The sequence below is a fragment of the Alosa alosa genome, chromosome 16 (genome assembly GCF_017589495.1).
Source record: "Alosa alosa isolate M-15738 ecotype Scorff River chromosome 16, AALO_Geno_1.1, whole genome shotgun sequence".
Lineage (NCBI taxonomy): Eukaryota > Metazoa > Chordata > Actinopteri > Clupeiformes > Clupeidae > Alosa > Alosa alosa.
The window spans coordinates 456,250-665,999 of NC_063204.1; the positions used below are offsets into that span (position 1 = coordinate 456,250).

General features: G+C 43.1%; 5 protein-coding genes across 6 annotated transcripts in view; 2 read left to right on the forward strand and 3 right to left on the reverse strand.

Annotated features, from left to right (window-relative positions):
- The window catches only part of LOC125309806, a 12,617-nt gene extending 7,016 nt beyond the window's left edge, over positions 1 to 5,601 (reverse strand). The window contains exons 1-3 of the mRNA XM_048266931.1: positions 5,226 to 5,601; positions 4,980 to 5,162; positions 783 to 875 (exon numbers count right to left, since the gene is read on the reverse strand). Of these exons, the coding sequence (XP_048122888.1) occupies positions 783 to 875; positions 4,980 to 5,162; positions 5,226 to 5,601 (652 nt within the window). The remainder of the gene's footprint in view (positions 1 to 782; positions 876 to 4,979; positions 5,163 to 5,225) is intronic.
- An 804-nt stretch (positions 5,602 to 6,405) lies between these two features.
- Positions 6,406 to 9,399, reverse strand: LOC125309067 (clusterin-like protein 1). The gene is made up of 4 exons (XM_048265728.1): positions 9,274 to 9,399; positions 8,608 to 8,739; positions 8,171 to 8,319; positions 6,406 to 6,452 (listed from the first exon to the last, which is right to left on the reverse strand). The coding sequence occupies exons 2-4, from the start codon at positions 8,726 to 8,728 to the stop codon at positions 6,417 to 6,419; spliced, it is 306 nt and encodes a 101-aa protein (XP_048121685.1). The 5' UTR covers positions 8,729 to 8,739; positions 9,274 to 9,399; the 3' UTR covers positions 6,406 to 6,416.
- A 49,784-nt stretch (positions 9,400 to 59,183) lies between these two features.
- hacd1 (3-hydroxyacyl-CoA dehydratase 1) lies at positions 59,184 to 96,033 on the reverse strand. Of its 2 annotated transcripts, XR_007196185.1 has the most exons (8): positions 95,818 to 96,033; positions 92,130 to 92,247; positions 91,973 to 91,991; positions 90,239 to 90,327; positions 78,862 to 78,983; positions 69,262 to 69,438; positions 59,854 to 60,009; positions 59,184 to 59,817 (listed from the first exon to the last, which is right to left on the reverse strand). XR_007196185.1 is itself a non-coding variant. In XM_048266850.1 (7 exons), exons 1-7 carry the CDS (start codon positions 95,934 to 95,936, stop codon positions 59,925 to 59,927), a joined length of 729 nt encoding a protein of 242 aa, XP_048122807.1. In that variant the 5' UTR covers positions 95,937 to 96,033; the 3' UTR covers positions 59,184 to 59,924. The 2 variants fall into 2 exon arrangements, 1 of the variants encoding a protein (XP_048122807.1); XM_048266850.1 differs by having other exon boundaries at positions 59,184 to 60,009.
- On the forward strand, positions 94,624 to 135,529 carry LOC125309756 (transmembrane protein 236-like). Its single transcript, XM_048266849.1, has 6 exons — positions 94,624 to 94,849; positions 114,507 to 114,777; positions 119,676 to 119,677; positions 126,495 to 126,567; positions 133,682 to 133,805; positions 134,599 to 135,529. The coding sequence occupies exons 2-6, from the start codon at positions 114,508 to 114,510 to the stop codon at positions 135,276 to 135,278; spliced, it is 1,149 nt and encodes a 382-aa protein (XP_048122806.1). The 5' UTR covers positions 94,624 to 94,849; position 114,507; the 3' UTR covers positions 135,279 to 135,529.
- A 6,343-nt stretch (positions 135,530 to 141,872) lies between these two features.
- On the forward strand, positions 141,873 to 199,203 carry mrc1a (mannose receptor, C type 1a). The gene is made up of 25 exons (XM_048266361.1): positions 141,873 to 142,065; positions 144,047 to 144,451; positions 146,656 to 146,829; positions 158,434 to 158,589; positions 159,153 to 159,266; positions 159,902 to 160,045; positions 162,571 to 162,753; positions 163,911 to 164,068; positions 165,926 to 166,039; positions 166,839 to 166,954; positions 167,260 to 167,408; positions 173,423 to 173,622; positions 177,962 to 178,077; positions 181,304 to 181,382; positions 181,631 to 181,775; positions 182,080 to 182,118; positions 182,509 to 182,675; positions 183,397 to 183,461; positions 183,764 to 183,861; positions 184,165 to 184,304; positions 187,375 to 187,483; positions 188,115 to 188,281; positions 189,111 to 189,216; positions 197,685 to 197,917; positions 199,177 to 199,203. The coding sequence occupies exons 1-25, from the start codon at positions 141,996 to 141,998 to the stop codon at positions 199,177 to 199,179; spliced, it is 3,450 nt and encodes a 1,149-aa protein (XP_048122318.1). The 5' UTR covers positions 141,873 to 141,995; the 3' UTR covers positions 199,180 to 199,203.
- The last annotated feature ends 10,547 nt before the right edge of the window (positions 199,204 to 209,750 follow it).

Here is a 209,750-nt window from a genome sequence, read left to right on the forward strand (position 1 = left end):
TTCTAAATTGTTCCTTTGCATTAAATTGTTACATTTTCCCCGCACAACCGGACTCTGGTGAATTCGTTTATGTTATGCTCTCCCTACTTTGACATGGACTCGTAACACCATACATATTTATGTATATGTTACTCTACAGCGAGAAACAAGAGGACAATCTCACATCATAAGAAAATCAAACCTACAACGCTGGGATAACAAGTCACCTACTTTAGCCACTACACCATTTATCACTGCGCTGATTTTAAGAGTATGTGAAGATTATAATACTAGCTTATCAAAAAGCAAGGCAATACTCAAATTAACATAAATAGCAAGAATGAGCCAAGTAGGGGAGTCAGTCTCTTAATCAAAATAAAACTACAGGACACAGGATCAGCCACTTTAGGCACTCAGGACACCAAGGAACGATACAAGTGCGACTGCCCAGGGGCAGTAGTTCAAACGACCAAACTTTGCGTCCTTGTTTGCGATGGAGAGTTCGAACTTCCTTTTCTAGAAACACCAAATCCAAGAATGACGGAGCAAACTACCAAGGTTGCAACGGAAGTTAGCCAACAACGCTTTCTAGAAACGAGCCCCAGCAGAGAAATGTTCTGCAATTCTAATTATGACCATAAGACACTACGATATGCATTCTACTCTCACACACACACACCTGTGCGGAGGGCGACACACACACACACACACACACACACACACACACACACACACACACACACACACATGTACACACACACATGCACACACACACACACACGTACACACATACACACACACACCTGTGCGGAGGGCATGTCTGCAGCTGATGCATCGTTCCTGCAGTCTCCAGCAGTTGGCCGGCTGTCTGCGCAGCTGTCGGCATAGCGACCCCCCTAAACACAAGACTCCACATTAGTCGTTGTCTGTCTGGCTGTCTGTGTGTGTGTCTGTTTGGCTGTGTGTGTGTGTGTGTGTTTATGTGTATGTGTGTGTGTGTCTGTTTGGCTGTGTGTGTGTGTGTGTTTGTGTATGACTATTTACCGTTAATATATCGCACCTCCCCCCCCCCACAAAAGGACTCCACATTACTCTGCCTCTGTGTGTGTGTGTGTATTTATATGTGTGTGTGTGTGTATTTATATAGAGGTGTGTCTGTGTGTGTGAGTGTCTGTGTGTGTGTGTATTTATATGGGTGCGTGTGTGTGTATTTTTATGGAGGTGTGTGTGTGTGTATGTGTGTGTATTTATATGGAGGTGTGTCTGTATGTGTGTTTGTGTCTGTACAGTGGGTCCCCGTTAAGTTTGGACGGGTTCCTTCATGAATCACGCACCCATTTTCTCAGCAGAAATGGCACAAACTGCAGTTGACACAAACAACCACAAGGTGTCACTTTGGAGTTCTGCCACTACTATTTTTGATGCAACTTGACTTAACTGCTTCCATGACGCAGTGAGCCATTACCAAACAAATATGATAATACAATAGCGTGAGTTTATATATATTATACCCTATTTTGTCCGCGGTTACTTATAGATTTGATAGTGTAACGATAAGTGCATGAGACTTTCAGCGGGGGCCGCGAACTTAAATTGATCACGGTAGTTTAAGCTTACACTTGACAAAACATTCTAATATGAAAATGTAGATGCAATTGTTGTAAAATGGTGCAGCTCCTTTAAGAAAGCCCGTGCAGGGATGGGGATGGAAAGAAGGGAGAGGGATGTGTGTTAGAACTTAGATGCGTGTGGAAAAAGCAGAAGTGCTGTTGAGACTGGAGCGAGTCATATTCAAAATAATGCAAAAATAAATCCGCGAGATAAAACCAATTATCCTCATTCATTGCAACCCATGGCATGCCTGCTTGCCGACGTTCAAACGAAAAGATAGCCTATCAAAGCACCTTTTGCGTTTGGAATGTAGCACTAATTTTTTTAAACAGCTGGACAAATGATTTAGCTAATTGATTATAGCCTGCACACCAGCAATTGATGAACATTTACCTGTACAAGACAGTAGCCCAGCCTAACAAGCATGTTGCATGTTGTAGGCCTACTGTAGAAATTTCACTTAAATTGCAACCTAACATGCCTGCTTTGCCGACGTTCAAGCGACAACGAAAAAAGATATCAAAGCAACAAGAGGACTCATATTGCTCCTCATAAGGGCAGCCGTGGCCCACTGGTCAGCACTCTGGACTTGTAACCGGAGGGTTGCCGGTTTCGAGCCCCGACCAGTGGGCCGCGGCTGAAGTGCCTTTGAGCAAGGCACCTAACCCCTCACTGCTCCCCGGAAAGCCGCCCGTTGTAGCAGGCAGCTCACTGCGCGGGGGATTAGTGTGTGCTTCACCTCACTGTGTGTTCACTGTGTGTTTCACTAATTCACCGATTGGGTTAAATGCAGAGACCAAATTTCCCTCACGGGATCAAAAAAGTATATATACTTATATACTTATACTTAGGCTACTAAAATGCACCGACAGTAGCCTTGGCTATGTGTAAAGTAAGCTATCGCATGATTTCATGCACGTAAGTTCATGCATCTGTCAAGTTCGACAGGGCATTGCACTATCTATCAAGTTCGCGCGGGGCCTCGCACCCCCTTCCTACGGCCCTGCAGCTCCTCCTAAGACAGCGAGGAAAAAGTTAAAATACTTGAAAAAATATTTGTGAAATTGTGCAAACGACAGCCCTTTCAAGGCATTTCAAGGAAGGTGTCGTAGCATGCAAGCTCCCAAATTGACCCAGTAGCCTACAGAAGGCATCAATAAATTGTTGGGACTAGGGAGAGTCATGCGTTTTTTCTCAATCACTTTGGAAGGTCATAGAAAAAAATTCTTGCTGGCGAGGGAGGGTCACGTCTCTTATTTGACTAACGCTCCCAAAACTCCTCCGGTAGCCTTAAATAAATAATGAACAGTCCCCTAATTGATTTATAGCCTGTAGGCCTACACCAGCAATTGTTGAAAATTTACCTGTACAGGACAGTAGGCCAGCCTAACAAGCAGATGTTGCAAAAGATATCAAAAGATGCAATTAATCAGAAATAAATAATGTAATCTGCATCGCTTTATTTAACAAACTGCAAGCAACAAGATGGTTGAGTTCGCTGTGAGGCTAAACCCAAGAGCAGAGCCTATCTGTTAAGACACTCAATATGCTATAACGAGCTGTGTGTGCCTGGAAAAGACAATAGAAGATGCTTTCTGAATAGCACAGCCAAGACTCTCTGGTCATCCCATACCCTCCCCACTTCCCAGCCTACCATTATGACTTGTTGCCGTTTTGGGACATTAAGCTTTTTCACGTTAAGCCCCTCCCCACCCCTTCTTTCACAAGCAGTGGGTTTGTCAGACACCAAACAGGGACGAGGGACCACAAAGGCGTCACGTTAGAATGTTTATTTAGGGTTGGGGGTTACAGGGGTTTCAGGGTTCGGGGGAGTTCCAAGAGTCTGGCGTGTGTGTGTTCCCCCCCAATAGCCCGAGCAGCAATGGCAGGAGCTGGATGATCAGGAAGTCCTGGGAAACACACACACAGCAGCAATTGAAACGAAGCAGCAGTACAGTCAAGGGCTAGGCTGTATTCGAGAAGAGAGGCGGAAGGCAGGTCAAGATTACGGGCTGGAGATCAAAGAGGTAGTAATGGTCTGGGTTCACAGGCAAAGAGTCAGAGTGGATTTTTTTCCAAGACAGGCAGGTAACTGGTGCGGGTTTTGCAGGCGATCCTGACAAATGTGGACTGAAAAGCAAGGCTTTAAATACAGGGGGCATGATAGTGGTGAATGCAGTGCAGCTGGTAGGTAAACGAGGGTGAGGCAGAGCAGAGCAGGAACAGGTGGAGGTCATCAGGCTTTAATCAGGCGTGTTACCAGGCAGAGAGAGAGCTCATGACAGGGTTACCATAACTTGTATCCCAATACAGGTAGGTCCTTGTATATTTTGTGTAAAATAATTGTAAAATAAAATAATTCTGAGAATCTGAATATATGCACCTTAGATTTTTTTTTACCTACCTGTATTGAGATACAAGTTGGTGATCCCCTGGTTGTTTCTGGAGGAAATTTCAAAATGACAATGGGAGAAGCAGAAGGGCTCACATTGATGACATCACAAGGCTGTGATTGGTTAAAGAGTTGTTGGTCCAGGACCGTCATTAGAATGCTTGGTCCAGGAACAACTCTTACTTGAACAAATCCGCGGTGTATTGGTATTTATATGGGTGTGTGTGTGTGTGACGACTCTGAGCGCTGCCGCTGCTCCTGGCGCCTGTAGGCTTGGCCTTGGTCCTGTAAGTGGCTTTGGCTTGTTAAGGGCGCGATTCTGATTTGGCTGCCTTTAAAAGGCCGGACTTTGACAATATGAAGGGCCAGTTAATGGCTGGTGACTCCAGACGATGCGCCTGGATTTGTCTTGTTTTAGATTATGAATTTTCTTGAATTTGATTTCTTTTCATGCATTCCTTCTACATTACACTAACATTGCATGCGACGCTGGCAATTAACTTGCTACTGATCTTACTGGACTAACCCATACATTGTGGCGGTTGTATAGTTTTTCCTTCTCTTGAAGTAAATTCTTTAATTATTATTTAGACAATTTAGGTATCCTGTGTCCTCCTTGGTTTTGTTTACGTTCTGAATGCCAGTGTGTGTGTGTGTGTGTGTGTGTGTCTGTATGTCTGTGTGTGTGTGTGTGTGTGTGTGTGTCTGTATGTGTGTGTGTGTGTGTGTATGTGTGTGTGTGTGTGTGTGTGTGTGTGTGTGTGTGTGTGTATGTGTGTGTGTGTGTATGTGTGTGTGTGTGTATGTATGTGTCTGTATGTATGTGTGTGTATGTGTGTGTGTGTGTGTGTGTCTGTATGTGTGTGTGTGTGTGTGTGTGTCTGTATGTGTGTGTGTCTGTCTGTGTGTGTGTGTGTGTGTATGTGTGTGTATGTGTATGTGTGTGTGTGTATGTGTGTGTGTGTGTGTGTGTGTGTGTGTGTGTGTGGGTTGTAACCTGTCTTCTTCTCGTTTCCGTTGTTGCTGGTCATCCCCTGGAACAGTCCCGTCAGGGCGGAGCCTACTTCCTGTACTGCTGATTCTACTTCCTGCAGGGCCGAGTTGACTTCCTGCACCACCGACTCCACTTCCTGTAGGCCCGGAGCGGCGTCGAGCTCCAGCAGAAGGCAGGTGTGTGACCCTCGCCCAGCGTCGGAGGAGGGTCTGTGGTACTTAGCTCACCCGGAAGGGTGGAAGGCTGGACCCAGCGCCGAGCGCATCCCGGCAACCGTCTCCTGGCAGCGGGCGTAGAGAGTCCCCGCCTCCTCTCGAGCCTCGTTCAGAGATTCGCTCAGCTGCTGAAGCTCCGCCTCTGCCTCCATGGCCCCTCCCCCCTCGGCCAAGCTGCTGGTCAGCTCAGGGGCGTCGGGGTCAGCAGGGTCCGCACCTGGGGGTTCTGCTGTCTGAGGCTCAGGGTTCTGGACATCCTCAGGGTTCTGGACATCCTCAGGGTTCTGGACATCATCAGGGTTCTGATTCTCTTCAGGGTCCTGATAGTGCAGCTCTTCCTCTGTATCCAGATGAGATGCTATCCTGCGGAAGAACTCCCCCACCTGACACAACACACATATGCCACTCATCATCATCCAGTGTTCATATCCCACTCATCATCATCATCATCATCATCATCATCAGTGTTCAGACATTCCACTCATCACCATCATCATCATCATCACCATCATCATCACCATCATCACCATCATCATCACCATCATCACCATCATCATCATTAACACCATCATCATCATCATCATCATCACCATCATCTCCATCATCATCATCATCATCATCACTATCATCACCACCACCATCATCATCATCGTCATCATCACCATCATCATCACCATCATCAGTGCTCTGAGCCGCTCGGCTTTCAGCTCGTTTTCTTGTCTGTTTATCTGCAGGTGTGTCGGGTGGCTCGGACCCTACCTCCAGGAGAGGACATGCACCACAGACATGGACCACAGACAGATTGGACATGCACCACAGACATGGACCACAGACATGCACCACATCACTCACCACAGACAGTATGAAAGAATATATTTATTATTCATTTATCTGAGGTGGCGGAACTGCGTTCCTCCCCCCCCCCCCACTTAAACCCCTGGTCGTGTCTGAACATATGTCCGTGTGTTCTGTATTTGTTTGTCAAACCAGCTGTGTACGTTCAATCCCTTCTATAACCGTCGCAGGAGAATCTGGCCCTTGGCCTTCTCTCTTCCGTAACATATACACATACATACACACACACACACACACCTGCAGTGTGAAGGCGTTGTCGTCACGGCGACAGGTGGAGGTGTAGAAGGAGCGGCAGCTCTCCTCCAGACATGGTGACCTCAAAAGCCACTGGGGTATAAGGTGTCATGGCGGAATCGCTATCTCTGCAGCTTCATAGCCCAGCCTCCTGAGCCAGCTGTTCCGCACCCTTACACACACACACATTACACACACATTATACATTACACACACACATTATACACACACACACACACATTACACACACACATTATACACACATTATACACACATTATACACACACACATTATACACACATTACACACACACTCATTACACACACACATTATATTATACACACACATACTCATTACACACACACATTATACACACACACACATTACACTCATTACACACACATTACACACACACATTACACACACATAATAATTACACACATACACACACATTATACACACATTAATAATAATAATATTATAATAATAATAATACACATTATTATACACATTACACTCATTACACACACACACACATTACACACACATTACACACATTACACACACACACATTACACACACACACATTTACACTCATTACACACATTACACACACATTATACACACAATTAACACTCATTACACACACACATTATACACACATTACACACACATTATACACACATTACACACACATTACACACACATAATAACACACATTACACACACACATATACACACACACATTATACACACACACACATTATACACACACACACACACCTCACACACACACATTACACACACTCATTACACACACATTAAACACACACATTACACACACACACACACACTCATTACACACACATTATACACACACACACACACACACATTACACACACATTACACACACACATTATACACACACACATTACACACACATTATACACACACATTATACACACATTACACACACCCATTATACACATTATACATTACACACACACACTCATTACACACACACACATTACACACACAGACACTATACACACACACTCATTACACACATTACACACATCACATTATACACACATTACACACACACACACACACTCATTACACACACACATTACACACACACACACACACATTTACACACACACACACACATTATACACACACATTATACACACACATTATACAATAATAATACACACATTACACACAATAATATTACACACACACACACACCTATTACTACCACATTATAATAATACACACACACTCATTACACACACACACAACACACACATTACACACACACACACACATTACACACACTCATTACACACACACATTGCACACAAACACACACATACATTACACACACACACATTATACAAACATTACACACACACACATATTATACACACATTACAATATCACACACACATACATTCTACACGGACACACACACATTACACACACATACATTACACACACACACACACATTACACACATTCATTACACACACACACATTACATACCATCATTACACACACACACATACTACACACATTATACACACACAGACACACATTATAAACACACACTCATTACACACACATACATTATACACACACAGAGAGACACACACACACTACACACATTCTTAAATTTCCCCTTGGGGATCAATAAAGTATCTATCTATCTATCTATCTATCTTTCACATGCACACACACATTCTACACGGACACACACACACACACATTACACATGCACACACACATTCTACACGGACACACACACACACATTACACGTACACATTCGCGGACACATTCTACACGGACACACATTACATCATGCGCGCACACATGTGTGCCTCACCCTCTTCTTGTTGTAGCAGTGTGTGAGAGTTTCCATGAGCTGCAGGTGTGTGTGTTGTTGTGTCTCCAGCGTCTCTCCCAACTGTTTGACCCCCAGCAGAGCTCTCTTAATCTCCCCAATAACACACTCTCGTCCTGCTGCTGAGAGGCCTACACACACACACACACAGTGCATACACATGCATTAGGAATTAAACACACTGTCTGTACTGGTGTGTGTGTGTGTACTGGTGTGTGTGTACTGACGTGTGTGTGTGTGTGTACTGGTGTGTGTCTGTACAATACGGTGTGTGTGTGCACTGGTGTCAATGTGCACTGACGATAATGTGTGTGTGTCTGTACTTATTGTGTCTGCACTGGTGCGTATGCACACTGCGTGCACTGATGTGTGTACTGAATGTGTGTATTGTGCACTGGTATTATTGTGTCTGTACTGACGTGTCAGTAAGTGGGGGTGCTGCAGTTCTGGCGTGAGCTGGTCAGCACTGGCCACAGAGAGCAGAGAGAGCAGCAACACACTCCTCATCGTCTTCATCACAGTCATCCTCATCGTCCTCATCTACCGCAACTCTGGAGAAACAGGGAAGATGTGTGTGTGTGTGTTTGATAATTCATACATTCTGTCCACTCTGTTATGAAGAAATCCATTTATAAATCAGCTCTTAGTTCAAAGCCCAAGTTGGCTAGAGTCCGACTCAGCTCACACTTACACATACACACCTTCACAACACACCCTCACACATACACACCTTCACACACACACACATACACACACACCCTCACACCCACCGTCACACATACACACACCCTCACACATATCCACACCCTCACACACACACATACACACCCTCACATACACACACACTCTCACATACACACACCCTCACACATATACACACCCTTACACACACACATACTGTACACACTCACCCTCACACATACACACACCCTCACACACACATACCCTCTCACACACACGCACACCACAACCTGCACCGACAACAGACAGCAGCGATAATTACCTGAGGGAATAGATATCAGCATACCATTCATATATAGAGTTACTTTTCACAGTCTCCACACACACACTTACACACAGCTTACCTTCGAGATCAGGTGTCGTGTGGGAGATTCAACAGCATGGAGTCCATTTGTGTGAATGTGTGTTTGTGTGTGGACGAGTTTGTGTGTGTGAGGAAGAATGTACGTGTGTGTATGAATGAACCTGTCAGTTTCCATGGCCCCGATTCTATTTCTGCTGAGCAGTCTAATGTGTATCCTATTAAAGAATTAGAGGATCCTGTCACACACACACACACACCTGCCTTCAGCTTTGCCAAAGAGGACATACACACTAATGCTATTTCAAGGTGTGTGTGTGTCTGTGTGTGTGTATGTATGTTTGTGTGTGTGTGTATGTTTGTGTGTGTATCTATGTTTGTGTGTGTGTGTGTGTGTGTATGTTTGTGTGTGTGTGTGTGTGTGTGTGTATATGTTTGTGTGTGTGTGTGTGTGTGTGTACACATACACACTAATGGCGTCTCAGGATAGTCCCTCCCCTGCTCATCATGCTAAAGGCAGAACTGATTTGTGTTTTCAGTTAAGAAGACAGAGTGGAAAAGCGTTTTTGCCGTTTGGCTTTGTTGAGCAAGGAGAGTTTAGTGCATGCCCAGATAGCAAAAATACACTGGGACGGAACTGGGCCACACTACCACAACGTCCGGCGTCCAAACGCACATCGGTCCAAAATTGGTCTGGATCCGTTTGACTGATCTGGTGCCAATAAGGGCTAAGACTGGCCCAGTTCCATATAATAGTCTGTGTTACTGACGTGTTCCAGATCTGCTTATCATATGCAATACGGGTCCGCTTATTGTGTGTGGTAGGGACCCGTTTATCAGATATCAGCCGGCTTTATTTGACATGTGAAATGTGATTGGTAATTAATTATCCTGGAAAATCTGTTTGCTACACATTTGCTAACAGGTTCGTTATAGGTTCACCCAGGCTAAAGTTTGTAACGTTATCCCAACAGCTCAACTAATAAACATAAGCTAGGCTACAAACACAATAGGGGTGAAAAAAAACTTTACACATAAGTGTCTTATTATTTTTTTATTCAACAACCTGGCTGTAGAAGTGCCATCCCAGAAAAAGTTGAAGTAGGTGTTAATTCCACTGTTCCCATCGATATTCAGGCTGTCTCATGCCTCAGTCATCTCCATGGTCAATCTTAAACAACAGCCATTTATTCCTTTTTGAAAATAGGCTAAGTTAGCCTAGAAATCTAAACGCACCCTAGCGGCGGCAAATTCATTTGCTCAGCCTGTACGTCTAGTATCAAACCGTAGGGATTTCTATTGGCTGACGCCGTGGACATCATCCAATCACAGCGCTCTATTTTGTTAGAGAGTCTTAAGGCGGGCTTAACAAGATAACGACAGTCCTGCAACGGTGAACAACAAGGAAGGTGGCTATGGCGAACGAAGAGCGGATGTTTGAATCGGCGCTTGTCGTCAACTTTGGAGGAGTTTTTTTTTTTTTTTAAAGTTGAGCAACACAATGCACTTAAAGGACCAGTATGTAGTAAATAATGGAAAATAAACTGTAAACATTCCAAAATGATCACCATATGTTGTCAGAGAGTAAGGAAACATGATGAATTAAAGTAATGGCTTATTTGACAACATTACTATAACCCACAAAACCCATGAAAAAAAATGAGTTACGGGGCGGAATCTCTTGGAATTTTCGTTTATGTTTTGAATGAATAATTCTAGAATAGCGTATTAATAATGGGCTAGCGTGTCCTCCTATTTGTGTTGCCAAATTAAAAGCCAACTGTCAACTTGCTATCAGTTGTAGTCATGAACGGCTACGAGAGGCAGGCAAATTTCCAAAATTAAAACAAGAAACAAATTAAGTGGACATCGGAGGAGGTTCCTGAGATGGCGACGTCTTCATCAAACGAAGAATGTCAAGTCTGACGCAGAGCTGGCCATATTTCTCCACAACAGGTAGCCTAGGCTAAACTTCATCTGTATTGCTAACTTCAGCTAAATATGTTACGTTGGTTAGAGAGGTATTTTTTGTTTTCACTGTTTCCGTAATGTGTAGCTGGGTCATGGTTGGAGAAACGTTAAGCTGCAGGTCAACTAACGTTAGCTAATATTACATCTGGCAACCCAGAAGAGGCTCGCATCTGGTAGTCTTGAGAACGTTCACCAGTGTTTTGATTTTGGCCTACAGAACGTTCCGTAACAATCCTACAAATCGCTCCTTTAAGTCATTCCTTTCGAAGAAGGATGTATTTGCCGTTTTGCCGACCCGATACGGATATGGTCGTAGCGCTGGCCTATTGCATGCCTAGGCAGTTTGAAAGACAATTCTCTGCCTGCCCCTTGGATTAAGCGAGGTGAATGGTTCGATTCAAGACTATACATTTCAATGATATAGGATGGCCCACCAGGCTAAGGCTAAGTCACAATTACACTCGTTTTTTTATCATCAGTGATCCTGTTAGCGTTATCAATGTTTTCCCAAAATAGTTTTTGTGATGGCTGTTTTGCTCAAGCTAATCTAGTATATTGCTGGAAAATAACAGCATATAACCTTACAGTAAAGTTATCAATCGCTCGGCTGTTTGTTGTTGTCTCTGAATAAACCAACAGAGATAAAAAGCAGATTTTGCTTTTTAGTTGGCCAAGGCCCTTGTCCAACCGCAGTCTGGCAAATCATGTCAAAAGATTGATAGTGAGCAAAACCAAAGATCCTTGATTAGCGTTATTGCTTGACTTCTGCATGCGGCAAGAATATGGGGTTGTCTCATAGCACTGTTTGATCTGACACAAACAACAATTGACTACTTTTACCACTGCTAGGTAATAATAAAAATAATGAAACGAACATATGATCAATATTGAGCCAACTATATCTTCTTTTCCAGCCTTACTGTAGAAATGAAGTGGCCATGGGAACATAGTGCACCCCCATGGTTTCTAAATTTGTGCCATAGGGAGGGAAAGTAATCTCATCGCCACCTAATGGTTGCGTTCCTAGAGTTTAGCGGAGTGGATGGGATTTTTTGTTTTTGGAAAAAATATATCTCGGGTGCACATTGGGATCTTAATTGAATGCCTTCCATGTGCTAGGCACTGGGGTCACCTCTATACATGAGAACAACAATCCGGGTACTTTCCGTTTTTTTGACACGTCCGGGCATTTTTAGGTGAAACTACCTGGAAATATTTGAATGGGTGTCTATGAGAATTTCAGTGCATTACATTTTTGAACTTTACCCAAGTGTTATATATAGCTATTTATACCGATCTAATGCTATGGCCAGCCAGCAGACTAGTTATACAAACTCTCTTCCAAGTCCTGACCGGTGTCGCTATTTGGAAAAACTTAAATTAATCGGCAATGTCGGATGTCCCTTCACCCTGGAATCTGGTCTCTGGGCGAACAACCCAAACGAGTGGCCAGAGGTGGACTACGGGGACATATGGAATTACCTCATTGAGTCTCCAGGTAAGATATATCAGATATTTCACACTTTGTTTGGTTTGCCCCTTTGGTAGTATACATATCCACATCATCATACTGTCTGGCTAACATTAGCAAACGCTAGCTAACAGTAAACTAACATGCAGGAGTAGGAGGATCGCATCAGTACCCAAACTTGCTCAATATTTACCTTTTTTTCATGTAGGGATTTACACACCAGGGCAGATGAAAAATTATAAAAGCCTGTAAGCCCACAAGTTTTTTACCAGTGGCTGGGAGGACGTGGTGCTCCATTATAAGCCATCACCGGACATCACAATATTCAAGACCAGGGTCAAGCCCTCCTGGAGGATCACAGACAAGCCACATAACACCTGGGTGGCAGCTAACAGTGATGGGGGGCTGTTAAAGTAGCCCACTGTGACTGCATGGCAGGGTAATCTGATCACAAAGCATTATATTCTTTAGAGAAGATATTTCACATTTTCACTAGCGCCATTCTGCTAAATATCATCTGTCTCTTTTGACTTAACCTCTATCTTCTCATGTTTTTGTTTCTAGTGTCTAGAATCTAAGTGTCTTAATCTAAGCCCATACCTACATCACTTCTTCAGGTGTAAAGCGCGATACAATATGTCATTGTTTTCTCCTATTTAATGAAAGAGTAAATAGCCGTTATTGTTTCCTATCTGATTTTAGACTTGGAGAAAGCTGTTCGCATGTTGCGGCACTTCTTTTTAAGTTGGAGGCCTCTGTCCGCCTGGGATGCACCAGTCCGGCCCCGACCAGCATTGCTTGTACCTGGAACACAGCAGCACTAAGAAGGTTGATGCAGCCATGGTAAAAGACATTAAGTTCTATTCTGACAATGCCAAAAGGAAGAGGAACGTCAGAGAAAAAAGGAGGCCAGTTTCGAAAACGAAAGAACACCATGAACAGGAATTCCTTAGCATGTTATTTGCCACTGGAGAGATGCTAGTAGGTCTCAGTACATTTGATGGCTTTGCAGATGACTACAGACCAAAGCCATGGTTTGAGAATCTTTCAGGGTTTACTGATGAACAAGTGCAAAAAATAGAGGAGCAGACCAAGGGCCAGGCCGAATGTGCATCCTGGCATCAGCAGAGTTGGGAGGGTGACTGGGACATCTGCACACCGGGTCTTAAAAAACGCCCCCCCCGAGGAGCCGTCCAAAGCACTGCTCAGAGACATTGGACACAAAAGGTCTGTGCGTAACCTGATCAGTCCAGGCATTGTTTTGGGTAGGGAACATGAAAAAGACGCAATCGAGACATATAAGTTTACCCTTGGCCTGACGACCACAGTCCCAGCAGAAACAGCCATCATCATATCAAACGACGTGTATAAAGCTCACAAGAGCCTCAAGATTGAAAAGGCTGGATTCCGAGTTTGCAAAGACAAACCTTACATCGGGGTCAGCTGTGATGCATACACATCCTGCGATTGCTGTGGAAAATGAGTGGTTGAGGCCAAGTGTCCCCTGAAGTGGGTAGATATTCCACACGATCAGTGGCCCGCTGACAACACAAGGCTCCTGAAAACTCTCTGGTCACTGAAGAAGAACCACAGCTATTACACCCAGGTAATATAATAACACCTCCCTTCTAATTTCATTTAGTGTTGGTTGGCCATTTTAGTGATTGTGGATGTTGTATCTTTTTTATATTTTACAGGTGCAGCTGCAGATGTACGCTTGTAAAACTGCCTACGCAGACTTCATCACCTGGAGGCCGAAGCAGACGGTCATCTTCCGGGTCCAGAGATGAAGAGTTCCTCAGTAAGGCAGTGGATACTATCAGTCGCTAGCCTAGAAATCTAGACGCACCCTAGCGGCGGCAAATTAATTTGCTCAGCCTGTACGCCTAGTATCAAACCATAGGGATTTCTATTGGCTGACGCCGTGGGACGCCATCCAATCACAGCTCTATTTTGTTAGAGAGTCTTAAGGCGGGCTTAATAGAATAACGACAGTCCTGCGACGGTGAACAACAAGGAAGGTGGCTATGGCGAACGAAGAGCGGTTGTTTGAATCGGCGTTGGCGTCAACTTTGGAGAAGTTGGACTTGTGCTTTTCTTTGAAAGTTGAGCAACACAATGCACTTAAGTCATTCCTTTTCAAGAAGGATGTATTTGCCATTTTGCCGCCCGGTTACGGATATGGTCGAAGCGCTGGCCTATTGCATGCCTAGGCAGTTTGAAAGACAATTCTCTGCCCGCCCCTTGGATTAAGCGAGGTGAATGGTTCGATTCCAGACTATACATTTCAATGATATAGGATGGGCCCGCCAGGCTAATCAGTCGCTTCTGGGCCAAGCACATCTACCCTCAGCTGGTGGGAACCTCAGTCCCAGACACAGAGCTTGAGCAGGTACAACACACTTTTGTTCAGACTGCAACAGTGCACTGTGATATATGAATACATAATGAAACAATGCAATTAATCATAATGATTTTATTTCACATTTCAGGAGATGGACACTTCTGATAGCGAACAAGACCTTGAGGTAAGTACAGCTAATAACCTGAAACACATAACATATAGTACATCATGCAAGTAACATTTATACATACTATTGATGTAACTATTTCATTTGTTATTAAAGTGCCAGACAGCTAAATGGAGATGTGAAATTATATGCCAAGCAGTCAGGTATTCACGATGTTGCGTCGCCAAACAATTAACGCATAATTTCAGCAAACTCGTGAATTCTGGGCTTAACCCTCGCACTTTTGTCCAAACACTGCAACTTTTTTTCGCAAATTTGACCAATCATCATGGTTTCCCCGTGAAATTTCACCTACCACAACAGTCCAGAATATTGAGTCAGATGCCACACTCACTTCTGCAGACACCAGAGACTGCCCTATAACTTGTTTGTTCACTCCTCTGCAGTTTTGATGACAATACATAGAAGGCTAACGTTAATGATCTGCTTTACTTGCATCTCTCAGCCTGGTGTTACTAACCTACCTAGACTATGAAAGTAAGTTAATTAAGACCTACTTGGTTTACCGACAATTGAGTAGGCTACAGTATGCAACCCATTTGGCAAACGTTTACACCTGTCCTTTTAGCTCGTCTCATGTTTGCTAGCTTGTGGGCTAAGTTTGTGTAGTGCTACCAAAATCATAGAAATTAATAACATTTCAAGACATTTACCTCTTCTGTGATCCAAGAATGATTTCATTCACAGTTATTTATTTTAACTAATGACATAGACAACATCCCGAATTCCATCCACATATCGTAATGCACTATGCAAAAAGTTCCCCTCGTAGCCGATCACAGTGAGATGCCTTCCAATCCACTTAGAAATGTAATTACGCTACTCTCACGTCCTTAAAGTGGCAGGCAGTCAATTAGACTTACACACCACCATGTAGCCTAATAACATTAAAGAAAAGTGTATGTAATCTAATAGTTTAATCAATATGAAATTACTAGACTAGTTGGCTATTAGTAATTATGCAAGTCATAGAATATGAATTATTAAAAATATATGAACTTAATATGAATTACAACATATATGAATGTATTGAAACATGACATGATGCCATCTCTTTAGGGGGCTGTCTTTTTTGACCAGTTCTATGAAAGGTTACTGCTTTGTGAATTACCCCAGTCAAAGTATTTACACAAATAAAGTAGACCTACTTTGATTTTCTGTAACCCTTACTATTTACCTTTACTTATCCTTTTTAATAAGCATCAAGATGATCAGTGTGATTTTGGTCTTAGCCTACTAACCTTAATTGACCTCAATTAAAAAAATAATAATAAAAAAATCGCAACTATTTTTGCAATTTTCACTTCCTCCCGCAATTTCTTCGCAACAAACAGCTAAAAGCACCGCAACTTCCATCGCAATTTTTTAGAAAAGTTGTCGCGAAATCAGGCATTTTAGATCGCAACAATCTCAAAAAATCCTCGCAAAAATCCTGGAGGGACTGGCCAAGGTTCTTGCCTCACGACTTGAAGGTTTTTTGACAAAGTTAATACATAATGATCAGACTGGATTCATCAAGGGCAGATTAGCATCTGATAATGTACACCGGCTTCTCCACATCATCCATGCCGCTAATGAGATCGATTTACCATGTTCAGTCCTGTCACTTGACGCCGAGAAGGCGTTCGACAGGCTAGAAAAAGATTTTTTATGGGTTACTCTCGACAAATTTGGATTAGGTTCAGACTTTATCAAAATGATTAAGGTCCTATACGCAAACCCCTCTGCCATGGTTTATATTAATAATACCTTCTCTTCACAGTTTCCCCGCCAGGGTTGCCCCCTTTCTCCTTTACTTTTCACTCTCTCTCTTGAACCACTGGCTCAAAAAATCAGGCAACACCCGTCTGTTGTTCCCATCTCTATCAATAATTCTGAACACTGTATATCTCTATTTGCTGATGATATTCTTCTTTATGTTGGTGATACAGGCACTTCTCTTCCACACATATTATCTATGTTTGATACATTTAGTTCACTATCTGGATATAAAATTAATTGGAGTAAATCATCACTAATGCATTTAAATGAATTCAATTCGATCAGTGACGCCTTTGCCTTCTAATATCCCTGTAGTGGGTCAGTTTAGGTGCCTTGGGATAGATATTTCACCTTCTATTTTTCACATAGCATCTCATAATTTTCAAAACATACATAACCAAATTGTAAAGGATATAGAACGTTGGTCAAAGCTTCCAAACTCCCTCCAAGCCAGAGTATCAATCTGCCCCATGTCAATTTTTACTCTTTAATGATCCCCCTTCCACCCCCAAAAGGTTACTGGGATAAGTTACAGTCTCTGATAGCTAAATTCAAATGGAATGGGAAGAGGCCCCGACTGAAACTTAAAACTCTTCAGAGAGATAAGATGCAGGGCGAATTGGGTCTACTGAACTCAGGCGCGCGGGAACCTATTTTTGACCAGGGGTGCTGAATAACAAAAAAAATGGACGTCCGACGATTTCTCCCCTCCTGGACATGTTACGGATTTTGACTGCTAAATACGTCATTTTAGTGCGGTGTGCGGGTGATAGAGAGAAGTTTTAGAAAAGTCCTGGGCAGCCACAAATTCCAATGTTCCGCGACAGCAATCCGAAGGCACCTCGCCCACCCTAACCCCACAGAAGCGCACTTGACATCATTAGCCTATTTCAGTATAGCTAAGGAAAACAGGGCCCAAATTATCTTTTTGTCTTTAAGGGGGTCTCTATCTCATAAAAAGTTGGCACACCCCGCAAGATAGCCTAACAAGGTGATACAATTACAGTAAATAGCCTAGGCGCGAGTGGCTTTTATGCAGTAGCCTATATGCATCGATAGGCCTAGACACACGCACACAATAGACAGAGATTTTTCATAGAAATTGATTCCTTTTAATTCATTTCACCATATTATTGATTGTAATATTCCATATTTAATTTTAATTTCACAATACAAAGATAGACTAAATTTTACTCTGAGTGCCATTCTCAATTTCACAACGTAGGCTAACTCATTTGAAGCAGACCACCATCTCAGATAGGCTATCCTCAGTGTCAAACACAATAATGCATGTAGTATAACTTATACACAGGGAAAATGCACTAACTGGCAGAAAATAATAAAGCCATTGCAGCCAAACTATGTTCTAGTATATAGGCTACTGTGCACATACTAACAACACCTGCGCGTTCAGTCGTCTCGTGTGTTGAACCGTGGGAATAAATAGACGAACAATTTTGGAATTTGCACTGAGATGTTGTCGGGTAGCCATTGAATAGGCTATTCTGCCATCAGAGATTGCTAACAGGTGTTTCAAAATATCTGGGAACTTTCCGGAGCTCTGAATGACAGAGGATAGCTACAGATCAGTTCACAGAATCATTGAAGTAAGCTGCATTATGGGCCATAATTTATGGCTTTGTTAATCAACATAGAAGAGGTAAGGCATAAGTTCAACAGCAAACAGGACTTTTCCGCAGACGTATCAACCCATGTAGGCTAGCCCAATGAACGCCTATGTAAATGCACAAAACATTCTAATCAAAGCAGGGTAACTTCTTCAGACTTCAGACGAGTGCTGTCAAATCGATCGTATGCGGTTTGCTCATATAGTCTAGTGGTGTGGTGGTGAAGTGTCATCATGCATGCGTTCAAGAGCGTAGGGTAGGTCTACGTCTCGTAGTAGCCTATATTTTAATTTCACGTCTGTAATGGTAAGAGATCGAACAGGGATGGATAATGAGCGGTTGTTTAAGATTAAATTACAATGCCAGACACCTTCAGCTATCAGAGACCCCTTCAGATTTTTGGCTTTGTTGCTTTCATGGGAGCCAGCCCAGAGGAAACTTTTGCTTCTCATTTGTATCCCTTCTGTTGCTAAAGAGGCAAAATGGTGATTCTCTTTTAAGGATCATTTAAGTATTACTTTTGTCACAATTATTTCTCCTAATTTTGCCTTAGGAGAAATAAAACAAGCAAAAGATGAGACACATAACAATAAGACAAGTAGGAGTCACATAAGAGATATTAGTTTGAGAAGCAGGAGAAATACAGGAGATCTCTTTATATGTTTGAGTGTAGTCTCACTTACAACTTGTTTCTCCTTAGGAGAAATAATAGAGCAGATGGAGTCACATAAGAGATATTAGTTTGAGAAGCAGGAGAAATACGGGAGATCTCTTATGTTTGAGTGTAGTCTCATTTACAACTTGTTTCTCCTTAGGAGAAATAATAGAGCAAATGAGGAGACATTGCAATGAGAAACTGTTGAGAAGTAGGAGTTACAATTGAGATATCAGTTTGAGGGTCAAACAATAGGGCACTCCATAGCATTTCAAACTTTTATTTTATAAAACAAAGCAAAACAATTGTACTTTAAAAATGGACTTTAAGCAATGGGAGCTTGCACAGATGCACTTTAAAATGGACTTCAAGCAATGGAAGCATGTTAATGCCTTGATATGTTCTTTGTATAATGTGTATTCTTATTTATTTATTTTTTGTGTGTGAGTGTGTATGTGAGTATTATTTTTAAAAGCTGCACAAGCAAATTGCATTGTACGGACCAACTGCACAATGACAATTTAAGACTATCTATAAATCATACAACATGGAGAAATGAACTAATAAACAATAACATAAACAAACTGAACTTGTGCCAAAGCGTGCCATACTGTGTACAATGGTGGATGAAAGTGGGCTGGTCAATTCATCTTTTATCCTGGTGGTGGAACCAACCAAAGGGAGGAGGGAGAGAAGAGCAGAAAATAGAACATTGTTAGTTTGTGAGCCACTCAAAAATACAAAGTAAGACATTTGTTTGACCGTCTGCTTTCATAACTGTGGGAATTTTGATACAGCACAAAGATCAGACACACCTTATTAATCACTTAAACACAGAATGGGGGATGTGATAGCTACCACTCACATTTGCTATATGTTGCCCAATTGAAAAACAGATTTTATTGTCAAGCTTAAACAAGTTTGTTGAATTCCCTCACCTCATCTAGTGAGTAAACTGTATTGTCAGGCTAGGATTAACCCCTATCCAGCTTACCGCTAGGCAAAACCTTGTTTTGGTTGGACTAAGCCTATTCAGTGTAAAAAAAAATGGGCATCTGAAAATAGTTTAGTTCAGAGTCCTGATGTCAAAAAGTAATTTGGGCATTTTTTTTTTTGTCATCTGGGAGCTGGCTCCATAGTCAGAAGCATAACAACTAAATGCAGCGTTGCCTTGTTTAGTTCTGATAGTGGGTTTCAACAGGAACATTTCTCCTGTGATCAGTGAGGTTTAAGTGATGAGTATTGCTGGAACATGTCACACAGTCTCATTGAAGGGCAAATCTGGTGTAAACTGATTCAAAGCCTTGTTGTTCGAGCTCACCAGGCACTGTCCAAAGGACAAAGAACAATAAAATGTGTCATAACCTAGACAAGTTATGGACAAGAAAGTAAAGCTGACTCAATATGGCAAAAAAGCCTTCGGTATCTTCTTTCCATTACAGGGTTTCCCCAGGTTTGACCACCCCAAATAAGACTAGACCTTTTTAAGACCACTTACATGAAAATTAAGACCTACATCACACCCATTATGCGGTTGTAAAACACCAGATCAAATCCATAATGACAATTAAAACAACACTTCCACATGATGTGCTGTCCTCTCCTTTTGACTGATTATGTTGATTCATTGCTGCCGGTGCGAAAACCCAAAGTATTGTTTGCGCATATTCCAAGAAATTAGACTGGTGTAGTTGTCACGATACCAAAATTATTGTTTCGATACCGATACCACATCAAGAATAGCGATTTCGATACTTCTTCGATAATTCTTAAAAAATGTATTTGATTTGGGGGCCCAGACCACCTTGACATCATCAGTAATATTGAATATAGTGTTATCATTCACACCAGTGGGCATCTTAGATTCTGCTTGACTCTTTCCACACACACAGAAAATTATGGCTTATTTCATATGTTTCTATTTCATATACCTTCAAATTCATATAAAGTGTACAGTTAATGTATAGTATTTTTTAATCTGCATAATTACTATTAATCTGCTTAATTGCTAAACATATTTAGTCATTTGAATACTTAATATTTATTTTTAAACTATTACACCTAGGCAAATTTTAATGTGGTGTGTAGGCCTAGGTGTAATTGAGTGCTTGTCACTTTAAGAAATACGTGAGTAATTACTGTAGCCTTCAGTCTCACGGTTTTAGGCTAGTGAATAATAGTTGCACATAATGTATAAGGATATGTGGATGCAATTAATTGTTGTCTGTCATTAGATAAAATAAATGTAAATAAAAAACTATCAAGTTCGTAGAAGGGATCATGTTCAATAATGATTTTAGCACTAATGACGAATGACATACATGACCTGAGCTAGCAGAATTAGTTAGCAAGGAGCTCTCTCCAGATGTAAAAGTTTGCGCTGCCTATTTCTAAATGACATTAAACCCAACAGTAGACCTACGTACATCTCATAGCCTAGGTAGGTTAGCAACACAAAGTTGAGAGGTGCAAGTGAGCAAATCAACTTGATATTAGCCTATTATTATGTGTTACCACAGAATCACTTAAGCTAAACTAGCAGCCATGTCTCGCTGTTTATGGCACGACAATAGCATATGTGTGTGAGGAGAAAAGACGCATAGCCACAGGCTTGGGGAGGAGGCACTAGAAGCATGCCTTGTGCACACGAACAAGAACACGGTCATTCTTAAAGGAGAATTCCGGTGTGATATTGACCTAAAGTGTGTTGAAACAAGATACCGAGTGTACATGTATGTCTCATAGCCCATCTCGGCTTGTCCCCTGCACTCCAAAATCTGGCGCTAGTTAGCCGATGCTACCAACAGCTTTTTCAATGGTGGTGCTTCGGCATCGGGCTAGCCATGCAAATAAATGGTATTTTAATGATTCACAGGTATGATAAGGGATCAGATTCCAAAAATAATTCAGTGGAAATGCATGGATTCCAGTTTCTTCCAGTAGCAGCAACTGCATGGGTGCCAACTCTCACGCATTGGCCGTGAGACACACGCATTTGATTAGTTTCACACACTCACACGCCACACCCGATTTCTCACGCTGAAGTGTCAACCCGGTCGGTCAGATGCCTGAAAATGAGTTTAGCCTATCTATAGATCTACCTGTTGAGCCACGGTTATGCTTTCAGAGGCGGTGAGAGGGTTCAAGAGCACACCCTGTCTGTGGAATTTTCTAAATTTTCTCTCATTTTGCGATGCTACTTCAGAAGCCGTCCCCAGGCGCATTTCCCCACATTTCCCGGCTTCAGGTATGCTTTGAGTATTATTGAGTATTTTTCACGCTGAAGTGTCAACCTGGTAGGTCAAATACCTGGCAGATGAGGTTCAACTAAACTAAACCTATACATATGGTATCACACATCAGGTGAACGAGCGGAATCTAAGCTTTCCAATGATATTAGCGCCAAGTTGCTGTGATAAATGGTTCGCGAGAAAAAATAACATTGAACCGACGTGCAATTTAGGCTAATCATATTTGGATTTTGCACACAGTGCACACCCATTACTCTCGGTTTAATATTTCACTAACCCTTCACACAACACGTGGCAAACCCAATATCACAATAAACAGCAAACCGTACCGAATACGAGGATATGAAGCATGCCTCTGTGCAATAAGTGGTTCCTGAGTAATCCGGTTTTGAAATTGCAACACATTTCTACATAGCCTCATTGGGGCTTAAATTATAATGTATTCTAATGTAAACTATTTGTCAGTAGGCCTACATATATTTTTGTAAATTGCTCAGCCATAGATTATCCCACCATCATGGTTCTTATATTGTCAGGTTCCAGCCAATCCCATTACAGATAAATGAATATATTTATATTGGCATGCTTCCTAGTGACATTAATGCAAAAATATGAAGAAAATCAAATAACGAGACACAAATTTTGATATAAAGCCTGACATAAGCCATATGCAAACATTCTCATCATGCAGATATGGGTACAACCTGAAAAAGGAATAGCATGTAGGCTATAGGCTATGGCCATTACAATGACCAATATATTATCTTAAATAAACCAGCTGAATAACACAGGTGACCACTTCTGCATAATTTCATTGAGTGCTGAAATGTACACACATTTTTTAACATTTCTGAACTGTGAAATGTAGCATATGTTTTTGTGGTTGTGAACTTATTGCAATATCACCATAACTATTCCACCTGTGTGTGCATGGTTATAATTCTGAAGTGCAAAATAGCTTAGGCTACAGCACAAATATTTCCATAAAAATAAGCAAGTTTGACCTCTGATTTTATTTTGAAAGTGCACCTGATTGATGCATTTAAAAGTTAAAATATACAAACATTTCTTAAATTCTTACAAAACAACCCACTTTTAAAATTGTTAGTTTGGACCTCATCTGTTTAGTGCTTCATTGTCATTTTTTTTGGATTCTCCCATTTTAAATCGGCTCATAAACTTTTTTTTTTACGCGATTCTCCCATTCCTCTTCTGTCACACACACAGTGACAAGCGCAAAATCCCCGCAGTGTTGAAGAGATCAGTCATCCCCTCACTTTTGATAAGGTAAAAAGCCTTTTAGGTACACCAAATAATAACCTATAGGTTTACGCTTAGGCTATGTAAAACTCCCATTAACAGCATCACGTCACTAACCACAGCTAAGACTGCACAATCTCTAACTCTGTTGGATATCTGAAGCCAGTTTGTCTACTTAGATACTGTAAATCCTCAAATTATGGCCGGGTCTAACCCTTTACCGGCCAAAGTCGCAAAATTGCGACAAACAACATCACTGATTAAAACAGACGATAGACGCGAAAAGTACAGTGTAAAATCTCATTTGTACTCTTGACCACTAGTTGGCAGACACCCAGAGCTTCGATTCAAACTCAACCTTTTTTTTTTTTCAAAGTTTTTCCGGGAAGTATGTGAAAAACGCGAAAACACACCTAAGAAGGCGTACATTTCCTCCATAACGCCGAAGCTAGCACGGGTCTAGTTTTGCACAAATTGAAGCAAAAATACACCAAATGTTGAAAAAATCACGCGTGTGATGAAGTTCCGGTCTTTTTTATTCATCTATTCTTATTCTAAAGGATAAAATCTGCATTTTGGAGGATATGATCGACGTCTATTGGCAGTGATAGTCACGGGCCGCCTGTGAGTGGAGGTGCGCCTATGCATCTTTCTCGACAGTGTTCACTAAGCATACAATGCTTATTTCGACCCTCTGCCCAACATAGCTGTAGGTGCCAGTGGGTAATAGTGATGATAGTGTCCCATGAATGGATGTGGTATTACACGCGACACACACGAGAAACACATATAGAAGACGTGCATTTCCTCCATAACAGGGAAGCAATGCAGGCCATAGTTTTGCACAAATTGAAGCAGAAATACACCAAATGTTGAAAAAAAAGCACATGATGAAGTCTTGGGTCTGTTATTTTACCTAGTCTGATTCTGAAGGAGAATATCTGCCTTTTGGAGAATATGAGATTATCGCCTAGTCACGCTAAGCGCCTGGAATGGAGGGTGGCCATTTATGCCTTTCGACAGTGTTCACTAAGCATACCACGCTTTATGCAAGGCCCTCTCAGCCCAACGTAGCTGAAGGTGCCAGTGGTAAAGGTGATGATGGTGTCCGTAATGGATTTAGTAAAGACAGCAGGGGGTAGTAAAAATAGGGCTCTGAAGAACTACAAAGTCACCCGCTGATAGGTAGGAACTGATTTGACCAGGCTACTTTTATTGTATAGTAGAATAAGGTTTGTGGTAATAGTAATAGTTTACTATTGTTGGTTTACATGTGACTGCTTTCCTGTTCAGGTGTTATGTGGGTGAAATGACAAAAAAGTAAGCAAAACTGCTCAAATATATGTTCAACATCCAGTATTTACTGAAATGTGCATAATTCGAGGTGGTTGTCATTCAGTGACGTCATAATATGCAAATTAGATGTGTAAATTTACCCCCTTCATAAACTTTTGTTCATACTCAATGATTTTCACATTTCCAGTAGGACTTTATCTCTGACCACTTTCAAGCCATGGCCTTTGAAATTTTGATGTAAAAATCAAATGATGTTTTTTTTAACCTGGCCTAAAGGGTTAAGACAAAGTACAGGCCTTTAGGGGCAGGATTGTATTCGAGACAGCCCTTTATTTCTTATGCGAGTTTTATTTTGAGACATGCGTTTTTGGAGCGGTGCATACTGGTAGGCCTTCAAAAGCATGACATTTTCGGGTTTAGTTTGATATTTAATTTACTTTTGGACTGTTTGATTATATTGTTAAATGTTCGACTGATGGGCACTGGAAATCTGGGAGGTATTTGATGATCACTATTACGCTCCATGTAGTTGAAAGAGTGTCGGGATTTCAAACAAACCATCCGCTTTCATCGTTCATTGAACGCTCGCGGTGCTGTAATGGAAACCTTATTGGCGAGCCAAGTAGCCTATTGAGTTATTTGTAAATTATGCATGATTTTACTTTTTATTAATTTCGTAGGCTGGCTTTATTTTGTTATATAGAAGTATCTAAATAACCTGTTCAAATGTACCAGAATTCAGGAAATTGCATCTAGTCCAAAAATTTTTTTCTGGGGGAGGACCCCCATACCCTCCCTCTGAAATGTCCTACCCACTTTCACAATGCCTCCGACGCCCATGGTCCTAGTAGTAGGCTAGATCCTTTTGATACCAATGTTCATTTAATGGATGGATTACTGCACGGGCATTCTGGGCCCAGACCCAGGGGCCCAAGGTGTCAGGGTGCCCTGAAGCCCAAGCCTTTGCATGGAATCATTGCCTCAATATCAACACATCAGGATGTAGGCTATGAATCTGATTGCATCCCCAAAATGCTAGCCTAACGAGCCAGACCCACATTAAAATGTAGGGTCTGGGCCCTCACCGTTCGCAGTGCTCAGTCCGAGGGGTGGGATAATCGGTTGTCTTTCAAATTCCCTCTGCACGCAAAAGGACAGGCAGTGCTATGAGTCCCATGCGTTTTCCCACCAACGGACCTAGTTGGCTAGTTCAAACTTTTGCCATCTCAAAACAAGCGTAACTCGTGTCACACTGTTGGCCAACAGCAATATCCATCTTCTTTGTTTTCAAGTAGCAGGGAATTTAAGCCAAACCGTTGCAACTCTGCCATCAATCATTATGTTATGCCCCCCTAACGACTCTATAGACGATTTGATTGGCCTGATAGAAGTTTAATTTTTCGAGCTCACAAGCCAACGGAGCGTTGCTAGACTAGCCCTGGAAGCAAATGTAATTTGCTGCCGCTAGGGTGTGTCTAGATTTCTAAGCTACCAAAATGCACCAGAATACAGGAAATCACATCACATCAAACAAATGAAGAAAATTCTGGGGGAGGACCCCCAAAACCCCCTTCCACATGTGCGACAATTAGTGGGGAGCCCTTATCACATGTGGGCCCAGGGGCCCTAAAGTTCATAATCTGTCCATGCCTGGTCCCTACACCTGAGAACCACTGATGTCACGTTTTTTTTACTGTACGGTATAATGCTGAATGAGCCAAACAAAAATTTCCGCAGCAAAATTTTGGTTGGCCCCACCAAATCTCAAGTTTTTTGAAAAGTTGGCAGCCCTGCAACTGGAATCCATGCATTTCCACAGAATTATTTTTGGAATCTGATCCCTTATCATACCTGTTCATTCTTACTCGTAGCTCGACTTATCGTGACTAAATTCAAGATGGCTGCAAACGCTTAAACTTTGTGAAGATACTGTCTGTATAAATCGTCTTGTAAGTAAACTACCAGTGCTTTTTCAAAGTTCTAAATGTCTCGCTTTTAAATGTCAGGGCCCTCGGAAGTCTACCAATGAAGTGTGGAGATACATTGAGCCTCGTAAATGGTGTAAAACAGTGATTTATTTGCATGGCTAGCCCGATGCGAAGCACCACCATTGAAAAAGCTATTGGTAGCATCGGCTAACTAGCCAGATTTTGGAGTGCAGGGGACAAGCCGAGATGGGCTATGAAACATACGTTCACACTCGGTATCATGTTTCAACACACTTTAGGTCAATATCACACGGAATTCTCCTTTAAAAGTATTGATACTAATAAAATTAGGTATTGTGACAACTGCTAATAGCTATTGGCGACACTTTTGTAGTATCGGTGCACCGCGGCAACACTAAATTAGACGATCTCTGACGTTACGCAACCCCCTGTTGAATTTTCACATTGTTGTTGTTTTTTCCCCCATTTCTCCTTGCTTGCAGGCTAGTATAATTAAAATGTAAGACATTCGTTTAAAACATTAAGACTTCGGCAACGGAATTTAAGACTTTTTCAGACCTTAATTAAGGAACATGACATTTAAGACCGTTTAAAGACTTTTTTAAGACCCCGCGGCTCCCCTGCATTAGGTCGGAATACTAAAAGTACTTCTATAATGGCTCTGGGCTATACTTCCCTGTCCATAACTCAGAATTGGCTGTGCCATATTTTATTTTTCCTATGAACAGCACAAAGTGATTTCCAACAAGAGCTATGGATCAATTCATACCGGATTTGTCCTTTTAAGTGATTTGTAAACAAGTAGGAGTGCTTTTAGGGTCAATCCGTAAATCAAAGACAATGACTCAATATTACATCTAAATTAGCCCAAAACATTTAGCTCTGATCACTCAAGAGACACTGACAATTGTCAAGAACAAAAAAAAATACAGAAAATACAGTATACACCATACAACAAATATTGTTGGTGAGTTAATCATTTTGGCCATGTCATTTTTTTTTTTTACTTTTGATGTATGTTCAGCCCATCTGTAAAATATCTTAAAATTTCGCCTCTATCATTTCTATGACAATGTGATTTTGTAACTTTCAGAAGCTACACAGTTTGATCGTTAACTGTATAAAAGTTGAATACTTTTAGTGCAATAGAGGCCTACCCTTTATAAAAAGCCCACCAATAATGCTCACCACAATTGGAAATAATTTAAAATAAGAGATTACCCCAGCTCCATGGATGTTTTGGAACCTCCAGTCCTCAGAACAAAAGCCTCTTTGACCTTTGTGGATTCCACAGCTGTCCATCCCAGAGCGTCCACAGTGCATAACGTAGGCTGCAAATAAAAAGCAAAATCAATCTATCAGTGTGGTAATAATAGCTCTGAAACTGACAATTCCAGTCATTGATTTTGATTAGCTGAAACGTGTTCCTTTCTGTTGTAATTCCCAAGTTAACCTTACACAAGGTTACACATCCTTGTGTACACATCCCTACACAAAGAATGGTAAAAAATGAAGTTGTTACAAGCTGTGGCCAATGTTCCACTTACCATTGTGTGACAGTCTACATGAACTATTTATTGGTGTAGGGGTGTATTTATAAAACCATCAACTGTGCATAAGGTAAGACAACCAGGCTGAAATGACTAAAAGAGGAATACAATAATCTGTTGGAAATTTATCTTAATGCCTCAATTAAAAAATGAGGAAAAATCCAACCTTTAAACACACCAATATTCTTTGTGAATGAACCAGGTATCGTAAATTAATAAATGTTATTCCTTAAAATACAGGAGGCATAAGTAAGGAACCCCCTATGTTAAAATCCCATAGAGGCAGGCAGATTTTTATTTTTAAAGGCCAGTTATTGAATGGACTCAGGATACTATGCATCCTTATAAAGTTCCCTTGGCCTTTGTAATTAAAAGATAGATACAGTAGATAGCCCCACATCACATACCCTTCACCATACCTAGATATATCATGGTTTTATTTCAGTTAGGCTAACAGCTGGTTTGATTTACATGCTACAGATTCTATTAATTGCAAAAGAAATGTTGACTGGTAAGTTATTCATGACCGCAGATGCTGACTTGCCTATCTCTCGATCCCTCGACCGCTACTTTCCTAGTTTACCTGGGTTACAAGAATGCCCTTTCACTCCTGTTACAATATGTAATTTATAGCAGGTTAAACAAAAGTGAGAACATATTGTGGGGAAAAATATACATATAATAATGAAAAAAATAAGAGCAGCAAAATTTGGTTGAAATTGTGCATAGACAGTCAATAAAATACTAGTGCAAAGTCAGGCCAATAAAAGGCTTGGGTAGTTCTGTTTGACCTAAGTAAGAAAGAAAGTGGCATAGTGGTGCAAGTTATGTAAGAGCAGCAGAAGTGTTGTGTTTTCAGGACAACAACAACAAGTTGTAAAAAAGTGCAAGTGTGCAAGTGGAGTAGTGCAGGGGCCATTGTGGGTCCAATGTCCAGGATGTTATGTAGCTGAGGGTGGAGGAGGGAGAGAGTTCAGCATCCTTACAGCTTGGTGTATGAAGCTGTTGGTGAGTCTGGTAGTGAGGGAGCGCAGGCTTCTGTACCTCTTCCCAGAGGGCAGTAGATCAAACAGATTGTGAGCGGGGTGACTTGCATCACTCACAATTTTTGGTCGCCTTGGCGGGTGAGGTGGGTGGTGTAAATGTCCTTCAGAGAGGGAGTGAAGCACCAATAATCCTTCCAGCTGTGTTCACTATTTGGCTGCAGGGCTTTCCTGTTGTATTCAGTGCAGCTTCCGCCCCACACAGCGATACAGCTGGAGAGGATGCTCTCAATGGTGCCTCGGTAGAATGTGGTCATGATGGCTGGTGGAGCACTTGCTCGCCTGAGTTTCCGCAGGAAGTACAGGCGCGCTGAGCTCTCTTCGCCAGTGATGCAGTGTTGGTGGTCCAGGAGAGGTCTTCACTGATGTGCACCCCCAGGAATTTGGTGCTGCTCGCTCTCTCCACCACCACAGCACCGCCGATGGTCAGTGGCAGGTGTTGGGTGTGACCCTCCGGAAGTCAACAACAATCTCTTTGGTCTTGCTGACGTTCAGCAGGGAGGTTGTTGTCCCTGCACCACGTGGTCAGATGGTCGACCTCCAACCTGTATTGAGTCTCACCATTAAGCCCTTGGTGATGAGACCCACCAGAGTTGTGTCGTCAGCAAATTTCACTATGTGATTGTTGCTGTAGGTTGCAGTGCAGTCATCGCCAGCAGGGTGAAGAGCAGCGGACTGAGCACGCAGCCTTGGGGCCCCTGTGCTCAGTGTGATGCTGCTTGAGGTATTGTTGCCAAACACGCACTACTTGAGGCCTCTGACAGAGGAAGTCCAGTAGCCAGTTGCAGAGGTAGGTACTGAGTCCCAGTTTGTCAAGTTTGCAGATGAGTTGTTGTGGTATTATGGTGTTGAATGCAGAACTGAAGTCTATAAACAGCAATCTCACATATGAGTCTCTTTTTCCAGGTGGGTGAGGGCTGGGTGGAGGGCAGAGCAGATTGCATCCTCTGTAGACCGCTTGGCTCGGTATGCAAACTGGAAGGGTCCAGGGTGGGGGGAGAATGGATTTGATGTGTGACATGACAAGCCGCTCAAAGCACTTCATGATGATGGGTGTCAGTGCCACGGGGCGGTAGTCATTGAAGCAGGATGGAGCAGTTTTCTTCGGCACAGGTATGATGGTGGCAGCTTTGAAACATGATGGGACGATGGCTTGCTTCAGGGAAGTGTTAAAGATGTCTGTGAAGACATCCTTAAGCTCCCCCGCGCAGTCCTTCAGCCGCATCGACCTGGGATGTTGTCTGGACCTGTTGCCTTCTGGTGTTGATAGCAGCAAGTGTCCTCTTCACGCTGTCGGCAGAGAGGCACAGGGGCTGCTCATGTAGGGGGGATGGGTCTTCTGTGGGCAGGTGCTGTTTTGTGCTTCAAAGCGAGCAAAGAAGCGGTTCAGGTTGTTGAGCAGAGGGATGTTGCTCTCACAGCTCTGTGGCAGGCTTGTAGTCCGTGAGGGCCTGAATGCCCTGCCATAGGCTTCGTGCGTTCCTGCTGTCTTTGAAGTGGGTGGTTATCTTGTGAGTGTATTCCTTTTTTGCTTCCTTGATGCCACGGGACAGGTTGGCTCTCGCTGTTCTCATGCCGGCTTCATCCCCAGCTCTGTAGGCTTTGTCTCTGGCCCTCAGCAGCCTGAGGACATCCCCTGTCAGCCATGGCTTCCAGTTAGCCCGAGTGATGATGTCTTTTGTGTGGGTCACATCATCGATGCACTTGGTGATGTAAGAGGTTACAGTGTCTGTATACTCCTCTATGTCTGTCCGGTTGTTGTAAGTGGCCATTTTGTACCATTTTGGTACGCTGTTTGTTCAGCAATTTGATCTGATGGTCTAGCGTAGTCTTCCATTTTTTTAAGAAGCTGCCGGCCTCTTTTCAGTGGCATTGAGCTGGAACCAGTTTAAACCAGTGGCAATAACGTTAGCTTCGTCATCTTGACTGACATCCAAAAGACATTTTAAAATTCCGTGCATTTTGGCTACAGCATGGCTTAACACCATTCAAAACATACAGACTAAAGTTGTATAAGGCAAAGTAAGCTAGCAACGTTAAATTGTCTAACGTTAGCTTTATATACAAGCGGCACAGCCAGTGATGTAACTTACAAGTAGCTAACATTAACTAACTAGCTAACTTTATGTGCTGCTTCGTCAGGTTGTTCAATGATATATTGAGTCTAAAAATATGCAAGAACGTTAGCAAATTACCAAAATGTTAGTGTACCTTCTCTGAGATTTTGTGGTGGCAAGTTCTGCACAATCCTTCATACCCACACACCGTTTCACTTGGTTTCACTGGGCGCCAAATCTAGACTGCATTTTCTGGAGTGTTCTGCGCGCGAGTTTATCACGTCCGACCATCATAGACCTCTGGAGTCTAACTTGATTTCTCTAACTTGCTAACAAGTCGCAAGTTAGCTCTGGGGTAGCAAAAATCTAATTGTGCCGCCTTCACGTACCATTGAATCTGTTTCGACCTCACTCTGACCGTCACTACGGTCTAAAAAAGGAATGATCACCTTCGTTCTGCCTATCACCGAGACCATATGTCAACAAAGTCATGCCCATGACCTCCGGAAGCAGAACGACTCGAGCTTGTAAATAGCGGAGATTGCTCCCGGTTCAGTCTCTCACCTTGATCGCCTCATCTGAGACCTGTGATACGTGAGTATTACTTTCACTGCTTTCTTGCTTTGACTGTGTTTGTTAGTCTGCATGTGGCAGTAACCTGTGTTTTTTTCAGGAAACTTCGTTTAACTTTGTTTAACTTGTTGACGCCTTTCCTGAGTTCACCCCATACCGCACGGCGGAGGGGCTAGTGTGAGCCTGCTGCCTGCATTCGCGCACTGCTGCGGGCTGCCGTTTCAGTGTTATTTTCCTTTTGTGTGTGCCAGGTTTCCGGGTTGTTGTTTGTTAACTACTGTGTACCTTATCTGGCTGTTGGCGGGCTAGTTGGACTTGGTGTGAGCCTGCTGGGTGCGTTTATGACCGGGCGTGACCCACCGTTATTATTTCTGTTTACTGCTCTGGCGGCGGAACCTGTGTGGGCCTGATCCCTAATGTTACTGTGTGCTTCTTGTTAGCTTTTTGTTGTTGTGTGCTAGGCTACTTGCAAAAGGTAGGTGCAGTCTTGCACAAGGTGCGGGCTGCTGTGTGTCTTTCTCCAGTTGTCCACTGGTGTGCGTCGGCGTCGCGTTCACAAGACTGGTGGTCCGCCTTCTTTGTGTATCTGTTGTGTAATGCGGCGCTGCTGTCCCCAGCTAGCTGGGCCAGTGTGAGCCTGCTAAAAGCGTGTCCATACGCTGCTTCCAGGCCACCCGTGTACTGTATTACACCACTGCTGTATCTCTTTACGGGCTGCTGCTTGCAGACCCAGTCGTTAATACGGCCAAGGTAAGTGCCTTATTGTATTGTATTGTATTGTATTGCATTTGTTTTTTCTGTGGTAGGCAATGTGGCTGCACACTACTGCAGAGTCTGTAGGGCCAGGATGGCGGCCCCAATGACGGGCATAGAGAGTGTCCCGCTTGCCTTGGGGCCCCACCTCCTGGAGGATGTCGACAGCCCCTGCAGCGCAGCCTGTGACCTTCCTAGGGAGGAACGGCTCCGCCTGGCTGACCAGGCATGTGGCCACGCAGCATGGATGGGACAGGGCGGGGGCCACCCTCACCCGACCCGACCATCCCACTCTCATAGTCATGGCCGTGGCACGCACGCATGCCGCAAACGGCAACATGAGTCCCCTTCCAGGCATGATCAGGTGGAGGTCCCTGGACCTGCTCCAGCTGCTGTGACGGAGGGTAATGGTGCCTGGGCATGTGTTCCATCCAGAATCCCAAGGGGTGCTGGACAGAGTGGAACAGGCTGGCGCTTCTAGAGAAACTGGTCAGCGTGGTGGTGCCCAGGCTGGCTCCGGGTTCACAGGGCAGCATCAGGTAAGTATGGACGGTGGCAGCCCGCCCAAACACCACAGGTGGGGTATCAACTATGTTGCCCCACGGGACTGGCGCTGTGCACCAGACCAGAGCTCAGCCCCAACTCCCGGGCCCAGAGGACAGCAAAGACCTCACGGGCGCAGGCAGAGGTGCAGGCCGGTGGCGGTCCTGCCTAGGGATCGGGGCTGCCTCACGATTGCCCTTCCCAGCTGTCCAGGACCTCCTGGGAAGGGATTGTGCCAGACTCTTGGGTTGTGGCTACGGTGATTCACGGTTACCGCCACAGTAGCGGGACGGCAGCCCCTACGTTTTCAGGGTCAAGATGACGCCTGTGAAAGACCCTTTAAATTCCGGGTGCTTGTCAAGGAGGTCGACGGGTTGCTTCTGAAAGGGGCCATCTCAGAAGTACCGCTGCACGCACGGCACACTGGGTTTTATTCCAAATATTTTATTATTGCCCAAAAAGAAGACGGAGGTTACTGGCGGGTCCTCGGCCTCAGGCCCTTGAACCAGTACCTCAAGGTGCTGCCATTCAAAATGGTCCACGCTGGAATAGTGACTGTTCCATCCAGGGAAGGGGAGTGGTTTACATCTCTGGATCTAAAAGACGCGTACTTCCACGTCCCCATCTGCCCAGCACACAGGTCCTTCCCTCCCTTTCTCCGCAAGGCAGGGGGTGTTCCAGTTCCAGGTCCACCCCATTTGGCCTTCACTGGCCCCCAGAATTTTACTCAGCGTGGTGGCAGCTGCTTAGGCTCCCCCTGTAGGTCCAGGGCCTAAAGATCCTACCGGTGACCTGGACGACTGGCTAATTTGTGCCCCCATCTCAGGTGCAGGTGGTGCACGACACCAACACGGTTCTGACCCATATCCAGGCCCTGGGTTTCACGCAAGGTCAACTGGAAAAGAGCAACTTGCAGCCCCGCCAGCAGGCGGATTTCCTTGGTGTCCTCGACGGGTCAGCATGACCGCCCACAAAGTCCAGAGGCTGTTGGCTTTAATGGTCATGAAGAAGGGGTAATTGCCATTGGGCCTGCTGAAGGCACGCTTCCCTGCAGTGTTGGTTCAATGCCATTCAGCTCCACCCGCCGGGACGACAGGCATGTGAAGTTATGGGGTGTCTCATGGCGGTCCTGGCGGTGCCTCCAGGTGGCGGAGGAGTTGCTGTCATGGGTATGGCCGCTGCCTGGCTTCAGTGAGGGCAGTACACGTTCCAAGTGTGGAGAACAGGGGGACGATATTCTCCAGGACCGGGCCACCCGGGAATGGAGATTGAACCCAGAGGTGGTCAGCCAGGTCTGGGCTCAGTATGGGACTGCACAAGTGGACCTGTTTTATGGCCGGCAGAAATCCACTCACTGCCCAGAGTGGTACTCTCTCGTGGGACAGGGAGGCAGTTTGGGCCTGGATGCTCTGTCACAAGACTGGCCGACAGGCTTGTTGTACGCTTTTCCTCCATCCCCTTGTACCTCAGGTCCCCTCTCAGCCAACACACAGTTCTGCTGGTTTGCTCCACGGTGGCGAGGCCTTGGTTTCAGACCTTCTCCGGCTCCTGCGGGGTCAGCCATGGCAGTTACCCTGCTGGGCGGATCTTCTGGCAGGCGGGCAATCTGGCATCGAATCCAGGTGCCCGCGCCTGTGGGTTTGGCCCTGCAGAGTCAGTCATTGAACAGCCAGCTGAGTCTGTGCAGGAGACTGAACAACGCCAGGGCTCCTTTCTACCAGAGCTTGCTATGCACTCAGGTGGAGGGATCTTTTCGGATTGTGCCAGCTGGGTCTTGAGCCAGCGGTTTGCCCCTGTGCCACAAGTTTTATGCCTTTCTTTCTTTGCAGTCCGTATTTGGATCAAGGCAAGTCGGTCAGTACTGTGAAGGTTTATGCCCCTCGCCATTTCAGCTTTCACCAGGGTGCGGATAACAGGCCCTGGGTAGGCATCCACTGATTGGTCAGTTTTTTAAAGGGGCCCGCCGGGTTAAGGGCCCCATTCCGGACTTTTGCGGCACCAAACTGGGATTTGCCCACCGTTTTAATGTTCTACTGAAGGCCCGTATGAGCCCATTTTAGATGCAGATCTGCGATCTTTGTCTCTGAAAACTAGCTTTCTCCTGGCTCTTTGTTCGGCCAGGCGCATCGGGGGGAGCTGTCGCCTCTCTCCGTCAGCGAAGACTGCCTGAGGTGGCAGGCAGGGGGCACTGGCGTGTCACTTTGGCCTAATCCAGCCTTCCTGCCTAAGGTTCTAAGTCAGCAGTCTATCAACCAGGTTCTGGAGCTGACCCAATTCCAGCCGTCTGCTGCCTCACAGGCAGAGCGCGACAAGTTGCTCACTCTGTGCCCAGTCAGGGCTTTGAGAGCTTATGTGGCCCGTACGCAGTCGTTGAGGAGGGAACACACTCAACTTTTGTCTGTTATGGGGTGGCCCGAAGCAGGGACTACCGCTTTCCAAACAGCGGCTGTCGATTGGCTGGTTGAGGTTATTTCCCATGCCTACCAGGCTCTGGGAATGCCGTCCCTCCGGTACAAGGGCTCACTCCACCAGGAGTATGGCTACGTCTTTGGGCTGCCCTTAAGGGGGTACCAGCAAGTTTATATCTATGCAGTGGCTTCATGGGCGACGCCTTGCACTTTTACCAGGTTTTATAGGGGACGTCACTCGCGCCCAGCTCGGTTGGCGCCGCTGCCCTCATGTCCGTGACCGGCTGTTTAGGTTTTAATGGTTAGCTTAGAGCTCCTCGCGACTTTTTGGTATGTGTCATCCCTTTTTAGACCGTAGTGGACGGTCAGAGTGAGGTCGAAACAGATCGTAAGTTACGCATGTAACTATGGATCTGTGAGACCGAGGATGACCGTCTACTATCCTGTCGCTTCGGACCATCCTGAGGGCTCAAGGTAGGAGACTGAACCGGGAGCAATCTCCGCTATTTACAAGCTCGAGTCGTTTCTGCTTCCGGAGGTCATGGGCATGACTTTGTTGACATATGGTCTCGGTGATAGACAGAACGAAGGTGATCATTCCTTTTAGACCGTGGACGGTCATCCCTCAGTCTCACAGATCCATAGTTACATGCGTAACTTACGTTATAATATCTACTCGGAAGGTTGAAGACAAAAGTGCGTTCAGGAAAACGTCTGCCACTCCGATTTCGTCGTCTCCCTGGCCTGGCGAGAATTTAACAGGTGATCTCCTTATATGGGCATAGATGGTAGCTTTTTGTAAGTTTAACTTCAGAGGTCTGTCAGAGCATTGTCATGTGTGGTGGTCACATCACATGGTTAGGCCTACTGTTTGCAAATGTGAACTTGAAAATATGTGCAATTAAAACAAATAAGCCAATGAAAATCATTTGAGAATTGTTGTACAGCTACAACAGCTAGAGCAGGGATGTCAAACTCAGGCCATGGCCCGGCGGGCTGCTTATTTGTGGCCCGCGAGGTCATTATTCAATCTGTATTAGAAGTGGCCCGCCAGAAGTTTATACAACGATCCATATCTGAGCTGGCCCGAAGTATTCTCTTCAGCGATCCGCGTTAGAGCTGGCTCCAGCACGCTATTCTATTCAGCGATGAGCGCAGCCCAGGGCAACGCAGAGCCCATCAAGTTGCTACATACTGTACATCGATAACACTTCAAATCCCAAAATGCGTTGCATCGTTAATGTCGCCTTTTCTGTTCATAAACAAAACACGATCCATGCAACCAGACAAACTATCAACTAAAAATGGTGAAGTAAAAGATTGATAATCGGAGCTTTCAAGATAGGTGGGAAAATGATTATACGTTCATATTATTCAAGGACAAACCCGTTTGCTTGGTATGTGGATTCACCATAGCTGTCACTAAAGAGTACAACATAAAACGGCACTACTAAAACTAAACATGAAGACAAATACAAAGATCTGGATGCGAAGCTTAAGCTACAGAAGGTGGGAGAATTGAAAGCAAGTCTGCTTTCAAGGCAGACTACCTGCCAAGTTACAAGTGATGATGCTGCAAAAGCGAAGTTTTACTGTTGCACAGGATAGGCCTATCAGCAAGAAACAGCACGCGCCATTCTCAGAGGGAGAGTTTGTTAACTGTTAATAGTTACAATTACAATTTTGATAATTGTTAAATGTTATTTACAATTTTTATAGTTCACCTGCAAAAAAATAGGCCAATATATTTTTCTATTCAGATATTCAATATATTTTTCTATTAGGCTATATTCAGAAATGCCTGCATTCTATTTTTTTTTTCTTGTGTGTATATAGTTTTAATTCAATAAAAACATCGGTTATTCAATAAATGTTGAGCTTGGCCCGCGACATACTCCCAGTTCTTAATTTTGGCCCCTGTGAATTTGAGTTTGACACCCCTGAGCTAGAGCTTTTACAGATCAGACTAATTTATAAAACAAATAGGTCTGGATGAGCATTAAATGAGTTCACTTAGAGAGCTCTCTGATGGATAAGCCTGAGTAAAATATGAGATATATAAATTGAGCAAGTCTGAGTATTGTATAAGCCTTTGCTGAGATCTCTTTTGTAAAATCAAAAAGGACTAAACTGAGATAACTAGAATGAGAACGGTTCAAGCTTGTGAAGAGATCTCTTTACAGAACTGATGGAGCCTAATCTGAGATTTACCAAAAAGATCTGAAATGAGAATTGCATGAGTTTACAGAGAGAGCTCTCTGGTGGATCAGCCTGAGTAAAATATGAGATGTATAAATTAGACAACACTGAGCATTATTTAAAATATTGATGAGATCTCATTTGTAGATTAAAGGGAGTCTACACTGAGATAACTTAACTCTTGCTCCAGAGACAAACCTGAGAAGCGGGAGACAAAAGCAATAATCTCATTTTTATATCACTGTGTTCTCATTATTGTCTAGGAGAAACAATTGAGTAAGAGAGGAGCTCTCATTTTAACATTTTCTTTCCTCTGGGAGTCCTCACTCTCTGGGAGCTCGGCTCCCTCTGGCTCCCAAGTAATTCGAGCACTGAAGGAAAATTACTTTTCTGATCGTCAAAACCACACCAGAGATGTTTGGCTTTAAATATAGGCTAATAATCAGGCTGCAATGATCTCGCAAATCATTTCTGAATAGCCTAAAGTGTGTCGTCTCCACAGCAAGTGTCCTAATAATTTCTATCTTAGCGACTAGGATAGTGAAATGATTTCACAAGCTATACATTTATTTATTTTGCAAAACTGTAAAACACAATTAAAGTTTCTTTCAGCTTATCCATGCTTTTTTGAACGTGTAAATCGCATAGAATATGTAGACCTATATCAACCGTAAATCGCTATCACATAGGCCTAGGCCTAGCTGAAACCACGCTACGGTTCTTACAGTAACTGACTCACGTTCACATTGATCTCTATAACTGTTCATTTTTAGTAGCCTATATTCGAACCTATCCATAACCCTTTTTTGTTATTTGACCCATCATTTCACATACAAAAATATAAATAATGTCAGACAGCGAATTAGTAATTATTTAAACATGTATATATTTTTAAAAAATCTATCTCCTGCCAGCAGGGGGTGCTGCAGCACCCCCCTTCCCGCACCCTTGACCAAACTTCAAAATGTATTTCTGGGGCCATATTCACAAAGCCTTTTATCTTACCAAGTCGCACTAAAAGATTTTAGCTAGGAGTTTTCTCTTAAAAGTTATTCACAAAGCCTTTCAGACCTACTCTTAGTAAGGAAAAATGACAACTCCTAAACTAAGAGTGAGTCTTCGTTGCTGACGTCCTATGGATGACGTCATTACTCATGCACGAGCTCGACTGAAGTGACCACCTTGATTGGCTGATGATTGTAACGTGGGAATTCCAAACACCTCTCTTCCGATGATGAGTGAAAGGTCTGAGAATGCGTGCGCTACACAAGGACGGAAGATGATGAATAACTGAATAAAAAGGCCTAGCCTAAATGAATAAAGAGTAAGGTGAAACAAATAGCCTAGTAGTTGCAGCCTAATGAAACATATGGATTGATGCAGTAGCCTATCTTTGCAACATTATTAAATTAATCTGTCACCATATGCCTAAGTCTACGTTTGCAAAGAGGAGAACATTTTAATTTGATTCCCAATGAGACGTATTTACATGTTGAGAATGAGTAGTTTGGTTGTTGGTGGCGTTATTGCATCCCTTCATCCCGAAATGCCACAAAAAACGGTTTGTGAATAGGTTTAGGAAGTTAGGAGTCCTCTCGACTTCTTTTAAGCTGTCTCAGACTTAGGTACTACTTTTAGGTCTAAAATGCTTTGTGAATTACTTTTAGTGAGAAAATTTAGGAGTCCTAAAGTTAGGATGACACGCCCATTATTTTTAGGAGTTGCTCCTAAATTCGCCAGTTAGGAGCTACTTTTAGCCTTAAAATTATTTGTGAATACGGCCCCTGGTCTTTTGTTCTTCAACCTTTGTATGTATGGTTTAATTCTAGTGTGTCTGTTTCTTGGAAATCAATCGAGGAAAATATCTCCCAACCATACAGGCTTCAAGACCTGATATACTCTAACATACCACCTAAAGCAGCTAGAACACACTTAGGCCCTATAATTTCCTATCTGCTCAGGACTTGCAATACTGTAATGAATCATACTAAGGTGGACTTAAAGTGGCATATGCATTCCAAGTCAAGTCAAGTCAAGTCAAATTCGGCTTTTATTGTCAATTTCTTTACATGCACTGGTCATACAAAGAATTGAAATTTCGTTTCTTACTTTCCCATGCAGACATAGACATGCTTTAAATACAGACATAGACATACTATAGACATAGCCATAGACAATAAACATTAAATTAAAGTGCAAGACTGAAATATAGAACATGTATGTATCAAAATAGAAATATGGGACATATATATAAAAAAAAATAGAGGTAGTTGTGTTGTATATTTATATAGTCTTAACAGTTACATGAAGTTTAAACTTGTGCTTGTGTGACCTGTATATTTACATTGATATGCAGTATGCAGTAATTTCAAGTATATCAGGCTTGATGTGAAGCAGCAACACGTTAGGGCTGCCAGTCACAGTGCAGTTCCACAGGGCGGTGTTGGGAGGGAGGGGGTTAGGGTAGACAGGATCCTAGTTTCCTAGGTTCCTGGCTGGCTGGTGGGGGCTGTCAGTGATGGGAGAGTGGGTAGAGTGTTCAGCATCCTGATTGCTTGGTGGATGAAGCTACTTGCCAGTCTGGTGGTGCTGGGGCGGAGGCTCCTGTACCGCTTTCCAGAGGGCAGGAGGCTGAACAGTTTGTGTGCAGGGTGGGTTGTATCCTTGACAATCATTAGTGCTTTGCGGGTGAGGCGTGGTGGTGTAAATGTCCTGCAGGAGGGGAGTGGTGCTCCAATGATCCTCTTAGCTGTGTTAACAGTGCGCTGGAGGGTCTTCCTGTTCTGATCTGTGCAGCTTCCGCCCCACACTGTGATGCTGCTGGAGGCGATGCTCTCGATGGTCCCTCTGTAGAATGTAGTCATGACAGGAGGCGTGGCACTTGCCTTCTTCAATTTGCGCCAAGAAGTAGAGGCTGCTGGGCTTTCTTCGCCAGTGATGCTGTGTTGGCCCGGTCCAGGAGAGGTCGCCGCTGATGTGCACCCCAGAAATTTTGTGCTTCTCACTCTCTCCACAGCATCTCCGTCGATGGACAGTGGTGGCAGTTGTTTGTGGCCTCTCTGAAAGTTGACAACAATCTCCTTGGTCTTGCTGACATTTATCAGGAGGTTGTTGTCTTTGCACCATTTAGCCATTTTAAATATTCCCCGATGTCTTTGCACCATTTAGCCATATTAAATATTCCCCGATATTTAATAATTTTTCCCTCCTTGTTGGGAAAAAGCCCCTTTCTCTTTCAATATGGAGGAATAAGGGAGTTCACACTTTTAACAATCTGTTTAATGATGATGGTTTGCGTGCCTTTAGTGATATACAAGCTCAATATGACCTGCCGGGGTCATCATTTTTCTTTTATTTACAACTGAGATCTGCCATGAAGGCATATGGCGTTCCTTGGGGTGTTCCCTTGCTAACTCATCCACTAAATAAGTTATTTGCCCCACAAAATCATACACGTGGGTTGGTTTCTAAACTTTACAAATTTATTTCTGATCCGCGTGCATCATTGCCAGTGGAAAGTGTATGGGAAAGGGACCTCATCCCTGTGGTAGAGGAAGATATTTGCTGGGACACAGTATGGGAAAATCTACATGACACCTCCAAGAACCCCGACCACCAACTCATACACTTTAAATTCATCCATAGGTTTTATTTGACCCCCAGGAGACGACATGCAATGAAAAAATCTCCTAATTGTGACTTTTGTGCTCTGAATGCTGTTGGATCATTTATGCATATGTACAGGGCCGTTTCAAGGAATTTGGGGGCCCCAAGCAAAATGGACATGGAGCCCCCCCCCCCACCGCACGCAAAGCCTACAGGAACCACCGCATAGCCATACAGTTTAAGTTCACCCACAGTTTATATAAATACAAAATTTTGACAGTGCAATACTGCAGTTGCATATATATATATTGTATTGGTTTTGAACATTTGAACATTTGCAAAAACACCACCGTACCATAAAATCCAATATAAATGTAAAAAAGTGCACAATAACTAAATCCAACATACTTAAAAACACACACACACACACTCACATTAAAGGGGAACTTGGCAACTATTTCAACGTAATAAACCCGTTTAGAAATCATTTGGATGGTTAAATTACCTGTTCCGGTGAAAATGGTGACTTTACCTGCTGCGCCTAGCGTCCCCAGGCGAAAAAACCAACCTTGCAACATTGAGACTACCATCCCGGAATAAGAAACTCTTTTTAAATCGTGCTTCTTACCTTGTAACATGCACATAGTTCTGCCAAACTTATGCTAACCGTTCGCTAGCTTGTAAACAAATCCATGTGCTTTATCGTTACCTTTTCCCACATTTTGAAATAGCATAATACACAATTTCTCCAGCAGAGGGGGAAATCCTGCCAAGTTTCCCTTTAACATTTTTCAGTTCTCACAAAGTGAGAAAATAAAACACTGCCATCTTATGCAGAAAAAGGATGCATTGTTCAAACTATAAAGAGTGCAGGTTGTATAGCAATTTAAAAATCCAACATAAATACAAGTACACACACACACACACACACACACACACATAAGATTAACCTTTCAGGCCATCTTCATCAGTGGAAGTATCCTTAGGAAGAGCCTGAGGGCTGAGAAATTTAAGCAAAGCACCTTGAGGGAGAAAGAAAAGATATGTTAGCATTTCCATATTTTGATATTTAGAAGGGATGCAGCTGCTTTCACAACTACCAATGCTTACTGTAAAGACATCCCAAGCTAATGTTATACATTGACCTAGGTCTACTTGTAGCTTAACATAGCATTTAAGCATTCTGCTGTTTGAGAATTAGACAGACGCACCTGATGCTTTAAAGACAGTAAACAGCTGGCGTGCATTAATACTACTAGACATGAATGTTCCAGTCTGCTTTGACGCACGGAATTTATCGTGTGGTTTTCCTATCCCCATTTGGTAAATAGATTATCATGGTCGAATAGTTAGTATAGCAGAGAAGCTATGCCACTTTTATCAAAACCTATTACAAAGCTATAGCAATGTTATGTCATTAAATACGATAACCAGTGATTCTGGAACAGATCTGCATCTTCCTTATCCCGTTAATAAACATATTACAGTATGTAACCATATTCCATCCATTCGAAAAAAAAAGTTGCTAACTGTTCTAGTTTGTTACAAGCAGCATGGGCCGTCAGGCAGGTAGTTAACATAAACATTTTTGCTAGGCTAGCCTTCCTGCTGCGACATTACAGCATTTGTACAAGACAAGTAGATTATTATTACTATTTCATCCGTGTAAGTAGATATAATACTATTTCATCCGTGTAAGTAGATATAATACTATTTTATCCATGTAAGTAGATTAATACTATTTCATCCGTGTAAGTAGATATAATACTATTTCATCCGTGTAAGTAGATATAATACTATTTCATCCGTGTAATTTATCACTTACCACTATCTTTTCCTCTTCCTTTCTCTTCTGGCTTCCGGACGCATAACTCCGCTTCATTATGACTGCCGAGGTTTTATATTTTCGCAGCAGCAGCAGAGACCACAAACCTGGCTGGCTGCTGTCAGCGACTACTGAGAGGGGCCCCCTTGAGGGGGATCCTGGTATTGCCGGTAAAAGTGTCGTTGCACTTTACTGCATTGACTATCAAAGGGGCGCTCACAGTTTGTCGTTGCATTTTATTTTTAACCAGTAGTTGTCTTGGGGCCCCTGGCCAGCTCGGGGCCCCAAGCAATTGCTTGGTTTGCTTGCCTTCTAGCGACGGGCCTGCATATGTATTGGGAATGCCCCAGTGTGTCTGCATTTTGGAGACTAATTTCTTCCACCTTGAGCGATATGCTCGAGATCAACATCCCATGTTCACCACCTTTACTCCTGCTCAATGATGACTCCACCTTGGACTTACATCAGCTAAGAAAATGCTGGCATTGAGATGGCAGCCACCTCATGTTTTGTTGGTATTATATTCTGAGATCCGGGGTGGGGGTCGCCATGGGGGTGGGTGGGGTGGGGAGGAATTGTGTGTGTATTGTTAACTGGTTTTTCTGTCTTTAACTCAGATTTTCTTTAATACCTTGTATTGTACATATCTATTTGGAAAATAAAAAAACATTTGATCAAAAAAAAGTGCCAGACAGCCACAGACAGCACAGTTGCAAAGCAGGAACTAAGAGTAGAACATACATGGATTTAAAATACTCAGGGTTTGTAGGGGTGCTTGAAATCGTTGAAAATGCTTGAATTTTAATGTTGCGTTTTCAAGGTTTGAAAAGTGCTTGCATTTCGGATAAAGTGCTTGAAAATGCTTAAAATTGTAAGTGTATTTCTTTTGACACAAATAGCTAATAGTTATCTTATTTAAAATTAAAACTTCTCCGCCATGGTCCTCGGTTGCGCACCGATCTTCGTAGGCTATGTGACTGATGTGCCAGTCTGTTTTCATGCGTGACAACGCCCCTGGAGACAGTCGGAGATGACCATCAACATGAAGTGAGGTTGCCGTTTCAATGAGCGTTGGTAAGAAAACAGCTATTTCGGACTGCTGAACAGAAATCATGTACAGTGGGCAGTGCTTCGACTTGGCCAGCTTCACTCGCGGTCCGCGCGTGGGATCACGCGGTATCACGCGACTTTAATTTGTATTTTCCCAGTGTGACGCTGCAACAACCCAAACAACCGGTAGATGGCTCAAGTGAGCAGGGTGTCTCATAAAAAGAAATGGAGCCTGGAAGACCCTACACAGACTTCACTACAAACTTTAGCAGACTGGTTTAGAAATAATTTAATAGCCAGAAATATGCCTGCCCTGCCCTAATAAAGAAATATTTGGTTAACTGTGAGTGAATCCCATTTGCAGCCTTAGAAACGCAGGACAAATTAAACATTCTGGTTTTCTCCGAGTGCAACGATGATAGACAGACATCATTTGGACAAAATATAGAGCATATTAACCTCCGTTGCTCAGCCAAATGCCTTCCTGTTACGCCCTGTTATCACGGAGTTACAGGCGATAAACGCATTTTGATGGTCACAAGTTTACTTCATTAGCGGTTTATTTTTTGATTATTAAAGAGTGTTTTTCATTTAAAGGTTTGACTTTGTGCTTATTCAGTAGAGCATTTAGTGCTCTTCCCAATCCCAGACGTTCACATTGCATGTTTGTTTGTATGGATGCAACCGCTTGAGATACGCTTTGTCATAGGGCGCCGATACCGTGGATGCTCCGCCTCGGCACCCACTGAAAACATCGAAAGCACCACGCAGGTGCCAGCTTACAGTCCCGCTAAATTTACATTCATTTAAAATCAAACATCGCAGTTTATGTTAAATTCAGCATCTCTCATAATGTGATTGGATATGTTGCTGTCAATTCCCTACTTCATATACTAACCACCAATGAGAGCGTCTCTCGTATGAAAATTCCTGACACTTCCCACCTGAAGAATTAACGCAAGGCTTTGTCGGGTCTTCAGCCCCAAATGTTTAAAATGTATATAGCCCTGAATATCATTTTAAAAGTAGTCTGACAAAGCTTATTGTTTTGTGACACAGCTAAACACTGGTACCTCATAGAACGTCTATAACATAGCCTAGGTGGTCGCAACTCACAAAAGTAAGCAGATAGAAAGAACTCACGCAAATCTAGCCTACAACACGCAGACAGCTTTATGCGCAGGGGAGAGAGCGCGCGTGCACTGTGCTTTATGATTGTTGCCTTCTGATGGTATCTTTCTAATTCACTGAACTGCATTAGGTGACACAAATGGTATTGCCTTTATCTTATAACTCCTTGTCTGAGCGACTACCAGGCCTATGGTTTTAAAAGGCAGATGTTCCCTGACAAAGACATTCAAAAATTAAGAATGTTTATTGACTTGAAAAAATACACTAATTTTGCAAACTCCCTTCATTCAACCCTTGAAGACATCAGGGTCTGGCGCGCGCTATGTAGATCGCTGTTTCATTTAATTTCTCAGAATTTAGGTCTACTAGGCCTACAATAACCTCATCATCAAATACATCTTTTATTTTTAGTTGATCAACCACAAAGAGTAGCATAGCATAGGCCTACTGTGCACAGTGCACTGACGACTGTAGCAGCCCAAGGTAACCAGTTGTTGTAGATGAGAGGCAACCCTTGTTTCAGATAGCCTGGACAACATGTTACCTGGGTGTTGCCTACATAATTAATTAATGGTAGCCTACAATAGTTAATTGATTTGGCGTAACATATTAGTTGGCTCAAAGAGTAGGGAATCAGGATGGAGAGAGTCACGTGTGTGTTGCTTTTTATGGATCGAATCCAGTTTAATGCTAGTTTTCATAACATATATTTTTTACATGTCTTTTGTCCGAGTGGCTGTAATGTAGCCAGCCATGGTGTATGAAAAGTTTAACTTCAAACCGCCTAAAACAACTTGTTTGTGAATGTCTGACAACTGCTGCAGCATGCACGCGCTAGCGAAACCAGTAGGTGGAGAAACCAGAAGGCACACAACACCGAACGATTTTAAGGCTATTTCGCATAGGCTACTCAATGGTGCTATTTCACACGCATTATAGCGACCCCCACTCACCGGGCTTAGTGGAAGGTGTTAATAGGCGACATGTGGCGCACAGTGGTAACGCTCAATATCCCCTCTAAAATAAACACATGTATTCAATATATTGGAATATCTAGGCTATATTATTTTGCGCATTATGTCAGTGATACGCATCATGTCATCTGTTTTAACTTTTTGTATGGTTATTGCTTGACAGGGGGATCCCAAGCAGCTTTCAGCCATAAGGCATTTCCTAATTCACCTGACACTGATATTCAAAATGTTGAAACTATTTCGCATAGCCTATAAGCAGTTTAATTAAATGTAATGTTAGTTGTAAACAAACGGGCTGAGGCTTGGCCTCACAGATGCTTCGTGCCTTAAATGGCAATACAAATCTTCACGATAGGCCTATTAACTGACCGCCCGATTCACGTTGGCTGGGGGCAGGGGGGCCATCAGACATTTGTTCCCAAGGGTCTATGAATTGTTAATCCGCCCTGCCCCCCACTTAACGCAACTTTCCACCCTGAGGCAGCTGAAAAGAAGTCTAGAGGACTCCTAACTCACTAAGACCTACTTACTGTAGGCTGCGCAAACCACAAGCCTGCATTCGAGGCAGGCCTTTTATATAAATTTTATATACATTTTATATAAATCCTGCGCTAACAGTAATCCTCCTACCCCCGCTACCACAGCTGTGGATAGTGTGGCATGCTCACGCTTTATGTCTCCTTCTTGCAAACTAGGCCTATAGCCCAACCATTTACGCCTTCAAAAATAACAACTTGCCAGATATGCCTTCATAAATTTGGGCTTCATTCAGCATTTTGTTCTTCCACTGGAAATGACTCTTCTACATTTGCTGCCTGCTGCATCCTTTCTGTTTGTATTGTTTAGAAAATGTTTGACGTCTTGAGTTAATGCATTAAACATTGTTTGCTGGTAACCAGCCACAAATAGCCTACAGATTCTTTTATGTGTTCTCTCCAAAATGTGCCCGTTCTATAGGCTATCCAAGTGCATAATTCTCATGCATAAAGCAGATGTATTTGTGTATTGTACAGAAAAATAAAAATAACCTGTCAAGCAGTCTAATTGACTACATTGCAGTCAATAAGTAGTGCAAATTATGAAACCAAACGCGTGGTCATAGTTGTCTAAGCCTCTGCTGTGAGGCCAAACCCATGAACAAAGACGCATTGATATCTGCAATAGTATTTTTTTTTTGGCTTAAACAAGCTCACAGCCGAACAAGTCATACTGAAGGGAGAGGCAACTGGCATGTGATCTCCCCACGGGCCAATGGATGTACAAGTTTTCCTGTGCCTCACGATATTTAATCCAGTGTTTTGTCAAGTTGCAAAATGCTATTCGTTTTAACACATTTTTATGATAGTATGAAGTACTTTTTGTATAGGGTACTATCTTAATTGCTTTATACTCAATACTTGACCAATGGCTATTGCATCTGTCTATTGAAAGTGAGAATGTGGCATGTGATATACTGTGTAGGCTTCATAAAATAAAATAAACAGATTGCTAATGGCCTACAAGCTGATCTGGGGTGTTTTCCAGACAACTACGGAGGTTAGCTTTTACTAACAGGATGCATCGTTCAACTAACTAACATGTAAGTTCCGACTGTTTCCCAAAACTGTCGTACTTACATAGTACTGTAAGTTTGGACCATGATAGTTTCCAAACTTCAGTAGTCTGGACTAAGGTGGTTAATGACGTTTAGTAGCACGTGAACGGGCACCTGCACATACTTCTGTGGCGCATTGCGTTAAGGCCGGCAGATGACAGCCGCCGTTGCACAGCAGTTACCAGTCCCCTGTCCAAGCCGTCAATCTGGTTAAGACGTTGACAACAGTATCGACATCGTTGTTTACCTAAGTTTATCTTTTGTGTATCATATTATCAAAATCAGAATCAGCCTTCTTTGTCATGAGCTCTCTCTCTGCCTGGTAACACGCTGATTGAAGCCTAACTAGCTCCACCTGTCCCTGCTCTGCTCTGCTCTAATTACTCTGCCAGCTGCGCTGCATTGCCCACTAACCTCTCCCAGTATTTAAAGCCCTGTCTTTCAGCTCTCCTTTGTCAGATCGTCCTGCAAACCCAGACCAGTTACCTGCCTGTCTTGGAAACGACTCTGACTGCTTTTGCCTGTGAACCCAGACCCGCTGCGACTACTTCTTTGATCTCCAGCCCGGTAATCTTGGCCTGCCTTCCGTCTCTCTTCTCTGAATACAGCCTAGCCCTTGACTGTGCTTGCTTTTCTGTTCAATTGCTGTTATTGTGTGTTTCCCCAGGACTTCCCGGATCATCCAGCTCCTGCCATTGCTGCTTTCGGCTATTGGGGAACACACACACGCAAACTCTTGGAACTCCCGAACCCCTGAAACCCTGTAACCCCCAACCCTTAAATAAACTTTCTAGCATTGGCTTTTGTGGTCCTCGTCTGTTTGGTGTCCTGACATTCTTGGCTTGGTTTCGTGAACTAACAAGGACCCCCCCCCCCCCCTCCATGAAAATCAAAAGGCTACATATTCTCAGCTGACTCAAGTCAAAAAAAGTGCGCACCAATTATTATTATTATCTGCAAGTGTGTGACTTTTACTTCACGTGCACTGGCTGCAAATTGACTTTTAATTTATGTATTTTCTGCCTTGGGCATTTTAAAATATGGATGCATGGTGGTTAGAAGTGTAAATATCAATTAGAAACCTGAATATATTCATAATTATTAATTTGCAAACAAATAACTGGCGCCATTGGACGCCTTTGACATGAAGATCCCTGGAACTATGCTTCTAGCATTCTACCACAGGTCGAGAGGTGTAGTTGTAACTACACAACTTTACGATAGTGGTTGCTGAACGCTCGTTACTACTATGGTTTTGGGAAACACTAACGTGGTGGAACGATGCATTGATATGTAAGTTCCAAATATGAATGTAATTCAAGGCATAAAGCAGATGTATTTGTTTATTGTACAGAAAAATAAAAATGACATGTCAAGCAGTCAATTGACTACATTGCAGTCAAGAAGTAGGCCAAATTAATTCTGAAACCAAAACGTGGGTCATAGTTGTCTAAGCCTCTATTGGCGTAGGCCTGTAAAAAAACGTCGCCAGATAGTATTAAATCGGCAACAACATTGTTTTCTGCAGAAGCCTACCCAAGGCTACAGATTAATTCTGAACAGTTATTTCTCTAGTGGCTCAATTATCACACCACTGTTTTGATTTTGCGTTGCCAGTTAACCCCAACACTGACAATAATGTAGACAGCAAATTTCGATTTTGATTTTCGATTTACCACCGTGTAGTCAAGCCTTAAGCCATACCCAAGTAGCCTAAATCGAGGTAATGTTTAATTATGCATGATTTATTTTGTTATTGAATTCTTAGGCTGGGATTACTCTCGGCAACAATTATGTTTAATCCTGCTTTTCAGAAGGGACCGCAGGCAGGCAGAGCGTGTACAGTGGTAGAGGACGCACAGTGGCTGAAAGGGGTACTAAAGCTTCACGCAGCTTCACGCCCGCGTCTTCTTAATGAAGTGGTCATTTGAAAGCGATGTCCACTGTAGGTGCATTGCTAGCTAGGTCGCCATTAAAGCTAACATATTATTGAATAGGCTACTTAGCTCCAATCATTGGAAGACAAGGAGAACGTTAGGTTGAAGAGGGATACGAAACTTTATGGCATGTGAATGCAAAAACCGCACCAGTCATGTCTATGGCCGTATCTACCATAGAGGTCACCTTTCTTTCTTCAAATTTCGTTTTATTCATTAACTAAAAATAGCCTACAAGACAATTATCCTTGCATCAACGTCGCTAAACACGAAGTTGTAGATATACCTCTGACATGTCAAACGAAAGTAGAGTTGACTGCTATGTCCTAACTAACGACGCAACACAGTGTCTCACGCAGCTCAAATAAACTTCAATACCCACAAATCCATTGTCCAAAATAAATAATCGTCAGACCTGAACAAAGGCTGACTTCAAGGCCTACTCAAAATGTTATGCTGAAATTCAGTGGAGTTGCAGCTAGCTAACCTGCACTGATAGTAGCCTAGATAGTAGATAATAGTAGATATTTATATGGATATTATCTAAGCATGATATTGATTATTGGTCAGATATTTACACAGGAGACAGGAGAAGGGAAATCGGGCGGAAAGGAGGAGAAAGAGGTAGGAGAAGAGAGGGAAATAATAGGCAAAGGGCCCTCATAAGTGAGTGAGAGTCAAGATGTGACACACTCACTGTGTCAGAAGGTACAAGCTCCGCAGCCTATGACCCTGCAATTTATAAATGCAACATTCACTACTCTGATGAGGAGAAGCAGAGCATTCCTAATTAAAGATGGAGCAGAGATCAGTATAAATATCCTCAAAACCAATTGGAGAAAATGCTCTTGAAATATACAGGTGCATCTAAAAAAGTAGAATATTGTGGAAAAGTGTGTTGGTTTAAGTTATAAACCAAACATGTTATAAACTGAAGAAATGTTTCTACGTCATACGGCAAAATGATCATGATAGCCTTTACATTACAGCCCTCTATGGTTAAGTCTTTCATAGGCATATATAGGCTACTTTGCTCTTTTATAAATGTACCATATGCCTAATAGGCTGTATTTCTAAGTGTGATTTATGCTATAATGTATAAATTATATTTATGTAAATGTATCTATTAGTTTCCGCAAAATTCACCATAAGTCATCATTTAAGGGGTCATTTTTAAAAAAAAATCTTCCTTGGGGGCATGCCCCCGGACCCCCATAGTATTTTGCGGGGGGCAACATTTCTATCAACACCCTTGACCTCGGTATTTGAATCCTGGCTTGGTCATGTCAAACTTCAGCTCAGTTTTGTGGTTTAATGCTTATAGGCCCTACAAGTGAAAAAGGACATTAAAACACCATGCATATGTGCATATCGTGCCGTTTGGCAAGAAGTTAAATTTATCCAATTATATGACAACTCAGTTATCTTCACGTCACCCAACGTCACATCTCCGCATCACTAGCCTACTGGTTGGTAGCTCATGATAACAAATGTAGGCCTGTCTGCATGCCGTCGTAGGCAAGAAAGAGACATAATCAGTCTTGACTGTCATGAAAGAGCAGCCTTAACATTAGTTTGAGTTCACATATTCAGCAAAGAATAGTTATTTTTTGAGTGATTCTTTTTCTTTTCTTATTTTATTTATTTTTTTAATTTTTTTTTTTTTTGTATATTGACTCAGCCAGTTAGATAGCAAGCAAAGTCTACTTCCAGACAGGTGACACATTTTTAAGTTTTCCTTTAATTTCCTTTAATAACTTTTCCTGTTTTAATTTCTTTTCCTATTAAGAAACACAATTTTGTCTGTTAAAACCATCTTTAAATGATAAAAAAGTGAAAATCATTTTGAGTTACTATATTCGTATCATGTCATTTGCCACCGCTGTAAAGTGCTGGAAAAGCTTGAAAATTGACATTGAAAGTGCTTGAAAAGTGCTTGAATTGATCTTGGAATAGGTGTACGAACCCTGAATACTGCATTTCAGTTACGGGAATGTTTTAGCTTTCATGTGTTCAAATAACATTTCCTACAGGTATGAAGTATAGTATATGATAAGAGAATTCATCAAAAATGTTTTTTTTTTTTTAAAACATTGTTTACAGGAGACTAGAATGGAGTGAGTCAGTGCAGGTGCAGAGTGGAGAGCATCACAGTAAGGTAGATTTTACTGTATGTTGTAGCTATAGGCAGTTGAGTGGCCATGGCCAGAACACAGTTCAAGTTCCAGTGACTCAGAAAAAAAGAGTGGGATTGATGATTTTAGGGATTGACCGATATGGATTTTTTTAGTGCCGATACCGTTACCGATTTTTTTCCATCAGCCTTAGCCGATGACCGATACAGGCTGCCGATTTTCTTGAGCCGATATTTGGAGCCGATACTGCTTTTATTTTGCTCCCTCAATTTACATCATACAAATGACACATAATTACACAAATGATGATAACAAATGTTATAAGTCTCAAAAAGGAACATTTATTGAACTTATGGATGGGTGCACTGGATATGGTTAACTGTGCAAAATGCTTTCATCAACATCTTACAACACAGCCTTGATGATGCATTGCTTGCTGACATATTATAAGACATAATTCAAGTCATAACAAAATGTCCTTTGTCAACACATTTAAATAATTTAAGAAAACAATAAGCCTGAAAAGTAGCTATTGAAATAAAGTGCTTGATTTGTCATTTTTGACTGCATGGTTTCAATTTTTCTATGTCTATATTTTTTCTAAAAAAAGCTGCCAGATTTGTCAACCACAGAACATAAATCAGCAGAGGAAAATAACGTGGTGTCAGATGTTTCTGTTCTAAACGGCATCAACGTCAAAAGGTATAAAAACGTATCTCTCAAAGTTTTAAAATGCGTGTGTCCCACTGAGTGAGACAGACCAGACGCACACACAAACTTCTGATTGGTAGCTGACGAACCACCATTGAACTGGATTGATAATGATAACGTTAGCAAACGGCTCTAAACAAGTAAGGCATACACGGTATGTCTGGTACATGATAAACGTTAACACGAATTAATATTCAACTACACGTCTCTCATTATTAAAGCTCTGATATCACTGCGATGGCAACTCCGCCCGCTCCGGGGAGAGGGGAGGGAGGGAGACGCACACACCACACGCAGGTCCAAAACTCCAGCCAGGTGGTCGCTGAAGAAAACTCCCACAAATATCTCGGAACAACGTCGGCATTACTTAATCATATGATTGACCAGTGTTCGTAACAGCTACCGCTAACGCATGCATACGGGTAGCCTACAACTTAGCTATTTGCAGCTCCCTAAATACAATGGCAAGCATGTTTTATAGAACAGACATTCAGGGAGGGAGACACACACACACCACACCCACGTCCAACACTCAGCCAGGTGGTCGCTGAATAAAACTCCCACAAATACCACGGAACAACGTTGGCATTAGGCTACTTAATCATATGACCAGTGTTTGTAACAGCTACCGCATGAATATGGATAGCCTACAACTATAGCTATTTGCGGCTCCCTAAATACAATGGCAAGCAGTTTTATAAACGATCATTAAGCATTAAAAAAAGGTAGCCTACCTATCTATCATTCGTGTTTTCCATTTGGACCCACAAACTTGCTTCCACCTTCAAAGTGTATGGCAATATTTCAGCTCAAGTCAAACAGTTAAAAGATGCTTTGAAAGTTTATTGTTGTCTTGAAGAGCAGGCTTTCAGCACTCTGCTCGTGGGGGAGGGGCAGTCTGCACGTGAATTGCAGCGTCTCCAGCAACACAGAGCTGCCTGTGGACACCTGTATGTAAATAATGCGGGGGAAAACTATCGGCGAATGCAGCGGCTTATCGGCCGATGCCGATACACGTAAAAAATGCAAATATCGGCCTGATATATCGGCCGGCCGATATATCAGTCGATCCCTAGTCTGTAGAGCCACATGAACGTCAGCAAATAAATAAAAATTTGTTGCCTAATTGCGTATCATTTTGTCCAGCCTATTTTTTTAAGAATTCAGTTCATGAAACACAGGCATTGAAACGCACACTGCAATGGGCAGGAGAAGTTTATAACGTGTCCATATTTTACACAAAATTTGCGCACAGGGAGAGTCAAAACTCTCAGTCTTATAGGCTATTAACGTTAATGTTGCTGACATGTAAACATGGGTTTGATGTTTTTTTGATACTTTACTTCCTAATTCACAACTTGGGTGTTTCTCATGTGGCGCAACAGGTTAATGCCTATACATTGCTTTTTCACGCAGTCGACATGGGTTCAATCCTCCCCATCACACTTTTTTTTTATTATTATTATTTATTTATTTTTAGACCAGCAACGCTTCCTCAATTTAGGCTACAGATACTAGGTGGCCACAGAGAGCCTGACCAGCAGGTGAAATGTTTGAAAACTTAACCATGCTACTTTGAAGACCTACTGGCTTGGGCAACTGCTGTAGCAAGACAACACCATCAGCCGTGTTAACTTGCTACAATCATCAGCTGACTTCTTCTAATTGTATAGATAGAGTAAGTCAAGTAAATTTCACTATGACTTATGAATTTCACTATGACAGCTGGTTCGTGGCGCAAGAGTTTAATGGTGAGAACAGCTGGTCTGTAAGACGCGTTTAATGGTGAGAACAGCCATGAGAACAGCGTGTCTGTAAGATGCATTTAGATAGATAGATAGATAGATAGATAGATACTTTATTGATCCCCAGGGGAAATTCAAGGTCACAGTAGCATACAGACAACACACACATTCACTAACAGCAGAAAGTAATTAAAAGTATATAATATAAAAAACACAACTAAGCAATAAGGATAGTAGAAGATAAATATATACTAAATACTAAATATAGAAATTATACTAAATAACACAATTCTAACAGTATCCACATAGTGGGTGATTAATCAAATAAGATGCGCTTGCAATGACTGAGGCAGGGACCTGGCCCTTTGATTCTCTGTGCATAAGGTAAGGTAAGGTGCTCTGTGTGAATGAGTGTCATGGTGATGGTGCAAATGAGTAAGTCAAACAGTGCAACAGTGCAAGAATAAAGTCTATATATCTATATATATATAACTATATTAAGGAAGGTATAAGTGTGGCCACAGTTTGGCTGTGGCATGGAGGGAGGGGTTGTGCATATGTGCTAATATAGCACGCAAACAGTGAGGCAGAAGACAGTGGTAAAAAGTGGCTAGTGGACAGACAGTTCAATAATTAAAATGTAGGGTCTGGGCACTCACCGTTTGCAGTGCTCAGTCCGAGGGGCGGGATAATCAGTTGTCTTTCAAATTCCCTCTGCACGCAATAGGACAGCGGCAGTGCTATGAGTCCCATGCGTTTTCCCACCAGCGGAACTAGTTGGCTAGTTCAAACGTTTGCCAACTTAATAAAAGCTTAACTCGTGTCACACTGTTCGCCAGCAGCAACATCCATCTTATTTGTTTTCAAGTAGCAGGGAATTCAAGCCAAACCGTTGCAACTCTGCCATCAATCATTATGTTATGCCCACCTAACGACTCTATACACGATTTTATTGGCCTGATTAAGTTTCGATTTCTGGAGCTCACAAGCCAACAGAGAGTTGCTAGACTAGCCGCTAGGGGCGCTTCTAGATTTCTAGGCTAACAGTTCAAGACATGGAGGTGGTGAAGAGGGCAGACTATGCAGAGAAGTCTATTTCTCCTCTTCCCTTAAGTGAAGCATTGAACAGTTCAATGGCACTGGGGACGAATGACTTCCTCAGTCTGTCTGTTGAATGGTGAGAACAGCCTGTAAGACATGTTTAATGGTGAGAACAGCCTGTCTGTAAGACACGTTTAATGGTGAGAACCACTGGCGCCTTAATGCAGGGGCTTACCTGGGCTTAACTTGAAAAGAACTGGTGCCTTGTTTTGAAAAATCAAATTAAATTTAGCAAAGCACTGTGTAACATTGTGGAGAAAACTAGTGTAAAGTTTCATACTGGGGTCTGTCAACCTCCTCTGAATGTCACAGGACTTGTGATTCTCACTATGTGATTCAAAATAAGAACTAAAGGCTGGCCACTGGTTGAGCAGATGGTCCAAACCTTTCCCCGAAGAAAGCCAACGTGTTGGACAGTGCTTTTGTATTCTCTGCTGGGCTACATCGCAAAAGTCCTGAAACTGCTTAAGGTCTTCTCTTCTTTTTGAACTTTTCTCAAAAGTAGTAGATGTCAATTAGCAATTCCTCAGGCGACATTGAGAGCTCTTTAGCAGCAGTTTTGGCACATGTTAACCAAGTGACTCGGACAGCCAACACTGTATATATATGGTGCATGTGCTTTTACTCTTGATAAGACAGAGTTGTTTTTACCAATCATGACATTGCAGTTGTCACTACTGGATCCTACGCAATTAGACCATTCAAGGCCTTTGTCATGCATGGATTTTTTTTTTAATATACTTTTTTGATCCCGTGAGGGAAATTTGGTCTCTGCATTTAACCCAATCTGTGAATTAGTGAAACACAGCACACAGTGAACACACAGTGAGGTGAAGCACACACTAATCCCGGCGCAGTGAGCTGCCTGCAACCACAGTGGCGCTCGGGGAGCAGTGAGGGGTTAGGTGCCTTGCTCAAGGGCACTTCAGCCGTGCCCACTGGTCGGGGTTCGAACCGGCAACCCTCCGGTTACAAGTCCAGAGTGCTAACCAGCCACGGCTGCCCCTGGATGCCGGCTGGATGATGCAATGCAGTTGAATATGTTGCCAGCTTTGGCATCATTGCACACTGGCATGTCTACAAATTCAACTGTCACCTTATCCTGTGTTTCACAGTAGTACCTGACTAAAATGGCACACTCCTTCTCACACATGATGTCATTGCTTTCATCAACCATAATACTGTATGGCCTTTTTTCTGTCTGAATTAACTTGTATAAATCCTCTGAACATTCAGGTTCCAGTGCCAGGTTCATCATAGCTGCTGTCTTAGTGGAAGAGCAGGCGTAATGTTTTGCAATCTCAGAGTCTGGAAACATTTTCCTAAATAACTTGCCTGTGTGCCTACACACATGAAATGGCAGGTTATGTTCCACAATAAAAGATGTGAAATACACCTCAGCTGTAGTCACCTTCTCAGTGAGACTTTGCCTATCTGAATGGAAGAACTGATATATTGGAGCAGCCTTCCCTGCGCTTAGCCTCCCTAACATGTTGGGGTCCCTAAAAGCATAATATAATTTCAATAGGCTTAGCCCTATATGCAATTCTTTGTTAATTTTGTTAAAATATGTAGATTACTTTTACTATTTATAGCTTTTATTTATATTCCATTGCAATTTTGAACAGGTCTAAGGAGTTTGTTGCATATGAAATTAATCTTGAAAGTTGAACTCACCTCAACATGTCTTACAGTCATTTAACCCGCCATGGGTAATGCTGAAGTCACTGTTACAAACTGTACAGCGTGCAAGACTGTCATTATGTTTAACTTGTATAAGACAGGGGTAAACTTTTGTGTAGTCTGGCGTAAAATGTGTCTTATACTTTCGTTTTTGGGGCACTCTCCCTCTGCCATGGCACTCCTGTTCCTGATACACTGACTGAACGGATTAATTAATTCGGTTCGGGAGAAGAGATAAAAGCCCGCCCACACTGACAATTGATTGGTTGACTTACCAAAACAGGCCAATCAGGATGCTTCATGAGGCACACACGCACACTACCACACGCTCTCTCTCCATCTCCCTCTCTGTCTCGCGCGCGCTACAGATGCACGCGTGATTTGAGCACAGCCTGTCTCTTGTGCACGCTCTTGCTCGCTCGCTCTAGATTCTGGGAGATTTTAAGTAATTTGCGGGCATCAGGGAGCCGCTATCAATATGCGGGAGACTCCCGGAACTTCCGGGAGACTTGGGATGTCTGACAGTGTGTCTGTGAGATGTGTTTGAGATGTCTGTGAGCTCCACACACTTCACCTCCAGTATCACTGCACACTTCATCTCTCTGGATGTGTTGCTCAGTTCTGGAAGCAGATTGGATGACCCTGCAGTTCTGGAAGCGGATTGGATGACCCTGCTTCTCAACATCTTGAACCTACGCTGTATTTTTAATCCATCTCTGATTGATGACCCTCTGCAGAAAGAGTTGGAGTGTTTGGGCTATGATCAATGTGTCCAGGCAACACACATACATGCACAAACTGACACACACACATACATGCACAAACTGACACACACACATACATGCACAAACTGACACATACACGTGTCTTCTTGTATCTTCACATTTTTATTCCCATCGTTCGACTTCCTGTTTCTCTCAGCTCCGCCTCCATTCTGCTCAGCGGTACACAAAACTTGCAATGACCTCACAGTAGCACCGTAAAGAGGGAACACACACACACACACACTCACTCATTCTCTCAAGATACACACATTCATGTTACACTGACAAATAAATAGTGGACGGAGAGAGGCAGACAACTGGGAGTGCTGTGGGTCAGAGGTCGGGGGTCACAGAGAGCCCTTGACCAATCCCAGCCCTGATCTGCCTGACTGCAGCCACTCCCCCGCGCCTCAGCCAATAAATAAAAACGTTTGACAGTGGAGATGTAAACATGGAGCCCGTTGTTGAACACAACACAACCCTCTCACATCACACCCAAGCACATCTGTTCACATCACCTCACGCAGTGTGTGTGTGTGTGTGTGTGTGGCAAAGCACAGACAGGTTTCTAATGTGTATTCGCCTTATTCACCTAGGCGGTCAGAACGAGGCTACACCTCAGCCTCAGATTATACCTCAGGTAATGCACTCCGTTTGCAAACTGCCAAGAAAAAAGCTCACCAAAAAAGAAGAAGGGTTCACTGGCCTGTTCTTCTTCTTCAGTGAGTTCTTTTGGCAGTTTGCAAACGGAGTGCATTACCTCCACCATCTGCTGGACTGAGGTGTAATAGCACCATCTGCTGGACTGAGGTGTAATAGCACCATTTGCTGGACTGAGGTGTAATAGCACCATCTGCTGGACTGAGGCGTAGTGGCAAGTGTACCCTGTAGCCTCGTTCTAGCCGCCGGGTGAATAAGGCGAATTCCACGACAGCCAGCACACACTTATCTTATATGCTCCGTCACACACGCACACACACACCACACACACGGCTGGGGACCAGTAGCCATCTGCTTCATCTGGGCAGGACCTTTACAGACGTCAGACGCCTGCTGCCTCATCTGGGCCACGCCTGGGAGTGTGTTAAGGAAGCGCTCAGGTCTACTGCACGGACAGACTGCTGCTGGTCAGATGAGTGAGTGCCCGCTGCTGCCGGTCGATGGCTGGTTGAGCTCCTGTTGCATTCTGGGAGCCACATCGTCCAGCTCTGGGCCTCCTCCAGGCTCCGCCCCCTCTCTAACAGCTCACCCAATCAGAAGGCCATGACTGGAGGAGGGGTGTAATTGAGGCGGATCCTGATTGGGTAGAAGGGGTGTCAGTTTGTTTGTGACTGGAGGAGTTGTGAGGAGATGGAGCGTGGTTGGGGTTGGGTTTGCTTGGTTTGGGGTGGTTGGGTTGTGGAGGTTGGGTTGTGGTCTGTTTGGTTTGGGTGGAGTGTGGTTGGGTTGTGGTCTGTTTGGTTTGGGTTGGGGTGGTTGGGTTGTGCTCTTGTGGGTTGTTGGGTGAAGCGTGGTTGGGTTGTGGAGGTTGTGGGGCATCTAGTCGTCCTTCTCCACGATCACCTCTCCATGAAGAACTCGTCTCCTCTGGCGCAGCATGTGGAGGAACAGCTGTGGAAACACTAGAGCCAGCAGAGCAGAGGTCAGCAGAGCACAGGACAGCAGAGCACAGGACAGGACAGCAGAGCAGAGGTCAGCAGAGCAGAGCACAGGACAGCAGAGCAGAGGTCAGCAGAGCACAGGACAGGACAGCAGAGCACAGGACAGCAGAGCACAGGACAGGACAGCAGAGCAGAGGTCAGCAGAGCACAGGACAGTACAGGACAGTAGAGGACAGGACAGCAGAGCACAGGACAGCAGAGCAGAGGACAGGACAGCAGAGGTCAGCAGAGTACAGGACAGCAGAGCACAGGACAGGACAGCAGAGCAGACAGCAGAGCAGAGGACAGGACAGGTCAGCAGAGCATTTTGTAATAAGTATAAGTATATTTATTCTATTGCTTGATTCAGTTTCCCATTGTGAAGGTTCTTTAGAACGTGCATTTAAAAAAACCGGTTATTTGCACGGCTATGAAGTAGTTCCATTTTTTGACTTTCTTAGGCCTACATATTTTGTATCAATTCGCCCGAGTTCTTTAGAACGTTCAGTGAAAATTACCGTTAATTTGAAACATTGTATCAAGGAAAAACAGCAAAGAAACACCACTGGGCTGATTATGTCTGATTACGGCCTACCAGAAATTACTTTCAATGAACGCCTGCTGCCGCGCATCAGAACAGCGAGAGCCAACCTGTCCCGTGGCATCAAGGAAGCAAAAAAGGAATACACTCACAAGATAACCACCCACAAGACAGCAGGAACACACAAAGCCTATGGCAGGGCATTCAGGCCATCACGGACTACAAGCCCGCGCCACAGAGCTGTGAGAGCAACATCCCTCTGCTCAACAACCTGAACCGCTTCTTTGCTCGCTTTGAAGCACAAAACAGCACCTGCCCACAGAAGACCCATCCCCCTCCACACGAGCAGCCCCTGTGACTCTCTGCCGACAGCGTGAAGAGGACACTTGCTGCTATCAACACCCGTAAGGCAACAGGTCCAGACAACATCCCAGGTCGCGGCGCTGAAGGACTGTGCTGGGGAGCTTAAGGATGTCTTCACAGACATCTTTAACACTTCCCTGAAGCAAGCCATCGCCCCATCATGTTTCAAAGCTGCCACCATCATACCTGTGCCGAAGAAAACTGCTCCATCCTGCTTCAATGACTACCGCCCTGTGGCACTGACACCCATCATCATGAAGTGCTTTGAGCGGCTTGTCATGTCACACATCAAATCCATTCTCCCCCCCACCCTGGAACCCTTCCAGTTTGCATACCGAGCCAAACGGTCCACAGAGGATGCAATCTGCTCTACCCTCCACCCAGCCCTCACCCTCCTGGAAAAGAGACTCATATGTGAGATTGCTGTTTATAGACTTCAGTTCTGCATTTAACACCATAATACCACAACAACTCATCTGCAAACTTGACAAACTGGGACTCAGTACCTACCTCTGCAACTGGCTACAGGACTTCCTCTGTCAGAGGCCTCAAGTAGTACGTGTTGGCAACAATATCTCAAGCAGCATCACACTGAGCACAGGGGCCCCCCAAGGCTGCGTGCTCAGTCCGCTGCTCTTCACCCTGCTGACGCATGACTGCACTGCAACCTACAGCAACAACCACATAGTGAAATTTGCTGACGACACAACTATGGTGGGTCTCATCACCAAGGTCGACGAGACTCAATACAGGTTGGAGGTCGACCTTCTGACCACGTGGTGCAGGGACAACAACATCCTGCTGAACGTCAGCAAGACCAAGGAGATTGTTGTTGACTTCCGGAGAGGTCACACCCAACACCTGCCACTGACCATCGACGGTGCAGTGGTGGAGAGAGTGAGCAGCACCAAATTCCTGGGGGTGCACATCAGTGAAGACCTCTCCTGGACCACCAACACCGCATCACTGGCTAAGAGAGCTCAGCGCCGCCTGTACTTCCCAATGAAACTCAGGCGAGCAAGTGCTCCACCAGCCATCATGACCACATTCTACCGAGGCACCATTGAGAGCATCCTCTCCAGCTGTATCGCTGTGTGGGGCGGAAGCTGCACTGAATACAACAGGAAAGCTCTGCAGCGCATAGTGAATTATGGAAGGATTATTGGTGCTTCACTCCCCTCTCTGAAGGACATTTACACCTCCCACCTCACCCGCAAGGCGACCACAATTGTGAGTGATGCAAGTCACCCCGCTCACTTTCAATTTGTTTGATCTACTGCCCTCTGGGAAGAGGTACAGAAGCCTGCGCTCCCGCACCACCAGACTCACCAACAGCTTCATACACCAGGCTGTTAGGATGCTGAACTCTCTCCCCCTCTCCCCCCTCCACCCTCAGCTACATAACATCCTGGACTTTGGACCCACAATGGCTGCCTTGCACTACTCCACTTGTACACATGCACACTTTGCAACTTGTTGTTGTCCTGTTGTCCTGAAAACACTTCTGAACACACTTCTGCTGCTTTTACATAACTTGCACCACTATGCCACAAGCATACTTAGGTCAAACAGAACTACCTCAGCCATCTATTGGCCTGACTTTTGAACTATTATATTGACTGTCTACTGTATGCACAATTTCAACCCAAATTTTGCTGCTCTTATTTCTTCATTGTATGTGCCCTCTTATTTACTTTTTGTATTGTTTACTTGAATGTTATGTTTGTCTGTGGACCTAATTGGTAAAATATGTCTTGTCTCCACCGTGGGATAGTGGGAAACGTAATTTCAATCTCTTTGTATTTCTTGACATGTGAAGAAATTGACAATAAAGCTGACTTTGACTTTGACTTTGGACTTGAGAAGCGCTTCACCAACCACTCTTTGCGCGCTACCGCCGTTCAGCTGCTGTCCGAGGCTGGACTGGAGAGCCGGCAGATCAAACTTCATCAATGGGAACGTGTGGTTCAATTTACAAAAATAAAAATGCCTTATTTTGATTCCATCGATGTTTTGACTGTTTTATATGTAGCCCGCTGGTTAGTGTTCCAGCGTAGCAACCATTCATGCGGGATTATAGTAACAGTTTAAAATAAATACTTATTTAACAGCTTTAACTATCCAAATGAGATAACAAAAAAATGTAAAATGAACTTGGCAGGATTTCCCCCTCTGCTGGACAAATTTTGCATTATGCTATTTCAAACTGTGGAAAAAGGTAATGATAAAGCACATGTATTTGTTTACAAGCTAGCAAAACGGTTAGCATAAGTTCGGCAGACAATGTGGATGTTACAAGGTAAGAAACACGATTTAAAACGAGTTTCTTGTTTCTCACTTCCCTTTCCAGGACGGTAGTCTCAATGTTGCAAGGTTGGTTTTCCGCCTGGAGACGCTAGGGGCAGCGGGAAAAGTCACCATTTTCACCGGAACAGGTCATTTAACCATCCAAATGCTTTCTAAACGGGTTTATTACGTTGAAATAGTTGCCAAGTTCCCCTTTAATCTTTAACATGTTAACAGTAGAATAAGCGGGATAATGGCCACATTACAACCTCGAACGTGCGTTTATTTTCGGATAATCTAATGGAGTGAAGTCCATTATTCCGCTTATTCTACTGCTTGATTCAGTTTCCCATTGTGAAGGTTCTTTACAGCTTCTGTAGCGTGCGTGCGCATTCTCTCCCATCGAGATCCGTAATACCGTAACGTGCATGCGCATTCTCTCCCATCGAGATCTGTAACATACCGTAGCGTGCATGCGCATTCCCTCCCCTGCTGAATCCTATTGAGATCCGTAACACCGTAGGCCTACAGGCGCCGCCTGATCTTATCAACGAATCATTAGGCCTTTTGAAGCCAACATTATGAGTCCGTTAAATGTGTTTAACATTTAAATGTGTTGATAGAGAAAAGTGATTTCGCTTGTTATTTCGATTCAGATTTTAGATTATTGGAGGTGATCCACAAAAGCCATATGGTCGGAACAATGGGATGTCGGAGCAGAGGGTTTATTTTTTTCGAAACAAAGGGGCGTTGAACTACTGGGCTGTCGGACCTAAGGAAATTTTTCAGGTTAATGAGAGGTTGGAACAATGGAGCGTCAGAGAAATGACACGACACCGGTGCCCTGACGTGTGGCCTTTGCCACCCGCCAAATATGCCTAACTGAAGACCAAGTGGCCTTGCCCATAAAAATTCCAGGCTTGGTCCACACTGACCAGCAATTAGAATTTCTTTGTGTTGATGAATGTGATGACTAAAATTTGATGGATTCTGATTGGCTGTTAGCTTTTTATCGTTCTCAAAATCACTCTGAAAGTGAGCCTCAACAATATCGTTCTTCATGTCCTTATAGTTATAGTTGATGTGTGGACATTGTCATTCATATTAGCCGTTATCATTCTAGTTTAGCCTGACGAGCCAGACCCACATTAAAATGTAGGGTCTGGGCACTCACCGTTCGCAGTGCTCAGTCCAAGGGGCAGGATAATCAGTCGTCTTTCAAATTCCCTCTGCACGCAATAGGACAGCGGCAGCGCTATGAGTCCCATGCGTTTTCCAACCAGCAGAGCTAGTTGGCTAGTTCAAACGTTGTAGCGAACTGCTCTGCAGAACGCTAATTTTGAGGCCCAATTTCATGAATGAACCGTGACGTCACCTTAATTGGGGGCGTATCTGTAGTATTTAGCAGCCGTAGTCGGAAGTGTCAATGGAGAGTGGGAATGGCGAGACCTGAACAGAGTTGTGGAATGTACGCGAGCCTGGAGAAATAAGTAGCCTATTGTGCTTAACGTAAATAAGCGGTTTCAAGTCGAGTTAGTATTTACTTGTCCTTAGAATCCGTGAATCGTCTGCCTCGTCTTCATTCGTGGATTCGTGGGATTATGTTTGTTTTGGATACCTGCATCATCTAAACGACCCCCGGATCAAAGTTAGCCTAATTCCATCACGGGAGAAATCGAAAAGGAACCTATCGTCTCGGGCATATTACATATCCCTGTGGACCTGGACAGGATCACCTTTTCTAACGCAGCGCAATTGCATACATCAACGAGGAAACGCACAATCAAACCAACTCGCTCGCCAGGTACTTTCTCTCACTCTCTTACCCTCTTGCTCGACCAACGCACGTCAATCTCCAATCGCCAACTACGCATTCAACAAACACATACACGGACATATTTTGTTTGTTTGTTTTGTCTGATTTGTATATGTTCATGGTATGTAGATTACGGTTACGCTGAGTTCCAAATAGGGTTATCATGTGACAGATGTGTAAACTATTTAAAAGGGGCTGTAGCCGCTGACATGTCTTGTGCATATTGTTTTGATGGACATTTTTGTGTTGAAAACTTCTAAAAACAAAGACCGTGGGAAAGCAAACTGTACTCGTGACTCTGAATCTTTATTTTTATGATTTATTGCTGGCGGTGTTGACCCCAGTTAAGTGGCAGGATTTTAGGCCTGTCTGGCGCCTGAATTGCAGTACCTGGGGCTCGCCACTGTTACAACGTTTGCCAACTTAATAAAAGCTTAACTCGTGTCACACTGTTCGCCAGCAGCAACATCCATCTTATTTGTTTTCAAGTAGCAGGGAATTCAAGCCAAACCGTTGCAACTCTGCCATCAATCATTATGTTAAGCCCACCTAACGACTCTATACACGATTTCATTGGCCTGATTAAGTTTCGATTTCTGGAGTTCAGAAGCCAACGGAGAGTTGCTAGACTAGCCCTGGCAGCAAATGTCTAGCCCTGGCGCTGCACGTCTGGATTTCTAGGCTAATTCTAGTTATCGTTCTTGGTGTAAATGGCCCTTATAACCCAGCAGAGCAGAGGTCAGGCAGAGCTAAACACTTAGAACAACCATCTTCAACTCCACACACACCTACAGACACACACACACATACATACACATATACAGTATATACACAGATGCACACACACACAAACACCATCTACAATCCCACACACTAAACACAACCATCTACAACTCACACACACACACACCATCTACAACTCCACGCACTAAACCCACTTACATTTTATTCCATTTTGCACAAACTTTTATTCAAAGTGACAAGCACTTGTGTGTAACGTGTTACAATAACGTAACATTTTTCGGGTAAAAAGTAGTGTAACACGCTACTACTGAAAATTTGGTAACGTAACGTAGTTCCTTTTTCATATCGGCACAATGTTACTTTTCCCAGGGACAGATCTGACAGCGACGCTGCTTTCTCAGCTGTGCGCTTGCGCAATAGGCACAAGCTCCACATGGCAGCCTACGTGACAGAGGCTGGTAGCATGAAGAGCAATCATAGCAAGCGAGACGCAGCCAACGCTAACTTCTGAGGGATGGAGGTATCCACATTACTTCAAACTTGTTGAAACTAAGGGGAGGAATGTGAGTTAAGTTGTAGCCTACACTGTGCCCTGGTGAGAAACTTTTGTCCACTGCCGTTAACTCAACTGTCAGCCTATTGATATGATTTGCACTAGCATTGCACCAACTTTCGGAGGAGCGCCTGTTTGATGAAAGAGTATAAGGCTATAAAATAAGCCCTCATGTATTTTGTGTTCACCTATATGCCCTTAAGATGTATCGAGGCTGTTATTTGATATTGTTTCATAGGGCTTTAGTGGTGGTGTTGAAGCCTTCAATAACCCAATGTTTTCTTGTCAAGTGCTCTGTCTGTGGCATTTTTTATAATAAAGAGCACAAAAGAAATACCTGTTATGTCCTCCATAGTAGAACTTTATGTAGGCCTACACATTTAGGAACAGATATTGGGTTCTGCCGAAAGTTGAGCAACATAAAAGTAACATAAAAGTAACGAGTAACAAGCAAACACTACTTTTTAAAAGTAACTTCCCTAGTGTTAATTTTGTCACCTATTTTTAATTTAGTCTTAGTCTTAGTCTTGTGACGAAAATGCATTAGTCTTAGTCTTTGTCATATTTAGTCATTCAAATATAATTTTTGTTAGTCAAGTTTTAGTCAACTAAAAGTCTCGTCATTTTAGTCTAGTTTTAGTCAAAAGAAAACTAAAGCTATCTTAGTCTTAGTCAGTTTTAGTCAAAACATTTTAGTCTTTTTTTAAAACAAATTATTTCTGATTACCATTTCAGTCAAATAGTGTTTCACACATCTCAATTTTATAACAATATTGTGTGTCCACAGGGCTACTTGTCTGTTATAATTACTCATTCTGATTTTTTTTCAGTCAATGTTTACATGCATACAGTTATAGCTCGGCTGGGATTTAACCATAGACAGTAAAAGATTTGACTGGACTACTGTCATGATCTTAAGTAGACCAGTGTTCACATAGTGTGGTCCGGGACCACTGGTGGTCCATAAAGTTATCCCAAGTGGTCCACGAGCAGGCGTGGTAAAATACAATATAGATGGGTTGTTTGCAATATTGAACCAACTTGTATGTAAATTCAAACAGTTCTACAACACTGTCTATGTCAGATATGCCAGTTTAAATCATATGAATCCTCTGACACAATTAAGCAAAGTGCAAAGACAATAAGCAAGGTGGTTCAGTGAGTATTGTGTAGGCTAATATACTGCTAGGTGGTCTGTTTTTTAGCTAGGTGGTCCGTTCGTTTCTTTTTATTGATTAGTTAAGTGATCCTTCATCTGAAAAAGTTTGAGAAACACTGTCTTAGACCCAAGTATGAATGTTTTACTCATACACGCTAGATGGCTTATATCTTACAAACTCCAACACAAACTCCATCTTAGCTAACTTGCTAGCAAACTTTGCATCATCAGTGTAACTAGTTAAATAGTTGACATTACTTGCTGAAAAAAATTTCGTATGGACATTCTGGGGATGTTAATTTGAATATGTATGAGAGAAGCTTCAACTTCTGGGTATGTAGCATTGTGGCATAAAGCTTAGGTAGTTAGCTTGCTAACTCTGGCAGAAATCTCCAGTGTTCTTGTTCCATGTAGTTTTGTGCTGCAGCCACAGGGTTGCAACAGCAACAGCAAGACCAGCCTACAGGAAAGTTGCTGCGCATGAACCAACTAATTCGGAATATTTTGAAACGTAACAGCTAATCTGTCTTCTCATTTTGTAGATGAAAATGAGAGAGATTTTATCTTAGTTTTATTTCATGCAAAACGTCTTTTTTTCGTCAACAATAATGCATCTTAAGATAGTCTTAGTCAGTGTTTCAGGACATTAGTGCAGTCTCGTCATCGTCTCGTCTTAGTCATGAAAAAAAAGGTCGTTGACTAACATTTTTCCTCTCGTCTCGTCTGACGAAATTAACACTACCCAACACTGGTGACAAACCACTAAAGATTGGCATTTGAAGCTAAAGCTCCATCTTCTATCTTCTAGTTTTTGAAGCATGACTACATGTTCAAAAAGTGAAACATAATTCGAGCTCCAAATGACTACAGCGCAAATAGGGAAATAGCTGAAGATGAATTTACATATTTTCCATGTCAGGCAAGGACCTACAATTCGCCATAAAACTGGAAACTTAACAATTAATACCATGGCAGCTGTACAGTAATATTAGTAAATAAAAATGGTGGATTCGCCCACATGCACACACACACACACACTCACACACACACACACACACACACATGCAGAAAGCTTGGCAGCTTACGTGGTATGTAGGAGAGCATGACGAGGATGAGGGAAGATGTAGTAGTCCACACACACAGAGACACACACACTCACACACGCACTTACACAGACACACAGACACATACACAAACACACACACACAAACACAAACACACACACACACAAACACACACACACACACTCACACAGACACACACACACAAGACACACACACTCACACACGCACTTACACAGACACACACACACACATACACAAACACACACACACAAACACTCACACACTCACACAAACACTCACACACACACTCACACAGACACACACACACAAGACACACACACTCACACACGCACTTACGTGGTATGTAGGAGAGCATGACGAGGATGAGGAAGATGTAGTAGTCCACACACACAGACACACACACACAGAGACACACACACTCACACACACACACTTACACAGACACACACACACAGAGACACACACACTCACACACGCACTTACGTGGTATGTAGGAGAGCATGACGAGGATGAGGGAGATGTAGTAGTCCACACACACAGACACACACACACAGAGACACACACACTCACACACACACTTACACAGACACACACACACAGAGACACACACACTCACACACGCACTTACGTGGTATGTAGGAGAGCATGACGAGGATGAGGGAGATGTAGTAGGGGACGCATCTTACGCAGGTATGTAGGAGAGCATGACGAGGATGAGGGAGATGTAGTAGTCGAAGGAGACGTTGTACTTGTTGGGGAGACGCATGGAGAACATTCCAGACTTGCGCACAAACGGCAGAGCGGTGTAGATGGTCATCAGTTCACCAACCACACCCAGGGGATACAGCACGATGAACAAGTTATACCTGCAGGTACACACACACACACACACACACACACACACCCAGGGAGTACAGCAGGATGAACAGGTTATACCTGCAGGTACACACACACCCAGGGGGTACAGCACGATGAACAGGTTATACCTGCACACACACACCCCCAGGGGGTACAGCACGATGAACAGGTTATACCTACAAACACACACACACACCCAGTGGGTACAGCACGATGAACAGGTTATACCTACACACACAACCCCAGGGGGTACAGCACAATGAACAGGTTATACCTACAAACACACACCCAGCGGATACAGCACGATGAACAGGTTATACCTGCACACACACACACACACACACACCCAGGGGGTACAGCACGATGAACAGGTTATACCTACAAACACACACCCAGCGGATACAGCACGATGAACAGGTTATACCTACACACACACACACACACACCCAGGGGATACAGCACGATGAACAGGTTATACCTACACACACACACACACACACACACCCAGGGGTACAGCACGATGAACAGGTTATACCTACACACACACACACACCCAGGGGGTACAGCACGATGAACAGGTTTATACCTGCACACACAACACAAGGGGGGGTACAGCACGATGAACAGGTTATACCTGCACACACACACACACACACACACACCCAGGGGGTACAGCACGATGAACAGGTTATACCTGCACACACACACACACACCCAGGGGGTACAGCACGATGAACAGGTTATACCTGCACGCAACACACACACACACACCCAGGGGGGTAAGCCACGAAATGAACAGGTTATACCTACACACACACACACACCCAGGGGGTACAGCACGATGAACAGGTTATACCTGCACACACACACACACACCCAGGGGGTACAGCACGATGAACAGGTTATACCTGCACACACACACACACACACACACACACCCAGGGGGTACAGCACGATGAACAGGTTATACCTGCACACACACGACGAAGCGAACAGGCTATAAATTCCTGCACCCAGGGGGTACAGCCACGATGAACAGGTTATACCTGCACACACACACACACACCCAGGGGGTACAGCACGATGAACAGGTTATACCTGCACACACACACCCAGGGGTACAGCACGATGAACAGGTTATACCTGCACACACACACACCCAGGGGGTACAGCACGATGAACAGGTTATACCTGCAGGTACACACACAAACACACACCCAGGGGATACAGCACGATGAACAAGTTATACCTGCAGGTACACACACACACACCCAGGGGATACAGCACAATGAACAAGTTATACCTGCAGGTACACACACACACAAACACACACACCCAGGGGATACAGCACGATGAACAAGTTATACCTGCAGGTACACACACACACACACACACCCAGGGGATACAGCACGATGAACAAGTTATACCTGCAGGTACACACAGGGGATACAGCACAATGAACAAGTTATACCTGCAGGTACACACACCCAGGGGATACAGCACAATGAACAAGTTATACCTGCAGGTACACACACACACACACACACACACACCAGGGGATACAGCACGATGAACAAGTTATACCTGCAGGTACACACACACACCCAGGGGATACAGCACGATGAACAGGTTATACCTGCAGGTACACACACACACCCAGGGGATACAGCACAATGAACAAGTTATACCTGCAGGTACACACACATACAAACACACACAACCCAGGGGATACAGCACGATGAACAGGTTATACCTGCAGGTACACACACCCAGGGGATACAGCACAATGAACAAGTTATACCTGCAGGTACACACACACACCCAGGGGATACAGCACAATGAACAAGTTATACCTGCAGGTACACACACCCAGGGGATACAGCACAATGAACAAGTTATACCTGCACACACACCCAGGGGATACAGCACAATGAACAAGTTATACCTGCAGGTACACACACACACACCCAGGGGATACAGCACGATGAACAAGTTATACCTGCAGGTACACACACACACACCCAGGGGATACAGCACGATGAACAAGTTATACCTGCAGGTACACACACATACAAAACACACACCCAGGGATACAGCACGATGAACAAGTTATACCCTGCAGGTACACACACACACACATACAGCACAATGACAAGTTATAATCTGCGGTACACACACCCAGGGGATACAGCACAATGAACAAGTTATACCTGCAGGTACACACACCCAGGGGATACAGCACAATGAACAAGTTATACCTGCAGGTACACACACCCAGGGGATACAGCACAATGAACAAGTTATACCTGCAGGTACACACACCCACACCCAGGGGATACAGCACGATGAACAAGTTATCCCTGCAGGTACACACACACACATACAAACACACACAATAAGAATATCACCAATCACACCCAGGGGATACAGCACAATGAACAAGTTATACCTGCAGGTACACACACACACATACAAACACACACCCAGGGGATACAGCACAATGAACAAGTTATACCTGCAGGTACACACACACACATACAAACACACACAATAAGAATATCATCAATCACCCAAGGGAGACAGGACGATGAACAGGTTACACCTGCAGATACACAATAGGGTTCATCTCCAGATACACAATAGGGCATGAACATATGGGCAATAGGGCATGCGGATATGTGACCTCAGACAGTTTTTTTCCCTTTTGCGTGAAACAAAACGCTGTGTATAGAAATGGTAAGAGAGATAACGAAGGCAGCCCAGTGTTGGAGGAGTGATGGAGGAGGGTCATGGAGATAACGGAGAGATAACGGAGAGATAACGAAGGCAGCGGAGTTGAGATAACCGCGCAGGTGTTGAGGGTCATGCAGATAACAGAGAGATAACGGAGAGATAACGAAGGCAGCACGGAGTTGTGGAGTGCTGCGGGTCATCGGGAGAGATAAACGGAGAGATAACGAAGAGATAATAAGGGCAGCGGAGAGATAAACGGAGAGATAACGGGGAGACAACAGAGGGATGAGAGATAACGAAGGCAGAGAAATGGGCGGGTCATGCAGACAACAAGAGAGATAAACGGAGGTGCAGGCAGCGAGTTGGAGGAGGCCATGGCCTGATAAGTCTGGTGTGGGAACATTTGGGATGATGACAGCGGAAAGAAAATGGAAGCTAGAACTGTGACTATGTGCAAGCATTGTGCAACACATATTCATTATGCTAGTGCAAGCCTGGAGCAGCTAATTGGGAGCTTCATATTTATTATGCTAGTGCAAGCCTGGAGCAGATAGGTCCTGTTATCACGGAGTTACAGGCGATAAACGATTTTTGATGGTCACAAGTTTACTTTACATTAGGGACTGTTCGTTATTTTTATTAAGGGGCTACCGGAGGAGTTTTGGGAGCATTAGTCCAAAAAAGACGGACCTTCCCCTCACCAGCAATACATTTTTCTATGACCTCCAAAGTGATTATGAAAAAAATCACTGTCAACTTTTTCCGGTTTATCGCCTACTGTATTTTAACGCTTTCACATATTTGGCCATAAGCCGCTTATCATAGGCTATCACTTAAAAACCAAACTACAAAGGCTAACACTTTAACGGGGGGAATTAATTGGGCATGAATCATGCTGAACGCTATTTCGCTACCTTAGAATAATAAGGTTCTATCCGGCGTTTTGAGTAGGTACAACGGGACGATTGAGCGAGGGACGAATGAAACATTCCGGTTTTCTCCGAGTGCAACGATGATAGACAGTTATCATTTGGACAAAACATGGAGCATATTAACCTCCGTTGCTCAGCCAAATGCCTTCCTGTTACGCCCTGGTATCGGAGTTACGAAATAAAATCCATTTTTGATGGTCACAAGTTTACTTATTAGCGGTTTATTTTTTGGATTATTAAAGAGTGTTTTTCATTTAAAGGTTTGACTTCGTGCTTATTCAGTAGAGCATTTAGTGCTCTCCCCAATCCCAGACGCTCACATTGCATGTTTGTTTGTAATGGATGCAACCTGCAGAGATAGGCTATGCGCTTGACAATGAGTTGTTAACAGAACCAAGACATATAGCCCAGCAGCAATCTAGGGACTGATCGTTATTTATTGAAGGGCCACCGGAGGAATTTTGAGTGCTTCAGTTGGAAGTTGCATGACCCTCTCTTGCCTGCTAGAAATTGTTCAATGACCCTCCGACAGAATTGTTAAAAAAGACATGACCCTCCTGCCAATTGTCTTCCGCCCGTGCCACAGCCCACACACTTTGTGATAACGTTCTTAAATCAATCTTTCCCGTGAGCTTGCATGCTATCAGTCCTTCCTTTTCAAATGTGTTATGCCTGTTTGCACAATTTCACAAATAATCATATGTGATTAATAGTATGACAAATAATCCCTGTGCACGGGACCAAACAATGCATGCCAACTTTTTCCGCGGTTTATCACGTATTTTAACTTTCCCCGCTTGTCTTGCTGTTTTAATGTTTTCCGTAGAATATCCCATATTTTAATACTCTCATAACAGCCCTGCCATCGGGTCCTGTCTCTGTTGTTACCCCTTGCCCTTCCTAAAACCTTCAAATCATCGTTTTCCTTGCATGTTAACTTAGAGGATAAGAACCTATTTTAAGTTTAATGCGCTGATTGTCGTGAGAGCACCATTGAGGCTACATCCAGCTGCAAGAGAAAGAAATTTCCCTGTTTGTATGTTCACTGCAAGTTGGCCTACCATAACTTACCAACTCTGCAACTGACTGGCTATTTATATTTTTCTGTGAAATAAGCAAATGTATTTGTTCAACTTTATGAAGCAGAATTATGCATAGGGTACTTGGAACATAATACATTTGACAAAGGACAGATGAATGTTGCTAGTGACAAAATATTAACTTTCAGTGTTTTAACGATGTCTTTGTCATGGGAAGTTTTTTCCCCCATGCATTTATTCTAGGTTACTGTCAGTGAGAGAAGCGGGTTCTGTGTTTCGCTCATGTCAGTGACTGACGCGAGAGAAGGGTCTGTGTTGTGTTGTGTTGCGTTATGCTATTTTATTTTTAATTGGGCATACCGTGCGCGCGTCAGTCCACAGCTCTTCAGTTCTGACAAAGCCAAAATTACTCCTTTTGAAACAATGAGTGCAGGAAGCGCTTTGTATGGTTATATTGTTTGACGGGGTGTCCCAAGCAGCTTTCAGCCATAAGGCTACTTTGAGAACATTTCAATTCACCTGACACTAATATTCAAAATGTTGAAAACTATTTTGGCATAGCCTATAAAGCAGTTTAATTAAATGGAATGTTAGTTGTAAACAAACGAGCTACTTGGTGAGGCTTGGCCTCACAGATGCGCCCTGCCTTAGATGGCAGGAAAAATCTTCACAATAGGCCTATTAACTAACCACCCGATTCACGTTGGCTGGGGAAGGGGCCATCAGACAATTGTGCCCAGTTAATCCGGCCCTTCCCCAAAAAATCACACCTTCCCACCTCTGACAGCTTAAAGAAGTCAAGAGGACTCCTTACTCACAGACCTATTCACAAACCTCGCGGTTTTGAAATCCCTATGCAGCTACAGGAGCTTCCAGTGGCGAGGAAGCAATTTTGCATTGTAGGCATAACTAACATGCAACGCCGCCAACAACAACCAAAACTAGGCTAATCATTGTCAACATGTAAATTAAATGTAACATTATTGTGAATCAAATTAAAATGTTCTCTTTTGCAAACGTAGGCATAGTAACAGAATAATTTAATAATGTTACAAAGATACTACATCAATCCGTATGTTTCATTGGGCTACTATGCTATTTGTTTTGCCTTTGATTAATTTAGGCTAGGCCTTTTTATTCAGGGGCCATATTCACAAAGAATTTTAAGGCTAAAAGTAGCTCTAACTGGCGAATTTAGGAGCAACTCCTAAAATAATGGGCGGTCACCCTAACTTTAGGACTCCTAATTTTTCACAAAAAAAGTAATTCACTAAGCATTTTTAGACCTAAAAGTAACACCTAAGTCTGGGACAGCTTAAGTCGAGAGGACTCCTAACTCACTAAGACCTATTCATAAACAGCTTTTTGTGGCATTTTACGCTATGATGTTTTGAAATAATAGCCTATGCGCAACAGGAGCTTCCAATCGTGAGGAACAACAATTTTGCATTCATAAAAGGATGCAATAATGCCACCAAGAACAACCAAAACTACTCATTGTTAACATGTAAATGAAATGTAACGTTTAATTGTGAATCAAATTAAAATGTTCTCCTCTTTGCAAACGTAGCCTAGGGATATGGTGACAGATTAATTTAATAATGTTGCAAAGGTAGGCTACTGCATCAATCCATAGGCCTATGTTTCATTAGGGCTACTAAGCTATTTGTTTTGCCTTACTCTTTATTCATTTAGGCTAGGCCTTTTTATTCAGTTATTAATCATCTTCCGTCCTTCGCGACTACTTGTGTAGCGCACGCGCATTCTCCGACCTGTCACCTGTCAGTCATCATCGGAAGAGAGGTGTTTGGAATTCCAGCAGCAATCTAGGGACTGTCTATTTATTGAAGGGCCAATCAAGGTGGTCACTTCAGTCTAGAAATTGTTCAATGCATGAGTAATGACCCTCCCCTGACGTCATCCATAGCCACCACGAAGCGTTCTTAAACAACTTTCTAGTTTATGCTATCAGAGTTGTCGTTTGAAAGGCAAATAATCATTGTGAATAACAAATAATTTACGGGGACCTAAACAAAAACTCCAATCTAAAATCTGTCTTTTTTAATGATTTCCAGAGAATAGCCTACTAACAGCCCCTAGTAGTACAAGAGCCAATCAAAAGCCTTTGTGAATAGCCTCCACGGCTAGTTTATTCATCATCTTAAGAGAAAACTCCAACCTAAAATCCTAATATATAGCTCACGGCCTCAGTTATTCATCATCTTCCGGCCCCGATTCTGAGACTTGTCACTCATCATCGTAAGGGAGGTGTTTGGAATCATGCCCGCGTTACAATCATCAGCCAATCAAGGTGGTCACGCTTGCCCATTTACCCAAATTAATGGTCGAATATTACTGATGATCATTGTTATTTAAGAACATGCAGTGTGCGTAAGGTACCAAAAACATATTGCTCGTAAAAAAGCAGAATAACGCACATTCTGGCGGGTCTGTTATTTACTGTAGGCTGCACAAACCACATGCCTTTATTTTTGGCAAGCCTGCATTCATTCATTCATTCAACCTTTATTTCTTCTTGGAGGGTCATTGAGGGAAACCCTCATTTTCAATGAAGCCGAAATTACAGAAGCGAAGCAAAGCGCCCACAAACAAGACAACATTCGAGGCCTTCTGTTGAAGAATTTTATATAAAGCCTGCGCTGACAGTAATCCTCCTGCCCCTGAGCAGCTGTGGATAGTGTGGAATGTTCAAGTAATAACACAATCCAATGTGTGTCTCAATTGTCTCCCGCTGACCACCTCACACATTTCTCTAGATTTTGCAACGAACTTACATGACACAATGCCATAAAATATGCCAGTTTTAGGACACAGAATAATGTTTGTAATGATACCAGGTAGGCCAGGTATTGTCGAAGGTGCATGGTGAAGTGAAATTTTACTTTGGAAAACAAACATTTGCTGATATCATCATCACGATCATCAGAATATTGCAACAGATTCTGTGTTCTGGACTGTAGGTAACTTGTTAAGCCAGTGGTTATCAAACTTTATTTCATTCCCCACTGATCAAGGGGCATGACTGATGATAGTGGTGATAACGTGTTATCCCGAGGCTTTTGCAAGTCAGCATCTTCGACGGTAGTCTATTAAAAATATAAGTTTTCGGGATGTCCCAAACGGAGAGCCATACTTTATTGTTTTTAACGATCTCTATGCTACTCACAAAAATGTAGGCATGGGGACATGATGAAGTAGGTTATCCAACTGTCGTGGTGTTAAATTATTGTGATTACGAGCCAGTGGTTTTCAAACATTATGCGTGACTCGGACATCTAACTAAATGCAACAGGCTCATATCGCCCCCTCGATTGCAAAATGAGGACCAGTGTTTTGTCAAATTGCAAATAGCTATTCGTTTTAACTATTTTTTATGATAGTAGCCTATACAAAAAGCACTTCATACTATCTTAATCTTGGAATATGGGGAGGGAAGTGGCGGCCTGCAGTCAGCCAAATATGAATGTAATTCTGCGGCATAAAGCAGATGTAATTGTTTATTGTACAGAAAATAAAATGACATGTCAAGCAGTCAATTGACTACATTGCAGTCAAGAAGTAGGGCAAATTAATTTACTTAAACCAAAACGTGGGTCATAGTTGTCTAAGCCTCTATTGCGTAGCCTGTTAAAAACGCCGTGATAAATCGGCAACAACATTGTTTTCTGCAGAAGCCTACCCAAGGCTACAGATTAATTCTGAACAGTTATTTCTCTACTGGCTCAATTATCACACCACTGTTTTGATTTTATGAAGTTCGCGTTAACCCCAACACTGACAATAATGTAGACAGCAAATTTCGATTTCGATTTTCGTGTAGTCAAGCCTTAAGCCATACCCAAGTAGCCTAAATCGAGGTAATGTTTAAAATTATGCATGATTTATTTTGTTATTGAATTCAGAGGGCTGGGATTACTCGGCAACAATTATGTAAGGGACGGCAGGCAGAGCGATGTACAGTGGCAGAGCCGACACACAGTGGCTGAAAGTGGTACTAAAGCTTCACGCAGCTTCACGCCGCGTAATGCGCGAATGAAGTGGTCATTTGAAAGCGATGCCCACTGTACACCCACACACACAAACCCCCCACCCCCCCACACACACACACACACACACACACACAGCCCAGAGTCTATGTTTGCGATGATTAAGGGGAGTGGGCTACATGAGCGGCCCCTCCTCCAGTGGCACGGCTCTGATGAACTCCCCTGTGTGCAGGGGAGACGTGTAATAAGCGGGATAATGTATAGAACGCCAGTCATTATTGGGAAAATAAGTCCCGACAGGGTGAACCGGACCCCGACGCGCAGCAGAGGAGTCTTGTTCTGCCCTGAAGGGACTTATTTTCCCAATAATGACACACACACACACACACACACACAGGGGATACAGCACAATGAACAGGTTATACCTGCAGGTATATACACACACACAATAAGAATAAGAGAGACAGAGTGAGAGCTAAAGTGTGTGTGTGTGTGTGGGGAGACTGCACCTGGCCCATTTCATTAAGTAGGGGAGGTGGTGCAGCAGGTGGGTGTGTGTGTGTGTGCGTATGTGTGTGTGGGAGACTGCACCTGGCCCATTTGATGAAGTAGGGGAGGTGGTGCATCAGATGTGTGTGTGTGTGGGAGACTGCACCTGGCCCATTTGATGAAGTAGGGGAGGTGGTGCATCAGATGTGTGTGTGTGTGGGAGACTGCACCTGGCCCATTTGATGAAGTAGGGGAGGTGGTGCAGCAGGTTGAAGGTGTAGTAGGAGTATCGAGTGATCTCTGTTAGAGTCCACGCCACCAGGAACAGTAGCACACTCTCTGTATTCTGGACCTGCAACACACACACACACACACACACACACACACAGCATCAACACTGAGTAGGAACAGAACTCAGTAGAACCATGCTCTCAGCATTCTGGAGCTGCAGGGACCAACACACACACATTCAGCAAAGGTACTCACGTTCTGTCTAGACAACACACACACACATACACACACACACACACACACACACACACACACACACACACACACACACACGCACTCACGCACACACACAGAGCACACACACACACACACACACACACAGAGCACACACACACACGCCTGTTGATTTATTTTATTTCCTGCCTGCCATGGATAGATGGATAGGGTGGGGGTTGGGCAACTACATCCCCTCTGACATAGTCTCCAATAACACCCACCTAACAGTCACAGCCCCCTATAACACCCACCTAACAGTCCCCAATAACACCCACCTAACAGTCCCCAAAAACACCCACTCCCTAACAGTCCCCAATAACAGTCCTAACAGTCACAGCCCCCTATAACACCCACCTAACAGTCCCCAATAACACCCACCTAACAGTCACAGTCCCCAATAACACCCACCTAACAGTCACAGCCCCCAATAACACCCACCTAACAGTCCCCAATAACACCCACCTACTGTAACAGTCCCCAATAACACCCACCTAACAGTCCCCAATAACACCCACCTAACAGTCACAGTCCCCAATAACACCCACCTAACAGTCACAGCCCCCTATAACACCTAACAGTCCCCAATAAGTAAGGGATAACCGAGGTGTCCTGTTAACTGTTCCGTATAACTGGACACACCTCGAAGGCCGTTATCCCGCTTATCACCCGGTTGCCACTGTAAAGCAAAGGAAACACGCGGTTCCGTTTAAAAAGAAGCTCACTAGTTCAGCTTGTTGTACAACTTTCGTTGGCCCTATAACAGCGATAGCATGGACAGTTAGTTTGTTAACAGTTGATTCCATTGTTGCGAAGCCTGCAACCGTCGTCCTACTATGGTTGTTATAGTTACCATTCATAAGCATTGATATGGAACGGTGTCCTGTTATTCCGAATTAATAGCCACCCCACAAGCCAATCAGAAAAGAGTATTTCTTCTCTCCGGGTGATAACACCCACCTAACAGTCACAGTCCCCAATAACACTCACCTAACAGTCCCCAATAACACCCACCTAACAGTCACCCCAATAACACCCACCTAACAGTCACAGTCCCCAATAACACCCACCTAACAGTCCCCAATAACACCCACCTAACAGTCCCCAATAACACCCACCTAACAGTCACAGTCCCCAATAACACCCACCTAACAGTCCCCTATAGATGCCTGTTTGAGACGTTTAGCTAGTTAGATGGGCTGTTCTAACACTGCCGGAGCTCCATTTGGCCTGGACGAACCGTCAGAGCATCAGGTTGCACTATTTCCCCTCAGAAGCCATGGATGAACAGTGAGGTCAGACTCCTGCTGAAGGCACGAGACATCGCATTCAGATCAGGTGATGCTCAAGCCTATAGCTCAGGGGTCACCAAATGGCGGACCGCGGTCCGAGTCCGGACCCTGACGTGATCCTATCCGGACCCGGACCATAAAGCCTAATTTAGATTTTCACGTAAGATTTCAAAGCTGCGCTAAATGTTTCGTTGGTTAGGATAACAGCATTTACTGCAGGAGCTTCAGGAACCATCATTTCGCTTGCTGCTACTCAGCCAGTGAAATCTGTGAATTCTGATAAATTTGAGCCAGTGAGTAAAGTAGCCAATGGGGAAGAGACTGATAGCCTGAAACGAGCGAGGAGAGGAGAGGAGACAAGAAACAATCAGATGGATTTCTAAGTTAACGATAAGTAAGTTATTTTCAAATCATCAATTGCTCAAAGAGGAGAAAGCTAGACAGTGAGAACAGAGCTTTATATAACTATACGGGGGCAATACCATGCAAAACTGTCACGTCCGTAACACCAACTACATGTAAATATGGATGTGACAGTTTTGCGCGGAATTGCCCTGGACCTCTTCTACATATTCTGAGACAGGCGATTTTTAAAAGCACCAATTTGAAGCACCTCTACTAGACAAAGCATATATTTTGAGCAAGCATAGGGTAGGCTAGGCCCATTCAACAGTGAACTGAGACCACAGAATATTTTACGATTTAAGAAGGCAATATGATTGATCCACCACAATCTAGTTAAGCCTACATGTATTCACTGCCCAACAACGGGATGTTCCTGGGTTTCCAGGATTTTGGGTCAACATAAAAACTTGCTGATTAATGGGTTCAAGGAACCAGCTGTGGAATATCCATCCTTGTCTCAGCTCAAATTTTATTTTAAGTTCATGTTAAGATCTTAAAAATAGCCAAGGCTACTCAGTTTTTCTCTTATCTTGCCTTATTTCTTCTCATTTCGAATGTTGCCTTTTAGGCTACTTATTTTATTTCACATTAAACATTAGGCCTAGGCCTACAACTAGGCTCCATCCATCCATCCTAATATATCCTATCCAAAGGCATTGAACACAGGTCTCTGACTTCCTTTCACAGAACAACCTTCTGGATCCAAATCAGTCTGGGTTCAAAAGCGGCCACTCTACCTAAACGCTCTGCTGTCTGTAACAGAAGCCTTAAAGAAGCCAGGGCGACCGCCGGGTCATCAGTACTCATTCTGCTTGACTTATCGGCTGCCTTTGACACGGTTAATCACCGCGATCCTTCTCTCTATACTCGCTGACATGGGAATCTCCGGTTCTGCTCTCTCCTGGTTTGAATCCCACCTCACAGGACGCCTCGTTTAACGTATCATGGCTTGGTCAGCTATCTGCACCTCACCATCTCACCACAGGGGTCCCCAGGGCTCAGTGCTGGGCCCCTCCTCTTTGCTATCTACACCACCTCCTTGGGACAGATTATCCGCTCAAGATGGCTTCTCATACCACTGCTATGCAGGCGACAAACAGCTCTATCTGTCCTTTCCACCTGATGGCCCCCTGGTTTCAGCACGGATCTCGGATTGCCTTTCAGACATAGCTACGGATGGATGAAGGCACACCACCTCCAGCTGAACCTCTCAAAGACTGAACTGCTGGTCATCCCAGCTAAACCTACCATACATCACAACATCAACATCAAATTTGTCTGTTTCACCTACCAGGACTGCAAAATATCTAGGAGTTGTTCTCGACAACCAATTAAACTTCTCAGATCATGTTGCCTCAGTCGCCCGGTCATGCCGTTTAGCACTCTACAACATAATGGAAAATCAGGACTTACTTGACTCAAGATGCTACCCAACTTCTGGTTCAGGCAATAGTCATCTCACGACTCGACTACTGCAATGCCCTCCTGACAGGTCTCCCAGCCTGCACAGTGAAACCACTTCAGATGATCCAGAACGCGGTGGCGCGCCTGGTCTACAACCAACCCAAAAGGGCACATGTTACCCGCTGCTCATCCAGCTACACTGGCTACCTATGGCGGCCTGCATCAAATTCAAGGCTCTAACGCTTGCCTACAAAGTAGTCTCCGGTTCTGCTCCCACCTACTTGAATGCCCTCATACAGACATACGCTACCTCCAGACCGCTGCGGCTCCTCAGGCTAACGACGTCTAGCTCTACCACCGGTATGCTCAAGCCAATCCAAACTTTTCTCATCTGTTGTTCCTCGTTGGTGGAACACACTGCCAGCTCCTACAAGGGCAGAGACATCCTTCTCCATTTTCAGAAAACTCCTGAAGACCCAGCTCTTTAGAGAACATCTCCTCTCATAGCAACACTTACAACAAGTCTTACTGATCCTAGCACTCATCAGCCGTCTCAAACTGACAAGTAACTGTTAAAAACAGCACTCACTGATGCACTTATTCTTACTGTACTCTAATGTTTTTAAATTGTCCTGTAATGTAATATATAACACGCACGTTAAACATTATGATGCTCCGGACCTTTGCTTGAGGAAATTTTCCGTAACTGGACCTCGCTGAAGATTAATTGAATACCCCTGCTATAGCTCATCCAGGGCTAATCTGAAAAGGTGATGAGCTGAACCACTTCTACGGCTGCTTTGATAGGGACAACAAGGATGTGGCCATTAAGGCTGTGGTCTCTGCAGATCACCAGCCCCTCACACTCTCCACCACCGATGTGTGTGCGGCACTGAGCAGGACTAATGCACGTAAGGCTGCTGATCCTGATGGTATCCCTGGACGTGTTACTCAGGGCCTGTGCAGTGCAGCTGACTGAGATTTGGACTGACATATTTAATCTGTCACTAACCCAGGCAGCTGTCCCCGCGTGCTTTAAAACCACCTCCATCGTGCAGGTGCCAAAACGCTCCACTGCAACAAGCCTTAATGACTTACGTCCAGTTACCATCAGAACAGGAGCACAGAGGATCTCAACAGCACTTCACTCTGCCCTGTCCCACCTTGACAAAAGCAATACCTATGTGAGAATGCTGTTCATTGACTTCATCTCCGAATTCAACACCATCATCCCCTCCAAACTGCTCATCAAACTCAGTGAACTGGGCATCAACACCTCCCTCTGTAACTGGATTCTGGACTTCCTAACTAACAGACCTCAGTCTATTAGGTTAGATAACCACACCTCCTCAAACCTCACCCTGAACACCGGCGTACCACAGGGCTGTGTGCTGAGCCCTCTCCTTTACCCCGGCGTACCACATGGCTGTGTGCTGAGCCCTCTCCTTTACACCGGCGTACCACAGGGCTGTGTGCTGAGCCCTCTCCTTTACCCCGGCGTACCACAGGGCTGTGTGCTGAGCCCTCTCCCCCACCCGGACAATTGCACTACCCTATCCCACCCATAGTGTTCTATTTATTTACAAATGTACATACTGTAATTACACTTATACATAGCCATATTCTACTGCTCTTAATCCTGCATATACACTTATTCTTAATACTATTATATTGTTACTGTTTCTGCACTACAATGGCACTGTTACCACACTGCACATAGCTGTATACTAGGGATGTGACGAGATCTCGTGAGCCACGATATCTTGCGAGATGTCACGATACAAACATATCACAATATTTGTCATCAAGGAAAAAACGGACGAGATCTCGTGCCACGAGATGGCGATATACAGTACGGCTCTGGTCCGCCATATTTCTCGTCGGTAAAGATCTGTCTCGTGCGTTCAAGTTAAAGATCTGTCTCGTGCGTTCAAGATAAAGTTCTGTCTCGTGCGTTCTCGTGGATAACTATCCAGCTGTAGCCAGCATGACTGACAAGTCTGACTAAATTAGCATAGAAGATGCCCCAGCCACTTTTACTTTTTTGTGTAGCTTTTGTGTAGTTTGGCAGCCATGGCCTACTGGTTAGGGCTTCGGGCTTGTAACCGAAGGGTTGCCGGTTCGATCTCCGACCAGTAGGAAAAATATGGGTGGGGGAAGTGGTTGAGCACTGCTCTCATGCCCACATCCATGGCTGAAGTGCCCTTGAGCAAGGCACCTCACTGCTCCCCGAGCGCCGCTGTAGCAGGCAGCTCACTGCTCCGGGTTAGTGTGTGCTTCACCTCACTGTGTGTTCACTGTGTGCTGTGTGTGTTTCACTAATTCACAGATTGGGATAAATGCAGAGACCAAATTTCCCTCACGGGATCAAAAGAGTATATATACAGTACTTTTACTTTTTTTATACTTTTTTAATACTGAAGACTCAGGGCAGCAGGTTGGACTACACACACAAACACGCATCCATACACACATACACACACAAAGACACACACAGACACATTTGGGTGATTCTCACGAAACCGTCAACTGAAAGATTTCTGACATAGAATTTTTCAAAAGATATGTATGAATAAATTTCCTTTTGAGACATCTGAATTAAAGTGTAAAGGTGTTGTAAATATTACTTTTCTCACAATATTAGGCTTTTTAATATATATTTATTTATATTTTCAAGACTAAGTCCATCAGAACTTCTCATTACCGCAATAGATCATTACATGAAATATAACATAGAAATATAATTCTTTATGCATTTTTTTAAATGGATCATTAACATTAATACCAAGGTCAACATAAAACATTTTTAAAAGTTATTGTTAAATATAACATATTTTTAGAATTTCTCTCATTTGTCTCATTACCGCAATATGATGAGTGATTTGCAACTTGTATTTTACAATATCTAAGTAAAAACTCACAACTTTAAACAGAAAAATGTGGCAGAGGTGAAGGAAGAATACTTGGAATAATCTAATTTTGAAAATGGAAATGAATGCTGTTTTCTAACAGTTGATTTTTTTAAAAATAAACATTCATTTCGGTAATGAGACAGATATTTCAGAGATGAGACTGATATTTCGGAAATGAGAATAAGAACAAAAACCCTGCTGAATCTTGTCCAAATGTATAGCTTATTCCTTTAATAGTCAGATTTTTTTTTTACATTTTAAACAGTGCTTAAAGCCACTTACTTTTTACAAATTTAAAGTACATTGGTATCCCATTTTCCATCAATTCATAACCAAAATGTGCCCATTAACGTAAACAAACATTAGGTCACACTAATTTCATAGAACAAACAAACAAACCAACATCAAAACAGTGTGACACGGTACCACTGAGCTTGGGAAATAGGAAAGGCCTATCCCATAACTGTGTAACAGACTATGGCAAGTAAACTGACAGTTTCTTCATATTTTAGAAGGACTTTTCTTGCTGTGTTTATTCCAAATTTCTGGCAAGACACAGAAATGCCTAGCAGAAGATGTGATTGGTAGCGGCTTGGGGATGATGGCCTTGATATCATCTTGGAAGTACCACACTTTATCACCTGGAAACTTCACAGTTGGAATGTAAAACTTGTTCTCTCCAATAGCAGTCATTGTGTCAACTTCATATTGGCCATTTGAAATCTGGAGAAAGCATAAAAGAGTGCATTTTAATAAATTACATTGTGCTGGACTAATATAACAATACCTTCCTTTGCTGGGTTCAGATTTTACACACCTGAGTGACAGTGCCTGGGAATAAATCCCCATCATACTGCACCAAGACCCATGTCCCCACTTCAATGGTGTCTTCACTTATTTCATTTTGTGCAACTTCAATGGTGTCTCCAACAACTTTCTTTTCTGGCACGTTTTCCTTTCCCCTGAAGCTAAATTCCCTTAGACCGTAACATTCACAAGCTCCATCACAAAAACAGGAAAGCTCCCTGGTCTTCACCTCCCCTGGACTGGATGACATCAGCTGAAGACAGAAGATATTGTCCGTTTACTTAAAGGTGCTCTAAGCGATGCCGGGATGCGCCCCTTCTGTTGACTTTCAAACAAAATAGAGAGCTAGCTTCGCAATTGAAACTCTCTAAAATGCCTCTCTTCTGTGATTTGCTGGAACAGTTTGTTATGTTTTTATGGGCTAGGTTTGCATAGGTTGTTTTTGTTGCCGTTTTTGGAGTCTGGGCTGGCCAGCTAGCAGTTGGTTAGGTGATGTGGAGTAAGTGACATAAAATGTTTCAGGCTAAAAAATGTGTGGCATCGCTTAGAGCACCTTTAAAATACTGTTTCAACTTTATAATATTTCATTTTCTTTCTTTCCTTCACTTTACCTGATGGATTTTCATGGTTCCAGGTAATGCCTTCAGGGTTGGTGGAACCAACTCGCTGCTTCTGTTTATGTCATCCTCTGTTATTTTGAGGATATGCACGAGGACTGGGCATCCAGCTGTTGGTGTAATGTATCTACATCTGGAATATTGGTGCCATAGGCAACAATGCGGTCGACAAGGTTTTTCAGGGCTCCTCCCACTCCGTGGGAGCACCTTTCCCATGTGACCTCACTGAAATTCCAAGTCACATGTTGGAATCCCATCATGAATGGGATTGTCGACGCAAAGATAGAAGTTTGTTTTATTTCGATATTGGGATGTTGGGCCATCTGACAAGAAGTGGGCGACTGTCACCTCAGGACACTCCCTCCTCATCTTTTTTAGGATTGGCTCTAAGTGAGCCCATGTTGCAGTAGCATCATGTCTGAGACAAGATGATATGGTGCAAAAGCATTCTACTCTTCCACGACTCAAATACCTCACACCCGTGTGCATGGAGATTTGTTGGTGGCCCCAGAATAGTGTGTATCCTTCACTTCTCTACTGTATTTACAACTGTAGTTCTCACTGTAGTCAATATGAATGACTGTTTCATTATTTGACAGGTTCTTCTTTAGTGTGTTCATTTTTTCAAATTGGTGTCCTATATTGTAGATATGGATTTTAAAGCTGGGTAGGTCTTGACAGACGAGCTCAACCAACTTCTCATTGCTACCACACCTTTTGTCAAGGACTGTGGTCCTCATCTCAACCTCGGATACAGAGCCATCTTTGTTTTTCTTTTTAATTGGAGTGGTCCTAGTCATCCATTCCTCCCAATTCACTATATTCTGCTTTGTGGAGGGATCAAGATTTGTATCAAATGTTTTGTCCTTGCAGGTCATGCACTGCCCATACATACACAGTTTGTTGCTTTGATCACAGACAGTACTAGCAACTACATCTGTAGGAGATGATGTGGTAATGATGCCAAGCTGGTGAAGCCTCTTGATTTTAAAGCTGAAATTTTCATGCACTTTGCAGGCACAGGTTTCTCTTTGGGAAGCCTTTGGTGTTGTGATCCAAAAGGGACTTGGTTTACAAAACTGTGAGAATGAGATCTTCTGGTTTGGATTTTCAAGAAGAAATTTTGATGGAGATGGGCCATTGTGTTTGTAAGGGCCCTTTTCCTATATATCTGTCCCTTTTTGCGAATCTCACCCGATTTTCCATTGATCAAAGTGGTGTTATCATCACAGTGAAGAAACCTCTTGACCATGGTTTCAGTTTGCTTTCTTGCATTGTTTTGTAAGGGGCACTCTTTTTGAACTTTCTGCTTTACCACGGTCACTGTTTGCTGCTCCCTCCTTTTGTTTCCGTTCTTCATTCTTTGCATTTTCCTACGTAAATTGCTGAAATCCCGATCCTTTTTCTTCAGCTTAATCTCTGTCTCTTTCAATTTTGCACGCAATGTAGCTATTGTGCTTCGTCTCACTGATTTGGGGGTAGATGCCAAACGAGGAGGTGGGAGGTCCAGGCTTATTGATGGTCTAGGAGTTAAGTCAATTATAGGCCTGGACGGGTCTTGTTCTTCTAAAGAAGGTGGAGTTTCAGATACAGGCCTGGAGGATCCTGGTTCTTCAAAAGAAGGGGGTTAGATTGAGTACTGCTTTCAAACTTCTTTACTGTGTAGTACTTGTAAAGAGTTCTCCTTCCATTTCCTCTTCTGTCTTGAATGCTCTATTGCATTCATCATTATGCAGATTTAAACTGTCCATTTTGTTTCCGTCTTTGATACCTAATGATTGAAACAACAAAACATAATTATTTGATATTATTCTGTAAACACATGTGCCAACTTATTGATATGTAAGGGATAATGGACAACATGCCGTTCGACTATCCATAGTTAAAGGAACCATATGTAAGACATGTATTTCAATTAATCATAAAATGACCCTGATATGCCACTAGACAATGTTCATTTCAAATATCACTGACAACTGTAGTCCGGCCAGTATATTGTCATTAAAAAGTGAAGTAGCAGCCCTCAACTAATGTTTATGTTGTGTTTTGTCATGTCATGTTGTGTTTTGGCCTGATCGCCACCCTCCACCTATCTACTAATCACAAAGTCAGTAGTGTTTCGGCATCGGGTTGGCAACCTCGGAGGTATGGGGGAGGGGATACACCGCTCTACAGTAATTTGAAAGTGATTGCAGTACCAGTTTTGGCCACAATCTTACATATGGTTCCTTTAAGGCCTTAGGTTTTGGCATTTTGAGACACTTTCAGTAAATTGCACACTGATTTTCTAAAACTACTCGTTGACTCACGAACACCACCTAAACCATTTAATCCTTATCCATCACCTCTCTCTTTCCTTCCTTCTGTATTCCTCTAAAAGTTCTGGGTTGGTGTATATCTTTTCCCTGTGCTTCCTCAAACTTTCCTTTGCTGCAGCTTTCTTTTGTGCACTTTTGCCAACCTGGTCATATGAATTCAATCATGGAAAGAAAAAACACAGATAAGGAACATCATAGTAATCAATCTTTAAATTGTAAACATGCACTTTCCATGACTCAGTAATGTGACATTTTAAGTCTATGGCAGTAATCTACGTGATGTAGGCCACTTATTACTATGATATGACACTAGCAACTTTCATGAGATTCAAAGGGGAAAAAAGGGTAACAGGGTCTCTGATACAATGTATCTACTTCATTAAGTACAGTGTAACAACCTAAAAAACTTTTATGATATTGATCTTATTAATATCCCTCAAAACATTGAGGTTGTCTCTTATTAAAAGTAATTAATGTCATGAGCGACATTGAAAAATGCAAATTCCTTTAATATTTTCATTGCCCGAAATTGAAATTATCATCACGAAATTGGCTTTAACTATTGCGGTAATGATAAAGTGCAAGGTAATGAGATGACGAACACAAAATGCTAATTTTAGATTTAGCTAGCATGACCTAGCTAAAAATGACCTCCATGACATTGTGTGTTTTATTACCTTATTACTAATCAAATTTGAATTAAGAAAATAGTTTTTTATCACAAAACTATTACTAATTTCGGTAATGAGAATCATTAGTGTTGTATTTAGACCGTTTTGAGACAAATCATGGAATTTCAACACAAAGACAAAAGAAGACATGCTTACCTTGGCCATCTTTGATCTTCTGTTATTACTGATGCATGATGGGAAATTCCATTTCATGTTGAAATTCCTATAGGGTTTTATTGCAGTGCTCAAAAGTATTGCGGTAATGAAAACTATGACTGACGACAAAACATTTTTTTAAAATATTATAACCATTATAATGTTAATATTATTGAAACACACATTTTGATGAAGCAATGGACTTAAAACGATATATGTATAACTTTATTTTATTTTTAAAGTAAAAGATAAAGATTTTTCTTAATGATCAAACACTTGGGATTTGAGCCGGGACACATTGCGGTAATGATAATTTACTCATAAAATGCATAAAAAATACAAAATAACAATAAAATATGGAGAAATTACCTTGTGTGCAAGATAAAGCACATGTGCATTATATTGTTAAATAGTGTAATCAGTGGGTTTTATGGCATATTTGACCATCAAATCCTTAGTACCATAAGATTTTGGGGTTTCGCGAGAATCACCCATTTACACACACCACCACCACCACACACCTGTTTGATGCTGCTGGTGACAAACCAGACCATGAATATCCTGGAGCACACCTGGACCCCTGTGACGATCACTGACGTCCGCACCATTCCTGCAAAACATGAGGCCACAAATGTATGTCTATTTATTGGAAATTCATACATTTGTGTGTGTGTGTGTGTGTGTGTGTGTGAGCATCTGTGTGTGTGTATGTATGTGTGTGTTTGTGTGTATATATGTGTGTGTGTGTGTATGTGTATTAGGGGTGGAACGGTGCATGTATTCATATTGAACTGAAACGGTACATGCTTCACGGTTCGGTGCATGAATTTACACAGAGACATTAAATATTATATAAGCGCAAATGAAATACATTAAATATTATATAAGCGCAAATGAAATACATTAAATATTATATAAGCGCAAATGAAATACATTAAATATTATATAAGCGCAAATGAAATACATTAAATATTATATAAGCGCAAATGAAATACATTAAATATTATATAAGCGCAAATTACATTAAATATTATATAAGCGCAAATGAAATCAAACAAAGCGGTGCTAACCAGTTAGTAGATTATTACTGTATACGCACTGAAAAATATTGAGGCAAACTGTAGACCCCTTCAAATACAACCAAACACAGATGTTGAAGGCCTAAGTGGATTTTTAAAAATTATTATTGTATGTAATTTGCACTCATAATAAATAAGAGATGCTCTACTGTAGGTCTATATTCAGTTTTATAGCTGAATGTCTTATTTTGTTTACAAGTTACAGATTGAGTCTGTAGATGATGCGGGGTACTTGTTTACTGTTTACTTCAGGCTGTCGCAGCTAGCTCAGGGGAACAGGAGAGATTGTAGCACTAGGTAGACCCTAACCTGACTCCGCCAGATGGATTGCTTCCTATTTGCTCCGCATATCCATCTGGGAACTTTCCGTTGGAGAACGTTTGGGAAAGGGCGAAAATACTGGTTAGCTGATTGGATAAACCATCTGTCTATCACCACCTATGTTGGTGATAGACGGGCCAAATCAACCAATCAGATCAACGAAGCGTTCTTCTAAAGCCACATCCTTTAACATCAAGTTAGGTAAGTAGCCAATGACACATTCTCAATCATATATTTGCCTTCTGCATTTTTGTTTTGCTTTTCCCTCCATTGTACCAAACTCGTACCGAACCGTGATGTCTGAGCCGAGGTATGAACCGAACCGTGACTTCTGTGTACCGTACTACCCCTAGTGTGTGTGTATGTGTGTGTGTGTGTATCCATTGTAACTGCCATTGTTAATGCAGGAGAGAAACTATGCTTTGGACATTAGTACAGAACATGTGTGTGTGAGTGTGTGTATGTGTGTGTCTGTGTTAGTGTGTGTGTGTCTGTGTGTGTGTGTGTGTGTGTGTGTGTGTGTGTGTGTGTGTGTCTGTGTGAGTCTGCGTGTGTGTGCGTGTGTATGTGTGTGTGTGTGTGTGCTTTGTGTGTGTGTGTGTGTGTGTGTGTGTGTGTGTATGTGTGTGTGTGTGTCTGTGTGAGTGTGTGTATGCTTGTGTGTGAGTGTATGTGTGTGTGAGCATGTGTGTAGGTGTGTGTGCGTGTGTTTGCCTGACTCCTTGTGTCTGACTCTGTGTGTACAGTATGCATATGTGTGTGTGTGTATGTGTGTGTGTGTGTGCAGTATGCATATGTGTGTATGTTGATGTCTTAGTATCACTGTTTGTTTTGAGTGTGTATCTGTGTTCTTACCAATTGCACAATGGCCAACCTGAAAGACATAAGACGACAAAATTACACAAATAACAAACAAACAAACAACAAATAAATAAGGAAACAAACATTCTCTCTCTTACATGAGACTAGGCTGTTTTTTGTGTGTGTGTGTGTGTGTGTGTGACTGTCTCACCTCCAGTAAAGCAAATGTCTGAAAGAACTTGAGTGTCCTGGCAATGCTCCTGTACAGGCCCTTATGAGTGCCCTTCTGCAGGTAGAACCGAGCCATCGCCACCGCCAACACCAACCACCTGAAACACACACACACGCACACACACAGCAGTGAGGGCAAAATTAGAGATAGTGTGTCAGGGTTTCCGTTGTCCGGTAATTACCGGACATTGGCCGGAAAAAAAATTAAATGTCAGACAAAATTAAATCTCTCCGGTCAAATTGTCCAATTGAAATTGGCTAATAATCCCGTCCCCTAACGCAATCTGAATTTGAGAATAAGCCTTAATATGTAAGCCTATAGTATACGTCCTCTGGCTATGTTTTTAAATGAACAGGCTCTACCGTTTGAAAAGTAAGCTATTAAACAACATGCATAGCCTATGCTGCATTTCAAATAGGAAGCGCACGCTTAAAACGTCCATGTTAAACAACGAACAAATGAGTGAGGCGGTTCAAACATGGCCAGGCCCAGGCAGAATAACCTTAAAAGTTTTTTCAGAGGCCAGACGCGATGGATGATGATAAATTGGTAACGTCTGAAGCCTCAGATGTCCGGTCAACTCCACCACCACCAGATAAAAAGCAGAAGTGGGCAGCCGTGGCCCACTGGTTAGCACTCTGGACTTGTAACCGGAGGGTTGCCGGTTCGAGCCCCGACCAGCGGGCCGCTCAAGTGCCCTTGAGCAAGGCACCTAACCCCTCACTGCTCCCCGAGTGCCGCCGTTGTAGCAGGCAGCTCACTGCGCCGGGATTAGTGTGTGCTTCACCTCACTGTGTGTTCACTGTGTGCTGTTTGTGTTTCACTAATTCACCGATTGGGTTAAATGCAGAGACCAAATTTCCCTCATGGGATCCAAAAAGTATATATACTTAATACTTATACTATAAGTGTCGGGCGTAGGCCTATCTGTCGGAATCAGGGACATTGGAAGTGGAGTTGCAGGGGGTGTGGTCGCTCCAAGACACTGTCATTCTCCGTGTACACTGGACATGCAATTGTTCTTTACCCAAAGCATACAGTAGGCCTATGCGTTCTCTGTCTATGATCTGCAGGGTTAGGGCCTCCTCGACGAGGTGATTACTGGTCCGCGGATAATTTCTGGCACAATTAAACGGTATAATTGAACCGCGGCCGAAAGAATAGGAAACATTTCTTAATTTATTGTTATCAAATAAAGAGGCATAGCATTAGGGGTTAGTGGTGTTCTCAAATAAAGAGGCATAGCATTAGGGGGTAGTGGTGTTCTCAAATAAAGAGGCATAGCATTAGGGGGTAGTGGTGTTCTCAAATAAAGAGGCATAGCATTAGGGGGTAGTGGTGTTATCAAATAAAGAGGCATAGCATTAGGGGGTAGTGGTGTTCTCAAATAAAGAGGCATAGCATTAGGGGGTAGTGGTGTTATCAAATGAAGAGGCATAGCATTAGGGGGTAGTGGTATGAGCGCTCATTCTTGTGTGTGCGCATCTGTAGTCACCACTGGAGATAACGTGGGTAGCAGCAACAAACAACGTAGCCTTTTTAAAACAATGAACGAAGCAGACTCTTGCTGTCCATGAAAATATACTGGCTAGATCTTGTTAGGCATGTTTAAGTTAGGCTAATGAACATGTTGCATTCTATACAGCCTGATTATGTCATTCTTTAAGCTACATAGCCTGTCTCCAGTTTTCCTCAATTTGACTAATTAAGAAGGGATAATAGGATATTTGACCGGCATATCATCAAAATGTCCGGAAAACTAAACCTCCGGCACCATTTTTTTCTAGCGGAAACTAGTCTAGTGTGTGTTTGTGTGTGTGTGTTTGTGTGTGTGATGCATCAGAAGATATAGTGTGTGTGTGTGGGGGGTTGTAGATGTTTGAGTCCCATTTGCCTGCCATGTCCCATTTTGCTGCCAAAACCATAGCACATGACTCATACACCCATCACTATAGCAACTATATGCGCTCACCAAGCAAGACTAGTGTCACTCCAAAATACACTGAACAACTTAAAGCATTAAAAAATGCTCACATTATAACTAGCACATCATGCATAGTTCACATGTATTAGCCTACCATGCATAGTAACAACACAAGATATTAGCCTACCAACATAAGTCTACTGTGCCTCTGGATCTGAATCACACATACTAACAAACAGCGCAGGTCTCATGACACCAAAAACCAAACAACTTGATCTGTTGGTGTGTGTCCCAGGGCTGGGGATGTTTAGTGGCAAATGTACCTCTGTTTGAAACCGATCTATCAATTGCTGTAGTTTTGTCACTGGTGAACACTGATTGGAAGATTCATGTACGAAGTGATTTTGAACTTTGGACTTTGGAACTCTCTCAACCCGATTGCAGGTTGACACAAAAGGACAAAAAACGTAGTTAGTTATTTAAATTATTTAAAAAAAAAACATTTAGGGCTTCATATGAGTGTCGGTAACACATGCGCGGTAGCAGGCATTTAGGCTACAGGTTTAGTTCTCCCCAAAGTTGGCGCATGGATGAGCACGTGGGTATTTGTTTTGTTCAAGAGACAATAACAAAGCGGCCATTTAAAGCCACTCCGAAACAGAACAGTTCAGATCACCCAGCCTGATGTGGACAGCACTTCATGTCACCCTGATGTTAACTGCGCTGCAGGTCAACTCGATGATTCCAACACTTCCTCCGCCGACAACAGTAGCAGGTGCGTAATGCCCGCAATCTCAACTAATCTCACGGAGAGTCGCACTCTGCCACCAGGTACACCGCGACACGTCACACACACAGGGCAGATTTACTAATAACCCATTCTCCGGTAACGTGACACCCGGCGCGAGTTAAAGATGACACTCACTAATCCCCAGTCGAAGCCGTTTATTGATGAAGTAGTGGGGGTCGGTAGCGGAGCCCAGTCTGAGACGGTAGCCCAATAGCCCAGAATGTTGAGTAAGGACAAGCTGAAATCACGGACAACAGAACAACGCTGACCTAACAGATAAAATGCGGAGAATGGGATAGAGGAAATGTCGGAGCTCCCATGCCGCAGACCCAAACACAGTTAAAACTGATCCTGATCAGTCAGGCACATTCTTGAGTCTGCCATAAGCGATTCCCCGGGTACGAACAGAATTGGTTTTATAGGAGCAAATCATTATAGAAACAAAGCAGCGACGTGGCCCTACTTCACTAGTGTGTTGTTGATGTAAGAACTATTTGAAGACAAACTGTTGGTGCGAAGGCAGTTGGTAAAATCTGCCAGTTGAGCATAATTCCCCCTCAGCAGCGCGGCTCCAGTAACAGCGCGCCGGCTATACTTATCCCGCAACTGTTTGAGCGGCGGGTGTGACGCGCCACCGGGTGTTCAACCGTATTTGGAAAGCCTGAAAGTTCCAATGGTTGTATTGAATTTTTTTATTTCCGTACAATGGCAAGTTATTCTTTACTAAATACTCGCTCCAGACACGCTACGCGATCGATTCGATTCGATCAAAAGTATGTGAGTGAAGTTGCCGTGTGCCTGCCTGCGCGAGACTTTACAGCAGGAGCATTCAGAAACTCGAACCTATAAACAGCAACACGCGTCGGCATGCGCTCAGTCCGGAGGAGCGGAGAGGAGTTTCAGGGAGTGTCCGTGAAGTCGTGGGCCAGTGCCGATCTAGTTCAATCACCTACCCGGCCGTCATGGCGATGTTGTAAAATGTCAGCCATGCTGTCGCGATGGCGCTTTTCGTTCTCTTCTTGTTGTTGTTTTCCTTCTCCTCAACCGAACCGTCCTCCTCGCCTGACGCCATGCTACCGGGGGCAGAGTGGGAAAGTCAGACACGGCTGCGCGAGCGCAGTTGACAGCTGGGGCAGGGGTCACGAACCCCCCTCTCGCGCGAGTAATGGTCCTGAAACGAGTGCGTGGCTGTGAAGTGCAGTAACCGTGTACTAAAACAGGGGAAACGCGCGCTCACAATAACTGTGCGTAGAAACGGTCAGAATACCCAGCACGAGGAGCTCGCATTCTGGCGGCAGCAGCGGCACGGCAAACATCAAGAGATTTTCTCAGGCTCAATACAACCACACCTTATTAATATCTGCCTAAAAATAGTCTGCATTTCTGGTGGCATGAGAGAATGAAGTTAAGAATAAGTGGAGGGTGTGTGCATCCCTCTGGAACAGAGGATAGATAGAGATAGATACATACTTTATTGATCCCCAAGGGGAAATTCAAGGATCCTGATCTGCTGGAGGCTTGATCATTGCCTGTCCCTGCACATGTCAAAGGAGACCCTGCTGAAAAAAAAAAACATAGCTAGAAACCAGCTTATGCTGGTAGCTGATTTTAGCTGGTCTTTGCTGGTTTTCTTCCAGCAGTTAGGCCACCAGGTGGACATCCTGCGTGACCATTTGAAGAAAGCTGGTCATGCTGGTGTGACCAGCCTGTCGTGTGGGATACAGCTGGTGTAAGATGGTCATGCTGGTGACCAGCCTGTCGTGTTGGATACAGCTGGTGTAAGATGGTCATGCTGGTTTGCTAGAATGACCAACATAAGCTGGCACGGCCAGATAAACCAGCAATGTAGACCAGCAACACCAGCTAAAATGACTAGCTTGAGGTGGCTAGCTCATCAACCATCATAGGGTGGTCAAAAAAGCTGGTCAACCAGCAAACCACCTTAAGCTGGTCAGGCTGTTTTTTTCAGCAGGGAAAGCAGTGGGTCAGTTTAAGAGTAGGCCTCTGGGCTGGGCTTCAGTGGGTCAGTTTAAGAGTAGGCGCTGGGCTGGGCTTCAGTGGCCATTTGAAATTAAGAGCAGTAGAAAAGCAGCCACTGAAGCAAAAACATGTAGTCAGCCATGAAAGACTGAGACATTTACTACCAACTTCTCCCAGCATCTTTACAGCAGGACACCATGTTACACTTCTAGCAGCATCAGCATCTTAACAGCAGGACACCATGTTACACTTCTAGCAGCATCTTAACAGCAGGGCACCATGTTACACTTCAGCATCTTTACAGTGGGAAGGGACCGCAGGGCACCATGTTACATTTCTCCATTTTTCTCATAGCTACTGTAGCCTACTGTTTTGGTGAAGATGCTCTTCTGCCATTCTGTGCATTGGCTGCGATGTTGATGAGGCCACTGACATGACCCAATATGCAGGGAACAGTCTCTTTTTGCATCATGCACAAAAGTATCTTTTCCTTCTTACGTGATGCATTTTCTTACTTTTCTTCTGTCTTGGTAACACATTCTAGAAAGGCTATACGTTTTGCCTATCTTTTTATATCTGATAAAATACAACAATTTCATGAAAATTCTGCATAAAAAATTGACTGAAAAATCACTGACTCTGAGGCTCTTTATTGCCCAATTGTCTTTTAAAACAGCATATTATGTAATAATGCATAATAACCACATGTTGTATAATGATGCATAATAACCGCATATTACATATAATGCATAATAACCACATATTATATATAATGCATAATAACCGCATGCTATATAATAATGCATAATAACTGCATGTTATAAGTAAGGGATAACGGCCGCTGAGGTGTCCTGTTAACTGTTCCGTATAACTGGACACACCTCGAAAGCCGTTATCCCGCTTATCACCCGGTTGCCACTGTAAAGCAAAGGAAACACGCGGTTCCGTTTAAAAAGAAGCTCACTAGTTCAGCTTGTTGTACAACTTTCGTTGGCTCTATAACAGCGTTAGCATGGACAGTTAGCTTGTTTACAGTTGATTCCATTGTTGCGAAGCCTGCATCCAGGCTCAACCGTCGTCCTACTATCGTTGTTATAGTTACCATTCATAAGCATTGATATGGAACGGCGCTTAACTTTTTTTTACTAGATCTACTTCATAGGTGTCCCGTTATTCAGAATTAAAAGCCACCCCGCCAGCCAATCAGAAAAGAGTATTTCTTCTCTCCGGGTGATAATAATGCATAATAACCACATATATAATGCGTAACAACCCCATGTTATATAATAATGCATAATAACCGCATGTTATGTAATAATGCATAATAACCACATGTCATGTAATAATGCATAATAACCACATGTTATATAATAATGTATAATAACTGCATGTTATGTATTAATGCATAATAACCGCATGTTATGTAATAATTCATAATAACTAGTGCTGTCAAATGATTAACATTTTTAATAGCGATTAATCGCTGAAAGTTAATCATGATTAATCACATATTTTATCATACGATTAAAATTCTATTATTTTGCATTTCTGAACTTTCCAGGAGTCCATATTAACAATGTAAAGCAATTATTGTGTATCTTGATTGGGATTTAAATGAAAGCAAAGCAAGTTACTTCATTAACTGAACTTTAAGACTTTCAAAAAAAAATTCAAAAAGATATAAACTGAAATAAATGCTACCGCAGAAGTGCATGCACAAAATGTAGGTCTGCACACATTATAAAGGGAATAACAAACAGAAAATACTATATTCATACTATATTCATTATCTTTGAGTTCAGTTGAAAATAAGGAACTTTTCGACATGAGTGCACTGCCATTTTATAGACCTACAGTCTATGGTGCACTGTCACTTGCCACACACATCAGCACCGAAGTTTTCAACAGGCAAACACGGCGGCAAAGTGCGAAGCTGGTCTGCGGAGTTGTATCGAAAAGAACGGAATCTAATGTAAATTAATGTCGAAAGCAGAGTGCATCGCACTCATGTCGGCATTGGTGTCCACAGCAAGTGACGGTGAAAAAATCTTTGGCGGCACACGATTAATGCATCAGCCTAGGCTACTACTCTTTGGCCTGCTCATAAGCCCAAACAAGTGTGTGCAGCATGCCTTTACGTAGCCTACTAACGGCGGCGGCGCATCATCATAAAGATACATTTAATATGCATCACGCCCCATTTTGGCAGAAAACAAGTTAACATATCATTGATTCCAATGGGAAAGACAGCTAGTAATCACACATTTGCTTTACATCTAGTTATTAACTCACAGGACATTCAATAATTTTACTAACACGGCAGTTATGAAGAATTATATGTATGTAACTTACTCATGTCGAAACTATGTATATTACTAACCTAATTCATTTGCAGTACCCCAATGTTGAGAACAAATTTAGCATGTAGAATATCCCATGCAAAACGGTTAGCTTGCTAGCTAGCTAACTGTGGAACTTCTGTATACTGTAACATAGCCAATTATCTCACCTAGTTGTAGGATAGGCTACGTTGATATTATTAGTTCTAGTCAGCCACGGGCAGTTTGACTGCCTACATTCGTGACACTCCTGTAAGTAAACTGGAAAGAGCAAAAATAGGAACATAATGGTCACATTAATCCCATAAACACACAGATAACTCTCACACCAACCTTATTTTGTGCCTTTTATTCACGTTTGTTTCAAGATTTAGTAAGTATAAGCCCTTTTCGCTCCCCACTTCGATGCAGCATAGGTTTCCATTATATCAGTCATCTTTCCTCTAAAAGGGGGTGTGTATGTTCAGCACATACAATGTTCCATTCCATTCGTCAGTGCGTATTGTTTAGTTTCCGGTCTAGCTAGATCCAGTGTGGTGTTGTAGTTGTTCTAACGTTACTAGATGTTGCAAGAGCATGTGAAAAAACTACAGTTTGTTACACCAAAAATAATGTTAATCTCGCGATAAAAAAATGACACTGTTAAAATAGGTTTACGTTAACGCCGTTAATAACACATTTAACTGACAGCACTAATAATAACCGCATGTTATGTAATTGCAATTAATCGGTGGAAAGACTACATGAATACAGCAAATACATTCAACTCACAAAAGTTTTTCCGTAATGATTAGCACAGCCATCTAAGTGTCATTTAACATGTTGATTCCAAATGCCAGCAGACGGGACATGCATCATGCATTCCAAATGTAAATGAAAGAAAATGCAATTAATTAAACTTATTGCCACATGCAGATTCCTTTAGTGTATTCCCAGGGAGATTCCTTTAGTGTATACCAAAGGAGATTTTTTAATGAAAGCATTAGATATACAAACAATGATAGCACGCCTGTTTTTACGGTCAATGTGACTGCACAGTAATGAACAAAAAGCAATCACAGTCAGATTGCACATTTAATTAGTGGCCTTCATAAAACTGTATGGTCATTAATGAACTATAAATTTAAAGCCTAGAAAGTTAGCTTGCCACATAAATAAATAAAAGATGCTCATGGTTTAACATATCAATAAATAAAGATGCTCATGGTTTAACATTATCAATACAAAAGGGGTAACATTGAGTTCTTGTGAATAATGCACTCCCCTAATATAAGGATTTAGGTCAACTGTATTAACTTACACAATACTGTAAACAATTAACTTTTAATTGAGAAAAAAACATATGTCTGTAAAAAGACAGGAAGAGTTGCACCAGGTGTGGTGGTGTAGTGCTGTAGTGGTGGTGTGTAGGTGCTGTAGTAGTGTAGTGGTGGTGTTGTGCTGTAGTGGTGGTGTAGTGATGTAGTGGTGGTGTTGTGCTGTAGTGGTGGTGTTGTGCTGTAGTGGTGCTGTAGTGGTGGTGTAGTGTTGGTGTAGTGGTGGTGTAGTGCTGTGGTGGTGGTGTAGTGGTTGTGGTGGTGTAGTGCTGGTGTAGTGCTGGTGTGGTAGTGGTGGTGTAGTACTGTAGGGGTGGTGTAGTGCTGCTGTAGGGGTGGTGTAGTAGTGGTGTAGTGATGGTGTAGTGGTGTAGTGCTGTAGTGGTGGTGTAGTGGTGTAGTGCTGTAGTGGTGGTGTAGTACTGTAGGGGTGGTGTAGTGCTGTAGGGGTGGTGTAGTGGTGGTGTAGTGCTGTAGTGGTGGTGTAGTGGTGCTGTAGGGGTGGTGTAGTAGTGGTGTAGGATGGTGGTGTAGTGGTGGTGTAGTGCTGTAGTGGTGGTGTAGTACTGTAGGGGTGGTGTAGTGGTGCTGTAGGGGTGGTGCTGTAGGGGTGGTGTAGTAGTGGTGTAGTGATGGTGGTGTAGTGGTGTAGTGTGGTGTAGTGGTGGTGTAGTGCTGTAGTGGTGGTGTAGTACTGTAGGGGTGGTGTAGTGGTGCTGTAGGGGTGGTGCTGTAGGGTGATGGTGTAGTAGTGGTGTAGTGCTGTAGTGGTGGTGTAGTAGTGGTGTAGTGGTGTAGTGGTGGTGTAGTGGTGTGGTGGTGTAGTGGTGGTGTGGTGGTGTAGTGGTGCTGTAGTGATGGTGGTGTAGTGCTGTAGTGGTGTAGTGAGTGGTGTAGTGTAGTGGTGCTGTAGTGCTGTAGTGATGGTGTAGTGGTGCTGTAGTGGTGGTGTAGTGCTGTTGTGATGGTGTAGTGATGGTGTAGTGGTGGTGTAGTGCTGTAGTGGTGCTGTAGTTGTATTGACCAGCAGCAGTAGAGCAGCAAAGTGAACATCGTGGCTTTGGTCACGGTGGCTTTGGTCAGCTGAACACATTTATACTGAAGTTGGAAGCAGCACCCACTTTATTACACCCTCATTTATGGTTGGGGGGTTGGGGGCTGGTTTTGGTATATATATGGTGGAGACATTGTTCAGTGAATTAAACCAGTACATTATGGGACCAGCACATTATTGAGTGAATGGGACCAGTACAACAAACAAGTTGCTTTGCGTTTTGATGTTCAAGCTATAAGTGTAAGACAGACCAGTGCGATTGTGTGTGTATATGTGTGTGTGTGTTAGTTTCTATGTGTGTGTGTGTGCATGTATGTGTATATGTGAGTTTCCATGTGTGTGTGTGTGTGTGTGTGTGTGTGTGTGTGTGTGTGTGTGTGTGTGTATATATGTGAGTTTCTATGTATGTGTGTGTGTGTATGTTTCAATGTATGTGTGTGTATGAGTTTCTATGTATGTGTGTGTGTGTGTGTGTGTGTGTGTGTGTGTGTGTGATAGAGAGAGAGAGATACGGAGAGAAAGGTAGAGAGAGAGTGAGAGATGTACACTGGGGAAGTCCCCCAATGACTAACCCCCCCCCAAGTCTGAGAAAGAGCCCCCCCCCCAACCCAACCTCCCTGGGGGGGCTGCTAAAATTATCCCTCTTTCATAACAGCCTGAGGAAACGACAGCATACTGAAGAGAGCACCAAATATAGAGCCCGCCTCCTACCCTGCTCCTCTTACACACACACACACACACACACACACACATCTACACACACACACACATCTACACACACACACACACACACATGCACACACACACACACACATGCACACACATGCACACACACACATCTACACACACACACACACATACGCACACACATACACACATCTACACACACACACATGCACACACACACACACACATACACACATCTACACATACACACACACACATACACATCTACACACACACACACATACACACACATGAACACATAAGCACACACACACATACACACACATACACAAACACACGCACACTAGGGCTTTGACTCCGAACTTTGTTATTCAAATATAATTCGATTATTTTAAAAATTAAAGATATTCGAACGAATTTTAGGGATCTCTTAATATTCGAACCTGTAGCCTATGGAGATCATTTCTATAAATGTATTTGGTTGTAAACATTGTTTCAATTCAGATTCTGAGGTTTTTTTCACGCCTGGTGAAGTGAAATCGTGAGCTCATTAGCAAGGCTATTATTGGTCATCTGGGCTCCTGTAGGTGACGTTAGCATCCTGGCTGGTTCGCGCTAGATACTTTTATTTTAAACTTAACCTTCCTCTGATTTTAATCACCTCAGTTATCAATCAAAGCAAACAGGGAAAATAAATATATAAGTATATATACTTTTGGTCTCTGCATTTAACCCAATTAGTGAAATACAAACAGCACACAGTGAGGTGAAGCACACGCTAATCCCGGCGCAGTGAGCTGCCTGCTACAGCGGCGGCACTCGGGGAGCAGTGAGCAGGGATGCGCCTGTTGGTGTAGTGGTGGTGTAGTGCTGTGGTGGTGGTGTAGTGGTTGTGGTGTAGTGCTGTAGTGGTGGTGTGGTGGTGTAGTACACACACATGCACACACACACACACACACACACACACTTACCTACACCAATGCACCAAAAACACTGCCTTGCTCACTAGAATAGATATTTTGGCTTGTGTGTGTGTGTTTACAGTAGGGCAGTGAGACAGAGAGGGAGAGAGAGAAAGAGAGAGAACGAGAGAGGGATAGAGAGAGAGAGATATCTGAGAGAGAGAGAGAGAAAAAGAGAAAGGGAGAGAGAGAGATCTAAGAGGGAGAGAGAGCTGTAGTGGTGTGGTAGTGATGGTGTAGGGGTGATGGTGTAGTGCTGTAGTGGTGGTGTAGTAGTGCTGTAGTGTTGTAGGGGTGGTGGTGTGGTGCTGGTGTAGTAGTGGTGTGGTGGTGTAGTGCTGTAGTGGTGGTGTAGTAGTGGTGCAGTAGTGGTGGTGGTGTGGTGCTGGTGTAGTAGTGCTGTAGTGTTGTAGGGGTGGTGTAGTGGTGGTGTGGTGGTGTAGTGTTGTAGTGGTGGTGTAGTAGTGCTGTAGTGTTGTAGTGGTGGTGTAGTGGTGGTGTGGTGCTGGTGTAGTGGTGGTGTAGTGCTGTAGTGGTGGTGTAGTAGTGGTGCAGTAGTGGTGGTGTAGGTGCTGTAGTGGTGGTGTAGTGTTGTAGTGGTGGTGTAGTGGTGGTGTAGTGCTGTAGTGGTGGTGCTGTAGTAGTGCTGTAGTGTTGTAGTGGTGGTGTAGGGGTGGTGTAGTGCTGTAGTGGTGGTGTAGTTGTGGTGTAGTAGTGGTGTAGTGGGGTGGTGTAGTTGTGGTGTAGTGGTGGTGGTGTAGTGGTGGTGTAGTGTTGGTGTAGTGGTGCTGTAGTGGTGCTGTAGTAGTGGTGTAGGGGTGGTGTAGTTGTGGTGTAGTGGTGCTGTAGTGCTGTAGTGGTGTAGTTGTGGTGTAGTGGTGGTGTAGTAGTGCTCTAGTGGTGGTGTAGTGCTGTAGTGGTGGTGTAGTGGTGCTGTAGTGGTGCTGTAGTGGTGGTGTAGTGCTGTAGGGGTGGTGTGGTGTAGTTGTGGTGTAGGGGTGGTGTAGTGGTGTAGTGGTGGTGTAGTGTTGTAGTGGTGGTGTAGTGGTGTAGTGGTGCTGTAGTGTTGTAGTTGTGGTGTAGTGTGTAGGTGCTGTTGTGGTGGTGTAGGGTGGTGTAGTGGTGGTGGTGTAGTGCTGTAGTGGTGCTGTAGTGGTGGTGGTGTAGTGGTGTAGGTGCTGTAGGGGTGGTGTAGTGGTGGTGCTGTAGTGGTGTAGTTGTGGTGTAGTGTAGTGGTGGTGTAGTAGTGGTGTAGTGATGGTGTAGTGCTGTAGGGGTGGTGTAGTGCTGTAGGGGTGGTGTAGTGGTGGTGTGTAGTAGGGGTGGTGTAGTGGTGGTGGTGTAGTGCTTTAGTGGTGGTGTAGGGGTGGTGTAGTGGTGCTGTAGTGGTGGTGTAGTGCTGTAGTGGTGCTGTAGGGGTGGTGTAGGTGCTGTAGGGGTGGTGTAGTGGTGGTGTAGTAATGGTGTAGTGGTGGTGGTGTAGTGGTGCTGTAGGGGTGGTGTAGGGTGGTGGTGTAGTGGTGGTGGTGTAGTGGTGCTGTGGGGTGGTGGTGGTGTAGTGGTGGTGTAGTGCTGTTGTAGTGGTGGTGGTGGTGGTGTAGGGTTGGTGGTGGTGGTGGTGTAGTGGTGTAGTGGTGTGGTGGTGTAGTGGTGGTGGTGTAGGGGTGGTGTAGTGGTGGTGGTGTAGTGGTGGTGTAGGGGTGGCGGAGTGGTTGTTCCTGGAACACAACTCTTTAACACAGGGGTCCCCAACCTTTTATGTACCATGGACCGAGTTTCCTATTTTTTTTTTTCCGCGGACCGGACCCGGGGGAGGAGGGGATATGGGGGGTGGGGGGTTCCATGTTCCATATGTGTTGTGCATGCATTACTTGAAAAGAACTAGCTCCAGTTATGTATGAACAGTGAAGATAACGATCTCTTAAACATGTGAAAAACATGGGAACTTGAAGAAGTGAAAAAATTGAACAATATGAACTATGAATATTGAACAACTTGAAGCTACATCTATAAGTGTGAACATGCTTAACAAAATATGGGAACAAAACATGGGAACTAAGCGTGCATTCTGAATATAATCAGTGGGAGCCCTGTGCTTGTTTCCCTGCAACAAGAAGGTTCCATCTGGGGGTGATGGAAGACAGTGACACCCTCAGTGTGTTTGAAATGTCAGTCAATTGCCAATTTGGTCTTAGTTTTCAGCGGCTTTTACGGCTATCTCGGGATATTCTGCTTTGGTTTTGATCCAAAACCGCCAGAGAAGGTTTCCTTATACACACTCTTAAGACCACCGTCATTTTGCAATTTCGATCAACTGCTCTTCCTCCTGCACTGACAAGTTAGGACTATTAGGGATGTTGACAAATGGGTTGCGGACCCACTCATTTGGTTTGCCGTGGATCTTTGGAGGATGAGAAGCGGCTCAAACTCATTTGAAAGCGCAACAAGGTGATTAGCACCACCAGCTTGAGAAAAAGGGCCCTGTCTCTCCCAAAACCCCACTACTGTTTGGAACATATCAAATACACCCGGTCCACTCGTCGTCCCTACAAATCAAGCTTGGCTTTAAATGCAGCGACTTTATCTGCCAGTTTAAAGACAGTCGTCATTCTCCCCTGGAGTGACAGGTTGAGGTCATTAAGCAACCCGCTTAATGTCACACAGGTAAGCGAGTTTTGACACCCAGTCCTCATCACTAAAATGTGCAGCTAACGGTGACTTCGGTCGTGGCCTAACGGTCGTGGCCTACTGGTTAGGGCTCCGGACCTGTAACCCTTGAGCAAGGCACCTAACCCCTCACTGCTCCCTGAGCGCCGCTGTAGCAGGCAGCTCACTGCTTCGGGTTAGTGTGTGCTTCACCTCACTGTGTGTTCACTATGTGCTGTGTGTGTTTCACTAATTCACGGATTGGGATAAATGCAGAGACCATTTTTTTCCTCACGGGATCAAAAGAGTATATATACTATCCTAATATACTGTATGTGTATGTGACTGTGTGTGTCTCTGTCTGTATGTGTCTGACTGTGTGTGTGTGTGTGTGTGTCTGTCTGTATGTGTCTGTGACTGTGTCTGTGTGTGTCTGTATGTGTCTGTGTGTCTGTGTGTGTATGTGTGTGTGTATATGTGACTGTGTGACAGTGTTGTGTGTTGTGAGTGTGAAGTTAGGTGTGTGTTTGGGAGTGTGTTAGTGTATGGGAGAGTTTTGTGTTAGTGTGTGTTGGAGAGTGTGTCTGTATACGTGAGTGTGTGTGTGTGTGTGAGAAAGAGAGAGAGTGTGTGAGAGTTTTGTATTAGTATGTGTATTTATAAGTGTGATTGTGTGGTGTGTGTGTAAGATTGTGTGTGTGTGCGTGTATATGTGAGTGTGTTTGTGTGTGTGAGAGAGAGTGTCTGTGTAAATGCAAGTGTGTGAGAGTTTTGCATTAGTGCGTGTACTGTATGTATAAGTGTGATTGTGGTGTGTGTGTGTGTGTAACAGTGTGTGTATCTATAAGTGTGATTGTGTGGTGTGTGTGTGTAAGAGAGTGTGTGTGTGTATATGTGAGTGTGTTTGTGTGTGTGTGTGTGAGAGAGAGAGAATGGGTCTGTGTGTATGTGAGTGTGTGAGAGTTTTGTATTAGTGGGTGTATGTATAAGTGTGATTGTGGTGTGTGTGTGTGTAACAGAGTGTGTGTATCTATAAGTTTAATTATGGTGTGTGTGTATGTGAGTGTGTGTGTGTGTGTGTGTATGTTTGTGTGTGTGTGTGTGTGTGTGTGTGTGTGTGTGTAAGAGAGAGTACTGTATGTGTGTATGCGAGTGTGTGAGAGTTTTGTATTAGTGTGTGTATGTATACGTGCGTGTGTGTGTGCGTGTGTCAGTGCTACACAATGCTGAGTGCAGGGTAAGCATTCTGTTGCCCCACACACACAGGCAGTAGAATATGCTAGCACGGGGCAAACAAAGGGCTCCAATGCCCCTGCTGCTCCTCTCCTCTCTCTCTCCTTCCTCTCTCCTCACCAACTCCTCCCTCCATCTCTCCTCTTCTCCCTCCCTTCTTCTCCTCTGTCCCTCCCTCCTCTCCTTTCCTCTCCTCCCTCCATCTCTCCTCTCCTCCCTCCCTTCTTCTCCTCTGTCCCTCTCTCCTCTCCTCCTCTCCTCTCTTCCCTTGCTCCCTCTCCTCCCCTCTTTCCTCTTGTCTCTCACTCCCAGAATGGGATTTGACATTCCCTCTCTCTCTCTTCTCTCTCTCAATTCAATTCAATTTCAATTCAATAAGCTTTATTGGCATGAACGTAAATTTTACAGTGTTGCCAAAGCATTCAATACAATAATAATAACAATAACAATAACAAAATAATACAGATAATAATAATAATAATAAAAAATAATACAAATAAAACTATGGATTATTATGTTACTCATCATGTAACATGGGATGTTCTCTCAGGATGTGGCAGGATTGGATGTACTCAGCAGCTAGGTGGACACAACTGTCTACTTCCCCCAGGAGGAATGATAGTTTTTGTTCATTGTTTGTTTTAAGAAATTCGGGACAGTTATCTCCTATTTTAGTAAAGTATTCTTTTCTTATAACCTTGGATCTTTTGCATTCAGTAAGAAAATGCTGTTCATTTTCTACTACAAATCCCGCAGTGAGCACACATCCTTTTTTCAGGGGCCAGCCAGGTTTGCCTGTGTTAAATATATGTGTTGCCCCTGTGTTGCCCCTTTTCTATAGCAAGGCTATGGTCGCTGAACCTGTACCTTGTCACATTATTATGTCAATAGCTTTCTATACTTATAGTATAAATATATGGTGCCAATTTGTAATCAGATTTTATTATTTTTAATATATTGTGTTTTATCCCTCCAATTGTTAATGTAATTTTATTTCGAGGTTTTTTCTAATTGTTTTAATTTTGAAGCAATGGTTGAGTCAATTTTGTTTAGGCCATGTTTTTCAATTAGGTAATTTAGGGGGTTCTTCTCTGGGTTTCCCTCCCTCAGCTGGGCAGCAGTGTGGTGGTATCTGCTTGGTTCACTGTGTTGTAGGTGATGCCAGAATTTTGCCACTCTTTTGTGGATATTGAGAAGGAGAGGGAATCTTCCTAATTCAGCTCTACAACCCATATTCGAGCAAATTCTGTTCACTCCTAATATATTTTTACAGAACTCTAAATGAAAAATTTCGGGCTGGCTTTTGTCCCATGTCTCCAAATTGTCTTTGTATTTGGTGCCCCAAATCTCACTCCCGTATAATAGGATTGGTTTAATTACAGAATCAAAAAATTACCATATTTTTAACGGGGGATTGTATTTAATTAATGATTTCCTTAAAATGTAATATGTTTTTCTTGCCTTTTCTGTTAAATCTATGATTGCTTTGTCAAATTGTCCGGTATATGAGATTATTAATCCTAGATAACAATAATGTTTCACTTGTTCTATTGATTGTTTGCCAATTGTGAAATGGTAATCGTTAGATGCTGATTGTTTTTTTTTGGAAGATCATAATTTTTGATTTTTCATGATTGATTGGTAGGGCCCAAGTTGTGCTATATTTGTTTATTATATCAAGGCTTTCTTGCAGTCCCTCTGCTGTTGGCGATAGTACGAGCAGGTCATCTGCAAAGAGTAGACATTTTATCTCTCTACCCAGGAGGTTAAGCCCTGGGGAAGAAGTTTTTTCTATGTTGGTGGCCAAATCAGTTATATAAAGGTTAAATAAAGTCGGACTAATGGCTTCTACATACCTGGCAGCACCCGACCGGGTTTGGCGATGTAGCACCGCGACAATGTGGCGTCAAAATCAAAATGGTTTTAACGTGGAATCTCTCTAGTAGCGCCAGGGTTTTGGATGCGGTAGCAATGTGGCGTCCGTGGCAGGGCCCGTATCAGGGGTTTTGGCCGTGTAGCACCACGGTAAGCGCTGACAATGTGGCGATCAAAAGTCGTAGATCTCTCTAAGCGCCAGGCTTTTGGCGATGTAGCACCGCGGTGGCGATGCCTGGCCGTGTAGCACGGTGGCGACAATGTGGCGTCAAAATGCGTAGATCTCTCTGGCGCCAGGGTTTTGGCCTAGCACGCGGTTTTCAGATTTTTCAGATAGTAGCGACATGGAAACAGGAAGTTGGACTAGTCAAATGGCATCTCTTTTTTCAGATGGAAGCGCGACAAGGCGGAAACAGGAAGTTGGACTGGTTAGAGACCGTAGCGAGTTGCAGTGTTTTGTTACAGTCATTGAATTTTTAATAGTTTGCTGGATAAGTTAACAAAGTTACCAGCGAGAGTTGCAACACATGGAATTAAGAGGAAAGAATAGAAGCGATTTATTTTCAAACAAAGGATATCTATTAAAGGCCTGAACAAAATCTCTTTCCACTTCAGGAAATTACACAAACTCAGCCAGCTGCTAGCTAGCTAGCCAGCTAACTAAACTGTTTAAATGATTAAAATTTCCCTCGGGATGACTAAAGTACCTATCTATATATCCATCTATCTATCTATCTAGCTAGCTACCTACCTGTGCACACCTTGGAAACTACATGATAATGATGATGGTAGTTGTGAATAGTAGCAACCAAAGTCTGAAGTACCATCACAGAGGCTAGCTACTGGTGTTTCTTACTGCAGCTTCTTCTGCTGTGTAAAGTAGTTAATGTTAGTCTTTTCACAACAGCGACACCTCTGTTCAGGAGAATATTGCAACTAGTGTTGCGACCACCCACGCTACAGTATAAATGGTTATGGCTTCTGTGACGATCACATTGTCGCGCAACTGGTCGGGTGCGTCGAGTATGTGGGACGTTTAAGGCAGCAACCTTGTCTGACTCCTTTGGTCTGGTTAAAAAATCTGTTACTTTATTATTTATTTTTACACACCATTTGTTATTGTTATACATGTCTTTTATGATATTATAAGTTTCCCCCCCAATTCCGCTATTAATTAATTTTAACATTAGTCCCTCGTGCCAAATTGAATCAAACGCTTTGCTGAAATCTATGAAGCAGCCAAATAATTTACCATGTTTATTTTTTTTTTTTACATGTTCATCAATTATTGTTTGAAGTATATATACAGTGTTTGGAATAACGCAGTTTAAAAGAACGGCGTTAGGTAACAACGTTATTTTTTCACTAACGGGGTAATCTAACTAATTACTTTTCCCGTCGTTACAGCACCGTTACCGTTACTGGACATTAAATGCGGTGCGTTACTATGCATTGTTTGAATAAACTGTGTAATCCGAATGCACCCTGGCTCACAGCTAGTGAGGAGGTGGGTTAATAACGACGTTAGCGATTATGATTGGCTAAGGCAGAGTCATGTTTCATGATAGCCAATCAGAGCCAGTGTTTCTACACACTTGCCAGCACACGTGCCACACACACACACGCAACCGCTAAAATAGAGATTCGACAAAACAGCAGAGGTCAGGAGCAATCTGAAAAGTTGGACTTTTCAAGGTGGAGATATAAGCACTACTTCACATTCATCAAGGCAAGAACGTGCATGTAATGTGTACATTATGTCCAGGAGCGAAGACTTTGTCGACATCTGTTGTAAGCAACTCTAATTTAATGAAGCATCTCACACACGCATCTAAAGCTAGTGGCCAAAAGCACTGATACCTCCACCAGATGATAGCTCGCCATCCACTAGCAAAGAAGGAGTCGGAGTAAAGTCCTCCAAGCAGCAAAAGCTAGATCTTTCTGCCTCACAACAAAAACCTATGACACAGGCTGAAGTCAACCATAGGTCTGTCGATGTGCAATATCTTGAATTTCCCCTTGGGGATCAATAAAGTATCTATCTAAATATTAAAAGTTATGTAGCCTACAAACACCTGTCTGTTCTATAACCGGCTGCTCAAAACTGCTCAAAAAATCCAAAATCTTTGACATATAGCAACTTTTTTTTTTTGTAACAGTATCGCAAATAGTTAATTTCCCTGGTAACGAGTTACTCTTATCATAGAGTAATTCAGTTACTAACTCAGTTACTTTTTGGAACAAGTAGGAAGTAACTATAACTAATTACTTTTTTAAAGTAACATTCCCAACACTGTATATATATGATCCTTCATTCTATTGTTTTCTGAAAAGCCAATCTGGGATGAATTTAGGATATTATTATTTTTAATGAAGTTTGTTAATCTATTGTTTAGAATTCCACAAAAACGTTTTCCAAGATTGCTGCCTTGTTATATACCTCTGTAATTATTTGGATTAAATGTGTCGCCTCTTTTATGAATTGGAGTAATGTGGCTCACTTTCCAATGATCTGGAAAGTGGCCCGATGATAGAATCATATTGAATAATTTCAAGATTGCCTCTCTTAATTTAGTTGTGCTGTGTTTCAACATTTCATTGTAGATTCCATCAGTGCCACATGATTTTTTGTTTTTGAGAGATTTTAACTTTGATTTTAATTCGTGCATGGTTATTGTAGAGTCTAATTGATTTAATTTAGTTAAAATTATTTTTTTTTGTTCATGATTTAGGTTATTTTTTTCATACATTTTTTTAAAATGTTCTGTCCATTTTCTGCCATCCACAAGGGGGATGAAGTTGTTTAGTTTTTTTAAAGTTATTCCAGTGATCCCAAAAGGTGTTTTGATCTAATGCATCTTCAATTTGTTTTGGTTGGGTAGTTACATGATTAGTTTTTTTGTGTATTAGTAGGGATTTGTATTTCTGAAGGGTGTTGTGATATTGTGATCTAATCTCTTGATTTATTGGGTCTCTGTGTTTTTTTATTTGAACATATTCTCAGTTCCTTTCGCAATGTTTGGCAGTCTTTGTCAAACCATTTGTTTGTATTCATATTCCTTCTTTTTTTAGTAGTCTATTTTACTTTCTTTAAAGATCTTTTGGCCACTGTAGAAAAAAATGTTGTTAATCTTTCAGTAGCTAAGTTGATGTTTTGTTGATCATTTTTTAATTTGGTGAACAGGAAGGAGTAGATCATGTTTTCTATATGGATGCAGTTTAATTGTGTTTTAAATTGTTCCAGATGGTCATTGTTCCATATGTATTATACGGGGAGTGGGTGTAGCGCTGATGTAGATTGTTGGTGTTCAAGATTAGGGTTCTTTTTAAGACTAATGGTGATGTGACTATGGTCCGATAAAGGCAGCTGTGGCATCACCATGAAATGATTTATTTGATTTGGGTCTAGGTCTGTTATAGCATAATCCACCACACTGCTGCTCAGGGATGAGGAGTAAGTGTATTTGCCCAGAGAGTCACCCCTTGTTCTGCCATTGACAAGGTACAGAGTACCTTTACAAAGTTGTAGAAGTTCCTTGCCATGTTTATTAAGTATATAGTCAAAAGTATGCCTTTATCTACTCACCACAGTGTTTTGTTGGAGTGTTGTAATATATTTAGGTCATTTCCTGTCCGTGCATTTAAATCTCCCATTAGTAGTATTTTCCCAAATGGGTTGAAGTTCAGTGATATCCTTTTTTAAGATATCAAATGTATCTTCAGAGTAATATGGTGACTCATAGGGAGGACTCTCTCTCCTCTCGTCTCTCGCTCTATCACTCTATCATACCCGTGCCAAAGAAATCATCACCATCATGCTTCAATGACTACCGTCCTGTAGCACTCACGCCCATAATCATGAAGGTGCCGGGAACGGCTAGTCATGTCACACATCAAAACCCTACCCCCACCGGACCCCTTCCAGTTTGCATACCGAAAGCCAAGCGATCCCACGGAGGATGCAATCTTGCTCTGCCCCTCCATCCAGCCCTCACCCACTTAGACAATAAAGACTCATATGTGAGAATGCTGTTCTAGACTTCAGTTCAGCATTCAATACCATAATACCACAACAACTCATCAGCAAACTGGACAAGCTAGGATTCAGTACCTCCCTCTGCAACTGGCTGCTGGACTTCCTGTTGCAGAGAGACCACAAGCAGTGCGTCGGGGACAACACTTAGCACTCTGACCCTGACGGGGGGCCCCTCAGGGTGTGTGCTCAGCCCTTATCTTCACACTGCTAACACATGACTGTACAACCACTCACAGCTCCAACCATCACCGGGGTGAAGTTTATGGATCGACACACAACACTGTGGGCCTCATCACTAAGGCTTATGAGGCTCACTACAGAGAAGAAGTAGACCTGCTGGCTATGGTTGCAAAGACAACAACCTCCTGCTAAATGTCAGCAAGACCAAGAGATTGTTGTCAACTTTCAGAGAGACCTGAAACAAACTGCACCACCACTGTCCATCGACACGGAGATGCTGTGAGAGAGTGAGCAGCACAACATTTGGGGGGTGCACATCAGCGGCGACCTCTCCTGGACCACCAACACAGCATCACTGGCTTAAGAAAGCTCCAGCAGCCTCTACTTCTTTAAGCCAAATTGGAAGAAGGCAAAGTGCCACGCCTCCCCTGTCATGACTACATTCTGCACAGAGGGACCATCGAGAGCATCGTCCAGCAGCAGCATCACAGTGTGGGCTGAAGCTGCACAGATCAGAACAGGAAGACCCTCCAGCACTGTTAACACAGCTAAGAGGATCGTGGGACCACTCCCCTCCCTGCAGGACACACACACCACCACACCTCACCCCCCAGCACTAATGATTGTCAAGGATACAACCCACCCCTGCACACAAACTGTTCAGCCTCCTGCCCTCTGGAGTGTGGTACAGAACCTCGCCTCCGACCACCCCACCAGACTGGCAGGCAAGTAGCTTCATCCACCAAGCAATCAGGTGCTGAACCTCTACCCACTCTCCTCCCACTGACAGCCCCCCACCAGCCAGCTGTAGACCTAGGGAACTAGGATCCTGTCTACCCTAACCCCTCCCCCCAACAACCGCCCCTGTGGAACTGCACTGTTCGCAGCCTAACGTGTTGCTGCTTCACATCAAGCCTGATATACTTGAAATTACTGCATACTGCATATCAATGTAAATATACAGGTCACACACAAGCACAAGTTTAAACTTCATGCAACTGTTAAGACTATATAAATATACAACAACACTACCTTTATTTTTTTTTTTTTTTTTTATATATGTCCTATATTTCTATTTCTTTTGATACATACATGTTCTATATTTCAGTCTTGCACTTTAATTTAATGTTTATTGTCTATGACTATGTCTATAGTATGTCTATGTCTGTATTTAAAGCATGTCTATATGTCCATGGGAAAAGTAAGAAACGAAATTTCAATTCTTTGTATGACCAGTGCATGTAAAGAAATTGACAATAAAAGCCGACTTGACTTGACTTGACTATCAGGATGGGATCTGACATTCCTTCTTCTCTCTCTTCTCTCGCTCTCAGGATGGGATCTGGTTGGACTCTAAAATTCGCCGTCTGTGAGCTGCTGCAGTTCGCTGCTCTGGCCACGCCCCTCTTGGTGGTGATGCAGCGGTTTGCCGCCATCGTCTCCCGGGCGAAAGAGGAAGCAGTACCACCGGGCGACGCCCTCACCGCCTATTGGCTGATCGTAGCGTCGGGCGTGGCCTACATCACCACCGTGGCTTTACTGGTCTGGCTGCCACTCAAGTACATGGTGTTCATGAAAAAGAAGATCTTCAGTGGGCACAAAATGGTGAGAGAGAGAGAGAGAGGAAGAGAAGGGGGAGAGAGGGAGAAAGAGAGGAAGAGAGAGAGAGGGAAGGGGAGAGAGAGAGTACATGGTGTTCATGAAGAAGAGGAACTTCAGTGGGCACAAGAAATGGTGAGAGAGAGAGAGAGGGAAAGGAAGGGGAGAAGAGAGAGAGAGAGGAAGAGAGAGAGAGGGAAGGTCAAAGTTCATCCGTGTTGAACTTTGACCCTGGTGCGCTGTAAACCATAGGTCTGTTGCGATGAGCCCGACGGCAACACAACACAAATCCTCAGGACATAACCTCCACCAAGAGCAACCTAGCGGGGAGGGAGGGAGAGAGGGAGTGAGGGAGAGAGAGAGAGGGAGTGAGAGAGAGAGTGAGGGAGAGAGAGAGAGAGAGAGAGGAGTGAGGGAGGGAGAGAGAGAGGAGGAGGGAGGGAGAGAGAGAGTGAGGGAGGGAGGGAGAGAGAGAGTGAGGGAGAGAGGGAGAGTGGGAGGGAGAGATAGAGAGAGATAGTGAGGGAGGGAGGGAGAGAGTGAGGGAGGGTGAGAGAGTGAGTGAGGGAGGAGAGGAGGAGGGAGGAGGAGAGAGAGTGAGAGGGAGAGAGGAGAGTGGAGGGAGAGACAGAGAGAGATAGTGAGGGAGGAGGGAGAGTGAGGGAGGTGAGAGAGTGAGTGGAGGGAGAGAGAGAGGGTGAGAGGGGGAGTGAGTGAGGGAGGAGGGAGGGAGAGAGGGGTGAGAGAGAGAATGGGGGAGAGAGGGAGGGAGTGAGTGAAGGGGAGGAGGGAGAGAGAGGGGTGGGGATGGAGAGAGGGGTGAGAGGAGGGAGGGAGGGAGGGAGGGAGAGAGAGGGTGAGAGAGAGAGAGTGAGTGAGGGAGGGAGAGAGTTTTATTAAAACAATATCAGGTGTTTAAATACTACGAATTAAAAACATTGACAAGTGTTTTAGCCTCAAATAAAACCATACACAGAGCTCACAGAACAGTTTCAAATTTTAAAAACAACCTGCCCATCCTCCCCACCCTCACACAGCAACCTTCCCACCCCTTATACTGTCAAAAAACCCTCAATGTTGTTGACCAATGTCGCTCAATTAAAAAGCATCTTGATGCAAGCCCCAACATCCCTCTAACATCCCCCCGCAGAAAGAGGTGCTCAACTGTCTCCTCCCACCCGCAAAAGGGACATTCCCTCCCAGATTCAACTGAAGGTATAAATCCCACCCCACTTCTGGCCACCTCCACGTCTTCGTGCATGTCAGGTACAGTGCAGCTCATGAGTCTTCATGTATATCAGGTACAGTGCAGCTCAGGTATATCAGGTACAGTGCAGCTCATGAGTCTTCATGTATATCAGGTACAGTGCAGCTCATGAGGCTTCATGTAAATCAGGTACAGTGCAGCTCAGGTATATCAGGTACAATGCAGCTCATGAGTCTTCATGTAAATCAGGTACAGTGCAGCTCAGGTATATCAGGTACAGTGCAGCTCAGGTATATCAGGTACAATGCAGCTCATGAGTCTTCATGTAAATCAGGTACAGTGCAGCTCATGCATGACTGCTGCTCTCCAGCCCTCACAAGACATCCGATAGGCCCACACTGTGAGCCCAGCCCTCACAAGACAGCTCCTCATGCTACTGCAGACAGGATCCTCGTCTTTAGGAAGGAGTGGAATAGAGGCTACCCCATGATCCACTTTCCTTGTTGTTAGGACAGACACATGAAAGGGAGACAGTCTTGTTAAGTCCAGCTCATTAAAACCCAATATGAAAGGTTAACTGTCTTGTCCTATTGGCATTACCTTCCTCAGGAGGAAACAAGCACTTGCTGCCCAGCACAAATCTGTCCCATAGAGCAGCACAGATCTGTCCCATAGAGCAGTTGCTGCCCAGCACATTTTTGTTAGTCAAGTTTTAGTTCACTAAAAGTCTCATCATCTTAGTCTAGTTTAATAGCCTGACGAGCCATTAAAATGTAGGGTCTGGGCACTCACTGTTGGCAGTGCTCAGTCCGAGGGGCGGGATAATCGTTTTCTTTTAAGAGTCCCATGCGTTTTTCCCACCAGAGCTAGTTGGCTAGTTCAAACTTTTTCCAACTTAAAAAAAGCTTAACTCGTGTCACGCTGTTTGCCAACAGCAACAATCATCTTCTTTGTTTTCAAGTAGCAGGGAATTCAAGCCAAACCGTTGCAACTCTGCCATCAATCATTATGTTAAGTCCGCCTATTGTCTCTATACACAATTTGATTGGCCTGATAGAAGTTTAATTTTTACAGCTCACAAGCCAACGGAGAGTTGCTAGACTAGCCATGGCAGCAAATGTAGCAAATGCTAGCTCGCTACTCCCTCCTTCCTCCCGTGCAATTAAAACTCTTCTAAACGCGCATCTCGTCGGTTATTGGTTGAAACACTTTATTTTGCCTTTAAGTGGGTTGCCAACCCTTGTTGGTAGCAATTGTTTTTGTGTACAGATCTCGGAGCCTAGGCTGCCTACAGACACATGTTTTTTTTGACGGCCTGCTTATGGGGCAGACAGCTAGCGGATCGTTAGGAAAGATTAGATGAATGTGATCATTTATGTTTAGGCCTTTTTTGGGCCTGAAATCGCTGATACAAACCTTTAATCAAAATATTTTTTTTGTAATTATTCCATATTTAGTGTAGTCATTCCATATCAGAACCCCTGAAGTACAATTGCATTTGAGGCCACCTCCCCTTGCATTTGAGGCCAAGATTATGCTTCTAAAGGGTTCATATGCAATAAGCATTTGATTGTCAGTAAGCATTTTGGATAACCAAAAGTCCTATGGGGAGTTTCCATAGGGCATTCGACAAAACACATACCTTGGCAAATAATGGGCTAAACTCATTTGTTCATTCTATATTGATCTACTTTTGCACACAGCTTCACACGACCTGATTCTAGGTCTCAGTTCTGTTTCTAAGTCATATCAACTGACCTAGAGGTCTGAAATGTGGTCAGTTCAGAGATGCTTGTTATCCGGCAGAAAGAGAAAACAATATTCTAGCCTCTGTAACTCTATCAGTACATCACACACAGTTATTCAGATTGCAAAAAATTACAGTGCCTCACCTTTCCAAACAGGTCAGGCATTTGATTGTTGCTTTTTACCTGACATTTTTGAAAGACAGATGCAATTATTGATGCATTTATGGCCAGGATATAATGATAAAATATGACAAGATTTTAAAAGTGACCTATAACATCGACTGCAATGCCCTTTAATTTACTTAGCCTATTAATTTACTTTTATTTAGTTAGTGCTAATAAATATAATGAGCCTATTTGGTGACAGGGAGATGCTTATAATGCAGGACTTAAAGCTATAAAAAATGTCTGAAGTTATCAGACATTTATGAGGACGTCATATGTTGTCTCATTGACTATTTTCAAATCTTAAGCATACCAGCTCACGCCTGAATTTAGGCACGGTGCCTAACTTTAAGCTTGATAATGTGACAATATGTCAGTCATCGTATGAAAACGAAAATATGACTAGGCCTAGACTGTTCTGGGGGTTGTTTCTAGAAAAGTTAGCAACGACGTTGCTTAACCACCATGGTACGACGCAACTTGCGACCAAACAACGACACTGTTACACCTGTTTCCAGAAAGCATCATACCTGTGTCGCAATTCGCTACCTCCGACATTCGAACACCATAGTTCCAACAACGTTGTTGATGATGCAGCGATACATATCATTGGTGGAAACAGTGGAAGCGTGTAATACCCACCCCTAGAAATGTTCTGTTTCTGTCAAATATGTCGACATGTTTCTAATCTAAACCGAGTGATTAATGCTGGTATTGTCATTGCCATCAGCCAAAACCTAAACCTATTGCAAGCATATAAAACAGTTAACTTAAGCAGACCAATATGAGTCATTATTTGTGTTAAATATCTGTGTTGGAAAAAAAATATAGCCTGGACAAATATCTGGGTATCCCATAGGTTACCAACTGTCTCGTGGCTTAACGGCAGCGCGTTGGTGCACTCTTGGCGCTCGGCGGAGTTCGCATCCTGTCTCTTCTTTTCATCTCTGAGTAAGAGTAGGCCTACGAGACACAACAATAGGTTTTGACCATACATATTTATGTATATAGTTACTCTACATCGAGAGACCATAGGTACAATACATCAGTCAAAAACAATTGAATCTACGTGTCACACTAGTTCACCTGCAGGTAGCGAGAAGCAAGAGGACAATCTCACATCATAAGAAAATCGAACCACAGCGTTGGGATAATAAGTCATCTGCTTTAGCCACTACACCATTTAACACTGCTGATGTTAGGGACTGTGAAGATTATAATACTAAAATCAAGGCAATACTTTAATTAACATAAATAGCAAGAATGAGCCAAGTAGGGGAGCAGTGTCTTAATCAAAATTAAGCTACAGGATAGACCAATCATTGAGTCACGAGATAAACATCCACTTCGCAAATTTTGGTTAGGCGGTTGTGGTTTTTTGGTTAGGCACTCCGGACACCAACAGGAACTACCAAGGAACGACACAAGTGCGACTGCCTAGGGGCAGTAGTTCAAATGACCAAACTTTGCGTCCTTGTTTGCGATTGAGAGTTCGAACTACCCTTTCTAGAAACACCAAATCCAAGAACGATGGAGTGTATTACCAAGGTTGCGACACAAGTTAGCAAACGACGCTTTCTGGAAACGACCCCCTGAGCAGGTGTTGACGGTGAAATGGCTGTAACTGTTGGCTAAGTTCAGACACTCATGAACAACTGATGCTATATGGAAAACATTCTCTAACAGCAGTCAAGTTGTCATTGTTTGTGTCAAACAAGTTGTGAATTTGTTGTAACATTTAAAGATGACTTACTCTGTGCTCAAAGTAATGCTCGAAGCTCCAGTGGTTTCCTCTGAGGGTGAACGAAACTTTCGGTAGCAGAATCATGTGAACAATTCCAGGATATGCTTTTTTTCATTGGTTGTTGTGTTAAATCTTACCCACATACAGTAGTGCTATTTTCTGATTAGATATTGTGTAGCCCCTTTCTTTTTTTTGATTGGCTGGTAGAACCGTCTCCAAGGGAGACGCGCTTGATTCCTGTTGGTTCCAAAGTGAGAGCAGCGCAGCCATAGAAAATGTGGGCGCTGCAGCATATTAAATATATCATAAATATTTTTTTCTGCATGAGAAATACAATGTGTGGCGGGAGTGCGTGACTAAAGACCGAAATGAGTGACTTGTCACGCTCAATGTGTGACACTTGAGAGCCCTGCATTCACCAAACTTTGCATCATCAGTGTAACTAGTTAAATAGGTGACATTACTTGCTGAACATTTTCGTATGGACATTCTGGGGGATGTTAATTTGTGTATGTATGAGAGAAGCTTCAATTTATGAGTATGTCGTGTTGTGGTATAAGGCTTAGCTTGCTAACTTGTGTTGTGGTATAAGGCTTAGCTTGCTACTTACGAGTATGTCGTGTTGTGGTATAAGGCTTAGCTTGCTAACTCGGGCAGAAATATCCATGGAGTTACAGGGTTGCAGCAACAGCACATAGCCTAGCCTAGCCTACAGGAAAGCTGCTGAGCATGAACTCATTCTGAATATTTTGAAAGCTTAACAACTAGATATTCTATCGTCTCATTTTGTAGACGAAAATTAAGAGAGATTTTATCTTAGTTTTTATTTAATGCAAAACATTTTAGTCTCAACTTTTTTCGTCAACAATAATGCTAATATAGTCTTCTCAGTGTTTCAGGACATCGGTGCCGTCTCGTCCTCATCTCTTAGTCATGGAAAAAAAAGTTGTTGACGAACACATTTCGTCTCATCTAGATCAGGCAGAAATAACTCTTTAATTACAGCCTTTGTCGTGCCCCCCTTTTCACCGGGACTGGGAAACTGAGCCCACCTCCTACTTTGAGCATAACTGAAGACTGAAGAACTGTCTCTCTGACACTGTGATCAGCAGCACGAACACCACAGAACTGTGCTCTCCAGTCCTGTTCACCCTGTACACATCTGACTTCTGCTACAACACGAGTCATGCCACATGCAGAAGTTTTCTGAGAGGAAACTGCAATTGTGGGGTGTATCAGGGACGAGCAAGAGGAGGAGTACAGGAGCCTGGTGGAGGACTTTGTGCAATGGTGCAAACTCAATCACCTTCAACTCAACACTTCAAAGACCAAGGAGATGGTGGTGGATTTCCGCAGGTCTAAGACCGCTCTGCTACCAGTCTCCATTGATGGGGTCAATGTGGAGGTGGTAAGCACCTACAAGTATCTGGGTCTCCACCTAGACAATAAACTGGACTGGTCAGCCAACAGTGACGCACTCTACAAGAAAGGGCAGAGCAGGCTGTACTTCCTGAGGAGGCTGCGGTCCTTCAATGTGTGCAGCAAGCTCCTCAGGATGTTCTACCAGTCTGTTGTAGCCAGCGTCCTCTTCTATGCAGTGGTATGTTGGGGAGGAAGCACAAAGAAGAAGGAAGTTCAATGCTTCACTAAAGGGAAGAGGAGAGATAGACTTCTCTGCTTAGTCTGTCTGCCTCTCCACCCTCTCCATGTTTGAGTACTGACTGCCCACTACTGCTTTTCTACTGTTTTACTACTGTTTTACTAATGTCCACAGCCTAATGTTTTTACTACTCCTGCTACACTGTTTTTCATGCTATATTAGCACACATCAATGGCTTCTGCTACAATACTGAAGGGCTGTAACCCTATTACCTCAACCTGTTCTTGCACTGACATAGTTTTTTATAGTTTTTTATATTACCTTGTCTACATTATACTTTACTCTCCTATTTGTCCATATTATTTATGCTGGTCTCTAGACCTTATTATTGCACTGTTGGACTAATGTTGGACTACTTTTGCACCTTCACCATGACACTCACTCTCTTTGAGGCACCTTACCATACACACAGAACTACAGGACTACTGTTGGACTACTTTTGCACCTTCACCATGACACTCACTCTCTTGAGCACCTCACCATGCACACAGAACTACAGGCCCTGTCACTACAAGCGTCTCATGCTTGATCACCCTCAAGCACACTGGATTTTTTACATTTAATTTATATAGTATATTTAGTATTTAGTTTTGTTAGTTTTTCTTATCTCCTACTGTCTCTATTGTACAGTGGAGTTTGGTTATATGTTTATACTTATACTTATATTTACCATTTCTGCTGTAAGTGCATGTTGTGTGTGATGTCTGTATGCTACTGAGACCCCCTGAATTTCCCCTTGGGGATCAATAAAGTATCTATATATCTATCTATCTATAACTGATGCCCCTCTGTACAGTAACCTTAGAAAGGAAACAAATCTTTCTCCAAACCGAAAGGCCTACAGGACATTAAAGAGGTACTCATGCCCCAACCAACAGTCAACAATAATGCTAATATAGTCTTCTCAGTGTTTCAGGACATCGGTGCCGTCTCGTCCTCATCTCTTAGTCATGGAAAAAAAAGTTGTTGACGAACACATTTCGTCTCATCTCGTCAGACGAAATTACACTTTAATTACAGCCTTGTCGTGGTCCCCTTTTTAACCGGGACTGGGAAACTGAGCCCACCTCCTACTTTGAGCATAACTGAAGACTGAAGAACTGTCTCTCTGACACTGTGATCAGCAGCACCGAACACCCACAGGGAACTGTGCTCTCCAGTCCTGTTCACCCTGTACATCTGACTTCTGCTACAACATCGAGTCATGCCACATGCAGAAGTTTTCTGACGAAACTGCAATTGTGGGGTGTATCAGGGACGAGCAAGAGGAGGAGTACAGGAGCCTGGTGGAGGACTTTGTGCAATGGTGCAAACTCAATCACCTTCAACTCAACACTTCAAAGACCAAGGAGATGGTGGTGGATTTCAAGTAGGTCTAAGACCGCTCTGCTACCAGTCTCCATTGATGGGGTCAATGTGGAGGTGGTAAGCACCTACAAGTATCTGGGTCTCCACCTGGACAATAAACTGGACTGGTCAGCCAACACTGATGCACTCTACAAGAAAGGGCAGAGCAGGCTGTACTTCCTGAGGAGGCTGCGGTCCTTCCATGTGTGCAGCAAGCTCCTCAGGATGTTCTACCAGTCTGTTGTGGCCAGCGTCCTCTTCTATGCAGTGGTATGCTGGGGAGGAAGCACAAAGAAGAAGGAAGTTCAATGCTTCACTAAAGGGAAGAGGAGAGATAGACTTCTCTGCTTAGTCTGTCTGCCTCTCCACCCCATGTCCATGTTTGAGTACTGACTGCCCACTACTGCTTTTCTACTGTTTTACTACTGTTTTACTAATGTCCACAGCCTAATGTTTTTACTACTCCTGCTACACTGTTTTTCATGCTATATTAGCACACATCAATGGCTTCTGCTACAATACTGAAGGGCTGTAACCCTATTACCTCAACCTGTTCTTGCACTGACATAGTTTTTTATAGTTTTTTATATTACCTTGTCTACATTATACTTTACTATCCTATTTGTCCATATTATTTATGCTGGTCTCTAGACCTTATTATTGCACTGTTGGACTAATGTTGGACTACTTTTTGCACCTTCACCATGACACTCACTCTCTTGAGCACCTTACCATACACACAGAACTACAGGACTACTGTTGGACTACTTTTGCACCTTCACCATGACACTCACTCTCTTGAGCACCTCACCATGCACACAGAACTACAGGCCCTGTCACTACAAAGCGCCTCATGCTTGATCACCCTCAAGCACACTGGATTTTTACATTTAATTTATATAGTATATTTAGTATTTAGTTTTGTTAGTTTTTCTTATCTCCTACTGTCTCTATTGTACAGTGGAGTTTGGTTATGTTTATACTTATACTTATATTTACCATTTCTGCTGTAAGTGCATGTTGTGTGTGATGTCTGTATGCTACTGAGACCCCCTGAATTTCCCCTTGGGGATCAATAAAGTATCTATATATCTATCTATCTATAACTGATGCCCCTCTGTACAGTAACCTTAGAAAGGAAACAAATCTTTTCTCCAAACCGAGAAAGGCCTACAGGACATTAAAGAGGTACTCATGCCCCAAACCAACAGTCAACAATAATGCTAATATAGTCTTCTCAGTGTTTCAGGACATCGGTGCCGTCTCGTCCTCATCTCTTAGTCATGGAAAAAAAAGTTGTTGACGAACACATTTCGTCTCATCTCGTCAGACGAAATAACACTTTAATTACAGCCTTTGTCGTGCCCCCCTTTTAACCGGGACTGGGAAACTGAGCCCACCTCCTACTTTGAGCATAACTGAAGACTGAAGAACTGTCTCTCTGACACTGTGATCAGCAGCACCGGAACACCACAGGGAACTGTGCTCTCTCCAGTCCTGTTCACCCTGTACACATCTGACTTCTGCTACAACACGGAGTCATGCCACATGCAGAAGTTTTCTGACGAAACTGCAATTGTGGGGTGTATCAGGGACGAGCAAGAGGAGGAGTACAGGAGCCTGGTGGAGGACTTTGTGCAGTGGTGCAAACTCAATCACCTTCAACTCAACACTTCAAAGACCAAGGAGATGGTGGTGGATTTCCGCAGGTCTAAGACCGCTCTGCTACCAGTCTCCATTGATGGGGTCAATGTGGAGGTGGTAAGCACCTACAAGTATCTGGGTCTCCACCTAGTCAATAAACTGGACTGGTCAGCCAACACTGACGCACTCTACAAGAAAGGGCAGAGCAGGCTGTACTTCCTGAGGAGGCTGCGGTCCTTCAATGTGTGCAGCAAGCTCCTCAGGATGTTCTACCAGTCTGTTGTGGCCAGCGTCCTCTTCTATGCAGTGGTATGCTGGGGAGGAAGCACAAAGAAGAAGGAAGTTCAATGCTTCACTAAAGGGAAGAGGAGAGATAGACTTCTCTGCTTAGTCTGTCTGCCTCTCCACCCTCTCCATGTTTGAGTACTGACTGCCCACTACTGCTTTTCTACTGTTTTACTACTGTTTTACTAATGTCCACAGCCTAATGTTTTTAGTACTCCTGCTACACTGTTTTTCATGCTATATTAGCACACATCAATGGCTTCTGCTACAATACTGAAGGGCTGTAACCCTATTACCTCAACCTGTTCTTGCACTGACATAGTTTTTATAGTTTTTATATTACCTTGTCTACATTATACTTTACTCTCCTATTTGTCCATATTATTTATGCTGGTCTCTAGACCTTATTATTGCACTGTTGGACTAATGTTGGACTACGTTTTGCACCTTCACCATGACACTCACTCTCTTGAGCACCTTACCATACACACAGAACTACAGAACTACTGTTGGACTACTTTTGCACCTTCACCATGACACTCACTCTCTTGAGCACCTCACCATGCACACAGAACTACAGGCCCTGTCACTACAAAGCGTCTCATGCTTGATCACCCTCAAAGCACACTGGATTTTTACATTTAATTTATATAGTATATTTAGTATTTAGTTTTGTTAGTTTTTCTTATCTCCCTACTGTCTCTATTGTACAGTGGAGTTTGGTTATATGTTTATATTTATACTTATATTTACCATTTCTGCTGTAAGTGCATGTTGTGTGTGATGTCTGTATGCTACTGAGACCCCCTGAATTTCCCCTTGGGGATCAATAAAGTATCTATTTATCTATCTATCTATAACTGATGCCCCTCTGTACAGTAACCTTAGAAAGGAAACACATCTTTCTCCAAACCGAAAGGCCTACAGGACATTAAAGAGGTACTCATGCCCCAACCAATCAAATGCTTTTTCGTGATCAATAGACACAAAAGCAAGATCAAGATTATTTCCCATTGACACTATAATGTCTCTCATTAAAAGCTAATTGGCCATGATCTAGTCCTACCTGGGATACAATATGTCTGGTCCTTTACGATTAAAACATCCAAATATCTTTTGAATGTGTTGGCTAAGACTTTGGACAATATTTGGACAGTAAATCGACCCCATTAAAGATAAGGGTCTCCAATTTTTTAGGGAGCAGACGTAATACTGTTCTCCTGCAGCTAACCGGCAGCTCGCTCCTCCTGAGAACCTCTTGCAGCATCTCAATATAGTCCTTGCCTAAGGGTCCTCAAAACATTGAACAAATGCCGCAGGCAAGCCATCAATTCCAGTTGAACGCCCCTTGGAAAGCTGCTGGACAACCTCAGACACTTCCTGTAAGATGATGTATTGCATTGGAAGGCCTTCCAGCAGTTGTCCTAAGTATGCAGGATCACACTTAGAAGTCCCATACAGATCAGCATAAAAGTCCATTGCCATCTTCCTCATCATCACTCATACGTAAATAACACATCTTCCTCATCTCCACAGGATCATGAGCTAACCCTTTAATGTCCCATCACTCTTGCCAAAGAGTCCATTATATAAGTTTAGACATCAAATGATATGATTTCTCTCTCTCACAGTTTAGACATCAAATTATATGATTTCTCTCTCTCACAGGAGAATATAAGTTTAGACATCAAATGATATGATTTCTCTCTCTCACAGGAGTATATAAGTTTAGACAAAAAATGATATGATTTCTCTCTCTCACAGGAGTATATAAGTTTAGACATCAAATGATATGATTTCTCTCTTTCACAGTTTAGACATCAAATGATATGATTTCTCTCACTCTCACAGTTTAGACATCAAATTATATGATTTCTCTCACTCTCACAGTTTAGACATCAAATGATATGATTTCTCTCTCAGGAGACCCGTGGCGTTGGCCTATGTGATCTTGTCCACTCTTCCCTGCTTTGCCTTCCTTATCGCCAGCTCAGAGGTAATCTGTCAAACCCGTACACACACACACACACACACACACACACACATATATATACACACATATAGACGTTGCACAATCAATTAAGCCGCTATCTAGAAAACAGTAACAGGCTCAGTGACTGCCAGCATGGTTTCCGTGCATAACGGTCCACCATGTCTGCTTTACTACTTTTCACTGAGGAAATGTGTAACTTTCTCAACAGAAGACACATTACTGGAGCAATTTTTATCAGTTTCCGTAAAGCATTCGACACAGTAGACCCCCTGATTTAATTATCCAAACTTCACTCTTTTAACCTATCGCCCTCAGTATTAGACACCTGATTTAATTATCCAAACTTCACTCTTTTAACCTATCGCCCTCAGTATTAGACATGATCTCTTCTTATTTAACTGATAGATCACAAGTTGTCAAAATTGACCATGCAATATCTCAGCCCTTGGGATGTGGTATGGGTGTCCCACAGGGAAGCATTCTGGGGCCTTTACTATTTCTTCTTTATATTAATGATCTCCCAGCTTTGTGAAATACTCTAAATGCCTAATGTATGCTGATGACACTGTGCTCTTTCTATCTGATATGATAAACTCCAAACTGTCATCTGCCTTCAATTTTTACATAAGTGGTTGAATGACAATCACTTAACAATCAATGTTAAAAAACTGAATGCATGTATTTCCACTCACCCAGAAAGCATCTGTCCATCACCAGTTCTGTAATCTTTTCAAATCAAACTCTTGTCATCACCAAATCATATAAGTATTTGGGAGTTTGGGAGTTTTGGGACTACTTGACTCACACCGTGAACACGGTTCCAAGCTAGCTAAAAAGTTAAATCAGAAACTATATGTATACAACAAGATCAGATCATACCTATCCTGTACTGTCTCCAAAACCTATCTGCAAGCGATTATATTCTCAACCATCTCATACTGTCTACCAATATGGTCCCTCACCACAAAGGAAGTTACTGAACCCATCGCACGGTTATATTACCGAGCTTTGAAAATCCACAGTTGGACAGTTGGGCTCTATCGATTTGTCTTGAAGAAAGGCATCCAGGACACTTGGTCTGGGGTCTCTAGGACCTTCCTATCCTGAGATATGGCTTATCACCGTTATCGTTGGGGCCGGCGATAGGTAGTTTTTACCCTATAACCCAAGTGTTACCGTAAGAAAAATTTGTATGGAATCTTCCCAAATGGACACACCACTGCACTGCGCTCACTCAATCACATGCTCTGACCTTTCAAAATTTTATCTACAGTCATGCTATTTCTTTTTATTTTCAACTCCAACACAGCACTTCACAAACACTCATTACTCTCTTATCAACACATAAAATGCCTCAAGTGTGTGTAACTAGGTCAGTCTCCACGGCCCTCCACCCAGTGCCCTCATACAACAATGGCTTTGGCCAGAGGTCCTTCATACATACGGCTCCTATAGTTTGGAGTGGCATTCCTCAACACATCAGAGAATTACAATCCAGCACACAATGGAAAAATGAAAACTGCTTTTAAAGCAAACACTGATTTAACATGCACATAGTGCATGTGCCCTGTCCCAATAGTGCTGCAGAACAGGAACCTGCAAACAAGTTTTAAACACATAACAACAAGATGAAAAAGATCAGATAGTGATGGACACATAACAACAAGATAAAAGATGCCGGATGGAGTAGCGTAGTCATCAGCATACCCATGACATCAAGACATGACACATACATTTAAAAAATAACAAATACAAAAAAAAAGCCGGACGGAGCGGCATAGTCGCCAGCGTACCCGTGACACCAAGACATGCAAGACAGACAACAAAACAAATAAACAAAATAAAAAAAGAAAATATATTTAAAAAGGGGAAAAGTGATGTTAAAATTAGTCCAATTTCCAAACCAGCTGAAAATGTCCAAGGGCAATGATGATCCGTGAAAACTGCGCACAGAGCTGTGTATTCACAACCGATGCAATGCCAACAAAGTTATTTAGCAACTGACCAACCCGGTGAATTCACTGGCAGTCTGGATATAATGTTAACGTTAGAAGCTAGGCCTTGTAGACCGCAGTCTGGAGATGACTGGAAGCACAGTCCAAAGTAGGCTACTGGGCGATCGTGTAGATCCGCAATTCGGTGGACTTAAACAGGAACCATTTGTTGCTCTGTGAAATTGCAGCTCTTTACCGTTAACGTTAGTCTGTAGTTGGCAAGGCAGCTCGCAGGTCAGCAACAGCTTTCGCAGAGTAGCTAGCCTAGGTCCAGCTGTCCCGAGAGATCCCCTCGACCAGACAGTGAAGGGCTGCACCGCTCACGGATGGATGGAAGGATGTCCGATGCCCAGCTAGGGCAAAAGCTAGCCATAGCAAGCTCCCAATGGACAAATGTCAACGACATCAGCTGACTTAGAAGCAGTAAAAAGGACTAAGAATAACACGAAAACTCTTAAAAATAGCGTAAATAAATAGGGAAAACATTTAACTAGACAAACCAATACAAAAAATAAACAATGACATTACATAAAATTACGAACATTACATAAAAACAAACAGAAACATGATGCCAGACGGAGCGGCGTGTCTCGCCAGCGTCCCCGTAACCTAGCAACCTCTGAAATGAAAGTGTTTGCTGAATAGATGTTGGGTGGATGAAAGTGTTTACTGACTAGATGTTGGGTGGATGAAAGTGTTTGTTGACTAGATGTTGGGTGGATGAAAGTGTTTGTTGAGTAGGTGTTGGGTGGATGAAAGTGTTTGTTGAGTAGGTGTTGGGTGGATGAACGTGTTTGTTGAGTAGGTGTTGGGTGGATGAAAGTGTTTGTTGACTAGGGGCTAGTCCACACGTACGAAACCAATCTTTTTTTCCTCCGTCTTCCCTGAAACCGCATCAAGAATATTTGCGTCCAAACGGATCCATCTCAACACGACTCAACACGTTACCTCATACCCCAGGCCTATAGGTGGCACTGTTTCTTTACAGAAATTGACCAAAGTTTGTGCTTTACAAACAGACAGAATATGCTATGACAAAATGGCTAGTGCAAGGAAACCAGAATTGTTTGTGTGGACTGATGGTGAACTGTCAACTGTAGTCAACTGTAAAACTAATAAACTTTATTTTACGGTTTGTGAAGGGTGCAGTCCCGTCCTTTATTTGGCTAACGCAGGTAGGCCTACTAATCACCTTTACTTTCTTTGGTTGTAGGATAGGTAGGTCCGTGATTCACATTAGTTTTGGCCATCACCGCAATTAGGCTACTAAACGCAAGGCTTACCCACGTTCTAGGCTATTCTGTCGCCACATTTATAATATTGCTATAAAACCTTTGTTAGTAACAGTCAATACGTTTGCCTGCATCAAATCAAATCGTGCATTTGCATTCAGTGTGCTACCATCGGCTTAACGTGAGTTCTAAGCGTCTTTGTATGCTTATATCTGATTTCACTCGACTGTGAATGCATGTATATATGTTGTAAGACATGTAAAATAAATTAATGACACTGGCACTACGCACAAATGAATGTAGCCTAAACTTACACTGCACTTTCCTAATAACTTAAGTTCTCTCGCGTCACTGACAGTAGCTAGAATGCATTAAAAAACACCGGGAAAAAACAGTGTTCAGTCCACCAAGTCATAAGCTATTGGCGCGCGCAGCTTTCAGTTGTGATATTTATCTTACGGAGTGTAATCGTAGATAATGTCATGTATGAAAACTAGTATTGTTAGGCAATACTATAAGTGCAAGTCCAGGGCAGCTGAGGTGTGGTGATGACATCATCGATTCATAAGCAGGATGTCGCGGTTTAGCTGTCTAAACGAATTCAAGCGGGCTACGGTTTCAGATTTCTCCACTCTGGGACCAGGTTTCAGAAAAGTCGCGGTTTCGGGCAGTGCATTTACAGGATTTGTTTGGACGCTCGGCCAAGACGAAGCAAAACCTCTGCGTTTAACCTAAAAAGTGTCTCCGTGTGGACGGGCCCTAGATGTTGGGTGGATGAAAGTGTTTGTTGAGTAGATGTTGCTGTAAGTCCAGGATTCTATTTATAGCCGGGCCTCGGATAATGGCGGGTCGATTTGGACAAATAAAGGCTAGAAGACATTGTTTCGATTTAGCTCAATGAAAGAAAATAGCTGTTCTTATATTTTATATTGTTGGTTAGTTTAATAGGCCACCGGCCTCAAAGTTGCAAGCCTACTGAATGAAAACTCTCCAACACTCACTCTCGCTCTCAAGCTACCAGTCTCTTGCTGCCCCTTCTGAGCTTGCCAGAGGCTGAAGCAGTTACGTCCTTAGTCCTTTTTACTGCTTCTAAGTCAGCTGATGTCGTTGACATTTGTCCATTGGGAGCTTGCTATGGCTAGCTTTTGCCCTAGCTGGGCATCGGACATCCTTCCATCTATCCGTGAGCGGTGCTGCACTTCACTGTCTGGTCGAGGGGATCTCTCGGGACAGCTGGACGTAGGCTAGCTACTTTGCGTGTGTGTATGTATAGAATAGAGATTTAACGTGTGTGTATGTATAGAATAGAGATTTAACATGTGTATGTTGACACCAGACCAAGCTCCACCGGGAGAGCATTTTATCCAACTTCCTGGTGCCTTCTCAAGCTTAGTTAGCATAAGAACAAACACACATGAACACATGATTTCAACGATTTAGCCATTTCTCTCTCTCTCTTTCTCTCTCTCTACACTCTGTTTGTGTGTGTGTGTGTTTCCTGAGTGTGTCCTGATTTCAGCACTTTGAGAAAAAGCCATTAATCTCCTGCTGATGACACATAACCAGCTGAATCAGCCACATACACGCACACACATACGCACACACACTCACATACGCACACATACGCACACACACACTCACTCACATAGGCACACCTCACATACACACACACACACACACACACGTCCTGCTATTCCTCTTGACAGGAAGAGAGCTGTAGCGTTGACATAACTGCAATCTACCCCCACACACTCCCACCTACCCACACACACACACTCCCACCTACCCACACACACACACACACACACACCCCCACACACACACACACACCATTACCCCCACACACATCCCACCTACCCCCCACACACACACACACCCTTACCCCCCCCACACACACACACACTTACACCCCACACACCCCCCCACACACACACTCCCACCAACCCCACCCCACACCCCCCACCCCACCTACGTGCCTCCCACACACACTTACTTTTACCCCCCCACCTCACACACACACTCCCTGCTTTAATGGAAATCTTATTGCGTAGCCAAGTAGCCTAAATGTAGTTATTTTTTAATGATGTAAGATTTAGGCCTACTTTTTTATTAAATCCGTAGGCTTGAATGCCTCGCGGCAACAATTGTGTTTAAATGTTGTAGACCTCGTAACTGCTTCAGCCTCTGGCAAGCTCAGAAGGGGCAGCAAGAGACTGGTAGCTTGAGAGCGAGAGTGAGTGTTGGAGACTTTTCATTCAGTAGGCTTGCAACTTTGAGGCCGGTGGCCTATTAAACTAACCAACAATATAAAATATAAGAAGAGCTATTTTCTTTCATTGAGTTAAATCGAAACAATGTCTTCTAGCCTTTATTTGTCCAAATCGACCCAGCTATTATCCGAGGCCCGGCTATAAATAGAATCCTGGCCATAAATTGAGGATTTACAGTAACATCTAGTCAAAAAACACTTTCATCCACCCAACATCTAGTCAGTAAACACTTTCATCCACCCAACATCTAGTCAACAAACACTTTCATCCTATTCTATACATACACACATGTTAAATCTCTAATCTCTATTCTATACATACACACATGTTAAATCTCTATTCTATACATACACACATGTTAAATCTCTAATCTCTATTCTATACATACATACATGTTAAATCTCTAATCTCTATTCTATACATACACACATGTTAAATCTCTATTCTATACATACACATATGTTAAATCTCTAATCTCTATTCTATACATACACACATGTTAAATCTCTATTCTATACATACACACATGTTAAATCTCTAATCTCTATTCTATACATACACACATGTTAAATCTCTAATCTCTATTCTATACATACACACATGTTAAAAATACATACACACATGTTAAATCTCTATTCTATACATACACACATGTTCAATCTCTAATCTCTATTCTATATACACATGTTAAATCTCTATTCTATACATACACACATGTTAAATCTCTTAAAGAGATTCTGAAATTTCTGAAAATTTTCTTAAAATTTGGGCCAAAATGTTACCTTTTTTTACAGTCCCACCTGACACCCCAGTGCTCCCAATACAATCATCCCACCACATGATGGACGTCTACAGAAGTTACCAAATATAGTTTTGGGGGGAAAGAAAAGTAATTGTGTGTGAATCAGCTTCACAGCCTTTTGCCCAATTGTAGGGTCTGGGCTGCTTTTGGAGTTATTTATGTATTTATGTATTGATGTATGTTGGTATTTATGTATTAATGTATTTATGTATGTTGGTATTTATGTGTGAATGTATTTATATGTTGGTATTTATGTATGAATGTATTTATGTATGAATGTTTATGGATGTTGGTATTTATGTATGAATGTATTTATGTATGAATGTATCTCATGTATGAATGTGTTTATGCATGTTGGTATTTATGTATGAATGTTTATGTATGTTGGTATTTATGTATGAATATATTTATGTATGTTGGTATTTATGTATGAATGTATTTATGTATGAATGTATTTATGTATGTTGGTATTTATGTATGAATTTATGTATGTTGGTATTTATGTATGAATGTATTTATGTATTAATGTATTTATGTATGCTGGTACGGTGTTGGCTTTGTATCCGTCACATCACAATTCCATGGTTTGAGGACTAAATGGGTGTTAAGCTTGTCTCTCTCTCTCTCTCTCTCTCCCTCTCTCTCAGGTGCAGGTGGTTAACAACATGTATTATGATACGTTTAATGAGCTTCCCTCTCCCCCTCTCTCTCTATCTATTTCACTCTCTCTATCTGTCTCTCTTTCTCTCTCTCTATCTCTCTCTCACTCCCTCTCCCTCTCTCTGTCTCACTCTCTCCCTCTCTCTCCCTCTCTCTCAGGTGCAGGTGGTTAACAACATGTATTATGACACGTTTGATGAGCTTCCCGTGTCTTTGGTTCTCTTCTCACTCATATGCATTGACATTGTGGAGAGGATTCGCCACTGCAGACTTACTGGACAAGGTACACACACACACACACACACACACACACACACACACACACACCACATACATGCACACACACACATACACACATACATGCACACACACACACACACACACACACACACACACACACCACACACACACACACACACACACACACACACACACACACACACATACACAACATACATGCACACACACACACACATACATGCACACACACACACACACACACATATCAAAAAGAAAGAAAAAAAGAACACAAGAAATATATATCTCTAGTTAATCTCAAATGTGAAGGATTGTAAATGTCTCTAAGAAAAACATATGATGTTTTATATGTTTCAAATGATATTGTAAATTGTAAGAGTTTATAGTAAGTGGGATTATTATATTTAAATATTATTATTATAGGAATTATTATAAATATATGACATAAATGTAGTAGATGTAGATGCATGAACTAAATACTAATTTGATTTCAGGGCAAAATCAGTTAGCTAATTTACAGAAGAGGAAATTCTAGGTACATGAATTCCTGAACTCATGAACTTAAAGCCAACCTCTGCCATATTCCTCTAGATGTTAAGAAATGCTACAAATGCCTCAGCTGACTCATTGTACTCTGCCAAGAGTGAACAGATGAGTAAATATTGGTATCACTGCCTGTGATCACCGCATGGTTTACTCAGCATGGTAGTCAAACATAGTGTGCGCTACATCATCAAATTAGTGGCCCTGGACTATGTGTGTGTGTGTGTGTGAGTATATCTTGGTGTGTGTGTGAATGTGTGTATTTCTGTTTACAGCCAGTGAGCTGGATCGAGACTCGGACATCCCCACTCTGACTCACTTGGAGCCAGTGACGCCTGTCAACGCCACGGCAACGGGCACAGCTGCCGCAGCAACGCTTCCTGTGGGCGGGGCCGAGCAGAACGGGGCGCGACCTTTACGACCAGGGGAGGCCAATGGGACGGTCGCAGGCATGCCTGTGGGCGGGACAGACCCGAGGACACGCCCCTTCGGCCCGGTGCCCGTGGGAAGCCCACACCCAAGCCCCACGTCCTCGGTCGTCACGGCAATGCGATTCCCACCGCCGTACTCTGGGCCCCTGCGGTTACTGCTGGCGAGCGACGCTCGGGCAGACGAGTTTGGCCACGCCTTCCTGTTCTGGCTGGACACTGCGGAGCTGCTGCGAGCAGGCGGGCGGCCGGACGTCTGCTTCTCCCGCTGGGTCTTCCCACTCTACATCTGCGGCTTCCTGTCCTGCCTGCGGCTCATCCTAGCCCCCTGCTGCCCTCTGCTGGCCCCTCTGGGTGTGCTGCTGCAGGACATGCCCTTCCTGTTCCTGAGGGGGGCGCTGCTGGGTGCCTTCGGACGCATCTCGCCGCTACTCTACCTGTTTAAGAACCTGCTGGTCTGCCTGGCCTACATCTACTTCAACTTCATGACCAAGCTGCGCATCTTCAACACACAGAGGATGTTCTGAGAGGACAGGCCTGGCCTACATCTACTTCAACTTCATGACCAAGCTGCGGATCTTTAACACACAGAGGATGTTCTGAGAGGACAGGCACCCGCTTGGCCCATTGGATGAGAAAAGCAACGGTGGCTCCATCTGATGAGAAAAACAATGGCACCCGCTTGGCCCATTGGATGAGAAAAGCAACGGTGGCTCCATCTGATGAAAAAAAAACAACGGTGGCTGTGATCTGATGAGAAAAACAATGGTGGCTGTGATCTGGGACCTCAGAGGACTAATGGAGCCTGCTCTGATGGATTGTCTCTGATGTTTGCTCAGGGCAGCAAAGAACAGCAACTGCCCACTGAGTACCAGATCAGTTCTGCTGCACTCAAGGCAGTGAGAGTGTGTCTGATGACTGCTGATCGCTGCGTCTGTGCTGTCAGCTCCACCAGACTCACTGACACTCCGACTTACTGACTCTGTGACTCACTGACACTCCGATTTACTGACTCTCTGACTCTGTGACTCACTGTGACTCCATATTCTGATAATCAGACACGATGACTCTATTAGATTATGTTTCGCTCATTAAGATTGTAACTCTGACCTTCGGCCACCATGGCTCTTAGATTACACTCGGACACTGTGACTGTGGGATTCCCTAATTAAAACTCTTTGGGATTGAAAGAGCTGTGATTGTGATTCGCTAATTAAGACTCACTGGGATTGAAAGCGCTGTGACTCTGGGATACACCAATTAAGACTTTGGTATTCACTAATTAAGACTCTGGGATTCACTAATTCAGACTCTCTGGGATTCACTAATTCGGATTCACTAAGTCAGACTCTCTGGGATTCACTAAGTCAGACTCTCTGGAATTCACTAATTCAGACTCTCTGGGATTCATCGGCTGTGAGATCTGCGCTAGGTGCAGTGATGTCAAGGGGAGGGGTCGTGCACAATTGCTTTTTTAATTGGGTGCTAAACGGACAGTTTAATCAACAAATTATTTTTTTGGTCTGTCACTGAATTTGTGACTTAGGCAATCATATGAAGCATAATTCTACCTTGTACTTCTGAGCCAGTGAGTAATTCTGCTCTGATAGCAAGATGTATTCCGTTTGCTTTTTTAATATCATCTGCAGCATTTATGTTTCAGAAATGATACATGTGGCTCTCATCTGTGAAGAGTATCTTTAGAAACAACCACTGGTGACATTAGACGTCATTAGGCTTTTTCTAAGGGAAGCCAAGATAATGTTTATTCCCGGTTTGGTCAACAAAATTACACCAGTGCGGGGGAATGGGGAAAAATTGCAAGGAAATGTCCCAATTCATTTTTAACAGAAAATAGAGAACATAGTTTATATCATCCACAAGTATACTCATATGACTTATAGAGGAGACAAATGTTACAGTTTAAACATCGATGCAAAGCTAACCACTTAGCAGCTTACCCGTGTGTAGCGCTCCACTGGTCTGTATTAGCACTAGTGTTCAATAAAGTACCGAAGCCATGATGTAGCGTTGCCAAGGCAGCAATTTCAGTGAATCTGAACAAATCAATTCAACCATAGTGGTGACCATAACGAAGGCTTTTTCTTAATCTATTTAAATAATTTTACCACATTTCCGTGACTACAGACTTTTATTTTAGCATGGGTTTCCTCCGTAAAAGAGACCTGTATTTAACTTCACAGACGTGTCTTGGCTTTACTTTTGAGGCAAAAAACTTCACTTCAGCTACCAGTGATGATAATACATGATATATCCACTTGGCTTCTTTTTCCTATTACTACACCTGACGGAATCTTTGACTATGGCTATCCTCGCATACACGTTGACATCACATCCATGTGCAGTACAGCCAAACAACAACAAACATCGGATTATTTCCATCAGTCGGACATTCAAATGGCCTTAGCTGCTTATGATAGCTATTCAGGAGTCCTTTCAGTAGCATAATGAGTGTCTCTACATGTAAACCGAAGCATTGAGAACCTTGTAAGTGTACAGGCAGTTTATTAAAAAGAAACACATTACCGTTCACGGCTAGTTCACATGCAGGCAGGCGCCTTGGGAAAACAGAACTCTGGGATGTGAAGCACTACTACGGAGAGAAGTAGAAGGAAGTTTCAACGCGTATTAATGCGCTCTTGGTGTTGTTGTATGGCAGTGCTTCACAGTACCACCTAGCCACCTGGCATGCAAACTATTTCACACACTTTTGCGTCACCGTGTGCATGCAGATTTCCACCCAAAGACGCTCGTCTAAACGCGAAATAAAAAGTGGGAACGCAACGCCACTTTTGCGGATTGTGTTCAGATCGTTGTCGTGTAAAGCTAGCCTCAGAAAACCACCAGATTCAGCTCTCAATTTTGGGCAAATGAAGTGGAAACTAGCATGGATGATAACAATGCCACTAACTAGCATGGATGATAACGATGCCACTAAAGTTTGTTTAGATCCAGTGAAACTACGGTCATGGAAACGGAATGTCACACTTCGGTACTCTGTTGGGCAAATTAGTTCTCAATGAGCTTTTTAGTTCCATGGCCACAGCACCCCATGTTTTCAGCTAATGACACTAATAGGTAGTCACAATTGTTCAAACCACTGTAGCTAGCTCTCCCATTATTTTTGACACATTACACACAGAAGATAACTAACTAGCAGTTAGACTCTCTTCCTCTGGGACTCTGATTGGCTGATCCTTTAACACTATGCTAGCCTGGTTAGCATGACTGATCCTTTAATACTATGCTAGCCTGGTTAGCTGATCCTTTAACACTATGCTAGCCTGGTTAGCACGCATTGGCTGATCCTTTAACACTATGCTAGCCTGGTTAGCATGGCTGATCCTTTAACACTATGCTAGCCTGGTTAGCACGGCTGATCCTTTAACACTATGATAGCCTGGTTAGCACGCATTGGCTGATCCCACTATGATAGCCTGGTTAGCAGACATTGGCTGATCCTTTAACACCTTTAACACTATGCTAGCCTGGTTAGCTGATCCTTTAACACTATGATAGCCTGGTTAGCACGGCTGATCCTTTAACACTATGCTAGCCTGGTTAGCTGATCCTTTAACACTATGCTAGCCTGGTTAGCACGCATTAGCTGATCCTTTAACACTATGATAGCCTGGTTAGCACGCATTGGCTGATCCTTTAACACCTTTAACACTATGCTAGCCTGGTTAGTACGCAGACTTTCTCAATTGTAATTGAGTGTGGGTCTGGAAAAGGTTCATTGATTTAAGACTTTCAGCAAGGGTGTAACTAGCCATGAAATTAAACTTCAATTGGTGCAGTAAAACCAAATTGTTTCAGAAGTGTAGCAATCTCGTAAACAAAGGCTTTAAATGCAGCTGTTTCCTCAATTTCAAAGAAATACACATCCCTGTCGGATTAGCAATTGTATTTGCGTGCCCGTGTTTTAGGAACATTGGAAACGGACTTCAATGGCATCTTGACCAGACAGACCTGCAGAGCAAGGGCTGCCAAAGGTTCGTGTGGGTACTTCCAGGCTAACACTGCCCCTCTGACTCAGATGCTGATTGGCCAATTGTTTAACATAGTGACTCTCTGAGACTGAGATTCTGCCTCTGAGACTATGGGCCCGTCCCATTTCTCCCCCTTAAAACTTCCACTTGGTTTTGAGTGCCCTCGACAGTAAAGTCCCCTCGATAAGGGAAGTGGGAGTAAAGATATTGCCCTATGAATTGGGACACCACTCTATGCAAATTAGCGTAGCGAACATGCTCACCTACGTCACGCGTAGCGTCGATGTGTCTACCGGTAATAGCCTACTACTATTTTTTATTCAGGAACATGCTGGTTCCAGCGGTCGTGTTGACTGTTATGTGGGCTGTGTTGGTTTATCTGCGTCTGGTTGATCAACAGAGATATTTGTGTTCATGTGAACGCTGAAACACACATCCTAAATATTCACAAAACTACCCAGATCAGATATATAACGTTATTTGATGCAGACTCTCTCAAAGCACTTGGCAGATATCATGAACATCGTCAGATAGCTTTGTGAGATATTTTCTAACATTAGTGTTTAAAATTCGACAGTCCTTTGGATGTGCATTAAACATATTCCAACATATTTCGAAATTTTAATATGCTTAGCAATTGTTCCTTTCCAGCGGTGTCAGCCATCTTGGTTGAAAAATGTGGCCAGCTCGCTCAGCTCACATGGTATCTTGGGTAATTTCATCTCATTTTAAGCCATCATCGGTCCTGGCTATATTTTAAGGGTTGATTTTAAGGGGAAAATAGCACTCCCCCTTGCTCCCTAAAGTAATGGGACACCTGACCCCTACACATGCACGCGCAAAAACGAGGGTTAGGGTAAAAATCTAGGGGAAGGGGAGGTATTGGGACAGGCCCATTAATTCACTAAATCTGAATGATCCTCTCACTCTAAGGGCCCTAGTGAAATTTACGGGCAATCGGAAAAATGTCTCACACATGAGCAAAAGCGTGGTGTGTGGGAGCTTTGCGTTCACTTACACGTGTTTATGCTTACGGTTTTGAGTTATCAAAATGCTAAACAATTAAAATACCTTTAGTTCAATTGTGCTCACGATATTGAGTTATCAAAATGCTAAACAATTAAAATACCTTTAGTTCAATTGTGCTCACGATATTGAGTTATCAAAATGCTAAACAATTAAAATACCTTTAGTTCATTTGTGCTCACATTATTGAGTTATCCAAATGCTAAACAAATAAAATAGCTTTAGTTTATTTGTGCTCACGTTATTGAGTTATCAAAATGCTAAACAAATAAAATAGCTTTAGTTCATTTGTGCTTGTTGCCAGACTTTTCCTGTTGCCTGGCGATGAGATTAGGGTCTAGGCTCTGATTCTCTGGCTTCCTCTCTTGGAGACACTACACTCCTGCTGTGTTGGATCCTCCATGTGTGTGTTTTGCTGGGCCGTTATTTACTCTTTCTGTTTCATCCTCTACTTCCTGTGATTGCAAAGTTTGCTGAGACTATTTCCTCTCCTCATTCAGATAATAAAATCAGAGCTAAGAGGGTACAAAAACTGTGAATAAAAGAAAAAACAGCTCAAACATTGTGTTTGTTTATAAGTGTGCATATGTTGTGTACATGCAGGTGAAGGCTTATTTGGCGGCATTTGTAATAAAGTTTTCCATGATCACTGAGCTTTGTTCACTGGGTTTGGGCAATGGCATGAGCATGACTGTATCTGTGTGTGATTGTATGTGTGTGTGATTGTTTGTGTGTGATTGTGTGTATGAATGTGAATTTATGTGTCATGTGTGTGTGTGTGTATGTGAATGTTGGAATGTTATCTAGTTGAAATTATAGCTTATAAATGATAGCTTATAAATTATAGCTTATAAATTAAAAAGCTTAATGTTTTGGGATCCAGTTAATCATTTTCATACCACAGCAAAAGTTTGTTTTTGCAAATGTAGTAAGACTGGCATTGCTTAGTAAGACTGGCATTGGGTAGTAAGACTGGCATTGGTTTCTCAAGTTTTTCACACCCTTTTTCAAAACCCTTTGACACAAATCTCACAGAAAGACAACTCTATTGGATGAGCTGGGCATTTATAGCTAATAGAGATTACTTGCATAATTACAAATCTCTAATGCACCTGCTCTGTGAAACCCTTTCACACAACATGTTGGCCCATGTGCTTCTGCTGTGTGCTAATCGTTTTGAAAACTTGATGCGAAAGTGGTTATTAAGTTAAACTGTAAGAATTTATCAAAACGTGATAAAAAATATGAGTGTATCTGGCTGGGTGAGTGTGTGAGAGAGAGAGAGCCAGTGAGGGAGCAGGAAGCAGGATTTCCTCTAAGAGCCGATATCTGCTGTCGTCTGCCTGCCATTCCTCCTGCCTTCCCGTATTCCCATCTCGCATCAGCAATTCTCTCTCTCTCTTTATTACTCTTCTCCTCCCCTCTTTCTCTACCTCTCTTCTCCTCCCCTCTTTCTCTACCTCTCTTCTCCTCTTTCTCTACCTCTCTTCTCCTCCTCTCTCTTCTCTTCCCCTCTTACCTCTCTTCTCCTCCCCTCTTTCTCTACCTCTCTTCTCCTCTTTTTCTACCTCTCATCTCATCTCCTCTTTTTCTACCTCTCATCTCATCTCCTCTTTCTCTACCTCTCTTCTCCTCTCTTTCTCTACCTCTCTTCTCCTCCTCTCTCTACCTCTCTTCTCCTCCCCTCTTTCTCTACCTCTCTTCTCCTCCCCTCTTTTTCTACCTCTCTTCTCCTCCTCTCTCTGCCTCTCTTCTGCTCCTCTCTGTCTCTTTTCTCCTCCTCTCTCTAACTCTTTTCTTCTCCTCTCTCTCTGCCTCTCTTCTTCTCTTTTCCTCTGTTTGTCCTGGTCTCTTCATCCCTCTCTTCTTCTCTCTCTCTTCCTCTGTTTGTCCTGGTCTCTTCATCCCTCTCTTCATCTCAACAAGTGTTAACAGAGGACTTCTGCTGTGCTAAGAAGCTGGAAATCTGCAGGAAATCTGTGTGTGTGTGTGTGTGTGTGTGTGTGTGTGATGCTCTGCACGTGGGGCCTGGATGTTCTCGTCATGTCCACTCCCCTGTGTGTGTGACAGGATACACTCTCTTTAAACGGAGGGGTGTGTGCTGAGGTTCATTTCATCTGTGATCAGCATCGGCACACACATTCACACACACACACACACGCTAGTACACGCACACTCACACACTCTCTGCAGCTCTCAGCCACGATGAGGACCTCCACTGCCCTGTGTGTGGGCCTCTGTGTTCTGCTTCAAATCAAGACCACTTGGCAAATAGGTATGTGCCTGTGTGTGTGTGTGCAAATAGGTATGTTCCTGTGTGTGTGTGCCTGTGTGTGTGTGCAAATAGGTATGTGCCTGTGTGTGTGTGCAAATAGGTATGTACCTGTGTGTGTGTGTATGTGTGTACAAATAGAGGTATGTACCTGTGTGTGTGTGTGTGTGTGTGTGCAAATAGGTATGTACCTGTGTGTGTGCAAATAGGTATGTACCTGTGTGTGTGAGTGTCATGGTGATGGTGCAAATGAGTAAGTGCAACAGTGCAAGAATAAAGATGTATAGAGCTATGTGTTGGGTGTGGAGAAGAAGTGATCATTAAACAGAAAGGTCTTGAGATGTGCTTTGAAGAAAGGAAGAGAAGGACAGTCACGAAGAGGTTAGGGGAGGGAGTTCCAGAGTTTGGGGGCCAAGGCACTGAAGGACCTGCCACCCAGGGTGGAGAGTCTGGAGCGGGGAATAGCCAAGAGGTTTTGGTCAGAGGAGCGGGAAGGAGTGTAAGGGGTCAGGAGGTCGCAGATGTAGGGGGGAGCAAGGTTGTGGAGGGCTTTGAAGGTGAGTAGTAGTACTTTGTATTTGATCCGGGACAGAACTGGTAGCCAGTGGAGTTGATGGAGAATGGGGGTGATGTGTGCTGATCGTCTGGTATGGGTGAGGAGCCTGGCTGCAGAGTTTTGAATATATTGTAGTCTTTGAAGGGTTTTAGTGGGGAGACCCAGGAAAAGTGAGTTACAGTAATCTAAACGGGACATGATGAAGGAGTAGACCAAAGTGAATTCCTGAATTTCCCCTTGGGGATCAATAAAGTATCTATCTATCTATCTATCTATCTATCTATCTATCTAAGTCTGTGCATCACTAGCAGAGAGGAAGGGTCGGAGGTGAAAAAAGGCAGTCTTAGTGAGTGAGTGTGTGTGTGTGCAAATAGGTACTGTATGTACCTGTGTGTGTGTGTGTGTGTGCAAATAGGTATGTACCTGTGTGTGTGTGTGTGTGTGTGTGTGTGTGTGTGTGTGTGTGTGTGTGCAAATAGGTATGTACCTGTGTGTGTGTGTGTGTGTGCAAATAGATATATACCTGTGTGTGTGTGTGTGTGTGCAAACAGGTATGTACCTGTGTGTGTGTGTGTGTTTGTGCAAATAGGTATGTACCTGTGTGTGTGTGAGAGAGAGAGAGAGAGAAATAGAGAGATTCATTCAAATGAGCACTAGAGACTGCTATATGATTAAATGATCATTATGTTTAAATGATCACTAGAGAATGCTATAATTATGTTTAAATGAGCATTAGAGAATGCTATATGTTTAAATGAGCACTAGAGAATGCTATATGTTTAAATGAGCATTAGAGATGATCACTAGAGAATGCTATATGTTTAAATGAGCACTAGAGAATGCTATATGTTTGCTGCTATATGTTTAAATGATCACTAGAGAATGCTATATGTTTAAATGATCACTAGAGACTGCTATATGTTTAAATGAGCATTAGAGATGATCACTAGAGAATGCTATATGCTATATGTTTAAATGAGCATTAGAGATGAGCACTAGAGAATGCTATATGTTTGCTGCTCTATGTTTAAATGAGCACTAGAGAATGCTATATGTTTAAATGATCACTAGAGACTGCTATATGTTTAAATGAGCATTAGAGATGAGCACTAGAGAATGCTATATGTTTGCTGCTAGAGATGATCACTAGAGAATGCTATATGTTTGCTGCTATATGTTTAAATGAGCATTAGAGATGAGCACTAGAGAATGCTATATGTTTGCTGCTATATGTTTAAATGGCTCCGATATGGTCAGGGGGGCTCAGGGTTTGGGCAACATTTATTAATATGTTTTGTGTTACGACCGTGGATATTATGGGCTGTATGGTACAGCCAGTTGACCGTAAAGGGCTGTTCCTTTCTAATCCATAGCATCTCTGTGTGTGTGTGTGTGTGTGTGTGTGTGTGTGTGTGTGTGTGGCCTCAGTGGACAGCAGTTCTTTCCTCATCTATAACGATGACCACTCCAAGTGTCTGAAGGTGGTCGACACGTCCTCATTCGTGGCGGCCGCGTGTGACCCTGCCGCGACGTCACAGCGATTCCGCTGGGTGTCCAATAACCGTCTGCTGAGCCTGTCGCTGAAGCTGTGTCTGGGCGCGCAGGACCTGCGCGACTGGGTCAAGGTGCTGCCCTTCCCCTGCAACGAGCAGAGTCCACTACAACAGTGGGAATGCAAGAACGACACGCTGGTCGGCCTCAAGGGGCAGCCCCTGCACCTCAACTACGGCAACCGTAACGAGAAGAACGTGATGCTGTACAAGGGCTCAGGCAGCTGGAGCCGCTGGAAGATGTACGCAACCAACAGTGACCTCTGCTCCCATGGCTACCGCGGTGAGTGTGTGTGTGTGTGTGTGTGTGTGTGTGTGTGTGTGTGTGTGTGTGTGTGTGTGTGAAGCAGTGTGTGTGTGTGTGTGTGTGTGTGAAGCAGTGTGTGTGTGTGTGTGTGTGTGTGTGTGTGTGTGAAGCAGTGTGTGTGTGTGTGTGTGTGTGTGTGTGTATGAAGCAGTGTGTGTGTGTGAAGCTGTGTGTGTGTGTGTGTGTATGAAGCAGTGTGTGTGTGTTAGGGTGGCCTACTCCAAACTACAATACAATTTTGTCCATGATGACAAGTATCATGGTACAGTGATTCTGAAATACTCTATTCATTGCAAGACAATTTGATCTACAGTATGATACATATATATCCTGATCTACGATACGTACGTGCAGAAGAGGAAAAATAGTCCTTGAAAGGCTAAAAGTGTTTGTTCACAGTAGTAGTATAGTATTTATTCTATACATTGGGCTGTCTGTTTATAGTAGTAGTATAGTATTTATTCTATACATTGGGCTGTCTGTTTATAGTAGTATAGTATTTATTCTATACATTGGGCTGTCGCCCACATACACAGGTCCTCGCATGTTTCGTATTGGGCTGTCGCCCACATACACAGGTCCTCGCATGTTTCTACCAGTCGCCTACATTCAAAAAACGGAATATGAGGTTAGGGTAATTCCACGCAAAACTGTCACATCCATAACGCCAACACAATGCCATGGTATTTAGTTGGCATTATGGATGTGACAGTTTTGTGTGGAATTCCCCGTTATATTTCACAACTTTTGTGAAGTACTGGGGAAGGCTGGCAAGCAAGCCGCAGACAGATCAGGGTATTCACTTCCCTGTTAGGTAGGCTAGGCCAGCAACGCTGGAGAGATGCAAATAGATCAACTTAACATGTATTTCCTCCAGATTGCGAAAACGTTTGTTCTCTCTCTTTCTATCGGTCCACTGTCCCTTCATAAATTGCGCAGCAAATTATCAGACGAGTGACAGAAGCACCTGGCATGATTTGACCAGCAGTCTCCGAGTCCATAGTTTGAGAAACACTATGCTGCGTCTGAGCAAAGATTCTAGAAGCCCAGCGTTTGCGTGGCGCACCTTAATCCAGCAGTTAGGGGGAGTGTTCATCTCATGGAACCGATGAGACAGGTGGCCACAGGTTGTAACAGGTTGCGTAGCTTTCTCTCGTTGCATTTTCATTGGGGGCCCAATGTATGAGGTAAAGAGGAGAGGGGAGGTATAGTTGGTCAATTTCTTGTTGGGGACAGCAAAACTGACCATCTGGAAGACCAGGAAGAATAGGATGTTGGGGAATGCTTCATTAGGCCTTGTGGAAATCCTTAAGGGGATGGTGGCTGGTTGTGGAGGTCCTTAAAGGGATGATATTAAAGGGATGGTGGCTGGTTGTGGAGGTCCTTAAAGGGATGGTGGCTGGTTGTGGAGGTTCTTAAAGGGATGGTGGCTGGTTGTGGGGGTCCTTAAAGGGATGGTAGCTGGTTGAATTAAAATTGAATTTGCTACTAAAACCTGGTTAAGAACATTGAGGGATTTCTGGATGTTTGAGAGGCGGGGTTTGATATATGAGGTATAAGGTGTTTTATGTATGAATGTATTTATGGATGAATGTATTTATGTATGTTGGTATTTATGTATGAATGTATTTATGTATGAATGTGTCTATGTATGTTGGTATTTATGTATGAATGTGTTTATGTATGTTGGTATTTATGTATGAATGTATTTATGTATGAATGTATGTATGTATGAATGTTTATGTACTGTATGTTGGTATTTATGTATGAATGTATTTATGTATGTTGGTATTTATGTATGAATGTATTTATGTATGAATGTGTCTATGTATGTTGGTATTTATGTATGAATGTGTTTATGTATGTTGGTATTTATGTATGAATGTATTTATGTATGAATGTTTATGTATGTTGGTATTTATGTATGAATGTATTTATGTATGTTTGTATTTATGTATGTTGGTATTTATGTATGAATGTATTTATGTATGTTGGTATTGATGTATGAATGTTTATGTATGTTGGTATTTATGTATGAATGTATTTATGTATGTTGGTATTTATGTATGAATGTATTTATTTATCACATCACAATTCCATGGTTTGAGGCCTAAATGGGTGTTAAGCTTCTCTCTCTCTCTCTCTCTCTCTCTCTCTCTCTCTCTCTCTCTCTCTCTCAGAGACCTTCACACTGGGGGGAAATGCATACGGGAGTCCCTGTCAGTTCCCCTTTAAGTTTCAGGAGAGCTGGTACGCCGAGTGCACAGTGGACGGTCGATCTGACGGACAGCTGTGGTGTGCCACCGAGACCGACTACCAGAAGGACAAGAAATGGGGCTTCTGTCCCACCAAGAGTATGTGGCATCACATACACACACACAGACTAACACACACACACACACACACACACACACACACACACACACAGACATGCAAGCACTCACACATATACTAACTCTCTCTCACACACACACACACACACACACGCACACGCACACACACACACTAATTCACACACACAGACACGCAAGCACTCACACACACACACACATACACATTAACTCTCTCTCTCTCACACACACACAGACACACTCTCCCCATTTTACAAACACACACACCCATTTCTTTCCCCCCTGGAGATCAATAAAGTATCTATCTCTCTAACACTCACAAACACACACACACTCAAACACACACAAACACACACACACACACACTCACACACACAAACAAACACACACACACATACACACACACAAACACTCTCTCACACACACACACACACACACACACACACACACACACTCACACACACACACACACTCACACACACATACAGCACACACACACACACACACTCACACACACATACAGCACACACTCACACACACATACAGCACACACACACACACACTCACACACACACACACACACACACACACACACACACACACACACACACACACACAGTCTTTCCTCTAATCTTAACCACATTTCGTGTGTGGAACACATGCGTTCCATGGGCTGCCTATGTATCAACAACAGCACCAGAGGAACTGTCCTCATCAGAGTCATAACTTTCTAACCTTAACACCCTCAGCTGTGTGTGTGTGTGTGTGTGTGTGTGTGTGTTTCCCGTTGTCCCGTTGACACCACTCTGGAATTCTCCTTTATGATGCTTTTCCTGTTTTCCTGTCCTGACCAAGGGCATAATGCTGTAGTCAGCACTAACAACACACACACACACACACACACACACACACACACACTTACACACACACTCACACTCACACTCAAACACACTCAAGCACACACACACACACATGCACACACGCCAAGGCTGTATTGCTTCAGTCAGCGCAAAGTAACTAAAAGCGCACATGCAAATATACACAATGAAACACACACACATATCTGAAGGTACACACACACACACACACACATATCTGAAGGCTATAATGCTATAGTCAGTCTTTACTGCACACACACACACACACACACACACACACACACACATATCTGAAGGCTATAATGTTATAGTCAGTCTTTACTGCACACACACACACACACACACACATTCTCAAGGTCGTAATGCTGTTGTCAGCACTGTGCAGGACTGCTGTCTGACCTAGTGACACACACAGTCGAGTGCTGATTTTGCTCATACACACACACACACACACACAGTCAAGTGCTGATTTTGCACACACACACACACACACACACAGTCAAGTGCTGATTTTGCACACACACACACACACACACACACACACACACAGTCAAGTGCTGATTTTGCTCACATACACATTCCTACCAGCTTTCCTGCAACACACACTCAAACATACTTCCTGTCTCTCTCTGAGACGGAGGTCACACCCCTCTGGAGTGAATGGGGAAGGAAGGAAGTCTCTCTTTTCTTTGTGTTCCGATCTCCATGAAGATCCTTAGTCAGGGTTTCAGGCCTCACACTCACCTTACCCATAATCCATTGCGCTACTAGAGAAAAGGTAATGGTATTCACCTTACCCATAATCCACTGTGCTACTAGAGAAAAGGTAATGGTATTCGGAATCCACTGTGCTACCCATAATCCACTGTGCTCCACTACTAGAGAAAAGGTAATGGTACTCACCTTACCCATAATCCACTGTTAACTACTAGAGAAAAGGTAATGGTATTCACCTTACCCATAATCCACTGTGCTACTAGAGAAAAGGTAATGGTATTCACCTTACCCATAATCCACTGTGCTACTAGAGAAAAGGTAATGGTACTCACCTTACCCATAATCCACTGTGCTACTAGAGAAAAGGTAATGGTATTCACCTTACCCATAATCCACTGTGCTACTAGAGAAAAGGTAATGGTACTCACCTTACCCATAATCCACTGTGCTACTAGAGAAAGGTAATGGTATTCACCTTACCCATAATCCACTGCTTCTACTAGAGAAAAGGTAATGGTACTCACCTTACCCATAATCCACTGTGCTACTAGAGAAAAGGTAATGGTACTCACCTTACCCATAATCCACTGTGCTACTAGAGAAAGGTAATGGTACTCACCTTACCCATAATCCACTGTGCTACTAGAGAAAAGGTAATGGTACTCACCTTACCCATAATCCACTGTGCTACTAGAGAAAAGGTAATGGTACTCACCTTACCCATAATCCACTGTGCTACTAGAGAAAAGGTAATGGTACTCACCTTACCCATAATCCACTGCGCTACTAGAGAAAAGGTAATGGTATTCACCTTGCTCATAATCCACTGCATTACTAGAGAAAAGGTAATGGTATTCACCTTACCCATACCCAATCCCTACTAGAGAAAAGGTAATGGTATTCACCTTGCTCATAATCCACTGCATTACTAGAGAAAAGGTAATGGTGCCCATAATCCACTCACCTTACCCATAATCCACTGCGCTACTAGAGAAAAGGTAATGGTATTCACCTTGCCCATAATCCACTGCATTACTAGAGAAAAGGTAATGGTACTCACCTTACCCATAATCCACTGCATTACTAGAGAAAAGGTAATGGTACTCACCTTACCCATAATCCACTGTGCTACTAGAGAAAAGGTAATGGTACTCACCTTACCCATAATCCACTGTGCTACTAGAGAAAAGGTAATGGTACTCACCTTACCCATAATCCACTGCATTACTAGAGAAAAGGTAATGGTATTCACCTTACCCATAATCCACTGTGCTACTAGAGAAAAGGTAATGGGTACCCATAATCCACTGTGCTACTAGATAATCCACTGGTATTACTTACCCATAATCCACTGGTACTATGGTAATGGTATTCACCTTGCCCATAATCCACTGTGCTACTAGAGAAAAGGTAATGGTACTCACCTTACCCATAATCCACTGTGCTACTAGAAGGTAATGGTACTCACCTTACCCAAAGGCTACTAGAGAAAAGGTAATGGTATTCACCTTACCCATAATCCACTGCATTACTAGAGAAAAGGTAATGGTATTCACCTTACCCATAATCCACTGTGCTACTAGAGAAAAGGTAATGGTACTCACCTTACCCATTCGCCTTATTCACCCGGCGGCCATTACAAAATGCACCATTGAGATCAATATGTTTTGTGTAGAGTTACTACAGTGCCACCTGTGGTTGTATTGAGTAACCTGTGGTAACTCTATACAAAACATATTGATCTCAACGGTGCATTTTGCCCATGTTCAGGGTGGAAAATAACAAAGAAAGATTTGCGTTTTTCAAATTGGTGTTTTTAAAAAGAAGGGATCATGGAGAATAAAGAAAAAAATATTTAAAAAATCTTTGTATATTCCCACAAGGTGTTTGGGTGCTCTGAAAATGAGAACCAAAATTATTTTTCAGACTTGTGAGGTCTGCTGTTCAGACCCTGAAGGGATTTCTTTTCTGTTCATTGCTTTGAGAGTGTTTCTACTTATCTCAGTAAGGGAAATAAATCAAGAGCCTATGTTGAGTACAAAATGTCTTCTGAAGGCCTAAACAGAGCCCAGCCAAAAACTCCAATAACATTTTGATCAACTTTGAGGGACAGCTATGACCATGCACGATCATCCAGACCAAACGTGACAATTTTGCTACATACTATTCCTATTGATGTACCAGCATGCAAAATTTGAGCCTCCTACATGGTTTAGTTCTTGTGCTTTGGGCTTGTGAACAAAATCGACACCCCCCTACCCCTGTAAAACTGTCTGTATCTTGAAAGTATTGATCTTACATAAAAGTAATTTTACAGTGTGTCTCCTGGGTGACATAGGTACACCTGGTCATTTTACAGTGTGTCTCCTGGGTAACATAGGTACACCTGGTCATTTTACAGTGTGTCTCCTGGGTGACATACTGTAGGTACACCTGGTCATTTTACAGTGTGTCTCCTGGGTAACATAGGTACACCTGGTCATTTTACAGTGGAATGACCCCTATGGAGCATATCTATGTCTATGAGAGCATGTCTATGTCTATGTCTATGAGAGCATATCTATGTCTATGAGAGAGACAGCATATCTATGTCTATGAGAGCATGTCTATGTCTATGAGAGCATGTCTAGTTGCCCCGGGCAACCAAATTATGATATAACCAAATTACCAGTGGCAACCACTTCCTCACTCCTGGTTGCCCCTAAGGCAACCACACAATTTCACACACAAACACACACACACACACATGCTTCTAAATCCTCCCCTAGCCTGTGGCTGTGCGTCTTTTCTCCTCACACACAAGTATGCGCAGCTGCCGTGCCATAAACAGCGAGACATCTAGCCATCTCCTAGTTTATGCGATGTAAGTAAGGGATAATGGACGACATGGTGGTCAACGGAGGGCCATTTAAACTCGTAAGCGCATTATCCTGGCGCCGCCTCTGTTTTTTCTCAACCGGTTGTAATTTTCACGTGTGTACCGACGTTTTCACGCGTGTTTACCGATTTTTAGCAGATTAACAGTGCATAGTTACATCCCTACTTGTTACAAACTGGAAAATGGTATGAATGGCTACATATCTGAAGGGGAAAGGTACTGAACAGGTTAGATGATCTCAGTTAAGTGAAGTGAAACCTGAATCTCTTACTGGATGTGTAAGTTGCAGATTACCATGGAATTCTAAAAGCAAAAGTATGATTGAGAAATTACACTCTTCCTCTCCTGTAACATTTGATCATTTTGCTCTTTTTAAATTAAACTAGGGTAGTACTTAACTACTAGCTACTACAAACTACTGTTAGCTTAAGTGATCATTCAATAATCAAACAATCATCAATCAGTATTCAAATCAAAACAATTGCACCCTAGACTAAGCTATGACACATTTTAACCAGATCATTAGTCCTTTGAGGCTATTTTCAGTGTAATATTACTATTAACTCATTGAATGCCAAGCTGTTTTCGGGAGCTTTGTCCTAGAGTCCCAGCAATCTAGACCATTGTTGATGATTTTTGTACAGCCACAGCATATTCTGTGTTATAGCTATCAACACATACAATAGCTTGATTAAAAGGTGAGACTTTAAGCTCTCGGTGGGTGCAAACCGTGTATTTCTACACGCCTCTGTTCCTGAGAAATGCCAAGCTAAACAGTGGCTAGTTTTTATCATTCTGTTTTTTTTTCTAGAAATGGAGATATAACGTCTTTCATGAAATATGAAGTGTTGCCTGTTACTTACTTGTGTAAACTTTCCGGGAAGTGATCAGCGAGACCTGGCGAGACTGCCACCTAGTGATAGACCCACAAAAATGGCCTGGTTTTGACCCGACGTGCATGCGTCATTGATTCGACCCAAAGCGGCAACCGAGTTATGATAAAATGTCCAGATTGTGCGTTTTTATGAGTTTTCGAAGGTCATATATTTCATTTCCATTCATCACAGAGTTCCCAAAATCACATATAAGGTGTGTTTGAGTGTCTAGTTTCGTAACTCAACGCATAGGAAGGAAAAATGTAATATTACGTTTTTGGCACTCAATGAGTTAAGCTCTTTGGTCATTGTAAGGGCCATCTATTATGCTAGGCTATATCGTTTTTAAGACAGCCCTGCTGAAAAAAACAGCTAGAAACCAGCTTATGCTGCTAGCTGGTTTTAGCTGGTCTTTGCTGGTTTTATTCCAGCTCTTGCTGGTCTTTGCTGGTGTAGCTGGTTGGGCCACCAGCTGGATATGCTGGCGTGACCATCTGAGGAAGCTGGTCATGCTGGTGTGACCAGCCTGTCTTGTGGGATACAGCTGGTGCAAGATGGTCATGCTGGTGACCAGCCTGTCAAGCTGGTCATGCTGGTTTGCTAAAATGACCAACATAAGCTGGCATGGCCAGTTAAACCAGCACTATAGACCAGCAACACCAGCTAAAATTACCAGCTTGAGGTGGTATGACAAGCAAAAGCAGCTGAATTACCATCATAAGCTGGGAAAACCAGCTGAAGGTATGTTTTCGCAAGAGTTTTGCTGGTCTAGCAGGTCAAGCATCATAGGGTGGTCAAACAAGCTGGTTAACAAGCTGCAACCAGCAAACCACCTTTACAGTGGGCATCGCTTTCAAATGGCCACTTCAGTCGCGCATTACGAGGCGTGAAGCTGCGTGAAGCTTTAGTGCCACTTTCAGCCACTGTGCGTCGCTCTGCCACTGTACATCGCTCTGCCTGCCGCCCCTTCTGAAAAAGCTCGATTTACCTCGATTTAGGCTACTTGGGTATGGCTTAAGGCTTGACTACACGGTGGTAACGGAAATCAAAATTTGCTGTCTACATTATTGTCAGTGTTGGGTTAACGCAACTACGCAAATCAAAACAGTGGTGTGATAATTGAGCCAGTAGAGAAATAACTGTTCAGAATTAATCTGTAGCCTTGGGTAGGCTTCTGCAACATTTTTAACAGGCTACGCTATAGAGGCTTAGACGTAAATTAATTTGTCCTACTTCTTGACTGCAATGTAGTCAATTGACTGCTTTACATGTCATTTTTATTTTTCTGTACAATAAACAAATACATCTGCTTTATGCCGCAGAATTACATTCATATTTGGAACTTACATAGTCCAATGCATCGTTACACTATGTTAGTGTTTCACAAAACCATAGTAGCAATGAGCGTTCGTAACCACTATCGTAAAAGTTGTGTAGTTACAACTACACCTCTCGACCTGTGGTAGAATGCTAGTAGAAGCATAGTTCCAGGGATCTTCATGTCAAATACGTCACTGACGCCAGTTATTTGTTTGCAAATTAATAATTATGAATATATTTAGGTTTCTAATTGATATTTACACTTCTAACCACCATACATCCATATTTTAAAATGCCCAAGGCAGAAAATACATAAATTAAAAGTAAATTTGCAGCCATGTGCACGTAAGTAAAAGTCACACACCTGCAGATAATGGTGCGCACTTTTTGACGAGTCAGCTGAGAATATGTAGCCTTTGATTTTCATGGAGGGGGGGGGGGGGGGGTGAGGTCCTTGTTAGTTTACGATAACCAAGCCAAGAAGGCTGATTCTGATTTTGATAATATGATCTGCACAAAAGATAACCTTAGGTAAACAACGATGTCAATATTGTCAAAATCTTAACCCAGATTATCCCAGTTTTGGGAAACAGTCGTAATTTACATGTTGGTTAGTTGAACGATGCATCCTGTTAGTAAAAAGCTAACCTCCGTAGTTGTACGGGAAACGCACCCCAGATCAGCTTCTAGGCCATTAGCAATCTGTTTATTTTATTTTATGAAGCCTACACAGTAGATCAAATGGCACATTCTCACTTTCAATAGACAGATGCAATAGCCATTGGTCAGTTTGAGTATAAAGCAATTAAGATAGTACCCTATACAAAAAGTACTTCTATCATAAAAATTTGTTAAAACGAATAGCATTTTGCAACTTGACAAAACACTGGATTAAATATCGTAGGCACAGGAGAAAACTTGTACATCCATTGGCCCGTGGGAGATCACATGCCAGTTGCCTCTCCCTTCAGTGCTATGACTCATTCGGCTGTGAGCTTGTTTCGCCAAAAAAAAACTATTGCAGATATCAATGCGTCTTTGTTCATGGGTTTGGCCTCACAGCAGAGGCTTAGACAACTATGACCCACGTTTTGGTTTCATAATTTGCCCTACTTATTGACTGCAATGTAGTCAATTGACTGCTTGACAGGTTATTTTCATTTTTCTGTACAATAAACAAATACATCTGCTTTATGCCGCAGAATTACGACTTGGCCAGCCTATAGAGCGGGCACATTTTGAGAGAATAGAGAATGTAATGCATACGCAAGAATGTGTAGGCTATTTGTGGCTGGTTACCAGCAAACAATGTTTAATGCATTAACTCAAGACATCAAACATTTTCTAAACAATACAAACAGAAAGGATGCAGCAGGCAGCAAATGTAGAAGAGTCATTTCCAGTGGAAGAACAAAATGCTGAATGAAGCCCAAAGATATGAAGGCATATCTGGCAAGTTGTTATTTTTTAAAGACGTAAATGGTTGGGCTATAGGCCTAGTTTGCAAGAAGGAGACATAAAGCGTGAGCATGCCACACTATCCACAGCTGTGGTAGCAGGGGTAGGAGGATTACTGTTAGCGCAGGATTTATATAAAATTCTTCAACAGAAGGCCTGCCTCGAATGCAGGCTTGCCCAAAAAAAGGCCTGTGGTTTGCGCAGCCTACAGTAAGTAGGTCTTAGTGAGTTAGGAGTCCTCTAGACTTCTTTTCAGCTGTCTCAGAGGTGGAAAGTTGCGTTCGTTGGGGGCAGGGCCGGATTAACAATTCATAGACCCTTGAGAACAAATGTCTGATGCCCCCCCCCTGCCCCCCCACCAACGTGAATCGGGCGGTCAGTTAATAGGCCTATCGTGAAGATTTGTATTGCCATTTAAGGCACGAGCGCATCTGTGAGGCCAAGCCTCACCAACTAGCTTTGTTTTTTGTTTGTTTACAACTAACATTACATTTAATTAAACTGCTTATAGGCTATGCCGAAATAGTTTCAACATTTTGAATATCAGTGTCGGGTGAATTAGGAAATGCCTTATGGCTGAAAGCTGCTTGGGATCCCCCCCTGTCAAGCAATAACCATACAAAAAGTTAAAACAGATGACATGATCGCGTCACTGACATAATCGCAAATAATATAGCCTAGATACTCCAATATATTCGAATACATGTGTTTATTTTAGAGGGGATATTCGAACGTCATTTTTGAGCAATTTTGACAGCCCTAATCCACTGTAGGCTACGCCAATCGTCTATTAACACCTTCCACCTAACCCCGGTGAGTGGGGGTCGCTATAATGCGTGTGAAATAGCACCATTGAGTAGCCTATGCGAAATAGCCTTAATATCGTTCCGGTGTTGTGTGCCTTCTGGTTTCTCCACCTACTGGTTTCCTTGCGCGTGCATGCGCTGCAGCAGTTGTCAGACATTCACAAACAACTTGTTTTAGGCAGTTTGAAGTCGCTTTTCATACGCCATGAGCGCTCGGTTACATTACAGCCACTCGGACAAAAGACTAGCATTAAACTGGATTCGATCCCGCAAAAGCAACACACGTGTGACTCTCTCCATCCTGATTCCCTACTCTTTGAGCCAACTAATATGTTACACGAATCAATTAACTATTGTAGGCTACCATTAATTAATAACGTAGGCAACACCCAGGTAACATGTTGTCCAGGCTATCTGAAACAAGGGGTTGCCTCTCATCTACAACAACTGGTTACCTTGGGCTGCTACAGTCGTCAGTGCACTGTGCACAGTAGGCCTATGCTACTCTTTGTGGTTGATCAACTAAAAATAAAAGATGTATTTGGTGATGACGTTATTGTAGGCCTAGTAGACCTAAATTCTGAGAAATTAAATGGTACGAGAAACGATCTACATAGCGCACCAGACCGCGATGTCTTCAAGGGTTGAATGAAGGTAGTTTGCAAAAATTTGTGTATTTTTCAAGTCAATAAAAATTCTTAATTTTCAAATGTCTTAGTCAGGGAACATCTGACTTTTAAAAACCATAGGCCTGGTAGTCGCTCAGACAAGGAGTTATAAGAGAAAGGCAATACCATTTGTGTCACCGAATGCAGTTCAGTGAATTAGCAAGATACCATCAGAAGGCAACAATCACAAAGCACATAAAGCTCTCCCCTGCGCATAAAGCTGTCTGCGTGTTGTAGGCTAGATTTGCGTGAGTTCTTTCTATCTGCTTTACTTTTGTGAGTTGCGACCACCTAGGCTATGTTATAGACGTTCTATGAGGTACCAGTGTTTAGCTGTGTCACAAAACAATAAGCTTTTTCAGACTACTTTTAAAATTATATTTAGGGCTATATACTTTTTAAACATTCGGGGCTGAAGACCCGACAAAGCCTTGTGTTAATTCTTCAGGTGGGAAGTGTCAGGAATTTTCATACGAGAGACGCTCTCATTGGTGGTTAGTATATGAAGTAGGGAATTGACAGCAACAAATCCAATCACATTATGAGAGATGCTGAATTTAACATAAACTGCGATGTTTGATTTTAAATGAATGTAAATTTAGCCGGGACTGTAAGCTGGCACACGTGGGTGCTTTCGATGTTTTCAGTGGGTGCCCGAGACGGAGCACCCACGGTATCGGCGCCTATGACAAGCGTATCTCGCTGTTGCATCCATTACAAACAAACATGCAATGTGAACGTCTGAGATTGGGGAGAGCACTAAATGCTCTTCTGAATAAGCACGAAATCAAGCCTTTCAATAAAAAACACTCTTTAATAATCAAAGAAATAAACGCTAATGAAGTAAACTTGTGACCATCAAAAATAGTTTATCGCCTGTAACTCCGTGATAACAGGACGTAACAGGAAGGCATTTGGCTGAGCAATGGAGGTTAATATGCTCTATATTTTGTCCAAATGATGTCTGTCTATCATCGTTGCACTCGGAGAAAACCAGAATGTTTAATTTGTCCTGCGTTTCTTCTACGGCTGCAAACGGGATTCACTCGCTGTTAACCAAATATTTCTTTATTAGGGCAGGGCAGGCATATTTCTGGCTATTAAATTATTTCTAAACCAGTCTGCTAAAGTCTGTAGTGAAGTCTGTGTAGGGTTTTCCAGGCTCCATTTCTTTTTACGACACACCCTGCTCACTTGAGACCTCTGCCGGTTGTTGCAGCGTCGTTGCAGCGTCACTGGAAAAATACAAATTAAAGTCGAAGCACTGCCCACTGTAGCTGGTCAGGCTGTTTTTTTCAGCAGGGTCTTGCAAAAACATACCTTCAGCTGGTTTACCCAGCTTGCGATGGTAATTCAGCTGGTTTTGCTTGTTGTACCACCTCAAGCTGGTAATTTTAGCTGGTGTTGCTGGTCTACACTGCTGGTTTAACTGGCCATGCCAGCTTATGTTGGTCATTCTAGCAAAACAGCATGACCATCTAACACTAATGATGTCAAGCTTGACAAGCTGGTCAAAAGCATGACCAGCTGTATCCCACACGACAGGCTGGTCACACCAGCATGACCAGCTTCATCAGATGGTCAGGCCAGCATATCCAGCTGGTTGCCCAACCAGCTACACCAGCAAAGACCAGCAAGAGCTGGAAGAAAACCAGTAAAGACCAGCTAAAACCAGCTACCAGCACAATCTGGTTTCTAACTGTTTTTTTCAGCAGGGGAGTTTTGCTGGTCTAGCAGGTCAACCATCATAGGTTTGTCAAACAAGCTGGTTAACAAGCTGTTCAACCAACAAACAACCTTTTGCTGGTCAGGCTGTTTTTTTCAGCAGGGAATACATGAAGGCATTTCTATCATCCCAATCAAATACATAATTACAAATTAATATTTTGTATTCATATTTGAAATGCATCTATCTATTTAAATACATATCAGAAATACTGCCCATCCCTGTGTGACACACACACACACACACACACCCAATCATGGTTTCTGTGTTCGTGTGTGTAGGTTCCTCTGGCTGGGATGCGGATCCAGTGACTGGCGTTTTGTACCAGAGGAACACGCAGGCAGTTCTGACATGGCACCAGGCACGTGTCAGCTGCCAACAGCAGGGGGCAGACTTGCTCAGCATTGTGGAACTGCATGAGCAGACATACATTTCAGGTACACATACATTTTAGTTTGATTAATACAGCGCCTTAACATATGCTATGTGTTGGATGCAATCAGAGAGAGGTAGTAGTTGCATGACCATGCTAATACCAGGAGCGGAGCTAAATACCAGATTAGCTAAAGATTAGAATATGTATACAGAGCAGATTAGCTAAAGATCAGTAAAATGAGAAAGTTTCTTGTGTAAACTTTCCGGAGATCAGCCACCTGCCACCTAGTGATAGACCCACGAAAATGGCCTGGTTTTGACCTGACGTGCATTGCGTCACTGATTCGACCCAAAGCGGCAACCGAGTTATGATAAAATGTCCAGATAAAATGTCCAGATTGTGCGTTTTTATGAGTTTTCGAAGGTCATATATTTAATTTCCATTCATCACAGAGTTCCCAAAATCACATATAAGGTGTGTTAGAGTGTCTAGTTTCGTAATTAAAAAAAATAAAAAAACGTAATATTACGTTTTTGGCACTCAACGCCCTCACTCAATGAGCTAACACATCTCTCTCTCTCTCTCTCTTCCCCTGTCAAAAATGTATGTGTGTGTGTGTGGCAGGTCTGACTAACATCCTAGGCACCTCTCTGTGGATTGGCCTCAACAGTTTGGACTTTCAGAGCGGCTGGCAGTGGAGCAATAGCAACCCCTTCAGATACTTAAACTGGGCTCCAGGTGAGGTTAAACTGGGCTCCAGCTGAGTTAATAACAACCCCTTCAGATATTTAAACTGGGCTCCAGGTGAGTTCCCCCTTCAGATATTTAAACTGGGCTCCAGTTGAGGTTAAACTGGGCTCCAGGGGAGTGCAGACATATAGTTTTAATTAAATGTAAATTATTGTAAAAAAGGCCCAAATAAATTGATCAAGATTCCATTAATAAAAGCAATAAAAGAGGAAATATCCAACGGGGGTGAATACTTTTAATAGGCATTGTACATACTTGTACAACATTTTACTGTGTTACCAGATCAGCCATTTCAATCCTCTGATTTTATGTGAGTTGCCAGGTTATAATTAATCATCTGATTCTCTGAGGGTTGCCAGGTTATTCATAAATCCATATTTTTCTTTTTAATGCTGTTCTGGGATGACATAAAGCACATTGAGTTGCCTATGAATGTATGAAATGTGCTATATAAATATAAATATGCTATATAAATCAAACTGCCTTATGTATAAAATGTGTATATAAATGTGCTATATAAATCAAACTGCGTTGATTCTGTATGTTGCCAGATAACAATTAAATCCTGTGATTGTGAGTAGCCAGGTCATAACTAAATCCTCTGATTCTGTGTGGGTTGCCAGGTCACCCATCGTCGGAGCCAGGTCTGAATTGTGGAGTGTTGAATCCTGGGAAAGCATCCAAGTGGGAAAGTTTGAACTGCAACAAAAAGATGGGCTACATCTGCCGCAAGGGCAACAGCACTGACGTTACACCAGTAGTCCTGTGTATGTATTGATGATTTATCCCTAACCCTGACCCTGACGTTACACCAGTAGTCCTGTGTATTTATTGATGATTTATCCCTAACCCTGACCCTGACGTTACACCAGTAGTCCTGTGTATGTATTGATGATTTATCCAGCAAATTGTCCACTACTAAAGCCACACCTACATGGTGTGAAAGTTTGTGATGTCGGGATTCAGGGACCAAATCAAGGTTTCTTACAGAGGTAATAATGGTCTGCTATGCACTATAAGGCATAATCAAGGTTATTTGCAGAGGTAATGATCTGATAGGCACTATAAGGCACAATAACATTTATTTCTGCTGACTGACAGCTCACAGCCTGGTGTCATATAAACAGACATCACAGCACACCATGTGGATAGAGCCTGGTGTCATATAAACAGACGTCATGTGGATAGAGCCTGGTGTTAGACGTCATTTGGATAGAGCCTGGTGTTAGGCGTCATTTGGATAAGCCATTCATATAAACAGGCGTCATGTGGATAGAGCCTGGTGACAGCATTTGGATAGAGCCTGGTGTCATATAAACAGACGTCATGTGGATAGAGCCTGGTGTTAGACGTCATGTGGATAGACCCTGGTGTTAGACTTCATGTGGATAGAGCCTGGTGTCATATAAACAGACGTCATGTGGATAGAGCCTGGTGTCATATAAACAGACATCATGTGGATAGAGCCTGGTGTCATATAAAACAGATGTCATGTGGATTGAGCCTGGTGTCATATAAACAGATGTCATGTGGATAGAGTCTAGTTCAGGGAACAATCTGTTGCAACAATCTTTTGAGTGTTGGCTGCAAACGTGCCTCTAACGTAATTCAGAAAAGCTTTTTTACTGCACACAATTTGGACAACTGTTCATAGGTGGTTACACTCATTTATGTGAAATGTGCATGGGTTTTGTGCTATCATACATCCAATTATTGTGGATATTTAATTCCTTCATGCATATGCACAATATGCTCATGAGAACTTACCTATAGCATGCTCTGCCAGGGTAAGGAGATTTAGTAGTCATCTGTTGAGCTGTCATACTGAATGAATAATTGAATCTGATTCAATGTTTCATAGGCCTACTATGTTTCATGCTTACAGTGTTTCTACTCAGGCCTAATAATACAGTTTTTAAAAGATGTATCAGTTATTTTGTTGTGCTCAAAGTGAGTAACAAATAAAGAAATAATCAAAGCAACTAGCTACATCTTGCTATGCATGTTGAGAAGCAAATAAAGCTAATACTGATGACAGACCTATTGTGCCAGTTGTGCTATAGGTAGTCTACCTTACCGTACCTTGTTCATAAAACGTTTGTTGAAGGGTCCAAAAATGTAGCCTTAATAGTTAAGGGAGAATTCTGGCGATTTTAATATGAGATTAGATTAGATTAAATTAAATTAGATTCAACTGTATTGTCATTGTGCAGAGTACAAGTACAGAGGCAATGAAAAGTTTGTGTCCAAAAAGAAGTGCCAAAAAGCAGAAAAAAGTGATGTACAGTATAGACAGGTGGTGCAGTATAAACAGTATTTGACATGTAGTGCAGTGTAGTACAGACCATAGTATACACTTAAGAAAGTGGTTTACAGTAATAATATAAATTGAAAATATGTGCAGTTTATTAGCAACTTGGTTGGTTGTCACTGGGGTCCAGAGCTAGAGTTCAGTAGGGTGACAGCTTCCTCTGCACCTGCTGCTTTGGGTGCTAAGAGACCTGTAACGCCGTAAGGGAGTGGGGTGAACAGTCTGTGGTTGAAGTGAACAGTCTGGGGTTGGGTGAACAGTCTGTGGTTGGGGTGAGAACAGTCTGGGGTTGGAATGAACAGTCTGTGGTTGGGGTGAACAGTCTGTGGTTAGGGTGAACAGTCTGTGGTTGGGTAAACAGTCTGTGGTTGTGGGGTGAACAGTCTGTGGTTGGGTGAACAGTCTTTGATGATGATGCGTACCTTACACAGCATTTACACTTCCGCTGCAGTGCTTTGCGGTGGGAGGCAGAGCCGTCGCCATGTTGGTTTGCGGTGGGAGGCAGAGCCGTCGCCATGTTGGTTTTCCACATGCTGAACATCTCTGCTGCTCCAGGTCACAGAGTGCCAAACAGCTAGAGCTGCTAGCAGCTGCAATGCTACACTGTGGGGGCATGTTCGTGAGCACCCATGTTTATGCCCCCAGAGTGTAGCACTGTAGCTGCCGCATGTTCATGCCCCCAGAGTGTAGCGCTGTAGGTGCCGGGCAGTTCTAGTGATTGGCTGGTAGAACCGAATGTTTTCAGTGGGTGAACGTGATACATTTTTACAGGTTTACAGGAAAAAAAATGTCTGATGATTCCTCTGTGTGTGTGTGTGCGTGTGTGTATGTGTGTGTGTACATGTACGTGTGTATGAGAATGTGTGTATGTGTATAAGTGTGTGTGTGTATGTGTGTATGAGAATGTGTGTATGTGTATGAGTGTGTGTGTGTATGTGTGTGCGTGTGTGTTTGTACATGTGTGTGTGTGACTGTGTCCAGCGAGCCAGCAGCCGTTCTACTGTGGGGCAGGCTGGGTTCCGTACTACGGTCACTGCTACTCGCTGCGTCGGGAGAAGAGGAGCTGGAGCCAGGCGCTGGTGGCCTGCCACAAGGATGAGGCTGACCTCACCAGCGTCCTCAACGTGGAGGAGCACAGCTTCCTCATCTCACAGAGCGGCTACAGTGAGCACCCACACACACACCACACACACAGCTTCCTCATCTCACAGAGTGGCTACAGTAAGCACACACACACACACACACACACACACACACACACACACACACACACACACACACACAGCTTCCTCATCTCACAGAGCGGCTACAGTAAGCACACACACACACCACACACACACAGCTTCCTCATCTCACAGAGCAGCTACAGGAAGCACACACACACACACACACACACACACACACACACACACACACACACACACACACACACACACACAGCTTCCTCATCTCACAGAGCGGCTACAGTGAGCACACACACACACACACACACACACACACACACACACACACACACACACACACACACACACACACAGCTTCCTCATCTCACAGAGCGGCTACAGTAAGCACACACACACACACACACACACACACACACACAGCTTCCTCATCTCACAGAGCGGCTACAGTGAGCACACACACACACACACACACACACACACACACAAGCTTTCTCATCTCACAGAGCGGCTACAGTAAGCACACACACACACACACACACACACACACACACACACACACACACACACACACACACTCACACACACACACACACACACACACACACTCACACACACACTCACACACACACACACACACGCTCACACAGTTACAGTTACAAATCTTTTCTACAGGTGCACAGACGTTTGCACCACCTTAGGGATGAGAAGTGTCTCATATGTATTGTGTGTGTGTGTGTGTATCAGGATTTGTAACTGTAAAACTGAATTGTGATTTAACATAAAAATAACACGAATGATTTTAAGTATTACTCATATGTCCTTCACTTACAAATATATTCCACAGGTACTAAACTTTCCATAGTTACTGTCTTTCAATTACGAAGCTATTCTGCCATTACGAATCTCTGCCGCTCACACAAGTACATTTCCTGCAAGTACAAGTACTTTTGAAACTATTCTGGCGCTTCCTGTTGAATAGCCAATGGCGATGCTCAGGTTTGGCTAGCCAATCAGGAATCACCAAGTTCACCAACCAATCACTATAGGTTCGGAATTGAAAGACAGCAACTGTGGAAGGTTTAGTTTACTCTCTCTGTGTGTGTGTGTGTGTGTGTGTGTGTGTGTGTGTGTGTCCAGTGGAATCTGATGAGCTGTGGATCGGGCTGACTGACCGCTCCACTCAGAACTTGTTTGAGTGGTCAGATCGCTCCAGTGTGACCTTCACCAAGTGGACAGCAGGAGAACCGTCCCACTCCACCAACCTGCTGGAGGACTGCGTGCTGATGGGGGGAAAGGTGCACTCGTCCTCTTCCATCACTCCATCTCTTACACTCCTCCTCTCATCATCACTCCATCTCTTACACTCCTCCTCTCATCATCACTCCATCTCTTACACTCCTCCTCTCATCATCACTCCATCTCTTACACTCTGCTTGCACACTCACCAGGACCAAAACATATGACCATATTTCCCCCATCCTAGCATCTCTACACTGGCTACCTGTTAAAAGCCGCATTGCCTTCAAAATATTACTTCTAACATACAAAGCCATAAATGGTCGGGCACTTGAATATATTAAAGACCTCCTAGTCCCATACAACCCACCTAGACCACTACGATCACAGAATACTGGACTTCTTGTAATCCCAAGAATCTCAAAAACTACAGTAGGAGGCAGAGCTTTCTGCTACTGCACACCCCTCCTCTGGAATAATCTCCCTTCCTCTATTCCATTAGCAGACAACCTCCCTATTTTTAAGTCTAGACTTAAAACACACCTCTTTAGTGCCTCCCATAGTTAGGTATGGTGCATTGTGGAACTTCAACCACCTCAGGGTTTTTTGGAATGGACCACCCTGCTGTGTCCTCGTGTGACTGGCACCCCAGTCATGCGTGCGACGGTGGACACTGACCATACCTGCACTGGTGTTGACTACCCTTCACCATGCCTTAGTTATGCTGCTATAGCATAGCGCTGTCACCATGCTGCTATTATAATAGCATAGTGCTGTCATGGACTTTTCATGTGTCACGGCATACAACCCCTCCTCTCCCTTCTCTCTATCTCTCAACTCTCACTCTGCCTATTCTCACTATGGTGTAACACTATATAGTACCAATGATATACCTATTGATATTACCCATTTTGATATATAGTAATACTAACCCACTCTATATCTCTCTCTGCCTTCCCCCTTACCTCACTTGTGAGGTATAACCATCACCAGTCATCAGCTGTCCTTGTGTTTGGCCCTCATCTCACTCATCTCATCTGAAGTCCCATCCCTACGACTGCCCCATCATCACCTATTCCTGTCCCCTGCCCAGATTCCTGGACAAAGCCCTAGCGACCCACTACTTGCTACTTGCCCTATGACAACTCCTAACCCCCCTGGACAATTACTTTCCTACGCTGGACTATTTGAGCTTTCTGACACTAAATAGGATTCATGCATTATCATACTGGATATGTAACCATCCCACCTCTTTGTAACATACACCTCCGGTGGCTTTAAACACCATGTTCTTTTCTCTACACCTAACTAACTTATTCATTTATCATGTAAACAGACCTTACTGTCCTGTACTGACCCTGGGCAGATGGGTCAGGCCCTTGAGTCGTGGATCTGCTCGAGGTTTCTTCCTACATGTTTCCTCAGCCCTGTTACTCATGGGCCTTCTCTGATTGTCTATAGTATATATACTCTTTTGATCCCGTGAGGGAAATTTGGTCTCTGCATTTAACCCAATCCGTGAATTAGTGAAACACACACAGTGAACACACAGTGAGGTGAAGCACACACTAACCCCCGACGCAGTGAGCTGCCTGCTACAACAGCGGCGCTCGGGGAGCAGTGAGGGGTAAGGGCACTTCAGCAGTGGCCCACTGGCCGGGGCTCGAACCGGCAACCCTCCGGTCCAGAGTGCTAACCAGTAGGCCGCGGCTGCCCCAAGTCTAACACTCTGTAAAGCGCCATGAGACATGTGCAATGTTTTGGCGCTATACGTGGTATTAAATTGGAATGTCTCTCTCCCTCACACTGCCTCTTCTCTTCTCCTCTCGCTTTGTCTTCCTTATGTAGTGTATGTAAGCTGTTAACACTGTGTGTGTGTGTGTGTGTGTGTGTGTGTGTCTGATGTGTTTGAGCAGGAAGGTCGCTGGTCTGACTATATGTGTGAGAAGGAGTTTGGCTTCATCTGTAAGAAGAAAGCTTCCACTCAGTTACCAGAGGGGGGCGCTATTCCCAACACAGGATGCAAAACGGTCAGAATCCCCTTACTTGCACTTGCCAAAAACACATATGTGCTGCAGATGTGTAATTAAAACACAGAAGTTCTGCAGATGTGTAATTAAAATACATTTGTGCTGCAGATGTGAAATTAAAATACATTTGTGCTGCAGATGTGTAATTAAAACACAGATGTGTAATTAAAACACAGAAGTTCTGCAAGAAGAAGTTGACACTCACTCTCTTGAGCACCTTGCCATGCACACATAACTAAAGGACTATGGTTGGACTACTTTTGCACCTTCACCATGACACTCAGTCCCTTTAGCACCTCACCAGTCCCGGCCCTGTCACTACAAGCGTCTTATGCTTGATCACCCTCAAGCACATTGGACTTTCTTAATTTAACTTATATAGTGTATTTAGTATTTAGTTTTGTTAGTTTTCTTATCTGTCTTATCTTCTACTGTCTTTATTGTACAGTGGAGTTTAGTTATATGTTTATACTTATACTTATGTTTACCATTTCTGCTGTAAGTGCATGTTGTGTGTTTCTTCTGTATGCTGCTGAGACCCTTGAATTTCCCCTTGGGGATCAATAAAAGTATCTATCTATCTATCTATCTATCTATCTATCTGCAGATGTGTAATTAAAACACATTTGTGCTGCAGATGTGTAATTAAAACACAGATGTGTACGTTACCTCAGCAGATGTGTTAATATATTCAGCACATACTGTATGTTACCCTACGTGTGTGTGTTTATACTGTGTGTATATATATATATGCTACATATATATCTGTGTGTGTGTGTGTGTGTGTGTGTACTCTCAGGGTTGGGTGAGGTACTCTTCCTATTGCTACCTCATTGGATCTGAGACAAAAAGCTTTGAGGATGCCAAACAGACATGCACCAGCAGTTCAGCTAGACTGGTGGATGTTGCTGACAGGTACACACATGCACGCACACATCCACACACACACACACACACACACACACACACACACACACACACACACACACAGCTACACACACATTTAAACACACAGCTACACACACTCACACACAAATACACACGCGTCATAATTTCATCAGCGTTCGTTAAATCGTTAAACCGTTTAATTTGCTGCGTATTTATGTGTATGTTTCTGCCCGTGCGTATGTGTGTGTGTGTGTGTGTGTGTGTGCATGCGTGCGTGTGCGTACTTGCGTGTGTGCGTACGTGCGTGCTTGCGTGTATGTGTGTGTGTGTAGGTATGAAAATGCCTTCGTCATCAGCCTGGTGGGTCTCAGACCGGAGAAGTACTTCTGGCTTGGAATGTCCAATATGCAGAACCCAGACCACTTCAAAACCAGCACCGGTAGCCCAGTCAAATTCACCCACTTCAACGTTGGCATGCCAGGTAAGCCACCAGGTAGTCAAATTCACCTACTTCAACGTAAGCATGCCAGGTAAGGCACCAGGTAGTCAAATTCACCCACTTCAACGTGGGCATGCCAGGTAAGGAATCAGGTAGTCAAATTTACCCACTTCAACGTTGGCATGCCAGGTAAGCCACCAGGTAGTCAAATTCACCCACTTCAATGTAAGCATGCCAGGTAAGGCACCAGGTCAAAGGTCAAATTCACCCACTTCAATGTGGGCATGCCAGATTCACCCACTTCAATGTGGGCATGCCAGGTAAGCCACCCAGGTAGTCAAATTCACCCACTTCAATGTGGGCATGCCAGGTAAGGCACCAGGTCAAAGGTCAAATTCACCCACTTCAATGTGGGCATGCCAGGTAAGGCACCAGGTCAAAGGTCAAATGTGGGCATGCCAGATTCACCCACTTCATGCCCTCTGCTCTTCACCCCTCTGGTATCAAGTCAATTATGTATTTCTGCATGTGTGGGCATGTACTTTATGTGTGCATATTTATTAGGGGTGTGAATCTTTCATGTAAAAGACGATCCGATTCGCATCTAGATACATGGGCACGATTCACATCTAGATACAAAAGCACGATTCGCATCTAGATAAATGGGCACGATTCACATCTAGATACATAAGCACGATTCACATTTAGATAAATGGGCACGATTCACATCTAGATACATAAGCACGATTCACATCTAGATACATAAGCACGATTCACATCTAGATATATGGGCACGATTCACATCTAGAGACATGGGCACGATTGACATCTAGATACATGAGCACGATTCACATACAAGGGCACGATTCACATACATGGGCACGATTCACATCTAGATACATCAGCACGATTCGCATCTAGATAAAGTAGTAGTAGTAGTAGGCCTTTATTGTCACATAGTCACAAAGTAACCAGCGAAATGAACCATCAACCTGTCCATACAAACATCCATATAATATGACAAGGGGGGTAGACAGGACAGGGGGAGACAGGGGCGTTGAGGAAGAATACAACATAACATGAGGAGGGAGGGAAAGCAGCCCCAGACTATGCTCCTGTGGGAACCCCCAGACTATGCTCCTGTGGGGAACCCCCAGACTATGCTCCTGTGGGGAACCCCCAGACTATGCTCCTGTGGGGAGTACAGTGTGGAACCCCCAGACTATGCTCCTGTGGGGAGTACAGTGTGGGAACAGGAAAAAAACACCTCAGCAACATTAGCACATACACTTTACACAACATAGAGACACCGCGCTTGCAACAAAGGGGGGGGGTGGGGGGTGGAGGGGATACCAGTGCAGGCAGGCAGCCATCGGTCCTGCAGCCATTGACGGCTGGTCACAGACCCTTGACAGACTGGGGGTACAAACTGGCAGGAAGGCGTGGGATGGGGGGTGGGGGGGGGTGAATGCATGTCTGTATATATGTTAGATGTATGTGTAGGCCTGGTGAAGCTCCGCCTGGTGCCCAAAGTCTTAGTGCCTCAGTCCGCTTGGGATTGTCCAAAGCGATAACACAGCAAGTTGCTATGGAACAGCCTTGGTCATGTCCCAGTCAGAGTCCACAATCAGCAGGTGTCTGTGGGGGGGGAAAGGGATGCAAAGAGCGTCTGGCTGCAGTGCTCTTCGGGGGAGTTGTTTTCCAGCAGCGGCCTTGGCGAGGCCAGTGCTAGTTAAGAGCCAGAAGCAGATAAGATTGTAGTTGTTTGGTCTTGGGGGAGGTGTAGGCAGCATTCCAATTTGCACATCTACCCTCTTAGTCCATTCTGGTCCAATTGCCTTTGTAAAAGCAGTGAGTTTCTCCATGATGTTATCAACTTGGTATCAACCTAGCATCCATCTGATCCATCCTGGTATCCATCAAATCTTGATAGTCCCAGTCTGGGTGGCGGCGGCTCTGCCCACTGCTTCAATCATAGCGGGCAGCTATACGGGGCTTTGAACAGCTGTCACCCGTTTTACATTTTCCTCGATAAACCAGGGCAATGCCTAATCCAATCAGCATAAGACCTGTTATCATGGTTCGAATAGGTAGATATCTTCAATGTCCTCCACAGAAGAGCAGCCAGGCACCACGACCCGCCACCTCTCCCCCGCGTCCATCCGAGGTAGCCAGCTCGCGAGAGCGTTCGGCAGGGCAGTGGGTTCCCCTGAACCCAAAGCTTCTGTCGAGAAGATGGTGTCAATTGCGTTGAGAGACCAGTTGATCAAATCCATGATTTTTTAGTTTGGAGAACAGTGCAGAGAGGAGTCTCTCAAAGAAGTATAAAGACAGTAGACTACGAGAGACAAAGAAGCACAGCAGGGAAGATAAGGGGAGGAGGGAGAGAAAAATCGACCGCCTTCGTTGAGAGCAAATGAGAATATGGGCACGATTCACATCTAGATACATAAGCACGATTCACATCTAGATACATGGGCACGATTCACATCTAGAGACATGGGCACGATTCACATCTAGATACATAAGCACGATTCACATCTAGATACATGGGCACGATTCACATCTAGATATATGGGCACGATTCACATACATGGGCACGATTCACATCTAGATATATGGGCACGATTCGCATCTAGATACATGGACACGATTCATATCTAGATACATGGGCACGATTCATGGGCACGATTTGCATCTAGAGACATGGGCACGATTCACATACATGGGCACGATTTACATCTAGATACATGGGCTCGATTCGCATCTAGATACATGGACACGATTCGCATCTAGATACATGGGCACGATTAGCATCTAGATACATGGGCACGATTCACATACAAGGGCGATTCACATACATGGACACGATTACATCTAGATACATGGAGCACGATTCACATACAAAGGGACGCGATTCACATACATAGACGCGATTCACATCTAGATACATCAATACGATTAGCATCTAGATAAATGGGCACGATTCACATCCTAAGATACATAAGCACGATTACATCTAGATACATGGACGCGATTCACATCCTAGGGAACATGGAGCACGATTCATCTAGATACATAAGCCACGATTCACATCTAGATACATGGGCGCGATTCATCTAGATATATGGAGCGCGATTCACATACATGGAGCGATTCATCTAGATATATGGGCCCCGATTCGCATCTAGATACATGGACGATTCATATCTAGATACATGGGCACGATTCATGGAGCCGCGATTTGCATCTAGAGACATGGAGCGATTTACATCTAGATACATGGGCTCGATTCGCATCTAGATACATGGACACGATTCGCATCTAGATACATGGGCACGATTAGCATCTAGATACATGGGCACGATTCATATCTAGATACATGGGCACGATTCACATCTAGATACATGGGCACGATTCGATACAAGAAAAGATACATGATAATAAAAAACGATTCAGTACGATTCAATGCGATTCGATGCAGTTCAAAAATTTAAAGCATTCTGAAAGAATTTTTATAATTTGCTCACGGTGCACATTAATTTTACATTATCAATTATCATGGTCATGGTTGTCAATTAGGCAAAACAAATATGTGTGAATACATTTATCTAAACTGAGGTTTGTATCATATATTGAAATGAAAAAATAATAATCTACATTTCAGTCACACTGCAGCCAAATACTAGCCTGGTCATTACCATCCTACGTACTTCCGCCCAAAATTTGATTTCGGTCTTGCACATAGTCTGGCCCAACCCACATTATACGGCTTGCGTGTAGCCGAGCCATTCAGCGAACAGTTGAGTGATGACACGGAACTCGCCTGCCGAGTTGCTTGTAGTCCAGCAAAGTTTGTAGTTCAACAGCACAGCAACAATGGTGACGGAGGAAGAGACGCTAGAAGCTATCCATGAAGTTGTCTCAACTCTCAAGAGCATCACACAATCAAAGCAGAAACAAGAGGCTTCAATTTTAGAAATGGCAAAGACGTCGTAGCTCTCCTTTCAACTGGCTTTGGGAAAAGTTTGATTTATCAGATGGTCCCGTTAGTAATGGAGAGACTGGGGAGACTGAATGCTGTGGCTGTTGTTGGGTGCTTATCATACTTATCCTGTTTTCAAATAAAAGTTTGCTGCTTGTTATTCTCCCCCCTACTCTCAAATTACCTTTACAAAATCGGCACATGTCATTAACATCCATTATCTTAAAGAGTCATTGCCACCACAATCTCAAAACCGGTACAAACTAGCCAGCGGTCTGTTTACTTCTGAGAGCAGAAGTGGGAAGTGTAAGAGCCTGAACTCCGGCGCACAGCATACGTCATTACCAAACGTTGCTGATTGGTTAAGGGAACTCCAATGATTTTAAACCTCAAAATAAGCATCCGCCCATTACGGAGACAGATTATTATTACATTGTGCCAGACTGTATGACGAAGAGAAACGTAGCCACAGGCAGTAAGGACCAGGCTAGCCAAATACAACATAAAAATACATTTTTTATAGACTTTATAGATGTTATAGAGTTATGTGTATCTGATTATTTTCAAGGAGCTGTAGCCTATTGTTGAGTTAAGACAATACAGAAATAAAATAAAACGGTGCTTAAGACACCCTTGGCCTTTTCTCATACAGCTTACAAGAATGCAATAGGCCTACAAATCACTGAACTCTCTGGGCATATTTTGTTCAGTAGACCTAATATGCAGAAACCGAATGCCAACAGTCTGAGTGAATATGAATACAATAATAATCATTAGTGCATCGTTTTAGTAGCAATGGCCAAATTATTCTTTAACATTAAGGAAATCCCTTCATCAGACATAAAGTAGGCCTATTTGCATTGCCAACAGCAACGATAGCTTGTTGAGTAGCCCATTCTGTTCCAAAGAGAGTGCCTGCTATGAGAGAGGGAGCTCATGACTTCAGTAGCCTATTCACAGCTTGTTTAAGGTAACAGCTAAATGCTACATATTATTATCGCTAGACTCTAGCACTGGTTACAACAATGATCTGATTTGTAAGTGTTCAATTTCGCGCTAGATTTTTAAAAAAGTAAAACTGTCAAACAAACAACCGATACAGAGCGATCAAGATGTCTTCTTTGAGAGTGAGTTGTCACATGCTTAAGTTGCAGTAGATGTATGGGTAATGAGGTCCTTTGACAACTTTGAACAATGAATGTAGCCCAAAACGAACTGCATTACCCACAAATCTCTAGTCTGGAAAATCCAGACCCTGTTAATCTAGAAAGGTTAAGGGTCTGGCCACAAACAATGTAATGGCCCAACTCGAGGGGCGGCACCAAGCATGCATTTGAAAATCTCACTGCGTGCAATTGAATAACACTAGACCAATGTTTACTCTGAATGATTCCGGACTTCGATGCAATTGGATAACACTACGACCAATGTTTACTGATCTCCAACGTTGCAGCGCTGTCGTCATCTATTTAGCTCGCCTCTGGCCCTCAGATACAGATCAGATACACCGATGTGATTGGTTCCTCGCAATGCAAGGGGCAAAAGTAACATGCATCATTATTCATTGCCAGAGTCTCTTGCAGACACAATTCAAATTGTGCTCTCGCGAGAACTCTGGATTTCCAGAGTAACAAATCTGTGCCACGTGGAGCTGAAATGCGTTTTGACATTGAAAGTGAGATGAATGCTCTCTACAGCACTAGAATGTATTGTTGCGCACTCTACAGCATTAGAATGTATTGTTGCGCATTCTACAGCATTAGAATGTATTGTTGCGCACTCTACAGCATTAGAATGTAGGCTATCGCTGCTTGCAACGTAAACCAGAGTCTGAGTGAGCAGAAAAGTTTGTGAACTGATTCGTAACAATTAAATCAGTGAAACGACCGGTTCATGTCATTTTTATTTCGATACGGGGATTCACGTATCGATGTAGCCATATCTTACACGTTAAAAACAGATACTGATACTTATTGGTTAATCTTTACACCCCTAATATTTATGCGTGTGTTTGTTTATGTGTTTGTGTGTGTGTGTGTGTGTGCATGCCTGCATGTGTGTGTGTGTGTAGATCGTCATCAGGGTTGTGTGGCTATGCTGACGGGCATGTCGGCGGGCTTGTGGGATGTGGTCAGTTGTGACTCCAAACAGAAGTTCCTCTGCAAGGCGCTGGCAGAGGGAGTGACCAGCACTGTCCCGCCCCCAACCACACGGCCTCTCGCATGCCACGACGGGTGGACCCCAAAACCCAGCTCACACTTCTGTTATAAGGTACACACACATACACACACACACACACACACACACCGAAGTCAACTCACATATCTGTTATAAGGTATACCTGAATCTTCAACTCGAAGTGCTGTTCTATTATGTAGAGGAACCATGATCAAGTGCTGTTCTATTATGTAGAAGGACCATGATCAAGTGCTGTTCTCACACATGTAGAGGGGGATGATATGTGGGAACCATGATCAAGTGCTGTTCTATTATGTAGGGGAACCATGATCAAGTGCTGTTCTCACTTGTAGAGGGGGGATGATCAAGTGCTGTTCTATTATGTAGAGGAACCATGATCAAGTGCTGTTCTATTATGTAGAGGAACCATGATCAAGTGATGTTCTCACATGTAGAGGGAGGATGATCAAGTGTTGTTCTATTATGTAGAGGAACCATGATCAAGTGCTGTTCTATTATGTAGAGGAACCATGATCAAGTGATGTTCTCACATGTAGAGGGGGGATGATCAAGTGCTGTTCTATTATGTAGAGGAACCATGATCAAGTGCTGTTCTCACTTGTAGAGGGGGGATGATCAGTGGGATGGTTTGTGTCACAGTCTGTGCTTTTGGCGTTAAACTGTCTTTGTTTAAATTCACAGTCGTAGAACATATTAAACCTGCGTGGGGAGGGGGCCTGCACATAGATGGGGGTGGGTATAGAACATATTAAACCTGCACATAGAGGGGGTATATAACATATTAAACCTGCACATAGACCTGGGGGGTATATAACATATTAAACCTGCACATAGGTATATAACATATTAAACCTGGGGGTATATAACATATTAAACCTGCACATGGGGTATATAACATATTAAACCTGCAGGGTATGGGGGGACCTGCACATAGGGGGGTATAGAAAGGAAACTGCTACAAAGGGAATGTTATTGGATCTCCACCCTTAAAACATTTTATCCGAGGGGTATGAATGAAGACTTGGTCTTAACATGTTTTCTGTAGCCGAATCATTAGATGCCCATGACGGGATGAAGAGTTGTGCTTTACTTATCTGCGACCTGGCCTTTTCTCAATATTTGCAATATTTTTAATATCCTCTATTGACATGTCTGCATAATGTTTATGGCAGTATTGATGTTCACTCTTGGTGATTGAGTAGTTCACTTACACTCACTAACACTCTTGGTGATTGAGTAGTTCACTAACACTCTTGGTGATTGAGTAGTTCACTAACACTCACTAACACTCTTGGTGATTGAGTAGTTCACTAACACTCTTGGTGATTGAGTAGTTCACTAACACTCTTGGTGATTGAGTAGTTCACTAACGCTCTTGGTGATTGAGTAGTTCACTAACACTCACTAACACTCTTGGTGTTTGAGTAGTTCACTAACACTCTTGGTGATTCTTGGTGATTGAGTAGTTCACTAACACTCTTGGTGATTCAGTAGTTCACTAACACTCACTAACACACTCTTGGTGATTGAGTAGTTCACTAACACTCTTGGTGATTCTTGGTGATTGAGTAGTTCACTAACACTCTTGGTGATTCAGTAGTTCACTAACACTCACTAACACTCTTTTGGTGATTGAGTAGTTCACTAACACTCTTGGTGATTGAGTAGTTCACTAACACTCTTGGTGATTCTTGGTGATTGAGTAGTTCACTAACACTCTTGGTGATTCAGTAGTTCACTAACACTCACTAACACACTTTTGGTGATTGAGTAGTTCACTAACACTCTTGGTGATTGGTGAGTTAGTTCACTAACACTCTTGGTGATTCAGTAGTTCACTAACACACTAACACACTTTTGGTGAGTTCACTAACACTCTTGGTGATTGGGTAGTTAACTAACACTCTTGGTGATTGGTAGTTCAGTTCACTAACACTTTTGGTCTTGTAGTTCACTAACACTCTTGGTTATTGAGTAATTCACTAACACTCTTGGTGTTGATTGAGTAGTTCACTAACACTCTTGGTGATTGAGTAGTTCACTAAACTTACTAACTCTTGGTGATTGAGTTCACTAACACTCTTGGTGATTGAGTAGAGCTCTTGGTGATTGAGTAGTTCACTAACACTCACTAACACTCTTGGTGTTTGAGTAGTTCACTAACACTCTTGGTGATTCAGTAGTTCACTAACACTCACTAACACACTTTTGGTGATTGAGTAGTTCACTAACACTCTTGGTGATTCTTGGTGATTGAGTAGTTCACTAACACTCTTGGTGATTCAGTAGTTCACTAACACTCACTAACACACTTTTGGTGATTGAGTAGTTCACTAACACTCTTGGTGATTCTTGGTGATTGAGTAGTTCACTAACACTCTTGGTGATTCAGTAGTTCACTAACACACACTAACACACTTTTGGTGATTGAGTAGTTCACTAACACTCTTGGTGATTGGGTAGTTCACTAACACTCTTGGTGATTGAGTAGTTCACTAACGCTCTTGGTGATTGAGTAGTTCACTAACACTCACTAACACTCTTGGTGTTTGAGTAGTTCACTAACACTCTTGGTGATTGAGTAGTTCACTAACGCTCTTGGTGATTGAGTAGTTCACTAACACTCTTGGTGATTGAGTAGTTCACTAACGCTCTTGGTGATTGAGTAGTTCACTAACGCTCTTGGTGATTGAGTAGTTCACTAACACTCACTAACACTCTTGGTGATTGAGTAGTTCACTAACGGTCTTGGTGATTAAGTAGTTCACTAACACTCTTGGTGATTGAGTAGTTCACTAACGCTCTTGGTGATTGAGTAGTTCACTAACACTCACTAACACTCTTGGTGTTTGAGTAGTTCACTAACACTCTTGGTGATTGAGTAGTTCACTAACGCTCTTGGTGATTGAGTAGTTCACTAACACTCACTAACACTCTTGGTGATTGAGTAGTTCACTAACACTCTTGGTGATTGGTGCGGGATCCTATAAGAGGCGTCAGCGCCTAATGATGTGTCAGCGCCTAATGACGTGATATAAGAGGCGTCAGGGTTAGGGCCTAATGACGTGTTTCTAAATTGAGACACTGCTGATGGTCTAGGCCCCAAACGTTTGTCTAGTTTTGTTTGTCTAGTTTTGTTTGTCTTGCCTGTAATGCTTTCTCGGCACTTTGAATACAGTTTTGAATTCAGCCCCTGAGTGCGGTCTACTTTTCCAGTACCTGACAGAACTTAGAAGTTTTGCATTCTATGTCTAGGATACTTGAAGACAAAACTGTTACAAACAAAATAAGAGGGTGAGACGCAGTGCTGAACCTTCACACAGCCACAACGGTTCTCACTTCACGCAGCCACAACGGTTCTTAACGGTTCTTCACGGTTCTTCACGCAGGCCACAACGGTTCTTCACGCAGGCCACAACGGTTCCTTACGCAGGCCACAACGGTTCTCACTTCACGCAGCCACAACGGTTCTCACTTGTAGGCTGGCCTGTCAAAATAATCTTAGCTTTCACAGTGCAAATGAATTTAGTCCTTGATGCGATGAAGAAGGTGACGGGGCACGGTAAGAAAATGTAGACATGAAGCAGCTTTGGAAAGCAATCCCTTAATGTCAGCTGTCATTGCTCATTCCCTTATGTAGACATGAAGCAGCTTTGGAAAGCAATCCCTTAATGTCAGCTGTCATTGCTCATTCCCTTATGTAGACATGAAGCAGCTTTGGAAAGCAATCCCTTAATGTCAGCTGTCATGCGTTGAGTGACCCGGAGTTGCGTTGTGACCCTTCTGGTTTCTCCACCTACAGTACTGGTGTCCATGTGCGTGTTTGCATTGTGCACCAGCTGCAGGTCAGACATTTACAAACAAGTTGCATTTCATATCTACGCCTGAGCACTACACTACAGCCATTCGGACAAAAGACAAGTAATATATAAATATATATATATATATGTGAAGTACAAACCATAGCATTAAACTGGATTCGATCCTGCAATGAACAAATACCTAGATAGATAACAAAGTTCTAGCGCCTTATCTCACGGACCCCCTCAATTCTTCCATTTTCACCTTCTATTCAGCTTTAAAATTAATCCCCCAGAGCGATATTAGCATGTTTGATTTTAGAGTCATATTAGCATGCTTGACTTTAGAGTGATATTAGCATGTTTGACTTTAGAGTGATATTAGCCCATTGGAGACAACTGCATGGTTGTTGTGAGAATACGTCTTGATGCCAACCAGTAAGCAAAGGGAGAGCAACACAAAGCCCTGTATGGAAATTTGACCATATTGGTTAGGATCCCAGGAAATCTCCCTTCTTTTCAAAGCTCAATGTTGACAGGTATGGTGTGTGACATGAACACGTTTGTGCGTGTGTGTGTGTGTGTGTGTGTGTGTGTGTGTGTGTGTGTAGGTATTTAAGAAGAGTAGTGAGGAGAAAAAGACATGGATCCAGGCTCAAAAGTTCTGCAAGGCCATTGGAGGAGACCTCATCAGCCTGCATTCTCAGGATCAAGTCGACGCTTTACCGTTAGTATTCCTCTCCTCTCCTCTCTTAATAGTATCCCTCTCCTCTCTTCTCCTCTCCTCTCCTCTCTTAATGAAGTATCCCTCTCCTCTCCCCCTCTCCTCTTAATAGTATCCCTCTCCTCTCATGGTATCCCTCTCTTCTCCTCTCCTCTCCTCTCTTAATAGTATCCCTCTCCTCTCCTCTCTTAATAGTATCCCTCTCTTCTCCTCTCCTCTCCTCTCTTAATAGTATCCCTCTCCTCTCCTCTCCTCTTAATGGTATCCCCTCTTCTCCTCTCCTCTCCCTCTCTAATGGTATCCCTCTCCTCTCCCCTCCTCTCTCTTAATGGTATCCCTCTCCTCTCCCTCTCCCTCTCTTAATAGTATCCCCTCCTCTCCTCTTAATAGTATTCCTCTCCTCTCCTCTCCTCTCTTAATAGTATCCCTCTCCTCTCCTCTCCTCTCCTCTCTTAATAGTCCTCTCCTCCCTCTCCTCTCTTAATAGTATCCCTCTCCTCTCCTCTCCTCTCTTAATAGTATCCCTCTCTTCTCCTCTCCTCTCCTCTCTTAATAGTATCCTCTCCTCTCCTCTCCTCTCTTAATAGTATCCCTCTCCTCTCCTCTCCTCTCTTAATAGTATCCCTCTCCTCTCCTCTCTTAATAGTATCCCTCTCCTCTCCTCTCCTCTCTTAATAGTATCCCTCTCCTCTCCTCTCTTAATAGTATCCCTCTCCTCTCCTCTCCTCTCCTCTCTTAATAGTATTCCTCCCTCTCCTAATATACCTCTATCCCTCTCTCCCTCCATCCTTCTCCTATTAGTATCTTTTCCTCCCTTCCTCTCTTCCTCTCTTATTAGTATACCTCCCTTCCTTTCTCTCCCTCACTCTCTCCATCCCTCCCACCCTCCCTCTCTTATTAGTATACCTCCCTCTCTCTCTCCTCCCTCCTTCCCTCTCTCTCTTGTCTCTGTTATGAGGCATCGTATATGGTGGTTACATCTGCACTATTCTGTTCTTGAAAACATTTCAAAACTAAAATGATATCTCAAAGTCAAAGTCTGCTTTATTGTCAATTTCTTCACATGCCAAGACATACAAAGACATACGAAGACATACGTTTATCACAATCCCACGGTGGCGACAAGACATAATTTTACCAATTAAGTCCACAGACAAACATAGCATTCAAGTAAACAATAAAAAGTAAATAAGAAGGCACATACAATGAATAAATAAGGGCAGCAAAATTGGGTTGAAATTGTGCATAGACAGTCAATATAGTAGTGCAAAGTCAGGCCAATAAATGGCTGAGGTAGTTCTGTTTGACCTAAGTAAGCAAGTGGCATAGTGGTGCAAGTTATGTAAGAGCAGCAGAAGAGTGTTGTGTTTTCAGGACAACAACAACAAGTTACAAAGTGTGCAAGTGTACAAGTGGAGTAGTGCAAGGCAGCCATTGTGGGTCCAAAGTCCAGGATGTTATGTAGCTGAGGGTGGAGGGGGGAGAGGGGGGAGAGAGTTCAGCATCCTAACAGCCTGGTGTATGAAGCTGTTGGTGAGTCTGGTGGTGCGGGAGCGCAGGCTTCTGTACCTCTTCCCAGAGGGCAGTAGATCAAACAAATTGTGAGCGGGGTGACTTGCATCACTCACAATTGTGGTCGCCTTGCGGGTGAGGTGGGTGGTGTCTGTCCATACAAAAGCCCGGTGGGTTAGCATTAGCGTTAGCCCTAACCCTCTGTCCATATGATAGCCCGGTGGGTTAGGGTTAGCCTTCTGTCCATACGATAGCCCGGTGGGTTAGCATTAGCGTTAGCTCTAACCCTCTGTCCATATAATAGCCTGGGCCCAGTTTCCCGAAAGCATCTTAAGCCTAAGAGCGTCGTAAAGTCCCTCTTACAAACGTCTTAAGATTTGCCGACTGTTTCCCGAAACCATCGTAGCTTAAGAGCGTCGTGAAAACACTCGTAGATCTACAAGTGCTCCAGAGTTCTCATTACCGGCTAAGAGTGTCTTAACAGTGCTTCTCACTGAGGTCACCAACAGGACATACAGAGGAATTACAACTTAGAATACATAATCCAATTTACGTTCCCATTCTTTATTGTGTTTACCTGTGATGAATCAGATTTTAGCGTGCAAAATAGCCTACATTTAATGGTCATAATAATGTGATGAAATGCGGACAAAAATGCAATCAAGTTATAAAAAACGAGACGTTGCCAGAATAGTTTGACATTATCTTTGCTATGTGAAGGCTATATTTTATTAGGCTTATGAGGTAAAAAGCAGAGAAAGCAACATGTGGTTTAGTCTGTAGCCTACTGCATCAAAATCTAAGCCTACACATTTCCTCTCTTTCTTACTCGACTTCTTTCTTATCTTCAAACGTGTTCTTAAGTGACACCGCGAAAAATGATTGCATGGTGCAACGATCTAATCTTAAAATAATTACAATTATTTATGTCTCTGTGTGGTATATAACCTACTTGGGATGCTTACATGCAGATGTCAAAGTGTTTCTATTTTCGTATTGATGTGAATTAATGTGTAGATCCGAAGTTTAAATGGTAGGCCTATAGCTGTGACGTGCAGTCACCTGACATCACCGTCAAATCAGAGGATATTTCAGAACTATTAACGTGGACAGCTCCCCTTAAGAGCATCTTAAGAGCAGTGCACGCGCGTTCACGCTACGAGCATGTTCGGGAAACAGTCGGAAAAACCAAACGAACGATCGTAAGATGAATCGTAGAAAACCCTCGTAAGACCGTGTCTCCGTCGTTATCGGGAAACTGGGCCCTGGTGGGTTAGGGTTAGTGTTAGCCCTAGCCCTCTGTTCCTACGATAGCTCGGTGGGTTAGCATTAGCTCTAACCCTTTGTCCATATGATAGCCCGGTGGGTTAGCATTAGCGTTAGCTCTAACCCTCTGTCCATATGATAGCCTGGTGGGTTAGGGTTAGCGTTAGCCCTAGCCCTCTGTTGATACGATAGCTCGGTGGGTTAGCGTTAGCTCTAACCCTCTGTCCATATGATAGCCCGGTGGGTTAGCATTAGCGTTAGCTCTAACCCTCTGTCCATACGATAGCCCGGTGGGTTAGGGTTAGCCCTCTGTCCATACGATAGCCTGGTGGGTTAGCGCTAGCTCTAACCCTCTGTCCATACGATAGCCCGGTGTATTCAGCTTCGTATCAGTACAGTCCAATGACCCCCTTTCCATCTTTCTCTCCTCCTCTCTCTCCACCTGTCTCAGGTATTACCATGACTCTCCAGCCTGGATCGGATTCAAAATGGATCCCCAAGGTGGATTTGTGTGGAGTGATGAGTCCCCGGTGCGTCTTACCGCCACTTCTCAGTGTTTAAGTCTGAGTGTGTTAATCTATAAGTGTGTTAATCTGAAAGTTTTAGTCTATAAGTGTGTTAATCTGAGTGTGTCAGTCTATAAATGTGTTAATATGAGTGTGTTAGTCTATAAGTGTGTTAATCTGAGTGTGTTAGTCTCTTAGTGATCTGGTTCTGTGCATGAGTTGTTGGTGTATGTTTGCGGTGACGTTGTATACATGATGTGCTCTTTGCTCAGTCTGACTATGAGAACTGGGGTTACGGTGAACCCAACAACTACAATGACAACGAGCACTGTACCGAGACCAGCTTCTATTACAGTCACTCCTGGAATGACAGGGACTGTGAGCACTATGTTGACTGGATCTGCCAGTTACGCAGAGGTAAAGGACACACACACACACGCATGCACACGCGCACGCACGCCCACACACACGCACATACACACACACACACACACACGCACACACACGTTTCGACTAGATTTCCCATTTCTTGAGGTCACCAAGTACTATTGGTATAAAAAAAACCCCCCGAAATCAATCGGTTTTACCTGCTCGAGTTGCTACAGCCAGGCAGCTACAGCGCTACTCTCTTGTGGCATGTCCGTGTGTGTGTGTGTGTGTGTTTAGGACTGCTCTACATTAGTGCTGACTCTCCATATGTGTGTGTGTGTGTGTGTTTTAGGACAAGTTCCAAAACCAGCTCCCACTGCAATGGAACCAGGTAACTATGTGAACATACATACAGTATGTGAATGTAGATGTCTGTGTGTGTGTGTGTACTCTTCTGCCTGTCTCCATATGACTGTGTATGTGTGTGTGTGTAAACATGTGTCATTAGATTAGATTAGATCAGATTAGATTCAACTTTATTGTCATTGTGCAGAGTACAAATATTGAGACAACGAATTGCAGATTGTGTCTAACCAGAGTGTGTGTGTGTGTGTGTGCTCTGTGTGTGTGTGTGCTCTGTGTGTATGTGTGTGTGTGTGTGTGTGTGTGTGTGTGTGCTCTGTGTGTGTGTGTGTGTGTGTGTATGTGTGCTCTGTGTGTGTGTGTGTGCATGTGTGTGTCTGTGTGTGTGTGTGTGCTCTGTGTGTGTGTGTGTGTGTAGCGGAGTATAACATGACCAGTGATGGCTGGCTGGATAAGAATGGGAGTCAGTACTACATCAACCAGGAGAAGCTCAGCAGGGAGGAGGCCCAGGCCTACTGTAAGAGTAACCATGGCAACCTGGCCATCATCACTGGACACACAGAGAGAAGATTCCTCATGAGACAGGTACACCAACACACACACACACACACACACACAGGAGTATCTTTTCAGAGGCCAGGCGTGTCTCTTTAGAGTAGTGCCAGGCTTTGGCCTCTGGGTTTTGGGATTATGTTTATATTTGGGATTTTTGTGTGTGTGTGTGTGTGTGTGTGTGCTGTCTCTATCCCTAGACAATATCATTCACAATATATTTGTAGAATAGACAAGGTAGGCCACTATGCCAACCTATCTCCACCTCTCCCTAAGGCGCTGGTAGTTCCTCTTCTCCCTAAGGCGCTGGTAGTTCCTCCTCTCCTCTCCCTAAAGCGCTGGTAGTTCCTCCTCTTCCTAAAGCGCTGGTAGTTACTCCTCTCCCTAAAGCGCTGGTAGTTCTTCCTCTCCTCTCCCTAAAGCGCTGGTAGTTCCTCCTCTCCTCTCTTCTCCCTAAAGCGCTGGTAGTTCCTCCTCTCCTCTCTTCTCCCTAAAGCACTGGTAGTTCCTCCTCTCCTCTCTTCTCCCTAAAGCGCTGGAGGTTTCTCCTTCTCTCTCCATAAAGCAGGGGTAATTGAATTTCTTGAATTTCCTCTTGGGGATCAATAAAGTATCTATCTATCTATCTATTGATCAATAAAGTATCTATCTATCTATTGATCAATAAAGTATCTATCTATTGATCAATAAAATATCTATCTATCTATCTAATGTCTGCCATCACCTGCTTACGGGTTCTGTGTTCTTGTTCTAGATCTCCAGGGGGTCGGAGAACCAGTACTACATTGGGATGACGGTCAACCTGGACAAATCCTTCAGGTCTGACAGATAACTATGATGCCCTCTCACAAGATCATACAGAAACAGTGTGTTGTCTTGTGTGTGTGTTTATGCTGTGTTCTCTGTGTGTGTGTGTGTGTTTGTGCTCTGTGTGTGTGTGTGTGTGTGCTGTATGTGTGTGTGTGTGCTCTGTGTGTGTGTGTGTGTGTGTGCTCTCTGTGTGTGTGTGTGTGTGTGTTTGTGTGTGTGCTCTGTGTGTGTGTGTGTGTGTGTGTGTGTGTGTGTTTTGCTTTGTGCTGTGTGCTCTGTGTGTGTGTGTGTGTGTGTATTTGCATTTGCAGCTGGGTAGACGACTCTCCAGTGGTGTTCACAGCCTGGGACAGGAACGAGCCCAACTTTGCTAACAACGATGAGCACTGCGTCACAATATACAAGAACGGTGTGTGTGTATTTGTGTGTGTTTGTGTGTGTGTGTGTGTTTGTGTGCATTTTGTGTGTGTGTGTGTGTGTGTGTATGTGTGTTTGTCCCTGACATGTGTGTATGTTTGTGTGCATTTGTGTGTGTGTGTGTGTGTGTGTGTGTGTGTGTATTTGTCCCTGACGTGTGTGTGTTTGTGTGCATTAATGTGTGTGTGTGTGTGTGTCTGGTGTGTGTGTCTGGTGTGTGTGTATGTGTGAGTGTGTGTGTGTTTGTCCCTGACATGTGTGTTTGTGTGTGTGTGTGTGTGTGTGTGTGTTGCAGGTTTCTGGAATGACATTAACTGTGGATTGCCATTGCCCTCCATCTGTAAGCGCAGCAGTGGTTTTGTAAACAGCACTATGGCTCCCACTACAGTCCCCAGGGGGTACTGCGCCCCAGAGTGGACCGCTTTCCAGGGAAAGGTGAACCCACACTCACACACACACACACACATATGCACACACACACACACACAAACACACATAGACAACACTGACATCAGTTGAACAGGTTATTAAAAACGATTTGCGCACCTCCATGTCACAGGAGAGACTGGGCTCTCCCTTCTATGAATTGAAAAAGACGTTATAGGCTACCTGCAAACTGATTTCATTGCTGAGTTTGCGGCAAAGCAAGAAAATGTTTTTTTTCCTGAGTCAGGATATGGCGAGTCAGTGTCATTTATTTGTCCAATGTTAGCCTACAGACCAGTAGCCTACATCTTATCAATAGTTTGAATGACGTGTGTGTTTCTGCTCATTGACAAATACCGTTCAGCACAATGATTCATGCCCAATTAATTCCCCCTGTTAAAGTGTTCCGCCTTTGTTACACTATTTGGTTTCGCGGATGTAGCCTATGATAAACACCATATGGCCAAATATGTGACTCAGCTAATGTTATAGGCTATACAATTGAATTTCCCCTTTAAAGGCAAGCTGGTGTAGCTTATTAGACTAGGCTACTATTAAAATACACCGGACGGTAGCCTTGGCTATGTGTAAAAGTAAGCTATCGCATGATTTCATGCACGTAAGTGAAAAGGCCTTGCATCTGTCAAGTTCGCTGGGGCCTCGCGATCCCCTTGCGACGGCCCTGCAGCTCCTCCCTAAGACAGCCAGGAAAAAGTTAAAATAATGGATAAACCTGGGAACGCGTTGACAGGTTTGTTTCGTCCCGTGATTATTTGTGAAATTGTGCAAACGACAAGGCATTTCAAGGAATGAGTCGTGAGTATGCAAGCTCCCAACTTGACCCAGTAGCCTAAGGCATCAATAAATTGTTGGGACTGGGGAGGGTCATGCGTTTTCTCTCAATCACTTTGGAGGGTCATAGAAAAAAAATTTGCTGGCAAGGGAGGGTCACGTCTTTTTTGACTAACGCTCCCAAAACCCCTCCGGTAGCCCCTTAAATAAATAACGAACAGTCCCTAATTGATTAATAGCCTCAAAAGACGCAATTAATCAGAAATAAATAATGTAATCGCATCGCTTTATTTAACAAACTGCAAGCAACAAGAGGATTGAGTTCGCTGTGAGGCCAAACCCAAGAGCAGAGCCTATCTGTTAAGGCAGTCGATAGGATATGGTAACGAGCTGTGTGCGCCTGGAAAGACGATAGAAGATGCTTTCTGAATAGGTCAGAATACCCTCTGGTCATCCCATACCCTCCCCCACTTCCTGTAGCCTACCATTATGAAGGCCTGCGGGGAGTAGCCTAAAACGACTCGTTGCCAATTTGGGACATTAAGCTTTTTCACGTTAAGCCCCCCTCCCCCATCCCCTTCTTTCACAAGCAGTGGGGGAGCGCGGGGCACAAAGTAACACTTTTTGGCTTTGGCTAAATATTTCTAAAATCATTTGAGTTTCACTAGTCACATGTTTTAACAAGCAACACGTGTTATTGAACTAGATAGACGTGTGTCAAAAATTGACTTTATTTTCCATACAGAGAAAAAACATATGCAGAGTCTAAGGTCAATCAAGGCAAAAAAAGCCCTCAAACCTGAAAACACATGAGGCAAAAGTGCAAAACATCACAAAACTAACTAAACTAACACGCGCATATTTTTGTATTGCAATCATTGCAGCCTACAGTTGTAAAAGCGCGTTACAACTAACCCCGCTGGGTCACGTTTCTTTCAAGATAAGATAGGCCTAGCTCCTATGTGTTGACTACATGTTTCAAAACGGTGTTCATTTTTAGCCTACTAGACTGTTATTAGTCAGTGAGCTGCACCCACAACTCAGTAATCGAAAGACAAGTTGCCTACCACCTATTTACTTTGATGCCTTCAAAAGACATATTGCTGTAGATCTACGTGAAAACACGTCCATACGAACACCGTCTCATAGTAATGTGGTTAACTGACCAATATGTCCCAATCAACCATCTGCAACTAGGAAAAAAGTCCATGTTACATTTAACCCTGTGTTACTTTGTGCCCTGCGCTCCCCTCCTGCGCTCCCCTGCAGCTTTCTGAAGCGGTGTTTCTGAAGCTAATGTAGGCCTAACAACAAATACCACCTTGACGTGAAAAAGCTTAACGTAGCTTATGTCCCAAAACGGCAACAAGTCGTTTTACTCCCCGTATGCACTCATTATAAAGAATGTTTAACGGGTCACAGCTATCAATTAATCACCAAACGTAAACAAGTCTTGCCAGGAGCAACACCTTGCAAAAAATGATAACAATAGGCCTAGGCCTTTATACGACTCTGCTCCTGCCTAGATTCGAACTCAGAACTGCCTGAAAGTTGCAGACCTGTTCTGGAAATATGTGCATTAACCCACTCGACCGTCAGACAACGCTATCTGCTTCGAGTAGGCCTATTGGGTAGGACTGTAGCCTACACTGGTTGCTGTGGCACAGTCTTGAGTGACCGAATTCGTTTTCCTTTGTCATATGAATGCTGTCATTTGGTTAACATTACTGTTAAGGAGATGCTGTAGGCAAAGGCTATATTTCAACCTTGTTAGTGTAGTAAAAAAAAAACAGAACTATTCACGAGGTTTCTGGGCAGCATATTTATGTTCTGTTAGCAAGCGAACTTCTCATGACTGCCGACAAAGTCTACTGCCAGCTGACTAAGCTCTCAATTTAAAACATTACTGAGAGACAGGCACTGTACAATCAAGAAATCTTGCCACTGAATCCAAAGCTATGTTTAACATTATGTACAAAGCTTATAGGCTACAGTGGACTAGCATGTTGCAGGGGCTGCTAAAAACACAGAGAAACAAACTGAAAACTCGGCCAATCACAGCCTCTTGCTGTCCGGTTCGACCGCATAACGCCACAGTGGACTATGCTGCCCCCAAGCGGCTGCAGTTGTACTTACATTTCACCCAGCTGCATGAATCACCTTGATCGTGTCAATTTTTAACTGGGACCCACAGTATATGCACACACACACACACACAAACACACATAGACAACACTGACATCACTGTTTTGATGTGTGTGTGTGTGTGTGTGTGGTGCGGAGTCAGTGTTATAAATTCGTAGGCCAGGACAATAGGAAAGCGTGGCATGCAGCTCGTGACTTCTGCATCAAACAGGGAGGGAACTTGCTGTCCATCGCCAACCACCAAGAGCAAGGTGAGGTGAAGCACACACTCTTACACACACACACACACACTCTTAGACACACACACACACACTCTTTCTCACACACACACCACACACACACACTCTTACACACACACACACTCTTACACACACACACACACACTCTTTCTCACACACACACCACACACACACACTCTTAGACACACACACACACACTCTTAGACACACACACACACACACACTCTTTCTCACACACACACCACACACAACACACACACACAGGAATAGGGTTACTAATCCTAACCCTAGCTGAAAAGAAGTTATATTATCTGTAGACACAGTGTAGCCTAGAACCAGTAGAGTAAAGTGGACATAGCGTAGCCTAGAACCGGTAAAGTGGACGCAGTGTAGCCTAGAACCGGTAGAGTAAAGTGGAACAGTAGACGCAGTGTAGCATAGAACCGGTAGAGTAAAGTGGTTGGATGTGATCCCTGTTGGTTCCTGTTGATCCCAACAGCCTAACCCTAACCCTAACCCAACAGCATTCCTGCTGATAGATAGATAGATAGATAGATAGATACTTTATTGATCCCCAATGGGAAATTCAAGATGATGGTTCCTGTTGATGGTTCCTGTTTATGGTTCCTGTTGAACCCCACAGCATTCCTGACCACGCGCATGCTGAGCTCAGACGGGGACATGTGGACTGGCCTGAACGACGTCAACTGGGAGATGCGCTTCCTGTGGACGGACGGAAAGCCTGTGACCTTCACGAACTGGGCTAAAGGTCACCCAGTGTCCTACCCTGGAAGCATGATGGGAGATGAAGTGGGTACACGTGTGTGTGTGTGTGTGTGTGTGTGTGTGTAGGTTATGGCCACAAATGATGTCTTCCATCTAGCTGACCTCAGCTGGCCATGAGGCTGTAGATTTCTCCTGAGGCTGTAGATCTCTCCTGAGGCTGTAGATCTCTACTGAGGCTGGTGATCTCTCCTGAGGCTGTAGATCAGGGGTCTCCAAATAGTCAGGACCAAGCATCCAGGATTAAACACGCATTACATTACATATTACATTACATATTACATTACATTACATTACATTATACATTACATTACACATTACATATTACACATTACATTACACATTACATATTACATATTACATTACACATTACATATTACACATTACATTACACATTACAAATTACATTACATTACACATTACATATTACACATTACATTACACATTACATTACATTACATTACACATTACATTACATCTCTGATGCAGTGAGGATTCCCTGTGATACACTGGCCTAACCCCACACTGTGGCAGACACACACACAGGTCAGTGCGGGCCACTCACTTGGCTTTCGCGGGCCACTATTTGGGGAACCCTGCTGTAGATCTCTCATCATTTCCTGGGACTGTGACAGTAACCATCTTTGTGTTCCCTCATGCAGGAGTTTGACTGTGTTGTCATGGTGACTCTGTGTTCCCTCATGCAGGAGTTTGACTGTGTTGTCATGGTGACTCTGTGTTCCCTCATACAGGAGTTTGACTGTGTTGTCATGGTGATCATTTACTCTGTGTTCCCTCATACAGGAGTTTGACTGTGTTGTCATGGTGATCATTTACTCTGTGTTCCCTCATGCAGGAGTTTGACTGCGTTGTCATGGTGAGGAGTCCGCCCTCAGTGGTGGGGGTGTGGAAGGTGGAGGACTGCCATGCTTCACGAGGCTTTATCTGCAAAAGAAATCTGGGTATGTGTGTGTGTGTGTGTTAGCGAGTTAGGGGACATTGGATATCGGGTTGATACTATGCTCATACACTAGGGATGCTCCGATCAATCCGCCGTCGATCATTATCGGCCAATACTCAAAATAGTTTGATCGTAACACTCTCTGATCATTATCGGCCGATACTCAAAATAGTTTGATCGTAACACTCTCTGATCATTATCGGCCGATACTCAAAATAGTTTGATCACTCTCTGAAGGCCGATCAGAAGAGCCGATGAAATGACACAAAACTCCGGACACTTCCAGGGCTCTGCAGTGCGTCCAGTTCCCATACAAAAATGTGATATATGGCAATATATGTAAATCACATATATAATGTATATGTCAGTGTATGCCTCACCATAAGTCACATATATACACATACATGTCACATATATTTCAACATATAGCAAAATTGGCCCTTTTTATATATGTCACATATATTTTCCCAGATATACAAATAGATTACAAATATATGTCAGTTGCATATATGTTAATATATGATAAGTTATGTATTTGTACGCATATTAGGGATACCAATATATTGCAAATATATGTCTATGGACATATATTTTCACTCATATAAGGTAAAAATATTGCAAAATATATGTAATGGTCTGCTATGTCACATTTATAGAAATATGTCACAATATATGTATCAGAAATATAACATTGTTGATGTTCCAAAGAAAACACACACAATATTTGTTTAACCTTTTATTAAAGTTTAGTTTTTCCACACAAACAGTGAGTACACTCTCCAGGTAGAAACTTTTTCCCCTTTATGGAAGTGGCACACATTGATTTGGCAGAATGCACTCAGTGTTCTCAGGGCAGCAGTCCTCACAAATCACCACCTGCAAACAGGGAACAGAGAATATTAATATGCTGTAAAACACACAGAACATGAAAAGACCATCACTGAAGCACTACTACCTTCACACGCATCTTTAATAAACACACGCCTTGGCACAAGTATGCTTAAATAAGGGCTATGAGATTAAGAACATGTAGCCTAATGATCCATACATCAGAATACTTTGACAAGATTTGGGAAAGATTCTTGAAAGATTGGAGTCTTTTAACTAATGCCCCCCATTCAAGCTTTACTCAAAAGACTATTTTTCAAGAATCTTTCCCAAATCGTGTCAAAGTCTTCTGTTGTAAGGATGGCTTAACACTACCCTTCACAAACTAAAGATCCATTTAGGCCTACTAACATTCATGTTAGCCTGCATGGTTATTAGCAGCCACTTTAAATGTAAGTTAGCTGCTATAGCTAGGTTAGCTAACTTACTCACACCTGATATTTCATTCAAACTAAAACTTATATTCATAACGACATCTCAGACAGGCTTGTTGTTGGATATGATGTTAACTACCATTCTAGATATTCCACATAATGGTAAAGTTAGTTAATGGAAAAGTTAACATTAACAGCTAACATCGCTAACGTTAGCAATATTAGCTCGCTAACGTTATCGATAGCTAATTGATAACATTAACGTTAGCTAATTCTAACATGATGGTTAGACTGTTAACAAACGGATTTGGTTAACATTACATTATAAAAACAATATTTTTCTAACTAATTCCCGTTTACTAAAGGCTTTCTTACCTTGGATATGATGACGGCAGAGTTTGTACAGCTTACACAGTCGGATGCATGACAGGACAGAAAAGTGACGGTTGAAGTCACCGTGGTTGGAGTTCAAATGTCAGTCCAGGGTGGGGGATGGGTATTGCTGTGTGCGCATGCGCATATCAAGATGCGATAAGCCTCCGTTATATTTAAAGTAGCTTTTGCCTCACACATTTTTCATGCACATAGTGCAACCCAAAGCGCTCCACACAAAACATTGACACATAAGGCAGCATAGTCGACACCATACCTGTGACGCCAAGACATAAACAAATATATTCACACTGTTCTCCATTTAGAAAATAAGTAATGTAATCTAGTGTATGGATATGTATGCCACCATATATGGAGACTACAAATATGTCAGCCACATATTCACACATAAAGTTCTCCATATATTTAGAAAATAAGTAGTGGAATCTAGTGTATGGATATGCGTGCCACCATACATAGAGACTACATATAAGTCTGTCACATATTCACACATAAACTTCTCCATATATTTGGAAAACAAATAATTGGATCTAGTATATGAAGATATATAGCATCTTATATGGGAAATTAAAATATTTTGTATGCATGTATGGACATATAGCTTTGAATATATGTTTGACACAAATATTTCAATCACATATATGTCCATATAAGTAAAATGATAAGTCCCTGTTATTTGACATATATGTTCATATATTGCCATTTATCACATTTTGTATGGGTTCACTCTCTAAGAATGATGGCGTGGGAGTGAAACACATATTTACGTAGTTTAAATCTTTGTCTACACCGCAACACCAAAAAACATTTACTTTACCTAAAGTTTCTCAATTGCTAGTTATCAAATTCAAGGGCTATAATATGCCTTTTAGTTCAGTTAAGGGATTGGCTGGATTATGCAATTTAACATTATAGCTGTAGTGAACAGGGACAAAGCAGCCTCCCATCATATTCTCTTTGCTACTGATGACTTCCATTCATGCTTATTTACACTGAATAGCCGAAGTAGACAACGAAGTAACATTATTGCCCCCATCAACACAGATAAATGTAAGGATACCTGTGTTGAAGGCTAGTGGCTTAGACTTTACTGCGAATGTTCTCACCGTTTGTTTGCCTGTGTTTCACATCAAGTAGGCTGCATTTTAATAACAACACCGTAAGATCTTATAGCCTCAAACAGGTTCTAAAGCTGCATTTTAATAACAACACCATAAGATCTTATAGCCTCAAAGAGGTTCTAAAGCTGCATTTTAATAACAACACCATAAGATCTTATAGCCTAAAACAGGTTCTAAAGCTGCATTTTAATAACAACACCATAAGATCTTATAGCCAAAAACAGGTTCTAAAGCTACATTTTAATAACAACACCGTAATATCTTATAGCCTAAAATAGGTTCTAAAGCTGCATTTTAATAACAACACCGTAATATCGTATAGCCTAAAACAGGTTCTAAAGCTGTTACACCATTATGTTGCAATGAACTTTCTTCCCTGAACGAGCATTTGGCAGACTCAAAAAAAAATCTCACGATAGCCTGTTTCAAAGGAAAAGCCCCTCACCCCTTAGGCTACCCTTAGGCTACTGTGTAAGGTGTGTGTGTGTGTGTGTGTGTGTGTGTGGTCTTTTCAGCCTGTTTGAAATGAAAAGTCCCTCACCCCTTACTACATAAAGGCATAAGGCCTCTTCAGTCCTTAACTAACAAACACATTGAGGCCTACATTATCAAGAATAATATTTATAAATATTTTTTTTATTTGATTTATTTAATTGTATCAAGAATGCCTTACACATGCAAAGACATCAGATACAATATAAAACACAATAAAGTCCAGGACTTATTTCCATTGTGGTCCTCAACACATTACACCACCCTGCAGAAAAAACAGCCTGACCAGCTAAAGGTGGTTTGCTGGTTGACCAGCTTGTTAACCAGCTTGTTTGACCACCCTATGATGGTTGACCTGCAAGACCAGCAAAACTCTTGCGAAAACATACCTTCAGCTGGTTTTCCCAGCTTATGATGGTAATTCAGCTGCTTTTGCTTGTCGTACCACTTCAAGCTGGTCATTTTAGCTGGTGTTGCTGGTCTATAGTGCTGGTTTAACTGGCCATGCCAGCTTATGGTGGTCATTCTAGCAAACCAGCATGACCAGCTTGACATGCTGGTCACCAGCATGACCATCTTGCCCCAGCTGTATCCCACAAGATAGGCTGGTCACACCAGCATGACCAGTTTCCTCAGATGGTCACGCCAGCATATCCAGCTGGTGGCCCAACCAGCTACACCAGTAAAGACCAGCAAGAGCTGGAAGAAAACCAGTAAGGACCAGCTAATACCAACTAAAACCAGCTACCAGCATAAGCTGGTTTCTAGCTGTTTTTTTCAGCAGGGCAGGACAGGACAGGACACTCACGGTGTGTGTGATAATCAATGACATAACATTGAACCTACCCTCGCTAGTAACCAGGCCTTGACATAACATTCTACTTACCCTCGCTAGCCTCGCTAGTGAACAGGCCTTGACATAACATTGTACCTACCCTCGCTAGTAACCAGGCTCTTTTTTCTCTTTTTTCAGATCTGGTATGTTGCCACGAGTGCAAATATTGTGTGTGTTTTTTACTTTAGTAATAAGACACGGTAAAAAAAATTGGGACAAGACCAAACAACATTTTATGGATCACGGTCAGCCTGGACATAACAACACGAGACTCAACAGGGAGCCAGTTGACCCTTATTACCCTATCAGACCTATATGGGACCTATATGAGCCCACAGAATGACCCTTATTAGTGACCTACCTATAACGACCCTTATTAGTGATCTACCTATAACGACCCTTATTAGTGACCTATCTATAATGACCCTTATTAGTGACCTATCTATAACGACCCTTATTAGTGACCTATCTATAATGACCCTTATTAGTGACCTATCTATATGAGCCCACAGAATGACCCTTATTAGTGACCTACCTATAATGACCCTTATTAGTGACCTATCTATCCTTTTAGTGACCCATCTAGAATGACCCTTATTAGTGACCTACCTATAATGACCCTTATTAGTGACCTATCTATATGAGCCCACAGAATGACCCTTATTAGTGACCTACCTATAACGACCCTTATTAGTGACCTACCTATAACGACCCTTATTAGTGACCTACCTATAATGACCCTTTTTAGTGACCTATCTATAATGACCCTTATTAGTGACCTACCAATAATGACCCTTATTAGTGACCTACCTATAACGACCCTTATTAGTGACCTATCTATATGAGACCACAGAATGACCCTTATTAGTGACTTACCTATATGAGCCCACAGAATGACCCTTATTATATAGTATATATACTTATACTATACTATATATATATATATATTAGTGACCTACCTATATGAGCCCACAGAATGACCCTTATTAGTTTATTCTGGGCTGTTTGCAGCCTCCCTTTTAGTCGGTTTGTTAGTCATTTAATATGAAGGAGTTAGCTAAAATGATCATTGTTGACCTATCTAAAAATGTGGAGTTTCTAGCTAAACACTTTGTGAGGCCGGTGACTTTACTCAGGACTTTGTTGACCATATTCCTGCCATCCAGGTTGTTTTGTAGGATGCAACCCAGGTATTTTACTGACGCTTTTGCTCTGACCACAACATTATTCAGAATGACCCTAAATTCAGAGCATCTACTCAGTCTGTATTTTGAGCTGAACAAAATGGTCTCCATCTTACCAAAGTGTAAGGACAGCATATTGTCAGTCAGCCAGTTGTTTACAGAGAATAGCTGAGCTCAGGGTACTCTCTAGAGTGGAGTGGTGTTTATGAGACATCAGGGTACTCTCTAGAGTGGAGTGGTGTTTATGAGACATATGGGGTACTCTAGAGTGGAGGGGTGTTTATCAGGGTACTCTAGAGTGGAGTGGTGTTTATCCTCAGGGTACTCTCTAGAGTGGAGTGGTGTTTATCAGGGTACTCTAGAGTGGAGTGGTGTTTAGTGAGGTGTTTATCAGGGTACTCTAGAGTGGAGTGGTGTTTATGAGACATCAGGGTACTCTAGAGTGGAGTGGTGTTTATCCTCAGGGTACTCTCTAGAGTGGAGTGGTGTTTATCAGGGTACTCTAGGAGTGGAGTGGTGTTTATCATCAGGGTACTCTCTAGAGTGGAGTGGTGTTTATGAGACATCAGGGTACTCTAGAGTGGAGTGGTGTTTATTATCAGGGTACTCTTGAGTGGAGTGGTGTTTATGAGACATCAGGGTTCTCTAGAGTGGAGTGGTGTTTATCAGGGTACTCTAGAGTGGAGTGGTGTTTATCCTCAGGGTACTCTCTAGAGTGGAGTGGTGTTTATCAGGGTACTCTAGAGTGGAGTGGTGTCTATCCTCAGGGTACTCTCTAGAGTGGAGTGGTGTTTATTATCAGGGTACTCTTGAGTGGAGTGGTGTTTATGAGACATCAGGGTTCTCTAGAGTGGAGTGGTGTTTATCAACAGGGTACTCTCTAGAGTGTAGTGGTGTTTATGAGACATCAGGGTACTCTCTAGAGCCTTAATTAAATAAGTTATGGGGTCATTTACGATAAATATCCTTGATGAGGCTATGCTGAGTTATGGAAAGGAAATGGGCTGTTTGTTTTAGTAGTAGTTGTTTTAGTAGTTTGGATTTGCAACAGATGGATTCACAAATAAATTATATTTTGCAGTATACTTGATATACAGGCTAAATGCAAATATGATAATGCATGATATTATTAAAACAAAATATAGAAAAATAAAACAGACCAAAAATAAAGTAGACACTAATATTTAGGGCCCGAGCATCGAAGGGTGCAAGGCCCTATTGTTTTTGTAAGGATTATTATTATTATTATTATTACGAGTATTTTAACTTTGTCTCAGAGCGTTTTCCTTTTTTGAGGTGGTTAAGATGGGTGAAAAGTCTTGAAATTTGGCACACACATCAGGTGTCACGCAAAGCAGTTAGGTACAAGAGCTTGGCCCCGGGCGTGGCCCAGGGACTCAGTAGCGCCCCCTTAGGAGGTTGATGCAGTGGTTGGCACATACTTTCAGCTAGACACGTCACATTTGGTAGGTGTGTGTATCTCCCCAAGATGAACAACTTTCGTACAATGCATTAGCCACGCCCAACAAGAAGTGAGGTATTTGGGATTTTGTGCGGACTAAAATGTGATGAATTGTGATTCCAAAAGAGGTGCTTCCCATCGGTGACAACACATGAAATTTGGCACACACGTCAAGAGGTACCATGAATACACAGGGGAAAAGCCTTGGCACTGGGCTTGGCCCAGGAGCTCCATAGTGCCCCCTTATGTCACTGTGACTTGTGGTTGGCATATAGTTTTAGATACACACACCAAATTTGGTGGGCCACGCCCACAGGAAGTGACGTAATTGTGATTTTGTGCATTGTGGACATGATCAATTTTAACATACTCCTCCTAGACGATTGATCCGATTCATGTGAAAGTTGGTATACATGATGCCCATATGCTTCTGATTCTAAATTGTGACGTTTTTTTTGATATGTTGTAATTTGACGAAATGGCGAAACTATGAATTTTAATACCCTTCCACATAAACAATAAATGTGTCTTAATTCACCATGCATGGTTTGAAATGTTTTACATTTCAGAGGTCTTTGAATACCATGGTAGTGATGATATTCACATGCCCATAATGCATATTTGGCATAGCGCCACCACCTGGCAACAGAAAGAATGGCAATTACACTGATGTCACATGATACATTTTAACATACTCCTCCTAGACAGTTTGTCAGATTCATGTGAAATTTGGCAAATATGATGCCAAGATGTTGCTGATGTTAAATTGTGAAGAGATTTCTGATATGTTGTAATATGTCATGATTTGGAGTGGTGTTTCTCACCATATAAACAGGAAATGTGTCATAAAGTCACAGTGCATTGAATGAATGGTCTGAAACTTAGGATCTATTTCCTTAACTCAGGTTAATAGATATTATGATTATGATGATATCCAGACACCCAATGGGCCTGCCTGGCATAGTGCCACCACCTGGTCAAGCAGGAAATGTGCCAGAAATGGACAATGCCTTAAGTGATTGATCTGAAAGTTTACAAAAATGTTGGATATCATTATTGTGATGATATTCACATTTGTAATTTCCATGCCTAACATAGCGCCACCATCTGGCCAACCAAAAAGTGTATCAGAAATGTTCTTTGTTTAAAATGAATGGCCTGAAATTTCTCAGGTTAATATATAGTATGATTATGATGACACCCAATAGGCCTGCATTGCATTGCGCCCCCACCTGGTCAAGCAAGTACATGTGGCAGAAAATAAAATACAAAAACAAATAGCACACGCATCAAATATGTACATTTCATCAAATATGTACATTTGACAAACGCACCACGTCGGTGCTTTGTTGGATTCTGACATGTCACGGGTTGCGGCCCGCAGGTGCTCGGGCCCGCCATTACCGCTTGCGGCTATATTCTTTAAATTTTGTTTCCTGTAAATGTCAGTCATTTTTAATCTTTGCAACTGGTGCTTTGGCATGTTTAACTGTTGGCTTTCGGTAATCGGCCATCGGCCCCAAAAACACTGATCAGAGCATCCTTATCATATACTCATTTCCCCTAAAGCATCCCTATCATATATATATATATATATGTGCCATCAGCAGACACTTTGTTGCAAGAGGGAACACTATCACATGTTTTTCTTTTGCTTCAGAGGATTCATCTGCAAAAGAAATGTCAGTGTTTATGATGTGTGTGTGTGTGTGTGTTTTAGACTCTCAGATTGCAGCTCCTGTAACCACGGCGACCCCACATAACTACTTCCGTCTGGGGAACGACTCGTATAAGGTGCAGACGGAGCGCATGAGCTGGGACGAGGCGCGGAGGCAATGCAAGGCAGACGACGCCGATCTGGCCTCCATCCTCGACTCCATCAGCCAGGCCAACACCATCCTTAGGACACACACGCTCAAACAGCCTGTGTGGATAGGACTGAACAGCAACCTGGTACACACACACACACACACACACACACACACACACTCAAACAGCCTGTCTGGATAGGACTGAACAGCAACCTGGTACACACACACACACACACACACACACACACACACACACGCTCAAACAGCCTGTGTGGATAGGACTGAACAGCAACCTGGTACACACACACACACACACACACACACACGCTCAAACAGCCTGTGTGGATAGGACTGAACAGCAACCTGGTACACACACGCTCAAACAGCCTGTGTGGATAGGACTGAACAGCAACCTGGTACACACACACACACACACACATACACACATACACGCTCAAACAGCCTGTCTGGATAGGACTGAACAGCAACCTGGTACACACACACACACACACACGCTCAAACAGCCTGTGTGGATAGGACTGAACAGCAACCTGGTACACACACACACACACACACACACACACACACACACACACACACACACGCTCAAACAGCCTGTCTGGATAGGACTGAACAGCAACCTGGTACACACACACACACACACGCTCAAACAGCCTGTGTGGATAGGACTGAACAGCAACCTGGTACACACACACACACACACACACACACACACACACACACACACACACAGCTCAAACAGCCTGTCTGGATAGGACTGAACAGCAACCTGGTACACACGCACACACACACACACACACACGCTCAAACAGCCTGTGTGGATAGGACTGAACAGCAACCTGGTACTCACACACACACACACACACACACACACACACACACATGTACACACACACACACAAACAAACAAACAAACACACACACACACACACACAATGTTGCGACTATGGCACTTAGAGAGTTAAAGACTTCTACTGCACCTATCATCTCTGGACAATGTTAAAAAAGGAAGAAAAAAACAGAATTCTGTTTAGAAGCAAAGATATCAAGTAAGTCTTTAATAGAGCAAACTGCTTTAGAAGCAAAGATATCAAGTAAGTCTTTAATAGAGCAAACTGCTTTAGAAGCACATGGGTCTCTACCTTGTAGCCATATCGACCTTAATCTGGACACAACATGATGTAACACGAGTGTCAAAACAGAGTGCCTTGTTTCTTTTATTCCACAACACAACACCTATACAATGCTGGCAGAAGACTCAGAAGTAGTGCTCTGACCTGCTCTTTCTCTGATTTTGCATCTCTGACCTTGTCTGATTGTGATTGGCTGAAAGACGGGTGGACAATACCGCTGGGTGGATAATTGGCTGCTGCGCTACAGTAGGTGGGGTCCAGAGGAACCCAGAGCCAATCAGGCATGTGTTTACATCGACACAGATGGCAGCTGGAAGACTACCACCTGCAACAACACCTACTACTCCCTCTGCAAGCGCTCCCCAGGTGAGCACACCCACATCTGACCCAACACTCACATCCACACCTGACCCAGCACTCACATCCACACCTGACCCAACACTCACATCCACACCTGACCCAACACTCACATCCACATCTGACCCAACACTCATATCCACATCTGACCCAGCACTCACTTCCACACCTGACCCAACACTTACATCCAGACTCACATCCACACCTGACCAAACACTCACATCCACACCTGACCCAACACTCACATCCACACCTGACCCAACACTCACATCCACACCTGAGCCAAACCTGACCCAACACTCACATCCACACCTGACCCAACACTCACATCCACACCTGACCAACACTCACATCCACACCTGACCCAACACTCACATCCACACCTGACCAACACTCACATCCACATCTGACCCAACACTCACATCCACACCTGACCAACACTCACATCCACACCTGACCAACACTCACATCCACACCTGACCAACACTCACATCCACACCTGACCAACACTCACATCCACACCTGACCAACACTCACATCCACACCTGACCAACACTCACATCCACACCTGACCAACACTCACATCCACACCTGACCAACACTCACATCCACACCTGACCAACACTCACATCCACACCTGACCCAACACTCACATCCACATCTGACCCAACACTCACATCCACACCTGACCAACACTCACATCCACACCTGACCAACACTCACATCCACACCTGACCAACACTCACATCCACACCTGACCAACACTCACATCCACACCTGACCAACACTCACATCCACACCTGACCCAACACTCACATCCACACCTGACCAACACTCACATCCACACCTGACCCAACACTCACATCCACACCTGACCCAACACTCACATCCACATCTGACCCAACACTCACATCCACACCTGACCAACACTCACATCCACATCTGACCCAACACTCACATCCACACCTGACCAACACTCACATCCACACCTGACCCAACACTCACATCCACATCTGACCCAACACTCACATCCACACCTGACCAACACTCACATCCACACCTGACCAACACTCACATCCACACCTGACCAACACTCACATCCACACCTGACCAACACTCACATCCACATCTGACCCAACACTCACATCCACACCTGACCAACACTCACATCCACACCTGACCCAACACTCACATCCACATCTGACCCAACACTCACATCCACACCTGACCCAACACTCACATCCACATCTGACCCAACACTCACATCCACACCTGACCAACACTCACATCCACACCTGACCCAACACTCACATCCACACCTGACCAACACTCACATCCACACCTGACCAACACTCACATCCACACCTGACCAACACTCACATCCACATCTGACCCAACACTCACATCCACATCTGACCCAACACTCACATCCACACCTGACCAACACTCACATCCACACCTGACCAACACTCACATCCACACCTGACCAACACTCACATCCACACCTGACCAACACTCACATCCACACCTGACCCAACACTCACATCCACACCTGACCAACACTCACATCCACATCTGACCCAGCACTCACATCCACACCTGACCAACACTCACATCCACACCTGACCCAACACTCACATCCACACCTGACCAACACTCACATCCACATCTGACCCAACACTCACATCCACATCTGACCCAACACTCACATCCACATCTGACCCAACACTCACATCCACACCTGACCAACACTCACATCCACATCTGACCCAACACTCACATCCACGGTTCTATTTTTATGCTCATTGAGCTCAATGCAAAATCAAACCAGCTAATAGGCTAACTGAAATAATACCATGCCAATCTCTAGGTATGGTGAAGGGTATGTGATTATCTGGGGCTATTTTAATTCCAAAGGCCAAGTGAATTTTATCAGGATGCATAGTATCCTGGATCCATGAAATAACTGGCCTTTAAAAATAAAAATCTGCCTGCCTCTATGAGAATTTAAAATAGTTATGACCCCTGTATTTTAAGGAAGAACATTTATTTATTTATGATACATTTTTCATTCACAAAGAAAACTGGTGTCCTTAAAGGTTGGATATTTCTTAATTGTTTTACTTAAGGCATTAAGATCAATTTCCAAAAGATGATTTTATATTCCTCTTTCTAGACAACTTTAGCAGAGGTGCCAGTAGTTCTGGAGGATACTGTAGACGGCAGGGCTTACCTGATGTTTAAGAATTCTTCTCTTGTAAAAGTTACTGGTGAAAGACCGCAGAAAACGTAGTAAACACACAAAAACAACGCTTTTGGATTTTAAGAACCAAGGCAGCCATCCGCGGCGCCATCTTGGATCACAGCAAATGTGTCCTAACTGCATCACAGAGGTTTCTATCGGAGCAACTCCAATAGTCAAAATGATATCAGTGGCATATTTCCGATTGGCACTTGATAAGCTATGTGCTGTGGAGCTTGAGAACATGTCTGCTGATAGGCGACAGGTCTCACCAAGACATTTAGCCAGTGGGATTTGGTCTAGATCGGCCACTTTGCCCCGAAATGGCAATAACAGATTCAGAAGACTTACGCATGTGAGGTCACAATGGGATTGCCAAAGACTAAAACATTAATGCATCCTACCTCATCTGTTGTCATTTAGAATTCGAAATTTGGCTTTTCACAATCCAACGATATATCCAAATATCCATATCATAAGTGCAAACTAGTTGGTGATGGCATATGGAGCACTGCCAGTAGGCCTATCATGCATGCTACACGGAGTTCTGACAGGGCTTTCACTTTGACCTCTATAGCTCTATAATATGTAATTTTAAGTAGGCCATATTCAAACTTATCCATAACCTTTTTTTGCTATTTGCTACATTATTTGATATACAAAAATATAAAAAGAATGTCAGACAGTGAATTAGTAAGTATTTAAAAAACAAACAAACAAATAAAGAATTCTGCTAGCAGGGGGTGCACCCTTGTTGATTAGCAGTGTTAGCAGCAGCGCGTGATGGTTAGTAGTTTTATGGTTATGGTATTTAGCAGACGCTTTTGTCCAAAGCAACATACAAGTAACAACAATACAATAGCTACATTAAACAATTTAAAAAGTTGGGAAGACTACACCAAGGAGAACAGCAATAATAAACAACAGTGTAAATTCAATCAATAGCCTAATGAAAATAAATAAATACTATATTATACAAATCATAATGCATAAGAAATGCTTAATAAACTAAGTGCATATTGAACATATATGCCTTTAGACCCCTCTTGAAAGACCCAAAACTGTCACAGGAACAGAGAGCACTGGTCAACTCATTCCACCAACAAGGAACCGGTCTTGTATTTGACCTAGCATTTATGGCTGGTCGACACAACAGACGCTCATCAGAAGACCGCAGTGGGCGGTTGGGGATGTACATCTTGATCACTGAATTAAGATAGCATGGAGCAGATCCAGTCAGTGTCCTATAGGCCAAAGTGAGAGATTTAACTTCAATTTAAATTTGAATTTAGTTTCAGCAGCAGTCTGTACATAGTTGTTAACCAGCTACATGAATGATTGTGACTCTCTTTGCTCCTCTGGGGCCTCATGTGAGGGTGCGTTCTCCTTTCCCAGGCGCCTCTCTTCTAAGTATTGAGGATCCAACCGAGGCCAATTTCATCCAGGAGAAGCTGGGAATGCTGCAAGATGGTACCAAGTCATTCTGGATTGGACTGCATCGCTCCCATGAGGGTGTGTGTGTCACACACACATACTCACATGACCAATACAGACTCATCACACACATACTCACATGACCAATACAGACTCACGCATCACACACATACTCACATGACCAATACAGACTCACGCATCACACACATACTCACATGACCAATACAGACTCACGCATCACACACGTACAAGTCATTCTATAATCCGGGTTACATTTCAAGTTAAGGAAAACAGCTCAACTCTGTCAACTCTGTTATAATTTACCTGTGTAATCCACTGACAGCTCAACTCTGTCAACTCTGTTATAATTGACCTGTGTAATCCGCTGACAGCATTGACGATAACAGAGTTGACATTTCCAATCATTTTGAGGCTTAACTCCACACGCTAAACTCATGGATTTTAATCATATTACTGTTGTTTTTCTTGGAATGAGCAAGACATTCACTCAATTCACACAAATAATTAATCTATTGATGTATCCTCAACATTTTGTGCAAATTAATGAGAAAGGAAACCAGGGTTGGAATTTTACAGCGGCAATGGCGACCATAGGTCGTGATGCCCCTTTGAAAATCGGAGGTTCACAGGCCACTGTGGCCTTGGTGGCCCTTCTTTCTTTCTGCTTGGCGTCCAACTAATAGTGATTTTTATTTAGCCAATCAGTGGTCAATGATATGGGAGTCGTGTGGTTAATATTGTATGGACAATGTGGTCTGAAATACATGTAGAATAATAACAATAATACTGTTATTGGTGAAATGTTGTGTGTTTTTTCATAAAGAAACTGTGTGTCTTGCTCCCAGGTAAATGGATGTGGATTGATACATCACCGGTTGACTACACAAACTGGAATTCGAGGACCCACAGCTATGGAGATTGTGTGTTCATCAACTCAGACTCAGCTGTCTGGGAAAAAACCAGCTGTAGTCGATACAGGCCCTACATCTGCAAAATGCCCAAAGGTTAGTCTTCCACAAACCCTACATCTGCAAAATGCCCAAAGGTTAGTCTTCCACAAACCCAACATCTGCAAGTTTCCAAAAGGTTAGTCTTCCACAAACCCAACATCTGTAAGACTGAGTTAAACCCCAAAAAGACCGTGGAGATGACAGAGGACAAAGGACAGATATACAGTATTTATAGATTTACAGATATATTCTACTGAGTAATTGTCTGTCCTTCTGTCTTTCCATTTTCTTTTTAGTTATACCACCAACAGAGTCCAAACCATTACCAGGTAAGAGTGTGATCAAGGATACTGAATATCTACATGTGATACTGTTTTAAATGTAAAACATTTTAAGTAAATGTAAAGGGAGCAGTAATATAAGGTGTACTAGGGTTATAATACATACCATAATAATCTATTTCCAGTGAAAATCACACAAGCCCCTCCCCATAGTTCCGCTGGCATTGCTGTGGCTATTGTCATGGTGATTGCTGCCGTGGCTGGACTGGCAGTGTTCCTTTTCTATAAGAGGCCTACTGTCCCTGTGGTGGGGGAGTGCACCTTTGACAACACGCTGTACTTCAACAATCCTACTCGGACCAACGCCAGCATCGACACCAAGGGCCTTGTGGCCAACATCGAGCAGAATGAACATGCCTAAGGACAAATTACCAAACACATTCCATACACAAATCACTACAACACCACACCATACACATCACAACACAACACCACACCATACACATCAATACAACACAGCACCATACACATCACAACACAACACAGCACTATACACATCACAACACAACACAACACCATACACATCAATACAAAACCTTACACATCACAACACAACACCGCACTATACACATCAATACAACACAGCACCATACACATCACAACACAACACAGCACTATACACATCAATACAACACAGTACTATACACATCACAACACAACACCATACACATCAATACAACACAGCACCATACACATCACAGCACAACACAACACCACACCATACACATCACAACACCATACACATCAGTACAAAACCTTACACATCACAACACAGCACAACACTATATCAATACAAAACCTTACACATCACACCACAACACAACATCGTACACAACACAACACAACACAACACCATACACATCACAACACAACACTATACACATCAATACAAAACCTTACACATCACATCACAACACAACACTATACACACCACAACACAACACAACACACATCACAACACAACACTATACACATCAATACAAAACCTTACACATCACATCACAACGCAACACAACACTATACACATTAGCACACAATACAGTTGTTGTTTGTAGTGTACTATATAGTAAAATACAAATACTGTATTTGTATTTATGTTAAGAGCCCCTCCAATGGAAATCAAGTTTTGAACATTGTTAACATGTTCATATGATGTCTACTATGTTTTACAAGACCTATTATGAGTCAAATAAGCAATCAATGTCATGGCCAAGGACTTGAATCTACAATCAACCAATCCCTAGCCTGCTTAAATCCCAAATCCTTCACTTCGAGAATCGAGTCTGGACAGCTGTCCCGCCCTAGCATGGGCGTAGACAATCACTGGTTCAGCCTAACCAATCACATCGATCATGGATTCCTTATGTTACTTGCTACTTCCCCTAAACTTTACAAACTGACAGTTAATAACATTGGCAGTCAGAAAACTATGTATGTAGGCGTATCTTTGCTCTAAATAAATTTACACAGTTTTCCGACTGCATTTTTTTTATGTTTGCAGGCGTTGCCACTTCTGCTTACCAAAGCCACTTCTGCTTACCAAAGCCACTTTTGTTTTGAAAACTATTGTGTCATCCCCTCTCGTTGCTGATTGGCCTGACCTTTTTGGGGTCCGATGGAAACGTTGTGGTGTTCCAGACTAGTATCTCCCTGACAGGAGATCTAGGTGTGTGTGTGGCCAGGCTGACCAATCCCAGCCGCACTAGGCACATTTATTTCTTAGCTGTATGTACGTTTTTTTTTCAACATTTCATGTCAAATTAATGTGCTGTTAAGACTCGTCGTAAGATTTTGCAAAGTTTCAGCAAAGAATGTAAAGTACAAATCTTAAGTAGTTCAACTGTTCTGATCATGGTATAGTGAAATGTTTGGAAATGGCTTCCCATGATGAGTTACAGCATTAAATGAGAAAAGCCTGCTCTTCAGCAGAGGGAGGGGCATAAACATCAGAGGGAGGGGCTTAAACATAAACGACCGTGACAACAACTTCAACACTCAGTCAGTAGTTACAGAACACTTCATTTTTTATCACACCCTCATAATCCACTCACTCACTCACTCACTACACACACACACACACACACACTCACTCACTCACTCACACAACCTGTGTGAAGTTGGCACCCCATATGATGACATTATGAATAAAAGTATTTTGATTCATTTGTGCATCATTTGTGTACGATCGTGCAGGCAAAATAAACATTTGTGCACAAACCGTCTTAAGAATATTAAACTTTAACTTGTTTAGTGACCTGGGGTCACCTAGCGCCGCATCAACATCCAAATGACTCCAAAATGGTTGGAATCGTTTGTGCTTCGTTTGTGCAGGCAACACACACACACACACACGCTCACATACCCTCATAATCCACTCACACACACACACACATACCCTCATAATCCACTCCACACACACACACACATACCCTCATAATCCACTCACACACACACACACACACACACACACCCTCATAATCCACTCACACACACACACACACATACCCTCATAATCCACTCTCACACACATACCCTCATAATCCACTCACAATCATTTGCCAGTGGCCATGCGCTCTAGACCAGTGTTTCTCAAAGTGTGGTCCGGGGACCACTGGTGGTCCGTTGCAAGTATCCCAAGTGGTCCGCGAGCAGATGTGGTCAAATTTAATATAGATGAGTTGTTTGCAATATTAAACCAACTTGTATGTAAATCCAAACATTTCTGCAACACTGCCTATGTAAGCCATGCCAGTTTAAATCATATGAATTCTCTGACACAATAATACAATCAAAGTGGTTCAGTGAGTAGGCCTATTGTGTAATTTACTATTGAAGTAGGTCTAATTTATTTTATTTTTTTTGGCTAGGTGGTCCGTGAGGCTTTTTTTATTGATTAAGTGGTCCTTGGTCTGAAAAAGTTTGAGAAACACTGCTCTAGACTGTCATAATAGGGCCCCATAAGTGCAATGCTGGAGTCCAGCAGACTCTAACTCGACCCAATAAGTGCGCTGTGCTGTTTGTGTGTGTGTGAGTGTGTGTGTGTGTGCAAGGCTGGCCTGAGTGAGTGCGCTGTGCTTTTTCTGTGAGTGGGACGGATTACAATCAACGTCAAACAAAGATGACGGGTTGATGAGCTTTAGTCTCTCCAACCCGATCTTACATTATGTGAGAACACTTAGTTTTTGTGCATTTATAATGAGTGGGTTTTCAATTGTAAATAAATTTTAAAAACAAGATGAATAAAAAACATTTTCCAACTCTCAACCGCTACTGTAGTTGTTGTTCTTGTCTTGTGTTTTAGGATGTCAAGAGTTGAGGTCTCTTTCACCCATTAAGGTTTTGCACCTCCGTTCTAATGTTACGTCACCGTTTGTTTACAACTAGAGTGGTAGGCAAGGCACTGCAGAGGGGTAGGCAATCCTACAACAGTCGGGTTGCATAGGCTACACATAATTACAAATACACTTGTGTAGGCCCTAACAGTTGGTTTTACAATAAGAAGCAAAAAGACGACAAACGACCGTTTAGCCTACCTATCCTCATGGTTGTGGCGGATGATCGTTAGCAGCTGTGAAGTCTTTTATTCTCAAGATGGCCTAGGCTACTGTCTACTAAGACATAGGCTAAAATACAACTATCTACAGTCCTCCAAAAATAAATTGCCAGAGATAGGCTATGAAGGGAAAAAGTGCAGCATTTTAAACATGGCAAGAATATTTTTAACGGAACAGTTTGGTCTAATTTGTCTCGTGAAATTCGTGCTTGTGGACATCAATCACCTTCTGTCCTTCTATTTCCAGTTATCATGAGTGTCATTTGATTATATAATCACAAATGCTAATACATGAAAACAGAATAGGCTCATGTACTATAGCCTACATATCAGTTAGGCTAACTCCCGTATGTCAAAATAAACTGATTTGATCCTATGAATTGTTTAGCGATCACACACAACAACTTACAGTGGGCAGTGCTTCGACTTGGCCAGCTTCATCATGGGTCGCTCTTGGGATCACGCGAACTTTAATTTGTATTTTACCAGTGAGACGCTGCAACAACCCAAACAACCGGTAGATGGCTCAAAGTGAGCAGGGTGTCTCGTAAAAAAAGAAATGGAGCCTGGAAAACCCTACACAGACTTCACTACAGACTTTAGCAGACTGGTTTAGAAATAATTTAATAGCCAGAAATATGCCTGCCCTGCCCTAATAAAGAAATATTTGGTTAACTGCGAAAGTGAATCCCATTTGCAGCCGTGAGAAGAAACGCAGGACAAATTAAACATTCTGGTTTTCTCCGAAAGTGCAACGATGATAGACAGACATCATTTGGACAAAATATAGAGCATATTAACCTCCGTTGCTCAGCCAAATGCCTTCATGTTCGTCCTGTTATCACGGAGTTACAGGCTTATAAACGATTTTGATGGTCACAAGTTTACTTCATTAGCGGTTTATTTTTTTGATTATTAAATAGTGTTTTTCATTTAAAGGTTTGACTGGGTGTTTATTCAGTACAGCATTTAGTGCTCTTCCCAATCCCAGACGCTCACATCGTGATGTTTGTTTGTAATGGATGCAACCCATGAGATAGGCTACGCCAGATTTGACGGCAATGAAACATGAACCAAGACATAGCCCAGCAGCAATCTAGGGACTGTTTTATTTATTGAAGGGGCCAGCGGAGGAATTTTGAGTGCTTCAGTCAAAAGTTGCATGACCCTCCCTTGCCCGCTAGAAATTGTTCAATGACCCTCCGACAGAATTGTGTCGGAGCTTTTGCATACTACAGTCCTTCCTTTTCAAATGTGTTGCGCCTGTTTGCACAATTTCACAAATAATCATATGTGATTAATAGTATGACAAATAATCCCCTGCACGGGACCCAAACAATGCATGCCAACTTTTTCTGTGTTTATCACGATTTTAACTTTCCCCGTCTTGCCGTTTTTAATGTTTTCCCGAGAATATCCCATATTATAATACTCCTCATAACAGCCCTGCCATCGGCCTGTCTCTGTGTTGCCCCGTTGTTACCCCCTTGCCCTTCCAACTAAACAGATGTCTTCAAATCATCGGTTTTCCTTGCTTGAAGGCTTAACTTAGAGTGATGTTAACCTATTTAAGTTTAACGGCAAGATTGTCATGAGAGCACCATTCATTGGCGCTTGCATGTTCGGCCTTATGTCTACGCGCGCACCCTGAGGCTACTCAGCTAATAAAGAAAGAATTTCCCCTGTTTATGTTCACTCCAAGTTGGCCTACCATAACTTACCAACTCTGCACTGTAGATATAACTGGCTATTTATATTTTTCTGTGAAATAAAGCAAATGTATTTGTTCAACTTTATAAAGCAGAATTACGACTAGGCTACTTGGAACATAACACATTTGACAAAGGACAGATGTATGTTATAGTGACAAAATATTAACTTTCAGTGTTTTACGATGTCTTTGTCATGGGGAAGTGTTTTTCC

Bases quoted from the DNA above. Each gene is read 5' to 3' on its own strand.
- hacd1 (XM_048266850.1), bottom strand. From the start codon at position 95,936: ATGGCGTCAGGCGAGGAGGACGGTTCGGTTGAGGAGAAGGAAAACAAC. The intron at 92,248-95,817 runs GTAGGTGATTGA...TGTGTGTTTCAG, and splicing joins AACATCGCCATGACGGCCGG to GTGGTTGGTGTTGGCGGTGG. The intron at 60,010-69,261 runs TGCGTAAGATGC...TCTGCTGGCTCT, and splicing joins GTCATGCTCTCCTACATACC to AGTGTTTCCACAGCTGTTCC.
- LOC125309756 (XM_048266849.1), top strand. From the start codon at position 114,508: ATGGGATCTGGTTGGACTCTAAAATTCGCCGTCTGTGAGCTGCTGCAG. The intron at 126,568-133,681 runs GTAATCTGTCAA...CCTCTCTCTCAG, and splicing joins TCCTTATCGCCAGCTCAGAG to GTGCAGGTGGTTAACAACAT. The intron at 133,806-134,598 runs GTACACACACAC...TTCTGTTTACAG, and splicing joins CTGCAGACTTACTGGACAAG to CCAGTGAGCTGGATCGAGAC.
- mrc1a (XM_048266361.1), top strand. From the start codon at position 141,996: ATGAGGACCTCCACTGCCCTGTGTGTGGGCCTCTGTGTTCTGCTTCAA. The intron at 142,066-144,046 runs GTATGTGCCTGT...GTGTGGCCTCAG, and splicing joins CAAGACCACTTGGCAAATAG to TGGACAGCAGTTCTTTCCTC. The intron at 181,776-182,079 runs GTAAAGGACACA...TGTGTGTTTTAG, and splicing joins GATCTGCCAGTTACGCAGAG to GACAAGTTCCAAAACCAGCT.
- LOC125309067 (XM_048265728.1), bottom strand. From the start codon at position 8,728: ATGAGGACGATGAGGATGACTGTGATGAAGACGATGAGGAGTGTGTTG. The intron at 8,320-8,607 runs GTCAGTACAGAC...GTGTGTGTGTAG, and splicing joins GCACCCCCACTTACTGACAC to GCCTCTCAGCAGCAGGACGA. The intron at 6,453-8,170 runs GTGAGGCACACA...TGTGTGTGTAAG, and splicing joins ACTGCTACAACAAGAAGAGG to GGTGCGGAACAGCTGGCTCA.